We start from the raw sequence: 288,358 nt of genomic DNA on the forward strand, positions 1-288,358 counted from the left end.
TCTACTTTACATCAGCAAAATTTTGGAACCAAAATTTTTTTTTGTTAGGGAGTTATAAGGGTTAAAAGTTGACCAGCAATTTCTCATTTTTACAACACCATTTTTTTTTAGGGACCACATCACATTTGAAGTCATTTTGAGGGGTCTATATGATAGAAAATAATGAAGTGTGACACCATTCTAAAAACTACACCCATCAAGGTTCTCAAAACCACATTCAAGAAGTTTATTAACCCTTTACGTGCTTCACAGGAACTGAAACAATGTGGAAGGAAAAAATGAACATTTAACTTTTTATTGCAAACATCTTAATTCAGAACCATTTTTTTTATTTTCACAAGTGTAAAAACAGAAATGTAACCATAAATTTTGTTATGCAATTTCTCCTGAATACGCCAATACCCCATATGTGGGGGTAAACCACTGTTAGGGCGCACCGCAGAACTTAGAAGTGAAGGAGCGCCGTTTGACTTTTTCAATGCAGAATTGGATGGAATTGAGATCGGACGCCATGTCGCGTTTGGAGAGCCCCTGATGTGCCTAAACAGTGGAAACTCCCCACAAGTGACACCATTTTGGAAACTAGACCCCTTAAGGAACTTATCTAGATGTGTGGTGAGCACTTTGAACCCCCAAGTGCTTCACAGAAGTTTATAACGTAGAGCCGTGAAAATAAAAAAATCGCTTTTGTTTACACAAAAATGATCTTTTCGCCCACAAATTCTTATTTTCACAAGGGTAACAGGAGAAATTAGACCACAAAAGTTGTTGTGCAATTTCTCCTGAGTACGCTGATACCCAATATGTGGGGGTAAACAACTGTTAGGGCGCACCGCAGAGCTTGGAAGAGAAGGAGTGCCGTTTTACTTTTTCAATGTAGAATTGGCTGGAATTGAGATTGGACGCCATGTCGCGTTTGGAGAGCCCCTGATGTGCCTAAACAGTGCAAACCCCCCACAAGTGACACCATTTTGGAAACTAGACCCCTTAAGGAACTTATCTAGATGTGTGGCGAGCACTTTGAACCCCCATGTGCTTCACAGAAGTTTATAACGTAGAGCCGTGAAAAAAAAAAATTGCATTTTTTCTACAAAAATGATCTTTTTGCCCACAAATTTTTATTTTCACAAGGGTAACAGGAGAAATTAGACCACTAAAGTTGTTGTGCAATTTCTCATGAGTACGTCGATACCCAATATGTGGGGGTAAACCACTGTTTGGGCGCACCGCAGAGCTTGGAAGAGAAAGAGTGCCGTTTTACTTTTTCAATGTAGAATTGGCTGGAATTGAGATCGGACGCCATGTCGCGTTTGGAGAGCCGCTGATGTGCCTAAACAGTAGAAATCCCCCACAAGTGACCCCATTTTGGAAACTAGACCCCCCAAGGAACTTATCTAGATGTGTGGTGAGAACCTTGAATGCCCAAGTGCTTCACAGAAGTTTATAATGCAGAGTCGTGAAAATAAAAAATATTTTTTTTTTCCACAAAAAAGATTTTTTAGCCCCCAAGTTTTTATTTTCACAAGGGTAACAAGAGAAATTGGACTGCAAAAATTGTTGTCCAATTTGTCCTGAGTATGCTGGTACCCCATATGTGGGGGTAAACCACTGTTTGGGTGCACGGCAGAGCTCGGAAGGAAGGAGCGCCGTTTTGGAATGCAGACTTTGATAGAATGGTCTGCGGGTATTATGTTGCGTTTGCAGAGCCCCTGATGTACCTAACCAGTAGAAACCCTCCACAAGTGACCCCATTTTGGAAACTAGACCCCCCAAGGAACTTATCTAGATGTGTGGTGAGAACTTTGAATGCCCAAGTGCTTCACAGAAGTTTAGAATGCAGAGTCGTGAAAATAAAAAATATTTTTTTTTTCCACAAAAAAGATATTGTAGCCCCCAAGTTTTTATTTTCACAAGGGTAACAGGAGAAATTGGACTGCAATAGTTGTTGTCCAATTTATCCCGAGTACGCTGATGTGCCATATGTGGGGGTAAACCACTGTTTGGGCGCACGGCAGAGCTCGGAAGGGAAGGAGCGCCTTTTTGGAATGCAGACTTTGATAGAATGGTCTGTGGGATTATGTTGCCAATACTATCCGATACCGATACTTTCAAGTATCGGACGGTATCGCTCAACACTAGTGATGAGTAGGGTTGAGCGACCTTCACTTTTATAGGATCGGGTCGGGTTTCACGACTTTTGGAAAAGTCGGGTCGAGTGAAATCGGCCGATCCTATAAAAAAGTCGGGGTCGGGGTCGGCCGAAACTCGAAACCCAATGCAGTGCATTGGGTTTCCATGGTTCCCAGGGTCTGAAGGAGCGGAAACTCTCCTTCAGGCCCTGGGATCCATATTTAAGTGTAAAATATAGAATTAAAATAAAAAATATCCTTATACTTACCCTCTGACGCGCCCTGGTACTAACCGGGAACCTTCCTTCCTTAGAATCAGCCTTCCAGGACCTTCGGTGACGTCGCGGGTGACGTCGCGGCTTGTGATTGGCCGCGCGGCCGCCCATGTGACCGCTCGCGCGGCCAATCACAAGCCGCGACGTCACCGAAGGTCCTGGAAGGGCTGATTCTTAGGAAGGAAGGCTGTCGGAAGGAAGCAGGGCGCTTCCGAGGGTGAGTATATTCCTATTAGGTATATACTCACCCTCGGAAGCGCCCTGCTTCCTTCCGACAGCCTTCCTTCCTAAGAATCAGCCCTTCCAGGACCTTCGGTGACGTCGCGGGTGACGTCGCGGCTTGTGATTGACCGCGTATATTCCTATTAGGTATATACTCACCCTCGGAAGCGCCCTGCTTCCTTCCGACAGCCTTCCTTCCTAAGAATCAGCCCTTCCAGGACCTTCGGTGACGTCGCGGGTGACGTCGCGGCTTGTGATTGACCGCGCGAGCGGTCACATGGGCGGCCGTGAGAGCCAGAAATCTTGCATGTTTTTAGGTGTCCAAATACTTATTCTCTACCATAATTTGCTAAATAAATCTTACAAAATCAGACAAGGTGATTTTCTGGATTTGTTTTCTCATTTTGACTCATAGTTGTGATCTACCTATGATGTCAATTAGAGGCCTCTCTCATTTTCTACAATGGGAGAACTTGCACAATTGGTGGCTGACTAAATACTTTTTTCCCCACTGTATATTTTGCATTATTATTTTGTGATTTTTCTTAACCCTTTTCTGACCTCGGACGGGATAGTACGTCCGAGGTCAGATCCCCTGCTTTGATGCAGGGCTCCGCGGTGAGCCCGCATCAAAGCCGGGACATGTCAGCTGTTTTGAACAGCTGACATGTGTCCGTAATAGGCGCGAGCAGAATCGCGATCTGCCCGCGCCTATTAACTAGTTAAATGCCGCTGTCAAACGAAGACAGCGGCCTTTAACTACCGCTTCCGGTCGGGCGGCCGGAAATGACGTCATCGCCGACCCCCTTCACATGATCGGGGGTCGGCGATGCTTCAGAATTGTAACCATAGAGGTCCTTGAGACCTCTATGGTTACTGATCGCCAACAGCTGTAAGCGCCACCCTGTGGTCGGCGCTCACAGCACACCTGATTTTCAGCTACATACCAGCGAACAGCAGATCGCTGCTATGTAGCAGAGGCGATCGTGCTGTGCCTGCTTCTAGCCTCCCATGGAGGCTATTGAAGCATGGCAAAAGTAAAAAAAAAAAAGTTAAAAAAAATGTGAAAAAAATAAAAAAAATATAAAAGTTTAAATCACCCCCCTTTCGCCCCAATCAAAATAAATCAATAAAAAAAATATTTAAAAAATAACAAATCTACGCATATTTGGTATCACCGCGCTCAGAATCACCCGATCTATCAACTAAAAAAAAGCATTAACCTGATCGCTAAACAGGGTAGCGAGAAAAAAATTCGAAACGCCAGAATAACGTTTTTTTGGTCGCCGCGACATTGCATTAAAATGCAATAACGGGCGATCAAAAGAACATATCTGCACCAAAATGCTATCATTAAAAACGTCATCTCGGCACGCAAAAAATAAGCCCTCAACCGACCCCAGATCATGAAAATGGAGACGCTACGGGTATCGGAAAATGGTGCAATTTTTTATTTATTTTTTTTAGCAAAGTTTGGATTTTTTTTCCCCACTTAGCTAAAAAATAACCTAGCCATGTTAGGTGTCTATGATCTCGTACTGACCTGGAGAATCATAATGGCAGGTCAGTTTTAGCATTTAGTGAACCTAGCAAAAAAGCCAAACAAAAAACAAGTGTGGGATTGCACTTTTTTTGCAATTTCACCGCACTTGGAATTTTTTTCCCATTTTCTAGTACATGACATGCTAAAACCAATGATGTCGTTCAAAAGTACAACTCGTCCCGCAAAAAATAAGCCCTCACATGGTCAAATTGACGGAAAAATAAAAAAGTTATGGCTCTGGGAAGGAGAGGAGTGAAAAACGAACACGGAAAAATGAAAAATCCCAAGGTCATGAAGGGGTTAAACATATTTTTACAACTTTTTTTTTATTTTTTCACTTACACCCTCTGTGGGACATCTACTTTTTTCACTCTGATCGCTTATAAAGCATAGCAATGCACAAGCATTGTAAACTATGTTATAAAAGGCACAAGCTTTATACACTGTCAATGCTGCACTGACATAAAAGCTTGATACACCAAGCTCTGTGCATGGTGTAGCAAGCTTGCTAACTCTGGTGACCCGGATGTTGTCATGTCATATCACGATGGCAACATCGCAGGGGCAGGGGCAAGGATTGGAGAGCAGAGGGGGCTCCTCTCTGTCTGCCTTCAAAATGATGCTGGTTAAACTGCTGGGAGCGGTTCGGTCACCCCTCCTGACAGTGAGTGCAGGGTGTCAGTTGTCATATTAACTGAACACCTGGCTGCGATCTCATGAGCTCACAGCTCCTGTGCGTGCAAAATCGCCATGACGTATCCATACGTCCAAGGTTGGTAAGTACCTACCGACATGGACGTATGGATTCGTCCATGGTCATGAAGGAGTTAAATAAATACAATCCCAATTTCCCAAAAAAGAAATAAACACTATATAATGTCCCAAAAGCCAGCACCTGAGACGTATTGGTGTGGCATGCACAAATGTAAAATTGACTATTAAAACAAATGGGGAAAAAAATGTACATTCTTGTTATACGGTGTGAAGAAACCAGAGTATATCTTAATTACCCAGACAACTATGTTTTTGCAAACCAATAAAAACAGACTTTTTATCTGTATATTGGCTTGTGGATTTAAGTGTTTATGTCTGGTGGGTCAAGAAGACAGACTTGCAAACTGATATACTGTACTATTTAACATACTGTGTAAGTATGTAAGGGTATGTGCACACGTTCAGGTTTTTTCATGTTTTTTTCACGTTTTTTGAGATAAAAACGTGATAAAACCGCAATAGAAACTGCAGACATATGCATCCTATCATTTAGAATGCATTCTGCAATTTATGTGCACATGATGCGTTTTTTTCCACGAAAAAAGCGCATCACGGTAAAAAAAAAAGCAGCATGTTCATTAATTTTGCGGATTTTCTGCGTTTTTCCTGCTATTCTATGCATTTGGGAAAAAACGCGTCAAAAACGCATGAAAAAACACGAAAAAACCGCATGCGGATTTCTGGCAGAAATGTCCGGTTTTTGTCAGGAAAATTTCTGCAAGAAATTCTGACGTGTGCACTTACCCTAATAGTGACTTGTACATTGTGTGTGTTTATCTTTGTTTATTGATGTGTGCTGATTAGTGTTGAGCATTCCGATACCGCAAGTATCGGGTATCGGCCGATACTTGCGGTATCGGAATTCCGATACCGAGATCCGATATTTTTGTGGTATCGGGTATCGGTATCGGAGGTGTAAAATAAAGAATTAAAATAAAAAATATTGTTATATTCACCTCTCCGGCGGCCCCTGGAACATCACCGCGAGTCACCGGCGTCCGGCAGGCTTCTTTGTTCAAAATGAGCACCTTTAGGACCTGCGGAATGACGTTGCGGCTTCTGATTGGTCGCGTGCCGCCCATGTGACCGCCACGCGACCAATCAGAAGCCACGACGTCATTCCTCAGATAAATTCCTAGAATGAGCGCCTTTAGGACCTGTGGAATGACGTCGCGGCTTCTGATTGGTCGCGTGGCGGTCACATGGGCGGCACGCGACCAATCAGAAGCCGCACCATCATTCCGCAGGTCCTAAAGGCGCTCATTTTGAACAAAGAAGCCTGCCGGACGCCGGTTCCTCGCGGTGATGTTCCAGGGGCCGCCGGAGAGGTGAATATAACAATATTTTTTATTTTAATTCTTTATTTTACACCTCACTATGGATCCCAGGGCCTGAAGGAGAGTTTCCTCTCCTTCAGACCCTGGGATCCATCAGGATACCTTCCGATACTTGGTGTCCCATTGACTTGTATTGGTATCGGATATCGGTATCGGCGATATCCGATACTTTTCGGGTATCGGCCGATACTATCCGATACCGATACTTTCAAGTATCGGACGGTATCGCTCAACACTAGTGCTGATATAATTGTGCATTGACTTCTGGAACCAGCTTGTTGACTTCTAAAGCAGAGAGGGAAAGACTGTGCAAATAGATTGAATGGTCAAGTAGTGCTACTTGATCTCATCACCAATTGTTTACCTTATCTTGATGTTGGACTGAAGGGCACTGGGTAATACTAAAAGTAGCTTACATGCCTTGGGTATAAAAAGACTCAGAGATCACATCATTATCTCTGAAGTAACACAGAGCTACCAGCTGGACATTCTGCAAACCACCCAACAGACAAGAGACTGGACTGCAGCCAATTCATCATGGCACCATCACGAGGGACACAGATCTAGGATTCTGTAGGAAACAACCTAGGGGTTTTCAGCTCCGGTTGAAAGGACACAGATCTGATCCAGTGACCATCTCTGAATCATGGATATGTTTGGAGAAAGCCAGGTTTGAGACCTGCTGTTTGCCTGGTTCCATGGAGATGGTTGAATAAGCCAGGTGGTGACTCTCGTGTCCACTGGCTTTGGACCTTGTACGGACTCTATGGACTGTTCTTGGTCATCTCCCTACGCTTGTAGTTACCTCTTCTCTGTGTGTGTATCACAGGTGGAATAGCGACCCTGGAAGCTCTGACGCCATGTCAACTGGCTTTTGACCTTGTACGGACTCTATGGATTGTTCTCTGTCATCTCCCTACGCTAGTCGATATCTCTTCTCTGTGTGTATATCACAAGTGGAATAGCGACTCTGAGAGCTCTGATATAACATTTACTATTATCCCGGTGAGACAACGGAAGAGTGAGACCCTGTAATGTGTACTATGTTGGGGTAATTGCTGGGACTGTTCTGTTTGCTATTGTGTGTTGTGGTTCAATAAAGTATTGCCACACTGTTTTACCTTAACCCTGGGTTGTCTGTGTAGTGCATGGCCCACCGGGAGATAGAGCGGGCGTTCAGTGGTATGAGCCCTGGTCCATGCAGTCTTGCTAAAGACAGCCGGTCCAGCGGATGAGAGCACCCACTGACCCTGTTTCTCCACACACTGATATTTTTGTGATAGTTGCGTTTAAATTTCAGGAATTTGGGGAATTTTATTTTGTATGTAGGAAAAAAAAGAGAAATGCAAAAGGATGCTGCTTGTGGTTAGTTGTTAGCCTCACAAGCCAGGGAGCACACTTTCTCAGAACTGGTTTTGGTTTTATTATTGTTCTTCAATGAGAAAAATAATACTGACGGGACTTAGATTTCCATCGGGGTTTGTAGATCAAGAATGAAAATAACATGGTGTAATTAAGGTGCTGTACTGCAGTATTTCACAGAACAATCAATTCCCAGCCACACTGACGCTGCAGCTCCTGCATCTCTCCTATCTCTATCTTCTCCTATAACTTCCATCTATGCATTATTATTCACAGACTGTGACTACTTCTCCCACTTTATGTTGTTCACTGCTGTATTTGTACAACACAATCAGTTTTAGGCCTTTCTATCCCTGTGCCTAATCATAAACTGTGCTTTCTTACTCACGAGCTCTTAGCTACAAAACCTTACAATAGTAGCTGTTTTCCCTGCTTCATCTTTTACAATGGCTGTGATAGTCCCAACTGTAGTGATGAGCGAGTATGCTCTTTACGTTAGTTTCTCCGAGCATGCTCAGGTGATCTCCGAGCATGCTCGGAGATTTAGTTTGTGTCCACGCAGCTGCATGATTTGTGGCTGCTAGACATCTTGAATACATGTGGGGATTGCCTATCAAACAGGCAAGAAAAACCAAGGGAAACATGTTTTTTTTTGCAACTTCTTTCCTGTGAACTTACCCTAAGGCTGGAGACACACTAGCGAATTCAAAATCGGTCCGATCTTGATGCAGGAGAGTCGGACGAGTGCAATACAATTGTCATGCGAGTGTCATGCGTTTTTTCTGCGAGAATAATCTGATTTTTCACACCTAGCAATTCTCTACTGTTTGATGTTCTCGCAGCCGGCATGAACTGCTGTGGCCTCATCCCTGCAATTTTCCCACGGTCCTGAAGTCACAGCAGTTCATGCCAGCTGCGAGAACAGTTTCAGGTAATAGAGGTGATATCGCTGATGCTGCGCTCCCTCAAAGCCTGACCCGCACTGAACTCTTGAGTGTGGGAAAATCAGCTCTCATTTTCCCACGCTCAAGAGTTCATCTGAGGTCAGGCTGTGAGGGAGCACAGACTCAGTGACGGCACCGCTAGTCACTGATGCTGCGCCGGCATCATCTCATTCATTCCCCAGTAGTTTACAGCCGGGGCAGTCGCATCTTAGCACCGTCCCGGTAGTAAACTGTATATCCCCCAGATATCGATTATGGCATGGGACTGAACGCCGGACAGGTATGGGGATATTGCTGGTTTTTTGCTTTTTATTTATTACGGAGATCGAGGGCGCCGCATGGATTAGCAGAACAATAAAGATGGGAAACCGTGTTGTGTTTGATTGCATTAAAAGACTTTATTCTGGCTGTGTGTTTATTTAGCCCTTTACCAACTATAAGATTAGTAATGGAGAGGTGTCTTATTGAGAATAGAGCTGGAGTGACTCAGGCTTCAGACCTACAAATAGCTCTTCAGCCTTGTTGGCATCTGAATTGAACCACTGATTTTTCATTAATGGAGGAACCGACTGGCTACATAAAGATATTACTGGACTTGCCTTTGATAGAGCTGCGTGCACATATACATTGTTTGGGATTGACAAGATTCCCTTTTAGTTTGCCAGCTGTAGATGCTTCGCTGAAGATCACTGGGTAATTTGGATAAGAATGAAATAAAACTTGGAAGGTTGCAAATATCATATAATTAAAGTTAGTAACAGCTTCACAAAGTCCCAAAGCTGTAAAATGTGAACTAAAACCTCTATAAAACTATTTGTAAAAAGCTTTGCATGTTTCAGATGTTCAGATGTTTCTTTTGCTTACATGAAGGTCAGCCGTTGTTTTCCGCTATATTTATTGCTTGTTTCATTGAACTACAGTACATCCAGAGACTGCTGCTTTATTTTCCTGATTTACTTGCAGAAGTGACCTTGACAAATAAATACATGCTGGCGCACTCTCATTGTTAAATGGAAAGATCATAGTGGATTGTTTGGCTATGAATTGAATATGCTTTTCATATTTTGTTTCAGTTTACAGTATTTTGTCATCCACATAAAATACCCTTGAATTCAGCATCTGCCTTTGGTTTCTTTTGCTATGAGTTTATCTGTTCCTTAGCCTGAACATTACAAAGACCCTGCCAGAAGTATTTTCTTCCATCAACTGACTCTGGAAATGAAGTGGAGACAGTAAAAAGTGAGAATAGCACGGAGGGGAAGGTATACACAGCACAGTAAAGAATGGAATGTATGTTAGTATATCTTACACAATGATGTGAATATCATGCCGGATATATAACTGTATGTACTACATACAGGATTGGATAGGTACACAGACGCAGCTCTTTTCACGCGATATGAGAGCATAAAATATGAAGTAGAATCTGTCAGCAGGTTTTCACTATGTAATCTGCCAGCATAATGAGGTAGTTTACTGGGTCCAACAGCTATAATAGAATCACCGTTAAGTCACATTCACATGTCAGTATTTCAGCATCAATGTTTATATGCCAAAGCCAGTAGTGGAACTTACAGAAAAAAACTGTAATTGAAAGATTGAAACCTGTTCTGTGCCTTGGAGACACTCCTGGTATTGGCAATACAAATAGTGATGCAAAAAATACTCACGTGTGAATGATGCCTTATCTCTGTTGCAGATTCAGTAAAAACGCTGTTTTTTTCATACCAACAGACAAAAAGTGTGGTTAAGGCTAGTTTCACATTTGCGTTCGAATCTGCAGCGTTTAATCCGCATCCGCAAGGGCAGGAAAAAACGCATAGGAACACATACAAACACAGCGTTTTTTAGATGCAAGTGCAGCGCCCCAGAGTCCTGGTCGTTGCAGTAATGTCGCTCTGCCACTAAGGGGAGTTATGTTATGTCTGATTGCACTAAAGGAGTTCACCTGACCAGGTATCACAGTCACACATTACACTTCACATTCCGGCCACCAAGGGGAGCAAAAGGCTCTATGTATTAGGCCACTCCTCACACTCTGGTAAAACTGGGGGTTGGATAGGAAGTTAGGAGAGAAGCAGCCTGGGAGAGCTCCAGGGAGGACCTATCAGGGGCGGGTTCCTGGCAGGTACCTAGCAGAAAGGACAGATCGCTACGGAGCCGCGCCAGCACTACCTTGCGGCGGCATCCTAAGGAAGGACATGAAGCGAAGTATATTGTGGAGAAGTGAGAAACGAGATCACAGCACAAAGGCGATAGAATCAGTAGGAGTCGTGCTCCGAGATCGGCAACATCCTACTGAGGCGCATAGCTGGTGGCCGGAACGCCGAGGAAGTAACAGACTTCAAGCATTACTTCAAACAGTGGCAGGACAGTTGATTACAGGTTGGCTGTCTACCTTAAATCACCTAAGCAGACATAGGAGGCAATTGTGGGAGAGGGGCGTCTCTAGGGTCCCAGAATAACTCCAGGCCTACCCGTCATACGGGTGCGTCCTAGCCAGATAAACTGGGGGACGAAGAAAGAAAGAACGAACACGACAGTGGTGAGGACTATCCCATGGTGCTCAGCTGGGAAGGACTACAACACACAGGCGCTAGTTGGTAGGCACTGATCTCCACCTGCAAAGGGAACTCTGGATGTGCCTTCAGACCGGCCGGTCTCAGACAGCCCTGTTGACAGTGCTCTGGATTGAGGATCCCGAAGCCTTCAGTAAAAGGTAAAGAGACTGTAACCCTGTGTCCTCGTTATTAACTGCGCCTCCACCATCGCCACCTACACTACTGGGAAGCCCTGGGGAAACACTTCACCTGTGGGAAGGTATTCCATCTAGCTGCCATAACATCACCCCAGTGGACCCCCACGCAGCGTCGGTCACCCTGACCGAATACCACAGCTGGCGTCACGAACACTTGACAAACTTTCATAACCTTTCATTGGACGCCCCTTAGCAGGGTCACTGTTATGTCTGCTAATGAAAGGTGTAATGAAGGCAATCCAGAGACACAGTGTGCCTAGCGATCAGAGCGCACACAGTGATCTGACAAATACCCAAAAACAAAAGAACGAGCTCTGAGACGTGGAAACTCTGTAGACTGCACACCTGATCCTATCCTAAACACAACTAAAAGTGGCTGTGGATTGCGCCTAACCACTACCTATGCAACTCGGCACAGCCTAAGAAACTAGCTAGCCTGAAGATAGAAAAATAGGCCTGACTTGCCCCCAGAGAAATACCCCAAAGGAAAAGGCAGCCCCCCACATATAATGACTGTGAGTAAGATGAAAAGACAAAACGTAGGGATGAAATAGATTCAGCAAAGTGGGGCCCGATATTCTTAGACAGAGCGAGGACAGTAAAGCGAACTTTGCAGTCTACAAAAAACCCTAAAGCAAAACCCACGCAAAGGGGCAAAAAAGACCCACCGTGCCGGACTAACAGCACGGCGGTACACCCTTTGCGTCTCAGAGCTTCCAGCAAAACAAAAGACAAGCTGGACAGAAAAAAGGCAACAAAATAGCAAAAAAGCACTTAGCTATACAGAGCAGCAGGTCACAGGAACAATCAGGAGAAACTCAGATCCAACACTGGAACATTGACTAGGAGCAAGGATAGCAGCATCAGGTGGAGTTAAGTAACGAAGCAGCTAATGAGCTCACCAGAACACCTGAGGAAGGAAGCTCAGAAGCTGCAGTACCACTTGTGACCACAGGAGTGAATTCAGCCACAGAATTCACAACAGTACCCCCCCCTTGAGGAGGGGTCACCGAACCCTCACCAGAGCCCCCAGGCCTACCAGGATGAGCCGCATGAAAGGCACGAACAAGATCGGGAGCATGAACATCAGAGGCAAAACCCAGGAATTATCTTCCTGAGCATAACCCTTCCATTTAACCAGATACTGGAGTTTCCGTCTAGAAACACGAGAATCCAAAATCTTCTCCACAATATACTCCAATTCCCCCTCCACCAAAACCGGGGCAGGAGGCTCAACAGATGGAACCATAGGTGCCACGTATCTCCGCAACAATGACCTATGGAATACATTATGTATGGAAAAGGAGTCTGGGAGGGTCAGACGAAAAGACACAGGATTGAGAACCTCAGAAATCCTATACGGACCAATAAAACGAGGTTTAAATTTAGGAGAGGAAACCTTCATAGGAATATGACGAGAAGATAACCAAACCAGATCCCCAACACGAAGTCGGGGACCCACACGGCGTCTGCGATTAGCGAAAAGTTGAGCCTTCTCCTGGGACAAGGTCAAATTGTCCACTACCTGAGTCCAGATCTGCTGCAACCTGTCCACCACAGAATCCACACCAGGACAGTCCGAAGACTCAACCTGTCCTGAAGAGAAACGAGGATGGAACCCAGAATTGCAGAAAAATGGAGAAACCAAGGTAGCCGAGCTGGCCCGATTATTAAGGGCGAACTCAGCCAACGGCAAAAAGGACACCCAATCATCCTGGTCTGCAGAAACAAAACATCTCAGATATGTTTCCAAGGTCTGATTGGTTCGTTCGGTCTGGCCATTAGTCTGAGGATGGAAAGCCGAGGAAAAGGATAGGTCAATGCCCATCCTACCACAAAAGGCTCGCCAGAACCTTGAAACAAACTGGGAACCTCTGTCAGAAACAATATTCTCAGGAATGCCATGCAACCGAACCACATGCTGAAAGAACAAAGGTACCAAATCAGAGGAGGAAGGCAATTTAGCCAAGGGCACCAGATGGACCATTTTAGAAAAGCGATCACAGACCACCCAAATGACTGACATCTTTTGGGAAACGGGAAGGTCAGAAATGAAATCCATCGAAATATGTGTCCAAGGCCTCTTTGGGACCGGCAAGGGCAAAAGCAACCCACTGGCACGAGAACAGGAGGGCTTAGCCCTAGCACAAATCCCACAGGACTGCACAAAAGTACGTACATCCCGTGACAGAGATGGCCACCAGAAGGATCTAGCCACTAACTCTCTGGCACCAAAGATTCCAGGATGACCAGCCAACACCGAACAATGAAGTTCAGAGATAAGTTTATTAGTCCACCTATCAGGGACGAACAGTTTCTCCGCTGGACAACGATCAGGTTTATTCGCCTGAAATTTTTGCAGCACCCGCCGCAAATCAGGGGAGATGGCAGACACAATGACTCCTTCCTTGAGGATACCCGCTGGCTCAGATAAACCCGGAGAGTCGGGCACAAAACTCCTAGACAGAGCATCCGCCTTAACATTTTTAGAGCCCGGAAGGTACGAAATCACAAAGTCGAAGCGGGCAAAAAATAACGACCAACGGGCCTGTCTAGGATTCAAGCGCTTGGCAGACTCGAGATAAGTCAAGTTCTTATGATCAGTCAATACCACCACGCGATGCTTAGCTCCTTCAAGCCAATGACGCCACTCCTCGAATGCCCACTTCATGGCCAGCAACTCTCGGTTGCCCACATCATAATTACGCTCAGCGGGCGAAAACTTCCTGGAAAAGAAAGCACATGGTTTCATCACTGAGCAATCAGAACCTCTCTGTGACAAAACCGCCCCTGCTCCAATCTCAGAAGCATCAACCTCGACCTGGAACGGAAGAGAAACATCTGGCTGACACAACACAGGGGCAGAACAAAAACGACGCTTCAACTCCTGAAAAGCTTCCACAGCAGCAGAAGACCAATTGACCAAATCAGCACCCTTCTTGGTCAAATCGGTCAATGGTTTGGCAATGCTAGAAAAATTACAGATGAAGCGACGATAAAAATTAGCAAAGCCCAGGAACTTTTGCAGACTTTTCAGAGATGTCGGCTGAATCCAATCCTGGATGGCTTGGACCTTAACTGGATCCATCTCGATAGTAGAAGGGGAAAAGATGAATCCCAAAAATGAAACTTTCTGCACACCGAAGAGACACTTTGATCCCTTCACAAACAAAGAGTTAGCACGCAGAACCTGAAAAACCATTCTGACCTGCTTCACATGAGACTCCCAATCATCTGAGAAGATCAAAATGTCATCCAAGTAAACAATCAGGAATTTATCCAGGTACTCACGGAAGATGTCATGCATAAAGGATTGAAACACTGATGGAGCATTGGCAAGTCCGAACGGCATCACTAGATACTCAAAATGACCCTCGGGCGTATTGAATGCAGTTTTCCATTCATCTCCTTGCCTGATTCTCACCAGATCATACGCACCACGAAGATCTATCTTAGTGAACCAACTAGCCCCCTTAATCCGAGCAAACAAGTCAGATAACAATGGCAAGGGATACTGAAATTTAACAGTGATCTTATTAAGAAGGCGGTAATCAATACACGGTCTCAGCGAACCATCCTTCTTAGCTACAAAGAAGAACCCTGCTCCCAGTGGTGATGACGATGGGCGAATATGTCCCTTCTCTAGGGATTCCTTCACATAACTGCGCATAGCGGCGTGTTCGGGCACGGATAAATTAAATAATCGACCTTTAGGGAATTTACTACCAGGAATCAAATTGATAGCACAATCACAATCCCTATGCGGAGGTAGGGCATCGGACTTGGGCTCTTCAAATACATCCTGATAATCAGACAAGAACTCTGGGACCTCAGAAGGGGTGGATGACGAAATCGACAAAAACGGAACATCACCATGTACCCCCTGACAACCCCAGCTGGATACCGACATGGAATTCCAATCCAATACTGGATTATGGGTTTGTAGCCATGGCAACCCCAACACGACCACATCATGCAGATTATGCAACACCAGAAAGCGAATAACTTCCTGATGTGCAGGAGCCATGCACATGGTCAGCTGGGCCCAGTACTGAGGTTTATTCTTGGCCAAAGGTGTAGCATCAATTCCTCTCAATGGAATAGGACACCGCAAAGGCTCCAAGAAAAACCCACAACGTTTAGCATAATCCAAATCCATCAGATTTAGGGCAGCGCCTGAATCCACAAACGCCATGACAGAAAACGACGACAAAGAGCATATCAAGGTAATGGACAGAAGGAATTTGGACTGTACAGTACCAATGACGGCAGACCTAGCGGACCGCTTAGTGCGCTTAGGACAATCAGAAATAGCATGAGTGGAATCACCACAGTAGAAACATAGCCCATTCAGACGTCTGTATTCCTGCCGTTCCACTCTGGTCATAGTCCTATCGCACTGCATAGGCTCAGGTTTAACCTCAGGCAATACCGCCAAATGGTGCACAGATTTACGCTCGCGCAAGCGTCTACCGATCTGAATGGCTAAAGACAAAGACTCATTCAAACCAGCAGGCATAGGAAATCCCACCATGACATCCTTAAGGCTACGTTCACATTAGCGTTGCGCCGCTGTTGCGTCGGCGACGCAGCGGCGACGCGCCCCTATGTTTAACATAGGGGACGCGTGCGTTTTTTGGGTGGCGTTTTTCGCCACGTGCGTCGTTTCCGACGCTAGCGTCGGACGCAAGAAAATGCAACAAGTTGCATTTTCTGTGCGTCCGATTTTCGTCAAAAACGACGCACGCGTCGCAAAACGCGCGCGTTTTTGCGCGCGTTTGCGCGCGTTTTAACATGCGTCACGCGTTGCGTCGCCGACGCAGGGCGGCGCAACGCTAATGTGAACGTAGCCTAAGAGCCTCAGAGAGACCCTTTCTGAACAAAGCTGCCAGCGCAGATTCATTCCACTGAGTGAGTACTGACCATTTCCTAAATTTCTGACAATATACTTCTATATCATCCTGACCCTGGCACAAAGCCAGCAAATTTTTCTCAGCCTGATCCACTGAATTAGGCTCATCGTACAGTAATCCGAGTGCCAGGAAAAACGCATCGACACTACTCAATGCAGGGTCTCCTGGCGCAAGAGAAAATGCCCAGTCTTGAGGGTCGCCGCGCAAAAAAGAAATAATAATCAAAACCTGTTGAATAGGATTACCAGAAGAATGAGGTTTCAAGGCCAGAAATAGCTTACAATTATTTTTGAAACTTGGAAACTTAGTTCTATCTCCAAAAAACAAATCAGGAATAGGAATTCTTGGTTCTAACATAGATTTCTGATCAATAGTATCTTGAATCTTTTGTACATTTATAACGAGATTATCCATTGAAGAGCACAGACCCTGAAAATCCATGTCCACACCTGTGTCCAGAAACACCCAAATGTCTAGGGGAAAAAAAAAAAAAAAAAAAAGTGAACACAGAGCAGAGAAAAAAAAAAAATGATGTCAGAACTTTTTCTTTCCCTCTATTGAGAATCATTAGTTGGCTCCTAGTACTGTTATGTCTGCTTTCAATGAAAGGTGTAATGAAGGCAATCCAGAGACACAGTGTGCCTAGCGATCAGAGCGCACACAGTGATCTGACAAATACCCAAAAACAAAAGAACGAGCTCTGGGACGTGGAAACTCTGTAGACTGCACACCTGATCCTATCCTAAACACAACTAAAAGTGGCTGTGGATTGCGCCTAACCACTACCTATGCAACTCGGCACAGCCTAAGAAACTAGCTAGCCTGAAGATAGAAAAATAGGCCTGACTTGCCCCCAGAGAAATACCCCAAAGGAAAAGGCAGCCCCCCACATATAATGACTGTGAGTAAGATGAAAAGACAAAACGTAGGGATGAAATAGATTCAGCAAAGTGGGGCCCGATATTCTTAGACAGAGCGAGGACAGTAAAGCGAACTTTGCAGTCTACAAAAAACCCTAAGGCAAAACCCACGCAAAGGGGCAAAAAAGACCCACCGTGCCGGACTAACGGCACGGCGGTACACCCTTTGCGTCTCAGAGCTTCCAGCAAAACAAAAGACAAGCTGGACAGAAAAAAGGCAACAAAATAGCAAAAAAGCACTTAGCTATACAGAGCAGCAGGTCACAGGAACAATCAGGAGAAGCTCAGATCCAACACTGGAACATTGACTAGGAGCAAGGATAGCAGCATCAGGTGGAGTTAAGTAACGAAGCAGCTAATGAGCTCACCAGAACACCTGAGGAAGGAAGCTCAGAAGCTGCAGTACCACTTGTGACCACAGGAGTGAATTCAGCCACAGAATTCACAACAGGTCACGGACCGGGTCTAGCCACCGTGACAACCACAGGACCGAGACAGAGAGGCCCGGTACCGAGTAACCCCGCGGCCCTGCGTCTGGGGGCGCTCCACATGCGGTTAATAAAACGCCACGTTTTCACGCTTTTCCATGCGTTTTTTCATGCGTTTGCGTTTTTTGTGCGCATGGTGGAAAATTTTACAGGGGAAAAATTTAGATAACCAGATGTTAGGAGTCGAGTTTCCTCTGCTGCACAGGGGGAATCTCGATCCGTGTTTGCTGCGGTCTCCCATTCTGCATCAGCCACAGTGGAGCCTGCTCAGCGGAGACATCACTCCCAGCGTCTCGCTGAGGCTGGTACTGTGCAAAGGGTTACTACTGCCTCTCCAGGCTCTGCTATTGTACCCTGCACTGATCTGCAGTGAGCAGGCTTTTCTGGGACTAAGTCCTGCTTTGCACACACTGAGCATGCCCAGGGCAAGATCTCTCAGTGGAGATATAGGGTCACATGCTCAGGTACTGCAGCAACTTCCATTGGTCCTTCTTGGAAGGTCTTGTAGGTGCTAGGACTAAGTCCTGCTTTGCACACACTGAGCATGCCCAGGGCAAGATCTCTCAATGGAGATCTAGGGTCATATGCTCAGGTACTGCTGCAACTCCATTGGTCCTTCTTTGAAAGGTCCTGAACGTGCTGCAGCCATATAAGCTTCGCATGACCGCACGGCCATGCGCTAGTATACATTTGTAAACGTGTGTGTGTTGTGAGTGAAATGAGTAAAGAAAATTGGCGCGCATTCAGGATAATGGGGGAGCGAGGTGCAGGTGTAGTGGGCTGTATAAGCCCCACGTACACGAAGAATATAGTACACCGCACACTCTGTATGTGTATTTGCAAAATAGTGAACAGTTTATTAACAAGATTAACTGTGTGACATGAAAAGCGACCAGAGGTAATTATTATGACGTTTCGGCCCTACCAGGGCCTTAATCATACAATCGCTATGGAAAAAATAAAAAACAAAATATATAAACATACAATATATACAATAACTCATATTCCAAAACAAAAATAAAGTTCCCAACTTGGATAAAAGAAACAAAGGAATGGGTAAAACAAGAGGGGATAGAACATGGTAACAGTGACATAACATGATACATTTGTACAATGCAACACCACGTAAGTCCCCAAATGGAGACATAATCAGAGGCAAGGTCGCAGGGCCAGACTAAGGTTCTTGAAGCCAGACCATATGACAATCAACATAAAGGATTCAATAGAGAAAAGTATTACCTTTAATGTGCACAGAGAAGAGGAAAGAGTCCTTGTAGCTAAAGGCATACACTGCAGAAAAGATGATACAGGTACGTGAGATAAAGGAGGTACATAGAGGATAAAATGTGGTAAAGGTATATGATGTACCTTAAATGCTGAGTAGTTATGCGTATAATAATGCAAAAGTAGCTCTGAAGTGGGTTCTGTGAAAATGTAAGAAATGAGCATGTCAGGGGCATAAAATAACTATAGGTATCTGGATGTTGCAGTACAGGTGGCAGGGTCAGGGCCCAGTAAGGGAGAGCAAGTTACCTGGTAAGTGGAGTTACTATGCGGCGCACCCGCGCCCTGCTGCCAGTGTGTAGCATGGTCGGCGCTGCAGTGTTTTATGAGCGCTAACTGGAAGTAGGACCTGCGATACCGGAAGTGATGCGGGCGGTCCAGGAAAGCTACTGCGCATGCGCGGCCGGCGATTCAGTGTGTGTCTGGTTGCTAAATAACCCAGGCGCTGTGCATGTCAGCGGCTAATAGCAGACAAGTGTGTCTGTATGGGCAGCAAAAGATAGAAGCGTGGGATGCTAAGGTGACGCTGGAGCGTCAGTTAATCTTGTTGTGAGTGAAAGTCGTTCTTTAAAATCCCCTCCCTATTGGATGACTGTTCGCGGAAGGTGGATGATTGCTATCTAGCGCCCGACTTAGCCACCAGCACGTTACACACCATATAGTGTCTTATTGCTGTGACCGCCAGTGCGGCGCTGTGCGTTTTCACAGCGCTTTCCTCATCCAAGCCTGGGTGGTTAGTGTCGTCCGCCAGTGCGGCACCGCATGCACTCTCGTGCATCTTTAATTATTATTTTGGTTACGCTGACACCCCATTAGCGGTGTCGAGCGCAAGTAGTCTAGATGGACTCGGATCCAAAGTCTTGGGACTGAGCTCGGTGACTCCTTGCTTGCGCTCTTGTGTGTGGTACCGCTGCCCTGTGACTTAACAGGGTTCGCTTCCTTCACACAGGGTGAAGTTAACCCGTGTGTGTATTCACATTGTACCGCCATATAGTGCCGCCATTTACTTAGCAGCAGGTTCTTTCCTGCACGGTGGATCCCGGGTGGCGAACGCATCAATCTTACTTAATAAATATATTCGGTGCGTTCCGCCAACCCTAACACCAGACACTGCCAATGGGACTACAGAGAGCGTGTATTATGGGATATTTATATATAGACCCTAGGACTGCTGAAATCTTCACAGTGTGCTACTGTATCCTGTGTCATGATGGATCTTCCCATGGAGAGCTTTTATTTCAACCTGGATTTAAGCATCAAGCTGTTTCTTGCCTGTGCGTTTGCTTGGGAGCAACACAGAAATTGCGAAAGATGGAAATGGACACAGCGTAGGCGTTTTTGGCGACACCCCATTATCAAACTACGTGAGAGCCGTGGAGCCTATCACACGCTATATGGCGAGCTTAATGCCAACCCGGACAAATTCCCGGAATATACCAGGATGTCGCAAGACTCTTTTCGGGATTTGCTTGGTCGTGTCCAAGGAGCCATCCGGAAACAGGACACCCAGCTCCATAGAGCGATTCCACCAGAGGAACGTCTGCTGGTTACATTATGGTACATAACAATTCTAAACAAATGCCAGTCATAATTTTGGTCTGACATGTATTCTTTGTATTTTGCTTTATGTCTTTAGCAGAACAACACCATAAATAGAATTGATTATAAATTATAGCTTATCATCCCTCCACTTCCAATACCGGCTTGGAATTTCCACCCTGTCTGGAATAGTTGCAGACACCTGCCGGGCTTTGTGGAGCGTTCTCCGTGATGAATTTATACCCCTACCCACCGAGGACATGTGGATGGGAATTGCAGCGAAATTCTGGAGTGTGCGTGATTTCCCCAACTGTTTAGGTGCAGTGGATGGAAAGCACATCCACATTATCAAACCAGCCAGAATAGGATCGGAGTACTTCAACTATAAAAAATATTTTTCTGTTGTGCTCATGGCAATAGCATATGCGGACTGTCGCTTCATCGCCGTGGACATTGGAGCTTTTGGCCGTTTTAATGATTCCCAGACTTTCAAGAACTTGGATATGGGCCGACGTGTGTATGGCAAAAATTTTAATTTTCCACGGCCACGACCTCTCCCCAACACTCAAGGTCCACCGATGCCATTTGTTACAGTTGGGGATGAGGCCTTTCAGATGTGTGAAAATCTACTGAAGCCATATTCCAGTCGAGACTTTAAACACACTAAAAGGATCTTTAACTACAGACTGACCAGGGCCCGAAGAACAGTAGAGTGTACCTTTGGGATTCTAGTCTCAAAATGGCGCATTCTTGCAACAGCCATTAATCTAAAAAATGGAGACAGTCGATGAGGTGGTCAAAGCCTGTGTGGTTCTCCACAATTACATAATGGCTAAGGAGCGACCCAACATTGAACTGGATGAACCAGTTGCAAACCCAATGCCAGATTACCAGCATCACCCGCTGCGGTCAACTGCTGAAGTTGGCCACATGCGGGACCAATTTGATGCCTTTTTTGATTCTGATATTGGACATGTGGCATGGCAGGACAATATTGTGTAAATGTCCTGTTGGGTTTTGGTCTGCATCAGTTATGTTTTAAATATTACTAATATTTGTTGTTAATAAACTTTATTTTTTGGTATCTTGACCGTGTCTCCTATGTATTTCCTCTACAAACCACTTAGGTCTTTAGTGGTAAGGTTGCTGACGTCATTGCGTCCTGATTCTGTTCTGCAGTATCTATTGGACGCAGACTGAAGAGACAATGACTGTTTAATACAAAACAGATCTATACTCATCAAATCAGGTGTCAGAAATAATGAATTCATGATGCACATATAACAGCCTCATGAATTCACTATTTCTGACACGTGTCCAGGTGAACATTGATATGCCTTGTATGACCGCCATCGTCCCTTCACTTTGGGTGAAATAGATTATGTACACAGAAGAGAAAATGGAGGTTATACAAGGCAGTTCTCTACTCACCAGGTCAGGTGTCCTAACTAATGAGTTTCTGGGCACATGACCTGTTGAGTGTATAGTTCTGCATTGTATTGCCGCCATTTTCCTCTTCAGTCTGCAACACTAGTCACAGACTAAGCAGAATGAAGAGATTATGGATAAAATACAAGTATAAATTTTTTGGCCCACCTCATATCTCTATACTAAAGACACACAAAGCTGCAGTGTTGTACTTGCTAACTACTGGAGCTATGATGTAAGCAAAAAATAAAGTGTGCGGCGCAGTGTTTTATTTGGTGCACGGTGTGTGTTGCTGGCGTCGACATACACAATTAACCAAACATTTTTTGGGGCAAAAAACATTATTATTTATTTTTATAACAAAAAAAAATTAACTGCGCCTGCTTGGGGTAGAGTGCTGGAAACGGGGGGTATGTAGCTGTGAAGCTTGACTCACTGTGGACGACGCAGGGGTGGCAGGAGAAGGGGCAATTAAATTACTGGGGTCTGGCAGATCAGGGATGGGGCTCGACGCATGAGAGGGCTGAGACACACTGGAAGGGTGAGACAAACCTGACATTACAGACACATTGGGAGGTGAGGGGGGAGGAATAGAAATAGTCCTCTGTTTTTTTTCCCTTTTAGGGATCGGCGCTGCAGTCTGGGGAGCCTCGGTGGGCTCATTCCTTGCAGCCTGATCATAGTGGCCGAACTGTCAGGGTCCGTGTGCCGCTGCTGCTGCATGGTTGTGGTTGGAGAGCAAAAGGCCATGCCAGGGTCCTGCTGCTGCATGGTGGTGGGGAAGGCCATGCCTGGGTCCTGCTGCTGCTGCATGGTGGTGGTTGGAGGTTGGAAGGCCATGCCAGGGTCATGCTGCTGCATGGTGGTGGGGAAGGCAATGCCAGGGTCCTGCTGCTGTGGAATGGTTGTGGTTTGGAAGGCCATGCCAGGTTCCTGCTGCTGTTGCATGGTTGTAGTACGGAAGGCCATGCCAGGGTCCTGCTGCTTCATGGTGGAGGCAGTGGAGGAGGTCCAAGCAGGAGCAGCAGTTGTCATGGTGGTGGTGGTGGACTGTCCAACAGCACTCGGCATGGTGGGGTTGCTGTAGTGGTGTCCGGCAGTGCTTGGAATGGAGGTGCCCATTCAGTGGTATGCAGCCAAGCTCGGCATTGAGGTCAAGCGTGACAATGTTGGCACAGGTGGATATGCCGCCACTGTCTGCTGAAAATACCAACTCTGCTGCATAGCCTGCATGAAAGCAACATAGCAGGCCTGCATGAGACTAAGCTGGAGATCAGGAGTAAGGTGTTCCGACATGCCCTGTTCAATTTGATAAAAAAATTATGTGCTGGCCTTTGGAGGTCGGCTTTTACTTGGTCAAGGCTCTTGGTGACCTCCTGGATACGTGTATTCATATGACTAATGGCAGTATCCAGGTGGTCACCCAACGTCTTGAGTCCATCGTGAAAAACCGAAATCAAGTGCAAAAACTCGGGTATGAGTGACCTGTCCGAGGCCCTCTGTCGCTGACGGGAGGAGCCACCAAAAAAAGGGGCAGAGGCAGAGGACTGGGAAAGGGGAACACCTGATGGACCAGCTTCCTGGTCTCCAGTTAGTGTGGCAGGCCCACTTGCTGCAGCGCTGCTGGATGGCTGGGACGGGTCCGTGGCTGTCTGATGAAGGACCGCTCCAGAACCTGGGTCAACAGTACTGCTCCATGTGCTGTGAAAAAAGAAGAAAAAAACACATTACTACCAAACATTTACAAAAGTTAAGCGCCAACTCCTGTGGAATAGAAACATACAGATTCAGGGCTGTCCCACACGTCCAGATAATTCCGGTACCGGAAAAAATCGGTACTGGAATTATCCGTGTCCGTGTGCCCCTGCGTTTCTGTAGCACATCAGTGTGGCACACGTGCGGCACACGTGTGCCGCCCGTGTGCCCACTGGGTACCACACGGAGCGTGCAGGAGACAGCGCTAAAGTTTAGCGCTGTCCCCTGCATCGTGCTGAAGCCGCGATTCATATCTTCTGTGCAGCAGCGTTTGCTGCAGAGAAGATATGAATAATCCATTTTTTTGTGGTTTTTCGTGTATAAAATAAAGGTCCATGTCCCCACCCCCTGTGCGCCCCCCCGCTGTTCTGAAAATACTCACCCAGCTCCCTCGTTGGCTGTCGCTGCTTCCTCTCCTGGCCGCACCTTCGATACACGAAAAACCACAAAAAAAAATGGATTATTCATATCTTCTCTGCAGCAAACGCTGCTGCACAGAAGATATGAATCGCGGCTTCAGCACCATGTGGGGGGGACAGCGCTTACTGGAGCGCTGTCTCCTGCACGGCACACGGACTGCACACGGACAACGTCCGTGTGCGATACGTGTTTTACACGGACCCATTGACTTTAATGGGTCCGTGTAATACGTGCGCTCCCACGAACACTGACATGTCTCCGTGTTTGGCACACGGAGACACGGTCCGCAAAAAAATCAATGACATCTGCACAGATGCATTGATTTTAATGCGTCTATGTGTGTCAGTGGCTCCGGTACGTGAGGGAACTGTCACCTCACGTACTGGAGCCACTGATGTGTGAAACCGGCCTAAGGCAATACAACACAACCTAATACACCGAAAAAATACTTGCGTTCTCTGGGCAAGGACCGGTCTTAAAAATGCCAGAATGCGGTGGAATTTATATTTTCGGATCCTTGCTCCAGAACCACTAGGAACAAGGCTCTCTTGACGCAGGTTCTTGTTGAAGCGGTCCTTCATCGAATGCCAACGTGTTTTGATTTTCTGCACTGTTGAAAAAACAAAAAATAATAGTTAGACAATGGTCTTTTGGCCATGCTCACACAACTGTGTGTGATGAGAGAAACTCCTGAAAGTTTCTGTTATCACACACAGTTTTGAGAGCACGGGCAAGGTCTCTGCTGCATCACACTGCATTGCAATATTTACAAAATGCATTTTGGACCCGAGTCGAGACATTGTCATCCCACATCGCTTTGGCCACCTCATTCCATAGCCGCCGGATCGTCACGTTGTCCGAGTGCTGCAGAACCCGGGTGTCCCACAAAGGGACTCGCTCATGGACCAGGGAGATGAGGATATCGTTGTCAATGAGGTCCTCATCCCGTTCTGGAACCTAAAAAATAAATTAAGACATTAAGGTTGGAGACATTAACATAAGGAAAAGAAAGAAAACAGAGGCAGAGAAAAGGCATGAATAATGAAAGTCAAGATAAGGAGTCCAGAAGAAAAATGTAAAGAAAGAGGAAAGTAAAGAAAGGAAGATTCAAGAATACTAAAGTGAGGATGCAATAAACAGTCAGCCAGGTATATTTACACGCTGCCGCCTTGCCACCCGACCGTGAACCCGCTGCTCCTGCTCAGCCTCTGCCACAGTGGAAGAAGTGCTATAAAAAAGGAAAAAAAAAGTCACATGTGTAGATGTGACAGTGAATACTTACTAATCTGCTGAGGAGTTGAATACTCACTTCACTGACATGTTCGGCTTGTGAAGACCCAGGACATTGCTCCTCATCAGAAGAGATGACATTCTGATGCATGCAGAAAGAACGAAAAATGGCAGAAATTAGGACATGTAGAGACAGAAAATAGAAAATAAAGGCATTGGCTAGGATATACTCACAATGTTCAGAGTCTTGTTTCCTCCAAGGTGCTTTCGTCTTTCTGGTCTGGTTCTCTGTCTGCTGAGTAGTGACCTGAAAATGTCCACTCCCTCCCTTTATTACTTTGTATATGGGCGGTGGCTAATCAGTGTCTAGACATGTTTTCCTGTGGTGCAACGAATGCGTTCACAAACGCAAGCAAACGCATGTGCTTGTGGCCGCATGCGTTCACATAGAAACAAAAGCCTCAATAACATATTGTAAATATTACAATAGGGCCTGAAAATAGCCCATTCAAAAACAAAAAAGCAGCTAAGCAAACCAACTCCAATATATATATATATATATATATATATATATATATATATATATCACACAGAGAAAATAGGAGCCATTAGGTATAAAAATAGTAAATTTATTAATAATTCAAAAAAATCAACATGCTAAATCATATCATCCATTAAATAAAAAACAGATCTCTGCAGGAAAATGAGACAGAAAAAAAGGACCCAGCTAATTACACCTGCCCACTCTGTGCAATAATCGCATTAAATAACGTGCAAGTGCAGTAATATATTGCCCATAGAAGGTAAGTAAAAAAAACAGCCATGACTCTAAGTTCGCTCTATTAATGTACAGGCCAGAAAGTAACAAAGTGCTTACCAGAGGTAGGTAGGGTCCTAAACCGGGCGTGGACACCACATAAAACCCCGACGTGCGTTTTGCATGTCTATAGCACCGCTTTCTCAAGGGGAATGAATGCGTTCACATAGACAGCAATGCGTTTTTTTGCCGCATTCCATCCGCTAACAACCGCATACTTTTCTAGGTGGCAAATTGACGCCTCTAAAATTACTACATGTAGCATTTACCACGCCAAACCGCAGACGTGAAACGACGCATGCGTCGTCAAACGCGGCAAAACGCATCCGATTGTAGACACATGCGTCTCTAATGTTAAATATAGGAATACACAACGCATGCGGATAATTGCGGAAGAAAAGCTGTGGACACAACCGCAAATGTGAAATCGGCCTAAGTGGGGTCATAAAGTTGTAACAAAATATGGTATCTTTAGAAACCTAATTTTGTCAATAATCAAGCAATTACATGACTATAGAAAGATAATAAAGATTTAGCCCTCAGAATATCGTGATACAAAAGCAATTTTTTTTAATCTTCTTGTGGATTAGTAGCAAAATATAAAAGAAGAGCTACATTCATGGCCGAAAGTGTTGGCATCCTTGAAATTGTTCCAGAAAATGAAGTATTTCTCCTACAAAATTATGAAATTAAACATAGAACAATAGAATGTTAGAATTAGAAGGGACCTCTTGGGTCATCTGGTCCAACCCCCTGCTCAAAGCAGGATTCACTAAAATCATCCCAGATGTCTGTCCAGCCTCTGTTTGAAAACTTCCATTGAAGGAGAACTCACCACCTCTCGTGGCAGCCTGTTTCAGTCATTGATCACACTCACTGTCGAAAAGTTTTTTTTTTAATATCTAATCTGTTTCTCCTCCCATTCAGTTTCATCCAATTGCTTCTAGTCTTTCCTTGTGCAAATGAGAATAAAGCTGATCCTTCTACAATGTGACAGCCCTTGAGATATTTGTTGACAGCTATTAAGTCTCCTTTCAGTCTTATTTTTTGCAAGCTAAACATTTCCAAATCCTGTAACCGTTCCTCATAGGACATGGTTTGCAGACCGGTCACCATTCTGGTCGCTCTTCTCTGAACTTATATGTTTTCTTATATATGCTTATTTCCTTTATGTGTATTCTAACAACACAAAAAAAAACTGAGAAAAAAAGGCAAATTGGACATAATTTCACACAAAACTTGCGCCAAAAATATGTTGGCACCCTCAATTTAATATTTAGTTGTACCCCCATTGCAATAAATAACTGCAATTATCCGCTTTCTATAACCATCAACAAACTTCTTACACCTCTCAAATGGAAATTTGGACCACTCTTTTGCAAACTGCTTGAGGTCTCTCATATTTGAAGGCGCTTTCTCCCAACAGCAATTTTAAGACCTCTCCACTTGTGTTCAATGTGATTTAGATTCGGACTCATTGCTGGCCAATTCAGGCCAAGTCAGAACTTTCCAGCATTTTGTTTCATCCTTTGTTAAAGGGATCCTGTTAGCACGATTGTGCACAGTTACCTACAGAAAGTGTCAGGTCGGCGCGTTATGCTGATTAAAATGATACCTTAGGCTAGGTTCACATTTGCGGTTGAGTCTGCAGTGTCTCGTTATCATGCGTTTCCATGCTTTTTGCAATGTGCTTGCACAACCGCAAACGCATTGCAAAATGCATGGAAACGCATGATAACGCTGCATTTTTTATCCGCATCAACTTACTCTTCACCTATAAAAAACACAACGTTTTCATGCGTTCGCGTTTTTTTATGTGCATGCGTTTTATAGGAAAACATTTTTCAAGGAGAATTTCCTTGAAACAAGCCACGCCAAATGGGCGTGGCTCATAGGATTTCTCTATATAAACCCTTGTACAGATGAAATCCTCACATTTTGCTCCTGTATCCTGTGTCAAGATGGATCTTCACATGGAGAGTTTCTACTGGAATCTGGATTTGGATGTTAACTTGTTTCTTTCCTTTGCATTTGCTTGTGAGCAAGAACAGAAAAGAGAAAATCAGAGAAGACGGCGTCGGTGCTTTTGGCAGCACCCTATTTTTGAACTCCAACAAAGCCGTGGAGCCTACCACTCCTTATTCAGTGAGCTCCGTGAAAACCCAGAGAAATATTTTGAGTACACGAGGATGCGTAAAGACAACTTTATGGAATTGCTGGACCATGTACAAGGAGCCATCAGCAGGCAGGACACCCAGCTCCGTAGAGCGATTCCTGCTGAGGAACGCCTGCTAGTGACACTAAGGTAAGTAATATTTAAACATTAATGCCTGTCATAATTATTATTGTTCTGCAATGTACTTAATATTTTTCCCTTTTTTTGTTTTTGCTAAGATACTATCCTAAATATTATTGTTATAAAAGCCATGTTCTTTCTCTTTTTTTTCTTTCTTTCTCTGTTTTGCAAAACCCAGTCATACAAATTATTGTTCTGGTTTATTTTTTTCTTTCTCTTTTCGGCAGATTCCTGGCTACCAGAGAGAGCCTATCATCGCTCCATTTCCAGTTTCGGATAGGAATTTCCACACTCCATGGAATTATCGCAGACACCTGCCGGACTTTGTGGGATGTTCTTCGTGCAGAATTTACCCCCCTACCCACCACGGAAATCTGGCAGCAAACTGCAGACCAATTTTTTAAGTTTGTAATTTCCCCAACTGTTTGGGAGCAGTGGATGGAAAACATGTCAGAATTACCAAACCAGCTGGAACTGGATCCGAGTACTTTAAAGGGACACTGTCACCTGAATTTGGAGGGAACAATCTTCAGCCATGGAGGCGGGGTTTTTGGGTGTTTGATTCACCCTTTTCTTACCCGCTGGCTGCATGCTGGCTGCAATATTGGATTGAAGTTCATTCTCTGTCCTCCGTAGTACACGCCTGCGCAAGGCAATCTTGCCTTCCGCAGGCGTGTACTATGGAAGACAGAGAATGATCTTCAATCCAATATTGCAGCCAGCATGCAGCCAGCGGGTAAGGAAAGGGTGAATCAAAAACCCCAAAACCCCGCCTCCATGGCTGAAGATTGTTCCCTCCAAATTCAGGTGACAGTGTCCCTTTAATTAAAAAAAATATTTTTCCGTAGTGCTCATGGCGATTGCAACTGAGGATTGTAGGTTTGTCGCCGTGGACATTGGATCTTTAGACTGTGGTAATGACTCCCAGACATTTAAAAACTGGGAAATTGGCCAATATTGTATGGGAATCATTGTAATTTCCCCTGCCGCAACCTCTTCCCCACACTCAAGGCCCGCCAATGCTATTTGTTGTGGTTGGCGATGAGGCCTTTCAGATGTGTGGAAACCTCCTGAAACCATACTCCAGTCGGGCCTTGAACCACACAAAAAAGATTTTTAATTACAGACTGACCAGGGCACGAAGAACTGTTGAGTGTGCCTTTGGCATCCTTGTCTCAAAATGGCGCATTTTAGGGACAGCCATTAATCTGAAAATTGAGACAGTCGATGAGGTGGTGAAAGCATGTGTGGTTCTGCACAACTACATAATGGCTAAAGAGCGACCCAACATTGAAGTTGGTAAACCTGTTTGTAAGGCCGGCGTCACACTAGCGAGTTATACGGACGTATGAGAGGTGCAGAAAATACGGATTGCAAATGGTACAATGATTCTCTATGGCCCAGATCCTATCAGCCGTATTTTATTGATCCGTATTATACGGTCTTCTACGGCCGTAGAAAATCGCAGCATGCTGCGTTTGTCACAGTATTGCGCAAAAAATACGCCAATGAAAGTCTATGGGGCGAGAAAAATACAGATTACACACGGACCAACAGTGTGACTTGCGAGAAATACGCAGCGGTGTTCTATAGAAAAGCCGGCAATTCAGTGCGGTGTACAGTAAAATCACACTGACAGGTTAGAATAGAATAGCTAAAATAAATGTCTACACATAGTATAGGGGTATATATATATATATATATGTCAGTGAGGCACATATATGTATATATATTAATATTTCATACAGCGCTAGATAGCTTAAAAGCCAGTAATTCAATTGCCGGCTTTTGCTATCTCCTTCCTAAACCCGACATGATATGAGACATGGTTTACATACAGTAAACCATCTCATATCCCTTTTTTTTGCATATTCCACACTACTAATGTTAGTAGTGTGTATGTGCAAAATGTGGGCTCTGTAGCTATTATATTAAAGGGTTAAATGGCGGAAAAAATTGGCGTGGGCTCCCGTGCAATTTTCTCCGCCAGAATGGTGAAGCCAGTGACTGAGGGCAGATATTAAATGCCTAGAGAGGGTCCATGGTTATTGGTCCCCCCCCTGGCTAAAAACATCTGCCCCCAGCCACCCCAGAAAAGGCACATCTGGAAGATGCGCCTATTCTGGCACTTGGCCACTCTCTTCCCACTCCCGTGTAGCGGTGGGATATGGGGTAATGAAGGGTTAATGTCACCTTGGTATTGTAAGGTGACATTAAGCCAGATTAATAATGGAGAGGCGTCAATTATGACACCAATCCATTATTAATCCAATAGTAGGAAATGGTTAAAAAACACACACACACATTATTACAAAGTATTTTAATGAAATAAAGACACAGGTTTTTGTAATATTTTATTATTCTGGTAATCCACCTGAAGACCCTCGTCCTGTAAAAAAGTTAAAATAAAAAACCAACAATATCTCATACCTTCCGTCGTTCTGTAACGTCCCACGATGTAAATCCATCTGAAGGGGTTAACTATTTTTACAAGCAGAAGCTCTGCTAATGCAGCTGTGCTTCTGTTTGTAAAACAACAGCGAATGGAATGTAGGTCAATGACCTGTAGTTACCTTCAGTTGCGGTGATGCGCCCTCAGCTGGATGTCCTCATACGAACTCGAGCCTGGGAACTTTTCTGAATATTTTCAACAATTTCGGTTGTCAAGCCCTCACAGTTCTCTTCTCCTCTTTCTGTTCTCCATGCTTAGTGTGTCATACACAGACACAATATGCAAAGACTGAGTCAACTTCTCCCCTATTTATCTGGTTTCAGGTGTGATTTTCATATTGTCCATAGTTTGAATTAGCAGGACATGCTTGAAACCAAGTTGTTTACCCACAATTTTGGAAAGGTGCCAATAATTTTGTCCTGCTCATTTTGTTTTTGTTTTTTGTGAAATTATGTCCAATTCGCCTTTTTTCTCTGTTTTTTTTTTGTGTTGTTCCAATACACGCAAAGGAAATAAACATGCATAACAAAACGATAATAAAACTTCAATTAATTTAGCAAAAACCACAAGCCCTCATACAACTCTGTCAGCAGAAAAGTAAAAAGGTTACAACTCTCAAAATATAGAGAGGCAAAACTAATGTTTGTAAAAAAAAATGTTTAGTGTGTAAAAGTAACAAAACAAGTCTGGAATCACTATAATTGTATTGACCTGGGGAATTAACTTGTCGTATCAGTTGTACTGTATAATAAAATAAAATAATTTCTTAGACTGCTGTTTGTTGATTCTGCTTCCCAAAATTCAGAATATGGTTAGGGTCACATTTGTCCTGTGCTATATGCTGACCACTTACATCGGAGTTTCTGTCTAAATCTGCAAAAAACAGAATTCAGATGAAACTCTGACAGATCCATTCACTATAATGAGTAATTTTGGCTCCATATGGACTTCAGTCCGATGGTGTTCCATTGTTTTTTCCACGCTCAAAAGTACATCATGCTTTTGTGCAATTTTAACATAACTACAAGAGCAGAGACCAGACACAGCCAAAAGTGTAAAGCCACGAATAGCCAAGATGTAATTAAACAACCAGCTAAATGACGAGAACCAAATATCAAATTAAAATTTAAAGTTTATTAATAATAAAAATCAAAAGGTCACAAGACATAAATACAGATATACCCAGGTGGGGAACCAATGAAAAACCCTACCCAGAGATAAAGTGCAAATGCATATGAACAGCCACTAATCAGGCAAAAAATGACTACCACTATAAAAAGAGCAAATGCTCTACTCATTTAGTAACATAGATGTACCGTAATCAAATAAATAGCTTGAAGTTAGGTACAGATAATTAATACTGTGATAGAGTGCCTAAGGCATCTTCATATAAATATACCCAAATGGAAGCTCCAGACTACATAAAGGTAAACAGGACTCAAATGCCATGTTAGGAATGGTATAGAAGCATACTACCTGAATTGTGGAGCTGTAGCAGTAAGCACAGCTAAGTAACAATAATACTGGTGATCAAATGGTTCCCCTGCGCCCCGACGCGCGTTTCACCAGTAGCTTCTTCCGGGAACGTGTCAAAATAGGGTGGTAAGGTATTTTTAAATAAAGTGAGCAATGAGGTTGCTGAGATCCGCCGCGCTGCTACAAGTGACGATAATCCTCCTTAAGGCAAAGCAGCGCATGCAGTTATCATTCCTCTCCATATGGAATAAGACTTCCGGAAAGGTGCTCGCTGTACTACATGCTGGAACGCACGTCAACCCAGAGACGAGCGCTTCCGGAAGTACACGGAGAGGTGATATCATACGCATGCGCACTGTCCAGGAGGCAGGAACTGAGGTCGGATAGTGCTAAGTGTAGCGTGGCTAAAGGTCATGTGATTAATGGACGGTATGTATCGCAGAGGTGGGTGGCCCTGTGATGGAAGCCTGGGTATGTTTTGCTCAAGCAGATCTACTGCTGAGGGATTTGTTTACATTGGGAAGGCTTCCAGGTGATTGGAGAGATGGGTGGGTTCAGTCACCTACAAACCCACCCTAAGAGGCGTGTTTGAATACCTAAAATGGTTTTCTGTTGAAGGACCTGTGGTGATGTCACACTCACCTGACTGGCCATGTGACAGGTATCTGGGTGTGGTTACACTTATGTAAAGAGGTGTGTGTAGCCCATGTGGTGAGTGTGTTTGGGAGTCTGCAAGAGTGGACAGACTTCCATGTGTCCTGGCTGGACACTGCAGAGTGGCCTGTGTGTTGGACAGTTCCAAGTGGGGACAGACGTCCTGAATAGCACACAGAGACCATATTTAGGCTGGAGAGCCTACGTGCTGGACATGGCACAGCCTGTATGCCTACAGGTCTGAGAGAGAGCGGAGCTCTAATATGGACATTGAGGATTCAACTGTCTGAAGTAAGACTGTTTACCTGTTGTTCCTGTTGCTATGTGGTTTATGGAGCAATAAACCTGTGAACTTTTAATGAAATGTGCCTCCAGAGTGTCATCCGCCGCACCTGAGCGAGTACAATCCCTACATAAGAAATAATAATGACAACCGGAGGGGACCATTTTCGTAACAAATACTGACTGAACCTAAAGTGAAATTCTACTTTTACTTAATCATCAAATGTCCACATATATATTTTCTAATTGTATTCACTGGGCACTTCCATACTAATATTTTTATAATTTTTTTATCGCTCTACTATAAACCTTTATTTATTATAAAGCTTGTTATTTATAATATGTATGTGCACTGTCACTTTAATAATAATTTTTCTCCAGTTGTTCCCACATTAATTATATCAGCGATGTTATAAATTCATTTTATAATCACTTATATTTTTGTCTCCTTATAATAGTTATTCACTTGTTATTATAGATTTCACTTTAGGTTCAGTCAGTATTTGTTACGACAATGGTCCCCTCTGGTTATCATTATTATTTCTTAGCACTATCCGACCTCGATTCTTGCCTCCTGGACAGTGCGAATGCTTATGATGTCACCTCTCTGTGTACTTCCAGAAGCGCTCGACTCTGGGTCTGTGTGCGTCCAGCGAGCGCATTTCCGGAAGTCTTATTCCATATGGAGAGGAATGATAACTGCATGCGCCGCTTTGTCTTAAGGAGGATTATCGTCACTTGTGGAGGCGCTGCAGATCTCAGCAACCTCATTGGTTCCCACTCTTTAAAAATACCTTACCACCCTATTGTGACAAGCCCCCGGAAGAATCTACAGGCGAAACGCGCGTCGGGAGCAGGGGAGCCATTTGACCACCTGTATTATTGTTACTTAGGCTACTTTCACACTAGCGTCGGTACGGGGCCGTCGCCAAGCGTCGGCCCGATGTACCTATGCAAACTGCATCCGCTGCCCCATTGTAAGGTCCGGGGAGAAGGGGACAGAGTTCCGGCCGTGCATGCGCGGTCGGAAATGGCGGACTCGGCGCACAAAAAAACGTTACATGTAACATTTTTTGTGCCGACGGTCCGCCAAAACAAGACGTATCCATCACACGATGGATGCGACGTGTGGTGATACGTCGCAATGCGTCGCTAATGCAAGTCTATGGAGAACAAACGCATCCTGCAGGCAACTTTGCAGGATGCATTTTTTTCTCCAAAACGATGCATTGCGACGTCCGTCACACAACGCTAGTGTGAAAGTAGCCTTAGCTGTGCTTACTTTTAGACTGTTTCCATGGTCAAGAAACGCTGCGTTTGACGCAGCGTAGAGCCGCAGCATCAGACACGCAGTGTCCCGATGTTACAGCATAGTGGAGGGGATTTCATGACATCCCATAACCACAATGTGTTAAAAGACGCCTGCGGCAGACCCATGTAAACGGACATGTGCTGCGTCTTTTCAGAACGCATCATATCTGTTTACAATGCGGCGACGCTCCGTCGCCGCACTGTAAATTTACCATAGACATTCATTAGATGCGGTAAAACCGCATCTACTGATTAGTCACATGCGTAGTAACTGCGTAAACGCAGCTTACTATGCATGTCTACTAATTTACATAATGTCTTACCTGTCACATTGGCTGAAGTCTGCGTCCACTGCAGTTCTCGCGGTAACTTAGCATACCGCCAGAACTGCCGTGCATGTGACCGGGGGTTATCTCTGGTCACTAGTCTGGTTCTCACGGTCAGCTGATCAGCTGATTGTGAGAACACTGCAGTGTAGGTGATCGCTGCAGATTTATCTCCGGCGGTCATATACAAGCTCTGCTATGTCTGGATGTCAGGTATCCAGATGAAGCAGAGCCGGACTCGTCGTGGGACACTCGTTATTAAATGGACTACGTCGGACACAGGGAGTATACTGTTGGTTTATTTTTTATTTTTTTCCAGGAGAACGAGGGTGTCACAGGAATGAGAGTACAATAAAGATATCAAAACTGTGTGGTGTTTTAGTTCATTAAAATACTTTATTCTGCATGTGTGTGTTTTATTAACCCTTTCACTATTATAGGATTAGTAATGTTAGGTATCTTATTGAGGCCTCTCCATTATTAAGTCGGGTTAATGTCACCTTACAAAAGGGACATTAACCCCTTATTACCCCATATGCCACCGCTACAGGGCAGTGGGAAGAGAGAGGCTAAGCGCCCTAATTGGCGCATCTTACAGATGCGCCATTTCTGGGGCGGCTGGGAGCTGGTATTTGTAGCCGGGGCGGCAATATCCATGGTCCCTTCCTAGGCTATAAATATCAGCCCGCAGCTGTCTGTATAGCCTTTCTGGCTATAAATTATAGGGGGACCCCACGTCATTTTTTTGGGGGTGCCTCTATTTTTATAGCCAGTAAAGGCTAAATATACAGCTGCGGGCTGATATTCATGGCCCGAGAAGATCCATGGGTATTAACCCCTTCCAGGCTACAAACATCGGTCCCCAGTCGCTGGCTTTCCCTCTCTGGTGCAGAACCTTGCGCGGGAGCCCACGTCATTTTTGTTCACATTTTTTTTAAACAGATATTGCGTCTAAGGCCGGGGTCACACTTTCGAGAAACTTACACGAGTCTCTCGCCTCAATACCCGACACTGCTGCAGTCACTTGGGACCAGAGTGTTCACCTGCATAGAAATACATGCAGCCGCACACTCCGGTCTCGAGTGCTGGCAGCACTGTCGGGTATTGAGGTGCAAGACTCGTGCGAGTTTCTTGCAAGTGTGACCCCAGCCTAACGCAGATTTCGTGTGCGTGTCTTTTTTTAAGGCCGGGATCACACATGCAAGAAACTCGGATGAGACTCACATCTTAATACCCGGCACTGCTGCCGTCATTCGGGAGCAGAGTGTGCGGCTGCATAGAAATACATGCAGCCATACGCTCCGCTCCCGGGTGTCGGCAGCAGTGCCGGGTATTAAGATGCGAGACTCGTCCGAGTTTCTCACATGTGTGATACCGGCCTAACTCTTTATTAGCATTTTATTATGTTTATTACTAAACATTGGGCTTGGTATTATCTATCTATCTGTTATCTATTGTATCTATCTATTATCTATCAATCGATATATCTATCTAGCTATCTATAGATATAGTAGAAAAAAATGGAACAGCACAAATCCTATACTTATCTTCGGGTGCAAAGCCAAAACAACCCGTCCAATGGTTGTTTACCAATCCAGATAGATCACAAAAACAGGCAGCACTCCATATTCTTAAAGGCGATATGCAGGTGTTTATTGAGCCCACATCTCCATGCAACGTTTCGGCTCCAACTGAGCCTTTCTCAAGCAGTGAACAAACATTTTTAACACATATATATAGGGACATAACCCTACCATCCCCTAAGTGCAGCCAATCAATAAATCTCATTAGAATACATATGATTACAATATAAAGTGTATTAGTGCCAGCTGTGTACTATTAAAAACCTCATAGGACAATTCCTATACACAGGGACCATCTAATATATAATTGCCTAGAATACTACTTCCTGCAATTTGTGCCAACTTCCTGTCCGGAGCTAATGTCCGGAGCTAATGTCCGGAGCTAATGTCCGGAGATAAGTGACGTCAACAGTGTCCAGTGTCTGATTGGTTGCCGCCTGCTGCGAGCGACCAATCAGAAACGTGCCGTACTGTGACACACTCCGCCCGCCATTTTGGTGTGATTTTTGAATTTTTACCTCACAGCAAGTTTCTACTGCGTGGAGGCGGGCCCAGTGACGTTGCTCTTCAAGCTCCTGCCGAATTTCGTCAAAAAAATTATAATACCATTTACCAAAACTATATATATTTAGTTGTGAAGTGGTTCAGTGACATTTTCACACCAATTTTGAACTTTTGTTTGGTGTTTTCTCCATATACTGCCTATTATTCACTGACTGTTATACTGAGAGACTGCCGTTTATTAACCTCTTCTTTGCCACATTGGGTATATTGCTCTATTATTTGCCATATAAGGACATTGTCCATTATTGCCCAGCAATTTCTCTGCAATATAAACTGCCTATTTAATACCTGATGGGCACACAAGTATGCGCCAGTATGGGTACTAAGAGCCTTTCCACATAATAATGAAATATTTTAAAATGTCATAGAACATACCAATATACATAGTTATTGATACATATTATTTATTATTTACATTATTGTTCTTAAGCAAAGAACCGTTGTTGTGGCATTTGCCACAACACGCAAAGTTGTCGTCTGATGTCTTTCATCCCTCCCCTCATAAGCATGTTCATGGATCCTGTGTAACTGTACCTTAAATAACAAGAATTGTCAAGAGCTGGTGAGTGCAGCCATTTTTTGTTCTTTCTTACTATTATTTATTAATTGTATTATTCTTACATTTGAATAAATAAAGTATATATGGATTCTAGACTCCCGATTCTTTAGAATCGGGCTGCCATCTAGTCTATTATAAACTATCATACCTTTGGAGAGACATATCCATTAATGGAGGAAACAGCGTGTAGTCAGCGTACCCTAGCTTCTAATGCGCATGTCAGAGCGCTGCTACATGCATCACAATCACACGTCCTATAGGAGGCCAATCACAAACGCTAACGTGTGTCTGGCGTCATGCACCTGCGCACTGGCGCTTGACATCTCCATCTTGGTTGGGGAATCACAAAATGCCACTAGATTACTGCGCATGCCATAGCGCTTCTGCGTACCACACACTCACGTCGGATGTCACATCTGGACTCATATAAGTAGTGCATATTTCTGCTTTGACCCACCAGAGGATGTCTTAATTCAGACATTCACCTGGTACGCATACAGTGTCTAGAGGGTGCGCTTCACCCCTCCAGGAAGAGCGCCACAGTCCAGATGGCACATAAGGAGGAGTATAGCCTCTGTGAACCATAAGGTGATATACGGATTAAGCCGGATACTGTATGAATAACTATAATGTATTTGTACAATGAACACAACACAATAAAAGGTGTAAACGCGCATGCGCTAGTTTATTATGGAGTTACGGATATAACTCCTCCTCCTAATGCAGAGCGCTAGTGCGCATGACGCCAAATGTGAAGTAGCGTTCCGGATTGGTTTTCCATCCGACATGTGAGTGTGTGGTACGCAGAAGCGCTATGGCATGCGCAGTAATCTAGTGGCATTTTGTGATTCCCCAACCAAGATGGAGATGTCGAGCGCCAGTGCGCAGGCGCATGACGCCATACACACGTTAGCGTTTGTGATTGGCCTCCTATAGGACGTGTGATTGTGATGCATGTAGCAGCGCTCTGACATGCGCATTAGAAGCTAGGGTACGCTGACTACACGCTGTTTCCTCCATTAATGGATATGTCTCTCTAAAGGTATGATAGTTTATAATAGATGGTCCCTGTGTATAGGAATTGTCCTATGAGGTTTTTAATAGTACACAGCTGGCACTAATACACTTTATCCACCTCTCGTGTCTCCCCTTTTCCCCATAGTTTGTAAGCTTGCGAGCAGGGCCCTCATTCCTCTTGGTATCTATTTTGAACTGTGATTTCTGTTATGCTGTAATGTCTATTGTCTGTACAAGTCCCCTCTATAATTTGTAAAGCGCTGCGGAATATGTTGGCGCTATATAAATAAAAATTATTATTATTATTATTTATATTGTAATCATATGTATTCTAATGAGATTTATTGATTGGCTGCACTTAGGGGATGGTAGGGTTATGTCCCTATATATATGTGTTAAAAATGTTTGTTCACTGCTTGAGAAAGGCTCAGTTGGAGCCGAAACGTTGCATGGAGATGTGGGCTCAATAAACACCTGCATATCGCCTTTAAGAATATGGAGTGCTGCCTGTTTTTGTGATCTATCTATAGATATACAGTGGGGCAAAAAAGTATTTAGTCAGTCAGCAATAGTGCAAGTTCCACCACTTAAAAAGATGAGAGGCGTCTGTAATTTACATCATAGGTAGACCTCAACTATGGGAGACAAACTGAGAAAAAAAAATTCAGAAAATCACATTGTCTGTTTTTTAATCATTTTATTTGCATATTATGGTGGAAAATAAGTATTTGGTCAGAAACAAAATTTCATCTCAATATTTTGTAATATATCCTTTGTTGGCAATGACAGAGGTCAAACGTTTTCTGTAAGTCTTCACAAGGTTGCCACACACTGTTGTTGGTATGTTGGCCCATTCCTCCATGCAGATCTCCTCTAGAGCAGTGATGTTTTTGGCTTTTCGCTTGGCAACACGGACTTTCAACTCCCTCCAAAGGTTTTCTATAGGGTTGAGATCTGGAGACTGGCTAGGCCACTCCAGGACCTTGAAATGCTTCTTACGAAGCCACTCCTTCGTTGCCCTGGCTTTGTGCTTTGGATCATTGTCATGTTGAAAGACCCAGCCACGTTTCATCTTCAATGCCCTTGCTGATGGAAGGAGGTTTGCACTCAAAATCTCACGATACATGGCCCCATTCATTCTTTCATGTACCTGGATCAGTCGTCCTGGCCCCTTTGCAGAGAAACAGCCCCAAAGCATGATGTTTCCACCACCATGCTTTACAGTAGGTATGGTGTTTGATGGATGCAACTCAGTATTCTTTTTCCTCCAAACATGACAAGTTGTGTTTCTACCAAACAGTTCCAGTTTGGTTTCATCAGACCATAGGACATTCTCCCAAAACTCCTCTGGATCATCCAAATGCTCTCTTGCAAACTTCAGACGGGCCCGGACATGTACTGGCTTAAGCAGTGGGACACGTCTGGCACTGCAGGATCTGAGTCCATGGTGGCGTAGTGTGTTACTTATGGTAGGCCTTGTTACATTGGTCCCAGCTCTCTGCAGTTCATTCACTAGGTCCCCCCGCGTGGTTCTGGGATTTTTGCTCACCGTTCTTGTGATCATTCTGACCCCACGGGGTGGGATTTTGCGTGGAGCCCCAGATCGAGGGAGATTATCAGTGGTCTTGTATGTCTTCCATTTTCTAATTATTGCTCCCACTGTTGATTTCTTCACTCCAAGCTGGTTGGCTATTGCAGATTCAGTCTTCCCAGCCTGGTGCAGGGCTACAATTTTGTTTCTGGTGTCCTTTGACAGCTCTTTGGTCTTCACCATAGTGGAGTTTGGAGTTAGGCTGTTTGAGGGTGTGCACAGGTGTCTTTTTATACTGATAACAAGTTTAAACAGGTGCCATTACTACAGGTAATGAGTGGAGGAAAGAGGAGACTCTTAAAGAAGAAGTTACAGGTCTGTGAGAGCCAGAAATCTTGATTGTTTGTTTCTGACCAAATACTTATTTTCCACCATAAAATGCAAAAAAAATGATAAAAAAACAGACAATGTGATTTTCTGGATTTTTTTTTCTCAGTTTGTCTCCCATAGTTGAGGTCTGCCTATTATGTAAATTACAGACGCCTCTCATCTTTTTAAGTGGTGGAACTTGCACTATTGCTGACTGACTAAATACTTTTTTGCCCCACTGTATCTATAGATAGATAGATATACAGTATTTATAGATATATCGGTAGATAATAGATAGATAATTGATAGAAACGATAGATGGATACGATAGATAGATCTATCTATCTATAGGTCTATCAGCTATTATCTATCCATAGATGTATCTCTCTATTATCTATCTATCTGTGTGTATAAACATTATTCTTCAATGGAGTATGTCAATGATGAGGTTGGACAAGAAATTACATCATAATTCTTTTTTTTTTTTAATATCTTTATTTATATTACAAAAAACACACACAAATCCTTCATGAGAAAAACGCATGAAAGATGCCTCAAAAGTGCATGTAAAAACACTGGTGACCTGCCAGTGACCTCAGGTGCAGATTTTGTGCAGATTTTACCTGCATCAAATCCTGATGCAATCTTGACCGTGGAAACACACCCTTACAGCTCCACAATTCAGGTAATATGCTTCTATACCATTCCTAACATGGCATTTGAGTCCTGTTTACCTTTATGTAGTCTGGAGCTTCCATTTGGGTATATTTATATGAAGATGCCTTAGGCACTCTATCACAGTATTAATTATCTGTACCTAACTTCAAGCTATTTATTTGATTACGGTACATCTATGTTACTAAATGAGTAGAGCATTTATCCCCCATCCTCTGGAACTCTCTGCCCCAACACGTCCGACTATCAACCACAGTCGGATCCTTCAGACGGAACCTGAAAACCCATCTCTTCAGGAAAGCCTACAGCCTGCACTGACACCGCTGCTGCCTCATCACCAACGAAGCTACCGCCTCACCAACACCGGAGCTACCGCCTCACCAACACCGGGGCTACCACCTCACCAACACTGGAGCTCCTGCAACCCTCAACCTACTGTCTCCTTCCCCATAATCCTGTAGAATGTAAGCCCGCAAGGGCAGGGTCCTCGCCCCTCTGTATCAGTCCGTCATTGTTAGTTTGTTTACTGTATGTGATATTTGTAACTTGTATGTAACCCCTTCTCATGTACAGCACCATGGAATCAATGGTGCTATATAAATAAATAATAATAATAATTTGCTCTTTTTATAGTGGTAGTCATTTTTTGCCTCATTAGGGGCTCTTCATATGCATTTGCACTTTATCTCTGGGTAGGTTTTTTCATTGGTTCCCCACCTGGGTATATCTGTATTTATGTCTTGTGACCTTTTCATTTTTATTATTAATACATTTTAAATTTTAATTCGATATTTTGGTTCTCTTCATTTAGCTGGTTTCATCTTGGCTATTCGTGGCTTTATTGTTTTGAAGTGCCATTTTTTGCAATATATAGGACATTTTTTTTATATAAACAGCCAAAAGTGTATCCATATTCTCTAGGATAGGGGATAACTTTCCTATCGCTGTGGGTCCAACTGCTATGGCCTCCAGCGATATCGAGAAGATGGGCTCAATGGACGGGAGGTCGATCACGTGCACAGATGCTCCATTCAGTCTATTAGCAGTGCCAAGAATCAGCAGAGTGCAGCACTCAGCAATCTCCAGCACTTTCATTAGAATAAATGCTCCTTTAAAATCCAATGAGGTAGTATAAATCCAGCTCACAGCAAATTATGAATTAAAGTCCAAAAAATTGTATTACTTTTCTATGTATATAAAAACGTTCATTATCAATGAAGACCCCTCAGGTCAATCACTGACAACATTTAAATCTCACAATTACTGGTGCATTTGCACAATGATTCTCATCAGCCCTTGTAATGGCCCCGTTGTTGTCCTTTTAGTCCCCCTGTGAAGTTTAGCTACAGACTTGGCTCCACAGGAGAACCACAATTACAGAATATACTGCAATACACTTAGTGTATAAAGCCCTTGCCCAGCGCCATGGATGGAAAAATAGCAAAATTATAAGTCTCAAAAAAATGGTGACAAAAAAGGTTTTTTTTAAACTTTTTTTTACATGGAACTGATTTTTTTTTACATCAGGGCTGGACTGGCCATCGGGCAAATGCCAAAAGGGCCTGTCTGGTTGTGGGCCACCTTCACTGCTACATTGTTAACAGAATCGGTGTTCTCAGGGTACCCATACTGTTAAGAGTTGTGACAGAGCACAAAGTCGCTCACACCGTCACTTATCCCAGCAGCCACGGGTATCATTAGAAATATTGGTCTTGTAGTAAATCCTCCTTTCCTCCATCCAGGGTAATATTAGTGATATATCCCATCTGGTTCATGGGGACGGGGACTACATGGGCCTGTGTGATTTCACATGCCAGGGCTGAATTTCATCCCTAGTCTGTACCTGTTTTACATATATATGGTGTTGCTGTTATCGTACTGGCCTGGAGAATCATGTTTTCGGGTTATTTTTAACGCACAATAAACATCATAAAACCAAAACCTAACAAACAGTGGTGTAATTCTGTTTAATTTTTACCATTTTATGACACTTAGATTTTTTTAACTTTCAATACGTTATATGGTAAAATGTATCACATGATTCCAAACTAGAACTAGCAGAAAAAAAATCCCAAATATGCGATGGAAAAATAAAAAATCCTGGCTCTTGGAAAGAGAGGAAAAACTGAAAGTGCAAAAATGAAAATTGTCTTATAGGGTTAATCGGTATCTGTCAGTAGGATAAACCCTCCTAAGCCATCTATATTGGTATGTAGGTCATAGAAAGCTGAATAAAATGATTAATTGATGTACAGGTGATTCTCACTAAATGAGAATATCATCAAAAAGTTAACTTATTTCAGTAACAGTCCAGTTCTTTTTCTCCTTGGCCCAGGTAAGATGCTTCTGGCGTTGTCTATTGGTCATGAGTGTCTTGACACAAGGAATGAGACACTTGTAGCCCATGTCCTGGATACGTCTGTTTGTGGTGGTTCTTGAAGCAATGACTCCAGCAGCAGTCCACTCCTTGTGAATCTCACCAAAAGTTTTGAATGGCCTTTGCTCAACAATCCTCTCAAGGCTGCGATTATCCCGGTTCCTTGTGCACTTTTTTCTATCACACTTTTTCCTTCCACTCAACTTTCCATTAATATGCTTGAATACAGCACTCTGTGAACAGCAAGCTTCTTTACCAATGACCTTTTGTGGCTTACCCTCCTTGTGGAGTGTGTCAATGACTGCCTTCTGGACATCTGTCAAGTCAGCAGTCTTCCCCATGATTGTGGAGCCTACTGAAACAGACAAAGGGACCTTTTTTAAACCCTTAGGAAGCCTTTGCTTGTGTTTTGGGTTAATTATTCTAATTTACTGAGATAATGACTTTTGGGTTTTCATTGGCTGTAAGCCATAATCATCAACATTAACAGAAATAAACACTTGAAATAGATCACTCTGTAATGACAATATATATGAGTTTCACTTTTTGTATTGAAGAACTGAAATAAATTAACTTTTTGATGAAATTTTAATTTTGTGAGAAGCACCTGTATGTGATCCGATGACTTATTGCAGAGAAATCTAAGTTTTGATGAGCTGTTAAGATCTATAGGCCGGACATACTGTAGATCCAGAGACTCTACCTACAGAACTTATTTTAATGCTTTGTGACCTTACACATGAATTTTTACCTCCGTCATGAAATCTTGGGCATGTACACCCATCTGCGCTCCTGCACAGTATTATGCCCTTCTATGGACATCATTCTCGCTCCCATCTAGGTATAAGTTGGAGCCAGAGCCCGTAGGACAGAACACTGGGCAGGAGAGAGGGCAGTGGTGTTGCGTGTACGCCTGAGCGTTCATGAATGAAGCCTGATGTCACACACGCTGGTGATCAGTTTTCATACAGAGGGGTCTAAGGGGTAAGGTTTCTCCTTGTGGAGAGTGACAAGGAGAAACCTTACCCCTTAGTCCAGAGCCTCTCACCTAGCCAAATCAGCTCTCATGCTTCGCACTGATGAGGGCCAACAGCCTGAAACACCGTGTCTGCGAATTGTGATACTGATTTAGCTTTTATCCTAAGTCATATTGCAAGACTCGTTAAAGCAGTGTTCCCCAACTCCGGTCCTCAAGACCCACCAACAGGTCATGTTTTCAGGATTTCCTTGGTATCGCACAGGTGATAATTTCATTACCTGCTCAAGCATTGATTCCATCACCTGTGCAATACTAAGGAAATCCTGAAAACATGACCTGTTGGTGGGTCTTGAGGATTGGAGTTGAGTAACACTGCGTTAAAAGGTTGATTGTGACTTGTAGGATCGCTACTTCCAACAGGTGGCGCTACGGAGTTTAAGTCCTCTATTACTCTGAAGAGGCAATTTGCATACAGAGGGGTTGTTGTTTTTAAAATAAGCCAGGAGGCAGACTCCCAGGGAGATCTCTGTCACACCCAAAGATCTTAACAAATTATTTACATATCAAGAAAAACATGGATATCTCTGGAATAAGAGATCAAGATATCACTTTATTCTGCTCCTGTGACCTACATGCACACATGTAGGAGGGTCGATCCTACTGACAGATGTCCTATTAGCCTTATTAGTGACTAGATTGTGGCCCGATTCTAACGCATCGGGTATTCTAGAATATGCATGTCCCCGTAGTATATGGACAATGATGATTCCAGAATTGGCGTCAGACTGTGCCCGTCGCTGATTGGTCGAGGCAACCTTTATGACATCATCGTCGCCATGGCAACCATTATGACATCTACGTCGATACTGTGCCCGTCGCTGATTGGTCGAGGCAAATTCGCGGCAGACTGTGCCCGTCGCTGATTGGTCGAGGCAACCTTTATGACATCATCGTCGCCATGCTGTGCCCGTCGCTGATTGGTCGAGGCCTGGCGGCCTCGACCACTCAGAGACGCGGGATTTCCAGGACAGACAGACAGATGGAAAAACCCTTAGACAATTATATATATAGATGAGCGAGCATGCTCGGGTGCTGAGCAAGTGACTTCGACGTGCTCAAATACTATGTTGGAGTCCCTGCACCTGCACACCGCACGGCTGCTCATCAGCTGCAACACATGTTGGGATTGTCTAACAAACTTTCAGTCCCTGTATGGATTGTGGCTGTCATACAGCCGTGCAGGGACTCAGACATGTTATTCAAGCACACAGCAGTCACTAAATCTTCTGCCCTTTTTTTTGGCAGATCAGTCGCCCATTGGGATTTCTCAAGAACAGATGGAAAGGAGACTTTGCCTCTACTAGTTTGTAACAGATCCTTAGAGAACAGTCACACTAGCAGTATTTGGTCAGTATTTTACCTCAGTAGTTATAAGCCAGAGCCAGGAGTGGGTGATAAATACAGAAGTGGTGCATATGTTTCTATTATACTTTTCCTGATTGTGGCATACAAGTATTGGTGTAAAATACTGACCAGGTACAGATAGTGTGACTGTGGTCTTAGTGTAAACACGGCTACATCAGGCAGAACAGGCCACATAGCCAGATGTAGTCACCACCGGATGTGTGGATGTTGCTTCCTCTTTGGTCCTTTGTTTCCCCCATGAATAACATGGAGCCTCTGCTAATTACAGGGCAGCAGCCTGGCGGCCAGTAGCCATTTTAGGACTATAGGCAACTTCCTAGTCCTGCCCCCAGTATCACCAGCCGCGCCACTTCTCCCTCACTTTAGCCTATGAGTGGCGCAGCGACCATTGACAGCAGGGATACCCTCCCACATGCTGTACACACCACAACCTAACCTGCTGCCTCCGGCTGCTTTTCATTGGCATTTGTAGTGATCGACAGCAGGTTAAGCCAATAGAAATTAATGACGTCATGGCCACGCCTTAAAGTAGAAAAAATGCAGCAAGGTCCTAATTAGAGGGAAAAAAAAAACGAAGAAGTTGGTTGAGTCCCGGGGACCTCAGCGGGAGGGAAGGAGGGGAGATGACGTAAGTCAACAATGGTCACGTGTCCCCAACGCCGGCACGCTAGTGGTTGCGTGAGGCGGGGCAAGGCGTGGCCTTTGGCAAGAGGAGAAAGTGGGCGGGGCGAGAGAAGAGCGGCGGCGGTGGCGGCGGCGGGTAGCGAGTGAGCGTGCGCGCTGCTGAGCGAGAGAAGTGCGTGTGTGCTGCGGGCTGACACAAGTTTGTGCCATTAATTGCGGGGACCCCGCTCGTGTGTACGGCCAGTGTGGCTGGACGCACCATGTAAAACTACACAGAAAGCACAGTGTAAACAAGACATGACTGACGAGGTCTCTCCAGCATGAGGCGCCCCGCTAGCACTGGGGGATGTGGCGGTAGTCGGGGGGAGCGCGCCCCACAATAAGGCGGTGTGTTTACACACCCGCGGCGGTGACACGCACGGTGTGTGCTCTCCGCTGGTCGCCGTGTGACTGCCAGTGACGCTGCGTTTCCATGAAATCGTGCGGAGTGTCGCTCTCCGCCGCAGCTGTGCTCTCTGCTGCTGCTGCTGCCTCCCTCGGTGATGAGGAAAAGAAAATGGCGGCGGGAAAAGCGAGCGAGAGCGAGGAGGACTTCCCTAACCTGACGGCGGACGAGCGAGAAGCCCTGGCCGGGCTCGACAGGTTGGCGGCCTCGTTGTGTGCTTGTCCCCCGCCCGCCCGCGCTCCCCGGTCACAAGTTTGTTGGTGTTGATGGTTATTTCTGTTGTTTCCTCCCGCAGCCGACTCTACGGATTTCTCCGGCTTCATGAAGATGGCGCCAGAACGAAGGCCTTGCTGTCTAAGGTAAGCTGACGGCGCAGACAATGTGCCCCCGTCCGCGGCATGTCGGGGTGCGGGCACCGGTGGGGGCTGGGCACGCGTCTCTCCGGCCGACGCTGGCGCTATTCGCATTATTGCACTCTAAGTAGTTTGCGGCTTCTCGCCCTGTTGTACGTCCCCCACCCCCCTCTGTCATTTAGTTTTTAAGTAATGGCTGCTCCTCCCGGCCCAAGATGGCGGGACAGGGAAGAGAGGGGAGAGAAAGGAGTCACCAACAATCTAGTGACTGGCTGTACGGTGGGGCACAGCGCTGGGTACAGGGGGCGACATCTGCCATCCCCTCCATCAACCTGTAGCTGCCCGGGGAACAAAGCCTGGGCTCCTGCTGGAAAGTCCTGCGCGAGTTTGACACAGGGCAGCTGTCATGGCTGTGGGGTGACACTGGCAGGGAGCAGGCTGACGACCCATGCCATGGGGCAGCTATAGGGACTGGCTGAGTGTCAGGGCCGTGCCCGCCGTCCTGGGTTATAGGGCTCGCAGCCTTGCTCTGCGTCGAATAGGGTATTAATGCTTTCTATAGGGACATCTTTAAAATGTACATTAAGGGTTAAACCACCCAGAGCACCAAGTGCCCACAGTGCGGCTCCTAGATCTGTAGTTTAGGGCAGAAGATGTCTATCCAGGGGACGCCTGCCAGTCAGCCGCTGTCCGTGCTGCCGTGGGTACAGTGTGTGATCCCAGCGGTCCTGGTGACTGGACCCAATATGATGTGTGCTGGGCAGATTTAATGCTGATCATGAAAGGGCAAAACATGTCGCTATATGTTCAGTAATGGACTCTGGTTGTAATGAAGGTTAGAGCACCGCCTTACAGCCCGAGCGCGGCAGGAGCGTGCATGCACTACCACACTTTTGTCATCCTCGTAGCTGTGGTCTCCTGGTGACGCGGGGTCCCAACCTTCTGGTGGGAATACTGCGAACTTCTAGTTTACCACTGCGTGACTACTTCTTGGCTGTGTTCGCATGCTGCATATTCGGGTTTTACTCAGATCTTCCACCGCATTCTAAATGTTACCGGCAAAGTGAGCTTTAATGAAGCCCCATCCATATGTTGATTTTCTTTTTTTTTTGTGGAATCGATTGTTGTTTTTTTTTTTTTTTGTTTTTTTTTAATTAAATTCACGTTGTGTTCATTTCTGGAGTGTATTGTACCGATCCGTTGGATAAAGACCCTAAAGTTACAGGTTAAATTGCTGGCCTACAATTGTTGCTTTTTTATGTACTTTGGCAAGAATACGTGTGGGAAATGTTCCTGAATTGCATGGACTTACGGTAGTTTAAAAATCCCCACATGACTGCTGCACCAATTACACAACATTAGTGTTAGGCCGGGATCACACTTGCGAGAAATACGGCCGAGTCTCGCATGGTGATACCCGGCCCTGCCGCCGGCACTCAGGAGCGGAGCGTGCGGCCGCATAGCAATACATAAAGCTGCACGCTCCGCTCCAGAGACACGGCGGCAATGCCGGGTATTACCATGCGAGACTCGGCCGTATTTCTTGCAAGTGTGATCCCGGCCTTATGATGTTTACACGTCTTACGGTTGTCTTGTTTCCACTTATTTTCATGCGACCGTGTTTTGGTCAGATATTGAATTTTTAGCAAAGAAGCAATGAAGGACAGCATCCAATCCGGGTGAAATATCCCAAAAAAATTCCTTTATTTTGCCAAGTGCAACGTTTCAACCATATAGGTCTTTTTCAAGCATGGTTGAAACGTCGCACTTGGCAAAATAAAGGAATATTTTTGGATATTTCACCCGGATTGGATGCTGTCCTTCATTGCTTCTTTGGTATGTACATTTTCCATGGGGTCCAGTGGAACTAGGACTTGCATCTTTATATCTGATGTGCTGTCAGCTATCTTCTAATTTGTGGATTGAATTTTTAGCACATTGGTTTTCCACCTAGAGCTAGTCTAGTAATGGACATGGGGAATTTAAGTCATCTTGGCTGTCAGGTTCAGGTCAAGAGCCCTGTGGCCTGTCCGTACATCATGGTCTGAACTGCGATCATATTTCACGAACATCTGAATGAGGATTTACAATGTGACTCTTTGGCGTTCACCTGAATGCATGGTGTCTAATAATATACTCTGAAAGTCTGAGGATTTGTATAACTTTCAAAACATTCATAAATCTCTCCCCTTAAAAAACTGTGTATTAATAAACCTATAGGACCCAATTGGATCTTTCTCTGAGTATATAAGCAGCCATAAATGACCCCTGTGCTGTGCTAGTACTGGGAGTGCAGTCTGAGTGGATTTTGCTGGACAATCTGATGGCTTTTACATCTACGGTAAGGGATTCTGTTCTGACATCCTGTAGTATAAGGAGCATCGCCTAACACAACCCCTCCAGCATCCCCAAATTCAGTGGGGTATGTGAAAGTCTGCAGGCTGGGTGCGCATTGGCATAGGTTTATGCACAGAATTCCTATAAAATTGCAATTGTGATAGCCAGGTCCTCTTATCCAACATGAATGGCTGGCATCACAAATTCTCTTCTGGATGGACAAAAATTCCCACACACTCCAAAATCTTGTAGAAAGTCTTTTCAAGGATGGCAGCTGTTATAGCTTCAAGGTGGTGACCAGCTCCAAATTACTGCCTATGAGTTTAGAATGGGAGGTCATAAAAGCTCCTGTAGATGTAATGTGTGTATGTGTCTACTGTCCATATAGTCTATACAGCTGCTTCCATAAGGTATAAATGGCGCCAATAACTGGAAAGTTGCAGTGATTGTGCAGCCACTTTTCTGCTGTTGGGATGCAAGACCTGAGACTGATCAATGAAATATTTATGAAATATTTCTGGTGGGAAAACTACATTAGTTTGATTTTGTGTAGATATGGTACTTTCACTTTTTAGGTGTATACACGTTCATGGTTAGAAAATACAGAATGCATTAAGTTGTTCAGGATTCCTTAAAAAACCCTGCAATTCCTCTTTTGTTTTTACAACATTCACTTTGCAGTAAAATTGCCTAGTAACTTCTACAAATCAGTGATTTGATAATTTTTTTTTAGAAGAATAACAATGACATTGCTTCACTTGCCATATTCTGCGAGTCATAACTTTATTTTTTTTGGTTATGCTCTTGTGTGTTTTTCAGTTTTTATTGGTACTATTTGGGAGTCCATACAATTTTCTAATCTTTTGATTTCATTATTTAGGGCAGGGGTGGAGAGTTTGAAATTACTAACCGTTATCGTGCCCTTACGATTTTTATAAAGGAGAAAGTAGAAAAAACAAAAGCTTTATTTATAGCGCTGCTGAATGGACTCTGGACACACAAAAACAAACGGATTGTGGTTAACAAGGAACAAAACTTAGTCTGAGTAGCAACGCTGCCACCGAAATCCAAGCAAATGTTTTCGTCAGCCTGCTGCTATCATAAGCCAGTTATCCTCACTCTGGACCATGTGTGGTCAAACATACGACTTTTATTTTCGTGTTGATGATCAGCATATGGGATAAATATTTTTATTAGCTCGAGCAGCTATGCATTTCGTGATGCCAAATATATTCATTTTTATCTCCTATGAAGCTACATTACCATTGGTGTAGTAACATGGCAAATACTCCATTGGCGATCCATGGTTACGTTGCACAGAGTGGCAATTGGTGGCTTTAGAAACTGCCCCTTAATCTCTTAAATGCCATTTTCACTATTGACAGCGGCATGTAACAGATTAAGCTGTTGTGGTCTGATTACACCATTTACACTTGTGTCCTGGCAGTACATTACAGCTGGCACCCTCACTGTATAGAGCGAGTTCAGCCCATATTGTAAGTGCACACTTCCATAGCACATGTACAGAGCAAGTTTTGAAAGGGTTAAATCAACAAGACAATTCTATAAGTGCAATATCTCCAGAGTCGCACTGACCCGCAGAATAAACCTGATGTAATTTGTACCACACACTGAGCCCTGTAAAGGAACAATGGCAGATATTTGCAGCTTTTATTGCACCGCTGTTCCTTTAGGGTACCGTCACACACTGCCAATTCGATCGCTACGACGGTACGATTCGTGACGTTCCAGCGATATCGTTACGATATCGCTGTGTCTGACACGCAGCAGCGATCAGGGATCCTGCTGAGAATCGTACGTCGTAGCAGATCGTTTAGAACTTTCTTTCATCGCTGGATCTCCCGCTGTCATCGCTGGATCGGTGTGTGTGACACCGATCGAGCGATGCGTTCGCTTGTAACCAGGGTAAACATCGGGTTACTAAGCGCAGGGCCGCGCTTAGTAACCCGATGTTGACCCTGGTTACAAGCGTAAAACTAAAAAAAAAAAAACAGCACATACTTACATTCTGGTGTCCGTCAGGTCCCTTGCCGTCTGCTTCCCGCACTCAGTGACTGCCGGCCGTAAAGTGAAAGCAGAGCACAGCGGTGACGTCACCGCTGTGCTGTGCTTTCACTTTCACTTTACGGCCAGCAGTCACTGAGTGCGGGAAGCAGACAGCAAGGGACCTGACGGACACCGGAAAGTAAGTATGTGCTGTTTGTTTTTTTTTTTACGCTGGTAACCAGGGTAAACATCGGGTTACTAAGCGCGGTCCTGCGCTTAGTAACCCGATGTTTACCCTGGTTACCCGGGTACCTCGGCATCGTTGGTCGCTGGAGAGCTGTCTGTGTGACAGCTCTCCAGCGACCACACTACGATTTACCTACGATCGCGGCCAGGTCATATCGCTGGTCGTGATCGTAGGTAAATCGAATAGTGTGACGGTTCCCTTACTCTTCCACATAGATTGGCAGGTGCATGTGTATATGGTGCATGTTATGCCACAGAAGCTACTGGAGAAGTAGGATTGTAGAACCTGCAGAGCTTTAGCACCAGTCTGCTGATCCAGTTGTCACGGCTTTTTTTAATGTAGCCACATTATCTTCCAGTCTGTTGCTTGACTGAAGAAATTAATTTGGTCCAAGGTGTAAGCATAACCAAGCGGACTACTAATAGCCCCTATACATAGTTTACTGTCTATACAATATCTGCTTAATAGATTGTCTCTTAAGTTATTTAGTTGAGTTATTTAGTTGAGTAGGGTGACGGTGTACTTTCTCCTTTTGGTGTATCCTTTTCTATTGCTTGTATTTGAAGTGGATCGCAGCAGATTTCGCTACACACGTTATTACATAGATTTATGAGAATTGATGAAACTGTATATACCTTGAAAATTAGTGTACGTATATAAGGGTATATCCTTGACTTTATGGGCAAACAAAAATGTGCCTAAGCACTAACAGGCAGGTAATTGCAGCTTACCTGCCTGTTGTGCACGGCACCTGTCTTCACCGACACAAAGCAGTCACAGACCTCTCCTACCGGGGATTCCGCTGCCACGACAGGGTGGGACTTCTGCCATCATTCTGATTGACAGCTGACTCCCCCCAATTAGCAGATCCTCGCTGCCTATCAATCAAAATGACGAAGTCCTGCCTCGTCAGCGGAGCGTAAAAAGAAGCTCCCTTTATAGATGTGACATCAGCAGAGGCTTCTGAATCCCCGGCAGGAGCAGTCTGTGACCACTCTGTGCTGGGAAAGAATGGCGTCGGGCGCAACAGGCAGGTAAGCTGCAATTACCTGCCTGTTAGTGCTTAGGTACATTTTTTGTTTTTTATAAAGTCCACTGTATACCCTTTGAGTTCACATGAGTGTATAAAAATCTGTCCGTTTCATTGAGAAAAGTGGAACGATTTTTTTTTTTTCACATTTGTCATCCGTATATGGTTTTTTTTTTACATCAGCGATTACTGTATATACTCGAGCATAAGCCGAGATTTTTAGCCCATTTTTTTGTCTGAAAGTCCCCCTCTCGGCTTGTACTCAAGTCATACCCAGGGGTCGGCAGGGGAGGGGGAGCGGGGGCTGTTCAATTATACTCACCTGCTCCTGGCACGGTCCCTGCAGGTCCCTGGCTGCCCGGCGCCCCAGTTTCTTCCTGTACTGAGCTGTCACATGGTACCGCTCACTACAGTAATGAATATGCGGCTCCACCTCCCATAGGGGTGGAGCCGCATATTCATTACTGTAATGAGCGGTAACGGTGACCGCTCAGTACAGGGAGAAGCTGCAGCGCCGGGGAAGCAGGGACTGCACAGCGTCAGGAGCAGGTGAGTATAACGGGGAGCGCAGCGCTGCGTGATATTCACCTGCTCCTCGTTCCGGTGCCGCTCCGTCTTCAGCAGTGACGCTCAGGTCAGAGGGCGCGGTGACGTGGTTAGTGCACGCCCTCTGACTAAACGTCAGTGCAGAAGACGCTGAAGATGGAGCGGCGCCAGAACGAAGTCAGGTGAATATTGAAAGTGCCAGGGGCCTGAGCGACGGAGAGGTGAGTATGTGATTTTTTTTTTTATGGCAGCAACAGCAAATGGGGCAAGTGTCTGTATGAAGCAGCTTATGGGGCCATAACGTTTGTGCAGCACTATATGGGGCAGGTGTCTGTATGGGGCCATAATCAACGTTTGTGCAGCACTATATGGGGCAAATATCTTTATGGAGCATCTTATGGGGCCATAATCAAGGTTTGTACAGTATTCTATAGGGCAAATATCTTTATGGAGCATCTTATGGGGCCATAATCAACGTTTGTGCAGCATTATATGGGGCAAATATCTTTATGGAGCATCTCATATGGCCATAATTAACGTTTGTGCAGCATTATATGGGGCAAATGTCTGTATGGAGTATCTTATGGGGCCATAATTAACGTTTGTGCAGCGCTATATGGGGCAAATATCTTTATGGAGCATCTCATATGGCCATAATTAACGTTTGTGCAGCATTGTATGGGGCAAATGACTGTATGGAGTATCTTATGGGGTCATAATTAACGTTTGTGCAGCGCTATATGGGGCAAATATCTTTATGGAGCATCTTATGGGGCCATAATCAAGGTTTGTGCAGTATTATATAGGGCAAATATCTTTATGGAGCATCTTATGAGGCCATAATCAACACTTGTGCAGCATTATATTTGCCAAATGTGTCTATGGAGCATCTTATGGGGCCATTATTAACCTTTATGCAGGATTATATGGGGCATATTTTAATATGGAGCATCTTATGGGGCCATCATGAACTGTATGGAGCATTATATGGGGCTCCTGATTAAATATGGATATTCAAAAACACTTAACCTACTGATGTCTCAATCAATTTTACTTTTATTGGTATCCATTTTTAGTTTTGACATTTACCGCTTGCTGCTGCATTTCCCACCTTAGGCTTATACTCGAGTCATTAAGTTTTTCCAGTTTTTTGTGGCAAAATTAGGGGGTCGGCTTATACTCGGGTTGGCTTATACTTGGGTCGGCTTATACTCGAGTCGGCTTATACTCGAGTATATACATTTACAGGACCATTTGCAGTTTCCTATGTCATAGAATTGCAATGTATCCATAAAAGTTGGATGCTATGTGGTGGCTCAGTACCACATCCATTTTGGAGGGGGGGTTTACGCACCCATTGACTTAAGTAGTGTTTCTGATTTATGGAGGAAATGATTGCATGCTGCTATTTTGTTTTTTGTTTTTTTCCCCCACACATGCAGATTGTCAGTGAGTAAAATTGCTCATCTGCACTGCCACATTGAATATTTGTCAGTGCTGTCCTTTTTTTTTTTTTTTTTTTCCCACAGACAGCATTTACACCGAAAATACTGTTGTGAACAAGCCCTAAGAGTGGCTATATAATCCCTTTTGTAAGTTTCAATGTCTGATAATGTGCATTTTATGAGTTCAGCTCTAATTGGACTAATAAAATTCTCATTTTAATTAAGGCTTATATAACAATTCTGGCATGGATTAAATGATAGTATGAATAGCCTCATCAGGTCTGAAATCCGTGTAGTTATATATACCGTTTGTATAGGGGATATCTGGTGACAGATCATCCTTAACATTGACATATACGCAGTTGTCAATCTTTCACGTGTTAAACACGACTGTGCAGGGGTGGTTCTCTCTGCTGTCAGACTACTGGAGTGAATAGTATAGGACATCATATTTTCTGCTCCCCTCAGGTTTTTCTGGGGTCGTATTTGGATGCCACCCTAGTAAAATTCACCCATGTTTACCACTTTGAAAATTACCCTGGCTGTTAATAAAATGCAACTGCTGTACTTGTAATTGAGCTCTCCTTATAGTGAACGTGACACCATGATAGTGACACATTTTTAACCCCTTGTCTTCTCACCGCAGAATTAGTGTTTCTGTACATAATTGACGTTTATAAAACAGGAATATTGAGCTTGTTTCAAAACATTATGAAAATTGCAAGATTAAATACAATGTCTTTTTTTGTTTAAAAAATAAAATAACATTTTTTATTATGCAGCAATATGGAAAAATACAAAATCTTGAAGACAAACATGTTAATGATCAATTTTTAATGACACGTTCCCATTAGGCTCAGTCTGCAATATCATTTTGTACAGAATATGGTGAACTGGTATTGGCATGCTCCATTTGTGAGGATCTCTAATATGTATAGCTTTTTGGGTTTTTATTGTAACTGGTGCCTTTATAGGAGCCTCAAATACAGAAAAAGCATCCCTTGATGTGTCATAAGTCACTTGATGAACTGATCTGCATTTGGTAAGACACAGCAACTGTGCTGAACCCAGCATACACCCACCGATCATGCGATCACTAGGAACAATAGAAATGCCGCTTCATTTATTGAATACATAGCGGTCGCCGAGCGCTAATTGGCCACAAACAGTGGTAAGCTGCTTTTGTGGGCTCCTGGCCATCTGACAGAGACCCAACCTGCTTTTGCTAGTTTGCAGGAGCGTTAATGCTGCTAGGTCAAAGGCTACGTCTATCATCCAGTTAAGGTATTGTGTATTTCAATGAACACATTCACTCCTTGCAGTTGATACTCATCATTCAAACCTAATGGCTGTGATAATACAGTAGATATTTCTATGTGATGGGAAGGATAATGATGAGCTGCTATAAGTTTTCTATTTGTAGTGACAGGGTCCTCTCCATGGCTCTTGGAAAAAGGAATCTGTCGGCAGTTTTTTGCTGCCTAAGGCCTCTTTCACACTTCAGTCTTTTGGCGTCAGTCTAAAACCGCCATTTTTCTCAAATAGCGGATCCGCCATTTTTTTTTGGCGGATCCGCTATTTTCCCATAGACATACATTAGTGACGGATTGTGGCGGATGGTCGTCTGTTCCATCCGCCATGTGATGGATCCGTTGAGATTTGGCGGACGTCATCTAGACATTGACAGACATTATAACGTTTTTTGTCTACGCCGAAATGGCAGTTCGCGACGGATCCGTCACGTCCGCCATTCTATAGAATGGCCGCTCATGGGCGAAGGATCCGTCGCGACCGTCATTTAATAATCTTTATTTTTATATAGCGCTAACATATTCCGCAGCGCTTTACAAGTCTTTGCACACATTATCATCACTGTCCCCGATGGGGCTCACAATCTAGAGTCCCTATCGGTATGTCTTTGGAATGTGGGAGGAAACCGCAGAACCCGGAGGAAACCCACGCAAACACGGAGAGAACATACAAACTCTTTGCAGATGTTGTCCTGTCATTTCGGCGGATCCGTCGCCCCAATCCGCTTTTCCAATTGCGCATTCTCCAAAAAGTAGATACTTTTCCCTGACAACCCCCAAGTAACGGATCCGTCAAAAAAACGGATCCGTTAAAACCGTTTTCTCAACAATTGTGACGGATCCGTCGATCCGTCACTATGTCAGAGCAGACTGACACCAAACAACTGAAGTGTGAAAGAAGCCTAATCTGAAAGCAACCTGATACACGTAAAGAGAAGCTGTATCCAACGATGTGTCACATAGATCACCACTGGGTGCAGCCTCACACATAGTTTTAAGATTTAGCAATGAAGCAGAGCTGGAAAGCTGCCCATGCTCACACCAGTTTCTCCATGTACAATGTCCATACACAGCTGTTTATCACAGAAGGGGCAGTTGCTGGACCAGGAGGCACCACTTTTACAGCAATGATAAGCTCCTGGTGCTAAAACAATTATTGTAAGCAAACAAAACCTGGAGCTGTTTTAACTCCTACAGCATGACATCTTTAGCTTACATAACAAAAACTTGCTGACAGGTTCCCTTTAAGAGCTGATAAAGGTCATCTGTCAGAGTACCCCCTACATTGAAGTGATATATGTTTTGGAGAAAAAAAAATGAATTTTTTTTATATAATTAAGTTACCTGTATATATTTTTCTAATATACTTTCTATATTTAATTTCTTTTTACATAGTTTGCTTTGTCATTCAGTTGTGTCCATTCAGTGGATATAACTTTGTCCTGCTCACATAACACATTGGTCTGTTAAGGTATAATTAGAGTTGTTCTTCAGTGTCTATCAAATGACGAGGGTAGATTTATGTCCACTGAATAGAAACACAAAGGGTTTCTGTAGAATGACAGCAAGCGGAGATCTTTAAAAATGAGCACAGTTTTTGAAGATACTTTCATTATACAATTTTGTTTAATCCATTACTGACATGCGCCGTACATACATTTGCCCCATATGCTGCTTCTGCGATAAAAAAAAAAAAAAAATGACATACTCGCCTCTTGTCCTGAGCAGGCCCCCGGCACTTGTGATATTCACCTGTCCCCGTTCCACCGCCGGGCGCCGTTCCGTCTTCCGCTTCCTCTGCAGTGACTGTTTGCTCAGGCAGAGGGCGGTGTGCACACTAAACACGTCATCGCACCCTCTGACCTGAACGTCACAGGCAGAGGACTCAGACGGAGCGGCGCACGGCGGTGGAACGGGGACAGGTGATTATCGCACAATGCTCACCCTCCCTCCTGTTATACTCACCTTCTCCCGGCACATCTCTGCATGTCCCTGCTTCTCAGGTTGCCGCAGCTTCTTCCTATATTCACCAGTCACATCGTACTGCTCATTACAGTAATGAATATGCGGTTCCACCCCTATGGGAGTGGAGTCGCGTCCATATTCATTACTTTAATGAGCGGTACGATGTGACCGCTGAACATAAAAAGAAGCTGCCGCGCCTGAGAAGCAGGGACATGCAGAGATGTGCCGGGAGCAGGTGAGTATGATATGACCCCCTGGTGGTACTGCGCAAGGGCCCGGTACCACTAGTGGGTGCCATATTGGAATACCCATCACTTGAGTATTCCAATATGGCGGTCGGCTACTTCCGGTGCGGTGGATTGTGGTAGCGACACAATCGCCAGAAGCTGTGACAGAGCCGATTGGCAATTATATATTAGATAGGATGATATTCATTATGCACACTAGGGGCAGGACACTTAGGCTACTTTAACACATCAGGTTTTTGCCATCAGGCACAATCCGGCGAGTTAAAAAAGAAAAAAGGATCTGTTTTTTCCCGCCAGATCCGTTTTTTTCTCATAGAGTTGTATTAGCGCCGGATTGCGCCTGATGGCCACACGTTTCATCCGTTTTGTTGCCGGTCTAAAGTTAGTTTTCCTGCGGCCGGAGAAAATGTTCATAGGAATGTTTTTTGTGTCCGTTGAAAAAATGGACAGCGACTGATCTGGCGCCATCCGGGGTTTTAGAATGGAAGCCTGTGGAACTTCGCCGGAACCTGCCTGATGGTAAAAAACTGCTGTGTGAAAGTAGCCTTAGGCTGCCGTCACACTAGCAGTATTTGGTCAGTATTTTACACTAGATGGTGGCCCAATTCTAACGCATCGGGTATTCTAGAATATGCATGTCCACGTAGTATATTTCCCAGCCGCGCAGTATATTTCCCAGCCGCGCAGTATATTTCCCAGCCGCGCAGGTAACAGGTTAAAAAATAAAAAAAAATATACTCACCTTCTGAGGGCCCCTTGTAGTCTTGTCGCCTGTGTGCGGTGCACGCGGCAGCTCCCGGTCCCAGGGTTGGTATGAACGCAGGACCTGTGATGACGTCGCGGTCACATTACTGTGACATCATGGCAGGTCCTTCTCGCATAGCTTCCTTCGTACCGGAACCTGCCGCTTGCATTGCCGAGGACAGGGTGCGACGTCGGAGGGTGAGAATAACGGGTTTTTTTATTATTATTATTTGTAACATTAGATCTTTTTGCTATTGATGCTGCATACACCGCATCAATGGTAAAAAGTTGGTCACACAGGGTTAATAGCTGCGTAACCGGAGTGGGTTACACCGCGCTCTGGTAACGCTGGCATTAACCCTGTGTGTGAGGGCTGACTGGATTACTGGAGGGGAGTATGGAGCGGGCACTGACTGCGGGGAGGAAAGAGCGGCCATATTGCTGTGGCCGTCGCTGATTGGTCGTGGCAATAGTCGTGGGCGTTTTGCCACGACCAGTCAGCGACTTGGATTCCATGACAGACAGAGGCCGCGACCAATCAATATCCGTGACAGACAGACGGAAGTGACCCTTAGACAATTATATAGTGGATCAGTATTTTGAAAGCCAAAACCAGGAGTGGAACAATTAGAGGAAAAGTATAATAGAAACATATGCACCACTTCTGTATTTATCACCCACTCCTGGTTTTGGCTTACAAATACTGATGTAAAATACTGACCAAATACTGCTAGTGTGACGGCAGCCTTTAGGGATCAGTGACCTATCAGATGTCTGCATTATGAATTTCCAATTAGAACACCACATACACTAACACCACCTTAGGGCACGAGAATCTCATTAACAAAAAACTGAAAATATAGATTACACAACAACCACAAGACGGATTTCATCATCCAAGGTATCATTTTAATCAGTATAATGGCTCTGACCTGACAGTGTGTGTAGATAACCATGCAGAATCCTGCTGACAGGTTCCCTTTAAAGGGAATCTGCCAGGAGGTTTTTGCTACCTTATCTGAGACCAGCACGATCAAGGCAGAGAGACCCTAAATCCAATAATGTATCACTTAGTTCACTGGGTGCAGTCGTTCTGATTAGCATGAAGCAAAGCTGAGAAAGCTGCCTCCTCCCACACCAGGCTCCTTACATAGGTATATAGTCTATTGACAGTTAGCTGCTTACACAGGAGGAGGTGGAGTCAGATCAGTGCTTACGCAGCTAGCTAGTCATAATGTCCTAGTGATAAATTCACTAAGTAAATAGTACACAGCCTAATAAGTGACACATCTTTGAAATCTGTGTTTTAACCCCTACCTCATGCTGTCTTCAGATTACATGGCAAAAACGTGCTGACAGATTCCCTTTAATACCTTTACTAGCTAGCCAAGCAGTGCAGCACTTTGATGCATGTGTTGGAGCACACTGCTTGAAGTGTCATTGAAAAATTCAGTCGCTTCACGTCCTTTATTCTTTGGCAGTTAATCTGCGTCTTTTTTTTTTCAACAGTTTTGCCAACTTGCTGATTATTTGCAGCAAAACTTTTAATGGTTTTGTGATCATCCCCAATGCCTTAGCAATTTCAAGAGTTATGCATCCCTCTAAGGCCTCTTTCACACTTGCGTTGTTTGGCATCCGTCGTTATGGCAAAAAACCGGATCCTGCAAATGTGCTCGCAGGTTGCGTTGTTTTCCCATAGACTTGTATTAGCGACGGATGGCCACACGTCGCATCCGTCGTGCACTGGATGCGTCGTGTTTTGGCGGACCGTTGGCACGAAAAAACGTTCATGTGAACGTTTTTGTCCGTCGCGTCTGCCATTTTTTATTGCGCATGCGCGGCCGAAACTCCGCCCCCTCCTCCCGGACTTCAGAATGGGCAGCGGATGCGTTGAAAAACTGCATCCACTGCCCACGTCGGGCACACATTTCACAACGTGCGTCGGTACGTCGGCCCGACGCATAGCGAAGGACCCATACCGACGCAAGTGTGAAAGTAGCCTAAGACTAACAATTTTTGACCTAGGAGTCAGGTAAATCTTCTGCACAACTTGATAAGGAATATTGATATCCTTAGGCCTCACCCTCTGTTGTTATACAAATACACCACCTGATCTGCATCATCCAAAACACATTAAAGTTTATATAGCTTGGAGTTAGAACATATGAGTAAAAATGATTATATGGTCAAATACTCACTCGCCTGATAGTTCTGTACCCAGTACAGAAAGAGACCATGATTCCAGCTGTCACTTGCTTGGCTAAACTCTATTATAACTCTGCCGCATCACTTGTACTTTTCTGCCTATGTACAGTGTACACAGTAAGCTGCCAATCAGGGGTGTTGGGGTTATTCAGAGCTCACCATTCAGGGAACTGGTAGAACCACAGCAAGCAGTCCAGTAAGTGATACATGGCTGGAATGGGCTTTTCCCTTACATGCTGATGTCAGGTGGGGTACAAAAAGGTGATATATACCTGTTATAAGGGAACCAGCTGAGGGTTTGTTTTTTGCAGTCGTGTTTGTTCCACTTTAACCCCTTCACCTCCCAACCCTGTTTTCATTCCCATGATCAGGCCAAATTTTACAACTCTGACCAGTGTCAGTGGTAATAACTCGGGAATCGTTTTATCGAATCCAAGTTGTTCTGAGATTGTTTTTTCATGACATTGAATTCATGATAGTGGTAAAATTTGTTCAATATGACTTGCATTTCTTTGTGAAAATATCATAAATTTGAAAATTTAGCATTTTTCAAATTCTTATTCTTTTAAACAAGAGTTTTATCACACCAAATGGTTAATAAATAACATTCTGCATAATTCTTGAGACATTTTTTTTTGTTAGGTGTACACCTAATATTTTATTGAGGCCATCCAGTTGTTGCTTTCAAGGGTGTATAGATGACCCTGCTTATAGTTTTGGCCAGGCTTTGCACTGTGCAGAACTTTTGAGTGTAGGAGTAGTACATCTTTACTTTGCTCACAATATTTGAAAGGGTGTATGGATGACCCTGCTTGTAATTTTTGGAAGGCTTAGTGCATAGCCTTTGAGTGTGGAAGTACCACTAGATGACAGTTTGAACAGAATGTGTATGAGACCCTCCTTTGTCTAATACAGGGTGTATCTGAGTTATCTTGCATCACATTTTTGGCAGTTCTTGCTTCATTCATAAATTACACTGACATTTCCAATTTTGTAATAAAAATTTCAATTTTCGTTTACTTTCTTTGTAATTCTTTTTAAATTGTGCCTTATACAAGTCATCATACAGGAAAGCGTTTTCATGTAAACTCCAATTTCTTGTAGATTTTGAATGTTTTATTGTCAGTCCTTAAAGTGGAATAAAAGTGTGACACCATTGCTCTCAGCAGCGACCTGGGAGTCAGAGATGCTGAGAACAATGGCCCCCATGTCTGGAACAATATGGTGAATTAAAAAAACACAAAAACTGAAGACCTGGGAGCAGCGGGAATAAAATAAATGCAAAAACTGGCCACTTGGGACCTAGTGACAGGGCCTCTAAACTTGTTTCAGACATTTGCAGTATATATACGTCGCGGCGATCTCTCACGCACAGGAGGCTTTGTGCGGGCCATCACCGCTGGGTGTCAGCTGATTCTGATAGCTCGCACCTGGCATCTTAACCCACTAAATGCTGCGATCGATATCAATCACAGCATTTAGCGAGCAGGCAGAGGTAGAAAGCCTGTCATTTCGGGGGGGGGGGGGGGTGTGATCATTGCCATGGTGACCTGATGTCGTCATAATCACATCCGGGTCACCAGAACTAGCAAAGTTGCTAGATCATGCTCAGTGCATGATCTAACAAGCTTGTCAGTGCAGCGCTGACAGTTTATAAGGCATAGGAAAGCTCCTTCATTCCGATATACTATATAATTGTCTAAGGGCCACTTCCGTCTCTGTCCTTCTGTCTGTCTGTCACGGATATTCATTGGTCGCGGCCTCTGTCTGTTATGGAAATCCAAGTCGCTGATTGGTCGCGGCAAAACAGCAACGACTAATCAGCGACTGGCACAGTCCGGAAGAAAATGGCCGCTCCTTACTCCCTGCAGTCAGTGCCCGACGCCCGTATACTCCCCTCCAGTCATCGCTCACACAGGGTTAATGCCGGCGGTAACGGACCGCGTTATGCTGCGAGTAACGCACTCCGTAACCGCTGCTATTAACCCTGTGTGTCCCCAACTTTTTATTATTGATGCTGCCTATGCGGCATCAATAGTAAAAAAAAAAATGTAGTGTTAAAAATAATTTAAAAAAAAAAACAACAAAAACCTGCTATTCTCACCCTCCGTAGACTGCCGAGCCACTCGCGCTGGCCGCCATCTTCCGTTCCCAGCGATGCATTGCAAAATTACCCAGAAGACTTTTTTTTAACAGGGATATGGTGCCCACACTGCTGTATACTACGTGGGCTGTGTTAGATAACGCATGGCTGCTATATACTACATAGGCACTGTTATATAATATGTAGGCTGTGCTATATACTGCGTGGCCACTGTGCTATATACTGCGTGGCCACTGTGCTATATACTGCGTGGCCACTGTGCTATATACTGCGTGGCCACTGTGCTATATACTGCGTGGCCACTGTGCTATATACTGCGTGGCCACTGTGCTATATACTGCGTGGCCACTGTGCTATATACTGCGTGGCCACTGTGCTATATACTGCGTGGCCACTGTGCTATATACTGCGTGGCCACTGTGCTATATACTGCGTGGCCACTGTGCTATATACTGCGTGGCCACTGTGCTATATACTGCGTGGCCACTGTGCTATATACTGCGTGGCCACTGTGCTATATACTGCGTGGCCTGTATTAACGCATCGGGTATTCTGCAATATGTATGTATATATACTGCGTGGCCAGTGTTATATACTGCGTGGCCAGTGTTGTATACTGCGTGGCCAGTGTTGTATACTGCGTGGCCAGTGTTGTATACTGCGTGGCCAGTGTTGTATACTGCGTGGCCAGTGTATACTGCGTGGCCAGTGTTGTATACTGCGTGGCCAGTGTTATATACTGCGTGGCCAGTGTTATATACTGCGTGGCCAGTGTTATATACTGCGTGGCCAGTGTTATATACTGCGTGGCCAGTGTTATATACTGCGTGGCCAGTGTTATATACTGCGTGGCCAGTGTTATATACTGCGTGGCCAGTGTTATATACTGCGTGGCCAGTGTTATATACTGCGTGGCCAGTGTTATATACTGCGTGGCCAGTGTTATATACTGCGTGGCCTGTATTAACGCATTGGGTATTCTGCAATATGTATGTATATAGCAGCTGCATAATATATAGCACAGGCCCCGTAGTATTTGTCTGCTATATACTACATGGCTCCTATATTCTATGTGGCCTGTGCTATATACTATGTGGCTGCTATATACGTATATGTACATAAATACATATTCTAGAATACCCGATGCGTTAGAATCGGGCCACCATTTAGTCCTTTATAAGTGATCAGGATGAAAAAAGTGAAAGTCCCATAGAGGGACAAAGTAGAAAAGTGAGCAAACAATTGTAAAAAATTATATATAAAATTTTAAATCCCAAAACAATATAGTGTACCCATAAATAAACATTTTTATGAAAAAATATAAAATAAACAAAGTACATATTTGCTATCGCTGCGTCTGGAACGACCCCATCTATCAAACTCTCACTAGTTAACCCTGTAAAAAATAAAAAAGGCAAAAAACAATGCTTTATCATACCGCTGAGCAAAAAGTAGAATAAAATGCAATAAAAACGTCAAATGTAAAGAAATATGGTATCTCTGAAAACGTCATCTTGTCCTGCAAAAACCAAGCCACCATACAGCTCAATTAGCAGAGAAATAAGTTATAGCTCTCAGAATAAAACGATGCAAAAATAATTAGTTTTTCCATAAGTTTTTTGCTTAACCGCTTCCCGACCTCCGCCGTACTATTACAGCGGAGGTCGGGTCCCCTGCTTTGATGTGGGCTCTGGCGCTGAGCCCACCTCAAAGGCGGGACATGTCAGCTGTTTTGAACAGCTGACATGTGCCCGCAATAGCGGCGGATGAAATCGCGATTCACCCACCGCTATTAACCAGTTAAATGCCGCTGCCAAACGCTGACAGCGGCATTTAACTGGCGCTTCTGGCCGCACGGCCAGAAATGATCGCATCACCGACCCCCGTCACATGATCGGGGGTCGGCGATGAGTCAGGATGGTAACCATAGAGGTCCTTGAGACCTCTATGGATACTGTTGCCGGCCTGCTGTGAGCGCCACCCTGTGGTCGGCGCTCATAACAAACCTGCAATTCAGCTACATAGCAGCGATCTGATGATCGCTGCTATGTAGCAGTGCCAATCCAGTTGTGCCAGCTTCTAGCCTCCCATAGGGGCTATTGAAGCATGGCAAAAGTTAAAAAAAAAGTTTTAAAAAATATGAAAAAAATAAGTTTAAATCACCCCCCTTTCACCCCATTCAAAATAAAACAATAAAAAAAATCAAACCTACACATATTTGGTATCGCCACGTTCAGAATCGCCCGATCTATCAATAAAAAATGATTAACCTGATCGCTAAACGGCGTAGCGAGAAAAAAAATTCGAAACACCAGAATTCTGTTTTTTTGGTCGTTGCGACATTGCATTAAAAAGTAATAACGGGTGATCAAAAGAACGTATCTGCACAAAAGTGGTATCATTTAAAAATGCCAGCTCGGCACGCAATAATAAGCCCTCACCCGACCCCAGATCACGAAAAATGGAGACGCTACGGGTAACGGAAAATTGTGCAATTTTTAAAAATTTTTTTTAGCAAAGTTTTTTTTTCCCCACTTAGGCTACGTTCACATTAGCGTTCTGCCGGGCTGCATCGGGCGCAGCCGCAGCGAAGCATACGCCTTCCGCTCCTATATTTAACATGGGGGCGCATGAACATGCGATGCATGCATCTTTTTTGCCGCAAGCGTTAGGGCGCAGAGGACGCAGCAAGATGCATTTTTTTGCGTCCAAAATCCGGCAAAAAAAAGACGCATGCGTAGCAAAACTATGCGTTTTGCATGCGTTCTTGTTTGCGTTGTGCGTTGCGTCGCCAACGCAGCAGCGCACAACGCAAATGTGAACATAGCCTTAGATAAAACGAAACCTAGACATGTTTGGTGTCTATGAACTCATAATGACCTGGAGAATCATAATAGCAGGTCAGTTTTAGCATTTAGTGAACCTAGCAAAAAAGCCAAACAAAAAACAAAAAAACAAGTGTGGGATTGCACTTTTTTTGCAATTTCACCGCTCTTGGAATTTTTTTCCCATTTTCTAGTACACAACATGCTAAAACCAATGATGTCGTTAAAAAAGTGCAACTTGTCCCGCAAAAAACAAGCCCTCACATGACCATATTGACGGAAAAATACAAAAGTTATGGCTCGGGGAAGGAGGGGAGTGAAAAACGAGAACGCAAAAACGGAAAAGGGCAAGGTCGTGAAGGGGTTAAAAGCGCCAAAACACAGAAAGCTATACTGATGTGGTATCGCTGTAATCGTACTGACCCGAAGAATTAAGCTTCCTTATTAATTTTACCACACACGGAATGGCGTAACCTCCCCCCAGAAAACAGCTCCTGAATTGCTGGCTTTTGTTCATTCTGCCTCCCAAACATCGGAACAGAAAGTGATTAAAAAAATATCATCTGAAAATAGTACCTATAATAACGACAACTCGTCCCGCTAAAAACAGTCACATGACTGTCTGCCGAAATATGGAAAAATTATAACGCTTAAAATATGGCGATGCAAAAACTCATTTTTGCAAAAAGTCTATCTGCCCACATTTGTGGAATAGTGTGCGGATTTTTCCACACCGTTTTTTAAAAATCCGCAGGTAAAATGCACTGCTTTTTACCTGCGTATTTCCTGCGTTTTTTGTGCGGATTTCACCTGCGGATTCCTATTGAGGAGCAGATGTAAAACGCTGCGGAATCCGCACAAAGAATTGACATGCTGCGGAAAATAAACCTTAGCGTTTCCGCTCGGTATTTTCCGCAGCATGGGCACTGCGGATTTGGTTTTCCATAAGTTTACATGGTAGTGTAAACCATATGGAAAACTGCTGCGAATCCCTTAGTTTTTAGTGTGTGACAGCAGCCAAAACTAAAAACCCAATATAAGGCTTCTTTTACACATACAGTAACAATTACCGTTTACATGGGCCGCAATAATTTCACGGTGTGCCGTTTGGCCATGAGGGCCGTATTTTCGGCCATAAAAAAAGATGAAGCCTGCTCGATCTTTTTCACGGCTTACGGACACGACCTTTATTGAAAATCAATGGGGCCGCAAAAACAGAAGGTTGTTTTTGCGGTGCACTGTAACTTGCAGTTTTGCGGAACGACATTTTTCCCCCAATACTTTTGCTATAGTATTGAGAACCCGAAAAACGGCGATCCGCAAGTTTTTGCCATCCGTTATTGCGGCAGACCATGAAAATTGCAGCAATATGGCCCGCAAAAAACCCGTTGAGTGTAAAAGCCTAAATCTGGTATTGCTGTAATCACACCGACCTGAAGAATAATCTAATCACTTATACCACATGAGGAATGGCGTAAAAAATAAATAAAAACAATTCTTCACCTGCTGCTGTTTTGTTCACTCTGCCTCCGAAAGATCAAAGTACGCTGAGCGCTCACACTGGGGTTTCCGTTTAAATCTCTGAAATACGTGATTCAGATTGAACCCCTGATTGAAGATTCCTTATAATGACGCAGATGAGGCACTGTGTTCCGGCGGTGTCAGTCTTTTTAGGCGTGCATAAAAGTGCCGTCGACCACAGTATTGTGTACCTCTGAAAAAAGGACACCACTGAACAGAGGCCTGACAGCCTTTCATCTGAATCGTGTCACTCTGAGATTTAGATGAAAACTGAGTGCTCAGAGCAGAGTGCCGGATAAAGGTAATCCCAAATGTTATGAAACATGTTTTTAATAACCGCTTCACATCAATCCCCCCCCCCCCCCAAAACAAGTCCCCACTCAATTCTGTTATAGGGGTGTCCAAGTTCTGGGTAGCACAAAGACCCTGGAAAAGCGCTATCGCTTATCGCCCTCCAAATCCCCCCTACCCTCCCCCCAAAAAGCAAATTCTTACCTCCCCAAATCCAAATGCCCCCCTCCAGTGTGCGTAAACCAAAGTTAGTGTCCACATTTTTGGCATTCCTGTAGTGATGAGAAGACCTAATTTATGGATGCGAGTCTCCAGAAGCATGTACTTGTCTTGTCATTACAATGTACTGGTCACTACAATGGCAGTTTTCAATTTTCTCTCAGCAACGGCCACTGCTGCTTGTTTCTGGAAAACACCCATGGAGTCAATCCTCACTACACCTGTAGATAAAGTCCTAGAGGGGTGTAATTTTCAAAATGGGGTCACATGAGGGGGTATTCTGCTGTGTAACACACTTGGGGGCTTTGTATATGGGGTCTGCATACTATTCTAGAAAAATATGTGCACCAGGAGGCAAATAGCGCTCCGTCCCTCCTGAGCCTCGCCGTGTGGCTAAGCAGTACTGTACAACCACACATGGGGTATTTCTACATTGAACAGAAATTGTGGGACAAATCGTGGAGCCATTTTTACCCATTTCCCAGTGTGAAAATGTAAACTCTTGGGCTAAAAAACAAATAAAAATTTGGACGGGAAAAATTAATTAATTTTTTTCACTGTCCAATGGTATAAAATTCTGTGACACCCGCCTGTGTCAATATAACTGCACGCCTAGATGAATACATTGAGAGGTGTAGTTTGTATAAATGTGTGTCTTATGGGGGGTTCTGCTGCCCTCAATCCAGTCCAGTAAAATCTGAACTCCAATATGGTGCTTCTTCCCTTCTGGGCTTTGCATTGCACTGCTTACACAGGAGAAACTGCAAAACAAATTTTGGGGCCAATGTTTTCCTGCTATCCTTGTGAAAAAAAAAAAAGAAAAAAAAGTGACAAAGAAAATTTTTGTGGGAAAAATATATTTTTTTATTTTCACATATTCACGTTGTAAAATTTTGTGAGGCACCTCAAGGTTCAAGAGGCTCACCACACATCTTATTAAATTCCTTGAGGGCTCTAGTTTCCAAAATTGGGTTACTTGTGAGTTTTCCGCTGTTTAGATACATCAGTGGCTTTCGAAACACGACTTGGCACCCGCAGACCATTTAATCAAAGTCAGGGTTGCAACACACATGAGGTATCGGTGTACTCAGGAGAAATTGCACAACAAATTCCATTTTTTCCTGTTACTATTGTGAAAAATTTGGGTCTCAATTAAAATTTTTGTGAAAAAAGTTAATTTCAGCTTCTTCTTCCACATTGCAAAAATATCTGTGAACCACCTGAAGGGTTAATAAACTTATTGAATGTGGTTTTCAGCACCTTGAAGGGTGCAGTTTTTTTGTTTTTTTTTTTGAATGGTGTCACTTTTAGGTATTTTATGTCGTTTATACCTCAGTTACTTCAAATGTGATCCCTTAAAAAAAAAAAAAAAGTATGGTTTTGTAAATTTTGTTGAAAAAATTTGAAATTGCTGGTCAACTTTTAACCTTGATAACTTCCAGACAAAAAAAATTGTTTAAAAAATTGTGTTGATGTAAAGTAGATATGTGGGAAATGTTATTTATTAACTATTTTGTGTGACGTAACTCTGATTTAAGGGCATAAAAATTAAAGTTTAAAAATGTCAAAATTTTCGCTAAATTTTTGTTCACAAATAAACGCAAGTCATATCGAATATATTTTACCACTATCATAAAGTACAATGTCACGAGAAAACAGTCTGTGTCAGTGAGATCCGTTGAAGCGTTCCAGAGTTATCTCATGAAGTGATAGTGGTCAGAATTGTAAAATTTGGCCTGGTCAGGAAAGTGAAAACAGGCACTTGGGTGAAGGGGTTAAAACTGCTGTCTGATTAAGAGCAGTATTTAAATTGTTTTTTGCCTAGCAGCGACTGTTTTTCCACCTTTATTGCTCGCTTTGCAGGCTATTGATTTTTTGATGTTGAAGCCAGGGGCCAACTGAAGTCCACATTGCTGCCATTTTGGCCCTTTTACAAAACCCCGCCTGTGGTGCGTTCATTCTATAAAAATGTTAAACTAATTAATCCAAAACTGTAAACTGTCCAAAGGAAAAAACAAAAAACAAAAAAAAAAACCCTCACCATTCAAACAAGCCTTTTGTTGGCGGAAACAAAGTTATGGGTATTGAAGATCTTTACACGTTTGAGGAAACCATGCTGCCAGGTGAGTTTTACTTAATGAATGCCATAAAAATTATTAAAAAATAAATGGTGGAATTGTCCACCTCCCCCAATCACCACCAATTAAAGGGAACCTGTCACCCCCAAAATCGAAGATGAGCTAAGCCCACTGTCATCAGGGGCTTATCTACAGCATTCTGTAATGCTGTAGATAAACCCCCGATGTAAAGGTACCGTCACACATAACGCACACACATTTTGTGACGTAGCAACGATATCGTTAAGGAAATCGTTGTGTGACAGCGACCAACGATCAGGCCCCTGCTGGGAGATCGTTAGTCGCTGGGGAAAGTCCAGAACTTTATTTTGTCGCTGGACCTCCCGCAGACATTGCTGAATCGGCGTGTGTGACGCCGATCCAGCGATGTCTTCACTGGTAACCAGGGTAAACATCGGGTTACTAAGCGCAGGGCCGCGCTTAGTAACCCGATGTTTACCCTGGTTACCAGCGTAAACGTTAAAAAAACAAACACTACATACTTACCTTCCGTGTCTGTCCCCGGCGCTCTGCTTCCCTGCACTGGCTGTGAGCGCCAGCCAGCCGGAAAGCACAGCGGTGACGTCACCGCTCTGCTTTCCGGCTTGCCGGCGCTGACAGTGCAGAGGAAAGCAGAGCGCCGGAGGACAGACACAGAAGGTAAGTATGTAGTGTTTGTTTTTTTTACGTTTACGCTGGTAACCATGGTAAACATCGGGTTACTAAGCGCGGCCCTGCGCTTAGTAACCCGATGTTTACCCTGGTTACCCGGGGACTTCGGCATCGTTGGTCGCTGGAGAGCTGTCTGTGTGACAGCTCTCCAGCGACCAAACAGTGACGCTGCAGCGATCGACATCGTTGTCTGTATCGCTGCAGCGTCGCTTAGTGTGACGGTACCTTAACCTGAAAGATGAGAAAAAAACAGGTTATATTATACTCACCCAGGGGCGGTCCCGCTGCGGCCCGGTCCGATGGGCGTCGCGATCCGATCCAGCACCTCCTATCTAAATACGATGATGACCTCTTCTTGTCTTCACGATGCGGCTCCTACGTACTTTGTCTGCCCTGTTGAGGGCAGAGCAATTTATTGCAGTGCGCAGGCGCTGGGCCTCTCTGACCTTTCCCTGCGCACCGCAGTACTTTGCTCTGCCCTCAACAGGGTAGACAAAGTATGCCTGCGCCGGAGCCGCAGCGTGAAGACAAGAAGAGGACGTCATCCTATGAAGATAGGAGGCACCGGACCGTGACCGCGACACCCATCGGACCAGGACCGCCCCTGGGTGAGTATAATCTAACCTGTTTTTCTCATCTTCCAGGTTACATCGGAGGCTTATCTACAGCATTACAGAATGCTGTAGATAAGACCCTGATGCTGGTGGGCTTAGCTCATCTTTGATTTTGGGGGTGACAGGTTCCCTTTAATCTCACTTGGAATGATAAAGTGGTTTCTGTCAAATCTACAACTTCTTCCACCAAAAAACACGCCCTCACACACCTATGTTGCCAATAAACAAAGTACTAAAACTAAAAATGTCTACAATCTAAAGGGATTAAAGGATTTGTCCCACAAATATTTTCTAGTTTTTTTGTATTAACCGTTATTTAAAAAAAAAAAAAAAAGTTCATCTCCAATCATTCAAGAGATAATGTTAGATTGGCGACCCCCGCTGTTGGTATTAGGCCTCTTTCACACTTCAGTTTTTTGCCATCAGTCACAAGTCGAATTTTGAAAAAATTGATTCGTCACAGATTGTGAAATACTTATGCGCCGCATCAGACTAGCTGATCCGGCTAATTGGATCCTAAAAAAAAATCGGAGCATGCTCAGTTAAAAAAAAACGGAATCCGTCGCCAGATTCCATTATTTGACGGACCCGGCACCATTGGGTTCCATTCTATAGCAAACGACGGACAGTGACAAACGACACAGGACAGTTTCAATCATGTTTTTCCGGATCCGTCGCTGTCCGTTTTTTTTGACGAACACAAAATATTACTATGTCAGTTTTCTCTGGCCGCCGGAAAAACTATTTTCGACGGATCTGGCAAAAAACGGATAAAACTTGAGGCAATCCGTTGCTAATACAAGTCTATAAGAAAAAAACAAAACAGATTCGGTGGCAACCTTTGCCGGATCCGTTTTTTTCAAAATTCGCCAGATTGTGACTGACGGCAAAAAACTGATGCGTGAAAGCAGCCTTAGTCTGTGTCCACACTGCTCAGATTATGCAAATGCTCGGTCTTTTTCTTCTGCCTCATTGGTTGTATTGAGGGATCCCTGGTGTGGCGAGCCATCTTGTCAGAGGAAATGCTATATAAGTGCAGTTTTAAACTACTTTCACACATCAGTTTTTTGGTTTCAGGCAGAATACGGCAAATGTTTAAAAAAACGGATCCATCGCAAATAGTGAAAAACTGATGCGCTGGATCCGGTTTTGTTTTTTTATCCCGAGAGAGTGTGAGTGGACACTCCAAAGTGGACACAGTAAAGGATGATTAAAAAAAACTCGCTTGAGTGCGGTTCTATCGTTATTCCTTGGATTTGTGGTGCTAGTGACCATTCATTAGCAGATCAAAAGTTACATTTCCAGTGTCTAGTAAAAAGTCCTTTCTTGCAGTAAATGTTACTGAATCCTCTGTGGACAGGTATAGAATGAGGTGGCAGAAATGTCTCAAATTAAACCAAATGTTTATTAACCCCTTCAAGACCCAGCCTATTTTGACCTTAAAGACCTTGCCGTTTTTTGCAATTCTGACCAGTGTCCCTTTATGAGGTAATAACTCAGGAACGCTTCAACGGATCCTAGCGGTTCTGAGATTGTTTTTTCGTGACATATTGGGCTTCATGTTAGTGGTAAATTTAGGTCAATAAATTCTGCATTTATTTGTGATAAACACGGAAATTTGGCGAAAATTTTGAAAATTTCGCAATTTTCACATTTTGAATTTTTATTCTGTTAAACCAGAGAGATATGTGACACAAAATAGTTAATAAATAACATTTCCCACATGTTTACTTTACATCAGCACAATTTTGGAAACAAAATTTTTTTTTGTTAGGAAGTTATAAGGGTTAAAATTCGACCAGCGATTTTTCATTTTTACAACGAAATTTACAAAACCATTTTTTTTAGGGACCACCTCACATTTGAAGTCAGTTTGAGGGGTCTATATGGCTGAAAATACCCAAAAGTGACACCATTCTAAAAACTGCACCCCTCAAGGTACTCAAAACCACATTCCAGAAGTTTATTAACCCTTCAGGTGCTTCACAGAAGCAGAAGCAACATGGAAGGAAAAAATGAACATTTAACTTTTTAGTCACAAAAATTATCTTTTAGCAACAATTTTTTTATTTTCCCAATGGTAAAAGGAGAAACTGAACCACGAAAGTTGTTGTCCAATTTGTCCTGAGTACGCTGATACCTCATGTGGGGGTAAACCACTGTTTTGGCGCACGGCAGGGCTTGGAAGGGAAGGAGCGCCATTTGACTTTTTGAATCAAAAATTGGCTCCACTCTTTAGCGGACACCATGTCACGTTTGGAGAGCCCCCGTGTGCCTAAAAATTGGAGCTCCCCCACAAGTGACCCCATTTTGGAAACTAGACGCCCCAAGGAACTTATCTAGATGCATAGTGAGCACTTTGAACCCCCAGGTGCTTCACAAATTGATCCGTAAAAATGAAAAAGTACTTTTTTTTCGCAAAAAAATTCTTTTAGCCTCAATTTTTTCATTTTCACATGGGCAACAGGATAAAATGGATCCTAAAATGTGTTGGGCAATTTCTCCTGAGTACACTAATACCTCACATGTGGAGGTAAATCACTGTTTGGGCACATGGTAAGGCTCGGAAGGGAAGGAGCGCCATTTGACTTTTTGAATGAAAAATTATTTCCATTGTTAGCGGACACCATGTCGCGTTTGGATAGCTCCTGTGTGCCTAAACATTGGCGCTCCCCCACAAGTGACCCCATTTTGGAAACTAGACCCCCCAAGGAACTAATTTGGATGCCTAGTGAGCACTTTAAACCCTCAGGTGCTTCACAAATTGATCTGTAAAAATGAAAAAGTAATTTTTTTTCACAAAAAAATTCTTTTCGCCTCAATTTTTTCATTTTCACATGGGCAGTAGGATAAAATGGATCATAAAATTTGTTGGGCAATTTCTCCCGAGTACGCCGATACCTCATATGTGGGGGTAAACCACTGTTTGGGCACTCGGCAGGGCTCGGAAGAGAAGGCGCGCCATTTGACTTTTTGAATGGAAAATTAGCTCCAATTGTTAGCGGACACCATGTCGCGTTTGGAGAGCCCCTGTGTGCCTAAACATTGGAGCTCCCCCACAAGTGACCCCATTTTGGAAACTAGACCCCCCAAGGAACTTATCTAGATGCATATTGAGCACTTTAAACCCCCAGGTGCTTCACAGAAGTTTATAACGCAGAGCCATGAAAATAAAAAATAATTTTTCTTTCCTCAAAAATGATTTTTTATCCTGGAATTTCCTATTTTGCCAAGGATAATAGGAGAAATTGGACCCCAAATATTGTTGTCCAGTTTGTCCTGAGTACGCTGATACCCCATATGTGGGGGTAAACCACTGTTTGGGCGCACGGCAGGGCTCGGAAGGGATGGCACGCCATTTGGCTTTTTAAATGGAAAATTAGCTCCAATCATTAGCGGACACCATGTCACGTTTGGAGAGCCCCTGTGTGCCTAAACATTGGAGATCCCCCAGAAATGACACCATTTTAGAAACTAGACCCCCAAAGGAACTAATCTAGATGTGTGGTGAGGACTTTGAACCCCCAAGTGCTTCACAGAAGTTTATAACGCAGAGCCATGAAAATAAAAAAAAAAATTATTTTCTCAAAAATGATCTTTTAGCCTGCAATTTTTTATTTTCCCAAGGGTAACAGGAGAAATTTGACCCCAAAAGTTGTTGTCCAGTTTCTCCTGAGTACGCTGATACCCCATATGTGGGGGTAAATCACTGTTTGGGCACATGCCGGGGCTCGGAAGTGAAGTAGTGACGTTTTGAATGCAGACTTTGATGGAATGCTCTGTGGGCGTCACGTTGCATTTGCAGAGCCCCTGATGTGGCTTAACAGTAGAAACCCCCCACAAGTGACCCCATTTTGGAAACTAGACCCCCAAAGGAACTTATCTAGATGTGTGGTGAGCACTTTGAACCCCCAAGTGCTTCATAGAAGTTTATAATGCAGAGCCGTGAAAATAATAAATACGTTTTCTTTCCTCAAAAATAATTATTTAGCCCAGAATTTTTTAATTTTCCCAAGGGTAACAGGAGAAATTTGACCCCAATATTTGTTGTCCAGTTTCTCCTGAGTACGGTGATACCCCATATGTGGGGGTAAATCACTGTTTGGGCACATGCCGGGGCTCGGAATTGAAGTAGTGACGTTTTGAAATGCAGACTTTGATGGAATGCTCTGCGGGCGTCACGTTGCGTTTGCAGAGCCCCTGATGTGCCTAAACAGTAGAAACCCCCCACAAGTGACCCCATTTTGGAAACTAGACCCTGAAAGGAACTTATCTAGATGTGTGGTGAGCACTTTGAACCCCCAAGTGCTTCATAGAAGTTTATAATGCAGAGCCGTGAAAATAATAAATACGTTTTCTTTCCTCAAAAATAATTATTTAGCCCAGAATTTTTTATTTTCCCAAGGGTTACAGGAGAAATTGGACCCCAAAAGTTGTTGTCCAGTTTCTCCTGAGTACGCTGATACCCCATATGTGGGGGTAAACCACTGTTTGGGCACACGTCGGGGCTCAGAAGGGAAGTAGTGACTTTTGAAATGCAGACTTTGATGGAATGGTCTGCGGGTGTCACGTTGCGTTTGCAGAGCCCCTGGTGTGCCTAAACAGTAGAAACCCCCCACAAGTGACCCCATTTTAGAAACTAGACCCCCCAAGGAACTTATCTAGATATGTGGTGAGCACTTTGAACCCCCAAGTGCTTCACAGACGTTTACAACGCAGAGCCGTGAAAATAAAAAATCATTTTTCTTTCCTCAAAAATTATGTTTTAGCAAGCATTTTTTTAGATTCACAAGGGTAACAGGAGAAATTGGACCCCAGTAATTGTTGCGCAGTTTGTCCTGAGTATGCTGGTACCCCATATGTGGGGGTAAACCACTGTTTGGGCACACGTCAGGGCTCGGAAGTGAGGGAGCACCATTTGACTTTTTGAATACGAGATTGGCTGGAATCAATGGTGGCGCCATGTTGCGTTTGGAGACCCCTGATGTGCCTAAACAGTGGAAACCCCTCAATTCTAACTCCAACACTAACCCCCCCACACCCCTAACCCTAATCCCAACTGTAGCCATAACCCTAATCACAACCCTAACCCCAACACACCCCTAACCACAATACTAACCCCAACACACCCCTAACCCTAACCACAACCCTAATTCCAACCCTAACCCTAAGGCTATGTGCCCACGTTGCGGATTCGTGTGAGATATTTCCGCACCATTTTTGAAAAATCTGCGGGTAAAAGGCACTGTGTTTTACCTGCGGATTTTCCGCGGATTTCCAGTGTTTTTTGTGCGGATTTCACCTGCGGATTCCTATTGAGGAACAGGTGTAAAACGCTGCGGAATCCGCACAAAGAATTGACATGCTGCGGAAAATACAATGCAGCGTTTCCGCGCGGTATTTTCCGCACCATGGGCACAGCGGATTTGGTTTTTCATATGTTTACATGGTACTGTAAACCTGATGGAACACTGCTGCGAATCCGCAGCCAAATCCGCACCGTGTGCACATGGCCTAATTCTAAAGGTATGTGCACACGCTGCGGGAAACGCTGCGGATCCGCAGCAGTTTCCCATGAGTGTACATTTCAATGTAAACCTATGGGAAACAAAAATCGCTGTGCACATGCTGCGGAAAAACTGCACGGAAACGCAGCGGTTTACATTCCGCAGCATGTCACTTCTTTGTGCGGATTCCGCAGCGGTTTTACAACTGCTCCAATAGAAAATCGCAATTGTAAAACCGCAGTGAAATGCGCAGAAAAAAACGCGGTAAATCCGCCATAAATCCGCAGCGGTTTAGCACTGCGGATTTATCAAATCCGCAGCGGAAAAATCCGCAGAGGACCAGAATACGTGTGCACATTCCTAACCCTAACCCTAGCCCTAACCCTACCCCTACCCCTAACCCTAACCCTACCCCTAACCCTACCCCTAACCCTAACCCTAACCCTACCCCTACCCCTAACCCTAACCCTAACCCTATTCTAACATTAGTGGAAAAAAAAAAATTTCTTTATTTTTTTTTATTGTCCCTACCTATGGGGGTGACAAAGGGGGGGGGTCATTTATTATTTTTTTTATTTTGATCACTGAGATAGATTATATCTCAGTGATCAAAATGCACTTTGGAACGAATCTGCCGGCCGGCAGATTCGGCGGGCGCACTGCGCATGCGCCCGCCATTTTGGAAGATGGCGGCGCCCGGGAGAAGACGGACGGGACCACGGCTGGATCGGTAAGTATGATAGGGGGGGGGGGGGGGATCGGAGCACGGGGGGGGGAATCGGAGCGCGGGAGGGGTGGAACGGAGCGCGGGGGGCGTGGAACGGAGCACGGGGGGGCTGGAATGGAGCACGGGGGGGTGGAACGGAGCACGGGGGGGGGGTGGATCGGAGTGCAGGGGGGGTGATTGGAGCACGGGGGGGTGATTGGAGCACGGGGGGAGCGGACACGAGCACGGGGGGGAGCGGAGCACAGGACGGAGGGGAGCCGGAGCAGTGTACCGGCCAGATCGGGGGGGTGGGGGGGCGATCGGAGGGGTGGGGTGGGGGCACACTAGTATTTCCAGCCATGGCCGATGATATTTCAGCATCGGCCATGGCTGGATTGTAATATTTCACCCGTTATAATGGGTGAAATATTACAAATCGCTCTGATTGGCAGTTTCACTTTCAACAGCCAATCAGAGCGATCGTAGCCACGAGGGGGTGAAGCCACCCCCCCGGGCTAAACTACCACTCCCCCTGTCCCTGCAGATCGGGTGAAATGGGAGTTAACCCTTTCACCCGATCTGCAGGGACGCGATCTTTCCATGACGCCGCATAGGCGTCATGGGTCGGAATGGCACCGACTTTCATGACGCCTACGTGGCGTCATGGGTCGGGAAGGGGTTAAACTGAAGGTTGTAATTTACTCTGGCAGTGGTCTTCCCTAATGTACCATATAACTGACTGGCTTGTTATGTAAAGAAAATGTGTACAATTATTTTTTCCCGTCTCCCATGACAGCACACATGAGAGAGGGATCCGCCCAGTCGGGACAGGAAACCTACTGATATAAAAGGGCGGTACCTCTCCCTTGCTTCAGTTGGGTTTCCTGTCCTGATGGGAACCCTTGTGCTGAACCACGGCGGTACTTTTTTGTTTTTTATTTTTTTGTTGATTGAAGATCCACTTACCCACTCCCGTCCCGGCACTTGAAGCGCAGGCAGGACGCCTGTATGTCGGCCTTCGGGATGCTGGTAGCGCCGTCCGCAGATCCTTCGGGCTCTCGCGCACGTGCGGGCGTCGGTCCAGCGCAGTCCGGATCTCTGGAGCCATTCTGCGGCTGCCATGCCGCTCTCTCCCCCTCTGCTGGGCGACTTCCGGGTGCGCGGCTGGCGTTCAGCGCAGAGCACGCTGGGAATGGGCGTACCTGCGTGACGTCAGAGAGGCGCGCCGGATCCAAGATGGCGGCGCCCATGGATTCAGAACGCCGGTAATAATCTAAACTTTCCGGCGGTATTCTGGAGGGGGAGAGGAGCGATATTGGTACCGGAAGAGGCGGGGAGTGCTGCGGAAAGACCCCTTATTAAGGGGGTGGCCACACAAGATCGCTGCTCGTTTCCATACAATCCAGAGATGGAAGATATGGAGCAGCAGCAGCTATCACAGCAGCAGCAGCAGCAGCAGCAGCAAGAGCCCTTGTCAGGTGATACGCCTGCCCACCATCATGCTAAGAAAGACAGCCGCTCAGGTGGAAAGGGCAGCGGTCGTCGGACGTCTCACGACTCTTCGGCATCCAGGAGGAATGTTCCCCGTGCTCTCAGTCCGCCTCGGAATCCGATACCCTTTTATGGTCAGCGGGTGGTGAGTGATCTACGTGAATGTCACCCTGGTGGTAATGGGCTACATTTTCTGTTTACTTGGCAGGTGCCGAGGAAGGCTAGCTCCAAGGCAAAGAATAAGGAATGTGCCCTCTGTAGAGTTCCATTGTCAGTCCAGTGGCAGAAAAGTCTGTGTACAGATTGCATTCAAAAGACTATCCAGGAAGAGACCCCTGACTTTGCCTCTAGTCTTAGAGCAAAAATCAGAGCCGAAGTGCAGGACTCTGTTAAAGCAGCCCTTAAGAAAAAGGGTAGTAAACACCCTGAACCAGTTTCAGCTTCTGAAGTATCTCCTTCTGAGGAGGAATATCAAGAGGAACCGTTATCTCCCTGCTCCTCTTCCTCTAAATCCTCGGGCTCCTCTTCTGATAGTGATGTGGGGGGCCGTCCGTGCTTTCTTACTGAGAACACGGACAAGCTAGTAAAAGCTGTTAGAGCTTTGATGGGCCTCAAAGATGAGAAAGCGGCCAAGTCCCTGGAGGACATAATGTTTGGGGGTTTAGAGGAAAAGAGGAAGCGCACCTTTCCAGTGAATTCCAGAATAAAGGCCCTTATAGAAAAAGAGTGGAGGAAGCCAGAAAAATCGGGTAATCTTCTCTTAGCTTCTAAAAGACGTTACCCCTTTTGAGGATAAAGATTCAGAGACTTGGGATAAGGTTCCGAAAATTGATGGTGCGGTCGCTAGATCGTCTAAAAAGTTGTCCCTTCCCTTAGAAGACTCTGGGGTATTAAGGGATCCCTTAGATAAAAAAGCGGATGGATTCCTAAGACACACCTGGGAAGCAACCGCAGGGGGCTTGAAACCAGCAATTGCAGGGACCTGTGTGTCTCGCTCCCTTATCGTCTGGCTGCAGCAGATAGAGGAGCAACTGAAGTCTAAAGCCCCGAGAGATGAAATTCTAACGAATGTAACTTTGGCTAAAGGTGCAGCTGCCTTCGTAGCAGATTCCTCAGCAGACTCCGTAAGGCTGGCAGCTAGGGCCGCAAGTTTATCCAACGCGGCTAGACGTGCTCTCTGGTTGAAGGGGTGCCCGGGTGATTTACCTTCAAAAAATAGACTTTGTTCTATACCATGTGACGGCCATTTCCTCTTAGGTCAAAAGTTGGAAGATATTTTAGAAAAAGCAGGAGACAGGAAAAAGGGGTTTCCTCGTTTTCCTGTGGACTTTAGAAGGCCTTATTTTCGGAGGGGCAAATTTAATAAGGGCCGCCCCCCCGGGAGATAGAAGAAATTGGGACTCCAGAGACAGGAAGGGATCTGGATATATGTTTAAAGGTCCCTCAACATCGGCAAAAAAGCCCTCTCAATGACGCCAGGCCGGAGGTGGGGGGAAGGCTTTAATCTTTTCTCCCAGCCTGGGTAGACATCTCCCCCAGCCATTGGACTCTAAAAGTCATCGAACATGGCCTAAAAATAGATTTTGTTTTTCCACCGCGACAAACTTTTGTTTTAACGCCCCAAAGAAAAACCCCGGAGGAACAGCTGGCCTTGGAGACAGAAGTATTGGAGCTCGTGTCAAAACGGGTTCTAGTGGAGGTCCCGGGGGAAGAGCAGGGAAAAGGTTTTTACTCCCCTCTTTTTTTGGTACGAAAACCGGACGGGTCTTTAAGAACCATTGTCAATTTAAAAAATCTAAATCGGTCAGTAGTAAACTGCTCCTTCAAAATGGAGTCAGTAAACACGGCAATAAAACTTTTGTTCCCAAATTGCTTCATGGCAGCCATAGACCTAAAGGACGCCTATTACCACGTCCCAATTCATCAAGACTACCAAAAATTCCTAAGAGTGGTGGTTTATGTCCAAGGTTGTCTCAGGCACTATCAATATGCTGCTCTACCATTCGGCCTATCAATAGCACCGAGAATTTTTACAAAGCTGATGCCAGAGGTCATGTCCTTCCTCCGCTCTCAGAATGTAGTTATTGTTCCGTATCTGGACGACTTCCTTATTATAGGGAACTCTGCACCACATTGCCTGACACAAATAAAAGCAGTCATAGCGACGCTAGAGCGGTTGGGGTGGAAAATAAATCTTGCCAAGTCAAGGTTGACGCCGGAGCTAGTGCAATCTTTTCTGGGCTTAGTTCTAGACTCCAGGCGTCAGCTTTGTCTTCTACCAGAAAACAAGCTGGTCAAAATTCAAAATCTTGTAGAGCTGGCAATTCATCACCCCGTAATGACGTTGAGAAAGGCAATGTCCCTGTTGGGTTCTCTTACGTCCTGTATACCCGCAGTAAGATGGGCTCAGTTCCATCTGAGACAGTTACAATGGGAGGTCCTCTCAGCGCAGAGGTGGTTAAAAGGGCATTTAGAGGGGAAGCTACTCCTTTCATTAGAGGTAACAAGTTCCCTAAAATGGTGGACCGTGAGAGATCATTTGGCGTCGGGGGTTCAGTGGATAACTCCAATAGATCAGCTCATCACCACAGATGCAAGCGGTTCAGGATGGGGAGCTCATTTGGGGACACTCTCAGTTCAGGGATGATGGTACCAATCGGAATCTCAACAAGCATCAAACCTAAGAGAGTTATGGGCTGTAGAGAGAGCTGTAAAACATTTCCTTCCCATCCTTCAGGGCCATCATATCAGGGTGATGTCAGACAATCACGCAGTAGTTGCATATATCAATCACCAAGGGGGGACGAGATCCCCTTCCCTGATGAAGTCAGCGTCTGTCCTCCTACAACTAGCGGAGGGCCACCTACTATCCCTCTCGGCTCTCCACATAAAGGGAGTCGAGAATACGAGAGCAGACTACCTAAGTCGCAAGACACTGAAACAAGGAGAGTGGTCTTTGAATCCCCAGGCGTTTCAACAAATAGTGCAGGCCTGGGGCTTACCTGTGATAGATTTATTTGCCACCCTAGACAACAGGAAAGTAGAGAGCTTCTGTTCATTAAACCCAAGAGAAAAACCTTTCGCGGTAGACGCTCTCCAAATACAATGGAATTTCAGTCTCGCGTATGTGTTTCCACCAATAGCGATGATTCCGACAGTAGTAAGAAAAATCAGAATGGAGCAGGCGAGAGTAATTTTGATTGCTCCATTTTGGCCAAAAAGACCTTGGTTCTCCCTCCTGAGACAAATGTCAGTGACCGATCCATGGATTCTGCCAGAAATTCCGGACCTGCTTACTCAGGGTCCAATATGCCACTCTCAAGTGAAGGGCTTCTATCTTGCAGCCTGGAATTTGAGAGGGCATTACTGAGTAGGCAGGGGTTTTCACCAGGGTTAGTCTCCACCCTGTTGAAAAGTAGAAAACCAGTTAAGGATATACGGCAGAACATGGAAAAAGTTTCTAGATTTTTCGGGGCAACCTTTAGGGGACAAGGCTCCTGTGGGTACTATTTTAGAATTTTTACAGGCAGGGTTGCAGTTGGGATAAGCAACTAATACGCTCAAGGTACAAGTGTCGGCATTAGGAGCCTTGTATAACTGTAATCTGGCCTCCAATAGATGGGTGTCCCGCTTTATTAAATCGTGTAGTAGGTCTAGACCAGTGGTAATTCAGAGGGTTCCTCCATGGGATTTAAATCTGGTGTTAGAAGCTCTGACTAGTGTTCCGTTTGAACCCTTGCAGGAGTCATCAATAAAAATACTTACACTTAAGACAGTACTTCTGGTAGCATTGACATCAGCCCGTAGGGTGAGTGACTTGCAAGCCCTGTCCATCTCCCCTCCTTACACACAGATATTTGATGACAGAGTAGTGCTCAGACCGGATCCGGCGCATCTGCCGAAAGTAGTTCTTAAATTCCATAGGAGTCAAGAAATTGTGTTGCCCTCTTTCTGTGATAATCCCAAGAACCCAGGGGAAGAGAAATTTCATACGCTTGACGTAAGAAGAGCTATTTTGAAGTATATATCTCTGACTAGTCAGTGGAGGAAGGATCAATCCCTATTTATAGCTTTCCAGGGTAGCAGGAAGGGATATGGGGTATCCAAGGGTACTATTGCTAGGTGGATTAGGGAGGCCATTTCCTTATCCTATGCTTCTCGTGGTGCCCCGATCCCTGAAGGCATCAAGGCTCACTCCACCAGAGCCGTGGCTACTTCCTGGGCAGAAAAAGCAGAGGTATCGATTGATCAAATTTGTAAGGCCGCTACCTGGTCCTCACCGTCTACCTTCTTTAGACACTACCGACTAGATCTATCCTCCTCAACTGACCTTACCTTTGGTAGAAGGGTGCTGCAAGCGGTGGTCCCTCCCTAAGGTGTTTCTTTCTCCAAAAATCTCTCATGTGTGCTGTCATGGGAGACGGGAAAACACCAAGGTTACTTACTGGTAGCCGGTTTTTCCGGAGCCCATGACAGCACCTGTATATTCCCTCCCTTTTTTCACCCTTTGGTGTGCACTTTTAGTTGGGTGTTTTTGTTATTATTATAATGTGGTGGTGGTTTACCATGTGTACTAACCAAGGAGGCCTCTCATGCTCTGAAAACCAACTGAAGCGAGGGAGAGGTACCGCCCTTTTATTTCAGTAGGTTTCCTGTCCCGACTGGGCGGATCCCTCTCTTATGTGTTCTGTCATGGGCTCCGGAAAAACCGGCTACCAGTAAGTAACCTTGGTGTTTTTGGCCCAACTTTTAGCCGGTCTCATCTTATACCATTTACTGAAACTTTGGTAGCGATTCCAGGATGATCTAAAAATAGCACAGATATATTTTTTGCCTGCTGCACCACTTTTGGTGCTTTTTTTTAATAGAAGCGTGTCTTAATATGTATGAAATATACTTCCAGCTCAATTTTATTCTGCAAATACAAATAAAATATACCGTATTTCTCAATAAAATGGTGACAATCGGTCTGTACTGGTTTAAATTACAAAACAAATTGAACAAATTACTGTAAGGCTTTTTTCACACTAGCGTCGGAATCTCCCCGTCGAAATGAGAGATTCCGACGCTAGCGTTTGCTGCATTGCACAATGGGTGCAGCGGATGCATTTTTCCGGCGCATCCGCTGCCCCATTGTAAGGTGCGGGGAGGTGGGGGCGGAGTTCCGGCCGCGCATGCGCGGTTGGAAAAAGCGGTCCGTCAGGAGAAAAAAAAGTTACATGTAGCGTTTTTTGCTCCCGACGGTCCGCAAAAGCACGACGCATCCGTCACTCGACGAATGCGACGTGTGGCAATCCGTCGCAAATGCGTCATCAATGCAAGTCTATGGGGAAAAAACGCATCCTGCAAGCACTTTTGCAGGATGCGTTTTTTCTGCAAAACGACGCATTGTGACGGATTGCAGAAAACGCTAGTGTGAAAGTAGCCTTAGTCTACTTTTTCACCTGCATATGTAACATCTCGGCGGATATTTTCTTGCAGCTATAGAATTGCTGCATTGTATGACCTAAATTTAGAACATATGTCATCCCTGCCTGAAAAGGTAGGATAAAAGGATAACTTGTGTTTAAAAATATTATATTAAGTTAAACAACGATAACCTCATGTTCACTTGTGACTGCAGCTCATGGCTCATGCAGCTGGATTGTCCAGGAGAGTTGGGCAATGTTTACACGCTTTGTTTTTGCAGCATCTTTCCTTCAGGCAATACCTTACAAAATCAGATTTTGCTGAGTTTCTGCTGCTTTTTCTGTTGCGTATTGTGTGACATTTGTCTACAGTGCATGTTTAATAAAGTTCAGCAAAAATGTGTGTTTGAGTTTTTTTTGTAGTCTTTTTAGCACTTATTCATTGTGCTCTATGGTGAAAAAAACGCTGACTTGCTGCAGATTTTTTTTCTTTAACCCCTTTACCCCCAAGGGTGGTATGCACGTTATGGATCGGGCCAATTTTTACAATTCTGACCACTGTCCCTTTATGAGGTTATAACTCTGGAACGCTTTAACGGATCCCGGTGATTCTGACATTGTTTTCTCGTGACATATTGTGCTTCATGATAGTGGTAAAATTTCTTTGATATTACCTGCGTTTATTTGTGAAAAAAACGGAAATATGGCGAAAATTTAGAAAATTTCGCAATTTTTCAACTTTGAATTTTTATGCAATTAAATCACAGAGATATGTCACACAAAATACTTAAGTAACATTTCCCACATGTCTACTTAACATCAGCACAATTTTGGAACCAAAATTTTTTTTTGTTATAGGGAGTTATAAGGGTTAAAAGTTGACCAGCAATTTCTAATTTTTACAGCACCGTTTTATTTTAGGGACCACATCTCATTCATTTGAAGTCATTTTGAGGGGTCTATATGATAGAAAATACCCAAGTGTGACACCATTCTAAAAACTGCACCCCTCAAGGTTCTCAAAACCACATTCAAGAAGTTTATTAACAATTCAGGTGTTTCACAGGAATTTTTGGAATGTTTAAATAAAAATGAACATTTAACTTTTTTTCACAAAAAATTTACTTCAGCTCCAATTTGTTTTATTTTACCAAGGGTTACAGGAGAAAATGTACCCCAAACCTTGTTGTACAATTTGTCCTGAGTACGCCGATACCCCATAAGTGGAGGTAAACCACTGTTTGGGCGCATGACAGAGCTTGGAAGCGAAGGAGCGCCATTTGACTTTTTAATGCAAAATTGACTGGAATTGAGATGGGACGCCATGTTGCGTTTGGAGAGCCACTGATGTAGCTAAACATTGAAACCCCCCACAAGTGACACCATTTTGGAAAGTAGACCCCCCTAAGGAACTTATCTAGAGGTGTGGTGAGCACTTTGACCCACCAAGTGCTTCACAGAAGTTTATAATGCAGAACTGTAAAAATAAAAAATCATTTTTTTTTTCACAAAAATTCTTTCCGCCCCCAATTTTTTATTTTCCCAATGGTAAGAGAAGAAATTGGAACCAAACAGTTGTTGTACAATTTGTCCTGAGTACGCTGATACCCCATATGTGGGGGGGAACCACCGTTTGGGCGCATGGGAGGGCTCGGAAGGGAAGGAGCGCCATTTGGAATACAGACTTAGATGGAATGGTCTGCAGGCGTCACATTGCGTTTGCAGAGCCCCTAATGTACCTAAACAGTAGAAACCCCCCACAAGTGACCCCATATTGGAAACTAGACCCCCCAAGGAACTTATCTAGATGTTGTGAAAACTTTGAGCCCCCAATTGTTTCACTACAGTTTCTAACGCAGAGCCGTGAAAATAAAAACTTTTTTCCCACAAAAATTATTTTTTAGCCTCCAGTTTTGTATTTTCCCAAGGGTAACAGGAGAAATTGGACCCCAAAAGTTGTTGTCCAATTTGTCCTGAGTACGCTGATACCCCATATGTTGGGGGTAAACTCCTGTTTGGACACACGGGAGAGCTCGGAAGGGAAGGAGCACTGTTTTACTTTTTCAACGCAGAATTGGCTGGAATTGAGATCGGACGCCATGTCGCGTTTGGAGAGCCCCTGATGTGCCGAAACAGTGGAAACCCCCCAATTATAACTGAAACCCTAATCCAAACACACCCCTAACCCTAATTCCAACAGTAACCCTAACCACACCTCTAACCCAGACACACCCCTAACCCTAATCCCAACCCTATTCCCAACCGCAAATGTAATCCAAACCCTAGCCCTAACCCTAGCCCTAACCCTAGCCCTAGCCCTAACCCTAACCCTAGCCCTAACCCTAGCCCTAACCCTAGCCCTAACCCTAGCCCTAACCCTAGCCCTAACCCTAGCCCTAACCCTAGCCCTAACCCTAGCCGGAAAATGGAAATAAATACATTTTTTTAATTTTTGTATTTTTCCCTAACTAAGGGGGTGATGAAGGGGGGTTTGATTTACTTTTATAGCGGGTTTTTTAGCGGATTTTTATGATTGGCAGCCGTCACACACTGAAAGACGCTTTTTATTGCAAAAAATATTTTTTGCGTTACCACATTTTGAGAGCTATAATTTTTCCATATTTGAGTCCACAGAATCATGTGAGGTCTTGTTTTTTGCGGGACGAGTTGACGTTTTTATTGGTAACATTTTCGGGCACGTGACATTTTTTGATCACTTTTTATTCCGATTTTTGTGAGGCAGAATTACCAAAAACCAGCTATTCATGAATTTCTTTTGGGGGAGGCGTTTATACCGTTCCGCGTTTGGTAAAATTGATAAAGCAGTTTTATTCTTCGGGTCAGTACGATTACAGCGATACCTCATTTATATCATTTTTTTAATGTTTTGGCGCTTTTATACGATAAAAACTATTTTATAGAAAAAATAATTATTTTTGCATCGCTTTATTCTGAGGACTATAACTTTTTTATTTTTTTGCTGATGTTGCTGTATGGCGGCTCCTTTTTTTGCGGGACAAGATGACGCTTTCAGCGGTACCATGGTTATTTATATCTGTCTTTTTGATCGCGTGTTATTCCACTTTTTGTTCGGCGGTATGATAATAAAGCGTTGTTTTTTGTCTTTTTTTTTTTTTCTTCTTACGGTGTTTACTGAAGGGGTTAACTAGTGGGACAGTTTTATAGGTCGGGTCGTTACGGACGCGGCGATACTAAATATGTGTACTTTTATTGTTTTTTTTTTTGTTTTTTTTTATTTAGATAAAGAAATGTATTTATGGGAATAATATTTTTTTTTTTCATTATTTAGGATTTTTTTTTTTTTTTTTTTTACTCGTAAAATTTTTTTTAAACTTTTTTACTTTGTCCCAGGGGGGGACAATACAGATCGGTGATCTGCCAGTTTGCACACACTCTGACAGATCACCGATCTGTCTCAGAGCGCTGCAGTGTTACCAAGTGCCTGCTCTGAGCAGGCACTTGGTTAGTCACCTCCCTCCCTGCAGAACCCGGATCCGCGGCCATCTTGGATCCGGGACTTGCTACAGGGAGGAAGGTAGGAGACCCCCGGAGCAACGTGATCACATCGCGTTGCTGCAGGGGTCTCAGGGAACCCCGCAGGGAGCCCCCTCCCTGCGCGATGCTTTCCTGCACCGCCGGCACATCGCGACCATGTTTGATCGCGGTGTGCCGGGGGTTAATGTGCCGGGGGCGGTCCGTGACCGCTCCTGGCACATAGTGCTGGATGTCGGCTGTGATAAGCAGCTGACACCCGGCCGCGATCGGCCGCGCACCCCCCGTGAGCGCGGCCGATCGCCTGACGTACTATTCCATCCTTGGGAAGTAGGGCCCACCCCACATGGACGGAATAGTACGTCTAATGGCAGAAAGGGGTTAAAAGCAGCAGTTTTCCTGTTCTGTCAGGGAAAATAAAGCAATAGTGTGCATGAGATTTTTGAAATCTCATAGCTTTTGCTGGTGCTGTAAAACGCAGCTTTTAAATTGCATAATGGAGCAGCAAAAATGCAAAATGTGAACATTGCCCTATGGCCAGAGCCTAAAGGTACTGTCACACTGAACGATATCGCTAGCGATCCGTGACGTTGCAGCGTCCTGGCTAGCGATATCGTTGTTTGACAGGCAGCAGCGATCAGGATCCTGCTGTGCCATCGTTGGTCGGCGCAGAAAGTCCAGAACTTTATTTCGTCGCTGGACCTCCCGCAGACATCGCTGAATCGGCGTGTGTGACGCCGATTCAGCGATGTCTTCACTGGTAACCAGGGTAAACATCGGGTTATTAAGCGCAGGGCCACGCTTAGTAACCCGATGTTTACCTTGGTTACCAGTGTAAATGTAAAAAAAAAACAAAAAACTACCTACTTACATTCTGGCGTCTGTCCTCTCCGGCGCTCTGCTTCTCTGCACTGTGTAAGCGCAGCGGCCGGAAAGCACAGCGGTGACGTCACCGCTGTGCTCTGCTTTCCGGCCGGCGCTTAGTATATTTAGTATTGCCGCGTCCATGACGACCCGACCTATAAAACGGTCCCACTAGTTAACCACTGCAGTGAACACTGTAATAAAAAAAAAAAAACCTAGGCAAAAAACAATGCTTTATCATATCGCCGAACAAAAAGTGGAATAACACGCTATCAAAAAGACAGATATAAATAAACATTGTACGTCCGAAAACGTAATCTTGTCCCGCAAAAAACGAGCCGCCATACAGCGACATCAGCGAAAAAATAGTTATAGCCCTCAGAATAAAGCGATGCAAAAATAATTCTTTTTTCTATAATAGTTTTTATTGTATAAAAGCGCCAAAACATAAAAAATGATATAAATGAGGTATCGCTGTAATCATACTGACCCGAAGAATAAAACTAAATTATCAATTTTACCAAACGCGGAATGGTATAAACGCCCCCCCCCCAAAAGAAATTCACTAATTGCTGTTTTTTGTTCATTCTGCCTAACAAAAATCGGAATAAAAAGCGATCAAAAAATGACATGTGCGCGAAAATGATACCAATAAAAACATCAGCTCGTCCCGCAATAAACAAGACCTCACATGACACTGTGGACCAAAATATGGAAAAATTATAGCTCTCAGAATGTAGTAACGCAAAAAATTTTTTGTAATAAAAAGCGTCTTTTATTGTGTGACAGCTGCCAAACACAAAAACTCGCCATAAATAGTAAATCAAACCCCCCATTATCACCGCCTTAGTTAGGGAAAGATAATAAAATAAAAAAAAGATTTCCATTTTCCCATTAGGGTTGGGGCTAGAGTTGGGGTTGGGGCTAGAGTTGGGGCGGGGGCTAGAGTTGGGGCGGGGGCTAGAGTTGGGGCGGGGGCTAGAGTTGGGGCGGGGGCTAGAGTTGGGGTTTGGGTTTGGATTACATTTACGGTTGGGTTAGGGGTATGGTTCCTTGGGGGGGGGTCTAGTTTCTAAAATGGGGTCACTTGTTGGGGGTTTCTACTGTTTAGGTACATCAGGGGCTCTGCAAACGCAATGTGACGCCCGCAGACCATTCCACCAAAGTCTGCATTCCAAAATGCCAATTCTTCCCTTCCGAGCTTTGCCATGCACCCAAACAGTAGTTTTCTCCCACATATCGGGTATCTGCGTACTCAGAACAAATTGCACAGCAACGTTTGTGGTCCAATTTCTCCAAATACCCTTGGGAGAATGCAAAATTGGGGGCTAAGGCTACGTTCACATTTGCGTTGTGCACCGCTGCGTCGGCGACGCAACGCACAACGCAAATGAAAACGCATCAAAAGGCACGCAAAAATGCTGCGTTTTGCAACGCATGCGTAGTTTTTTGCCGAAATTTGGACGCAAGAAAAATGCAACTTGTTGCGTTTTCTTGGCCCGACGCTTGCGGCAAAAAAACGCATGCGTCGCACAACGCATCACACAAAAACGCATGCGTCCCCCATGTTAAATATAGGGGCGCATGACGCATGCGTCGCCCGACGCAAACACGCAAAACGCTAATGTGAACGTAGCCTAAAAAATAATTTTTGTGGAAAAAAAAAAAAGATATATTTTTTTTTAATTTTCACGACTCTACATTATAAACTTCTGTGAAGCACTTGGGGGTTCAAAGTATTCACCTCACATCTAGATAAGTTCCTTAGTGGGTCTATTTTCCAAAATGGGGTCACTTTGGGGTGGGGGGGGGGGGGGAAGAGGTTCCACTGTTTAGGCACATCAAGGGCTCTGAATTCCAGCCAGTTTTACATTGAAAAGTCAAATGGCGCTTCTTCCCTTCTGAGCTCTGCCATGCGCCCAAACAGTGGTTTACCTCCACATATGGGGTATCAGCGTACTCAAGACAAGTTGCACAACAACGTTTGCGGTCCGATTTTTTCTGTTAACCTTGGGAAAATAAAACAAAATTGGATCAGAAGTAAATTTTTTGTGAAAAAAGTTAAATGTTCATTTATTTTTTTAAACATTCCAAAAATTCCTGTGAAACACCTGAAGGGTTAATAAACTTCTTGAATGGTGCACCTTGAGGGGTGCAGTTTTTAGAATGGTGTCACACTTGGGTGTTTTCTATCATATAGACCCCTCAAAGTGACTTCAAATGTGATGTGTTCTCTAAAAAAAAAAAAAAAAAATTGGTGTTGTAAAAATGAGAAATTGCTGGTCAACTTTTAACCCTTATAACTCCCTAACAAAAAAAAATGTTGGTTCCAAAATTGTGCTGATGTAAAGTAGACATGTGGGAAATGTTACTTAAGTGTCAATCACCGGGAACCGTTGAAGCGTTCCCAGGGGCGCCGCAATATCAGCCGGTCATCCCTGCACCCGCAGAGCAGCACACCACATATTGGCTGCTCTGTGCAAACAGGACCTGTGATGAGGTCACAGGAGGGGAGGAGTCAGGGGTCACATGATCGGGACCTCCATGGATTGCAGACTCTGATGTGCTGGTTGCCATGGTAAGTGTGTGTATGAGGTGTATGGAGCAGAGCCGTGAGTGTATGAGGTGTATGGAGCGGAGCCGTGTGTGTATGAGGTGTATGGAGCGGAGCCGTAGGTGTATGGAGCGGAGCTGAATGTGTATGAGGTGTACGGAGTGGAGCAGTGTGTGTACGAGGTGTACGGAGCGGAGCTGAATATGTACGAGGTGTATGGAGCAGAGCCGCGTGTGTATGAGGTGTATGGAGCAGAGCCGCGTGTGTATGGAGCAGAGCCGCGTTTATATGAGGTTGTACGGAGCGGAGCCGGGTGTGTGCGAAGTGTATGGAGCGGAGCCGCCTGAGTATGGAGTGGAGCCGTGTGTGCAAGGTGTACGGAGCGCAGCCGCGTGTGTAGGAGTAACTATCTGTGGCCATTATACAGTATGGAGCATCATGTGGGCCCATTATACAGCATGGAGCATCATGTGAGGCCATTATACAGTATGGAGCATTAGGTGTGCCCATTATACAGTACTAGATGGTGGCCCGATTCTAACGCATCGGGTATTCTAGAATATGCATGTCCACGTAGTATATTGCCCAGCCACGTAGTATATTGCCCTGCCACATATGTAACAGGTTAAAAAAGACTTAAAATAAAAAATAAACATATACTCACCTTCCGAGGGCCCCTTGTAGTCCTGATGCTTGTGTGCGGTGCTCGTGGCAGCTTCCGGTCCCAGGGTTGGTATGAGCGCAGGATCTGTGATGACGTCGCGGTCACATGACCGTGACGTCATGGCAGGTCCTTCTCGCATAGCATCCTTGCCACCAGAACCTGCCGCTTGTACTGCCGAGGAGAGGGCGCAACGTCGGAGGGTGAGAATAACGTATTTATTATTATTATTATTATTATTATTATTAATAATATTTGTAACATTAGATCTTTTTACTATTGATGCTGCATAAGCAGCGTCAACAGTAAAAAGTTGGTCACACAGGGTTAATAGCTGCGTTAATGGAGTGCGTTACACCGCTGGCCATTAACGCTGGCATTAACCCTGTGTGAGGGCTGACTGGAGGGGTGTATGGAGCGGGCACTGCGGGGAGGAAGGAGCGGCTATTTTGCCGCCGGACTGTGCTCGTCACTGATTGGTCGTGACAATGGTCGTGGGCGTTTTGCCACGTCCAATCAGCGATTTGAATTTCCATGACAGACAGAGGCCGTGACCAATGAATATCCAGGACAGACCGAAAGACGGAAGTGATCCTTAGACAATTATATAGTAGACTAGCTGAAGAGCCCGGCGTTGCCTGGGCATAGTAAATATCTGTGGTTAGTTATAGCTCCTCACGTCTCTTATTTTCCCATCATGCCTCTCATTTTCTCCCTTACACCTCTCATTTTCTCCGTTACACCTCTAATTTTCCCCCTCACTCCTCTCATTCCCCCCTAACACTTGTCATTTCGACCTCACATCTGTCATTTTCCGATCACTCCACTATTTTCCCTCACTCCTCTCATTTTTCACTCACACCTTTTCATTTTCACCTCACACCCCTCATTTTCACCTCAGTATATACATGTTTGTCATCTCCCTTATATATAGTATACACCTGTATGTCTTCTCTTGTATATATATATACCTGTATGTCATCTCCCCTGTAAATAGTATATACCTGCTGTATGTCATCTCCTCCTGTATATATTATATACCTGTATGTCATCTCTTCTGTGTATACTATATACCTGTCATCTCCTCCTATATATAGTATATACTTGTCATCTCCTGTATATAGTATATACCTGCTGTATGTCATCTCCTCCTCTATATACCTATGTGTCATCTCCTCTTTTATATAGTATATACCTGTATGTCATCTCCTCCTGTATATAGTATATACGTGTGTCATCTCCTCCTGTATATAGCATGTACCTGAGTCATCTCCTCCTGTATATAGTATATACCTGTGTATCATCTGCTCCTGTATATAGTATATACCTGTCATCTCCAGTATATAGTATATACCTGTATGTCCTCTCTTCCTGTATATAGTGTATATACCTGTCATCTTCACTGTATATAGTATATACCTGTCATCGCCCCTGTATATAGTATGTACCTGTATGTCATCTCCCCTGTATATAGTATATACCAGGTTGTCATCTCCTCCTGTATATAGTATATACGTGTCATCTCCTCCTGTATATAGTATATACCTGTGTCCTCTCCTCCTGTATATAGTATATACCCGTATGTCATCTCCTCCTCTATATAGTATATACGTGTGTCATCTCCTGTATATAGTATATACCTGTGTCATCTGCTCCTGTATATAGTATATACGTGTGTCATCTGCTCCTGTATATAGTATATACCTGTGTCATCTGCTCCTGTATATAGTATATACCTGTGTCATCTCCTCCCGTATATAGTATATACGTGTCATCTCCTCCCGTATATAGTATATATCTGTGTGTCATCTCCTCCTGTATTAGACCGCGTTCACACGTTATTTGGTCAGTATTTTTACCTCCGTATTTGTAAGCTAAATTGGCAGCCTGATAAATCCCCAGCCAACAGGAAGCCCTCCCTCCTGGCAGTATATATTAGCTCACGCATACACATAATAGACAGGTCATGTGACTGACAGCTGCCATATTTCCTATATGGTACGTTTGTTGCTCTTTTTATTTTTGAAGGATAATACCAGACTTGTGTGTGTTTTAGGGCGAGTTTCATGTGTCAAGTTGTGTGTGTTGAGTTGCATGTGGCTACATGCATATAGCGACTTTTGTGAGATGAGTTTTGTGTGGCGACATGCGTGTAGCAACTTTTTGTGTGTCGAGTTGCATGTGACAGGTTAGTGTAGCAAGTTGTGTGCAGCAAGTTTTGCGCGTGGTGAGTTTTGAGCTGCGAGTTTTGTTTCGACTTTTATGTGGCGAGGTTGGTGTATGTGTGGTGAAATGTGTGCTGAGAGTGGTATATATGTTCAAGCACGTGGTAGTGTGTGGCGCCTTTTGTGTGTGTGTTCATATCCCCGTGTGTGGCGAGTATCCCATGTCGGGGCCCCACCTTAGCAACTGTACGGTATATACTCTTTGGCACCATCGCTCTCATTCTTTAAGTCCCCCTTGTTCACATCTGGCAGCTGTCAATTTGGCTCCAACACTTTTCCTTTCGCTTTTTCCCCATTATGTAGATAGGGGCAAAATTGTTTGGTGAATTGGAACGCGTGGGGTTAAAATTTCGCCTCACAACATAGCCTATGATGCTCTCGGGGTCCAGACGTGTAACTGTGCAAAATTTTGTGGCTGTAGCTGCGACGGTGCAGATGCCAATTCCATACATACATACATACATACATACATACATACATACATACATACATACATACATTCAGCTTTATATATTAGATTAGATGGTGGCCCGATTCTGACACATCGGGTATCTATATACATAATTGTCTAAGGGGTACTTCCGTCTCTCTGTCCTTCTGTCACGGATATTCATTGGTCCTGGCCTCTGTCTATCATGGAAATCCAAGTCGCTGATTGGTTGCCGCAAAACAGCCACGACCAATCAGCGACTGGCACAGTCCTGAAGAAAATGGCCGCTCTATACTCCCCGCACTCAGTGGCCGGCGCCCGCTCCCCGCAGTCAGTGCCCCGGCGCTCCGCTCCCCGCAGTCAGTGTCCCCACCGCTCCGCTCCCCGCACTGTGTCCCCGCACGCTCCATACTCCCCTCCGGTCACCGCTAACACAGGGTTAATGCCGGCGGTAACACATTCCGTTACCACCGCTATTAACCCTGTGTCCCCAACCTTTTACTATTGATGCTGCCTATGTGGCATCATTAGTAAAAGAAAGTAATGTTAAAAATAGTACAAAAACAAACCTGCTATACTCACCCTCCGTTGTCCGCTGAACCGCTCGCGCCTGCCGCCATTTTCCTTTCCCAGCGATGCTTTGCGAAATTACCCATAAGACCTAGCGGTCTCGCGAGACCGCTAAGTCATATGGGTAATTTCGCAAATCATCCTGGGAACGCAAGATGGCGGCAGCCGAGCGCCCATCTGCACAGGATCCCACAAGGCGGAGACACAGGACGCTGAGGAGCAGCGACAAGAATGGTGAGTATTACAAGGGGCCCTCGGATCGTTAGGTGAGTATGTTTATTTTTTGAAGCTGTGACATACGTGGCTCGGTAATATAGTACGTCACTGGGCAATATCCTACGTGCCTCTGTGCTGTATACTACAAGGCTGGGCAATATACTACGTGGCTCTGCAATATACGACGTGGCTCTGTGCTGTATACTACGTGGCTCTGTGCTGTATACTACATGGCTGGGCAATATACTACCTAAATGGGCAATATACTACTTAACTGGGGCAATATACTACGTGGCTGGGCACTATACTACGTGGACATGCATACTCTAGAATACCCGATGCGTTAGAATCGGGCCTCCATCTAGTTCTAGTATATGTATGTATGTATATAGCAGCCACATAGTATATAGCAGAGGCCACGTAGTATATAGCAAATACTACGTGGCCTGTGCTATATACTATGTGGCTGCTACATACATACATACATACATACATACATACATACATATTGTAGAGTACCCGATGCATTAATACAGGCCACCCAATATATAACACAGCCCAAACAGTATATAACACAGCCCACATACTATATAACACAACCCACACAGTATATAGCAGCCATCCAGTATATCACACAGGCGACGCAGTATATCACACAGGCGACGCAGTATATCACACAGCCCACGTACTATATAACACAGCCCACGTACTATATAACACAGCCCACGTACTATATAACACAGCCCACGTACTATATAACACAGCCCACGTACTATATAACACAGCCCACGTACTATATAACACAGCCCACGTACTATATAACACAGCCCACGTACTATATAACACAGCTCACGCAGTATTTAACAGTGTGGGCACCATATCCCTGTTAAAAAAAAATAATTAAAATAAAAAATAGTTATACTCACCCTCTAGGAGCCAGCAAAACTCTGGCCATGCGCGCGCAGCTGCCGCCATCTTCCGTTCCCAGGATGCATTGCAAAATTACCCAGATGACTTGGCGGTCTCGCGAGACCGCTAAGTCTTCTGGGTAATTTCGCAATGCATCTCTGGGAACGGAAGATGGCGGCCGGTGCGAGCGCATTGTCCGACGACGGAAGGTGAGAATAGCAGGTTTTTTGTTTTTTTATTTTTAACATTACATCTTTTTACTTTTGATGCTGCATAGGCAGCATCAATAGTAAAAAAGTTGGGGACACAGGGTTAATAGCAGCGGTAATGGAATGTGGTACCTGCGGCCCGTTACCGCTGGCATTAACCCTGTGTGAGTGGTGACTGGAGGGGATTACGGTGCGGGTGCCGGGCACTGACTGTAGGGGAGGGACTAATCGGACTGTGCCCATCGCTGATTGGTCGCGGCAGCCATGACAGACAGCTGGCGAGACCAATCAGCGACGCGGGATTTCCGTTACGGCCCGGTCATTAACATGTAAACCACCCTTGGGGGTAAAGGGGCTAAATATCAATTCTGATTCCACCCCAAAATGTATTGGCTGATTCATGGATCCAACACTTGTTATGAATTTTGTCATTAAGCCCCTTGTTAGGCTAGTTTCACGTTTGCAGTTGAGTCCGCGTCTTGTCCGCAAATGCATGCTAACAAAGCGGTTTTTATTTGCATCAGCTTACGCGTGACGAAAAAAACCCACTGCATTTGCGTTTTTGCGCCTGTTTCCGCTTTTTATGCGCATGCGTTCCATATTTCCAGGAGGGCGTGTCTCAGTGGGCATCTCTAAATCAGTTCCTGGACATGCGCAGTCCAAAGTACGCAAGTGCAGCGAACGCATACGTACACAAATACATGCATACGCATGTGTTCCCATAGGCAGTAATGTGTTTTTTATAACACACTCATCCGCATGCCTGCGCATATTTGATGGAATTTTGCCGCCTCAAAAATTGCAACATGGTGTGGTACCGCGCCCCACCGCACACTGCAAAAAGATGCATGCGTCGCATGAACTTGCATCCACAATGTAAAAGATATGAAATCAAAAGACATGCCGATGTATGCGTCAGAAACGCTGGAGACACAACCGCAAATGTGAAACTGGCCTAAGGCTATGTGCCTGTGATCAGGAATGCGTTTTGGACGCTGAGTGCTATATTACAAGCACAGTGGATGTAATTTATAGAATCCCATGTCCACTGTTCTATTTAATGTTGTGTAAAGTCACCAGCGGTGCGGGTTTGCAAGCTGCATCATGTCAATTTCTGTAGCGGAAACCGTCTCTGCTGCTTATTTTGACCAATAAAATCTCTTAACATGCCGTAAATCTGCGTCTACTATAAAACGAGTGCAGTAAAAACATTTTGGTCTCGGCTAAAATACGCTGCGTCCAAAGTTACTATTCCTAATTGTAGGCATGTAGCCTTAAAGAATTGCAAGTTGTGCAAAAAGTACTGAAAATTTGAACAGTTGGACATGTCCATCACTGTATTCAAAGTTTAGAGACGATCACATTAAAGGGAATCTGTCACCTCATGTTGGCCCTATAAAATGCTGCCACCGCCATCAGGGGCTTATCTACAGCATTATGTATTGCTATAGATAAGCCCCCAATGTATCCTGAAAAGATAAGAAAAACAAGTTAATTATACCCACCCAGGGGCGGTCCCGGTTCGGGTCCGATGGGCGTCGCAGGTCTGGGTCCAGCTCCTCCCATCTTCATACGATGTCATCCTCCTTGCTTCTGTCGCGGCTCCTGGGCAGGCGTACTGATTTACCCTGTTGTGGACAGCGTAAAGTACTGCAGTGCGCAGGCGCCAGGCCTCTCTGACAGGGCAGAGAATTATGCCTGTGCAGGATCGGACAGCCCCCCCCCAAGGTGGTTTTGCACGTTAGTGACCAGGACCATTTTTATAATTCTGACCACTGTCCCTTTATTATATAACTTTAGAACGCTTCAAATGGATCCCACTGAAATTTTTTTTTTCGTGACATATTATACTTCATGATAGTGGTGTAATTTTGATATGACTTGCATTTATTTGTGAAAAAATGTAAATCTGGTAAAAATTGTCATTTCTTTAAATTTTCTAACTTTTAATTCTTATGCCCTAAATCCGAAAGCTGTCGCACAAAATAGTTAACACAAAACATTTTCCACATGTTATACATCAGCACAATTTTTGAAACATATTTTTTTTTTTATTAGGAAGTTATGAGTTAAAAGTTGACCAGCAATTTCTCATTTTCCAACAAAATTTACATAACTTTTTAACCCCTTCATGACCCAGCCTATTTTGACCTTAATGACCTGGCCGTTTTTTGCAATTCTGACCAGTGTCCCTTTGAGGTAATAACTCAGGAACACTTCAACGGATCCTAGCGATTCTGAGATTGTTTTTGCGTTTATTTGTGGAAAAAAATGGAAATTTGGCTAAAATTTTGAAAAATTCGTAATTTTCAAATTTTGAATTTTTATTCTGTTAAACGAGAGTTATGTGACACAAAATAGTTAATAAATAACATTACCCACATGTCTACTTTACATCAGCACAATTTTGGAAGCAAAATTTTTTTTGCTAGGAAGTTATAAAAGTCAAAGTTTCACCAGCGATTTCTCATTTTTACAATGAAATTTACAAAACCATTTTTTTTAGGGACCACCTCACATTTGAAGTCAGTTTGAGGGGTCTATATGACTGAAAATACCCAAAAGTGACACTATTCTAAAAACTGCACCCCTCAAGGTACTCAAAACCACATTCAAGAAGTTTATTAACCCTTCAGGTGCTTCACAGCAGCAAAAGCAACATGGATTGTTGTCCAGTTTGTCCTGAGTACGCTGATACCCCATATGTGGGGGAGAGCCACTGTTTGGGCACACATCGGGGCTCGGAAGGGAAATAGTGACGTTTTGGAATGCAGCCTTTGATGGAATGGTCTGCGGGCATCATGTTACGTTTGCAGAGCCCCTGATGTGCCTAAACACACGTGCTTCACAGAAGTTTATAACGCAGAGCTGTGAAAATAAAAAATAATTTTTCATTCCTCAAAAATAGTTTTAGCAAGCAACTTTTTATTTTCGCAAGGGTAGCAGGAGATATTGGACCCCAATAATTGTTGCCCAGTTTGTCCTGAGTATGCTGGTACCCCATATGTGTTCACATTGCGTTAACAGCAGCCCGTTCAACACATGCGTTAACGGCTGCTGTTAATGCAAGTGCCGATGTGTCATCGCGCTAGCGCAGATAGAGCTAGCAGTTGCTCTATCTGCGCTAGCGGTGATGGACCTGGAAACGCTGCAGCCCGCATCCCAGGGTCCATCACTCAATGACTGCACATCGCTAGCGCACGCCCTTTGTGGGCATGCGCTAGCGATGCGTCCGACATTTGACTCTATGGCGGCGTTAACGGACTGCGTTACACCGCGTTATGCCGCGGTGTAACGTAGTCCATCTAACTGACGCCAGTAACGTAATGTGAACCCAGCCTTAGGGTACCGTCACACTATAACATTTCGATCGCTACGACGGTACGATTCGTGACGTTCCAGCGATATCGTTACGATATCGCTGTGTCTGACACGCAGCAGCGATCAGGGATCCTGCTGAGAATCGTACGTCGTAGCAGATCGTATGGAACTTTCTTTCATCGCTGGATCTCCCGCTGTCATCGCTAGATCGGTGTGTGTGACACCGATCTAGCGATGCGATCCAGCGATGCGTTCGCTTGTAACCAGGGTAAACATCGGGTAACTAAGCGCAGGACCGCGCTTAGTTACCCGATGTTTACCCTGGTTACAAGCGTTAAACTAAAAAAAAACAAACAGCACATACTTACATACTGGTGTCCGTCAGGTCCCTTGCCGTCTCTGCTTCCCGCACTGTGACTGCCGGCCGTAAAGTGAAAGTGAAAGCACAGCGGCTGTGCTTTCACTTTCACTTTACGGCCGGCAGTCACTGAGTGCGGGAAGCAGACTGCAAGGGACCTGACGGACACCAGATGTAAGTATGTGCTGTTTTTTTTTTTTTTTAGTTTAACGCTTGTAACCAGGGTAAACATCGGGTAACTAAGCGCGGTCCTGCGCTTAGTTACCCGATGTTTACCCTGGTTACCCAGGGACCTCGGCATAGTTGGTCGCTGGAGAGCTGTCTGTGTGACAGCTCCCCAGCGACCACACTACGATTTACCTACGATCACGGCCAGGTCATATCGCTGGTCGTGATCGTAGGTAAATCGTATAGTGTGACGGTACCCTTAGGGTATGTGTCCAGGGGCCGGATTAGCTGCCGATTGAACGCTGCGTACAGCTTGGTGGTCGGTGCTCATAGCAAGTCGGCAATTCTGCTACATACAGACGATCTGATCATCGCCTGTATGTAGCAGAGCCGATCGTGTTATGGCAGCATCTAGTTTCCCATAAAGACTATTGAAGCATGCCAGAAGTTAAAAAAAAATAAATAAAATGTTTTTAACCCCCGGAGTTTTTTTCGGTTTTGCGTTTTCGTTTTCCGCTCCCCTCCTTCACAGAGCCATAACTTTTTTTTTTTTTTTTTCCTTTTTCAGTCAATATGGCCATGTGAGGGCTTATTTTTTGCGGGACGAGTTGTACTTTTGAACAACACCATTGGCTTTCTTATATACATCTTGTAGATATGGCCCCATCCTGGTCCTCATCTGGTAGTAACGTCCCCATCCTGGTCCCATTCTTGTCGTTATGTCTCCCATCCACGTACCCTTATTGCAGACATGTGCCCCATCCAGGTCCCCCCATATATTGCAGAGAGGTCCCTATCCAGGTCCCCCTCATAGACATAACAGAGAAGAAAAAAAAGATTCTTCTCACCTGTCCTCCGTTCCCTTGGCGTCCTTTCTGATCCTGTGGTCCGCAGGCACATAGACCCCTTGATGATCGCAGCTCGGTCCAGGAGTTGCCGACATACGCGCTGTAGTGCAGTGTATTGCCGCGCAGAGACCGGCTCTCGGCACAGCAATATTAGTGTCAGCCACCGGCCTATCAGAGGCACGCAGCTGACATCTGCGTCCCGGCGCAGTGGCGTATGATGTCACTGCCATGCGCAGATGTCAGCTGCGTGCCTCTGATAGGCTGGCGGCTGACACTAGTATTGCTGTGCCGAGAGCCGGTCTCTGCGCGGCAATACACTGCACTACAGCGCGGATGTCGGTGGCTGCTGGAACGAGCGCGATCGTTACGGGGTCTATGTGCCTGCGGGCTGCATGAAGGAGCTGGAGGGGCCGCGTGTTTGAGACCCCTGGTCCATTCAGTAGGACTATCAGCTGTGTATCCACCAGACTTCTGCACAACACAACTGATGGTCCCAACACCATTTATAAGGCAAGAAATCCCACTTATTAAACCTGACAGGGCACACCTGTGAAGTGAAAACCATTCCTGGTGACTACATCTTGAAGCTCATCAAGAGAATGCCAAGAGTGTGCAAAGCAGTCATCAAAGCAAAAGGTGGCTGCTTTGAAGAACCTAGAATATAAGACATAATTTCAGTTGTTTCACACTTTTTTGTTAAGTATATAATTCCTCATGTGTTAATTCATAGTTTTGATGCCTTCAGTGTGAATGTACAATTTTCATAGTCATGAAAATACAGAAAAATCTTTAAATTAGGTGTCCAAACTTTTGGTCTGTACTGTATATCTATCCACATATCTATCTATAGATATATCTATGGATAGATGTAGATAGATTTATGGATAGTTAGATGGATATATGGATAGTTAGATATATGGATAGATATAGATATATCTATCCATATATCTATATATCTACATCTATCCATAGATATATCTAGAGATATATGAATAGATCTATATCTATCTATCGATAGAAGGAATGAGATAGATAAATAGATGATAGATATAATAGAAGGAATGAGATAGATGATAGAATAGATAAAAGGAATGAGCTAGATAGATGATAGATCTATAGATAGATCTATAGAAAGATAATATCTTTTGATCTATGTATAGATCTATCTGTTATCTATCTAGCTATTTCCATCTATATCTATTATCTGTCTGTCTATCTGTGTGTACTGGAGTGTGGGTTGGACAAGAAATGACATCACAAATCTTTTTTTGGGTTTTTTTTGTTCAGTAATACATCTTTATTTAGCTTTCAAAAACACATACAAAAACGCTTCAAAAAACGCATAAAAAATGTATCAAAAACGCACCTGCTTTTTCTGCCAAGAAATGCAGATTCAGTGCAGAAAAATCCGCAGGCAAATCTGCAACGTGTGCACATAACCTTACCAGTGCACTCTCGCTCATCACTAGGGTGGATCAGTAAAACTCTTTGGGTTCATGTGCTGTCTGAGGAAAACTCCCACCATGTTTCTCCAAAAATAAGTCGAGGTCTTAAGGTACCTTCACACATAACGATATTGTTAACGATCTCGTTGCTTTTTGTGACGTAGCAACGATATCGTTAATGAAATCGTTGTGTGACAGCGACCAACGATCAGGCCCCTGCTGGGAGATCGTTGGTCGCTGAATAAAGTCCAGAACTTTATTTCGTCGCTGGACTCCTGCTGACATCGCTGGATCGGCGTGTGTGACACCGATCCAGCGATGTCTTCACTGGTAACCAGGGTAAACATCGGGTAACTAAGCGCAGGGCCGCGCTTAGTAACCCGATGTTTACCCTGGTTACCATCCTAAAAGTAAAAAAAAACAAACACTACATACTTACCTACCGCTGTCTGTTCCCGGCGCTGTGCTCTGCACTCCTCCTGTACTGGCTGTGAGCGTCGGTCAGCCGGAAAGCAGAGCGGTGACGTCACCGCTCTGCTTTCCGGCCGCTGTGCTCACAGCCAGTGCAGGAGGAGTGCAGAGAAGCAGAGCGCCGGAGGACAGACGGCTGTAGGTAAGTATGTAGTGTTTTTTTTTTTTTACTTTTAGGATGGTAACCAGGGTAAACATCGGGTTACTAAGCGCGTCCCTGCGCTTAGTTACCCGATGTTTACCCTGGTTACCGGCATCGTTGGTCGCTGGAGAGCTGTCTGTGTGACAGCTCTCCAGCGACCAAACAGCGACGCTGCAGCGATCGACATCGTTGTCGGTATCGCTGCAGCGTCGCTTAATATGAAGGGGCCTTTATAGTTTTGGATATGAAGAAAAAGAAAGTGGCAGCACTCACCGATCTTCTTATGCAGGTGTATTTATTTGGTAAAAGTCTTCACGGCACAGGGGTGTGTAACATAGGGATGCGGGAGCAGAACGACGGCCGTTTCGCGCCGGTCTGGCGCTTCAACGGGTTCAATGGGGGATCGGACGTGACGCCTGAAGTAGTGTGAGCTGACATAGCTCCTCCTTACAATCTCACTCTTCCCCCCCACGGTACAAACTTAGATTAAAAAAACATTAAAATCAAAGGTACATGCAGACAAGTGTACATAAACGTTGCAATTGAAATGGCATCTTAACTGTACCTAAAGCATATAGTGAGCAACAGAATACAGCAACATTCAATACTGAACACATAAACCTTATATCCTTATGATAAAGACTGTTAGCGCTTACACTCACTTATACTCTATATTTCACTATTTTTACTATTTTTCCTATTATGACTCCTTCTTTTCCTCATATATAACTCTATTGATAATGTCTTATCCAACTACACTAGCGAGATAACAGACCCAAGATAGACCATATTGTCCCTATATGAGACATATCAATTAGGTAAAGGATCATACGGAAAACTAGAGAAGCGTGTTTTATACCTAAAATGAGGATAACGGTCACAAAAATATGGACATGTCTATTTTGTCGTTAAGACCAGCGGGGCCCATGGCTCCCGTTTTCATGATCCAAGTCGCCTCACACCTTAATAGTGTATTGTGATAATCACCTCCTCGTGTGGGCGGTTTAATCTGTTCTATCCCTGCGAATGACAATACACCCGCATTACCTCCATGTTCTTCCCTTATATGTGTTATAAGCCTGGGTGCACCTTTTTCTGTTATAACGGATCTGCAATGTTCTCTGAACCGCACTGAAAGGCATCTAATGGTCTTCCCTATGTAGAAACGCTCACATGGGCAGTATATCACATAAACCACGTGTTTAGTTTTGCAAGTTATAAATTGCATCACTTTGTGTTTGACTGGTCCAATATGCAAAATCCTGTCTGTGACATGCTGTTGACAATACTTGCAATGTCCACATCGATGATTCCCTAAAGCCTTTATAGTTTTATTTGCTTCACAAGAGCAAGTGCGCTAGGGCTTATTTTCAGGAGATGTTGTTTTTTTTGTTTTTTTTTCCATTTGACAACAATTCACTTTTATTTTTGAATAAAAATTTTTTATTCACATATAATCATGTCATTACATTCTGGAACATCAACAAACACTAGAAACACTGAATTCCATCACAAATTTCTTCAAATCTTATTTTCCATCTACAACAATAGACTTTTTACAAAGGCTAATGAAGAATGATGGGGTTAGAACAGAAGGATATATATTTTGTACTGTTAGCAAGTGGATAGAAAAATAATTAAGATGTGAGAGTCTTCGGTGGTTGAAACCTTTTAGGCTGTGTGCACACGTTGCAGTTTTTTCGCGGTTTTTCCCGATAAAAACGCTATAAAACCGCAAAAAAAAAAAAAAAACCTGCCTACAATAAGCATCCCATCATCTAGAATGAATTCCGCATTTTTTGTGCACATAATGCGTTTTTTTCCACGAAAAAAACGCATCGCGGTAAAAACCGCAGCATGTTCATTAAGGCTGTGTGCACACGTTGCAGGTTTTTCGCGTTTTTTCCCCGATTAAAAACGCTATAAAACCGCAAAAAAACGCATACAATAAGCATCCCATCATTTAGAATGAATTTTGCATGTTTTGTGCACATGATGCGTTTTTTCCGTGAAAAAACGCATCGCGGTAAAAACCGCAGCATGTTCATTAATTTTGCGTTTTTTGCGGATTTCCCACTACAAAATGCATTGAGAAGTGTCCGGAAAAAAACGCGGCAAAGATGCGTCAAAACCGCGGCAAAATCGCTGCAAAAACGCATGCAGTTTTCTTGCGGATTTCTTGCAGAAAATGTCCGGTTTTTCTCAGGAATTTTTTGCGAGAAATCCTGAACGTGTGCACATAGCCTTAATGGCTAACTGAAAAGATGGTAACAAATTGCAAGCTTTGAAGACTACTCGGGACTCTTCATCAGGCATAGACTAATACAAAATCTGAACAATCACATATTTATACGCAATGGGACAAAGAAATAATGCAAAAGATAAAACAAGTGACATGAAGTAGAACGATCATTATGGGAGTGGGATAAACAGTTGTAGCTGTAAATATTGGAACAGTTCATATTTATAATTTTATTATTATTATAAGGAGTGAGAAAGTTTTATTGTCCTGTGATTGAGGTCTGGTTGGGCTGTGAAGCCCCCACAAGGTATGAGGAGAGCACATTCCTTATTTGATATAGAAAAATGCAAATGATCTCTTCAGAGAGGAAGAGGACTAGAACTCTAGCACAGTCGATAGGAAGTAGCAATTTATTTTTAGGATTGCTACTTCCTATAGGTGGCACTAGAGTTCTAGTCTTCTTCCTCTCTGAAGAGACAATTTGCATATTTCCCAGAGGAACATTGTGGATTTAAGTCTCATCTCGGCATGCTTAACATGTCACTCTCCGCAAGGAGAAACATTACCCCTTGGATTTTGATACAGAAAGACATAAATCCATGTGACACATTCATTCCTGAACTGAGTGTGTCAAAGGTTACCATAAGTTTGTACTCAGACTCTTCTCGTGCTGAGACTTGAAGTTACCTGCTAATACTAGTAATTTTTTGTCCAAGGGGCTGTTAATTGTGTGACAATGAGAATTTATCCTTGTTCTAAGTTTTTGCCCTGTCTCCCCTACATACAGACCCCCATCTGTTCATTTTGTACATACAATTACCGTATATACTCGAGTATAAGCCGAGATTTTCAGCCCAAATTTTTGGGCTGAAAGTGCCCCTCTCGGCTTATACTCGAGTCATGGTCGGCGGGTGAGGGGGAGAGAGGTCTGTCGCATACTCACCTGCTTCCGGGGCTCCTGGCGCTGTCCCTGCCTGTCCCATGGTCTTCGGGTACTGCAGCTCTTCCCCTGTTCAGCGGTCACATGGGACTGTTCATTAAAGTTATGAATATGGACTCCACTCCCATAGGGGTGGAGCCGCATATTCATTCCTGTAATGAGCGGTGCCAGTGACCGCTGACAGAGGAAGAGGCTGCGGCACCCGGAGACCATCTGTCCGGGATAAGGCGCCAGGTACGCCGGGAGCGGGTGAGTATTACATATTTACCTGTCCACGTTCCACCCGCCGGGCGCCGCTCCGTCTTCCCGTCTTCTGCACTGACTGTTCAGGTCAGAGGGTGCGATGACATACTAATCTGCGCGCCGCCCTCTGCCTGAACAGTCAGTGCGGAGAGACGCCGAGACGGGACGCTGAGGAGCTGCGGGCAGCAAGAGAGGTGAGTATGTCATTTTTTTTTTTTTTTTATTGCAGCAGCAGCAGCATTATATATTGCACAGCTTTATATGGAGCATCTATGGGGCAATAATGAACGGTGCAGATCATTCCATATGGCACAGCTTTATATGGAGCATCTATGGGGCCATAATGAACGGTGCAGAGCATTCTATATGGCACAGCTTTATATGGAGCATCTTAAGGGGCAATAATGAACGGTATGGAGCATCTATTTTTATTTTTGAAATTCACCGGTAGCTGCTGCATTTCCCACCCTAGGCTTATACCCGAGTCAATAAGTTTTCCCAGTTTTTTGTGGCAAAATTAGGGGGGTCGGCTTATACTCGGGTCGGCTTATACTCGAGTATATACGGTAAGTACACTGCATTAGATGTGATGCGTTTGAAAGTACCTGACATCTTGTAGTCCTGATATAAGTTTGGGATCTTTAACCCCTTAGCGACCGCCGATACGCCTCTTAACGGCGGCCGCTAAGGGTACTTAAACCACAGCGCCGTTAATTAACGGCGCTGTGGAAAAAGTAAATAGCGCCCCCCAGAGTAGGATTTTCTCCGGAGTCTCGGCTGCCGGGGGTAGCCGAGACCCCAGAGAACATGATTCGGGGTTCCGCCAAAACACAACTGATCCAGTGCACGACGGACGCGACGTGTGGCCATCCGTCACGATCCGTCGGCAATAGAAGTCTATGGGCAAAAAAACGCATCCTGCGGGCACATTTGGAGGATCCGTTTTTTGTCCAAAACGACGGATTGCGACGGATGCCAAACGACGCAAGTGTGAAAGTAGCCTTAGGGCTAGGGTTAGAGTTGGGGCTAAAGTTAGGGTTAGATTTGGGGTTAGGGTTTGGATTAGAGTTGGTATTAGGGTTAGGGTTGGCATTAGGGTTACGCTTGGGATTAGGGTTAGGGTTGTGATTAGGGGTGTATTGGGATTAGGGTTAGGTTTGAGGTTAGGGTTGAGATTAGGATTAGGGGTGTGTTGGATTTAGGGTTTTGATTAGGGTTATGGTTAGGGTTGACATTAGGGTTGTTTTGGGGTAAGATGGAGTTTGCATCTCGGCTTCAGGAAAATGGCCGCCGCGATCTCCATCTGCGCACGCGCGGCATCCCGCGGCCATTTTACTGAAGCCCCGTGCAGCAGAGCACTCCATCTGCGCACGCGCGGCCTCAGGAAGATGGCCGCCCCCACCGATGACAAGGGTAATAGCGCAGATCGCGCACTTTTTCTTCACCTGCGCGCAGTGGATTTGGCACTTGGACATGCGCACACCACTACGCCACCAACGGAAAGCTGGGGAAGAAACAGCGATGTCCCCACGCCCACCCGACCTGACCAGCCTGATTGACAGGCGAAAACGGCGACTTTGGTAATGTATTTCGCAGCATAGGTGGGGAATAAGGGTACACTACATACACTATTGTAACGCACAGCGCAGGCCCTATTTGACAGTATTTTTATCTCAATCTGAAAAAACGGGGTGACAGGTTCCCTTTAATGATGGTGTCCTAAGTTGATGGTGGGATGAAATTGATTAAACTGTTCATAGAACGTCTTTAGTTGTTGCTCAGACTCCGTCCAGATGATTAAAATATAGTCGCTTTCAAGCTTGGCCATGCAAACTGGGGAGCCATTTTACTTCCCATTGCTGTACCAGTCTGTAGATATATCTTATTATTAAATTCAAAGTAATTGTGGGTGAGGATGAATTCTGTAAATTTCACCACAGAATCGGCATCTGTCCCTGTATTTTCCATGAAGACTTTGCAATCATTTAATCCATTCTTGTGTAGGATATTGGAATACAAAGATTGCACATCCATGGTGGCCAGGGTGGTTCCTTCTGGTAAAGGACTTATTGCTGATACAGTAGTTTATTCAATAGGTCAGTTGTGTCCTGAATGCAGCTGGGTGTATCCTCTACCCAGAAACCTGCTCGGATGCCCACACATTAAATAATTTGTGCATTGTGGGAAGCATGTAGCATGTCCCTATTCTAGAAGACTCTGGTCTCAGGTCATCGCCTCTTATGGATTTGTCAAGAAGACAACATGAACTTGATTAGTTCCTTGTAATAAACCTGTGTAGGGTCAGACTCCAATTTTTTTATAGTAGTGTCTGTCTTCAGTTGTCAGTTTGCTTTTTTAATGTAGTCTGATGTCTTCATCGTGACTATTGCACCTCCTTTGTCAGTAGGTTTAATGATCATTTCTTTGTTGGTGTTCAAAGACTGTGTGGCCTTTCTCTCCTGTGCACTGATGTTGGATGCTTGTGTCTACAAAGGTGGATTTTGTCAAATGTTTGGGTCTGTATAGTTATCCAAATGAGGGTTGCGTTCAGATGGAGGTGTCCATTTTGACCTCCTTTTGGTTGACAAGATCCCTCTTCCTTCAGTCTGTATCATTGAAATAATCTCAGCCGCAGTCTTCTGAAATAATTTTCCATATCAGTACAGAGTTCAGTGTTATCTAGGGCCTTAGTCGGACAAAGAGAGTCCTCTGGAAAGCACAGCCACTGCACTTTGTTGGACTTACAATCTGAGAAAATGGTGATTAGATGATTTTTACGGTCACTGATCGAGCGATCATTCTGTCCCATACATATCATGTTACTAGCAGCACATCTCCCATTTACACTTGATGATGTGCTAAAGAGAACAATGGCCCTGATTTCATTAACCCCTTAATGATTGCTGATATGTCTTTTAACGGCGGCAGTTAAGGGTACTTATGCCTCAGCACCACCTTTTAACGGCGCTGAGAAATAAGTGCCCTGCCTGACCCCCCCCCCCCCCCCCCGAACATTGGAAAATCTCCGGGGCCTCGGCTACCCTCGGTAACATGATTCAGGTCGGTTTTTACCAACCCCAGTGTTGCAACCACCGTTATTCATGGAATAACGGCGACCGCAAAGAAAAAAAAAAAACTATTTCCTATTTATTCCTCTCTCCTCTGATATGATCTAGCACATCAGAGGAGAGAGAAATGGGGTCACCCAAGCTCCCACGGTACCTCCGGCACCTCCTGTATTCCCCTGGTGATGTCCCCCGGCGTTTTCCCTCTGGGAAGAAAATGGCAGGGGCGTGTCAGTGCGCCCGACAAGATCTGCCATCCGGCACCCGGCAACAATAGGAAATGTTTCCTATTGGTTCATTTTGATCACTGTGAGAGACCCTATCACAGTGAACAAAATAAAAAAAATAGTAAATCAAACCCCCCTTTATCACCCCCTAAGGTAAAATTAATAAAATGGCTAAAGTTGCGGGTTGGGAATGTGGTCTGTTAGGCTACGTTCACATTTGCGTTGTGCGCTGCTGCGTCGGCGACGCAACGCACAACGCAAACAAGAACGCATGCCAAAACGCATAGTTTTGCAACGCATGCGTCCTTTTTTTGCCGGATTTTGGACGCAAAAAAAAAAGCATCTTGCTGCGTCCTCTGCGCCCTACGGTTGAGGCACAAAAGACACATGCATCGCAAAACGCATGTCCATGCGCCCCCATGTTAAATATAGGGGCGTATGTGTCGCCGCGGCTGCGCCCGGCGCAGCCTGGCAGAACGCTAATGTGAACGTAGCCTTAGAGATGGATATTGGGGGGGGGGGGGGGAGGGTTCCACTGTTTAGGTACATCAGGGGCGGCATGGCGCCCGCCATTGATTCCGGCCAATTTTGCGTTCAAAAAGTCAAATGGTGCTCCCTCCCTTCTGAGCCCTGCCATGCGCCCAAATAGTGGCTTTCCCCCACATACGGGGTATCGGCGTACTCAGGAGAAATTGCACAACAAATTTTGTGGTTCATTTTCTCCTAATTCCCTTGTGAAAATAAAAAATTTTGGTTCAAAAGTAAATTTTTTGTGAAAGTAAAATGTTCATTTTTACCTTACACATTGCCTTAGTTTTCCTGAAACACCTGAAGGGTTAATAATCTTCTTGAATGTGGTTTTGCCACAAAAAGAGAAAACACAGTAGTTTAACTATAAATGGCTTCACCCAACCACTAACCATGAGTGGAGGAAAAATTTAGGTGTTATCATTAGAGATGAGCGAGTATACTCGTTGTTCGGGTGGTCTCCAAGTATTTGGATGTGCTCGGAGATTTAGTTTTCCTTGCCGCAGCTGAATGATTTTGCGGCCACTAGACAGCTTGATTACATGTGGGGATTCCCTAGTAACCAGGAAACCCCCACATGTACTCAGGCTGGCTAGTAGCTGTAAATCATGCAGCTGTGTCAACAAAAACTAAATCTCCAAGCAGTCACAAATACTCGGAGATCACCAGAGCAACGAGTATACTCGCTCATCACTAGTTATCATTCATATTCTCTGAAAGAAGGCCAAGAAAGCAAACATTCTGCCGGGGTATGTAAACTTTTGAGAACTATATATTCATATGTGATAATGCTATTACACATTATTGGTCAATAATATAACATGTTAGGGCATGTTGGGTTAGGCTATGGGTTGAACTAGATGGACTTATAGTCTTCCTTCAACCTCAATAACTATGTAACTATAATATTGTTTGCACTTTACCTATTAGCATATACTGTATATCACTTGCACTTTATTTGGTTATATCATTTTTTGTGGGTTTATATACACTACTATATACTTTTCTGCATCTGATTTGTGGATTCATATTGAAATGTATTGTATACATAATTATATTTCCTTGATTTATTGGAGATCAATATTGTGTATATTTTGGTTTTAATTTGTGTTAATTATGATATAATATTTCTTGTGAATAAAGTTTATATTATATATATGTACTCCTTGTTACACTCTGAGGGAAAAAAGCGCACAACACGTGTAGCACGGATGTATGAATGCACTGTTATGCTGAAAGTGGCTTTATAAACCCCTATATAGAAATAAATGAGCACAGCTGAGCAATCTGATCTGCTACATGTTTATGGGTAAGTTAGGAGATGACTATTTTGCAAATGACCAGTATTATTGAGTGCTTTCATTTGGTGGCCCCATGCACTATCTATATATATAATTGTCTAAGGGTTTTTCCGTCTGTCTGTCTGTCTTTCTGTCTGTCTTTCTGTCTGTCTGTCCTGGAAATCCCGCGTCTCTGATTGGTCGAGGCCTGGCGGCCTCGACCAATCAGCGACGGGCACAGCGACGATGATGTCATAATGGTTGCCATGGCGACAATGATGTCATAAAGGTTGCCTTGACCAATCAGCGACGATGATGTCATAATGGTTGCCATGGCGACGATGATGTCATAAAGGTTGCCTCGACCAATCAGCAACGGGCACAGCGACGATGATGTCATAATGGTTGCCATGGCGACGATGATGTCATAAAGGTTGCCTCGACCAATCAGCGACGGGCACAGTCTGCCGCGAATTCTGGCATCATCATTGTCCATATACTACGGGGACATGCATATTCTAGAATACCCGATGCGTTAGAATCGGGCCACAATCTAGTCTACTATATAATTGTCTAAGGGTCACTTCCGTCTGTCCTTCTGTATGTCTGTCACGGATATTCATTGGTCGTGGCGTCTGTCTGTCATGGAAATCCAAGTCGCTGATTGGTCGTGGCTGTTTTGCCGCGACCAATCAGCGACGGGCACATTCCGGAAGAAAATGGCCGCTCCTTACTCCCCGCAGTCAGTGTCCAGCACCCGCATACTCCTTTTTGGTCACCGCTCACACAGGGTTAATGCCGGCGGTAACGGACCGCGTTATGCCGCGGGTAATGCACTCCGTAACCGCTGCTATTAACCCTGTGTGTCCCCAACTTTTTACTATTAATGCTGTCTATGCTGCATCGATAGTAAAAAAAAAAAAAAAATGTAATGTTAAAAATAATAAAAAACAAAAAACCTGCTATTCTCATCCTCTGTAGTCCACCGAGCCGCACGCGCCTGCCGCCATCTTCCACTCCCAGTGATGCATTGCAAAATTACCCAGAAGTCTTAGCAGTCTCGCAAGACCGCTAGGTTATCTGAGTAATTTCGCAATGCATCCTGTGAACGGAAGATGGCGGCAGCTGTGCGCGTATCGCCGGAGCTTCGCTGGATCCCAGAGGGTGAGTATATAACTATTTTTTATTTAAATTATTTTTTAACAGGGATATGGTGCCCGCACTGCTTTATACTACGTGGGCTGTGTTAGATACCGCGTGGCTGCTATATACTATAGGCAGTGTTATATACTATGTGGGCAGTGTTATATACTATGTGGGCAGTGTTATATACTACGTGGCTGTGCTATATACTACGTGGTGGTGCTATATACTACGTGGCCACTGTTATATACTGCGTGGGCAGTGTTATATACTACGTGGCTGCTATATACTGCGTGGGCAGTGTTATATACTACGTGGCTGCTATATACTGTGTGGGCAGTGTTATATACTACGTGGCTGCTATATACTGCGTGGGCTGTGTTATATATTACGTGGTCAGTGTTATATACGGCGTGGCCTGTGTTATATACTACACCGCCTGTGTTATATACTGTGTGGCTGCTATATACTGTGTGGGCTGTGTTATATAGTACGTGGCTGTTATATACTGTGTGGCCACTGTTATATATTGCGTGGCCTGTATTAACACATCGGGTATTCTACAATATGTATGTATATAGCAGCCACATAGTATATAGCACAGGACACATAGTATTTGTCTGCTATATACTACATGGCTCCTATATACTACGTGGTCTGTGCTATATACTATGTGGCTGCTATATACATACAGAAATACATATTCTAGAATACCCGATACGTTAGAATCGGGCCACCATCTAGTTATTTATAACCTCCGTAGCACAGCTAACATGAAACTGCGGAGATGCAGTATTGTGTATGACAGGTTATTTAAAACACCCTTTTTTTCTTCAATTTTAGGCTGTCCGATGCTATGAAGCTCTAATCCTAAAATCTGAGGGTAAAGTAGAGTCCGATTTCTTCTGTCAGTTAGGCCATTTCAACCTATTGTTGGAAGACTATCCAAAAGGTAAGAATATAAGCAAGTATTTTTGTGATGGCTTTTTCTATATTCCATTTTGTGATGGGGTATATAACTATATTGCAGGCTGAATTGAACACATTCCTTCTTTTCTTTGAAGGCTTGTACCAAATTGATGCTCGGATCGCAGCAGAGCGGGAGCCGAGGGTCATTAGCATATCTCATCCGATGCTCTCGCATTAGATGTGATACGCTAGTGGGACCCCGGCCTAATAGGAAGACAGGAAGATTCAAATTTGAGTATATGCCTCGAATGTATACCCAAGATGTTGTTTTTTTTGTTTTGTTTTTAATTGCCTTTGTTTTTTTTTTTCTTTACAGCATAAGTAGACTTTAAGACCGCATTCACACATCTGTGTTGTTTTCAGATTATGGATGCAAGCTCAACAGTCACATAATTACACACGAGGCTGTTGAAGGGAACCTGTTAGCAGGTTTTTAGACCCTGAAGTAACCTTATCACAGTAAAGTACCTGTAATGATAAATACTTCCATACATTTTAATTTCATATCTGTGTCTCTGATGTCTTGTAATCCATCAGAAAATGTTTATGCAAATTAACTTGAAAGTGCTGGTATTTGGTCTTCAGTTACAGCTCTTTGGATTCTTCAACCTCTTTTTTTTCTGCTCCTGGCTCAGCCTCCTGGCAGTGATTGATAGGTCACTCTTCTGTCACCTGCATTCCATATTTCATGCAATCACCATCATTTTGGAGAGTAACATATGCTCACTAACATCCTGATGAAGTTGTGAGAGCCAGAATATCCATCTGCGTGTGCAATGCCCTCCGAGAATAATGGCGAGTGCACTGGATGTCTATTTCTATGACCTGCTAACCCACCAACATTCCCAGCATGACCAAAGGATGCTCTGTCTTTCATAACATCATTAAAAAATTACGCATGAGCATTCTCCAGAATATCTTCGTAAAATGTTGGTTAGGAGAGCAGGTCTCTGACCATCAATCACTGGCAGGAGGCCATACTAACTAGTCATAACATTGTAGTTGTAGGCAAACGCCTTTAACACCTTCCCAACATGTGGCGTAGTAGGGTGATAGTGTATGGAGCAGACTCAAAATCTGAGCCCATATCATACCTGGGAAATCCCAGTTCAGCCAGTATCTTTAATGGCAGCGAGCAAAGCTTACTTGACCACTGCTATATAACAATGTAAGTAGTGTAATTGATGGTGTACACCTGCCCCAATGAGTGTGCAGCCCATGTGGCTGCGATCTTAGTCCTTCTGTGAATCTCAGCATGTGGCCGTGCTTCATAGCAGAGCATCAATTTAACTGTGTACTGAAATCCACTAATATATTAGTTTAATCACAGGTTCATGTAAAAGTAAAGTGAAAAAAATATATAAAAATTCAAGTTATCTTTATTTCATGTTTAATAATTAACCCCTTAATTCCATTGGACGTACTATCCCGTCAAGGTGACCTAGGACTTAAATCCCAGGGACGGGATAGTACGTCCAGTGCGATCAGCCGCGCTCACGGGGGGAGCGCGGCCGATCGTGGCCGGGTGTCAGCTGACTATGGTAGCTGACTATCGTAGCTGACATCCGGCACTATGCGCCAGGAGTGGTCACGGACTGCCCCTGGCACATTAACCCCCGGCACAATGCGATCAAACATGATCGCAGTGTTCCGGCGGTATAGGGAAGCATCGCGCAGGGAGGGGGCTCCCTGCGTGCTTACCTGAGACCCTCAGAGCAACGCAATGTGATCTTACCACCTCCTCCCTGCAGGCCCGAATCCAAAATGGCTGCGGGGCTGCATCTGGGTCCTGCAGGGAAATAGCTTACCAGCGCCTGCTCAGACCAGGCACCGGGAAGCCTCCCTGCTGTGCTGTGTGATCACTGATCTGACACAGTGCACAGCAAAGTGTCAGATCAGCGATCTGTCAATATAATGTGATGTCCCCCTGGGGAAAAGTAAAAAAAAAAAAATTCCTAAATAATAAAAAAAATATATATATTGTTCCAATAAATACATTCCTTTATCTAAATAAACAATAAAAGTACACATATTTAGTATCGCCGCGTCCGTAACGACTGGATCTATAAAACTGTGCCACTAGTTAACCCCTTCATTGAACACCGTAAAAAAATTAAAAAACGAGGCAAAAATCAACCCTCTATTATCATACCGCCGAAGAAAAAGTGGAATAGCACGCGATCAAAAAGACCGATATAAATAACCATGGTACCACTGAAAACGTCATCTTATCCCACAAAAAACGAGCCACCATACAGCATCATCAGCGAAAAAACGCGGAATGGTATAAACGCCTCCCTTCCCCCCCCCCTTCCAAAGAAATTAATGAATAGCGGGTTTTTGGTCATACTGCCTCACATAAATCGGAATAAAAAGCGATCAAAAAATGTCACGTGCCCGAAAATGTTACCAATAAAAACGTCAACTCGTCCTGCAAAAAACAAGACCTCACATAACTGTGGACCAAAATATGGAAAAATTATAGCTCTCAAAATGTGGTAACGCAAAAAAATATTTTTTGCACTAAAAAGCGTCTTTTAGTGTGTGACGGCTGCCAGTCATAAAATTCCTCTAAAAAACCCGCTATAAAAGTAAATCAAACCCCCCTTCATCACCCCCTTAGTTAGGGAAAAGTACATTTTTAAAAAAAAAAATGTAATTCCATTATCCCATTAGGGTTGGGGCTAGGGGTGTGGTTAGGGGTGTGGTTACGGGTGTGGTTGGGGTAATGGTTGGTATTAGGGTTAGGGGTGTGTTTGGGTTAGGGTTTCAGTTATAATTGGGGGTTTCCACTGTTTAGACACATCAGGGGCTCTCCAAACGCGACATGGCGTCCGATCTCAATTCCAGCCAATTCTGCGTTGAAAAAGTAAAACGGTGCTCCTTCCCCTCCGAGCTCTCCCGTGGGCCCAAACAGGGGTTTACCCCAACATATGGGGTATCGGCGTACTCAGGACAAATTGGACAACAACTGCTGGGGTCCAATTTCTCTTGTTACCCTTGGGAAAGTAAAAATTTGGGGGGCTAAAAAAACATTTTTGTGAAACAAAAATTATTTTTTATTTTCACGGCTCTGCGTTATAAACTGTAGTGAAATACTTGGGGGTTCAAAGTTCTCACAACACATCTAGATAAGTTCCTTGGGAGGTCTAGTTTCCAATATGGGGTCACTTGTGGGGGGTTTCTACTGCTTAGGTACATTAGGGGCTCTGCAAACGCAATGTGACGCCTGCAGACTATTCCATCTAAGTCTGCATTCCAAATGGCGCTCCTTCCCTTCCGAGCTCTGCCATGCAGTGTACTTAAAACAAATTGCACTACAACTTTTGGGGTCCAATTTCTCCTGTTACCCGTGGAAAAATACAAAACTGGGGGCTAAAAATAATTTTTGTGGAAACAAAAAAAAGAATTTTTATTTTCACAGCTCTGTGTCATAAACTGTAGTGAAATACTTGGGGGTTCAAAGCTCTCACAACACATCTAGATAAGTTCCTTAGGGGGTCTACTTTCCAAAATGGTGTCACTTGTGGGGGGTTTCAATGTTTAGGCACATCAGTGGCTCTCCAAACGCAACATGGCGTCCCATCTCAATTCCAGCCAATTTTGCATTGAAAAGTCAGACGGCGCTCCTTCCCTTCCGAGCTCTGTCATGCGCCCAAAAAGTGGTTTACCCCCACATATGGGGTATCAGGGTACTCAGGACAAATTGTACAACAACTTTTGGGGTCCATTTTCTCCCGTTACCCTTTGTAAAATAAAACAAATTGGAGCTGAAGTAAATTTTTTGTGAAAAAAAATATTAAATGTTCATGTTTTTTCAAACATTCCAAAAATTCCTGTGAAGCACCTGAAGGGTGAATAAACTTCTTGAATGTGGTTTTGAGCACCTTGAGGGGTGCAGTTTTTAGAATGGTGTCACACTTGGGTATTTTCTATCATATAGACCCCTCAAAATGACTTCAAATGAGATGTGGTCCCTAAAAAAAAATGGTGTTGTAAAAATGAGAAATTGCTGGTCAACTTTTAACCCTTATAACTCCCTAACAAAAAAAATTTGTTTCCAAAATTGTGTTGTTGTAAAGTAGACATGTGGGAAATGTTACTTATTAAGTATTTTGTGTGACATATCTCTGTGATTTAAGGGCATAAAAATTCAAAGTTGGAAAATTGCGAAATTTTCAAAATGTTCGCCAAATTTCCGTTTATTTCACAAATAAACGCAGGTAATATCAAAGAAATTTTACCACTATCATGAAGTACAATATGTCTCAAGAAAACATTGTCAGAATCACTGGGATACGTTGAAGCGTTCCAGAATTATAACCTTATAAAGGGACAGTGGTCAGAATTGTAAAAATTCGCCCGATCATTAACGTGCAATCCACCTTCGGGGCTTAAGGGGTTAAAAATAAGCTTAGTTGGCATTAATATACTCTGAGCTAAAAATTACCCCGTACCATAAAACGCGGTAAAAAGGAAAAAAGGGAAAATACCTATAAAAGCAATACAGTGTGATCAGGATGTCGTATGTACTCAAGAAATGGCATCAATAAAAAAAAAATGTCCACTTGCATGCAAAAAATTCCCAAGCATGAACATCAACCCATCGATAAAAAAAAAAATTAGGCATGAATCTCAGAAAAATGGCAACACAAATTAAATTTCTTGCCACTGAAGTTTTAATTAGGGTATGTTTCCACGTGCAGGAAACGCTGCGTGTCTGACGCTGCATAGAGCCGCAGCGTCAGACACGCAGCGTCCAGATGTTACAGCATTGTGGAGGGGGTTTAATGAAATCCCGTCTCCACTATGTGTGGTAACACGCACGCGGCGGCCCTGCGACTCCGGACATGCTGCGCGTCTTTTCAGATCGCAGCATGTCCGTATATCTTGCGGCGACGTTGCGTCGCCGCAAGGTATAGCACAGGGCCCTATGCGATGGGTGCGATGATGCCGGATAAGGGGACGGGGCTTACCGCAGAGCGGCAAAGCCGCTCCGACGATACTGCCGGCCATCCTGATCGTGGACACGCAGCCTAAGAATTAAAAATTCTTGTTTGGTATCGCCTTACTCATACTGACCTTGGAAATCATGAACACCATAAAAAATATGCAATCACATTTTTCCCGTAATTTCACAGTTCTTGGCTTTTTTTCAGTACACTGATAAAATGAATGTCATTCAAAACTACAACTCATCCCGCCGAAATACCGCTGATGACTGTGTGGACTATAAACATAACCCTGTGGATTTGATTTGTCGCACATTTTCCTCCAGAATTCATGTGTATAAAGCTTTAAAAAAGTCACAATTTTGGTGTAATTCAAGGCTGCTTTAAAATTTTGCGACTGCTGGCATTCTCACACCATTTCTGCACAGTACTGACAAATTGGGTGCAGCTGGGGCAGGATGAGGATATATTTCCTAAAATAGAGGAAAGATGAAATCACAAAATTTGGTTTTCGTAAAATTTGCTGCTTTGTGTTTTTTTTTTTTTTGTTCAAATGTTTAAGTTACTGCAGTAAAATTATAAGCATTTCATAAGTTTTTAAAACTTTTATTGTCAAAAATATGCAAGATTTTGAAAAGACTGCAGTGTCGACCGTTTTCTGAGATATTTTTTGCAATTCACCCCAGCAAGCTAGATATACTCTCCTGTGCAAATGTGTAACTGATTACATTGCATTCTTGTGTAATCAGTGCCTGGAGATTATCACAATTTCAGTGTATTTATTTGTCCACTTTTTGAGAATTAACCACAGGTTTTCAATGGGATTGAAAATGTCGACTTTTTGTTCACGAAGCTACTTGGTTATCACTTGTGACATGTTCTCCATCACGCTGGCAAAAGTATTGCTTATCCCAAAATTTCTTTTTGATGGTTGGGAGAATCTTGGAGGATGTTTAGATCACATCCTTTCGTCATAGCGGTGAAGTAAAAATTGTGAGTGTGCGTAGTTGTGTGTTGATTGTGACCACTATCAGTTTTGTAATTTTGTATCCTAGTATTAATATATTTCAGATATTGTACTTCTGCAGATACCCTTTATGGTTATATAGTTGTTGCTGTATTATTTCTGCCTATAAAAATGAAATATAAATGCCCACAACCAAAGGTTTCCTTTCCATTTTTATTCCAAGTCGAAGGTATAAGAAGTACGGTAATTTTTCTCCTTGTGAAGAGTGACATATCAAATCTGTCATGACAACTGGTTGCGCTGTACAGTTCAAGTCCTCTTCCTTTCTAAAGAGGCAATTTGCATATTAAATTCCAAGTCTCGGAATCCTTGGTGAGGTAATGTCAGCAGCAGCATCATTCTTTCTCCAGAGTTAAAGGGATTGTCCACTACTGAGACAATCTCTTCTTACATACTGTTCCCCAGTGAAAATTAAAAAAAATCACCTACACTCCCCCCTTTCACCACCGCTGCCGTTCCAACGATGTCTGCGCGGGGTCTCACTCGCATGATCATATGGCTCGTGAGCACTGTAGGTAATCAGTGGCCACTATTGGGCTGCAGGTCCCAATTTCCTTTTGATGAAACCTTTTTCAAATGTGACCATTTTTTTCACATTTTCCAGTACAATTGGCAAAATGAATAACGTGATTCAAAACTAAAAGTCCTATAGGGAAAAAAAAAGCCCACATATGGCTGTGCAGACAGAAAAGTATAAAAAATTATGGCTCTTGGAACAAAAAATTAGAAATTCCCAGGTCATTAAGGGGTTAAACCATAAGGCATTTTAGGATTTCACGTTCACTTAGTTTTCTGGTGGTGCTGTTAAGATTGGGTTGACAAGTAGCAAACAACGCCTTTAAGGCCATGTTCACACAGTGCGTTTTTTACTGCGGAACCGCAGCGTTTTTGCCGCTGCGGTTCCACAGCTGTTTTCCATGCAGGGTACAGTACAATGTACCCTATGGAAAACAGGAACCGCTGTGCACATGATCCTGAATTTTCAAAAAAAAAGCCGCGCTGAATAGCTGCGGGAAAAAAGGAGCATGTCACTTCTTTTTTCGGAGCCGCAGCGGTTCTGCACCCATAGACCTCCATTGTGAGGTCAAACCCGCAGTAAAACCCGCAGATCAAAAATATATCTGCGGGTTTTATTGCGGTTTGTGGTGCCGAACCGCTGCAGCAGGAAGTGCAGGGAAGCGGGCGGAAGTGCGTGGGCGGAGTGTGGCTGCCCCGATCCCACCCCCCATGCTCCGATGCCCCCCCGTGCTCCGATGCCCCCCCCGTGCTCCGATGCCCCCCCGTGCCCTAATCTCCCCCCCCCTTATACTTACCCGGCCTCCCGGTGTCCGTACGGCCGTCTTCTCCCTGGGCGCCGCCATCTTGCAAAATGGCGGGCGCATGCGCAGTGCGCCCGCCGAATCTGCCGTCCGGCAGATTCGTTCCAAAGTGCATTTTGATCACTGAGAGAGGTTATATCTCAGTGATCAAAATAAAAAAATAGTAAATGACACCCCCCCCTTTGTCACCCCCATAGGTAGGGACAATAAAAAAATTAAGAATTTTTTTTTTTTTCCCCACTAAGGTTAGAATAGGGGTAGGGTTAGGGGTAGGGTTAGGGTATTTTCAGCCATTTTAACCCTAAAAAAAACTTCCTAGAAAACACACACTCTGCATAGAAAACTGCATAAAAAAAAGGATCAAAAAACGCACCAAAAAAACTCAAAAAAAGGACCAAAAAAAGGACCTGCGTTTTCTGCCAAGAGCTGCGGTTTCAGTCCTGAAAAAAAAAAAGGATGGAAATCAGGAACGTGTGAACATACCCTAACTCTTTAGGTATCACTATTGAAATCTAGAGCAGAAATCTTTTTACAGAAGTGTGTGGTCTGTTGCCTATAGTACCCCTGTGATGTGACCACAGCACCAGAAAGAAAGCTGTCTAGGGTCACCTTAGGGTTATCAATTTATACCAAATTGCCAAAGACAAAGATGGACTCCAAAGAAAACTTAAAGGGCCACTGTCACCCCCCTGCAGCCGTTATAAACTAAGAGCCACCTTGTGCAGCAGTAATGCCGCATTCTAACAAGGTGGCTCTTTTAGTTTTGTGTTCAGGTATTACTAAAATAAAGCGCTTTGAAACTTTGCAAAAATACCCATCTTTGTCCACGGAGGCGGGTCCTCAATCCCCAGTTTGAAGGGTATTCTGCCGTCACTCACATCTTCAGGGGCTTTCGGCGCTGCCCCCTCCGCGCTGTTTTCTTTTCAAATCCGGCGCCGGCGCTGTGTAAATGTTTGTGGGGCAGGCGCAGTAAGCTCTGGCGGTCTGACGTCCCAGCCAGGCTTGCAGACAGCGCCTGTGCTGGCAGTGCGGCCGCCCACCTCGGGAATCCCTGCCCCGCACTGTGTTATGCATTGTGCACAGTGCGGGGCTAGGATTCCTGGGCATGCGCACTGCGTGTGTCAGACTGTCACCCAGGTCCCCCGCCTTACAGCGTCTTTATACTGTAATCAGCTGATCGTGCCTCCTCCTTCTCTCACTAGCAGTCGCCGGGAAAGAACCAACATTGGCAACTTGCCTGCTAGCTGGTGTGTGTTTTTTCTAGGTGTATTCTTTAGGTGTATGGAGGAGGCACGATCAGCTGATTACAGTATAAAGACGCTGTAAGGCGGGGGACCTGGGTGACAGTCTGACACACGCAGTGCACATGCCCAGGAATCCTAGCCCCGCACTGTGCACAATGCATAACACAGTTCGGGGCAGGGATTCCCGAGGTGGGTGGCCGCACTGCCCGCACAGGCGCAGTCTCCAAGCCTGGCTGGGACGTCAGACCGCCAGAGCTTACTGCGCCTGCCCCACAAACATTTACACAGCGCCGGATTTGAAAAGAAAACAGCGCGGAGGGGGCGGTGCCGAAAGCCCCTGAAGATGTGAGTGACGGCAGAATACCCTTCAAATTGGGGATTGAGGACCCGCCTCCGTGGACAAAGACAGGTATTTTTGCAAAGTTTCAAAGCGCTTTATTTTAGTAATACCTGAACACAAAACTAAAAGAGCCACCTTGTTAGAATGCAGCATTACTGCTGCACAAGGTGGCTCTTTTAGTTTATAACGGCTGGAGGGGGGTGACAGTGGCCCTTTAACTTTTAATGGTGTGATAAGTAACAGAAACAAAAGGTCTTTAAAAACGCATGACACTTGATTAGAACAGTCAGTCATAGGTTTAGTAAAGTGCTCATGCTAGTATATTAACTATCTCTTGGCAGCAAAGTGCCGTATCAGAGAGACTGATCACTCTACTCGTACATATAGCTTTCTATTGCCTTCACCACTATATTGCTGGTAGGCAACGGTTGATTACTAATGTGGCTGCAATCATTCATAGTCAGTTATATCAACTCTATATGGTCGGCAGGCTCATTATCAATGGCTCTGTCAATACTTCCTAAAGTAATTAAATGAGCATACCAAGCATGCTGCTTGTTTCTTGTTAGTTATAACAGAATCGGCAGGCTCATTGTCAACGGCTCTGCCAAAACAGCCTTAACCCCTTAACAACCACCAATACACCTTTTAATGGGGGCAATTAATGGTACTTATTCCTCAGACCCCAGAGAACGTGATTCGGGTCGGTTTTTACTGACCCCAGTGTTGCCCCCGCAGAAAAAAAAAGTAAATTTCCCATTTAATTTCTCTGTCCTATAATGTGATTGCGCATCAGAGGAGAGAGAAATGGGTGCCCACACAGAAAATTGCCCACACAGAAAATTGCCCACACAGAAAATTGCCAATTGCAGTATCACAAAGTTTCAGATCTGTGATATTTGAGGTGAAAGGTGAGGATGTTCACATGATATGTGATCAACTTGTGATTTACAGCTGACCTAGTGCAAAACTGCAAAAATGAAGATCTGTGGTTTGTAGCAGTCTCGTTATCAGCAATAGATAGATCTAGTCTGCTCTCATCTCTCACTGATTCTGCCTTACTACTCTCACCATCCCAAAAGAGCAGCACGTGCAGAACCAGCAGCAGTGTGATCCAGAGGAGCTATCAGTGCTCACAAAAGAATCACTATTATATGTGGAGTTACATGGGACTGCAGGTCACATCTAATACATTATCATCTCAGTCCCACCAAAAGCAGGGTGCTGCTGGCAGAGATAGTTGGTCCTGGAAGCCCAGAAGGCACAGCAGAAAACACACACACACCTCACACACACACACACACCTCACACACGCACACACACCTCACACACGCACGCACGCACACACACCCCACACATGCACACACCCCACACACGCACACACCCCACGCACGCACACCCCACGCACGCACACCCCACGCACGCACACCCCACACACGCACACCCCACACACGCACACCCCACACACGCACACCCCACACACGCACACTTTTCTCTTCATCAGATGTATGGGCTCCTGTAGCCTTTTAAATTCTATAAAGACTTATGAATTTCACCCCTCCCCCTTCATTATGTAGTAATGTCCCCCATCCTGGTGACTCTGTCCACATCCTGGTGTATATATGCCAATGCTGGTATATATGGTTCCCATCCTGGTATGTATGGTCCACATGGTCTCCATTCTGGTATATATGCCCCCTTCCTGGTATATATGTCCCCAATCCTAGTGTGTGTCCCCGTTCTGCCCTTAATGCATAATTAAAAACAAAAACATTCTACTCACCTTTCCTCTTCTCTCACGTCGCCCAGTGTCTTTTGCAGCCACCACACAGCCCGGCAGCTAAAGCTACTTTCACACTGGCGTTTTTTGCAATGCGTCGTTTATGGCAAAAAACGCATCCTGCAAAGTTGTTTGCAGGATGCGTTTTTGCCCCATAGATTAACATTAGCGACGCATTGCCACACGTAGCAACCGTCGTGCGACGGTTGCGCCGTGTTGTGGCGGACCGCCGGGAGCAAAAAACGTTAAGGCTACTTTCACACTAGCATCGGATTCGGCCCGTCGCATTGCGTCGGGCTGAGATTCCGACGCTAGCGTTTGATGCGCCGCACAACGGGTGCAGCGGATGCATTTCTCCGGCGCATCCGCTGCCCCTTTGTGAGGTGCGGGGAGGTGGGGGCGGAGTTCCGGCCGCACATGCACGGTCGGAAAAAGCGGTCTGTCGGCAGCAAAAAACATTACATTTAACGTTTTTTGCTCCCGGCGGTCCGCCACAACACGGCGCAACCGTCGCACGACGGTTGCTACGTGTGGCAATGCGTCGCTAATGTTAATCTATGGGGCAAAAACGCATCCTGCAAACAACTTTGCAGGATGCGTTTTTGCCATAAACGGCGCATTGCGACGTATTGCAAAAAACGCCAGTGTGAAAGTAGCCTAAATGTAACGTTTTTTGCTGCCGACGGACCGCTTTTTCCGACCGCACATGCGCGGCCGGAACTCCGCCCCCACCTCCCCGCACCTCACAATGGGGCAGCGGATGCGCCGGAGAAATGCATCCGCTGCACCCGTTGTGCGGCGCATCAAACGCTAGCGTCGGAATCTCGGCCCGACGCATTGCAACGGGTAGATTCCGACGCTAGTGTGAAAGTAGCCTTACATCGTAGTGTGCGCCATTTTCATGTGCCGCTCCCTGTGGCTGCACCTCCGACTTCAGCTCACAGCCACTGCGCTGCCGGCAGCGTGTATCGCAGTGCAGGGACCCGACAGATCTCTGCAACACAATGCATGTCATACTTAAGGAGAATAGCTAATTTGCAGTAAAATGGCTAATTTGCAGGTATGCAATGATTGTTTACTAAACCGGAGTTATTATTAGACCTCCTTAATAAACTGTTCTTAATAAACTTGTGGGTACCGTAATTTTCTGTGTGGGCAATTTTCGCTGACATTCTTCTGTGCTCCAGAGCATCTCACCTATAACACTATACTATTCTCCTGCCCGGCAGAGCATCTCACCTATAACACTACTATTCTCCTGCCCGGCAGAGCATCTCACCTATAACACTATACTATTCTCCTGCCCGGCAGAGCATCTCACCTATAACTATATTTCTCCTGTCCGGCAGAGCATCTCACCTATAACACTATACTATTCTCCTGCCCTGCAGAGCATCTCATCAATAACTCCATACTATTCTCCTGCCCTGCAGAGCATCTCACCTATAACATTATACTATTCTCCTGCCCTGCAGAGCATCTCACCTATAACACTATACTATTTCCCTGCCCTGCAGAGCATCTCACCTATAACGCTATACTATTCTCCTGCCCTGCAGAGCATCTCACCTATAACATTATACTATTCTCCTGCCCTGCAGAGCATCTCACCTATAACATTATACTATTCTCCTGCCCTGCAGAGCATCTTACCTATAACACTATACTATTTCCCTGCCCTGCAGAGCATCTCAGCTATAACATTATACTATTCTCCTGCCCTGCAGAGCATCTCACCTATAACACTATACTATTTCCCTGCCCTGCAGAGCATCTCAGCTATAACATTATACTATTCTCCTGCCCTGCAGAGCATCTCACCTATAACTCTATACTATTCTCCTGCCCTGCAGAGCATCTCAGCTATAACATTATACTATTCTCCTGCCCGGCAGAGCATCGCACCTATAACACTATACTATTCTCCTGCCCTGCAGAGCATCTCACCTATAACTCTATACTATTCTCCTGCTCTGCAGAGCATCTCACCTATAACTCTATACTATTCTCCTGCCCTGCAGAGCATCTCACCTATAACATTATACTATTCTGCCCTGCAGAGCATCTCACCTATAACTCTATACTATTCTCCTTCCCGGCAGAGCATCTCACCTATAATTCTATACTATTCTGCCCTGCAGTGCATCTCACCTAAACCATACTATTCTGCCCGGCAGAGCATCTCACCTACAATTCTATACTATTCTCCTGCCCTGCAGAGCATCTCACGCATAGGGTAGAGGCACACTAATGCGTTATCGGAGTGATTTTGATGCATGACAGACGTGCGAGTGCTTTCCGTATGGTCATACGAGTGTGATGAGATTTCGCTTTTTTTTTTCTCCGCTAACATCAGTGTAACATCCGTCTGACATCTGTGTGGTGTCCGTGTGCAATGCGTTTTTAACATGGTCTTTCCCATGCTGTATAAAGTTCCAAAAGAGAAGACAGATGGAATAGATAGATTAAATAGAATAGACAGATAAATGCTAAAAAAAGGTAGATTGGGCTTACCAGTCTCCCGACCATTAAGCCTCTTGCATAGTCATTGCATTGACTGGCATATTCTGTCTTGCAGAGCATCTCGCCTATAATTCTATATTATCCTGCCCTGCAGAGCATCTCACAAATGTCTGTATACTATACCCCTGTCATGAAGAGCATTTAACCTGTAATTCTATACTACTCTGCCCTGCAGAGCATCTCACCTATAATTCTATATTATTCTCCCGCCCTGCAGAGAATCTCACCTATACCTGTATACTATTCCCCTGTCCTGCAAATATATCTTAGGCTGGGTTCTCATTGCGTTTAGGTCGTCCGTAAGACGGACTGTTACACCGTGGCATAATGCGGTGTAACGCAGTCCGTTAACGCCGCCATTACTTCCTATGTCGGCCAGCGATGTGCCGTCATTGAGTGACGGACCCTGAGCTGCAGCGTTTCCGGGTCCGTCACCGCTAGCGCAGATAGAGCTAGCAGATGCTCTATCTGCGCTAGCGCGCTGCAAAACCAGCACTTGCGTTAACAGCAGCCCGTTAACGTATGTGTTTAACGGGCTGCTGTTAGGCTACGTTCACATTAGCGTTGCGCCGCCCTGCGTCGGCGACGCAACGCGCGACGCACGGAAAAACGCGCGCGTTTTGCGACGCGTGCGTCGTTTGACGAAAATCGGACGCACAGAAAATGCAACTTGTTGCATTTTCTTGCGTCCGACGCTAGCGTCGGAAACGACGCACGTGGCGAAAAACGCCACCCAAAAAACGCACGCGTCCCCTATGTTAAACATAGGGGCGCGTCGCCGACGCAACAGCGGCGCAACGCTAATGTGAACGTAGCCTTAATGCAATGTGAACCCAGCCTTACCTATACCTGTATACTATCCCCCTGTCCTGCAGAGCATTTAACCTATAATTCTATACTATTCTCTGTCCTGCAGAGCATATTATCTATAATTCTATATTTTTCTGCCCTGCAGAGCATCTCACTTATACCCTCATACTATCCCCCTGTCCTGCAGAGCATTTAACCTATAGATCTACACTATTGTCATGCAGAGCATCTCACCTATACCTGTCTACTATCCCCCTGTCCTGCAGAGCATCTCACCTATAATTCTATTATTCTCCTGCCCTGCAGAAAATCTCATGTGTACCTGTATTCTATCCCCCTGTCCTGCAGAGCATTTAACCTATAATTAAATACTATTCTGTCCTGCAGAGCATCTCGCCTAGAATTCCATATTTTTCTACCCTGCAGGGCATCTCACCTATACCTACATACTATTCCCCTGTCCTGAAGAGCATTTAACCTATAGATCTATGCTATTCTGCCCTGCAGAGCATCTCACCTATACATGTATACTATCCCTGTCTTGCAGAGCATCTCACCTATAATTCTATGTTATTCTCCTGCCCTGCAGAACATCTCATGTATACCTGTATTCTATCCTTGTCCTGCAGAGCATCTCCCCTATAACTCTACTGTTTTCCTGTGGGTGTTCATGCCTGTGGGCATTTTTCACATATTATGTGAACATCCTCACCTTGCACCTCAAATATCATAGATCTGAAATGTGATGCTGCAATCTTCAATTTTCCGTGTGGGCATTTTTCTCTTCACGTGTGAAGTCCAGCTGCCAGCGACGACTTCTTCTGGGAAGAAAATGGCGGACGCATGCGCAAGTGCGCCTGCTGAGATCTGCTGGCCGACAACCAGCAACAATATGAAATATTTTCCTTTTGGTTCATTTTGATCACTGTGATAGGTTCTATCACAGTGATCGAAATAAAAAAAATTAATAAATCAACCACCCGTTATCACCCCCTTAGGTAAAAATAATAAATAAAGTATTTATTTCCATTTTTCCGTTAGGGTTGGAGCTAGGGTTAGGCTAAAGTTAGTGTTTTGGTTATGGTTAGGGATGTGTTAAGGTTAGGGTTGAAGTTAGAATTGGGGGTTCCACTGTTTAGGTACATCAGGGGGTCTCTAAACGAAACATGGCACCACCATTGATTCCAGCCAATTTTACGTTCAAAAAGCCGTGCGCCCAAACAGTGGCTTTCCCCCACACACGGGGCATTGGTGTACTCAATTTTACAACAAATTTTGTGGCACATTTTCTCCTGATAAAATTGGTTCCAAAGTAAAAAATTTTGTGAAAAATGTAAAATGTTCATTTTTTCCTTCCTCATTGCTTTAGTTCTTGTGAAGCACCTGAAGGAAGGGTGAATAAACTTCTTGAATGTGGTTTTGCGCACCTTGAGAGGTGCACTTTTTAGAATGGTGTCGCTTTTGGGTGTTTTCTGTTATATTGACCCCCCCCAACTCACTTCAAATGTGAGGTGGTCCCTTAACCCCTTAATGACCGCCAGTACGCCTTTTAACTGACCTGACATATAAGAGAATGGCCTCCCCATACAGATGACAATCCAGCATCTGTTGGTTGTACACTATAGCTGACAACTTGCTGTATCAGCCATGATCAGTATTTGCACCTTCTAAATCTGTTTAACCCCTTAGATGCTGCTGTCAATAGTGACTACATCATTATAAATGGTTAACAGAGTGTGGGGGCTTCTTCTTTATCCCAATTGGTGCCCTCAGATCATGATTTTGTTGTCCTGATGTTTGCGATGGCAATTCATGACCAAATAGTGGCCTTAGAGTCTGATGGATGTAGTAATCTGTTTAGAAGTTAGCAACATTTAGGTGGTAAAAATACACATTTTCATTTCTGTCATGTCACTTTGCATTAATTCCTGTAAAGCACCTGAAGGGTTAATAAACTACCTGACAGCAGTTTTCAATATGTTTAGGGGTGCTGTTTTTAAAATGGTATCACGTTTGGGGGTTTCCCAATATATGGGACCCCTAAAGTCACTTCAAACATGGATAAGTCCCTAAAAAAATAAATGTGGTAAATTTCTTTGAAAAAATGAAAAATTGCTGCTACATTTTTAAACCTCCTAAAATGCTAACAAAATAAAATAACATTTTACAAATGGTGCTGATGTAAAGCCGACATGTGGGAAATGTTATTTATTAATGGTTTGCTGTTGTATGACTATCTGGATTAAAGGGATAATCATTCAAATTTAGAAAATTGCTAATTTTTTAACATTTTTCTCACATTTTTTATATTTTTTATAAATAAACACAAAAAATGTTGAACTAAATTTACCATTATCATAAAGTATAATGTGTCACGAAAAAACAATCTCAAAATCACTGGGATTTGTTGAAGCCTTGCAGAGTTATTACCACATAAAGTGACACTGGTCAGATTTCAAAAATTTGGCTCGGTCACTAAGGGGTTAAAATGGTTTTGTGAATTTTGTTGGAAAAATGAGAAATCGCTTTTCAACTTTTAACCCTTATAAAGTCCTAGCCAAAAAAATTGTTTCCAAAATTGTGCTGATGTAAAGTTGACATGTGGGAAATGTTATTGATTAACTACTTTGTGTGACTCAACTCAGATTTAAGGGTACAAAAATTAAGCCCGATGTTTAGTAATAAACATAATAAAATGGTACATAAAGAGTTTAATAAAGAGTTTAATAAAGACACACACACACACACACACACACACACACACACACACACACACACACACACACACACACACACACATACACACATACACACACACACACATACACACACACACATACACACACACACATACACACACACACACACACACACACACACACACACACACACACACACACACACATACACACATACACATACACACACACATACACACACACACATACACACACTATCTGTGTCAGTCTGGGGTCACACTTGCGAGAAACTCGCACGAGTCTCACACCTCAGTAACCGGCGCTGCTGCCGGCACTCGGACCAGAGCGTTCAGCTGCATATAAATTCATGCAGCCGCACACTTCGGTACCAAGTGCCAGCGGCAGTGTCTGGTATTAAGGTGCGAGACTCGTGCGAGTATCTCGCAAGTGTGACCCCAGCCTTAAAACAATATCTGTTAAATTAAAAAAAAAAAAATGAAATGGTGTGGTTTCCTGCGCAATTTTCTGCGCCAGAGAGGGAAAGCCAGCGACTGGGGGTCGATGTTTATAGCCTGGGAAGGGGGTAATACCCATGGATCTTCCCATGCTATGAACATCAGTCCGCAGCTGTGTATTTAGCCTTTACTGGCTATTAAAATAGGGCAGCCTCCCCCCAAAAAAACTACGTGGGGTCCCCCTACAATTAATTGGAAGGGGCCATGGATATTGCCCCCACCCCCGGCTACAAACGCCAGCTCACAGCCGCCCCAGAAATGGCGCATTATAAGGTGACATCCAGTCCGCCTTAGTAATGGAGAGGTGTCAATAAGATACCTAGCCAATACTAATCCTATAGTTAAAGGGTTATATAAACACAGCCAGAATAAAGTATTTTATGAAATAAAACACTAAAAAAGTTTGCCATCTTTATTGTAACTACTAATCCATACGACGCCCTCGATCTCCTGTAAAAAAATAAAAATAAAAAATAAACCAACAATGTACTCCCTTTTCCGATGTAATCCATTTAATGAGTGTCCCACGCGATCTCCCCTATAGATCAGTCACATCATGAGATGTGACCACTCTACAGGGCCTCCAGTGACACACTGACAGGAGATAATGGCTTCTGCAGTGTTATCACTTAGGGTTCACTGGAGTTCATGCTCTCACTTTAGGACACTGCTGCGTGAGAATTTTCCCACGCAGCGGTGCCACAAGTGACAGCTTGAACTCCAGTGACCTCTGACGGCGGAGTGATCTACTGCGGGAGGATACCTGCCGTCGTATCACCGTAGGCCCCAGGAGAGCGGTCATATCTGTTGATGTGACAGCTCTACACGGGAGATCGTCGTGGGACACTAGTTATTAAATGGATTACATTGGATCAGGGAGTATACAGTTGGCTTATTTTATTTTTTACAGGTGATTGAGGCATCGGAGATTAGCTGTATGGCGAGTATGTACTGCATATGTGTATTTTTTTTTTCTTTTTTTACACTAGCCGGATGATTGGATGGCTAGCTGTCACATCATCGGCTAGCTGTCCCTGTAGCAGGCATAGCCGGATGGGACTAGTAGTCCCATTGGATGGTTCCTGCCTACATACAGTCGCACGCACACGCACACGCACACGCACACGCACACGCACACGCACACACACACACACACACACACAGCTTCTCCGCTCACAGTCTCCACCCACACACTCTTCCTCCCGATCTGCAGCGTTTCTCGCAGGCAACTCTGCAGCAAAACTGCAGATCTTTTTAAACCTGCGGATTTGCCTGACTCCATGGTAGTCAATGGGTGCAGAAACGCTGCAGATCTGAAAAAACAATTGACATGCTGTGGAAAATAAAACCCTGCAAATCCGCTCGTTTTATTTCCGCAGCATGTGCACCCCAGTTCTCAATTTCCCATTGACTAACATTGGTGGTGCACTACACTGCGGATGCAATTTCGCGCGTCCAAAATCTCTGCGGAAACGCATCAAAATCCACAACGTGTGCACATAGTCTTGGGATGGAGTCCTCCATGCATTGTGAGGAGATTTTGTCTTCACATACGCAGCTTCCATATCTTCTTTTGGCCAGCACACTATTCCAGCAGGGTATCTGATAACTGGCAGGGCATATGTATGGATGGCGCAGATTTTATTCTTCCCATTGAGCTGGCTCTTCACGATCTGTCTTACCCTTTGATGGTATTTGGATGTTGCTGCTTTCCTTGCCTCCTCATCATGGTTACCATATCTCTGTGGGATGCCAAGGTACTTGTAGCTTGTCTATATATCTCCTACGTGCCCTGCTGGTAATTCCACTCCATCAGTCGTTACTACCTTGTCTTTCTTTATTACCAACTGGCCACAGTTCTCCAGTCCAAAGGACGTCCTGATGTCTTTGCTGTAGATTCTTGTCAGGCAGATCAGTGAATTGATGTCTCATTCGTTTTTTGTATACAGCTTGATGAACGTTTCGAGAGTCTCTTCCTCAGAAACGCGCGTCAAGGGGTACACTGGAGCTGCCTGGACCCTGGATAATTATTTGCACCCTCTAGCTTGCATATCTGATTGTGTTATTATGCACCTGCTATTATCTCCATTATCCTGAGCTATGGTGTGCAAAGAAATCCTTATTTGTTTTTTGGATTCTCCGATTAAATGAATTTTTTTTCACTTATTCTTTCTATACTTTGTGTATATTTTTTAAGGAGTTTCCTACCCAGCAAAGTCCAGTCTATATATTTGTGTCCTTGCTTACATCCAGCGATTTGTACCTTGTACTTTATCCCTCCATATTTAAGCATATTCACTTTTATATACTATCTCAGGGTTCATCTTTGTAAGCTGTTGTATTTTTCATGCATAATTTTGGACATAATTTACCTATGTGCTCAGTGTTGGCTTGTTTTCCATTTTTTGTTCAGTTTGCATCTCCTCTTTAAAAATTATCTTTTAATCCTGTTTCAATAACATTATTTACGGTACTTTTTATATAAAATTTTATTGGAGGACACATTTTTGTAAAGCTTCTTTTTGCATATTAGGGCATCTGAAAATATATAAAGCATTGAAGATTGCAGCCTAGAGTTTACAGACCACATGCATACATACATCTCCCAGTCCATGGTTTACTGATCGCCCACAAGTCTCCTGTCTCAAACTAAACAACCTCACATACAGTAGGACACTTTCAGTCCATACTATGACTGACACACGGATGTGTGAATTCAGCTTAACATTGAGATAAAGTTGCACCAAAGTGTATGTAAAAAAAAAAAAAAAAAAAAAAAAAAATATATATATATATATACACATATATATATATATATATATATATACACATATATATATATATATATATATACACATATATATATATATACACATATATATATATATATACACACACATATATATATATATATATATATATATATATATATATATATATATATATATATATATATATATATATATATATATATATATACACACACACACACATATACATACACATATACATACACACACACACACACACACACATTCATTCATATTCTATGCCGAAAGGTGTCGCAGGCCTAATATGTTAGTAAGGTGAAGTTGTTTTGCACATGGTACATTTTCTTGTAAGTCATGCTTGTCGCTCTTGTTTTGTCTTTCTAGCATTATCTGCATACCAGAGGTACTACAGTTTACAATCAGACTACTGGAAGGTGAGTGGGACTTTATCAAGCATTTCTTCCAAATGTTTGCAGGCATCAGAATATGCATCGAATTATGTCAGTTCCAGAAGAGCAGTGTTATAAATATACCATATTTTTCAAGCTATAAGACAAACCTTTTTCCTCCAAAGATGTGGAGAAAAATGGGGGGTGCGTCTTATAGTTCGTATGTACCGGCTCTGGCTGTGGTGGGGATGTGGGGGAGTGTCATCGGCGAGCAGTGGGTCACATGACAGGAGCTGGCGGCTAACTCCTGTGCCTATAAGAACCAGACAAAGAAGAAACAGCATGCCCATATAATTGAGAAACACCCAGGCTCATTAAACTTGAATATTTAGTTCAATACAAAAAATCATCAAAACACACAGGACACAGTGACAATAAAAACATTTAAAAACAAATTGTGAAACTCAATAGTCATGCCTAATAATACAGAACTTGACCTACCGCAACTGCCAACTCAAACTCACAATTGGTCAATATGGCCTCCAAAGCATGTGTATAGAAAACACTTGATAGCAGCAAAACTACGTGTAGCAACAGGCCTGTTATATAATATTATTATACAAGTTATAAACACATGTGAAAAGGTAAAAAGGCCTAACTATTCACAGCACCATATAGAAATTCAGTAAAAAAGATAGACCTGACGAGTCCTGAATACCTAGAATGGGACTAACCCAATATGCCCACATCTATACGAGTTCACTAGTATGGAACAAGTCTAATGGCCGTATCAGCTAGTAAACCCAGGCTGAATGACTCTACATGCAATGTAATAATATACGAAACCTGTTTTCAGCGGAGGCAGGGAAAAGAAGCCCAAAGCTCAAAGTCCACAATCTGGGCATGAACAAAAACAGTATAGAGCCATGAGAGCTGAGAGCAGAAGCAGGTGAGCACCCCACGCGTATTGCCACCACAGTTGTGGCTTCTTCGGGGGAAGAACATGAAAGTAACTCCTGTGCCTGCTACTAAAGAGAAATGGATATTCAGTGCATTCCACGCCCACAAGGGCAATGAATATTCATTTATTTTTAAGAGTGTCTTGGTATGACTTGCCCCCACCCCCATCCTGGTATGTATGGCCCCATCAAAAAACATAAAAAAAAGAAAATATTACACATCCTGGCGCTCCCTCACAGCATCTTGTTCCGATGCAGCGCATGGCAGGGGCGTCATGTGTTGCTTGCAAGCCAAAGGGCAGCTGCTGGAATACTCACTGACTGTTGGGCTCTCCATGCTTGTGTAGTGACTGTCACAGAGCCGCGACACAAGCAGCTGCGGTGCTGATCAGCCGGAGCGATCCAGGTATCCGGGTTCCCTCTGCAGCTTATTCTGTAAGCGCTATAGCTTGTCCAATAAACCCTGACCCGATCACATTCACTCATCTCTACTCAACACACCGTGTGCGCACTGTGAGGCGCCCAAACTTTATCTTGATCTCCAAGTTTTAGTCTGAAGTATGCAAAGTATTCTTTGTGAAAAAAAAGTCTGCAATATTCAGCTGTTAATTAAACATAAATGGTCAGGCGAATTAATACACTTCCGCAAAGCCATAACAATAATTTGGGGAAACACGGTTGATGAATGAAATTCCAATAAGTTTCTTGAAAGCATAAGGACCTTTCATTATGTCACTTACCACCTGACTGCCAACAGCCAATCACGCAGTTCCTATTGATGATAATGGGGAAAGAAAATAAGCTGCCAACCGATGAGTCACACCAGAGTTTGCAGAAGAACCTGTAGGTTTGTGGCAAGTCCTGACATTTAGGGGTTTTTTTCAATATTTTTTTTAATCAAAACTCCAAAATACATGGAAATTATATGAACATAATCAAACAGCTTTTTAGTCACAGACCTGTGTAAGTAATTAGGACAGGTAGCAAAGCCTCCACAGCTTGAAATTTTGTCCTCCTACACCATCTCCTCATTTTCAACAGACTTGCCCTCCCATCCTGAACAGCAACATTGTTGCATCCATCCACCTTCCTCATTCTTTTCATTCTTGATGGGTAAAGCTCTGTCAGGCCGTTTTATAGCTTGAGACCCAGGGTGACAAAATCCATACATTTTGCTGTGCATCAAGCAGCAAAAATCGCACGCTGAATGGCTCCCTGTAAACTGCAACCATTCCATTTCATCTGAACCAATGCAATTTTCCTTTGTTTTGTTTTCTCCTTTGATATTGACATTTTGTTCTCTGGTAATAGTGTGTTATAGACTGCAAAATGTGACGAAAAAAAAATTCTATATGCTTTATTTTATTTAAATGAATTTTCAGTTTTGAAAAAAATTTGATTTTCTGTGTTGCATGTCTTTACGTTTTTCTTCATAAGCTCAGGCCAGAACCAAGGTAAACAGGAAAAACACCATTCCACTCAACTGTACAGGCTTCCATCTGATACATCACAAGAGTATCTTAATATTTTACCCATGCGGACCAAACTGCAACATTTTGAAAGGCATTTCCCAAAAATTATATTATATAAAATTTTCAAAAAATTGACATGCGCCTCCTATGCTCCTAGCCACATCTGTACCAAAATTCATGTTGGGATGTCAAAGGGATCATCCTTGAAAAAAGTAACTACCGTATTTTCTGGTGTATAAGATGACTAAGCGTATAAGACAACCCCCAACTTTTCCATATAAAATATGGAATTTGGGATATGCCCGCCGTATAAGACGGGGGTCATCTTATACGCCCAGTCATCTTATACGGCGTGTGGTTCCCAGGGTCTGGAGGAGAGGAGACTCTCCTTCAGGCCCTGGGATCCATATTCATGTAAAAAATAAAGAATAAAAATAAGAAACATGGATATACTCACCCTTGGACGGCCCCTGGCTCACAGCGCTGCTAACGTCTGCCTCCGTTCCTAAGAATGCAGTGAGTGAAGGACCTTCGATGACGTCGCGGTCACGTGACTGGTCATCTGACCGCTCATGTGACCGCGACGTCATCGAAGGTCCTTCACTCTCTGCATTCTTAGGAACGGAGGCAGATGCTAGCAGCGCTGTGAGCCAGGGGCCGTCCAAGGGTGAGTATATCCATGTTTCTTATTTTTATTCTTTATTTTTTACATGAATATGGATCTCAGGGCCTGAAGGGGAGTCTCCTCTCCTCCAGACCCTGGGAACCACACGCCGACATCCAAGATCGCTCCCTGCACACGCCGTACCCGGCGTATAAGATGACCCCCTACTTTTGGGACAATTTTTAGGGGTCAAAAAGTCGTCTTATACGCCAGAAAATACGGTATATGAACAGTGTCAATTTGAAAATCTCGAGTTCAGATCTGTTCAGCCTGTGATCTAAGAGTAGGATCTGTTCTTCAAATAAAAAAGAAAGTTTAATGACTTGTCCTGATCCTAAACCAGGCAAATAATTAGTTAAATATATAATGAATGCAGAGACCGTTTTTTTTTTTTTTTTTGTTTTTTTTTTTTACAAAAGTGATGAAGTGAGCCTAATTATACCTGGTAAGAAAGAATGTGTATGAAAGTGAACAGTAAGAAAACTCATGTTCAAATGAGGCCGATTCTTGGCAATTTGAAATAGGCCCATGAACTAATAAAAAAAAAAACAGCTGAAACAGGATTTTCAAACTTTCCTGACCTACAACCTACGAATGTTGTCCTGGCTGATGATAGTGGCACACTCCGTGTACGTACAGCACGCCAGAACACTAAGGCTGTGTGCACACCTTGAGTTTTTTTCGCTATAAAACGCATAAATAATGCATACATTATGCATCCCATCATTTAGAATGCATTCCGCAATTTTTGTGCACATGATGTGTTTTTTTCTACGAAAAAAACGCATCGCGGTAAAAAACACAGCATGTTTATTAATTTTACGGATTTTTCAAAAAACTCGCAAAAAATGCGAAAAAACTGCATGCGGATTTCTTGCAGAGAATATCCGGTTTTGCTAAGGAAATGTCTGCAAGAAATCCTGAACGTGTGCACATAGCCTTAAGCTTAAAATTGAAGGAGGTAAGCAAAAAAATATTTTCCGATTTGGAGAGTCCAACTTTGGTGATTACAAAGTATCTGTCTCAAATAATGGAAGCCACCCCCTCCCCCATCCATAGCCAGCATAGAATGGGAGTTCTCATGGTAACACAGATCCTGTTAATAATTTTTAATATAGCTAATGTACATTTGGGTCATGATGTTGTTCTCATACTCACTGTGAATATACTTACCAAATTAAAAGGTCATTCAGTCCGCTGTGAGTTTTCACGAGGAAGTTCAATCTGGTTCCGTTTGGTTGTATTTGATGGTCTTTTTCAAGGTTTTTGATTAAGTACCTGTGAAAAAGCGGGAAGATTAACCCCTTAATGACCAGAGGTAATTTTTGGTTTTGCACTATCATTTTTTGCTCTGCTTTTTCCCAGAGCCATAACTTGTTTATTTTTTGGTCAAAAAGGCCATCTGAGGGATTGTTTTTTGCGGGATGAGTTGTACTTTTGAATGACACCATTGGTTTCAACTCTTAACAACCGTCGATATGCCCCTTTTAACAACGGCAGTTAAGGGTACTTTAACCACAGCGCCGTTAATTAACGGTGCTGAGAAAAAAGTGTATAACACTCCCCAGAGACAGAATTTCTCCTGGGTCTTGGCTGCCGGGGGTAGCTGAGACCCCAGACAACATAATTCAGGTGGTGTTTTTACCGACCCCGAGGTTGCGATCGCCGTTAACCGTATAACGGCGACCGCAAAAAAAAAAAATACAATTTGCCATTTAATTTCTCTCTTTTGTGATGTGACCACACATCAGAGGATAGAGAATAATAGGGTCCCCCATCTCCCCTCCCCCCTCGAGTTCCTCCCGGTGTTCCTGGGTCCTCCTGTTTTCCCCCCACGGCCACCAGCACCTTCTTTCGGTAAGAAAACGGCAGGCACATACGCAGTGTGCCCAGCGAGATCTGCCGACCGGCACCTGGCAGCAATAGGAGATTTTTCCTGTTGGTTCATTTTGATCACTGTGATAGGTTCTATCTAAAAAAAAATAGTAAATAAAACCCCCTTTATAACCCCCTTAGTTAGGGAACAATAATGAAATTTAAATTTTTTTTTTTCCATTTTTCAATTAGGGTTAGAGTTGGGCAAAAGTGAGTTGGGCTAAAGTTAGGGTTAGGTTTGGGAGCTAAAGTTAGGGTTGGGGCTAGAGCTAGTGTTAGGGCTAAAGTTAGGGTTGGGGTTAGGGGTATGTCAGGGTTAGGTTTGTGGATAGGGTTATGGTTAAGGGTGTGTTGGGGGGGGCTAAGGGTGTGTTGGGGGGCAAGGGTGCGTTGGGGGGGCTAAGAGTGCGTTGGGGGGGCTGAGGGTGCGTTGGGGGGGCTGAGGGTGCGTTGGGGGGGGGGCTAAGGCTCGAGTTTGAATTGGGGGGTTTCCACTGTTAAGGCACATCAGGGGATCTGCGACCTGAACATGACGTCCACAGATCATTCCATCGAAGTCTGCATTCCAAAATGGCACTCCTTCTCTTTTGAGCTCTGCCATGCCTCCAAACTGTGGTTCTCCCCCACCCCAAATTGCACAACTTTTGTGGTTCATTTTCTCTTTCTACATTTGTGAAAATAAAATAACTGGTTCTGAAATAAAATGTTTGTGAAAAAAGTTAAATGTTCATTTTTCTCCTTCCACATTGCTTCAGTTCATGTGAAGCACGTAAAGGGTTAATAAACTTATTGAATGTGGTTTTGAGCACTTAGAGGGGTGTAGTTTTTAGAATGGTCTCACTTTGAGTATTTTCTGTCATGTACAATCAAACTGACTTCAAATGTGAGGTGGTCCCTAAAAAAAATGGTTTTGTAACTTTTGTTGCAAAAATGAGAAATCGCTGGTCAACTTTTAACCCTTATAACTTCCTAACAAAATTTTTTTTTTCTAAAATTGTGCTGATGTAAAGTAGACATGTGGGAAATGTTACTTATTAACTATTTTGTGTGACATATCTCTGAATTAAGGGCATAAAAATTCAAAGTTTGAAAATTGCTAAATTTTCCAAATTTTCACCATATTTCTGTTTTTCTCATAAATGAAAGTCTTATCGAAGACATTTTGTCACTAACATGAAGTACAATAAGTCATGAAAAAACAATCTCCGAATCACCGGGATCCGTTGAAGCGTTCCAGAGTTATAACCTCATAAAGTGACAGTGGTCAGAATTGTAAAAATTGGATTGGTCACTAACCCCTTCACGACCCTTTTCAGGTTTTTTCCGTAATTCTGGCGTTTTGAATTTTTTTCTTGCTACTCTGTTTAGCAATCAGGTTAATCCTTTTTTTTTATTTATTGGGCGATTCTGAACGCGTCGATACCAAATGTGTAGGTTTGATTTTTTTTTTATTTTTTATTTTATTTTGAATGGGGCGAAAGGGGGGCGATTTAAACTTATATTTTATTTTTTTCATATTTTTTTAAACTTTGTTTTTTTTTTTACTTTTGACATGCTTCAATAGCCTCCATGGGAGGCTAGAAGCTGGCACAACTCGATCGACTCTGCTACATGGGAGCGATCATCAGATCGCTCCTATGTAGTTGAATTCCTGCATTGCTATGAGCGCCGACCACATGGTGGCGCTCATAGCAATCCGGCATCAGCAACCATAGAGTTCTCAAGGACCTCTATGGTTACTATGCAGACGCATCGCTGACCCCCGATCATGTGACGGGGGTCGCCGATGCGCTCATTTCCGGCCCAATGGCCGGAAGCGACGATTAAATGCCGCCGTCAGCATTTGACAGCGGCATTTAACTACTTAATAGCGGCGGGTGAATTGCGATTTCACCCGCCGCTATTGCGGGCACATGCCAAGTGTTCAAAACAGCTGACGTCCCGGTTTTGAGGTGGGCTGAGAATTTCAGGACAACTAACAAATGGTTGATATATGGGATGGAAATCACTATAATTCTCTCCTGAAAGACTGATTTATTTTTAGAATGAGGAATAAACGCCTTGTCTATGAGACTTAACAGTTGTCATGAAGATAACTTCTCTAATAAAAATTAAATTCTGAACTTCGCAGCCATGATTTGTGACCTTTTGTAAAAGCTGATTTTTTTTTTTTATACGTCTTTTAGTAGTAGTCAATTAAGTCTACGGAGTCCTGGGCTCTAAAATGTTCTTTCTGTATGGGGAACGCGTTGGTCTGCATTGCTGGTCTTTAATGGGTTACGCTAATCATTTTAATTATATGCTTTAATGAATTCAGCAGTGCAGTGTTTGTAAATGTACCTAATATCCCAGGAATTTACTGATTAGAGATGAATTCAGTCTGATTTACCATTGTTAACTGGAGTGCTCGCACTTGAAAACACAATACTAGAAAATCAGATTTCTCCGTCTGTTAAATGGCAGAACAGTGAATGTGACACAAGCGTTTCTACTGAAAAGGCAATCATCTCTTATTTACAGTATGAATCGCGTACCAATTACTCGCGTGCACCCTTCTGCTGTCACCTTGCTAGCAGATAACACTCTATGGATAAACTGGAGGGTTCACTTTTTACTTTTTTTTTTCTTTTTTTATAGGAATTGCCAGTATTGTTACTAAATAGTTTTTTTTCTCCCAGATTAACTTTAAGGCTGCTTTTACACATCAGGTTTTTGCAATCAGTCACAATCCGTCGAATGTTGAAAAAAATTGATCCATCGCAGATTGTGAAAAACTGATGCTACGAATCCGATTTTTCGATAGATCCGACTAGCTGATCCAGCTAATTGGATCCTAAAAAAATCGGAGCATGATCAGTTATTCCATCATTTGACAGAACTGGCGCCATAGGGTTCCATTCTTGCAAATGACGCTGTCCGTTTGTTCGTCGGACACAAAAAAACTTTACTATGTCGTTTTCTCCGGCTGCCGGAAAAACAATTTTCGACGGGTCCGGCGAAAAATGTATGAAACATGAGGCCATCCGTCGCGAATACAAGTTTATGAGAGGAAAAACTGATCCGGAGGCAACTTTTGCCGGAACCGTTTTTTTCAAAATTCGATGGATTGTGACTGTGGCAAAAAACTGGTGTGAAAGCAGCCTTAGGGTATGTGCACACGTAGAAATGGTCCACTGCGGATTTTTCTGCAACGGATTTGATAAATCCGCAGTGCAAAAGCACTGCTTTTTTTACTGCGGATTTATCGCAGATTTTGTGCGGTTTCCACTGCGGTTTTACACCTGCGGTTTTCTATTATGGAGCAGGTGTAAAACTGCTGCGGATTCCCCACAAAGAATTGACATGCTGCGGAATGTAACCCGCTGCGTTTCCACACGTTTTTTTCCACAGCATGTGCACTGCGGATTGTACTGTAAACGCATGGGAAACCGCTGCGGACCTGCAGCTGCGGAAACGCTGTGGGTCTGCAGCAAAATCCGCAGCGTGTGAACATAGTTTTTTTTCCAGGCTACCTTTAAGGCTATTTGGGAACAATACCGGCAATTCCTATAAAAAAAAAAAAAGCACAAACAAGTGAAAAGGCAAAAACTGGTGTGTGAAAGCAGCCTAAGGGCAGTCCCACACGTCCAGATAATTCCGGTACTGGAAAAATCGGTACCGGAATTGTCCGTGTGCCCGTGCGTTTCTGTGGCACATCAGTGTGGCACACGTGTGCCGACTGGGTACCACACGCACCGTGCAGGAGACGGCGCTAGAGATAAGCGCTGTCCCCTGCATCTGGTGCTGAAGCTGCCATTCATATCTTCTCTGCAGCAGCGTTTGCTGTAGAGAAGATATGAATAATCCTTTTTTTGTTTTGTTTCTCGTGTTTAAAATAAAGATCCATGTCCCCACCCCCTGTGCGCCCGCCCACTGTTATTAAAATACTCACCCGGCTCCCTCGCTGGCGCTGCTTCCTGTCCTGGCCGCACCTTCTACTGTATGAGCGGTCACGTGGTGCCGCCCATTACAGAAATGAGTATGCGGCTCCACCCCTCTGGGGTGCAGCGGATTGGCCGCGGATTTGCAGCGGAATTCGCAGCAGTTTTCCATCAGGTTTACAGTACCATGTAAACCTATGGAAAACCAAATCCGCTGTGCCCATGGTGCGGAAAATACCGTGCGGAAATGCTACGTTGTATTTTCTGCAGCATGTCAATTTTGTGCGGATTCCGCAGCGTTTTACACCTGTTCCTCAATAAGAATCCGCAGGTGAAATCCGCACAAAAAACACTGGAAATCCGCTGTAAATCCGCAGGTAAAACGCAGTGCCTTTTACCTGTGGATTTTTCAAAAATCGTGCGGAAAAATCTCACACGAATCCGCAACGTGGACACATAGCCTTAGGGTTAGGGTTGGAATTAGATTTAGGGTTGGAATTAGGGCTAGGGTTGGAAATAGGGTTAAGATTAGGCTTGTGGTTAGGGTTAGGGGTGTGTTGGGGTTAAAGTTGTGGTTAGGGTTGGGATTAGGGTTAGGGTTGTGATAAGGGTTATGGCTACAGTTGGGATTAGGGTTAGGGGTGTGTTGGGGTTAGTATTGAAGTTAGAATTGAGGGGTTTCCACTGTTTAGGCACATCAGGGGTCTCCAAACGCAACATGGCGCCACCATTGATTCCAGCCAATCTTGCGTTCAAAAAGTCAAATGGTGCTCCCTCCCTTCCGAGCCCCGACGTGCGCCCAAACAGTGGTTTACCCCCACATATGGGGTACCAGCGTACTCAGGACAAACTGGGCAACAACTATTGGGGACAAATTTCTCCTGTTACCCTGGCGGAAATAAAAAATTGCTTGCTAAAACATAATTTTTGAGGAAAGAAAAAATATTTTTTATTTTTACGGCTCTGCGTTATAAACTTTTGTGAAGCACTTAGGGGTTGAAAGTGCTCACCACATCTATATATTTAATTGTCTAAGGGTTTTTCCGTCTGTCTGTCCTGGAAATCCCGGCTCTCTGATTGGTCGAGGCCGCCAGGCCTCGACCAATCAGAGACCGGCACAGCGACGATGATGTCATAAAGGACGTAGAAATCCCACGTTTCTGATTCACCGACAGGCACAATATCGACGTAGATGTCATAATGGTTGCCATGGCGACGATGATGTCATAAAGGTTGCCTCGACCAATCAGCGACGGGCACAATCTGCCGCGAATTCTGGAATCATCATTGTCCATATACTACGGGGACATGCATATTCTAGGAAACCCGATGCGTTAGAATCGTGCCACAATCTAGTATCTAGATAAGTTCCTTGGGGGGGTCTAGTTTCCAAAATGGGGTCACTTGTGGAGGGTTTCTACTGTTTAGGCACATCAGGGGCTCTGCAAATGCAACGTGACGCCCGCAGACCATTCCATCAAAGTCTGCATTTCAAAACGTCACTACTTCCCTTCTGAGCCCTGATGTGAGCCCAAAGTGCTCACTATGCATCTAGATAAGCTCCTTAGGGGGTCTAGTTTCCAAAATGGGGTCATTTGTGGGGGAGCTCCAATGTTTAGGCACAAAGGGGCTCTCCAACGTGACATGGTGTCCGCTAAAGATTGGAGCCAATTTTTCATTGAAAAAGTCAAATGGCGCTCCTTCCCTTCAGAGCCCTGTCGTGCGCCCAGACAGTGGTTCCCCCCCACATATGAGGTTTCGGCGTACTCAGAACAAATTGTACAATAACTTTTGGGGTCCAGTTTCTCCTTTTACCATTGGGAAAATAAAAAAATTGTTGCTAAAACATCATTTTTGTGACTAAAAAGTTAAATGTTTAATTTTTTCCTTCCATGTTGCTTCTGCTGCTGTGAAGGGTTAATAAATTTCTTGAATGTGGTTTTGAGTACCTTGAGGGGTGCAGTTTAAAGAATGATGTCACTTTTGGGTATTTTCAGCCATATAGACCCCTCAAACTGACTTCAAATGTGAGGTGGTCCCTAAAAAAATGGTGTTGTAAAAATGAGAAATCGCTGGTCAAATTTTAACCCTTATAACTTCCTAGCAAAAAAAATGTTTCCAAAATTATGCTGATGTAAAGTAGACATCTGGGAAATGGTATTTATTAGCTATTTTGTGTCACACTGGTACACAAAATGAGAATGCTTGGTCTGGGGGAAATTGTGTGTAAATGGGTTAGTAACTGGCTTAGTGATAGAAAGCAGAGGGTGGTTATAAATGGTATAGTCTCTAACTGGGTCGCTGTGACCAGTGGGGTACCGCAGGGGTCAGTATTGGGACCTGTTCTCTTCAACATATTCATTAATGATCTGGTAGAAGGTTTACACAGTAAAATATCGATATTCGCAATTTTCCAACTTTGAATTTTTATGCAATTAAATCACAGAGATATGTCACACAAAATACTTAATAAGTAACATTTCCCACATGTCTACTTTACATCAGCACAATTTTGGAACCAAAATTTTTTTTTGTTAGGGAGTTATAAGGGTTAAAAGTTGACCAGCAATTTCTCATTTCTACAACACCATTTTATTTTAGGGACCACATCTCATTTGAAGTCATTTTGAGGGGTCTATATGATAGAAAATACCCAAGTGTGACACCATTCTAAAAACTACACCCCTCAAGGTGCTCAAAACCATATTCAAGAAGTTTATTAACCCTTCTGGTGCTTCACAGGAATTTTTTGAATGTTTAAATAAAAATGAACATTTAACTTTTTTTCACAAAAAATTTAATTCAGCTCCAATTTGTTTTATTTTACCAAGGGTAACAGGAGAAAATGGACCCTAAACATTGTTGTACAATTTGTCCTGAGTATGCCAATACCCCACATGTGGGGGTAAACCACTGTTTGGGCGCATGGCAGAGCTCGGAAGCGAAGGAGTGCCATTTGAATTTTCAATGCAAAATTGACTGGAATTGAGATGGGACGCCATGTTTCGTTTGGAGAGCCCCTGATGTGGCTAAACATTGAAACCCCCCACAAGTGACACCATTTTGGAAAGTAGACCCCCTAAGGAGCTTATCTAGAGGTGTGGTGAGCACTTTGACCCAACAAATGCTTCACAGAAGTTTATAATGTAGAACCGTAAAAATAAAAAATCATATTTTTTCACAAAAATTATCTTTTCGCCCCCAATTTTTTATTTTCCCAAGGGTAAGAGAAGAAATTCGACGCCAAAAGTTGTTGTACAATTTGTCCTGAGTACGCTGATAGCCCATATGTGGGGGTAAACCACTGTTTGGGCGGATGGGAGAGCTCGGAAGGGAAGGAGCGCCGTTTGACTTTTCAATGCAAAATTGACAGGAATTGAGATGGGACGTCATGTTGCGTTTGAAGAGCCACTGATGTGCCTAAACATTGAAACCCCCCACAAGTGACACCATTTTGGAAAGTAGACCCCCTAAGGAACTTATCTAGAGGTGTGGTGAGCACTTTGACCCACCAAGTGCTTCACAGAAGTTTATAATGTAGAACCGTAAAAAAAAAAAAATTTTCCCACAAAAATTATTTTTTTAGCCCCCAGTTTTGTATTTTCCTGAGGGTAACAGGAGAAATTGGACCCCAAAATTTGTTGCCCAATTTGTCCTGAGTGCGATGATACACCATATGTGGGGGGAACCACTGTTTGGGCACATGGGAGGGCTCAGAAGGGAAGGAGTGCCATTTGAATGCAGACTTAGATGGAATGGTCTGCAGGTGTCACATTGCGTTTGCAGAGCCCCTAATGTACCTAAACAGTAGAAACCCCCCACAAGTGACACCATTTTGGAAAGTAGACCCCCTTAGGAACTTATCTAGATGTGTGCTGAGCGCTTTGACCCACCAAGGGCTTCACAGAAGTTTATAATGGAGAGCCGTAAAAATAAAACAAAAATTTTTTCCCACAAAAATTATTTTTTAGCCCCCAGTTTTGTATTTTCCCGAGGGTAACAGGAGAAATTCGACCCCACAATTTGTTGTCCAATTTGTCCTGAGTGCGCTGATACCCCATATGTGGGGGGGAACCACTGTTTGGGCGCATGGGAGGGCTCGGAAGGGAAGGAGCTCCATTTGGAATGAGGACTTAGATGGAATGGTCTGCAGGTGTCACATTGCATTTGCAGAGCCCCTAATGTACCTAAACAGTAGAAACCTCCCACAAGTGACACCATTTTGGAAACTAGACCCCCTAACGAACTCATCTAGATGTGTTGTGATAGCTTTGAACCCCCAAGTGTTTCACTACAGTTTGTAACGCAGAGCCGTGAAAATTAAAAAAAAAAATCTTTCCCCCCAAAATTATTTTTTAGCCCCCAGTTTTGTATTTTCCCGAGGGTAAGAGGAGAAATTCGACCCCAAAAGTTGTTGTCCAATTTGTCCTGAGTACGCTGATACCCCGTATGTTGGGGGAAACCACCGTTTGAGCGCATGGCAGAGCTCGGAAGGGAAGGAGCGCCATTTGGAATGCAGACTTAGATGGAATGGTCTGCAGACGTCACATTGCGTTTGCAGAACCCCTAATGTACCTAAACAGTAGAAACCCCCCACAAGTGACCCCATATTGGAAACTAGACCCCCCAGGGAACTAATCTAGATGTGTTGTGAGAACTTTGAACCCCCAAGTGTTTCACTACAGTTTATAACGCAGAGCCGTGAAAATAAAAAATCTTTTTTTTTCCCACAAAAAATGTTTTAGCCCCGAGTTTTGTATTTTCCCAAGGGTAGCAGGAGAAATTGGACCCCAAAAGTTGTTGTCCTATTTGTCCTGAGTATGCTGATACCCCATATATTGGGGTAAACCCCTGTTTGGGCACACGGGAGAGCTCGGAAGGGAAGAAGCACTGTTTTACTTTTTCAACGCAGAATTGGCTGGAATTGAGATCGGACGCCATGTCGCGTTTGGAGAGCCCCTGATGTGCCTAAACAGTGGAAACCCCCCAATTATAACTGAAACCCTAATCCAAACACATCCCTAACCCTAATCCCAACAGTAACCCTAACCACACCTCTAACCCTGACACACCCCTAACCCTAATCCCAACCCTATTCCCAACCGTAAATGTAATCTAAACCCTAACTGTAACTTTAGCCCCAACCCAAACTGTAACCCTAACCCTATCCCTAGCCCTAACCCTAGCCCTAACCCTAGCCCTAACCCTAGCCCTAACCCTAGCCCTAACCCTAGCCCTAACCCTAGCCCTAACCCTAGCCCTAACCCTAGCCCTAACCCTAGCCCTAACCCTAGCCCTAACCCTAGCCCTAACCCTAGCCCTAACCCTAACCCTAGCCCTAACCCTAGCCCTAACCCTAACCCTAGCCCTAATGGGAAAATGGAAATAAATACATTTTTTTAATTTTTCCCTAACTAAGGGGGTGATGAAGGGGGGTTTGATTTACTTTTATAGCGGGTTTTTTAGCGGATTTTTATGATTGGCAGCCGTCACACACTGAAAGACGCTTTTTATTGCAAAAAATATTTTTTGCGTTACCACATTTTGAGAGCTATAATTTTTCTATATTTTGGTCCACAGAGTCATGTGAGGTCTTGTTTCTTTGCGGGACGAGTTGATGTTTTTATTGGTAACATTTTTGGGCACGTGACATTTTTTGATCGCTTTTTATTCCGATTTTTGTGAGGCAGAATGACCAAAAACCAGCTATTCATGAATTTCTTTTGGGGGAGGTGTTTATACCGTTCCGCGTTTGGTAAAATTGATGAAGCAGTTTTATTCTTCGGGTCAGTACGATAACAGCGACACCTCATTTATATCATTTTTTTATGTTTTGGCGCTTTTATACGATAAAAACTATTTTATAGAAAAAATTATTTTTGCATCGCTTTATTCTCAGGACTATAACTTTTTTATTTTTTTTCTGATGATGCTGTATGGCGGCTAGTTTTTTGCGGGACAATATGACGCTTTCAGCGGTACCATGGTTAGTTATATCTGTCTTTTTGATCGCGTGTTATTCCACTTTTTGTTCGGCGGTATGATAATAAAGCGTTGTTTTTTGCCTCGTTTTTTTTTTTTTTTTTCTTACGGTGTTTACTGAAGGGGTTAACTAGTGGGCCAGTTTTATAGGTCGGGCCGTTACGGACGCGGCGATACTAAATATGTGTACTTTTATTGTTTTTTTTTTTTTTATTTAGATAAAGAAATGTATTTATGGGAATAATATTTTTTATTTTTTTTCATTATTTTGGAATATTTTTTTTAATTTTTTTTTACACATTTGAAATTTTTTTTTTTTACTTTTTTACTTTGTCCCAGGGGGGGACATCACAGATCAGTGATCTGACAGTTTGCACAGCACTCTGTCAGATCACTGATCTGACATGCAGCGCTGCAGCCTTCACAGTGCCTGCTCTGAGCAGGCTCTGTGAAGCCACCTCCCTCCCTGCAGGACCCGGATCCGCGGCCATCTTGGATCCGGGGCTGGAGGGAGCAGGGAGGGAGGTGAGACCCTTGCAGCAACGCGATCACATCGCGTTGCTGCGGGGGGCGCAGGGAAGCCCGCAGGGAGCCCCCTCCCTGCGCGGTGCTTCCCTGTACCGCCGGCACATCGCGAACATCTTTGATCGCGGTGTGCCGGGGGTTAATGTGCCGGGGGCGGTCCGTGACCGCTCCTGGCACATAGTGCCGGATGTCAGCTGCGATAAACAGCTGACACCCGGCCGCGATCGGCGGCGCTCCCCCCGTGAGCGCTGCCGATCGCATATGACGTACTATTGCGTCCTTGGGAAGTAAAGCCCACCCCACATGGACGCAATAGTACGTCTAATGGCAGAAAGGGGTTAACAGAATAAAAATTCAAAATTTGAAAATTGCGAAATTTTCAAAATTTTAGCCAAATTTCCATTTTTTTCACAAATAAACGCAAAAATTATTGATCTAAATTTACCACTAACATGAAGCCCAATATGTCATGAAAAAACAATCTCAGAACCGTTAGGATCCGTTGAAGCGTTCCTGAGTTATTACCTCATAAAGGGACACTGGTCAGAATTGCAAAAAACGGCCAGGTCATTAAGGTCAAAATAGGCTGGGTCATGAAGGGGTTAAGAGCAGGGCTGTGGAGTCAGTAAGCCAAACCTCCGACTCAATTTCCATGACACAGACTCAGACTCCACCAAAATGGGTTCTGACTCCACAGCCCTGGTTAAGAGAGTATAATATAAGGATGTGTAATTCCCAGGCAGTCACCATGAGCACACATGACCCAAATTGAAGAGGAAATAAACAAGAATTTTCAGCTATAAAAGAACTGGATGTATTTCATATATGGTATTTAGAATTTAATTGCAGAAAAAATGTTTTAAAAAAATATCTGGTTTGCTTTATTCAGTGTTGCATAGACTGTTAATATTTATTTCCACTCTTCTTGTTTTTCAGAATGCTGCCTTTCTTTATGGCCTTGGATTGGTCTACTTCCATTACAATGCATTTCACTGGTAGGTATTCTAACTTTAATGTTTTAGAATTTACTGATGTTGTGGGCCCTAAAATGCTTGGGTGTATCTAGTAGTAATCCATCATAGTCTCTCTAAACCTAACTCTGAATGGCAGATACCTAGGTAAACTGCACCCTTTGAAGGGACTTTCCAGTCCAAATCAACATTTTTAACTATAGGATTGGTGTAGAGTTCCGGTGCCCTGTCTGGCCACAGCCTGTCTGAGACAAGCCTACACTGCCCTCTACAAGGAACAGCATAAACTATGGTCAAAAAGGGGGCCTTTTCTCAGGCTTTTCTGGACACTCCATGAGACTTCGGTGATCTTTTTGGGAAGAAGCAGATGATGGACAAGAGCCCTGCAACTTTGGCAATCACTTTCTAGCAAAATGAAATGATAATAAATACGCGTCCTGTGCAGGTTGTGGCGACTGTATTGCTATAGAAAACAAAGAAATTCAACCACACTCTGTGCGTAACTACTAGTGATGAGCGAGTATGCTCCTTACTTGGGTTTTGAATATTTGGATGTGCTCGGACATTTAGTTTTCGTCCCTGCAGCTGCATGATTTGTGACTGCTAGACAGCTTGAATACATGTGGGGGTTGCCTGTTTGTTAGGGTATTCCCACATTTGTTCAGCCTGTCTAACAGTCGCAAATCATGTAGTTACAGGGCCGAAAACTAAATCTCCGAGCACATCCAAATACTCATGCTCGGGGAAACCCAAGTAAGGAGCATACTCGCTCATCACTAGTAACTACTACTAAACTGAACATTAATTTTATGAATTTTACTCTACATTAATACTATATAGGTTATACTATTGGAGGGGCTTAGCGCATATTTGAGCAAATTGTGTGCGTCAATTTCTAATAGGGAACCTACATTATCAGACCTACTTACAAATGTAATTGGCAGGTAGGATCCTGCTCTTATTTATAGCAATCTGGGACACATTAGAGGAGCCAACATTAGTTATTTTTCTTTAGTTACAACTGGATCTTACAAGTATTTAGAGGGGTATTCCAATTCCCCACTCTATCATGTGCTGGTCATGCCTCACTTGTCTTGATATTTTGGAATTCCTTATTGGCTAGAAACATTTATTTTGGGCTGAAATCTCCCTACGTTATTGATTTAAAAAAATTTTCTAAAATCTATCGACAGACTCGTACCCTTATAATCGCTTTTTCGGTTTTCCACTGGCTACTCGGGATTCAATTTTTCTTTTGTCTACTGGCTAACACTATAAAATATATATAAATATTTCTTCACCTCTGTGTAATTCTTATGCATTTCAATTATCACTGTCAATAAAATATTTTCAATTTTCATTGTTATTTTAGGGCAATTAGAGCATTTCAGGAAGTGCTTTATGTCGATCCCAGCTTTTGTCGCGCCAAGGAAATCCATTTACGACTTGGACTTATGTTCAAAGTGAATACGGACTATGAGTCAAGTTTAAAGGTAATCATATTATTTTGGGGAGCTGTTCACTGTTCTTGAACCCCCAGCAGCTGGGGCTTTGTATGTTTAGATGTTGCTCGTATTGGACAGTGTGTGTGTTCTGCATGCAGATATTGCAGATTTGGTCAGTATTTTAAAGGAACCAGTCACATTCCCAAATGTTATTAACCTGCATGTGTAAGGTTGATCTGCAGATTACAATGCTGTCTGGCAACTTTACTTCAATTGCAGATACTGGTAGAAAATTAACTTTATTCCATCCAGGACTGTTCGCTTTTCAGTCACTGAGGTGTGCAAGGAGCAGCTTCACCCGTTGCTCCTAGCATTGACTGCAGCAGCTTTGGGCACACCTATGACACAATGCCTCTTGTCTTTTAGGGAGAAATGAAGTTAATTTTCTCCTGGTAGCCACGCTTTCAGTAAGGTGCCGGACAAAGTTGGAATGCTATTTATCTGCAGATTAATAGTGTTTGGCGGCAATCTTTGCAGAAATTTCCTGACAAAAAACGGACTTTTTTCCATAGGAAATCCGTATGCGTTTTTTGCGCGTTGTTTTTGCGTTTTTCCAGAGCTTCCCCAATTGAATAATATAGAGGGAAAAATGTGAAAAATCCGCAAAATTTAATGAACATGCGGTTTTTCCCGTGATGCATTTTTTTCCGCAAAAAAAAACGCAACATGTGCACAAAAATTGTGAATTGCATTCTAACTATAGGATGCTTAATGGATGTTTTTTTTCCACGGTTTTATCGCGTTTTTATAGCGGGAAAAAACGCAAATAATCCGGAACATGTACACATAGCCTAAGTCTGCACTGTGTGAATTGAGCCCTGAGAAAATCTACTATACAATTGTCCATGGGTCACTTCCGTCTTAATGTCTGTCCTTCTGTCTGTCTGTCACGGATATTCATTGGTCACGGCCTCTGTCTGTCATGGAAATCCAAGTTGCTGATTGGTCGTGGCAAAACACCCACGACCATTGCCACGACCAATCAGCGACGGCCATAGTCTGGCAGCGAAATGGCCGCTGCTTTACTGCCCTGCAGTTAGCGCTGAACCCTCACACAGGGTTAATGCCAGCATTAACAGACCACGGTGTAACGCACTCCGTTAACGCAGCTATTAACCCTGTGTGACCAACTTTTTACTATTGATGCTGCGTATGCAGCATCAATAGTAAAAAGATCTAATGTTACAAATAATAATAAAAAGGTTATTCTCACCTTCCGACGTGGCGCGCTGTCCTCGGCAGTGCAAGCGGCAGGTTCCGGTGCCAAGGATGCTATGCGAGAAGGACCTGCCATGACGTCATCACAGGTCCTGCGCTCATACCAACCCTGGGACCGGAAGCGGACGCGTGCATCGCACACAGGCGCCAGGACTTCAAGGGGTCTTCGGAAGGTGAGTATATGTTTATTTTTTATTTTAAGTCTTTTTTTAACCACGCATATAGTGCCCACATTGCTATATACTACGTGGGCTGTGTTACATATTGCGTGGGCTCTATTATACTAGCTATTGAACCCGTTCTACGCCCGGGTGGTGAGCATTTATATTGGTATATGGTCTCCATCCTGGTATGTGCTGCTCCATCCTGCTTCCCCATCCTGTCATGTGCTGCTCCCATCCTGTGTCCCCATCCTGACATGTGCTGCTCCCATCCTGCACCCCCATTCTGACATGTGCTGCTCCCATCCTGCGCCTCCATTCTGTCATGTGCTGCTCCATCCTGCGCCCCCATCCTGTCATGTACTGCTTCATCCTGCGTCCCCATCCTGTCATGTGCTGCTCCCATCCTGCACCCCCATTCTGTCATGTGCTGCACCCATCCTGCGCCCCCATCCTGTCATGTGCTGCTCCATCCTGCGTCCCCATCCTGTCATGTGCTGCACCCATCCTGCGCCCCCATTCTGTCATGTGCTGCACCTATCCTGCACCCCCATCCTGTCATGTGCTGCTCCATCCTGCGTCCCCATCCTGTCATGTGCTGCACCCATCCTGCGCCCCCATCCTGTCATGTGCTGCTCCATCCTGCGCCACCATCCTGTCATGTACTGCTTCATCCTGCGTCCCCATCCTGTCATGTGCTGCTCCCATCCTGCACCCCCATTCTGTCATGTGCTGCACCCATCCTGCGCTCCCATCCTGTCATGTGCTGCTCTCATCCTGCGCCCCATCCTGTCATGTGTTGCTCCCATCCTGCGCCCCCATCCTGTCATGTGCTGCTCCCATCCTGCGCCCCCATCCTGTCATGTGCTGCACCCATCCTGCGTCCCCATCCTGTCATGTGCTGCTCCCATCCTGCGCCACCGTTCTTTAATTTGCTGCTCCCATCCATATGCCCCATACGCTGCTCCATAAAGGTTTATGGCCCCCATAAGAAGCTCCATAGTATATGCCCCGTACACTGCTCCATAAAGGTTGATTGCCCCCATAAGATGCTTCATAGTATATGTCCCCGTACGCTGTTCCATAAAGGTTTATGGCCCCCATAAGATGCTCCATGGTATATGCCCCAGTATACTGCTCCATTATGGTTTATGACCCCCATAAGATGCTCCGTGGTATATGCCCCCGTACAATGCTCCATTATGTTTTATGGCCCCCATAAGATGCTCCATAGTGTATGCCCCCGTACACTGCTCCATTATGGTTTAAGGCCCCCATAAGATGCTCTATAGTATATGCCCCGTACATTGCTCCATTATGGTTTATGGCCCCCATAAGATGCTCCATAGTGTATCCCCCCGTACACTGCTCCATTATGGTTGATGGCCCCCATAAGACGCTCCAGTGTGTATGCCCCCGTACACTGCTCCATTATGGTTGATGGCCCCATAAGATGCTCCATTGTATATGCCCTGTATGCTGCTGCAATATATGAAAAAAAAAAATAAATACCATACTCGTCTATGGTCGCTGGGCGCCGAGTTCTGGGGGGGCCTGAGCAGGCGGGGACACCGTCGCGCTGTGGGGGTCAGGTGCTGGAGTCGCCGCTAGTTCAGGTCCCCCAGCACTTGCTATATTCACCTGGCCCCGTTCCACCGCTGCGCGCCCCCATCTTCCGGCTCCTCTGGCTGTGACTGGTCAGTCAGAGGGCGACGCGCATTAAGCGCGTCATCGCGCCCTCTGAACTGAACGTCACAGGCAGAGGACCCGGAAGATCGCGGCGCGCAGCGGTGGAATGGGGCCAGGTGAATATAGCCGATACTTACCCTCCTGGCGGTCCCTGCTTCTCTGTTGGAGATCGCGGTGTGTGTTCAGTGTTTACGCATACCGCGATCTCCTGGGAGCGTCACTCTGTGGGGGCCAAACTGCGCCGTTGCTTGCGCAGTCTATAAAGGCTTCGGACAGAGTGACGCTCCCAGCGTTATATTATAGATACTACATCTCTGTGCTATTTACTATGTAGCTGGGCAATATACAATGTGACTGTGCAATATACAATGTGACTGTCAAATATACTACATGGCTGTGCAATATACTACGTGCTCTATGTTATGCTATATACTACGTGGCTGACCAATATACTACATACCTGTGCAATACACTACGTGGCAATGTTATATACAACGTTGCTGTGTTATATACTACGTAGCTCTGCTATATACTACGTACACTGTGTTACATGCTACATACTACGTAGCTATGTTATATACTACGTCGGTTGTAACATAGTAATATAGTTAGTAAGGCCGAAAAAAGACATTTGTCCATCCAGTTCAGCCTATATTCCATCATAATAAATCTCCAGATCTACGTCCTTCTACGGAACCTAATAATTGTATGATACAATATTGTTCTGCTCCAGAAAGACATCCAGGCCTCTCTTGAACCCCTCGACTGAGTTCGCCATCACCACCTCCGATACGTTAGAATCGGGCCACCATCTAGTGTGTGTGTGTGTATGTGTATATATATATATACATATATATATATATATATATATATATATATATATATATATATATATATATATATATATATATATATATATATATATATATATATATATATATATATATATATATAAAATATATGTCTCTAAGAGGTACTTCTGTCTGTCTGCAACTTCCGTAACGGAAATGTCATGGCTGCCGCAAGCAATCGTCGACGGGCACAGTCCGATTAGTCTCTCCCTACTCCCTTGCAGTCAGTGCCCAGCGCCCGCATACTCCCCCCAGTCACCGCTCACACAAGGTTAATGCCAGCGGTAACGGACCGCGTGATGCCGCGGGTAACGCACTCTGTTACCGCTGCTATTAACCCTGTATGTCCCCATCTTTATACTATTGATGCTGCCTTTGCAGCATCAATAGTAAAAAGATGTAATGTTAAAAATAATAAAAAAACAAAAAACCTGCTATGCTCACTTTCCGTAGTCCCACGATGCGCTCGCAGGTGCCGCCATCTTGCATTGCGAAATTACCCAGAAGACTTAGCGGTCTCACGAGACCGCTAAGTCATCTAGGTAATTTCGCAATGCATCCTGGGAACGCCAGAGCTTCGCTGGATCCCGGCGGGTGAGTATATCATTATTTTTTATTTTAATTATCTTTTTTTAACAGGGATAATGTGCACACACTGCAATATACTACGTGGGCTGTTATATACCGCGTGGCTGCGTTATATACAGCGTGGCTGCTATATACTATGTGACCAGTGTTATGTGTTATGTGGGCTGTGTTGGATACTATGTGGGCTGTGTTATGCACTGCGTGGGCTGTGCTATATATTACGTGGCCAGTGTTATATACTGCTATATACTGCGTGGGCTGTGTTATATATACTGTATTAACGCATCGGGTATTCTACAATATGTATGTATGTTTATAGCAGCATAGTATGTTTATACATAGTATATAGCACAGCCACATACATATTCTAGAATACTCGATGCGTTAGAATCAGGCCACCATCTAGTTTTATATATGCTCCTAGATTAAGACTTGTTTCCTGGTGATTCTTCTCGTGGGCCAAAATTAGTGGCTTGTTTAAAATGGACCAATAAGTAACCTTTCTTTACAAATTCTCAGAATGCTGATTGCCGTACCAACACATTCTGCATGGGAAAGCCCAGGGGAATTACAGGGGCTCGTTCTCCTGTGGATCAACTGGCACATCCTTTGAAAATCTGCATCCAATTTGACTATAGCAAATCCTGAAGGTGTTGCCATCAATTTATAAGGAAATATTCATTTTTTCTATTATTGTCCACAATGTTCTACTGGATTAGGTGATCAGAATTGATCAAGATCGCTGATCAGCTTACTGATATTCTTTGTGTTCTTATTAATGAAGAATGGCGAAGACAGGAGGAAGTTTTCAGTTGACAACAAATGCTTTATAGTAAACTACCATAAACCTTCCATAGGATCCTAATACTTGTAAATATATAGTACAAAAAAAAAAATAGTTCCTCAATATATTTCTAAGCTGGCAATATTACTGTAGGAATATACCCTGCTCTGACTTTTGTATACCTATTTAAGTGTTCTGCGTTCTGCTAGGCTTATATGATATGATTGGTAGCTTCTATCTCGTGAGTCTCACAGACTTACACCAGTAAAACAGATAAGTGGCACTGAAAACTGGAGAAGATGGCTATCTGTGAGCATTTTAAAGGGGTTGTCTGGTCTAAAGCTTCATAGTGACTGCAGACTTGTGAAGCCTCACGGTGCCCTCATTACAAGGATTCTCCAGTGTCGGGAGTGACTATCATGTGACTGCGAGTATGTGATTTGCATACAAGTTCAGACTAGATGGCTGTAACACGTGCATGGAGTGAGCCTGCGCCTTTCTAGTTGGATTGTAGTCGGGAATATGCACATCACATACACGCGGTCACATGATTGCCCTTCCCAGTGCCAGCACCGAAGTCACATAGTGACTGCAGACTTTTAGCTTTAGACGGGACAACCCCTTTAATAGTGCACCAGCATGGAAGCATGTCGTTCTTTGCAGCCATCTGTGCACCGCACCATGGTTATGGGTTGCCTTTATAGCCGGGAGTCTGTGGAAGACCTCCATGCCGTCCATTCTGAACCCCCATTGGAACCTAGCCTTTGACCAGGCTTCAAAGGAGACTGATTTTTACTGTATACAGTAATACTAAAGTCCTACATCATATAGTACAAGCAAATGGACGATCGCAGGCTCGATTTTTTTTTTTTTAAATTTCTGCTCAAATTCTTCCAATAGCCATAACTTTTTTTTAATTTTTCCGGCCATTTAAGTGTAGGAGGGTTTGCTTTTTATGGGAGGCGAGTTGTATTTTTGAATGACACCATTCGTTTTACCATATAGTTTACTGGAATAAGGAAAAAAATTGAATTTGCAAAAAAAGTGCAATTTCACAATAATTTTTAGGGTTTTAACCCCTCTGTGACCTTAGACGTACTATCCCGTCGAGGTGCCCTGGGCTTATCTGACCCTGGACGGGATAGTACGTCATAGCCGATCGGCCGCGCTCACGGGGGGAGCGCGGCCGATCGCGGCCGGGTGTCAGCTGCTTATCGCAGCTGACATCCGGCACTATGTGCCAGGAGCGGTCACGGACCGCCCCCGGCACATTAACCCCTGGCACACCGCGATCAAAGATGATCGCGATGTGCCGGCGGTGCAGGGAAGCACCGCGCAGGGAGGGGGCTCCCTGCGGGCTTCCCTGAGACCCCCGGAGCAACGCGGTGATCGCGTTGCTGCGAGGGTCTCACCTCCCTCCCTGCTCCCTCCAGCCCCGGATCCAAGATGGCCGCGGATCCGGGTCCTGCAGGGAGGGAGGTGGCTTCACAGAGCCTGCTCAGAGCAGGCACTGTGAAGCCTGCAGCGCTGCATGTCAGATCAGTGATCTGACAGAGTGCTGTGCACACTGTCAGATCACTGATCTGTGATGTCCCCCCCTGGGACAAAGTAAAAAAAAAAATTTCCAAATGTGTAAAAAAAATAAAAAAATATATTCCAAAATAATGAAAAAAAAAAAAATATTATTCCCATAAATACATTTCTTCATCTAAATAAAAAAAAAAAACCCAATAAAAGTACACATATTTAGTATCGCCGCGTCCGTAACGACCAGACCTATAAAACTGTCCCACTAGTTAACCCCTTCAGTAAACACCGTAAGAAAAAAAAAAAAAGAGGCAAAAAACAACGCTTTATTATCATACCGCCGAACAAAAAGTGGAATAACACGCGATCAAAAGGACAGATATAAATAACCATGGTACCGCTGAAAGCGTCATATTGTCCCGCAAAAAACGAGCCGCCATACAGCATCATCAGCAAAAAAATAAAAAAGTTATAGTCCTGAGAATAAAGCGATGCAACAATAATTATTTTTTCTGTAAAATAGTTTTTATCGTATAAAAGCGCCAAACCATAAAAAAATTATATAAATGAGGTATCGCTGTAATCGTACTGACCCGAAGAATAAAACTGATTTATCAATTTTACCAAACGCGGAACGGTATAAACGCCTCCCCCAATAGAAATTCATGAATAGCTGGTTTTTGGTCATTCTTCCTCACAAAAATCGGAATAAAAAGCGATCAAAAAATGTCACGTGCCCGAAAATGTTTTCAGTAAAAACGTCAACTCGTCCCGCAAAAAGCAAGACCTCACATGACTCTGTGGACCAAAATATGGAAAAATTATAGCTCTCAAAATGTGGTATTGCAAAAAATATTTTTTGCAATAAAAAGGGTCTTTCAGTGTGTGACGGCTGCCAATCATAAAAATCCGCTAAAAAACCCGCTATAAAAGTAAATCAAACCCCCCTTCATCACCCCCTTAGTTAGGGAAAAATAAAAAAAAAATGTCTTTATTTCCATTTTCCCATTAGGGCTAGGGTTAGGGCTAGGGTTAGGGCTAGGGTTAGGGTTAGGGTTAGGGTTAGGGCTAGGGTTAGGGTTAGGGCTAGGGTTAGGGCTAGGGTTAGGGCTAGGGTTAGGGCTAGGGTTAGGGCTAGGGTTAGGGTAGGGGCTACAGTTAGGGTTGGGGCTAAAGTTAGGGTTAGGGTTTAGATTACATTTACATTTGGGAATAGGGTTGGGATTAGGGTTAGTAGTGTGTCAGGGTTAGAGGTGTGGTTAGGGTTACCGTTGGAATTAGGGTTAGGGGTGTGTTTAGATTAGGGTTTCAGTTATAATTGGGGGGTTTCCACTGTTTCGGCACATCAGGGGCTCTCCAAACACGACATGGCGTCCGATCTCAATTCCAGCCAATTCTGCGTTGAAAAAGTAAAACAGTGCTCCTTCCCTTCCTAGCTCTCCTGTGTGCCCAAACAGGGGTTTACCCTCACATATGGGGTATCAGCGTACTCAGGACAAATTGGACAACAACTTTTGTGGACCAATTTCTCCTGTTACCCTTGGGAAAATACAAAACTGGGGGCTAAAAATAATTTTTGTGGGAAAACAAAAATATTTTTTATTTTCACGGCTCTGCGTTATAAACTGTAGTGAAATACTTGGGGGTTCAAAGCTCTCACAACACATCAAGATGAGTTCCTTAGGGGGTCTACTTTCCAAAATGGTGTCACTTGTGGGGGGTTTCTACTGTTTAGGTACATTAGGGGCTCTGCAAACACAATGTGACGCCTGCAGACCATTCCATCTAAGTCTGCATTCCAAATGGCGCTCCTTCCCTTCCGAGCCCTCCCATGCGCCCAAACGGTGGTTCCCCCCCACATATGGGGTATCAGCGTACTCAGGACAAATTGGACAACAACTTTTGGGGTCCAATTTCTCCTGTTACCCTCGGGAAAATACAAAACTGGGGGCTAAAAAATAATTTTTGTGAAAAAATGATTTTTTATTTTTACGGTTCTGCATTATAAACTTCTGTGAAGCACTTGGTGGGTCAAAGTGCTCACCACACCTCTAGATAAGTTCCTTAGGGCGTCTACTTTCCAAAATGGTGTCACTTGTGGGGGGTTTCAATGTTTAGGCACATCAGTGGCTCTCCAAACGCAACATGGCGTCCCATCTCAATTTCTGTCAATTTTGCATTGAAAAGTCAAACGGCGCTCCTTCCCTTCCGAGCTCTCCCATGCGCCCAAACAGTGGTTTACTGCCACATATGGGGTATCAGCGTACTCAGGACAAATTGCACAACAACTTTTGGGGTCCATTTTCTCCTGTTACCCTTGGTAAAATAAAACAAATTGGAGCTGAAGTAAATTTTTTGTGTAATAAAGTTAAATGTTCATTTTTATTTAAACATTCCAAAAATTCCTATTAAACAACTGAAGGGTTAATAAACTTCTTGAATGTGGTTTTGAGCACCTTGAGGGGTGCAGTTTTTAGAATGGTGTCACACTTGGGCATTTTCTATCATATAGACCCCTCAAAATGACTTCAAATGAGACGTGGTCCCTAAAAAAAAATGGTGTTGTAGAAATGAGAAATTGCTGGTCAACTTTTAACCCTTATAACTCCCTAACAAAAAAAAAAATTGGTTCCAAAATTATGCTGATGTAAAGGAGACATGTGGGAAATGTTACTTATTAACCCCTTCATGACCCAGCCTATTTTGACCTTAAAGACCTTGCCGTTTTTTGAAATTCTGACCAGTGTCCCTTTATGAGGTAATAACTCAGGAACGCTTCAATGGATCCTAGCGGTTCTGAGATTGTTTTTTCGTGACATATTGGGCTTCATGATAGTGGTAAATTTAGGTCAATAAATTCTGTGTTTATTTGTGATAAAAACGGAAATTTGGCGAAAATTTTGAAAATTTTGCAATTTTCACATTTTGAATTTTTATTCTGTTAAACCAGAGAGTTATGTGACACAAAATAGTTAATAAATAACATTTCCCACATGTCTACTTTACATCAGCACAATTTTGGAAACAAAATTTTTTTTTGCTAGGAAGTTATAAGGGTTAAAATTTGACCAGCGATTTCTCATTTTTACAACAAAATTTACAAAACCATTTTTTTTAGGGACCACCTCACATTTGAAGTCAGTTTGAGAGGTCTATATGGCTGAAAATACCCAAAAGAGACACCATTCTATAAACTGCACCCCTCAAGGTACTCAAAACCACATTCAAGAAGTTTATTAACCCTTCAGGTGCTTCACAGCAGCAGAAGCAACATAAAAGGAAAAAATGAACATTTAACTTTTTAGTCACAAAAATGATGTTTCAGCAACAATTTTTGTATTTTCCCAATGGTAAAAGGAGAAACTGAACAACGAAAGTTGTTGTCCAATTTGTCCTGAGTACGCTGATACCTCATATGTGGGGGTAAACCACTGTTTGGGCGCACGGCAGGGCTTGGAAGGGAAGGAGCGCCATTTGACTTTTTGAATGAAAAATTGGCTGCACTCTTTAGCGGACACCATGTCACGTTTGGAGAGCCACCGTGTGCCTAAAAATTGGAGCTCCCCCACAAGTGACCCCATTTTGGAAACTAGACGCCCCAAGGAACTTATCTAGATGCATAGTGAGCCCTTTAAACCCCCAGGTGCTTCACAAATTGATCCGTAAAAATGAAAAAGTACTTTTTTTTCACAAAAAAATTTTTTAGCCTCAATTTTTTCATTTTCACATGGACAACAGGATAAAATGGATCCTAAAATTTGTTGGGCAATTTCTCCTGAGTACACCAATACCTCACATGTGGAGGTAAACCACTGTTTGGGCACATGGTAAGGCTCGGAAGGGAAGGAGCGCCATTTGACTTTTTGAATGAAAAATTATCTCCATCGTTAGCGGACACCATGTCGCGTTTGGAGAGACCCTGTGTGCCTAAACATTGGAGCTCCTCCACAAGTGACCCCATTTTGGAAACTGGACCCCCCAAGGAACTTATCTAGATGCATACTGAGCACTTTAAACCCCCAGGTGCTTCACAGAAGTTTATAATGCAGAGCCATGAAAATAAAAAATAATTTTTCTTTTCTCAAAAATGATTTTTTAGCCTGGAATTTCCTATTTTGCCAATGGTAATAGGAGAAATTGGACCACAAATGTTGTTGTCCAGTTTGTCCTGAGTACGTAGATACCCCATATGTGGGGGTAAACCACTGTTTGGGCGCACGGCAGGGCTCAGAAGGGAAGGCACGCCATTTGGCTTTTTAAATGGAAAATTAGCTCCAATCATTAGCGGACACCATGTCGCGTTTGGAGAGCCCCTGTGTGCCTAAACATTGGAGATCCCCCACAAATGACCCCATTTTGGAAACTAGACCCCCAAAGGAACTAATCTAGATGCATACTGAGCACTTTAAACCCCCAGGTGCTTCACAGAAGTTTATAACGCAGAGCCATGAAAAAAAAAAAAAAAAAATTTCTTTTCTCAAAAATGATTTTTTAGCCCGCAATTTTTTATTTTCCCAAAGGTAACAGGAGAAATTTGACCCCAAAAGTTGTTGTCCATTTTCTCCTGAGTACGCTGATACCCCATATGTGGGGGTAAACCACTGTTTAGGCACATGCTGGGGCTCGGAAGTGAAGTAGTGACGTTTTGAAATGCAGACTTTGATGGAATGCTCTGCGGGCGTCACGTTGCGTTTGCAGAGCCCCTGATGTGGCTAAACAGTAGAAACCCCCCACAAGTGACCCCATTTCGGAAACTAGACCCCGAAATGAAATTATCTACATATGTGGTGAGCACTCTCAACCCCCAAGTGCTTCACAGAAGTTTATAACGCAGAGCCGTGAAAATAATAAATACGTTTTCTTTCCTCAAAAATAATTTTTAGCCCAGAATTTTTTATTTTCCCAAGGGTTACAGGAGAAATATGACCCCAATATTTGTTGTCCAGTTTCTCCTGAGTACGGTGATACCCCATATGTGGGGGTAAACTACTATTTGGGTACTTGCCGGCGCTCGGAAGTGAAGTAGTGACGTTTTGAAATACAGACTTTGATGGAATGCTCTACGGGCGTCACGTTGCGTTTGCAGAGCCCCTGATGTGACTAAATAGTAGAAACCCCCCACAAGTGACCCCATTTCGGAAACTAGACCCCGAAATGAAATTATCTACATATGTGGTGAGCACTTTCAACCCCCAAGTGCTTCACAGAAGTTTATAACGCAGAGCCGTGAAAATAATAAATACGTTTTCTTTCCTCAAAAATAATTTTTAGCCCAGAATTTTTTATTTTCCCAAGGGTTACAGGAGAAATTGGACCCCAAAATTTGTTGTCCAGTTTCTCCTGAGTACGCTGATGCCCCATGTGTGGGGGTAAACCACTGTTTGGGCACACGTCGGGGCTCAAAAGGGAAGTAGTGACTTTTGAAATGCAGACTTTGATGGAATGGTCTGCCGACGTCACGTTGCATTTGCAGAGCCCCTGGTGTGCCTAAACAGTAGAAACCCCCCACAAGTGACCCCATTTTGGAAACTAGACCCCCCAAGGAACTTATCTAGATATGTGGTGAGCACTTTGAACCCCCAAGTGCTTCACAGACGTTTACAACGCAGAGTCGTGAAAATAAAAAATCATTTTTCTTTCCTCAAAAATGATGTTTTAGCAAGCAATTTTTTATTTTCTTAAGGGTAACAGGAGAAATTGGACCCCAGTAATTGTTGCGCAGTTTGTCCTGAGTATGCTGGTACCCCATATGTGGGGGTAAACCACTGTTTGGGCACACGTCGGGGCTCGGAAGTGAGGGAGCACCATTTGACTTTTTGAATACAAGATTGGCTGGAATCAATGGTGGCGCCATGTTGCGTTTGGAGACCCCCTGATGTGCCTAAACAGTGGAAACCCCTCAATTCTAACTCCAACACACCCCTAACCCTTATCCCAAATGTAGCCGTAACCCTAATCACAACCCTAACCCCAACACACCCCTAACCACAACCCTAACCCCAACACACCCCTAACCCTAACCACAACCCTAATTCCAACCCAACCCTAACCCTAAGGCTATGTGCCCATGTTGCGGATTCGTGTGAGATTTTTCAGCACCATTTTTGAAAAATCCGCAGGTAAAAGGCACTGCGTTTTACCTGCGGATTTACCGCGGATTTCCAGTGTTTTTTGTGCGGATTTCACCTGCAGATTCCTATTGAGGAACAGGTGTAAAACGCTGCGGAATCCGCACAAAGAATTGACATGCTGCGGAAAATACAACGCAGCGTTTCCGAGTGGTAATTTCCGCACCATGGGCACAGCGGATTTGGTTTTCCATATGTTTACATGGTACTGTAAACCTGATGGAACACTGCTGCGGATCCGCAGCGGCCAATCCGCTGCGGATCCGCAGCAAAATCCGCACCGTGTGCACATAGCCTAATTCTAAAGGTATGTGCACACGCTGCGGAAAACGCTGCGGATCCGCAGCAGTTTCCCATGAGTTTACAGTTCAATGTGAACCTATGGGAAACAAAAATCGCTGTACACATGCTGCAGAAAAACTGCACGGAAACGCAGGGGTTTACATTCCGCAGCATGTCACTTCTTTCTGCGGATTCCGCAGCGGTTTTACAACTGCTCCAATAGAAAATCGCAGTTGTAAAACCGCAGTGAAATGCACAGAAAAACCGCGGTAAATCCACGATAAATCCACAGCGGTTTAGCACTGCGGATTTATCAAATCCGCTGCGGAAAAATCCGCAGAGGACCAGAATACGTGTGCACATCCCTAACCCTACCCCTACCCCTAACCCTACCCCTACCCCTAACCCTAACCCTACCCCTAACCCTAACCCTAACCCTAGTTCTTACCCCAACCTTAGTGGAAAAAAAAAATTCTTTATTTTTTTATTGTCCCTACCTATGGGGGTGACAAAGGGGGTGGGGGGGGTCATTTACTATTTTTTTTATTTTGATCACTGAGATAGGTTATATCTCAGTGATCAAAATTCACTCTGGAACGAATCCCAGGGAAGAAGACGGACGGACCCCGGGTGGCTAGGTAAGTATAAGGGGGGGGGGAGATCCGGGCACGGGGGGGGGGAGATCAGGGCACGGGGGGGTGGATCGGAGCCTGGGGGGGTGGATCGGAACACGGGGGGGGGTGGATTGGAGCACGGGGTGGGGGATCGCTGTGCAGGGGGGTGGATCGGAGCACGGGGGGTATCGCTGTGCGGGGGGGGATCGCTGTGCGGGGGGTGTGATTGTAGCACGGGGGGTGGGATTGGAGCACGGGGGGAGCAGACAGGAGGACGGGGGAGCGGAGCACAGGACGGAGGGGAGCGGACCACCGATCGGAGGGCGATCGGTGGGGTGGGGTGGGGGCACATAAGTGTTTCCAGCCATGGCCGATGATATTGCAGCATCGGCCATGGCTGGATTGTAATATTTCACCAGTTTTTTAGGTGAAATATTACAAATCGCTCTGATTGGCAGTTTCACTTTCAACAGCCAATCAGAGCGATCGTAGCCACGAGGGGGTGAAGCCACCCCCCCTGGGCTAAACTACCACTCCCCCTGTCCCTGCAGATCGGGTGAAATGGGAGTTAACCCTTTCACCCGATCTGCAGGGACGCGATCTTTCTGTGACACAGCATATGCGTCACAGGTCGGATTGGCACCGACTTTCATGACGCATACGCTGTGTCACAGGTCGGGAAGGGGTTAAGTATTTTGTGTGACATATCTCTGTGATTTAATTGCATAAAAATTCAAAGTTTGAAAATTGCGAAATTTTCTAAATTTTCGCCAAATTTCCGTTTTTTTCACAAATAAACGCAGGTACTATCAAAGAAATTTTACCACTATCATGAAGTACAATATGTCACGAGAAAACAATGTCAGAATCACCAGGATCCGTTGAAGCGTTTCGGAGTTATAACCTCATAAAGGGACAGTGGTCAGAATTGTAAAAATTGGCCTGGTCATTGACGTGCAAACCACCCTTGGGGGTAAAGGGGTTAATTTACCTTGTTCACCAGCTGATAAAACTGAACTGGCAATAGGATTCCCCATGTCAGTACGCTGACCATTTAAGTGGTGAAAAAAAATTCAGAAATTTGTAAGAAAATCTTTTTTGCTTTTGTCCCTATTTTCCGAAACCTATAGACCGCTTCAGTTCTTCAGGATCTGGGGCTGGGTGATGTTTTTTTTTCTGCCTGAGCTGATGTTTTTACTGATACCAATGGTATAAACAATGTTTTGATCGATTCTTATCGCATTTTACTGCATTTCTAAACCCAGCAATGCCAAATGTGTATTTTATTTTTTTCTATTATTCTCTTTTTCAATGGGGCAAAAAAAAAATTTATATTTTTTTAAAAACTTTATTTTTTTTTTTACTATTATCATACCTAAAAGCTGCGATCATCCACCGACAGTTCTATACATAGCACTGCTTCAGTACTGCTATGTGTGACGTGTCACCCAGGGGAAAGGGGTGTGTCAACTTCACTCCCCTCCGGGGAGGGGAGAGAAGGACCCAGCAGGGATCGGCTCTATGGCGCTACCACTCACCCCAGGTCAGCCAGGGAACTGCACCGAGGGCAAATAATAGCTGGAAAGGCTTCCCTTGTAGGTACGAGTTATTGAGGCGCTCCCAGTGAGGGGTATATACATCACCAGTCCAGTCTGGGGGCATATGATATGGCTATCACTGTCAGGGCTCCTCACTAACACAGTACGGTATACTGCTACCAGTTCCTCGTTCGATATAAGTCCCGTCCGACAGCAGGCTTATATCGGGTCAGAAACCAACCCCAGGTAGTGTATAATAACCAACTGAGCGTGCTGACATGGGGATTCATGAATAGAGATAAGAGCAGCCCAAGATTAATTTAACAGATATGCGAGTGTACATTCAGGAGTGTAGTACAAGGGTAGGGTATAGATAGGTTGCAATTACCGTGTTATGTAGCATGTGACCACAGGGAGGCGCTAATGGATCTTTGTTATGTGATTCCCTGGTTGGGTCAGCTAACCGGCCTCCTGCCAGTAGAATGACAGAGTCCAAAATGAGGAGCTGCCTTTTATCCTCTAGACTGCCCCCTCCTACACGCTGTTCCCACCCCTGGGCTTGTGCAGCCTCTCTCCTCCCATATCTGAGAGTATGGTTTTCTGTCCAGAACCATGAATGCTCATAACTTTCTGCCTGAGGGTCTAACTAAGACACCAATGGATTCTGGATTTTATGTCTGCAGGAAGACTAGATATGCTTACCGTATGTAATTCCTGGTAGCTATGCTTTATAACTCAACGCAGAGTTCTAGAGGCGGCTGTATGGGCTTGTGGGGAAAGGAATGCAGATTCTGATTATGTGCTCATCTAGGCTCAGATATATTGCATTCTTTTATTATAGGTCATTTTCTAGTTTTAATAGCCTTGTGCTGGTCTGGGATCTGTAGTACCACGATGTCTGCTTGCGTCAAACAAAGGACTCAAGTTGGCTGCCATCATAACCAATCAACGCCCCACAATCACGTCACTGGCACGCTGATGGAGTAGGAAGTGATTAAATCGGCCTTGTGTTGCCGGGAAAGCTGTGGGTTTGACATGTGTGCCCACAGAAAGAAGGGGGGCAGATGATATCTCGCTCACTTTTCGGTCTCCTGTGCTGTCTTTTCTTCATTGCCTTCTTATCACCTTTTTTCTCTTGCTGTTTGATTTTCCCTTGCTGGCAGTGCAGTCTCTGGAGATTTGTGAGAGAGGTGTGGACTGGGCCCTGTCTGACACTGCAGCTGTGGGAGAATACAATTGGGGTAGCATGTGAAGAGGACAGGGTATTCGTCCTGTGACAGTGGTAGGTGCAAAAGACCGAGGAGTAGAGCTGTGACAGCAGCACTTTCTGCTCTTTGGTCTCTCCTTTCAAATGAAACTTTACTCAGAGGAAGGAGGCGCTCACTGGACATTCTCTTTTGCACCCAGCTTGTCACCGATAACAGATGATTGGACAGCTTGATTGATGATTGGTTGGGTTGAGACAGGGCGTGGTCTCTGTTGTGATGTTACGTCCAGTCTGACGGGCAGGAAAACTCTAGACGGTGTGTGACCAGTTCCTCCAGAAGCGGGAGTGAGCTGGTCACATGCCGAAGTGAGGTATCTGTGCAACCATGCAGAATGCAGGAAGTATATTGCACATTGTCAGCATACCGCAACCTAGGTACACACATACAATATTGAAAAGCCCGGACAACCCCTTTTTAGTATTATTCTTATATGGTGTACACCCTGCCCACCAACAGATAAGCATGGCTGATGTGACCGTTCCACATCTATCCCTGACCAGGCCAGTTTTTCTTTTTGTCTCCCAAGAGCCTCAGTTGTTTGCATCTGTATAGCTGTATGAGGGCCTCTTTTTTTTTTTTTTTTTTTGCAGAACAAATTGAGGTTTTGAGTGATGACATTCGCTTTAGTTCATTACCATACACATCAATTCAGCATTCATTATGCAATAAATATAAGCTGCTAATTTTATTCTCCAGATCAGTAGAATTAAGATAATACAAATGTATATAATTTTAAGTAATTAAAATATTTTTAAAAAATCGGAATTTTTGTTAACATTTTAATTTTTTTCCCTGTTTTCTAAAACCCATGTTTTCAATTAGGATTTGTTTTTTGTACAATGAGAAGTAATTTTTGTTTTTGACTTTTTTGTAAGGTGTGGCGACTCCTCCCCCAAAAATTACCTGTTGATACCAAGTATCTTTAAGTTTGGGAAAGGGTGTTTATTTTTTTAAATTTTTGTAATTTTTTTGCCTTACATTTAAGTTCAGGTATACTATAAGGGGCTGAAAGCCCCTTATAGTATACCTGAACTTGCGATCTTTTGTGCAATACCCTAGAGTAATTTAGTACTGCAGTATATTGTATATCTTCTAATCTCCTATGAAGCTAGCCTATGGACTTAGGAATATCAATATGGCGCGTCCTCTGCCATGTTAACCCATCATGGTGACCGGACAGGCGGGTAATTACACTTCCTCTTATCCCCACATGTGCCATCTTCTGTCAGCAGGTGCCAGTTATATTATATCCAAGTCGGTACATTTATATGGAACATGCTCTGCTCCTGATGTAGTTTATTTACTTGATACAGTGAAGGGGTTAATAAGTGTAATAGCACGGTGTCCATCTGCTCTTCATAAGACTTTTATCTAGCGCTGAATAGCCCCGTCATAGAAGTCACTATGATTATTGAGTCACAGTGCGTTTTTGATGTGTTTTCTCTGTGCTTAAATGGGCCAAAAACGCTATGGAATCCTCATGCAAGCTAATTCATTGACAATCCTGAAGTGTTGTGCACATGATCAGTAATTTTCCTTCAGTATTTGCAGTGCGTTTTTTTCCTGCAGCATGTCAATTCTTTGTGCGTTTCTGCAGCGTTTTTCACCCATTGACTTCAATTAAGTTTGTCAAATCTGCAGCAAAAACGCAGGTATAAAAATGTTTGTAGATTTTCTGAGTTTTTGTTTGCATTTTACCAGCTTCCTATGGTGTTTCCCACACTGTCATCTGTGTGACAGCGTGGGAAACACCGGTGTGGTGGTTCTTACCGGCGGTAACAGTCGGTCTGAGCACTGCGGGATCATGCTGTCTGATGTCAGCGTTACCCCGCAGCTGTGACTATGACCTGCAGCGGTGATCTGTGGTAAAAAGCTTACCGCAGTTCAGCAGGCGTGGGCTGATGAGACTACTGCTCCCATCGGCCTACATCTGCTGCAGCAGGTGCTCGTCTAACACCAAATCCCCAACGCACTTGTCTCCTAGAAATAATGTAAAATAAACCAACATATAATACTCCGTCGGAGTCCACGTAATCCTGAGTGTCCCACGGCGATCTCATCTGTAGAACAGTACCGCCCTACTCAGCCACCAGCGATACACTGACAGGAGGTAATTGCTCCTGCAGTGTATCACTGAGCGATCGAGAGAGAATGCAGCGGAGTTCATCTCCTGATCAGCTTCGGTGCTGTCTCTTATTGTACCGCTGTAACATGTAAATCCTCACATTACGTTCTATGTCCTGAGAGCTGAATCCTTCTGCTACTGGATTCTGTGGGTTGTCATGGAAACTTCTGTACCCAGTAATGATGCCATGGTGTACCCTGCAGCAGAGATGGCTAGAAGGCATGCAGGAGGGGACTGGCTTCCGTGCTTCTTGTATGCAGATCTTTATATTATGTCACTGTACACACTTACATGCAGAAACTGAGGGACAGATTTATGAAAACTGTCTGTATTACCCATAGGAACCCATTATAGACTGTGAAATGAGCTGCTCTGTTTGTAACTGTTTCATATGGCTCACACACTGTGTGATTAAATAATGAAGGCTTATTACAAAATATGTGGAGAATACACAGTGACCTGTAATTTCAATTTTACCTTACTATCTGGCAGTCACTAAATAGCGATTTGTCTGGTCACTGATTTTTGGTTATTGAAAAAAATGACTTGTCAAGACATAAATACAACTTTTTTCAGTTTCCAGAAGGATTTGACAGCCTTCCCACTTTTAAATATTGTTGTACAAGTCTAGTGGTGAAAGTATCTCCTCCAGTTTACAGTCTGGAGTCACTCTATGTAACCGAAAGACTTGTGAATCCTTACATCGCATGTACTGCACACTGTGACGATTCTCCGGTGTCTGCAACAGGCAGTCATGTGACCGACAAGTATACTCTCGGCCACATTCCTACTAGACTGTTTTTCGCCTTACTCAATATACTTGCATTTTGTTAGACTGCGTCCATCTAATTGGAATGTGGCCTACAGTGTGCATATCACATACTTGCGATTACATGACCGCTGCTCTCAAAATGGCCATATGAGGGCTTGTTCGTTTTTGTTTAAAAATAAAAAAAAAAAAAATAAAAAAAAAATTGAGCCATTTTCCGAGACCCGTAGCGTCTCCATTTTTTGTGCCGATCAGCCGTTTTTATTTCTACAATATTGGTGTAGATACAATGTTTTGATCGCCCGTTATTGCATTTTATTGCAATGTAGCGACGACCCAAAAAATAAATTCTGTCTCTTTTAATTTTTTTTTTTCGTTACGCTGTTTAGCGATTGGATTAATTTTTTATATCGATAGACTGGAGGATTCTGAATGTGGCGATACCAAATGGTCTATATTAGATTTTTTTTTTTAACATTTTGAATGGGGCCAAAGGGGGATGATTTGAACTTTCAGATTTTTTTAACATTTTTTAAAACTTTTTTTAATTACTTTTTCATGCTTCAGTAGCCTCTGTGGGAGACTAGAAGCTGCAGTACTTTGATTGCCTCTTCTATACACAGACGATGATCAGATCGCCTGTGTGTGGCAGAAATGCTCACTTGCTATGACTGCCGACCACGGGGCAGCGATCATGCAATCTGGCAATAGCAACCACAGAGGTCTGCTGCAGATCTCTGGTTGTCATGCTGACCCATCGGCGACCCACGATCATGTATCGGGGGTCATCGATGGGCGGGATTAGTGATGCAATTCCTGTAAGCACGAGTTAAATGCAGCTGTCAGAGATTGAAAAATATTTACAATTGAGAGTCCTCAGTGATTGATACCTTTTAATGGCTAACTGAAAAGATGGTAACACATTACAAGCTTTCGAGACTACTCAGGTCCCTTCATCAGTCTATGCCTGTGATGACCGCTACGTCATCACAGGTCATTGCTCGCAAGGCATTACTGGGAACGGGAGCTGCCGGCAGCATCGGGAAGGCCACGGGGGACAAAGGAAGGTAAGAATATCACGATTTTTTAAATTATTTTTAACCTGGCTTGTGTATGCGTTTTTGCAGCGGAAAAACGCGGCGAATACGCATACACAACGTGTGCACATAGCCTCGACAGATTCATAAAAAAAAACGGACCTAGTGCGCCAGTTTTTTACAATCTGCACAGGATCCGTCTTTTCAACATTTTGACGGATTGTGACTGATTGTAAAAAAACGGAAGCGTGAAAGAGGCCTAACACTGTACAAAGATATATATCTTTCCTGCTGTCAGAGATTGACAGCGGCATTTAACCAGATCCACCCGCGGCTGTTGCGGACACATGTCAGCTGTATAGATTAGCTGTCATGTGCCCGGAATGGTGCGGATTCAGGGGGAGTCCGATATGTGTGCACTATTACGCCACATGTTGGAAAAGGGTTTAAAAAAAAAAAAAAAAAAATCAAGGTTTGATCTTTACCAGACTTCAAAGAGTTACAAAGGAACAACTGAAGTCCTCTTTCGCTTTAGATAATGTTCATGAGTCCACCCTTCAGGAGTACACTGAAGCTAAATGGTGTGTCTCTGCAGTTTGCTATAGATCACCTGGACAAGCTAGAAGGCTGTGGTTTCAGTGTTTTGTGGACAGATTACATTAAAGTAGAGCTTTTTGGTTTAAATGAGAAGGGTTCTATTTGGAGAAAGAAAACCCCCATTATCTGTGAAACACGGTGGTTGTAGTATCATGTCTTGGGTCTGTTTTGCGGCATCTCTGTCAGAATAACTTGTCATCATTAAACGGGACCTGTCACCTCCTTAAAGGGAACCTGTCGCCCCGAAAATCGCGGGTGAGGTAAGCCCACCGACATCAGGGGCTTATCTACAGCATTCTGTAATGCTGTAGATAAGCCCCCGATGTTACCTGAAAGAGGAGAAAAAGAGGTTATATTATACTCACCCAGGGGTGGTCCCGCTGCTGGTCAGGTCGGATGGGTGTCTCTGGTCCGCTGCGGTGCCTCCTATCTTCATTACAAGACGTCCTCTTCTGATCTTCAGCCACGGCTCCGGCGCAGGCGTACTTTGCTCTGCCGTCTTGAGGGCAGAGGATAGTACTGCAGTGCGCAGGCGCCGGAAAGGTCAGAGGCCCGGCGCCTGCGCACTGCAGTACTTTGTCTGCCCTCAACAGGGCAGAGCAAAGTACGCCTGCGCCGGAGCCGTGGCTGAAGATCAGAAGAGGACGTCTTGGAATGAAGATGGGAGGCGCCGCAGCTGACCGGAGACGCCCATCCGACCTGACCAGCAGCGGGACCGCCCCTGGGTGAGTATAATATGACGTCTTTTTCTCCTCTTTCAGGTAACATCGGGGGCTTATCTACAGCATTACAGAATGCTGCAGATAAGCCCATGATGCCGGTGGGCTTACCTCACCCGTGATTTTCGGGGTGACAGGTTCCCTTTAATTTCACAAAAAAACAAAATACAAGAAAACTGGTGGCACCTTCCCTTTATACTGGCCTCAGTGTGGTGTTAGTGATGCAATGCTCATCACTAACATGTTTTTGTCAAAGAAAAGCTCCAAGTATTGTTTAAAAAACATGTTATATCGTTAGGCGATTCCCTCACATAACTTTTCTTTCAGTCATTTGGAGTGGTGATTTTATTTTTTCAGTCTAAGCTGCTGCAATGCACATCACCATGGGGTTAAGCGACATGAGAAGACTTACACTACCTTTATACTTGGAGGTACTGGTATTTACTAATATTCTTATTACACCTTCTGCATATTGGGGTAGCATCTTGGTGATGGGAATACCCCTTTAATGGAACAAATGATAGAACATCTGTTCTTGAGCTGAATCTCAAGAGAACTTGGGTCATGCAGCAAAACAATGACCCAAAACACCCAGGTCAAGTCGTTCAACAAAAATGTTAAAGAAGAATACGCATAAAGTTTTAAAATGGCAAGGTTTAAAGGGAACCTGTCGGGAGGATTGTGCTGAGTAACATGCAGAGAGTGTCGGGTCAGCGCTGTTATGCTGATTAACCCCTTTACCCCCAAGGGTGGTTTGCACGTCAATGACCAGGCCAATTTTTACAATTCTGACCACTGTCCCTTTATGAGGTTATAACTCCGAAACACTTCAACGGATCCTGGTGATTCTGACATTGTTTTCTCGTGACATATTGTACTTCATGATAGTGGTAAAATTTCTTTGATAGTACCTGCGTTTATTTGTGAAAAAAACGGAAATTTGGCGAAAATTTTGAAAATTTTGCAATTTTCAAACTTTGAATTTTTATGCAATTAAATCACAGAGATATGTCACACAAAATACTTAATAAGTAACATTTCCCACATGTCTCCTTTACATCAGCATAATTTTGGAACCAAATTTTTTTTTTGTTAGGGAGTTATAAGGGTTAAAAGTTGACCAGCAATTTCTCATTTTTACAACACCATTTTTTTTTAGGGACCACGTCTCATTTGAAGTCATTTTGAGGGGTCTATATGATAGAAAATGCCCAAGTGTGACACCATTCTAAAAACTGCACCCCTCAAGGTGCTCAAAACCACATTCAAGAAGTTTATTAACCCTTCAGGTGTTTAATAGGAATTTTTGGAATGTTTAAATAAAAATGAACATTTAACTTTTTTACACAAAAAATTTACTTCAGCTCCAATTTGTTTTATTTTACCAAGGGTAACAGGAGAAAATGGACCCCAAAAGTTGTTGTCCAATTTGTCCTGAGTACGCTGATACCCCATATGTGGCAGTAAACCACTGTTTGGGCGCATGGGAGAGCTCGGAAGGGAAGGAGCGCCGTTTGACTTTTCAATGCAAAATTGACAGGAATTGAGGTGGGACGCCATGTTGCGTTTGGAGAGCCCCTGATGTGCCTAAACATTGAAACCCCCCACAAGTGACACCATTTTGGAAAGTAGACCCCCTAAGGAACTTATCTGGATGTGTGGTGAGCACTTTGACCCACCAAGTGCTTCACAGAAGTTTATAATGCAGAACCGTAAAAATAAAAAATCATATTTTTTCACAAAAATTATATTTTTGCCCCCAATTTTTTATTTTTCCAAGGGTAAGAGAAGAAATTGGACCTCAAAAGTTGTTGTCCAATTTGTCCTGAGTACGCTGATACCCCATATGTGGCAGTAAACCACTGTTTAAGCGCATGGGAGAGCTCGGAAGGGAAGGAGCGCCGTTTGACTTTTCAATGCAAAATTGACAGGAATTGAGATGGGACGCCATGTTGCGTTTGGAGAGCCACTGATGTGCCTAAACATTGAAACCCCCCACAAGTGACACCATTTTGGAAAGTAGACCCCCTAAGGAACTTATCTGGATGTGTGGTGAGCACTTTGACCCACCAAGGGCTTCACAGAAGTTTATAATGCAGAGCCATAAAAATAAAACAAAATTTTTTTCCCACAAAAATTATTTTTTAGCCCCCAGTTTTGTATTTTCCCTAGGGTACCAGGAGAAATTGGACCCCAAAAGTTGTTGTCCAATTTGTCCTGAGTACGCTGATACCACATATGTGAGGGGGAACCACCGTTTGGGCGCATGGGAGGGCTCGGAAGGGAAGGAGCGCCATTTGGAATGCAGACTTAGATGGAATGGTCTGCAGGCGTCACATTGCGTTTGCAGAGCCCCTAATGTACCTAAACAGTAGAAACCCCCCACAAGTGACACCATTTTGGAAAGTAGACCCCTCAATGAACTTATCTAGATGTGTTGTGAGAACTTTGAACCCCCAAGTGTTTCACTACAGTTTATAACGCAGAGCCGTGAAAATAAAAAATCTTTTTGTTTTCCCACAAAAATTATTTTTAGCCCCCAGTTTTGTATTTTCCCAAGGGTAACAGGAGAAATTGGTCCACAAAAGTTGTTGTCCAATTTGTCCTGAGTACGCTGATACCCCATATGTGAGGGTAAACCCCTGTTTGGGCACATGGGAGAGCTCGGAAGGGAAGGAGCACTGTTTTACTTTTTCAACGCAGAATTGGCTGGAATTGAGATCGGACGCCATGTCGTGTTTGGAGAGCCCCTGATGTGCCGAAACAGTGGAAACCCCCCAATTATAACTGAAACACTAATCTAAACACACCCCTAACCCTAATTCCAACGGTAACCCTAACCACACCTCTAACCCTGACACACCCCTAACCCTAATCCCAACCCTATTCCCAACTGTAAATGTAATCTAAACCCTAACCCTAACTTTAGCCCCAACCCTAACCCTAGCCCCAGCCCTAACCCTAGCCCTAACCCTAACCCTAGCCCTAATGGGAAAATGGAAATAAATACATTTTTTTTTATTTTTCCCTAACTAAGGGGGTGATGAAGGGGGGTTTGATTTACTTTTATAGCGAGTTTTTTAGCGGATTTTTATGATTGGCAGCCGTCACACACTGAAAGACGCTTTTTATTGCAAAAAATATTTTGAGAGCTATAATTTTTCCATATTTTGGTCCACAGTCATGTGAGGTCTTGTTTTTTGCGGGACGAGTTTACGTTTTTACTGAAAACATTTTCGGGCACGTGACATTTTTTGATCGCTTTTTATTCCGATTTTTGTGAGGAAGAATGACCAAAAACCAGCTATTCATGAATTTCTATTGGGGGAGGCGTTTATACCGTTCCGCGTTTGGTAAAATTGATAAAAAAGTTTTATTCTTCGGGTCAGTACGATTACAGCGATACCTCATTTATATCATTTTTTATGGTTTGGCGCTTTTATACGATAAAAACTATTTTACAGAAAAAATAATTATTTTTGCATCGCTTTATTCTCAGGACTATAACTTTTTTATTTTTTTGCTGATGATGCTGTATGGCGGCTCGTTTTTTGCGGGACAATATGACGCTTTCAGCGGTACCATGGTTATTTATATCTGTCCTTTTGATCGCGTGTTATTCCACTTTTTGTTCGGCGGTATGATAATAAAGCGTTGTTTTTTGCCTGGTTTTTTTTTTTTTTTTTCTTCTTACGGTGTTTACTGAAGGGGTTAACTAGTGGGACAGTTTTATAGGTCGGGTCGTTACGGACGCGGCGATACTAAATATGTGTACTTTTATTGGTTTTTTTTTTATTTAGATGAAGAAATGTATTTATGGGAATAATTTTTTTTTTTTTCATTATTTTGGAATATTTTTTTTTATTTTTTTTTTACACATTTGGAAAAATTTTTTTTTACTTTTTTACTTTGTCCCGGGGGGGACATCACAGATCAGTGATCTGACAGTTTGCACAGCACTCTGTCAGATCACTGATCTGATATGCAGCGCTGCAGGCTTCACAGTGCCTGCTCTGAGCAGGCTCTGTGAAGCCACCTCCCTCCCTGCAGGACCCGGATCCGCGGCCATCTTGGATCCGGGGCTGGAGGGAGCAGGGAGGGAGGTGAGACCCTCGCAGCAACGCGATCACATCGCGTTGCTGCGGGGGACTCAGGGAAGCCCGCAGGGAGCCCCCTCCCTGCGCGGTGCTTCCCTGCACCGCCGGCACATCGCGATCATGTTTGATCGCGGTGTGCCAGGGGTTAATGTGCCGGGGGCGGTCCGTAACCGCTCCTGGCACATAGTGCCGGATGTCAGCTGCGATAAGCTGATAAGCAGCTGACACCCGGCCGCGATCGGCCGCGCTCCCCCCGTGAGCGCGGCCGATCGGCTATGACGTACTATCCCGTCCAGGGTCAGATAAGCCCAGGGCACCTCGACGGGATAGTACATCTAAGGTCACAGAGGGGTTAAAATGATACCTTGATATCGAAAATAAAGATTAATGATATGCTCGTGGTCTGGGGCAGCCTGTGGGGGGTCTTCATGTGGTGCTCTGATTAGGTATTCATACTGATGGCTTCTGACTGGTCACTGATCCCTCACTGACCTGCCCCCTAGTTTACATATGAATATTCTATATCATTAAAAAAAGATTACCTTCTGCAGGCTGGCGTTGGTGCCTGCGCTACAGCATGATCGTATCTATAGTGTGTATATACCCGAGTGTACATCATACAATATTTTACAACAAATTGTCAGTTGAGGTCCCATTGAAATCCGTTGGGAGCAAGTGCCATAAATGAACTCGCCAGAATAGTTGCCATCTTTACCATGCCGGTCATTACTTCGACCAGGAGAATGGTAAGTGCCTTGTGATGGTGAATTGCTCTGTTGGGACTCTTGTCAGGTTTTCCATTGGAATCCTGTCTTCTGGAGATTCTGATGGCTAACAAGTCGCAGTGCTCAGCGGAGAGCACTGTGAGTGTGAACTTGGCCTTAGTTGGTTTGGCTGATTTTAGTGTGTATGGAGGCCTTTGCTCTGAGCGTGCCAGGGGCAAGTGTGTAGCCTGGCTCCTGGGCTAGTGTGCATGGTGGAAGCCAGCCTAGTCTGTAGCGCTAAGCTTTAGATGCTCTGACATGTGTGCCTAACCATTCGCAACAGTTCACAAAGACATTTGGCGCCAAGTTACAGAGGAGGGCGAAGCTCAGACATTGAACAAATCAGTGTATTTACAAAAATTCTTACATATCTGATCCCGAACCCCATTATGTGCTAAAATTAGAAATAAAGAAGTGGAAAGTAAAAATGGCCTGGCATTCTGGTGACATGAGATTAACCATGTCCTATGTATAATGGAAATCTGTATCATTCTTCCAGACTCTTTCTCTTTAAGATTCAGGGCTGCGCTTTCTAGGTAAATCCTCTTACTGTGAATTTCTATAGTCTGCTGTCTGCCTTGAGGTATTGTGTGCAGCCCGTGAACTGCAGTGGCCTCTCCTGCATAATAACCATCTCACACAGCAGTAGCCAGCTTCAGTACCGCAATATTTGGATGAGGTGCAGATGTTTCCTAGCCGCCGCTGCTTGTTGCAGGCACCCATCTCAGATTAGCCAGGCTTTTCTTGCATTTTTCGCCATTGGTGAGTGTCTTCCTCGTTCTTTCATTGTGTTGCAGTTTCTCATTACATTTACCTATCACTTCGCTGTCTCTGTAGCAGGAAGATATTGAGCGTATTTCTGGTAATGGAGCTGAGACAGGATTGCTGCTTTTTTGTCTTGTGTATTTTAATGCTTTTTCTATCGCCAGCCATGAGTATCAATCTGTCATTGGACCTTGCAAAATGTATGAATGTCTTTTCCTAGCATTAGATTATTATGTAGTGTATATGAGCTGGAAGGGTTTTTAGTGTAATCTTTTATTTTTACTGTAATTGTGTATTTAGGGCGTATAGTTGGAAATGTAGTAATGTGAGCGCAGGATATTTCCATCATTCATGCCACCATAATATTTGGTGCGGAGGGTCCTCTAGCAGAATGTGCTTCCGTTATCTGACTGCTATTATTTACTTCATATTTAGTCATTTTCTAAATTCCCCAAGTAACATTTCCATGGTAACGGCCCCATATCAAGCTGATATAGTCATGTACATATATGCAGCAAGGGTACATGAATTTGTACAGGTTGTGTGCATTGAATCTGCAAATTATTGTTACAAATGTAGGGGGGAAATGCCCCCATCCCCCCCCCCCATGACTAAGGCCTGAAAGCTGTCAAGTTATAAAGCATGAAGAAACTGGCTACTCCTTCCTGAATCTTAGGTTTCTATATCTACATTATGAAATCATTAGAATACTGCAGCCGCCTTCCTTTATGGGGGAATATTAACTGATTTCCGTACGTGTCTTTCATGCTCTATATTGTTTGGATGCATGTAGAAATGCTACCACTATTACTTTTGCAAAAGTGTTTTCAGGTAATCTGTGTAGCATTGTTTGGTTGTTCCTCTTCATATACATGTCTTTTTTTCCCCACAGCATTTTCAGTTGGCTTTGATTGACTGCAATCCCTGCACTTTGTCCAAAGCTGAAAGTAAGTACATTTCTGTTTGTGTCCATTGGGCAAAGCTTATGTTATGGTGTCATTGATATGTTCTTACTCCATAACTGCTAGAGATGGCTGTGATCAGCTCTCGGCTGTCTCCTGCAGTCCCATAGAGCATGAATGGAGCGAAAGTGCTGAAGAGCGATATCCTGAATGTTGTCTTTCCCAACTATCTGACCCCCAGCGATCAAAAAGTTATCACCTATAATAGATTAACCCCTTAACAACCAGGGGTATTTTTGGTTTTGCATTTTCACTTTTTGCTCCCCTTCTTCCCAGAGCCATAACTTTTTTTTTATTAGTCAAAATGGCCATGTGAAGGCTTGATTTTTGCTGGATGAGTTGTGCTTTTGAACGACACTATTGGTTTTACCATGTCGTGTACTTGAGATCGGGGGAAAAAAAATCCTAGTGTGGTGAAATTGCAAACCGTTTTTTTGTTTTGCTTTTTTTTTTACTATGTTCATTAAATGGTAAAACTGACTGATTCTTCAATTCTCCAGGTCATTATGAGTTCATAGACACCAAACACATATAGGTTTGTTTTATCCGAAGTGGTGAAAATTTTTTCCAAACTTTAAAAAAAAAAAATATATAAAAAATTCCGATACCCGTGGCGTCTTCATTTTTCGTGATCTTGGGTTGGGTGAGGGCTTATTTTTGGCGTGCCGAGTTGACTTTTTTAATGATAACATTTTGATGCAGATCGCCGGCTTATTGCATTTTAATGCATTGTCACGGCGACCAAAAAAACCATAATTCTGGCGTTTTTCATCTTTTTTTCTCGCTACACCGTTGAGCGATCAGGTTAGTCCTTTTTTTATTGATAGATCGGGCGATTCTGAGCCTGGCAATACCAAATATGTGTATATTTGATTTTTTTTTTATTACCGTATATGCTCGAGTATAAGCCGACCTGAGTATAAGCCGACCCCCCTAATTTTGCCACAAAAAACTGGGAAAACGTATTGACTCGAGTATAAGCCTAGGGTGGAAAATGCAGCAGCTACCGGTGAAATTCAAAAATAAAAATAGATGCTCCATACCGTTCATTATGGCCCCATAGATGCTCCATATAAAGCTGTGCCACATATAATTCTCCATACATTTCATTATTGCCCCATAGATGCTCCACATAAAGCTGCCCCATATATAATGCTCTGCACTGTTCATTATGGCCCCATAGATGCTCCATATAAAGATGTGCAATATATAATGCTCTGCACCGTTCATTATGGCCCCATAGATGCTCCATATAAAGATGTGCAATATATAATGCGCTGCACCGTTGATTATTGCCCCATAGATGCTCCATAGAAAGCTGTGCCATATATAATGCTCTGCACCGTTGATTATTGCCCCATAGACGCTCCATATAAAGCTATGCAATATATAATGCTGCTGCAATAAAAATAAAAATGCCATACTCGCCTCTCTTGCTGCCCGCAGCTCCTCAGCGTCCCGTCTCGGCATCTCTCCGCACTGACTGTTCAGGCAGAGGGCGGCGCGCACACTAGTACGTCATCGCGCCCTCTGACCTGAACAGTCAGTGCAGAGGACGCGGAAGACTGACCGGCGGGTGGAACGTGGACAGGTAAATATGAGATACTCACCTGCTCCCGGCATCCCTGGCTCCTTATCCCGGACAGATGGTCTCCGGGTGCCGCAGCCTCTTCCTCTGTCAGCGGTCACTGGCACCGCTCATTAGAGAAATGAATATGCGGCTCCACCCCTATGGGAGTGGAGTCCATATTCATAACTTTAATGAGCGGTACCATGTGACCGCTGAACAGAGGAAGAGCTGCAGCACCCGAAGACCATGAAACAGGCAGGGGGAGCGCCAGGAGCCCCGGAAGCAGGTGAGTATGCGACAGACCTCTCTCCCCCTCACCCGACGACCCCACCGCTGATCATGACTCGAGTATAAGCTGAGAAAGGCACTTTCAGCCCAAAAATGTGGGCTGAAAATCTCGGCTTATACTCGAGTATATACGGTATTTTATTTTAAATGGGGTGAAAGGGGGGTGATTTGAACTTTTATATTTCTTTGTTTTTTAGATTTTTAAAAACATTTATTTTTCACTTTTGGCATGCTTAAATTGTTTCTATGGGAGACTACAAGCTGCCATAACCCGATCGCCTCTGCTATATGTAGGCGATGATCAGATCGCCTGTATGTAACAGAATTACTCACTTGCTATAGCAATCCAGAAGTGACACCCATTGAGGTCTTCAGGAGACTTTTGATTGTCATGCCAACCCATCGGTGACCCGCGATCACGTGACTGGGTCACCGATGGGTGGATTTCCGGCGTGATTGCCGGAAGTGCATGTTAAATGCCGCTGTTCATGTTGACTGTAGCATTTAATGGGATAATAGCCACGTGTGGAACGCGTTTCCTCCCGCGGCAGTTAGCGGCACATGTTAGCTGTTCAAAACAGCGGACGTGTGCTGGCAAAAATGTGGGCTCACCGCTGGAGCTTTCATCAAAGGGAGGGTGCCTTTAACTCCTCAACCCCCGGAGATTTTGTTTTTTTTTTGTTTTTCACTCCTCCTCTTTCAAGAGAATTAACTTTTTAATTTTTCAGTCTATTTGGCCATGTGAGGGCTTGTTTTTTGCGGGACGAGTTGTACTTTGGAACAACACCATTGGTTTTAGCATGTCGTGTACTAGAAAATTGGAAAAAAAATTCCAAGTGCGGTTGAATTGCAAAAAAAAGTGCAATCCCACACTTGTTTTTTGTTTGTATTTCTTGCTAGGTTCACTAAATGCTAAAACTGACCTGCTATTATGATTCTACAGGTGATTGAGTTCATAGACTTCAAACATGTCTAGGTTCTCTTTTATCTAAGAGGTGAAAAAAATTCCAAAGTTTGCTGTAAAAAAAATTGCGCAATTTTCCGTTACCCGTAGTGTCTCCATTTTTTGTGATCTCAGGTTGGGTGACGGCTTACTTTTGTGCAGATCCTTTTTTTTGATCGCCCGTTATTGCATTTTAATGGAATGTCGCGGCGACCAAAAAAAGGAATTCTGGCATTTTGATTTGTTTTCTCGCTACGCCGTTTAGTGATCAGGTTCATCCTTTTTTTTATTGATAGATCAGGCGATTCTGAACTTGGCGATACCAAACGTGTGTAGGTTTGATTTTTTTTTTTTACTTTTGCCATGCTTCAATAGCCTCCATGGGATGCTAGAAGCTGGCACAACTCGATTGGCTCTGCTACATGGGAGCGATCATCAGATCGCTGCTATGTATCTGAATTCCTGCATTGCTATGAGCGGCAACCACAGGGTGGCGCTCATATCAATCCGGCATCAGCAACCATAGAGTTCTCACGGACCTCTATGGTTACTATGCAGATGCATCGCTGACTCCGATCATGTGATGGGGTCGGCGATGCTCTCATTTCCGGCCCGATGGCTTGAAGCGCTGGTTAAATACCGCCGTCAGCATTTGACAGCGGCATTTAACTAGTTAATAGCGGCGGGTGAATCGCGATTTCACCCACCGCTATTGCGGGCACATGTCAGCTGTTCAAAACAGCTGACATGTCTCGGCTTTGAGGTGGGCTCAGCGCCAGAGCCCACATCAAAGCAGGGGATCCGACCTCCGCAGTAATAGTACGGTGGAGGTCGTGAAGGGGTTAATAGGCGTGAGCGGATCACTATTCCACTGGCGCCTATTGCTGGCATGTCAGCTGTTCAAAACAACGGACATGCCGCAGCTTTAAGGTGGGCTCACCGCCGGAGCCCACCTCAAAGCGGGGGATACTGCCAGCTGACGTACTATTCCGTCAGCTGGCGGAAAGGGGTTAAAGAAGCACTCCTCCTCCCATCAATATGTTTATCCTCTCAATATATTGCAGTTATCATATATAGCACTGTGTACTTGCTCATTTGGCCTTTGTACCTATCTAATTCTTTTTCCATTAGGTCTATGACATCACGTGATTAAAAACTGAGTAGCTGAACTCTTCTAAGCTCTATGTAGAAACAGTAGATCAATTTTCCCTCTGAGTCCATCAGTCACTGCAAAAGTCAATGACTGGGGGAGGGAGGCTGGGTAAGAAGTTGAAGAAAGGAATGATTTCTGCAGGGGCAAGAAACATCCGGATTATAAATGGAGCAGAGAAAATAGATTTAGCTGGGTAAAACGGCTGAATGAGCAATTGTATACTGTGCTATATAATAAGATTATAATATATTAAGAGCATAAAAACTTTGAGAGGAGTGCTTCTTTAAAGAAAACCAGTCAGCATGATTTTGTTAAGTAAAGACATGGCTGTAATTGCGCTGTAATACCGAATAAATTGATACATTTGATGGAGAAATTCGCTTTGCGATTCTGCAATCGCCATTTGGCGTTTCACTCCCCTTCTTCCCAGAGCCATAACTTTTTTATTTTTCTGTCAATATGGTCATGTTAGGGCTTGTTTTTTGCGAGACGAGTTGTACTTTTGAACGACACCATTGTTTTTACCATGTCGTGTACTAGAAAACAGGAAAAAAATTCCAATTGTGGTGAAATTGCAAACAAAAGTGCAATCCCACACTTGTTTTTTGTTTGGCTTTTTTGCAAGGTTCACTAAATGCTAAAACTAACCTGCCTGTATGATTCTCCAGGCCATTGCGAGTTCATAGACACCAAACATGTCTAGATTATTATTTTTTTTTTATCTTAAGTGGTGAAAAAGAATTCCAAAGTTTGCTTAAAAAAAAAACTACGCAGGTTTCCGAGACCCATAGCGTCTCCATTTTTCGAGGTCTCTGGTTGGGTGAGGGCTTATTTTTTGCGTGCCGAGCTGCCGTTTTTAATTATACCACATTTGTGCAGACACTTTTTTTTGATCGCCCGTTATTGCCTTTTAATGCAATGTCGCAGTGATGAAAAAACATAATTCTGGTGTTTCGATCTTTTTTCTTGCTACGCCGTTTAGTGATCATGTTAATCCTATTTTTATTGATTGGGCAATTCTGAACGCGGCGATACCAAATATGTGTAGGTTTTTTTTATTGTTTTATTTTGAATGAGGCAAAAGGGGGGTGATTTTTTTTCTCCATATTTTTTAAAATAATTTTTTTGATACTTTTGGCATGCTTCAATAGTCTCCATGGGAGGATAGAAGCTGCCACAACTTGATCGGCTTTGCTACATAGAGGCGATGCTCAGATCGCTTCTATTTAGCAGAATTACTGCATTTCTATGAGCGCGACCACAGGGTGGCGCTCATAGCAATCTGTCATCAAAAACCATAGAGGTCTCTGGTTGTCATGCTGACTCACCGATGACCCCCGATCAGGTGACTTGAAGTGCTATAATGTTGATGCTATCCGTGATTTACAAGGAACCACAGACTTTTGAGTCATTTTGATCTGTTCAAAAATAAACATCTTTGTGCTATTTTTTAAATTTTTTTTTGAGCACCACACTGCCTGCAAAAAAGACGTATTTTTAAAAAAACCATAGAATATTACAGGTACGTGTTCTGCCCATTATAAACACATAAAAAGTACATGTCTCAAGGACGTCTGAATGATGCCTTACCCATAGTCTTTAGATACCGCTGACCAGATCCAGGGGCTGTTGCTGCTGGATGTGTAGGTAATATCTGATCTACCAGCATTATATGAAATTGTGGGAGCTGCTGAGCAGTGATCGGTTTTTAGGCAAAATATTTAGTATAACTTTTTTTTTCTTTAATAAATCCCTGCTCTTTCTCTGCTTGGGAGTCCGGTGGGCGGTCCTAATTAGCGATTGACATCCTTCCTTGTATGAATCTGCACACATATATCACTAAATAGTAACTCGCTCCGGACCTCGAAGCATAAAACGAGGTGAATTGACATTCATAGGTTGGCCATTTTTTGTGAAGAAAATGTTACTTTTCAACTCTGAAATCGGCTTTTGTTATGGTCGTTGGCTGTCAATTGTGCTGAAGATATGCAGAGATCTACTTTGTGTGACTGATTTATGGAGTGCATGTCAAAACGACAAGAAGTCATCCATCATTTTTCCTTTTTAAAACCCCTTTAGTGACTTAGTCCCTTACATTTTTTATTATTACTCTGGTGTTAATCCAGTAGATTCAATTCTCTCTTGTAATTTATTTTTTTCTTTCTCTTCATACAGTCCAGTTTCACATTGCTCACTTGTACGAAACGCAGGTAACAAGGCTTTATATTAAAATGTATTATTTTCCGTGGGAAACTTTGTACTGTTTCAACTGTTGAAATCTCATGTATTTACAGATTTTGGGGCTTTGTGTTACAATCCTTGATAAATGCAATATTCTGTTTGATATTCTGACTAAGTAGAAAAAAAAACTTGCTGATGGCATCAGAGAGCACACAGTTTGGTCTAGGGTTTTGATGATGTCTCTGGTCCGACCTGTAAATAAGGCAAAAGAAAGCTGAGGAGTCTGGCGCTCCTGCAAAAAGAATTAGACGAACCTCCTAAAAATTTACAGTTTTAGGCTGTGTGCACACGTTGCAGATTTTTTGCATTTTTTTCTTTATAAAAACTCGAAAAAAAACGCATACATTATGCATCCCATCATTTAGAATGCATTCCGCAATTTTTGTGCAAATGATGCGGTTTTTTCCGAGAAAAAAAAACATCACGGTGAAAAACGCAGCATGTTCATTAATTTTGCAGTGTTTTTGTGGATTTCCCACTAAATTATTGCATTGGGAACCTCCGGAAAAATCCGCAAAAAAAAAAAAAAAAACGCACCAAAAACGCGAGAAACACGCATGCAGATTTCTTGCAGAAAATGTCCTGTTTTGCTCAGGAAATTTCTGCAAGAAATTCTGACGTGTGCACATAGCCTTAGGATTGGTGCTAAAGTTAGGGTTGGGATTAGGGGTAGGGTTAAGGTACTGTCACACTAGACGATATCGCTAGCGATCCGTGACGTTGCAGCGTCCTCGCTAGCGATATCGTCCAGTGTGACCGGCAGCAGCGATCAGGCCCCTGCTGGGAGATCGCTGGTCGGGGAAGAAAGTCCAGAACTTTATTTCGTCGCTGGACTCCCCGTAGACATCGCTGAATCGGCGTGTGTGACACCGATTCAGCGATGTCTTTGCTGGTAACCAGGGTAAACATCGGGTAACTAAGCGCAGGGCCGCGCTTAGTAACCCGATGTTTACCCTGGTTACCAGCGTAAAAAAACAAACAGTACATACTTACATTCAGCTGTCTGTCCCTTGCCGTCTGGTTCCTGCAATGACTGCTGGCCGTAAAGTGAAAGCAGAGCACAGCCACAGCGGTGAGTCACCGCTGTGTGACTCACCGCTGTGCTGTGCTTTCACTTTCACTTTACGGCCAGCAGTCAGTGCAGGAACCAGACGGCAAGGGACAGACAGCTGAATGTAAGTATGTACTGTTTGTTTTTTTACGCTGGTAACCAGGGTAAACATCGGGTTACTAAGCGCGGCCCTGCGCTTAGTTACCCGATGTTTACCCTGGTTACCGGGGACCTCGGGATCGTTGGTCGCTGGAGAGCTGTCTGTGTGACAGCTCTCCAGCGACCAAACAGCGACGCTGCAGCGATCCGGATCGTTGTCGGTATCGCTGCAGCGTCGCTTAGTGTGACGGTACCTTTAGGATTAGTGTTGGGATTGGGGTAGGGTTAAGATTAGGGTTGGGATTAGGGGTAGGGTTGGGATTAGGGGTAAGGTTAGGATTAGGGTTGGGATTAGGGGTAGGGTTGGGATTAGGGGTAGGGTTAGGATTAGGGTTGGGATTAGGGGTAGGGTTGGGATTAGGGGTAAGGTTAGGATTAGGGTTGGGATTAGGGGTAGGGTTGGGATTATGGTTGGGATTAGCGTTCGGATTAGGGGTAGGGTTAGGATTAGGGGTTGGCATTAGGGGTAGGGTTGGGATTAGGGGTAGGATTAGGGGTAGGATTAGGGTTAGGGGTGTGTTGGGGTTAGGGTTAGAGTTAGAATTGGGAGGTTTCCACTGTTTAAGCACACCAGGGGCTTTCCAAACGCGACATGACGCCCGCAGACTGTTCCATCAAAGTCTGCATTTCAAAACGTCACTACTTCCTTTCCGAGCCCTGACGTGTGCCCAAACAGTGGTTTACCCCCACATATGGGGTTTCAGTGTACTCCGGACAAACTGGACAACAACTTTTGGGGACCAATTTCTCCTGTTACCCTTGTGAAAATAAAAAATTGCAGGCTAAAAATCATTTTTAAAGAAAAAAAAAAAAAAAGATTTTTTATTTTCACGGCTCTGCTTTATAAACTTCTGTGAAGCACTTGGGGGTAAAAAGTGCTCACCACACTTCTAGATAAGTTCGTTGGGGGTACTCAGAAGAAATTGGCCAACAAATTTTAGGATCTATTTTATCCTGTTGACCATGTGAAAATGAAATAATTGAGGCTAAAAGAAAATTTTTGTAAAGAAAAAGAAAAAAAGTACTTTTTCATTTTTACAGATCAATTTGTTCCTGGGGGGGGCGGGGGGGGGGGTCTAATTTCCAAAATGGGGTCACTTGTGGGGGAGCTCCTATATTTAGGCACACAGGGGCTCTCCAAACGCGACATGGTGTCCGTTCCGATTGGAACTAATTTTCCATTCAAAAAGTCAAATGGCGCTCCTTCCCTTCCGAACCCTGCCATGCGCCCAGACAGTGGTTTACCCCCACATATGAGGTTTCGGCGTACTCGGAACAAATTGGACAACAACTCTTGGGGTCCACTTTCTCCTTTTACCCTTAAGAAAATAACAAAATTGTTGCTAAAAGATCATTTTTGTGACCAAAAAGTTAAATATTCATTTTTTCCTTCCACATTGCTTTAGTTCTCGTGAAGCACCTGAAGGGTTAATAAACTTCTTGAATGTGGTTTTGAACACCTTAAGGGGTGCAGTTTTTAGAATGGTGTCACTCTTGGGTATATTCAGCCATATAGACCCCTCAAACTGACTTCAAATGTGATGTGGTCCCTAAAAAAAATGGTTTTGTAAATTTTGTTGTAAAAATGAGAAATTGCTGGTCAACTTTTAACCCTTATAACTTCCTAACAAAAAAAAAAATGTTTCCAAAATTGTGCTGATGTAAAGTAGACATATGGGAATTTTTTGTGTCACATAACTCTCTGGTTTAACAGAATAAAAATTCAAAATTTAAAAATTGCGAAATTTTCAAATTTTTCGCCAAATTTCCAATTTTTTTTCACAAAAAAAAAACGCAAAAATTATCGACCTAATTTTACCTCTAACATGAAGGCCAATATGTCACGAAGAAACAGTCTCAGAATCGCTAGGATCCGTTGAAGCGTTCCTGAATTATAACCTCATAAATGGACACTGGTCAGAATTGCAAAAAATGGCCAGGTCATTGAGGTCAAAATAGGCTGGGTCATGAAGGGGTTAATGAACATGCATTATAAATGATAGGATGCATATGTGTGTGTTTTTATCGCAAAAGAAAGGCGAAAAATCCTGAACGTGTGCAAACAGCCTAAATCGACATTGATAAAAACTAGTGCAGTGAAAGCACAAAGCATCTGCCCCAAAAAAGGTGCAGATTTTATGTATTAAAGGATTTCTGAAAAATTAGTTCTCTTTTAGACATGCCAGACATGTATTGACGTTGGCAATATTTTAAGAAAAGTTCATATATGTTTCTTTTTAGCTGCTGCCAATGCATTGTGCACCGTTTATTATTTCACTTTTGTGGCATATAATTTTTGTTTCTATTAACAGAGAAAGTACCACTCTGCAAAAGAAGCATATGAGCAACTTCTGCAGACTGAAAACCTTCCTATCCAAGTAAAAGCAACTGTTTTACAGCAGTTAGGTATGAAAGCTATGCTGTCTTCCCTGCAAATTCATTGTCCTATGGATATGGTTGTGAGCGGTCTGCTTTGTTACAAGGGGATGTGTTGAAGACTTTCTCTACATACATCTGTAATCGCAAACCATTCTTTTCTAGTCATCTTTGTACTTATTTGGGGTTCACTCAATTTCTTAACTTTGCTTATATCCAGCTTCGTTCCCATGGATCATGAGAAGCAGTGGGTCAGCACAGAATGGTGTGGTCTCCTCTTGAAATGTGTATAAATGTAGTTCTGCTAGATTTTATAACATCCAGTAATGGGTGGGTGATCATAAACCCTTTTCATATAGAATATGGTAAAAGCAGAAAATACTTAAGATTTTTGTTCTACAAGACCACAGTCCAGTTCTCGTGGTGGATATGATTGCAGTTCTGCCAGTTTTCCATATGTTTTTTTTTTAAACTGATTATCTTTTATATTTCACTAGGATGGATGCATCACACTATTGATCAGTTGGGAGATAAAGCCACAAAGGCCAGCTATGCTATTCAGTATCTGCAGCGATCATTAGAAGCAGATCCCAACTCTGGTCAGTCCTGGTATTTCCTTGGAAGGTAATCCTATTCAATTTTTATTAATATAACTGTTCTTGTTTTTTATTGCCATTATTTGTGTAACGTTCTTAAAGGGGTACTCTGGAGAGATTAAAAAAAATTGCACTGTCCCTGCCCTCATAATCTATAATGATGAGATGTCCAGTGCAGTTCTATTATTTTTAGAACGCTCTTAATTCTGTGGGACAGGAGCTGCTCCTCATTGCTCCCCCCTCATGTCTCAGCCAATACGTCACTCAACAGTGTGACTCTCCCCACACTCAGCAGTCTGACTATCCTCACTGAGTAACAGCCAGTCTGAGAAGAGGGGGCATGGTTAGGGTGGGATCTGATTCCCCCCCCCCCCCCCCCCCCCCACTCTGCCTGGCAAGCCCTATGATGATCCCATCACTGCAGGGCTACTAGCAGAGAGCTGGCCACGCCCCCTAACCTTGGACTGTAGACAGGGAGACCTTTATCAGGGGATGGTGAGACGGGAGCTGCTCTTCACTGCTCACCCCTCCGTTTGGGACATTGCAGCAGTGTGCAGCTCCATGCTGTTACCATCAGCAAGTCTTCTGATTAATAGCGGTTTCTCTGCAAAGAACAGGGGGCATAGCCAAACACCTCTTCTCAGACTGGTTGTTACTTACAGGGGTAAGGTGCACATTGATGTGTGACGTATTTGTCACAGACAATTACAAGTGTTAGGCTACTTTCACACTAGCGTTTTTTTTTAATACGTCGCAATGCGTTGTTTAGGGGAAAAACGCATCCTGCAAAGTTGTTTGCAGGATGCGTTTTTGCCCCATAGAGTAACATTACCGACGCATTGCGACGTATTGACACACGTAAATGTAACGTTTTTTGCTGCCGGCGGACCGCTTTTTCCGACCGCGCATGCGCGACTGGAACTCCGCCCCCACCTCCCCGCACCTCACAATGGGGCAGCGGATGCGCCGGAGAAATGCATCCACTGCCTCCGTTGTGCAGCGCATCAAACGCTAGCGTCGGAATCTCGGCCCGACGCATTGCGACGGGCCGAATCCGGCGCTAGTGTGAAAGTAGCCTTATAAAGATAAAATAATTTCACTGGGCAACTCATCTTTATAGTTTGAGGGTAGGGACAGAACAATTTTTCTCCCCGGTGTACCTATTTAAATTCTGACTGGTGGGTAATGCTGTTTAAGAATCCATAAACTACTGCCAAATATTTACAGAACTTTACTCACTATAGTACTTTATCACATATCTCTAGGATTCGCTGTCAATTCCTAATTGGTGAAGTTCTAATTGCTGAGACCCCACAATCCATTTTGTCAAGGAGCAAAGCTGTCCTTCACTATTTGCATAGAAAGCAATGCTTCTTGCCAACTTCTGTGCAAGCAGTTATGCTGCAGTTATCCTGCACAGTAGGTGGCTGAGAGCATCCATATGTGAAAAAATGCTGTAGTGTTTTTAGAATTGACTTGGGCCTAGCAGTTAGTCCAATACATATTTTATCTCACCTATTTTAGACCATACAATAAGAAATTGTGAATGTACCTCTAACAAATGTAAGTAATGCTTTTTGATTTGATAGGAACATTTTAAAGTTTTTGCGATTTGGTGTTTTTCTTGATTGAGCACAGCACTAAATCGTTTTTAGGTAACAGAATTTAGGGGTTTGCTTCCATGCCTTATAATATCTATTTCTTCTGTTGAAAGGTGCTACTCCAGTATTGGCAAGGTTCAGGATGCCTTTATATCGTACAGGCAATCTATCGATAAGTCGGAGGCGAGTGCGGACACATGGTGTTCAATAGGGTATGTTAGACCTCTGTTATTCTCTTGCTTATGTTTGGAATATACACAATACAAATTTTGAACTATATTTTTTGTCTAGAGCTTCTTTTCTCTTTAAATGTGTGTTCTGGGAAATAGAAAAAATATATATACAAAATGTCAGTATAAATGCTTTAAGAAACTCCTGCTGTGTCGTGGAGAAAACCTACACCATCTAGCCAATCTACCGGGCACAGTAGCCACTCTGCATTCAGTAAGGCAGACTGGATATAAGCGTGAGCAGCAGCCTCTTATCTCAGCTCTCCTGATATCTCCAATATTAGATCAGACACAGGATGGTCAGCAGTGTAAGCAGCCTCTTCTTACCTCCGCACTAGTGATGAGCGAACGTGCTTGGATAAGGTCTTATCTGAACACTCGTGGATGTTAACAGTGTGTCTTCGGCGTGCTCGAAAAATATGCAATCTCTGCATGTGTTGTGGTTGTCGAACATCCGCGAGACATGCAGCCGTGGGGTCGCTTAACATATTTTTCGAGCATTCCAAAGACACTTAGCACCAGAGCATGCGCTCGGATAAGACCTTATCCGAGCACGTTTGCTGATCACTACTCAGCACCCCTGTTATCTCAAGTGTTAAATCAGACAGGGTGGACAGGAGTGTGAGCAGCCTCTTCTTACCTCAGCACTGCAGGTTTCTCTCGTATCAGATCAGGGTGCATAGGAGCTGTGGGCAGCATTTTCCTGCTCTATCCATAAGGGAGAGGTCTAAATAAGTAGTCATTATGAGTGACGTCCATGAGAAGCTTATTTTTGTGCTAAGGATTTTCTTTTACTGCTGTTCAGTTTATTCATGGTAAATTTATTTCAATGGGGTACCAACTGTAGATAAAAATGCAGCAGTTCTTATGCAGCATCACAACTATGTTCATTCAATTTTATTTGCCCCTACATTCTCAGTGTTGCCGTTTTTTGGAGCCAACATACTTTGTAGTAGAAATGGAATAAGCTGCTGCCGGACACTTTTGGTGGCAGCTATAGTTCCTGGAGTACAGGGGGTGGTAAGGTTTGTAGCTATCCTACATGCTTGATGCTTCTTTACCCAAACATTTGCCATGCCCCAGTTCTGCAGTTGTTTATCTGATATACAGGTGCTTCTCACAAAATTAGAATATCATCAAAAAGTTCATTTATTTCAGTTCTTCAATACAAAAAGTGAAACTTGTATGTTATAGAAAATCATTACAATCCGAGTGATCTATTCCAAGTGTTTATTTCTGTTAATGTTGATGATTATGGTTTTCAGCCAATGAAAACCCAAAAGTCATTATCTAAGGAAATTAAATCTGAAATGTTGGCCTACTGAAATGTATATTCAGTAAATGCACTCAATACTTTGGTCGGACTCCTTTTGCATCAATTACCGCATCAATGCGGCGTGGCACAGAGACGATAAGCCTGTGGCACTGCCGAGGTGTTATGGAAGCCCAGGTTGCTTTGATAGCAGCCAACAGCTCATCTGCATTGTTGGGTCTGGTGTCTCTCATTTTCCTCCTGACAATACCCCATTGATTCCCTATGAGGTTAAGGTTAGGCGAGTTTGCTGGCCAATCAAGCACAGTGATACTGTTGTTTTTACATCATGTATTGGTACTTTTGGCAGTGTGGACAGGTGCCAAGTCCTGCTTTAGAATGAAATTTCCATCTCCCAAAAGCTTGTCTGCAGAGAGAAGCACTCTCGCTCTGCGTGTCTGTGTCTCTCACTCTGCGTGTCTGTCTCTCGCTCTGCGTGTCTGTCTCTCGCTCTGCGTGTCTGTCTCTCGCTCTGCGTGTCTGTCTCTCGCTCTGCGTGTCTGTCTCTCGCTCTGCGTGTCTGTCTCTTGCTCTGCGTGTCTGTCTCTCGCTCTGCGTGTCTGTCTCTCGCTCTGCGTGTCTGTCTCTCGCTCTGCGTGTCTGTCTCTCGCTCTGCGTGTCTGTCTCTCGCTCTGCGTGTCTGTCTCTCGCTCTGCGTGTCTGTCTCTCGCTCTGCGTGTCTGTCGCTCGCTCTGCCGGTCTGTCGCTCTGCCGGTCTGTCGCTCTGCGCGTGTCTGTCGCTCGCTCTGCGTGTGTCTGTCGCTCTGCGTCTGTCGCTCTGCTCGTCTGTCTGTCGCTCGCTCGTCTGTCTGTCGCTCGCTCTGCGTGTCTGTCGCTCTGCTCGTCTGTCTGTCGCTCGCTCTGCGTGTCTCTCGCTCGCTCTGCGTGTCTGTCGCTCTGCTCGTCTGTCTGTCGCTCGCTCTGCGTGTCTCTCGCTCGCTCTGCGTGTCTGTCGCTCTGCTCGTCTGTCTGTCGCTCGCTCGTCTGTCGCTCGCTCGTCTGTCTGTCTCTCGCTCGCTCTGCGTCTGTCGCTCGCTCGTCTGTCGCTCGCTCGTCTGTCGCTCGCTCTGCGTGTCTGTCTCTCGCTCTGCGTGTCTGTCTCTCGCTCTGCGTGTCTCTCTCGCTCTGCGTGTCTCTCTCGCTCTGCGTGTCTGTCTCTCGCTCTGCGTGTCTGTCTCTCGCTCTGCGTGTCTGTCTCTCGCTCTGCGTGTCTGTCTCTCGCTCTGCGTGTCTGTCTCTCGCTCTGCGTGTCTGTCTCTCGCTCTGCGTGTCTGTCTCTCGCTCTGCGTGTCTGTCTCTCGCTCTGCGTGTCTGTCTCTCGCTCTGCGTGTCTGTCTCTCGCTCTGCGTGTCTGTCTCTCGCTCTGCGTGTCTCTCTCGCTCTGCGTGTCTGTCTCTCGCTCTGCGTGTCTGTCTTTCGCTCTGCGTGTCTGTCTCTCGCTCTGCGTGTCTGTCTCTCGCTCTGCGTGTCTGTCTCTCGCTCTGCGTGTCTGTCTGTCTCTCTGCGTGTCTGTCTCTCTGCGTGTCTGTCGCTCTGCGTGTCTGTCGCTCTGCTCGTCTGTCGCTCGCTCTGCGTGTCTGTCGCTCTGCGTGTCTGTCGCTCTGCGTGTCTGTCGCTCTGCGTGTCTGTCGCTCTGCGTGTCTGTCGCTCTGCGTGTCTGTCGCTCGCTCTGCGTGTCTGTCGCTCGCTCTGCGTGTCTGTCGCTCGCTCTGCGTGTCTGTCGCTCGCTCTGCGTGTCTGTCGCTCGCTCTGCGTGTCTGTCGCTCACTCTGCGTGTCTGTCGCTCGTCTGTCTGTCGCTCTGCGTGTCTGTCTGTCGCTCGCTCTGCGTGTCTGTCGCTCGCTCGCTCTGCGTGTCTGTCGCTCTGCGTGTCTGTCGCTCTGCGTGTCTGTCGCTCTGCGTGTCTGTCGCTCTGCGTGTCTGTCGCTCTGCGTGTCTGTCGCTCTGCGTGTCTGTCGCTCTGCGTGTCTGTCGCTCTGCGTGTCTGTCTGTCTGTCGCTCGCTCTGCGTGTCTGTCGCTCGCTCGCTCTGCGTGTCTGTCGCTCTGCGTGTCTGTCGCTCTGCGTGTGTCTGTCGCTCTGCGTGTCTGTCTGTCTGTCGCTCGCTCTGCGTGTCTGTCGCTCGCTCGCTCTGCGTGTCTGTCGCTCGCTCGCTCTGCGTGTCTGTCGCTCTGCGTGTCTGTCGCTCTGCGTGTCTGTCGCTCTGCGTGTCTGTCGCTCTGCGTGTCTGTCGCTCTGCGTGTCTGTCGCTCTGCGTGTCTGTCGCTCGCTCTGCGTGTCTGTCGCTCGCTCTGCGTGTCTGTCTGTCTGTCGCTCGCTCGTCTGTCTGTCGCTCGCTCGTGTGTCTGTCGCTCGCTCGCTCTGCGTGTCTGTCGCTCTGCGTGTCTGTCGCTCTGCGTGTCTGTCGCTCTGCGTGTCTGTCGCTCTGCGTGTCTGTCGCTCTGCGTGTCTGTCGCTCTGCGTGTCTGTCGCTCTGCGTGTCTGTCGCTCTGCGTGTCTGTCGCTCTGCGTGTCTGTCGCTCTGCGTGTCTGTCTCTCTGCGTGTCTGTCGCTCTGCGTGTCTGTCGCTCTGCGTGTCTGTCGCTCTGCGTGTCTGTCGCTCTGCGTGTCTGTCGCTCTGCGTGTCTGTCGCTCTGCGTGTCTGTCGCTCTGCGTGTCTGTCGCTCTGCGTGTCTGTCGCTCTGCGTGTCTGTCGCTCTGCGTGTCTGTCGCTCTGCGTGTCTGTCGCTCGCTCGTCTGTCTGTCTGTCGCTCTGCGTGTCTGTCGCTCTGCGTGTCTGTCGCTCTGCGTGTCTGTCGCTCTGCGTGTCTGTCGCTCGTCTGTCTGTCGCTCTGCGTGTCTGTCGCTCGTCTGTCTGTCGCTCTGCGTGTCTGTCGCTCTGCGTGTCTGTCGCTCTGCGTGTGTCTGTCGCTCTGCGTGTGTCTGTCGCTCTGCGTGTCTGTCGCTCTGCGTGTCTGTCGCTCTGCGTGTCTGTCGCTCTGCGTGTCTGTCGCTCTGCGTGTCTGTCGCTCGCTCGTCTGTCTGTCTGTCGCTCTGCGTGTCTGTCGCTCTGCGTGTCTGTCGCTCTGCGTGTCTGTCGCTCTGCGTGTCTGTCGCTCTGCGTGTCTGTCGCTCTGCGTGTCTGTCGCTCGTCTGTCTGTCGCTCTGCGTGTCTGTCGCTCTGCGTGTGTCTGTCGCTCTGCGTGTGTCTGTCGCTCTGCGTGTCTGTCGCTCTGCGTGTCTGTCGCTCTGCGTGTCTGTCGCTCTGCGTGTCTGTCGCTCTGCGTGTCTGTCGCTCTGCGTGTCTGTCGCTCTGCGTGTCTGTCGCTCGTCTGTCTGTCGCTCTGCGTGTCTGTCTGTCGCTCGCTCGTGTCTGTCGCTCGCTCGCTCTGCGTGTCTGTCGCTCTGCGTGTCTGTCGCTCTGCGTGTCTGTCGCTCTGCGTGTCTGTCGCTCTGCGTGTCTGTCGCTCTGCGTGTCTGTCGCTCTGCGTGTGTCTGTCGCTCTGCGTGTGTCTGTCGCTCTGCGTGTGTCTGTCGCTCTGCGTGTGTCTGTCGCTCTGCGTGTGTCTGTCGCTCTGCGTGTGTCTGTCGCTCTGCGTGTGTCTGTCGCTCTGCGTGTGTCTGTCGCTCTGCGTGTCTGTCTGTCGCTCTGCGTGTCTGTCGCTCGCTCGCTCTGCGTGTCTGTCGCTCTGCGTGTCTGTCGCTCTGCGTGTCTGTCGCTCACTCTGCGTGTCTGTCGCTCTGCGTGTGTCTGTCGCTCTGCGTGTGTCTGTCGCTCTGCGTGTCTGTCTGTCGCTCTGCGTGTCTCTGTCGCTCTGCGTGTCTGTCGCTCGCTCGCTCTGCGTGTCTGTCGCTCTGCGTGTCTGTCTGTCTGTCGCTCGCTCGTCTGTCTGTCGCTCGCTCGTCTGTCTGTCGCTCGCTCGCTCTGCGTGTCTGTCTGTCGCTCTGCGTGTCTGTCGCTCTGCGTGTCTGTCGCTCGCTCGCTCTGCGTGTCTGTCGCTCTGCGTGTCTGTCGCTCGTCTGTCTGTCGCTCTGCGTGTCTGTCTGTCTGTCGCTCGCTCGTCTGTCTGTCGCTCGCTCGTGTGTCTGTCGCTCGCTCGCTTTGCGTGTCTGTCGCTCTGCGTGTCTGTCGCTCTGCGTGTCTGTCGCTCTGCGTGTCTGTCGCTCTGCGTGTCTGTCGCTCTGCGTGTCTGTCGCTCTGCGTGTCTGTCGCTCTGCGTGTCTGTCGCTCTGCGTGTCTGTCGCTCTGCGTGTCTGTCGCTCTGCGTGTCTGTCGCTCTGCGTGTCTGTCTGTCGCTCTGCGTGTCTGTCTGTCGCTCGCTCGCTCTGCGTGTCTGTCTGTCGCTCGCTCGCTCTGCGTGTCTGTCTGTCGCTCGCTCGCTCTGCGTGTCTGTCTGTCGCTCGCTCGCTCTGCGTGTCTGTCTGTCGCTCGCTCGCTCTGCGTGTCTGTCTGTCGCTCGCTCGCTCTGCGTGTCTGTCTGTCGCTCGCTCTGCGTGTCTGTCTGTCGCTCGCTCGCTCTGCGTGTCTGTCTGTCGCTCGCTCGCTCTGCGTGTCTGTCTGTCGCTCGCTCGCTCTGCGTGTCTGTCTGTCGCTCGCTCGCTCTGCGTGTCTGTCTGTCGCTCGCTCGCTCTGCGTGTCTGTCTGTCGCTCGCTCGCTCTGCGTGTCTGTCTGTCGCTCGCTCGCTCTGCGTGTCTGTCTGTCGCTCGCTCGCTCTGCGTGTCTGTCTGTCGCTCGCTCGCTCTGCGTGTCTGTCTGTCGCTCGCTCGCTCTGCGTGTCTGTCTGTCGCTCGCTCGCTCTGCGTGTCTGTCTGTCGCTCGCTCGCTCTGCGTGTCTGTCTGTCGCTCGCTCGCTCTGCGTGTCTGTCTGTCGCTCGCTCGCTCTGCGTGTCTGTCTGTCGCTCGCTCGCTCTGCGTGTCTGTCTGTCGCTCGCTCGCTCTGCGTGTCTGTCTGTCGCTCGCTCGCTCTGCGTGTCTGTCTGTCGCTCGCTCGCTCTGCGTGTCTGTCTGTCGCTCGCTCGCTCTGCGTGTCTGTCTGTCGCTCGCTCGCTCTGCGTGTCTGTCTGTCGCTCGCTCGCTCTGCGTGTCTGTCTGTCGCTCGCTCGCTCTGCGTGTCTGTCTGTCGCTCGCTCGCTCTGCGTGTCTGTCTGTCGCTCGCTCGCTCTGCGTGTCTGTCTGTCGCTCGCTCGCTCTGCGTGTCTGTCTGTCGCTCGCTCGCTCTGCGTGTCTGTCTGTCGCTCGCTCGCTCTGCGTGTCTGTTAAATTCAAATGAGCTTTATTGTCAGGACTAAGTACATGTTAGCATTGCCAAAGCAAATGGTAAAAATAGGGGGACAGGGGTAGGGTGGCATATAGCGGTCCAGGATATATCAGGCTCTCTTTAGAGGATAGAGGCATGTCCAAGGTGGGGTATAGGAGTCCATGACATATCGGGCTCTTTAGTTGGGGGATAGGGACGTGTACAGGGTGGGGTATATTGGTCCATAATATATCAGTTTAGTCTGTGGCAGGCACTGACGTATTCTGCTGCTGTGGTCGCTGCACTTTCCTCTTCTCCCAGTATTTTCGGGAGTTTTTCTTCCTCCTCCATGGAGGTGAAGTCTGGGGGAGATCAGTCAGTCCTCTTGAAGTGAGTGTCCCTCACTGCGGAGTATTTGGGGCACCTCAGCAGGAAGTGTGCCTCATCCTCCACGGCCTCCTGGGGGCACTGCTGGCAAAGTCTGCTCTCTCGGGGCTTTTAGTTCTGTCGGTGCCACCCAGATTTGATGAGTAGGCTGTGGGCGCTCAGTCTGTACCGGCTCAGGATATGTCGCTCTTTGGGGTTTTCTAGTTTCTCTAGATATGGGGCCAGTTTGTACTCCCTATGTAGGTTCTGGTATCTATCTATCGCTCTTTTTATCTATTTCACTTTCCCTCCCACCTTCTGGAATACATCGTCACAATGTGCTTTAGTAGCGACCAGCACATGTGGTGTGTACAGATGAAGGACAAGTCACTGTGCCACACATCGTTCGCCTAAGCATTCCCATCTGTATTACTGTATTAAGAAATTCTGTGTAACATATATATATATATAACCAACATTAAATGATTAACAATGTACAGAGTGTATTTCTCAATGTGGTAAATGACTTCTAGCTGCAAACGTCTGGTTTGTAATGCAATATCTTCATAGGTGTATAGAGGCCCATTTCCACCAACCATCACTCCATTGTTCTTATTGTACTTTGTGTTTGCTAATTGTGTAAGAAGGCTAATGGATAGTCATGAGAGAGTATACTCATTGCTCGGGTGAAGAATTTGTGAGTGCTCGGAGGTTTAGTTTTTGTCCACGCAGCTGCATGATTTACGGCTGCTAGCCAGCCTGAGTACGTGTGGGGGTTACCTGGTTACTTGGGAATCCCCACATGTATTCAAGCTGTCTAGCAGCCATAAATCATGCAGCCGCGTTGACCAAGCTAAAGCTCCGAGCACTCACAAATACTCAGAGATCATCCAAGCATGCTCGGGGAGACCCGAGCAACAATGCTATTCGCTCATCACTATTAATCGATGGTTAGAATATCCTTGAAAACCCTTGTGCAAGTATGTTAGCACAGCTGAAAACAGTTTGGCTGATTAGAGAACATATAAACCTGACCTTCCTTTGAGCTAGTTGAGAATCTGGAGCATTACATTTTTTGGTTCCATTAAACTCTCAAAATGCCCAGAAAAAAAGAACTTTCATGTGAAACTCGACAGTCTATTCTTGTTCTTAGAAATGAAGGCGAGAAATTGCCAAGAAACTGAAGATTTCCTACAACTGTGTGTACTACTCCCTTCAGAGGAGAGCACAAACAGGCTCTAACCAGAGTAGAAAGAGAAGTGGGAGGCCCCGCTGCACAACTGAGCAACAAGACAAGTACATTAGATTCTGTAGTTTGAGAAATCGACGCCTCACATGTCCTCAACTTTCAGCTTCATTAAATAGTACACACAAAACGCCAGTGTCAACGTCTACAGTGAAGAGGCGATGCTGGCCTTCAGGGCAGAGTGGCAAAGAAAAAGCCATATCTGAGACTGGCTAATAAAAGGAAAAGATTAATATGGGCGAAAGAGCACAGACATTGGACAGAGGAAGATTGGGAAAAAAGTGTTATGGACAGATGAGTCCAAATTTGAGGTGTTTGGATCACACAGAATAACATTTGTGAGACTCAGAACAACTGAAAAGATGCTGGAAGAGTGCCTGACGCCATCTGTCAAGCATGGTGGAGGTAATGTGATGGTCTGGGGTTGCTTTGTTGCTGGTAAAGTGGGAGATTTGTACAAGGTAAAGGGGATTTAGAATAAGGAAGGCTATTACTCCATTTTGCAACGCGATGCCACACTCTGTGGACAAAGCTTGATTGGAGCCAATTTCATCCTACAACAGGACAATGACCCAAAGCACACCTCCAAATTATGCAAGAACTATTTAGGGTAAAAGCAGGCAGCTGGTATTCTATCCGTAATGGAGTGGCTAGTGCAGTCACCAGATCTTGAACCCATTGAGCTGTTGTGGGAGCAGCTTGACCGTATGGTACGCAAAAAGTGCCCATCAAGCCAAACCAACTTGTGGGAGCGGCTTCTGGAAGCATGGGGTGAAATTTCTCCAGATTACCTCAGCAAATTAACTGCTAGAATGCCAAAGGTCTACAATGCTGGAATTGCTGCAAAGGAAGCATTCTTTGACGAAAGCAAAGTTTGAAGGAGAAAATTATTTCAAATAAAAATCTTCTATTCGAACCTTGTCAATGTCTGGACTAGATGTTCACTTCATTTAGCAACTCATTTGATTAATAAGTTTGGAACTGTAGTGCGTGTGTGTATGTGTGTGTGTGTATGTATATATATATATATATGTGTATATATATGTATATATATGTATGTATATATGTGTATATATGTATATATATATTATATACAGCACAGACCAAAAGTTTGGACACCTTCTCATTTTACATGTTTTTCTGTATTTTCATGACTATGAAAATTGTACATTCACACTGAAGACATCAAAACTATGAATTGACACAAGTGGAATTATATGCTTAACAAAAAAGTGTGAAACAGAATATATGTCTTATATTCTAGGTTCTTCAAAGTAGCCACCTTTTGCTTTGATGACTGCTTTGCACACTCCTGGCATTTTATTGTTGAGCTTGAAGAGGTAGTCTCTGGGAATGGTCGTCCAACAATCTTGAAGGAGTTCCCAGAGATGCTTAGCACTTGTTGGCCCTTTTGCCGTCACTCTGCGGTCCAGCTCACCCCAAACCATCTCGTTTGGGTTCAGGTCTGGTGACTGTGGAGGCCAGGTCATCTGGCGTAGCACCCCATCACTCTCCTTCTTGGTCAAATAGCCCTTACACAGCCTGGAGGTGTGTTTGGGGTCGTTGTCCTGTTGAAAAATAAATGATGGTCCAACTAAACGCAAACCAGATGGAATAGCATGACGCTGCAAGATGATGTGGTAGCCATCCTAGTACAGTATGCCTTAGATTTTGAATAAATCACCAACAGTGTCACCAGCAAAGCACCCCCACACCATCACGCCACCTCCTCCATGCTTCACGGTGGGAACCAGGCATGTAGAGTCCATCCGTTCACCTTTTCTGCGTCGCACAAAGACACGGTGGTTGGAACCAAAGATCTCAAATTTGGACACATCAGACCAAAGCACAGATGTCCACTGGTCTAATGTCCATTCCTTGTGTTCTTTAGCCCAAACAAGTCTCTTCTGCTTGTTGCCTGTCCTTAGCAGTGGTTTCCTAGCAGCTATTTTACCTTGAAGGCCTGCTGCACAAAGTCTCGGCCTGCTGCACAAAGTATCCTCTTTACAGTTGTTATAGAGATGTGTCTGCTGCTAGAACTCTGTGGCATTGACCTGGTCTCTAATCTGAGCTGCTGTTAACCTGCGATTTCTGAGGCTGGTGACTCAGATAAACGTATCCTCAGAAGCAGAGGTGACTCTTGGTCTAACTTTCCTGGGGCGGTGCCCATGTGAGCCAGTTTCTTTGTAGCGCTTGATGGTTTTTGCCACTGCACTTGGGGACACTTTCAAAGTTTTCCCAATTTTTCAGACTGACTGACCTTCATTTCTTAAAGTAATGATGGCCACTCGTTTTTCTTTACTTAGCTGCTTTTTTCTTGCCATAATACAAATTCTAACAGTCTATTCAGTAGGACTATCAGCTGTGTAACCACCAGACTTCTGCACAACACAACTGATGGTCCCAACCCCATTTATAAGGCAACATATCCCACTTATTAAACCTGACAAGGCACACCTGTGAAGTGAAAACAATTCCCGGTGACTACCTCTTGAAGCTCATCAAGAGAATGCCAAGAGTGTGCAAAGCAGTCATCAAAGCAAAAGGTGGCTGCTTTGAAGAACCTAGAATATAAGACATAATTTCAGTTGTTTCACACTTTAAGTATATAATTCCACATGTGTTAATTCATAGTTTTGATGCCTTCAGTGTGAATGTACAATTTTCATAGTCATGAAAATACAGAAAAATCTTTAAATGAGAAGGTGTCCAAAGTTTTGGTCTGTACTTTGTATGTATGTGTATGTATGTATATGTGTATGTATATGTGTATGTATATATATATATATATATATATATATATATATATATATATATCTCAAGAAATAAAGATTAAAGTTGAAAATTATCCTTTAAACATTGAAAAAAGGTAAGATTTAATTTTTAATGTTTGTTGTCAAAGCTCGGGCGAACACTGTCCTGTTACTAGATTAATCATATACCTTCTCTTGAAATGATTTGGATACTTTTATATAGGCTTGTTGGTAAAGTTGTTGACTTCCTTGTTTTCCAGTGTGCTGTATCAGCAGCAGAACCAGCCTATGGATGCACTGCAGGCCTACATTTGTGCAGTCCAATTGGATCATGGCCATGCTGCAGCTTGGATGGACCTAGGCACATTGTATGAATCATGCAACCAGCCTCAGGATGCTATCAAATGCTACCTAAATGCCACACGGAGCAAAAACTGTAGTAATACCTCTGCTCTTGCAGCACGGATTAAGTATTTACAGGTATAGTTTCCCCCTCCCCCATCAGTTTTCGTGTTTGAGACCCTGAAGCATGTCCATACACCATAAGACTATAAATCAGGATGTAACCTCCTGAGTTATGTGCCATGTCTTCATTTGTAAGATTTCATTGCATACTCCGTTCCATGGCTTGCACTGTCAGTGTGGAATAAGCCTTCCTAAAGTCACTCCATCCATTCTCCTCAGTATATTAATGTGCATTGTCTTGTTCTGTGTATATATAGTTGCCCACTTGGCGACAACAAGGCAGGCTTTCCTGACTCTTGGTCCGTAATCTTATTTCACATGCGTGTACGTTCCATATATTTTAATTTATACTCACAAAGGTTATGTTCTGGTTACCCGAATTTATTTCTAAATTGTACAGTCAAATTCTAAAGTTTACTGTCTGGAAACACTCGGCACTTGTCAGCAAGTTGTAGTGGACATGCTCGTGATAAATTAGGCCTGTGTTAAATTTCCTTTTTACATAATTTTTCCTAGGCTCAGTTGTGTAACCTTCCACAAGGTAGTCTACAGAGTAAAACTAAATTGCTTCCTAGTATTGAGGAGGCATGGAGCCTACCAATCCCCGCAGAGCTTACCTCCAGGCAGGGTGCCATGAACTCAGCACAGCAGGTGAGAGGTTGGGTAATTTGCTTCAAACACCCAGCTTAAAAAGTTACTTTTGCTACTTTAGCAAGTTTCTTTTTACTTGAGAACATAAACTGGTTTGTGTACGTGTTAACTTAGGCAAAGGCAAACAGAGAAAGGTTAGGTGAGCTGTGCCTGTATTTTGGGTACCATTAAGAACCTTTGTGGATCATCTTTGAACCCATTTACACCCGTTACATTAGATTTTTTTTTTTTTTTTTTTATCACATCGTCTTTTTTTCCGTCAATGCTGGTATTCACTAAGCAGAACCAGCAACCTGTATGTGAAGCCACATTTTTTTTTGTTTTCTTTTCTCCAAAGGTGGTTTAAAAGGTAAAAAATAAACCCCGATTCCCAATGGGGAAACAAATACATACTGTACAGAACTATATTTTCTCTTATAATTCTTAGGCCTGTAAACCTCATCATCAGAATGCTGAATCTGTACTAGGCCTCAGTCAAACACCAATTTCACAGCAGTCCTTGCCACTACATATGATTCCTTCTAGCCAGGTAGATGAACTGTCAAGTCCTGCCAAGAGGAAAAGAACTTCTAGTCCTGCAAAGGTATTTTACATGGCAAAACTATGTATGTGGCTCATGCTGTGTTTTTTTATTTTTCCCCAACCATCACATTCACAGACAACATATAGGATGTTTGCCTTTAAAGACTTTCCATGCCTTTACATAGTCCTACATTTTTAACTTCCGTATCAGTAGGGAGTGATCGGTAGGTCCACTTGTTTTTCTGCATTTTTTTTTTTTTTATAATGCATTTTAGCGGTTCTTGCAAATTTTCTTTGTCATCTTCTTGACTTCATGTACGTGTTTTGCGTAATGGTTTTTATCTTCTCTGTTCCTTCCTGTATAGAATTCTTCTGAAACTTGGAGTGGTGGCCATGTAGTGTCACACACCCCAGCTCAGCAACAACTACATTCGTGGTCTTTGCCCCCACAGAAGTTACAGGTACCGAATCTTTGTCCAAATTATAATTTATAGTGTTTGTACAGTTACGTCATTTGTGTGCTCTGTGGTTTTAATGCTGGTTCAGAGTCTTAGCCCGCATTTTTTGCCAGCAGACGATTCAGCCATTTTTATTTTTGCAGATGAGCGGTTAGAACAGCACTGCTGTAATTGCCCATCTGCAAAGATTAAAAAAATATTTCCTGCGCAACATCTTTTAATTTTCTATTTTTTTGTCTCCAATGCAACCCTTATCTGAAGGACACATTTCTCTTAGGTGTTAAAATTAGAACATTTTGAGGGTGACCTTTTTTTTGTACATAAAAGGATGTTGTCTGAATGAATGGACCCCTTGAAATGGCATAAATGGGTTAATGGGCTCTATGTAGTTGCCTTCTTTTGTTAGCAGAATTTTTTTTTCAGATTAGGCTATAAAATGTACTCAAAATGTAAGTGACTTCTAACAGGGAGTTTCTCTACTAGATATGTTGTAGTGAAAAACTAATCGTAATTTTCTTTTCATAAATCAGTAGTACAAGTGAAGATAAGAAACTTTTCCAAGTATCTCATCTAAGAAATATGCATTTTTATCCTTTTGATCCTATCACTCTATTTTCAGTACATATAAAATCTGTCTTAAGTGAGCTGTTGGTGACAGTTGCTGCTTATAGAAGTCTATGGAGAGGAGAGATTGACAAGCTAGATGCAGAAACAGACAGGTTCACCAGAAATGACTGCTACATTTAAATATTTAGTTTTGCTTGTCTACATTTTCATATATTTGTAACCATATTATTAGTTTAAGATCAGATTTTTTCCTTTGAGTGTTAAAGACGAATGTCCTTTAATATGGGGTGATAATTCAATAATCTCTTAATAAATAGTACACAAACAGAAGGGAAATTAATCTGCTGTAATCTGTTCGTCTGCTTTGAAGTTGCTACTGCACTAGTCTTTCGGCCAGCTTGAGACTTAGATGATAGATTAGCAGAATATTGTCATGCAGAATAAAAATTACTATAAAGAAAAATTATGAAAAATACTCCCTTTTCTACATGTAGGCAATACCAGGAGCATCTATGATGCTTTACAGAAACATTGGGGCCAATTCATCAAAAATTTGCATCATAAAGGCCGCATTAAAGCTTTGAAAAGTCCCAAAATGTTTGCGTGACAGAGTTGAACACATTTTTTTCAACTTTTGGCATTTTCACACAAGTCTGAATTGGCTTGACTGAAATGGAGGGCACCAGGACAGAGTATGGCCCTGCCTGCCCTTCAAATTTATGAAATGTGCCATCATTTTGAAAGCCGATCTCTGAGCATAGTAGCATTTCTGGCACAGGGCATAGAGGTGTCAAATCCCTTATGTAGCGTGAGCATATTAATGAATTCAGTGCCTCCTACTCCAACAAGGCTGACGTATCGCAAGCATGCACTATGCCGTCCTTGATGAATTATCCCCAGAGTTGCTACATATTTCTGACTGATAAAGGGATTTCTCAGGACTGAACTGTTGATGATTGAGCTAAGAAAAAACTGCACTCTGAATTGCTATAACATGCAAACATTGAATATATGAAATTAGAAATGCATTACTGCTATAGAAAATACGTTAAAAATTAAGATACTTGGGCTCTCACGAATTGGCCAATTTGTGTGCCAACAGTGAGCGACAAGGAATACCTCTTTGTTGGGACCCTAACCTAATATGATGCCTCTTCAGGGCTAAAAGCCTACGATTTTAAGGACAGCTCTAATTAAAAACGTCTTAGGCTGATAGGAGGAGTTCTCAGTCGGAGGGCGGGTACCGCAAATATAAAAAAACTGACCGGCACCGCCAAACATAAGATAAGCATAAACAGGTGCAAAGCTGAGAAGACCAAGATAATAAAGCGAACAATAAACAGTTAAATGCTATAATATGCAACTATTGGATTTATGACATTGGAACTGCATGAGTGCCATAGATAATACGTTAAAAATGAAGGTACTTGGCACACAAATTGGCCAATTCGTAAGAGCCCAACAGCCAGCGACAAGGCGTACTCCTTTGTTGGGACCCTAAACCTAATACGATGCTTCTCCTGGGCTAAAAGGCAATTTTTATATAGCTAAATTCACTTAGTCGGCTTATTTTGCACCTGTTCACACTTGTCTTGTTCCATTTGGTCAGTCTTTCTGATATTTTTGGTAACTGATATTGATGACTGAGAACTTCACTTGATCTCCCATTCAAGTAGACGGACCTATTGATGTACCTATTTGGATAGATCATCAATATGAGATTAGTCTGAAATTGAAAGATTCTCAAGCATGAGCCGAAACTAAACTATGGGGTGGAGCGCTGCAGCCCCGTACATTGATTAGTCGTTAAGTACTGCACTGTTCCATTCAAGTGAAAAGAACACTGGTCTGTTCAGGTGAGTGGAAGATGATGTAAAGTGCTCCTCAGTGAGCAGGACTGCAATGTTCCATCCTGCACATCGCTTACTGGCCACTGATTTTGCAGTTTTCACTTAATAGGTTCAGGTTTGACCACTAGTATCCTCACCAATCGCGTATTATTGGTCTATCCTACAGAGTTGTTGTGAATTTGTTCACTTTTGACATGATGGTTGAGGTCACAATATTTCCCATGTAGACTAGCGCTAGTACTCATTTTACGTACACATAAATAGGAATTTAGTAATATCTTTGCCTCGACATAGTTTTGCAGGCAAATGCACTCAAACTTCAGCAGATAGTAGGGTTGAATTTTCTAGTATACCACTTATGTATTGACATGTACATGTTAGGCTGGGTTCACATTGCGTTAATGCAGCCCGTTCAACACATGCGTTAAACAGGCTGCATTACCGCAAGTGCCGACTTGCTATCGCGGTAGCACAGATAGAGCTAGCAGGTGCTCTATCTGCGCTAGCGGTGACAGACCCGGAAACGCTGCAGCCTGCGATGCGCCCGAAATAGAGCTCAATGGTAGCGTTAACGGACTGCGTTACACCGCGTTATGCCGCGGTGTAACGCACTGTCAGAACGTAATGTGAACCTAGCCTTAGGGTCTAGTCCCATATTTTTTTAGTGAATGGAAATAGAGATGATAGATATTTGATGCAATAAATGTTTGCAGTTCAATTTATATCTGATTTACTTCTATTTCCAGCAATTAGAACAGCTACGAGCTAACAGGAATAACCTAAGTCCTGCACAGAAAGTGGTGTTGGAGCAGTTGGAGGCTCAGTTTGTCTTAATGCAGCCGCACCAGCAGGTATAGAGCTTGCTCCTAACGTTTTATGGAATATAAAAACAACCTATAAGCTTCTGCACATTAGTGATTTACTGTTTTTTTTCTTTTGTTAAAGCAAATAAGACAAACAGGAATTGCACAGGTACGACCTACTGGAATTGCTAATGGGCCAACAGCTGACTCATCACTGCCTACAAACTCCGTCTCTGGTCAGCAGCATCAAGTTGCGGTAACCAGAACGCTGAACGTCACTCAGCCTGGAATCCGCCCAGCTTGCCCTGTGCAGCCTGTGGCTAATGGACCCTTTCCCGCAGGACCCGTTTCCTGCAATACCACAGGGACGATGGGTAGTACAGACACTATGTTAGGCAATAATCACATAACGGGAAGTGGAAGTAATGGAAATGTGCCTTACCCACAGCGAAACGCACTCGCTCTACCTCATAACCGCACAAACCTGACCAGCAACGCAGAGGAGCCGTGGAAAAACCAACTGTCTAACTCCACTCAGGTAAAGTAATCCTTTTTTTTCTTCTTCTATGCACCCTAATTTTGTTTGCCTCCCATATGATATAATTACACAATATAATTTTGCATTCTGTGTTTTTCAAAATGAGCTCATTGTGAGATCTCATTTTTGATAATGTATGTATATATATTCTGTGGCATGCTGTGTGCAGTGTCTTATTTGCTACGGTATGTTAATGCTTTTGTATCTTTTATATGATAAAGAGGCTTTGTGCTTCCCTTGATTTCATCTGCCCCCTAGCACCATTTTGTAACATGGATGGAAAATTCACAAACTGCTGTTCGGAGTAGGTCCCAGTGTTGGGACAGCCACAGTTCAGCAAGTTGTCACCCATTCTGTGGATAAGTGATGGCTTGTTTTCACGGGACAGCATCATCTTATTTCACGATGTGCATAGCCTCCAACTTAAGGTACCGTCACACTGAACGATATCGCTAGCGATCCGTGACGTTGCAGCGTCCTGGATAGTGATATCGTTGTGTTTGACACGCAGCAGCGATCTGGATCCTGCTGTGCCATCGTTGGTCGGGGAAAAAAGTCCAGAACTTTATTTCGTCGCTGGACTCCCGCAGACATCGCTGAATCGGCGTGTGTGACGCCGATTCAGCGATGTCTTCACTGGTAACCAGGGTAAACATCGGGTTACTAAGCGCAGGGCCGCGCTTAGTAACCCGATGTTTACCCTGGTTACCAGCGTAAACGTAAAAAAAACCAAACACTACATACTTACATTCCGGTGTCTGTCCTCCGGCGCTCTGCTTCTCTGCACTGTGAGCGCCGGCCAGCAGGAAAGCAGAGCACAGCGGTGACGTCACCGCTGTGCTTTCCGGCTGGCGCTCAGTCAGTGCAGAGAAGCACAGCGCCGGGGGACAGACACCGGAATGTAAGTATGTAGTGTTTGTTTTTTTTTACGTTTACGCTGGTAACCGGGGTAAACATCGGGTTACTAAGCGCGGCCCTGCGCTTAGTAACCCGATGTTTACCCTGGTTACCAGGGGGCTTCGCATAGTTGGTCGCTGGAGAGCTGTCTGTGTGATAGCTCTCCAGCGACCACACAGCGACGCTGCAGCGATCGGGATCGTTGTCTAGATCGCTGCAGCGTCGCTAAATGTGACGGTACCTTTAGACTGTCGGATCCCTGAAGAAAAGGATTTGGACAAAACACCCAACAGAGCCTTATGAGTATAATGTAGCACACAGGATACAAAGAAGGCAACTTTAAACTTCTTTTGGCCTCTTTTCCAGCAGTGTCTGTCTTTTAAGGTGGCTACAATAGCACAGTGCACTAAACAATTGTGTATCTTAAAAGGAGCCTGGACAGGAGACCAGAAGAAGCTGTTAGATGTAGACTGGTCTGATGGTAAGATCTGCTCATACCTGACAAGACCCTTCTAGTTCGGTAGTAACGATAATGGTGGAATGGCGGCTGCTTACTCTATTATGGTGCTTCATCAGAGGGTATGGCTGCCTTACTAGTAGTGCTGTGTGGAGCAGTGCGGCTCTGATTTCTCTCACATTTGGCCTGATTGTAGGGTGTAAATCTTTGTGCTGTTAAAACATTTGACTTATGAAACAGAACTTTAAAACTGATTTGCTGATTTATTTGTAGACCGCCCATATCATATATTCTCTGCTGCAGTGGCTTGTTGTTCTCCCAGTCTTTTGGTTTTCCTTCATCTTAAGCAATTTTGCGTTGTTTAGTATAAGTGATATTTAAATCCCTTTTGAACGAACGACATAACTGTGAATATCGGCTGTACGATGCAGAACTACAATAACCGTGAAGATCATTGCCTTTAAGATGGGGATGGACATTATGTGCTGCTGTTAAGCAAAGCCTCATAAAATTGCTTCATTGTTGAGGAAAAGAACGTTAAAGTTTCTATGTAGATTGTGTCTGTGAGATCTGTTTGTAGAAGAATATTTTCTGTCTTCATATATTGGCTATGTTGCACACCAATTGTCATACAATAACATATTTGTTCTCATTTTTAGGGGCTTCACAAAGGTCAGAATTCACATTCGGCAGGTCCTAATGGTGAACGACCTCTTTCTTCCACTGGGCCTTCCCAGCAACTCCAAGCAGCTGGCACTGGTATTCAAAATCAGGTCGGACATCCTACCATGCCTAGCAATTCAGTAACACAGGGGGCTGCTCTCAATCACCTCTCCTCTCACACTGCTACCTCAGGTGGACAACAAGGCATTATTTTAACCAAAGAGAGCAAGCCTTCAGGAAACGGATCAGTGCCTGAAACAAGCAGGCTTTCTGAAGGGACACCTAACAGCACTGCCGGTGTAGAAGGACTTCCTAATCATGTCCATCAGGTGACGGCAGATACTGTTCCTAGCCCTAGCCATGGAGATTCTAAGTCACCAGGTTTACTTAGTTCAGACAATCCTCAGCTCTCTGCCTTGTTGATGGGAAAAGCCAATAACAATGTGGGTCCTGGAGCCTGTGACAAAGTCAACAACATACATCCAGCTGTTCATATAAAAACTGAGAACTCTGTTGCCTCCTCCCCATCTTCAGCCATTTCCACAGCAACTCCTTCTCCGAAATCTACTGAACAGACTATGACCAACAGTGTTATCAGCCTTAACAGCCCCCACAGTGGACTTGAGACAGTCAATGGAGAGGGAATTGAGGACTCTCAGAGCCCCACAAAAAAGGACCCTCCTTTAACTACCCACAAACCAAGTCCTAAGACCATACCATCCATGTCAGTCTCCATATACCCCAGCTCGACAGAGGTTTTAAAAGCATGTCGGTAAGTAGACTAGTGCGGGCTTTTAGCATTCTGCAGCCAGAGTACTGTCTCTAATGTGATGCCTTGAAGATCTAGTTTTTTCTTTCCACTATTTGCAGCTTATGTGTTTTGCTTCACATTTTTGAATCTCCAACCTGTATTACCCAGCATATATTCTGCAAAGTGCTTAATGTCTCTATAGAAAGTACATCCCTGTTGCTACTTGTGTGTTCATGATGATTTAATTGCACGTTCATAGGTTGTGGATTGATAGTGTTGAGCTTTAGCACATATTCAGCACTTAAGTCAGGTCTAAATGTGCAACAGTTAAACTGGTCGCTTATCCTAACCTTGAGCACTAGTGGAACGAACTGTATATAAATCCACAGTGGAATTCTGAATTCTCTGTATTCTCTCGCTGTAGCCATGGAGCTGTAATAAGACGCTACCATTGGGCTAGGCTGCATAGTGCACTATGATCTGTGGCATTTGTGATAAAAAGCAATTATGTGACTAAAAGGGTTGTTAACCTTTGGGGACTATTTACATTTTTCTCTTAAAAACTGGTATTTTCTGGTAAAAATCATTTTTGGTATTGGGTTTCATAAAAAAAAAATGCACCTTTTTTCTTCTATAGCTACTGTGTGGCACAGTTTATGGACTGCAGAATGACTTAAAGGGAACCTGTCAGCAGTTTTGGCCGATATAAGATGTAGGGATCACCTTTCAGGGCTTATCTACATCATTCTATAATTCTGTATATAAGCCCCCAACCTGACCTGTAAGAGAAGAAAAATAACTTTTCTTTATTCTTACCTGTCGGGCGGTCCAGTCCGATGGGTGTCGCTGGTCTTAGCCCGGCGCATCTCATCTTTTTATGATCGATATTTTCCTGCTTGCTTCTTGTGGATGACGTGACCCTGATTCATCCACACAGGCTCCCCGGCATTGCGCTCCTGTGCAGGCGTACTTTGCTCTGCCATGTTGAGGGTAGAGCAAAGTACTGCAGTGCGTAGGTGCCGGGGCTCTTTTACCTTTTTCGGCACCAGTGCACTGCAGTACTTTGCTCTGCTCTCAACACGGCAGAGCAAAGCACGACTGCACAGGAGCGCAATGCCGGGGAGCCTGTGTGGATGATGCAGGAGGGTCATGTCATCCACAAGAAGCAAGCAGGAGAGCGGCGATCATAAAAAGATCGGAGGCGAAAGACCAGCGACACCGCTCAGACCCTACCGCCATTCAGGTGAGAATAGTAAAAATTATTTTTCAGTTCTTCCAGGTTGGGTTGGGGGCTTATTTACAGCATTAAAGAACGCTGTGTATAAGCCCTGTAAGGTGATTGCCACATCCTATATCTGCCAAAACTGCTGACAGGTTCAGTGTAACTGAGTTGAATGAGTTTTTCTTAAAGGGAATCTGTCACCTAATTTTGGGCCTATAAACTGCGGCCACCTCCATCAGGGCTTATCTACAGCATTCTGTAATGTTGTGGATAAGCCCCCGATGTAACCTGAAAGATAACAAAAACAAGTTAGATTATACTTACCCAGGGGCGGTCCTGGTGTGGTCCTGTCCGATGAGCGTCGCAGGTCCACGATGTCGTCCTCTTCTTTGCTTCTTGTCGCAGCTCCTGCGCAGGCCTCTGACCTTTCCCAGCGCCTGTGCACTGCAGTACTTTGCTCTGCCCTCAACAGGGCAGATAAAGCACGCCTGCGCAGGAGCCGCGACAGGAAGCAAAGAAGACATCGTATGAAGATGGGAGGCCCCGGACCTGCGACGCCCATCGGACAGGACCGCCCCTGGGTGAGTATAATCTAACTTGTTTTTCTTCTCTTTCAAATTACATTGGGGGCTTATCTACAGCATTATAGAATGCTGTAGATAAGCCCCTGATGGCGGTGGCTGCAGTTTATAGGCCCAAAATTAGGTGACCGATTCCCTTTAAATCTCCTCCCATGCTGATTTATGAGGACAGACCACATCAAGGTTTAACCATTGTGGTAATAACCCTGGAACGCTTCAACGGATCCCAGCGATTCTAAGACCTTTTTTTTTTGCGACACATTGTACTTTGATAGTGGTAAATTTAAGCTGATATTTTTTGCGCTTATATGTGAAAATATCTGAAACGTGTCCTAAAATTTCACAATTTTCTAACTTTTAATTCTTATGCCCTTAAACCAAGATCAGTTTATGGAAAGAAAAACATGAACATTTTAGTTTTTTCCACAAAAATTTTACTTTAGCCTCAAATTTGTATTTTCACAAGAGTAATAGGAGAAAATGGACTGTACAACTTGTTGTGCAATTTATCCTGAGTATGCGGATACCCCATATGTGGGGGGGGGGGGGGAGGAGCTACTGTTTGGGTGCATGGCAGAAAAAATTGGCCGGAATAGATTTCAGAAGCCATGTCGCGTTTGGAGAGCCCTTGATGTGCTTAAACAATGGAAACCCTTCACAAACTAGCCCATTTTGGAATTTACACCCCACAAGGAATTTGTATAGGTTTGTGGTTAGCACCTCGAACCCCCAGGTTCTTTACAGAATTTTATATAATTGACTACTACTTGAGTGCACAGCAGGGCTCGGAAGGGGAGGGACGGCATTTTGGTGTGAATATGTTGCGGATGCCTTGCATTTGAACAGCCCCTGGTATGCCAAAACAGCAGAAATCCCCACTAGTGACACTACTTTTGAAACTCAGTGCCTCCATCTGCCTGATTGTAGGGAATCTTCCACTGGGGGTTCCATCTGAATCCTGTATTTCAGAGAGTTACAGGAAACCACGGTGCAAGAGCTCCGCCTAAAGCGCAGGATAAATGTAAGCCGAGCCTTACTGCGATCTTTGGAAGCCAGAATGAACAAATCAACAGCAGGTGAAGAATTTTTATTTTTTTATACTGTTCAGCTTGCAGTAGAAGTGATTAGACGACTTTGTTCTTCGTGTTTGTGTGATTACAGCTATAGCAGATTTATATTTTTTCTTTGGCTGATGTCACACACTAAATGCTTTTTATATGGGGAAAAATGTTTGCATCACCATATTTTGAAAGCTATAATTTTTCTATATTATTGCCTACAGTCATATGAGGGCTTGTTTTTTGCGGGACAAGTTATCGTTTTTATTGGTACCATTTTCGGGCACATATCTTTTGATTGCTTTCTATTCAGATGGTTGGTAGGCAGGATGAGCAAAAACCAGCAGTTCAGGATTAGTTTTTTTTTAGGTTTTTTAATGCTATTCACTGTGGCAAAAGTGATAAAGCAGCTTTATTCTTCGGGTTAGTGTGAATACATCGATACCATATTTATATCAATCGTTTAATGTTTTGCAGCTTTTACACAATAAAAACTATTTTATAGGGAAAAAAAATTGTTTTTGCGTCACTGTATTCTGAGAGATATGACTTTTTTTTCAGCCATAAAATTTTTATTCATATTTTGTATTTTTTCATGTGTTTTATTCCAGTTTCTGTTTGGGAGTATGATGAAAAAGCATATTTTTTTGTTTTGTTTACTTGGTCCCTTGTATGGGACTTCAACTTTTAATTCTCTGATCTCTGTTCTCATGCATTGCAATGCATGGCACCTGTCAGCTTCACTGTTAGACCCGGCTACTGGCTGATTTTATAAGGCTACCATAGCTGGCAAACCCGGAGGTCATTATTTTTCCTCCGGCTGCTTTTACAACCCTTGGTTTCCCTTTAATCATGTTGCAAGGGTGCCGGAGGAGGGAGAGAAGGATTCCACTCACTCTCACAATCTTCTAAATGCCGCGATCGCCATTGGTAGCGGCATCTAGAAGATAACACATGGTTAACTTCATTCAGATTTGAGCCATTTATGGTACCGATGATGACTCTTGCATCTGTATCCAAGCGCTTGCAGGATTCTTGGGGTACTGAGCACTGCCAGACCGCCAACCGTAGAGAAACGTCGGCACTGCACAAAGCCCAGCAAGCGCTGACGTTTACCTACAGTCAGTGGTCGGGAAGGGGTTGTCCACTACTCAGACACTCAGACAATCCCTCCTTCAATAATGCAATCCTCAATACAAAATAGAAATACCCTATACTCCCCTCCCGTATTGATGCTGAGGCTCACATGACATTATTATGCCAAGCAGCTCTTCGGCAGCCGATATTGGACTCCTGTGCTCGCCCAGTTTCTTCGGACAAACCTTAGACATCCGGGGCAGGTGTTGGTGTGAGCACGGCAGCCTATTTGTGACCGCTGATTGACTGCTCACCTGGCATAACAATGTCTCTGGATAGTTAAAAGAAAAAACGATTTGGTTACCATGTTAGTTAGTCGACAAAATATTGCTCTGTGGGAAAGACAAAATGATAAACCTGAAGTTACACCTTTTAATGGTTAACAAAAATTTAACAAAACCTTTTTTTTTTGTCTTTAAAGGTATCATAACTACCGGATTATTAATTTGTTTTCCCTGCTGGGAACAATGTCTCTAGAGACTCAATATAATGGCTTCAGTGCAGAAAGGGAGTATAGGATATTTTACATTAGGGATTGGATTCTTTAAAGGGAAACTGTTAGCAGGTTTTTGCTACCTCACCTGAGAGCAGCTTGATGTAGGCAAAGAGACCCTAAATCTAGCGATGTATCACTTAGTTTACTGAGTGCTACAGTTCTCACACAATCAAGAGTTTTTAGACATGGCAATGCAGTGTGTGCATACATACACACGGAGAGAAATGTGTATATACACAGATATATAGAACACTGCACATGTTTACATACAGTTCTCTGTGTGTGTATGTATGTATATATATATGTATATATATATATATATGTGTGTGTATGTATATATGTATATGTATTTTAGAGAGCGAGAAAGGCTGGTCACAGCCAAAACGTTGCCACACCATTTGGGGCTAAAAAAAAGTCCACTGTTTTCATCATTTTATGCAGGTAGCCCCAGTGATGAGTGAAGATGCGGTGTGTGTGAAGTTATGAAAGAAAGGAGCAGCTAGAGAATGCTGCTGATCAGACAAGGAGAGGCCGGACATGTGACACATCTCTCTTGATATGCACAAACACACATACACAAATATACACGTAAACAATTGCTTATCTCTATTAGAGGTTGTCTACTACTTTTCATTGATGACCTAGACCAGAGAGGGCTATAGATAGCGCCCTATGTAACTGCACTATATTATTATTATTCATTATTATAATGCCATCTATTCCATGGCGCTTTACATGTGAGGTGGGGTATACATAATAAAAACAGGTACAATAATCTTGAACAATACAAGTCACAACTGGTACAGGAGGAATGAGGACCCTGCCCGCGAAGGCTCACAGTCTGCAAATGGTTGAGCTTCTCTGTCTGTATAATACATGTACACTTGTACATGTAGTGCATTCTTGCGCTCTATATATATATATATATATATATATATATATATATATATATATATATATATATATATATATATATATATATATATATATATATGTGTGTGTGTTCTACATTTTCAAGTTTACATGTATTAGACACGAGACATAGACAGAGAAGCTCAACCATACTGTGCAGTTACATAAAGTTGTGATATATATAAATCTATAGCTATATAAAGATAGATATAGAGACTTATGGAAAAATATCAGTAGCCAGCCAAAATCCTTCAAATCTAGAAAAAAAATTAAAACTGGAGCAGCACGCTAATGAAAGTAAGTGATAAAGATGGACTTTATTCACCCATCTGACCTGGGTGAATAAAGTCAACCTTTTTTCACTTATTTCCAATGGAACGCTGCTTCAACTCTATTAGGCCCCTTTCATACATCAGTATTTTGCTGTCAGTCACAATCCCTCAACTCGAAGCAGATTGTGAAAAACTGATGCAACGGATTTGTTTTTTCGACGGATCCGACTAGTGGATCTGGCTAAATAAATCAGAGCATGCTCAGTTTAAAAAAAAAAAAAAAGGCAGAATCCGTCACCAGATTCCGTCATTTGACAGAGCCGGCGCCCACAGGCTTCCATTCGAGCAAATGAAGGATGGCGCCGCCGTCTGTTTTTTCGACGTACACAAAAAACCATTACTTTGTTGTCTCCGGCCACAGGACAAACAATTTTCAATGGATCCGGCGAACAACAGATGAAGCGTGAGGCCATCCATCCAATCCGTCACTAATACAAGTCTGAGAAAAAAATCGATCCGGCGGCATCAGTCACTGTATTCGTTTTTTTCAAAATTCAATGGATTGCGACTGATAGCAAAAATCTGATGTGTGAAAGGAGCCTTATTCAACTTGCTTAGTCTTTAGCCAGGAGGTATACATGTAAATTTTTGTAAGGTCATATGGGTATTATATGCTGTGGTTACTATATAGCCTTTTCTCTGGCTCTACACACTATTTTGACAGAAGGCCCCTTTATATGCATCTTCCGTCTTTCTATAACTGTACCCTTTGATATATGAGCTCTTAGGGTCACTACACTGCTGCTGACCAGATGCGCTGCCTAGCAGCCAGCCTCGGGGGGCGTCTCAGAACACAGCATGCTGAGCTGCCAATCCCAACATGGCAGCTCCCCTAAACTGGGATTCTCTTATTTCATAATTCAAGTAATTCTAGTCATTCTTCCAAAGGTAATTTATTTCATGTTTGTTTATATATCAAGAGTCTCCTTACTGTCATATACCATATGTGGAGGTGATAGGTCATCTTTAAGACGGAATTGTCCTAGTTGTGGACAGCCACTTTAAACCTGCATGGGAAAAAAAGCTAGACAGTGCAAAATTTGCAATAAAACGGAATTGCCAAAATTATTCTTTTTAACCCCAAATACATGCATTTAAGTAAAAATATTAAATACATTGTACAAGGAGGTGGATCCCCATTAAGTCCTTCACCTCCCAGCCTGGTTTCACCTTCCTTACCAAATTTTACAATTCTGACTAGTGTCACTTTGTGGTAATAACAGTTGAACACTTGAACAGATCCCAAAGAATCTGAGATTTTTTCGTGACATTTTGTACTTCACGTTAGTGGTGAATTTAGGCCAATATTTATTGTTTACATTTATTTGTGAAGATATCATACTTTTGGTAAAAATGATGAAAATTTCTTGATTTTCAAACTTCTTAATTTTTATACCCTTAAACCAAATGGTTATATTTCACAAAATATTAAATAACATTTATCCACTTTATATCATATTTGAAACATAATTTTTTATTGTTAGGTTAAAAGTTGATCATCAATTTCTCATTTTCTAATGATCCTAGTAGTAACATTTCTACTTGTGGAGAGTGACATGTTAAGCATGCCGAGATGAGGAGACTGAAAGCCGCAATGCACCTCTTGGAAATATGCAAATAGTCCCTTCACTTTACCGAGCCTTGTCACATGACTTGGGATAAAAGCCAAACCTGAATCTCAATTTGCAGGCACTGTTTCGGGGTACTGCCCCTTAGTTTTCATTACTAAGCCTAGGTCTTGGTGTCAGCAGCAACTGCTGACACCAAGCCCTAGTCCCGTTACTCAGATGCTACTGCATCAGAATGAAAAAATATGGTGTTAAACCTAGAATTTCCATTACAAAACATTTTTTTAATAGCTTTAGCTAAAAAAAACCCCTTCATTTCTGTACAAAAAAGCATGTAAAACGTGATTCTGCTGCCAAGAGATGCGGTAACTTTGCTGAAATTTAGGCAGGCAAATACTCAATTTGGCCACGTAGCCTTACAGCGATACCACATTTATATTTAGTTTTTTATGTTTTGGGTTTACAGAATAAAAACTTTTTTCTATAAAAAAGTAATTACCGTACCTTATTTTTACATCACTGTATTCGGATAGCTGTACCTTTTTTATTTCTCCGCTAATAAAGCAGTATAGCAGCTTGTTTTTTTTGCGGGACCAGATTACGTTTTCAGAGATACCATGTTTATTTGCATTAGTTGTTTTTTTTCCCCGTTTTTGTCCACTTTTTGTTTGGTGTTATGATGAAAAAGCAGGGTTTTTTTTGCATCGTTAACTTTGACCATTTTGATCACTGGTATGCAATTGCAATGTATTATACCTGTCGGTGCTGCACTGACAGAAGCCTCTTAGATCATGGCGACCTCGAGTTGCCATGTTGTCGATCAGGCCCTAATGATAACATTGTGGGGGACACCAATTAGACGGGAGAGAGATCCCCCCTCCCTCTCAACCTCCTAAATGTTGCAACCAATGTCAATTAGCATTTAGGGGGTTAAACAGGCGGTGTGGGCACCGCTCCGGGCTGAGAAAGCAAGTGCCCGCATGATCGCCGCGACATACCCATATGTCAAAGGTCAGAATCCCCTTCCCTTCTGACGTATGGTTACGTCAAAGGTCGCGAAGGGAGGGGTTAAAGCTTGGCAAGTTTGTTTTTTATCTGAATGACTTATTTGATTGGGCAGAATGTATGCTATAAATTTATGAGCAAGAATATTCACTTTTAAAGGGGATTCCCATCTCCCAAGATCCTATCCAATATGTATTAGGTATAATAATGGCAAATGCCTCCAGTTAGAAAAGTAGTATGATTTTTCGAATTCCCAATGTTTTTCCTCATGTCCAGGCATTGCAGGACCTTAGGGTATCCATGGTTACGACCACTAATAGTGACTGCTAGTTGCTAGTAGTCGTAAACTGATACCTATGGTCCTGCAATGTGTGCACTAATACTACACTTCTAATTGGAGGTATATGCGAATATTCTTATTATTACACCTCCTACATATTGGGATAGGATCTTTCTTAATGAAGTTTAATTTTGTGATATATAGGGAGGACATTCTTGAAGTTGGGGAGAAGGTTGAAGACTTTGGCATCACTTGCAGCTTGTAACACGTAGCATTAGCTCATCTGCAGCCTGATACGGTCATCTCTTCCCCAGTACAGGCAGTGACCCCAGGAGATGATAGACGTTATCACATGTGATTGGCACATGTAGGCCTCATTCAGATGTCAGTGATATTTCTTTTTTTGGTAGGCAGCAAATAAAAAATCCTTTGTTCATCAAAGTTGTGGATGAGATATCCGTCTGTTTGGTCAGTGTTTCAGGTTTTTTTTAATCCTCTATAAAAAATATATTAGAAAGTTTCTCCATGTGTGCGATCTGTGTACTATCTGTGATTTTCAAGGGCCAATAGACTTTTATGTGCAATTTTGCATCTACTGTACTATGGCAGGTTTAACCCTTTAGATGCTGCTGTCAATAGTGAATACAGCATCTAAATGGTTAACAAGATTGCGGGAGCTCCTTCTTTAACCCCATATGGCACCCTGAAATGATGGTTCTGTGGTCTTCGTGGATGCCATGGCATTTCCGGGCCAAATATCGGACTTAGTCTGCCGGCTATAGAGGCCTGATCAGAAGTTAGCAACATTTAGGTGGTAAAAATAAATATTTTCATTCCTTGCATTATTTCTTGAAAAGCACCTGAAGGGTTAATAAACTGCCTGATGGCAATTGTGAATGTTGACATGTGCGGTTTTTAAAATGGTATCACTTTTGAGGGTTTTCCAATATATAGGACCCCCAAAAGTCACTTAGAAAAAAAAATAACTTTTAATTTTGAAAATTTTGTTGAAAAATTGCTGCTTGGGGGCCACCAATACGTCTTTTTACTGACCTGTGATAAGACTAGCATCCCCTCATGGGTGACAAACCGGTAGCTGTCAGCGGCACAATATAGCCGACAACTTGCTGTATCAGCCTTGATTGGTGTTGGTATCAACCATAATCGTTTAACCCCTTAAATGCTGCTGTCTTTAAAGACTACAGCATCTAGATGGTTGAGTGTCGGGGCTCCTTCTTTAACCCCATTGGCACTTTGAGATCTTGGTTGTGTGGTCCTGATGTTTGTCACGGCAATTCATGGCCAAATAATGGAATTAAAGTCTGCCGGTTCCAGCGACCTGTTCAGAATTTAGCAACATTTTGGTAGTAAAAATGTCTTCATTTCTGTTATGTGCTGATGTAAAGCAGACATGTGGGAAATGTTGTTTATTAATGTTTTTCTGTGGTATGGCTATCTGGACTAAAGGGATAATCATTCAAAGGTCGACAATTGCTTTCATGGCAGTAAAAACGCACTTTTTGCCGCAACTTAGGCCATGTTCACACCATCCTTTTTTTAATGCGGAATCGCCGCGATTTTCCCGCTGCGGGTCCGCAGCTGTTTTCTATGCAGGGTACATTACAATGTACCCTATGGAAAACAGGAACTGCTGTGCCCACATTGCGGAAAATCGCGAAAAAAGCCGCGCTGAATAGCCGCGGTAAAAAAGAAGTACCATGTCACTTCTTTTTGCGGAACTGCAGCGGTTCTGCACCCATAGACCTCCATTGTGAGGTCAAACCCGCAGTAAAACCCGCAGATGAAAAAAATATCTGTGGGTTTTCTGCGGTTTGTGGTGCAGAACCGCTGCAGTGTGGCTGCCCCCCCCCCCCCCCGTGCCCCAATCCCACCCCCCCATGCTTTGCCTTTTATAACCAATTAGGGTGTTTGTCAATTCAGATTTTAACTGGTATATGCATGGCAGATAAACCTCCTCTTTGTGGTGATTTTGTGAAGCAAGTGTCCACTTCACACTACCGGAGATTTTACATCCTGGACGTTTTAAACATCTAGATCTCTGTAGACGAAAACTGAAAGTAAAAAAAAAAAGTATTAAAGCCCTCAGAAGTGTCAGGTATTTTACTTGTTTTTAAAATCAAATCAAAACTTCAAATACCGTAATTATTCATACATTTATAGCCACAATGCAAAACCAATAGTAAAAGGCTCACACCTACCACCCAAAAGGGAGGTGTACAACAAATAGGGCAGGTAAGTGCTAAAATTGCATGACAATCATATAAGAAAATAAGCACCAAAGCAACCAGTCATAAAATAATCTAAATTTTATTTATAAATATGTACAAATAGATAGAGAAAACTTAATAGGGATGTGACAAAAGTGAGCCAAAAAAGGTGGCAACTTAAATGAGACAGGTACCCTCAGATACATATAAGAAAACATCTAGTTGCTCCAACTGGTATGTATACACATTATACCGAGAATTGTGCCCATCATTATAAAGTCCCAGAACAAACCAAGACCAGAACATAATAACCACAGAAGAAGATTGTAAACTAAGATGACCTGTAAACATACCTGAGCAGTACCTGGAGCTCAAAGGGGCCACCGTCCCACAATGCAGTAGTGTGGATCAGTGGCGACCCTAGTCCTGAGACCACTACGTATTGCTTGTGCTATAGCTAATGCACAGCAGTGGGTGTGCTCAATAGTCTGAGCATCTATACACAATGCTCTCCTGTGTGTATTTTATAACATTTATATAATGTTTTAAATGTGTGTATCTTACAGTAAGGTTTACTTTGGCCTTTAAAGGGTCCTGTCTTTTTTTCCCCTCTGCATAAAACCTGATATGTACATTGCCACCTGGTGGCCTTGATGTGCAAGTATTTTACACAACCTATATTTATTTCTGCGGTGTAAACTGGATTGTGGCAGTAACATTTATTGCTGCTCGTAATGCGCATTCCCATTCATGATTCTGCCGGAAATAGTTTATAGTGATTCAGAGAATGTGGAATTTAGACACATGGAAATGAGCTGTGAATAGTGTTCTGAATCTTGTGATGATTTTGTCAATTGGTATAATGCAGGTGATGCTAAGAATGGCAATATATGGTAGGCAGATATTTACTCCATTGACCATCTGAATGCATTATGAACACGGTTGAGTCCTTTCTTGCAAAAAGTTGTTTCTTTCCTCATGTTGAACTGTATGGCTCAAATAGTGAGAATAGTCAGGATCACAGAGCCTCTCCCTCAGCAAGAAGAGTGATTGCCAAGGTCTCGAGGGCATTCCTTATTGGCCTGGCTAATTTTCTTTTGTCTATGTTAATGATATAACTGGCTAGTGAGTGAGAGTTTTGCTCATTTGTCAGCTCATTGGTGGCGGACTATCAGAAAAGAGCGTTATTATATAAATGCTCTCGGATTATCCGCTCATGTAAACCAGGCTTCACTCTCCGGCTAGGCCAAAGACTATAAACAAAATAAGTTGCACCCTGTCGTACTAAAGCAAGACCATATGAAATATGAATAGCAATATTTCTTCTGGATATTAGCACATAATTTGGCCAATTCATGCATGCCCATCAACTAATGTCAAAGTGGTCTCAAAGCTGATGGGTTCTAACGTGTCTAATGTCAATACCTCTCTAAGGCTACTTTCCGACATCAGGTTTTTTTGTTTCAGGCAGAATCCGGCTAATGTTCAAAAAAAACGGATCCGAATGCAAATAGTGTAAAAGCTGATGCAACGGATCTGTTTTTCTGGCAGATCCAGTTTTAAATATGGAGTTTACATTGACTTCCTGGAAAAGAGAGGGAGATTCATCGTTTCACAGCTCAGTTTCACACGTTTTTGGCCGATTCCGTCACTCTGCGCTTTTTTTCACCGGACGAAAAAACGTTCATCTGGACATTTTCTCCATTCACCGGAAATGACTATTTGGACGGATCCGGAAAAAAAAAACGGACAAAACGTCTGGCCATCAGGCGCAATCTGGTGGTAATACAAGTCTGAGAAAAAACGGATCCGGCTTAAAAAAAAAAAAAGGATCCGTTTTTTCAAAACGTGCCTGAAACAAAAAACCTGATGTGTGAAAGTAGCCTAAGACTGAAGTCTGAATTCCTGGGTGCTGTAGATGTGAATACTTCTCCTCCAAGTCTGATTTTATAGGTAGGTAGGACCCTGCTGCAGTTAAAATTCACCACATGCTGAAGGGTGGAGTTGCTCGATCAGAAAGTCGATATATGATAAAAAGACTGGCACTTCCAAGCTAATGTGAACAGGTGTCAACTAGGAGCAGCTACCTCCATATTCAATAAATAAAAAAGTTGCCCTCTATCGTGCTAAAGCATGTCAATGTGAACTATATGAAATCTGAATAGCAATACTGTTTCTAGGTAGTGGGAAAATCTGAGATGTTTAGCAGATAGTTTGGCCAGTTCATGCATGCCCATCAACCATCGGCAAGGTGGTCTCAAAACTGATGGGTCCTAACGTGTCTAATGTGAATACCTCTCTGACATGGATAGATGTGAATTCATAGGTAGATGGGAATACCTCTCAAGTCTGATTTTATGGGTAGGTAGGACCCTGCTCCAATTAAAATCCACCACATATTGTATATGAAGGTAGCTGCTCCTAGTTGGCACCTGTTCACATTAGCTTGGAAGTGCCAGTCAGTCTTTTTGTCATAAGCCAAAGACTTTTTTATTTTTTCAAAGTTTAATTACAGAAGCCTTTTAAATTGAGAATCATTAAAAAGGAAAAAAGGTGGTAGACTGTTTTATTACAATAGTGCGTCTTTTCCACTGCATGTACCTGACCTGAGGTGATTGATTTATAGGTTCAGGTTTTGTGATGTGGCTAAAAAATGCAGATTGAACGCTGCGGCTGTATGCAGCGTTCAATCCGCAGCTAATACGGATATAATCCAGCCCGTGGACACATACCCTAAGGGTTTTTTTTGCCTCAGTTTTGCGCAAATGACAGTAGGAAATGGCGCCATAGCCTGCATGTGTTAATGACTTTATGAAAACATTCAGAACTGGTGACTAGAACTAGGGATATAGTTTTACAGAAGTATTTAAAATCCTGTTGAACTAGCAATCCTTAAGGTACCGTCCCATTAAGCGACGCTGCAGCGATCTAGACAATGATGCCGATCACTGCAGCTCTCCAGCGACCAACGATGCCGAGGTATCCAGGTAACCAGGGTAAACATCAGGTTACTAAGCGCAGGGCCGCACTTAGTAACCCGATATTTACCCTGGTTACCTAAAAAAAAAAAAAAAAACACTACATACTTACATTCCGGTGTCTGTCGTGTCCCTTGCAGTCAGCTTCCCGCACTGACTGTGACGTCACCGCTGTGCTATACGGCCGGCGCTCACAGTCAGTGCGGGAAGCTGACTGCAAGGGACACGACAGACACCGGAATGTAAGTATGTAGTGTTTGTTTTTTTTAGGTAACCAGGGTAAATATCGGGTTACTAAGCGTGGCCCTGCGCTTAGTAACCCGATGTTTACCCTGGTTACAAGTGAAGACATCGCTGAATCGGCGTCACACACGCCGATTCAGCGATGTCAGCGGGTGATCCAGCGACGAAAAAAAGTTCTGGCCTTCTAGCTCCGACCAGCGATCTCACAGCAGGATCCTGATCGCTGCTGCGTGTCAAACACAACGATATCGCTATCCAGGGCGCTGCAACGTCACGGATCGCTATCGTTATCGTTCTAAAGTCGCTCAGTGTGAAGGTACCTTTAGAGCTACGTGGTGAGATTATTAGATACAGAAGCTACTGATATTTATTAGAACAGTTCTTAAATTCTGTCAGTAAGAGCAACCCTCTTAAGCCGTCTATATGAGCATGTAGGTCATAAAAATCTGAATAAAATGATATCTTTATATCTGTGATCTGATGTCTTATTCCAGAGAAGTCCACATTTTTCTTGTATGTAAATGCTGTTCCAGGCTCTGGGCGGACACTGATTTGGATGAGAATCTGCTTCCAGAGATTCTTTTTGATAAAAGATGACATTACCAGTGTGATGGCCGCTCTCTGCTCTCCTGATCTCACTGCAGAGCTGTGTGTAATTATACCTAACACACCTACAGGTTCCTCCCAGCTTCCATCTCACAGACAAGGTTGTAATATTGTTGCAATGCAGCAGTGCTCAAGAGCTGCAGCAAATGTGTTTGAGACAAAGATCAGTTCTACTGTCCTTTTTTAGTTTCATGTCTCACACTGGTAACGTTTCATGTGAGGCTGCTTCATATTGGATTTTTAAAAGAAAATGCTGTATCCTGACCATCTAGTTTTGATATTGGAGGGTCTGCTGAACATTATGACCACTTTTTTTTTATTTTTTTTACCATAACCGGAAACCCCAATTTTGATTAGTAACCATGCGCTTATTCTGTTCAGCTTGTCTGGACACTTTGTGCACACATGAATGCTGGATGCTTGTTCAAGTATCGTCATTTACTGATTTACTACTACAACTGGAAAGGTTTTACATTTGTTTTTTTAGAGAGTTTGCATTATTGTACAAGTGCAATTTTTGAGTTTTAACTTTACAATATACTGATAATGTGTGATTTATGGCTGTATGAACACTGATCATGATCTCCACGCTTGTCTGAGTTAACGCATTAAAGGGAATCCGGTTTTTGCCATTTAATCAGAGAGCAGCATCATGTGGGTGCAGGAGATTTACTAGATGGCTAGTAACACAGCTGCCATGTAGTCCTCCTTATTCATAAGTTCTATATAACCCCACCCTCATCACTACAGTAATTGTCAGCTTTCTGCCTATGCACAGTGTACACAGAAAGCTGACAATCAGGGATGTTGGTGGGGTTGTACAGAGCTCAACATTCAGAGAACTGGGAGATCTGCAGCAGATAAGTGATTTTATGCAAATTGCAGCAAGCAGCTCGGTAAGTGATACATTGCTGGAATCAGTCTTCCTCCTCTACATCATGCTGCTTTCAGATAAACTAGCAAAAACCTTGTGGCAGATGGCAACCTAAAATACGCCTTCAGTTCTGTCTTGGACAGGTCTTTTGTAGATTTGGCAAATATGCATCATTTTATTGCGATTTTCCTAAACAGTAGGAAATGTATAGTTTTAAATAAGAGGTAATGTTTGTATGTATGTAGGAGCATGGTGTCTATAAACAGCCTGAGATTAAGGGTGGAATCTGCACCCAGAGTCTGAAAGAATCCTGAGCTTATGAATCTGACCTAACTCAGATCTGCTGAAATACTGTTTTCTTATGGTGATTTTCTTTTTCTATACCATTAGGAATCTGGGGAAAAATGGTTTATCAAACAGTAGCATTTTACTGGACAAGTGCCCACCTCCCAGGCCGCCTCCACCACCTTATCCTCCCTTACCAACAGATAAACTAAATCCTCCAACACCAAGCATCTATGTGAGTATGTGTGCAGCGGGCGAGATCTTCACTTCTTCTTGTACATGTAAACTAGCTAGTAATGTAAAGATTACTTGACCTCTCCAGTACAGCGTGCTGGGTTATTATGCAGTGGGTAACTTCTTTTTTCTTATTTTCAGCTGGAGAATAAGAGAGATGCTTTCTTTCCACCTCTTCATCAGTTCTGCACGAATCTGAACAATCCTGTTACTGTTATCCGTGGCCTTGCTGGAGCACTTAAGTTAGGTACTGCACCATGCCATCTCCTGTGAATGTTTGTTTGCCATGTGTCCATAGTCTGTATTTCTACTCTACTCATGTATGTATGTATGTATTCTACTCTACTCTATTTCTACTCGTGTATAATAAAACATACCAAAGTGCTCCCCATGTGCAATGAAAGCCTTCCTCCCTTTTTGCTTGCATGGTGTACATGAAGCTGCATAATTATTTGCCAATATATCAAGAGGTGGAAGACTAGGATTGAAAAGTCTGCATCACCGGTGTAAAGGCCCCTTCACATTAAGCGACGCTGCAGCGATACCGACAACGATCCGGATCGCTGCAGCGTCGCTGTTTGGTCGCTGGAGAGCTGTCACATAGACCGCTCTCCAGCGACCAACGATGCCGGTAACCAGGGTAAACATCGGGTAACTAAGCGCAGGGCCGCGCTTAGTAACCAGATGTTTACCCTGGTTACCATCCTAAAAGTAAAAAAAAAACAAACAGTACATACTTACCTACAGCCGTCTGTCCTCCAGCGCTGTGCTCTGCACTCCTCCTGTACTGTCTGTGAGCGTCGGTCAGCCGGAAAGCAGAGCGGTGACGTCACCGCTCTGCTTTCCGGCAACTGTGCTCACACAGACAGTACAGGAGGAGTGCAGAGCCCAGCGCTGGAGGACAGACGGCTGTAGGTAAGTATGTACTGTTTGTTTTTTTTTTACTTTTAGGATGGTAACCAGGGTAAACATCGGGTTACTAAGTGCGGCCCTGCGCTTAGTTACCCGATGTTTACCCTGGTTACCAGTGAAGACATCGCTGGATTGGTGTCACACACGCCGATCCAGCGATGTCCACGGGAGATCCAGCGACGAAATAAAGTTCTGGACTTTATTCAGCGACCAACGATCTCCCAGCAGGGGCCTGATCGTTGGTCGCTGTCACACATAGCGATTTTATTAACGATATCGTTGCTACGTCACAAAAAGCAACGATATCGTTAACAATATCGTTATGTGTGAAGGTACCTTAACACTACCTGCTCGTGTGTATTTTTCTGCACAGCAGTGTTTTCGGCCCCCCAGCTGGGCAGGGAACTGCAGCATGACCACGTTTACCTGAATGCGCTCACACTGGGTCCTGTTTTGTGGAATTGAGGCACATAGTTGGATACTACGAACACCTTTTTGCCATATTTGTTTTTCAGTTATTATATAGACATAGTACGCTTCTCTTCACACTGTTTTGTTTCTTCTTCAGACCTAGGTCTGTTTTCTACCAAAACTCTGGTAGAAGCAAATACTGAACACATAGTTGAAGTTCGTACGCAGTTGTTACAGCCGTCTGATGAGAACTGGGATCCAACTGGAACAAAGAAAATCTGGCGTTGTGAAAGTAGTCGATCACATACTACCATTGCAAAATATGCCCAGTACCAGGCTGCTTCATTCCAGGAATCGCTAAGGGTTAGTATTGGACATGGTTACATCTGTTTTTCTGCACATTTGAAGGTATATTGATCTCTTTGAACAGTCTGGCTATTCAGTTAAATATACTTTAAAGAGCCAGTTCTTCTGCCTTCACAGCTGGCATTGACAGGTCTCTCCCTTGTGTGAGTATATACAGAGTCACCGCAGCCATGCTGGAAATAGCAGATGGGTTTCTTTTAAAATCTATCATAGAATAGTATTAAATATTGGAAGTCTACAGACATCTACTTTACTTCTCATGCATTTTGGTAGTCTCAAGTTTTGAAGCTATTCCCATCACTGGGACCCCCTTCAATCTTGGGAAATAGGCCTTTGTGACCAAGTGAATGGAGCACAGGTCGATTGTGTGCTTCCACTCCATTCACCCTCTTCAAAGTCGCGGTTCATAGGACTTTTGAAGGTCCTCAACTTCCAAAATAGAGAATACCTCTTTAAGGCCTTATCCTTTTATCTATTTTAGGAGGAAAATGAGAAGAAAATCCTCCACAAGGACCACTCAGATAGTGAATCTACATCTTCAGACAAGTAAGTAATAACATCTTATTTTTTGTTAGATCTTTGGAATTGTTTTTAGATTTACTTATACTAAACTTATACAGAAAGTAAAATGTGCCAGGTGCACGGCTATAATGTTATGTAAGGAATGTGGCTGAATGCTGCTCTTGCAACATATCATTTTCAGGTAGAATGCAGAATATTCAATCTGCTGACCATCAGTGTTGTAATGTAGCCGAACCATCTGATGTGTGTCACCCTTATTAATTATGTTACATTCATTGGTAATATTGGTATGTAAACACTTGTGATGTATTAGTATTTTTTTTTTTACTTCCTTTGTAGTTGTGGTCGGAAAAGGAAAGGACCATTTAAGACTATTAAGTTTGGGACCAACATTGATTTATCTGATGAGAAAAAGTAAGAATATATATTTTTAAAAAAAATAAGCGCTATGTTTCTTTGCTGTTATTGAGTTTATGCAGCCAGTGTGACCATTTTTAAGTTTGTTCTTCGACTGTACAGCTGCTGTATTTTCTTGTCAATTTTATATCCAATTCTTGGCTCACTGCGATCTCCTAACTCGGGCTATGACCATAGTAAGCATATATGATGCTGTTCATTGGGCAAAGTCTTGCGTAATTCGGACCTGAAAATGCATTTGTCATACAATGAGCTGAAACACCTCTTTTTTGTAGCTTTTTTTTTTTGCTTGCACAATTTTTTATATATACCGTATTTTCCGGCGTATAAGATGACTTTTTAACCCCTAAATATTGTCCCAAAAGTCGGGGGTCGTCTTATACGTCGGGTACAGGTGCACGGAGCGATCCTGGATGTTTCCCAGGGTCTGAAGGAGAGGAGACTCTCCTTCAGGCCCTGGGATCCATATTCATGTAAAAAATAAAGAATAAAAATAAAAAACATGGATATACTCACCCCTCCTCTGGACCCTGGCTCTCAGCGCTGCAAGCGTCTGCCTCCGTTCCTAAGAATGCAGTGAGTGAAGGACCTTCAATGACGTCATGTTCACGTGAGCGGTCAGGTGACCGGTCACCTGACCGAGACGTCATCGAAGGTCCTTCACTCACTGCATTCCTAGGAACGGAGACAGACGCTTGCAGCGCTGAGAGCCAGGGTCCAGCGGAGGGGTGAGTATATCCATGTTTATTATTTTTATTCTTTATTTTTTTTACATGAATATGGATCCCAGGGCCTGAAGGAGAGTTTCCTCTCCTTCAGACCCTGGGAACCACACGCCGTATAAGATGACCCCCGTCTTATACGGCGGGCATATCCCAAATTCCATATTTTATATGGAAAAGTTGGGGGTCGTCTTATACACCCAGTTGTCTTATACACCAGAAAATACGGTAGTTACAAAACATGAAAAACAACATAATTGAGAAGTAGCCTGGAGAAAGCTATAGCTAGAGCATTCTACATTAAAAAACAAGACGTGGATCAAAAGACCTAGGACCTCCACCAAGATTTTAGGGGGGAAAAGAGCCAGAAAAAATAGCTCTTTTGACTTACAAAGAACAACCGCAGCACTCAAAAAAAAAAAAAAAAAGTGGTTTGTGTTAATGAGCAAAAATATTCACTCTAAAATGTATTTTTCTCCTTAAAGGTGGAAATTACAGCTTCATGAATTGACCAAACTACCCGCATTTGCACGTGTTGTGTCAGCTGGTAATCTCTTAAGTCATGTTGGTCACACCATTCTAGGAATGAATACTGTTCAGTTGTACATGAAGGTTCCAGGGAGCAGAACTCCAGGTTGGTATTTTAAGTTCTCCAGCTGTAGGACGTTGCCTGTTTCTCATCTGTAAAGCCCTGTTACATCACTTGTTTTAACTCCATTGAAGATAAATGCCATGAAAGCTTCCTTTACTGGACTCTGGTGCTAAGCATAGGGCAAAAAGCACAATGTGAACAGAACTTTACTTGACTTCATTTTTGTAGATATATCCTTAATGACCAGGCTTGAATAAGTTGTAAAGGGGTTTCTCAACAGTAATTTTTTAAGCCTTGGGTTATTAAATATAATTAACTGTATTTTTGGTTAGATTTTTTACTATTCATATTTTACCCCAAATTACCTAGTGAATTTATTTCTGTGATGTGGCAGTGGGCTTCATTCAGTCTGATCAATACGTTAAAGGGAACCTGTCACCCCGTTTTTTGAGATTGAGCTATAAATACTGTTAAATAGGGCCTGCGCTGTGCGTTACTATAGTGTATGTAGTGTACCCCGATTCCCCATGTATGCTGAGAAATACATTACCAAAGTCGCCGTTTTCGCCTGTCAATCAGGCTGGTCTGGTCAGGTGGGCGTGTTCACAGCGCTCTTTTCTTCCCCAGCTTTCCGTTGGTGGCGTAGTGGTGTGCGCATGTCCAGAGTTCCGACTTCCCTGCGCCCACGTGAAGACACAGCGCGCGATCTGCGCTGTAATCCCTTGCATCGGTGGGGGCGGCCATCTTCCTGGGGCCGCGCGTGCGCAGATGGAGTGCTCTGCTGCACGGGGCTTCAGGAAAATGGCCGCGGGCAGCCGCGCGTGCGCATTAGAGATCGCGGCGGCCATTTTCCCAAAGCCGAGATGCAAACTCGGCTTTGGGAAAATGGCCGCCGCGATCTCTAATGCGCACGCGCGGCTGCCCGCGGCCATTTTCCTGAAGCCCCGTGCAGCAGAGTACTCCATCTGCGCACGCGCGGCCACAGGAAGATGGCCGCCCCCACCGATGCAAGGGATTACAGCGCAGATCGCGCGCTGTGTCTTCACGTGGGCGCAGGGAAGTCGGAACTCTGGACATGCGCACACCACTACGCCACCAACGGAAAGCTGGGGAAGAAAAGAGCGCTGTGAACACGCCCACCTGACCAGACCAGCCTGATTGACAGGCGAAAACGGCGACTTTGGTAATGTATTTCTCAGCATACATGGGGAATCGGGGTACACTACATACACTATAGTAACACACAGCGCAGGCCCTATTTAACAGTATTTATAGCTCAATCTCAAAAAACGGGGTGACAGGTTCCCTTTAAACTAAGAACCTCATGTTCAGTTTTGTAAATTTTTGCCTAGCGGAATTTGATCAATCTATTATTTTTGTATGTGCGTTCCATGTCTCTACAGCATTGGCCATTTAAATAGTGATTACCTTCCTAGGAATATTGATGATGCTTATTGTAGCACCAATGTTTGTCCCTTTTTAATGGCTTGTCTGATTTTGTTTTTTATTATTCTTCCAGGTCATCAAGAAAACAACAACTTTTGTTCAGTGAATATAAATATTGGACCTGGAGACTGTGAATGGTTTGTTGTCCCGGAGTCATACTGGTGTGTAATGAATGAGTTTTGTGAAAAGTAAGTGAAAAAAAGGCAAATACTATGTAAAGGCACCAACCTAATATATTGACATGCTAGTATTAATGTAATAAATACTCTAAAATGCACTAAAAGGCAAAACTGAAAGTTTCAGGATCAATCTTGGCAAGATTCGCACTTTACTGGCTGCCATCCAGAGTGGATGTAGATTTTGGTTTATAAGGAACGAGGGGTCACATTCACAATGTTTTTTCTTATGGGATTGAAAGGATCTTCCTATTGCCAGTTAGGCATAAGCACTAAATAGTTGAAATTGTAACAGATGTATACAAACTTCTGTTCATACATAAATGAAGGATTTCTGAAATGCAAATTTCTAGATCGTTACAATTGTTACTGTTAGGCAGAAGAACCTGGTATAGCAATAGGTTCAGTACTGTACAGCTTAGTAGAAGGGATCTGCTATGACCTGTAGTCTTTCAGTGCTTGCTCTTCCCTCAGATCCCAAATTATAATGAGCTTTCAATGCAGTCATTGTATCATGAAGAAATATACATTTGTCTCCTCTTTGCAGAAATAATATAAATTTCCTTCTGGGATCATGGTGGCCAAATCTTGAAGACTTACATGAAGCAAATGTTCCAGTATACAGGTTTATTCAAAGACCTGGGGACTTGGTTTGGATAAACGCTGGCACAGTCCATTGGGTTCAGGCCATTGGTTGGTGTAACAACATTGCATGGAATGTTGGGCCTCTAGCAGGTATACGGGCAGGGCATTTATTCCATTTAACAGTGAGATATATATAACTTTACAAGAATACATTTTCAAGTGCAGATATATTGTAAAGTATTTTTTCTTCTTTTTACTGCCCTTTCAGCTTACCAGTATAAACTTGCTGTGGAGCGGTACGAATGGAACAAACTACAGTGCGTAAAATCAATAGTACCGATGGTTCATCTCTCCTGGAACATGGCAAGGAACATCAAAGTATCAGATCCAAAGCTCTTTGAGATGATAAAGTAAGTTGTTCTTGTATACTGCAAAGTCTACTTTGTCATAGTCCTGCCACTGTATCGTTTAATACCTTAACTGATTTTTAAAGGGTATTGTACAGCCACATATCACAAGTTAGATTTTGAACTCAAATAATGAAAATAAAATGCCAATCTGATACACTCCCATTTACGCTAAATCAAAAAAATGAGCCAGGGTGTAATTTGTTATATGTGAAATATGTAAGAGCATGGTCATACTGTGGCCATTTCTCAGACTAAACCGAAGAAAAAAAATTAGCACTGTACTCTGAAAGTAAATAGTAATAGTACATGTAAATCACTAAAGCACAAAGGCCACCGCAGTGTACCCAATTGGGACGGTTCTATCCTGTCCCTAGTATTAAAACACAAGTTTGGGTTTTAATACTAGAGACAGGATAGGACCGTCACAATTGGGTACACCTTGTTGCGGTGGGGTGGCTTTTACGCTATCATTTACATGTACCATTACTATTTACTTACTACAGGGTATATGCATATTTTCTTGGATTATTTTTTTTTTCTTCTTTCTTGGGTTTTGTCTGTGAAAAGGCCACAATGTGACCATGCTGTTTCACATTGCGCAGATACTAACATATGCTCCGGCTCATTTCTTTGGTTTTGCTGTAGTTCTTGTTTGTACAAACAGGGACATGGCCCCCTTTTTGAGCTAAGCATTTGATGTATATAGCTTTCCATGGGCAAATGTCTGAACAGTCGGACTTGGGTCCTGCTCTGCCCTTATCTACATTGAGGTCAGCTGACAGGAGGTGAGGTTTCAATACTAAAGACAGGATTTGACCATCTTGATTGGGTACGCCTTGTTGCGGTGGAATTGCTTTTACACTTTTTTGATCAATCTGGTGTTTCTAAGTACCCTATGTTTACAAGTACTGCTACTATTTACTTAATGCAGGGTATATGCTCATTTTGTTTTTGGTGTTTTTTTTGTTTTGTTTTTTTTTCTTCTTGGGTTTTGTCTTTGCTCCCATTTCAGTCTGAAGTAAAGGAAATCATGAATGTTCACATGCGATAGATGGATTACAGAAACCTTTGTGACTGATCATGTTGTTTGTTTGGGCTTGCAGAATTTTGTTATGGAATTCATTTTTCAGTTTAAAATTTCTACGTTAAATCTGCATCATATAAACCTCAACACAAAACACACAAAAACCTATATAAGGTTCACTATGTAAAGAAAAACATCCCTGTAAAAATTGGTTCTGTGCTCTCATTAGGTATCTAAATGTTTATTTTTTTTCCTTATCCTTACAGATATTGCCTACTGAGGACCCTGAAGCAATGCCAGGCACTAAGAGAAGCTCTTATTGCTGTGGGAAAAGAAATTATGTGGCACGGAAAATCAAAAGAGGAGCCTGCTCATTACTGCAGCCTCTGTGAGGTTAGTAAATATAGAAATATGGCTTCTTTTCATTGGGTTGGTTTTGTTACAGTGCTATTTATTATGTCATATTGTAACTTTGGTTTACTGGAGAATGTCTTTTTTGTCATGTTGTTTTTTTTTTTTTTTTTTTTTTTTTTTTGCCATTCTAGGTGGAAGTCTTCAATCTGCTTTTTGTAACAAATGAAAGCAATTCTCGGAAGACATACATTGTTCATTGCCATGACTGCGCACGAAAAACTAGTTTAGACCTGGAAAACTTTGTGGTGCTAGAACAGTACAAAGTGGAGGAACTAATGCAAATATATGATTTGTTTACATTAGTAAGTATACACGTTCTTATACTACACACTCAAAAAACTGTATAAGAATAAACCTGAATCTGAACAATTTTGCTAGTACATAAAGCTATAATGAAAGTCTAACATTGAGTTATAGTTCTGAGCCAATGTGTGCACTGACTACATGATGGTGTCTGCTTCATTTCACTGCCGTCATCCAAGTGCTGATGTTGAAATTTGCTCTAGTCACAAGCTTTTTAAAGGGATTCTGTCAGCAAGTTTTTGCTATGTAATCTGAAAGCTGCATATAATATAGGGTAAGAGAGCGGTTCCTTGGATGTTTCACTTACTAGGCTTTGTTAGTTTGAATACAATCAGTGTTTTATAATAATAATTCTATAGCGCCAACATATTCCACAGCACTTTAATAAAATAACATTTTATCAGCAGGTTGATTATCGCTGCCTGACTAAAGCTCATGTGCAGACCAGTCAGACTATTTTTGGAAGAGAGAGCAGGAAGTCATATAAACCCCAAAATGGTACAAAAAACTGCAGTTTACCCAATGAGGGGAAAAAATCCCTCATACTATTCTATGGACATAAACATAAGTTACTGCTCTCTGGCACCGCATTTTAATGCAATGTCGCAGCGACAAAAAAAAAGTAATTCTGGCGTTTCAAATTTTTTTCTCGCTACGCCGTTTAGCGATCAGGTTAAAGCTTTTTTTTAATTGATCGGGCGATTCTGAACGCGGCGATACCAAATATGTGTTGGTTTGATTTTTTTATTTTATTTTATTGGATGGGGCGAAAGGGGGGAGGTGATTTAAACTTTCATATATTTTATTTTTTTTTTTTCATATTTTTAAATACATTTTTTTTTTTTACTTTTGCCATGCTTCAATTGCCTCTATGGGAGGCTAGAAGCTGGCACAACTGGATCGGCTCTGCTACATAGCAGCGATCATCAGATCGCTGCTATGCAGCAGAAATGCAGGCTTGCTATGAGCGCCGACCACAGGGGGGCGCTCACAGCAGGCCGGCATCAGTAACCATAGAGGTCTCAAGGTTCTCTATGGTTACCATCCTGATGCATCGCCGACCCCGATCATGTGACGGGGGTCGGCGATGAGTTCATTTCCGTCCGGAAGCGCCGGTTAAATGCCTCTGTCAGCATTTGACAACGGCATTTAACAGATTAATAGCGGCGGGTGAATTGCGATTTCACCCGTTGCTATTGCGCGCACATGTCAGTTGTACAAAACAGCTGACATGTCGCGACTTTGATGTGGGCTCACTGCAGGAGCCCACATCAAAGCATACTAGTACTGCGCATGTCTGGAAGGGGTTAAGATTCTCTGCTGGCAACTTCCTTTACTATTGCTGATAGATGTTATCCCAGATTTGCTCGATGGGAGACAAGTCCAGAGACCCTGCATGCTGTGGCAGCGCACTTAGGCCACGCAGGTTCTCATGGTAGCACAAGCAACATGCGGCCTGGAGTTGTCGTGTTGAAAAACTGCTCCTGAGACACTTTGGAGAAATGGTCGCACCACTGGTGCTGCAACCAAATCCATGTGACGTTGAGTTGTTATTGTACCTGGAGGGGTCCAGGAATTGGGCTGGAATTACGTTCCCTTGTGAAAGCCTCTTCATGGTGTTGCCTTCTTCCAAGAGGCATAACTTTTTATTTTTTTCCCATCCATACAGGCATTGAAGGGCTTGTTTTTTGTGCAACAAGTTGTGGTTTTGAAGGACACCATTATATTTACCAATCTAATGTACTGTAAAACTGGAAAAAAATTCATGTTGGGTGAAATGGTGAATTAAATGCAATTACAGCATTGTTTTTTTTTTTTTGTTTGTTTTTGCGGCACTAATTACGGTTTAATGGTACAAAATGCCAATCTGTCGCCAAGCTAACTGTAGCACTGCTGAAGAGCATTGTAAGAATCTGTGATTTTTTTAAATAAATATTAAAAATTTAATTTTCTGTGTCACTGAACACCTTCAAAAGAAAACCCAAACAATGGCGGAATTGTTTTGTTTCATAACACTTGAAATTTCCTGCCACTTTCGTTGTACATTATATGTAAAGTGAATAGTGTCCTTCAAAACTACAACCCGTCCTTCTTACAAGAAGCCTCATATTGATGGGGAAAAAAGGGACTCTAGGAAGAAGGGCAGGAAAAACTACATTGACCCTTGGCGGGATGAGGTTAAGCGTTTGCGAAACCTGCTCTAATGTCCAAGCCTGCAGACAGGATTCAGCGGGGATGTGATTTTGTTTTTGTGAGGTTTTGTTTGTTTTTACATTTTTGCTAAAGATATTTTACTTTTATCTATTTTTTTTTTATTCCATAGTGAGAGTTTAACTAATAATGAGTTTACATTCTTTATTTGCATATATCTGATTGCTTTTCCGATGTATCATTTATTATAAATTGATCATGATCTTTGAGGTGATTCCCCCCCTCTAAAAGACAATTTGGGATGGTTAGCGCGGGGGTTTCACCGTATAATCACACAGGTTGCCATTAGAGCAAACCAAGTTTTTATAAGGAAATAAAGCAATTTATTTTTTAAAATGACTATAACCATGTAAATCTAAAATGATGCTAAGAGTATATTCTAAATTATAAAGTTGTGACCACCAAAATGCATAGACATAAAAAAAAAATTCTTTAAGTCGTTAATACCAAAAGTTGCCAGGCCTTAAAGGTGGGTGTCATGGTGGTCGTGAAAATTGTATGTACAAGTTTGCTCTTATATCTTTAGTTTTACTATTGTAACTATTCTTTTGTTTCTCCAGGCTCCTCCGATGCCTTCGCCATCATCTTGATGTTTTTCAAAGGACAGTAAATGAGAACATTTCTGATATTCAGGAAGCGACCCAGTTCTGTACCACTGTTTTTGTTTTGTTTTTTCCCCCTCCTACTTTTTTGTGTGTTTTCCCTCCATCTTTTTTGTTAGGTAGCTGTTCCATTAGGCTGCTGGCTGAAAGCTGCGTCTATGCAACCTTCCAAGTGCGGAGTGTCAACCAACTGGACAGGAGGCGTGCTCCTACTCCAGGACTTTACTATAAAAATGCTGATCCAGCTGTTCATAAAAAGAAACTCATGTTTTGTATATATCTGACAAGACTGGCAACGTTATACAGACTACTGACTTGAAAATCACTTTAGTTCTCTTGCTTTAATTTTTTGTTCTCTTCACCTTATTTTGAGCTGAAAATGTTTCATTCGCAACCCTCATCCCTTTTCTGTTTCATTTTTATTAAGTACTAACTTAGCTGGTCGTCTTTGTAAGGTAGTTTAAATATTTTATGTCTTTTGATCAATTTTTTTTTTTAAATGTGAAAGATAAATTTTTATTTTTTGCTTTCCTTAACCCACTTTAAGTTTCTCTTTTCTGTCTTGTTTTTGGAAGGAAAAAAAAAAGAACCATGACGGTTGCAATTTATGTTTCATATAAAGAAAATGAATAAAAAAAAATATAAAAAAAAAATAAAAATACAAAAAACCTAACAGCCAAGTCACAAAGATAAATGGGTTGCACATAGACTAAGGAATAAACTTCAGATTTGTGATTTTTGTTTCTAATCTTGATGTAAATTTACACTATTTATAAATACATATTTATTGCTTGAAGATATTTGTGAATGGAATGCTGTTATTTTTTTCCAGATTACCTGCCATTGAAATTTAAGGAGTTCTGTCATTTGAAACAATACTCCTGTTACATTTTCTATGTGTAAATAAAACTGCTTAGCATTGTACAGAAACTTTTATTAAAATTGTTTAATGTTTAAGGCGTTTTTGTTTGAATTTTACCAGAATCAATGTACAGTGCTTAGTCTTTTATTCATGTTCAGATCTACTTACATATATATTTATATATGCACTTGTGTGTGTGTGTATATATGTAAATAAATATCAATTATTGTGTGGGAGGGAAACTACATTTTATATAAGGACTATATCACTAGTAGATAAAAGTTGTCTACTGTAAGTATTGCTTACAAAACTTTTTAAATATATAGTATGTGATCATGATCTGCCGTGTCCTTCAGATTTTGTTTTTTTTTATGTTTAATGGTCAATGATGCAATAAAACAAAAAACATTTGTTAAGCTCTGCTATAAAATTGAGATGGTTGTCCATTTAGTTACAGGCAAGCTTTGTTTTCCTTGGCATGAATGGAAAATGTGATATTCCTATACGCGCTATTCAGAATGCTAAATAGTCTGACATTCCAAAGCCCAACTTTAGAGCGAGTAAAGGCAAAGTATGGAGGACAGCTCGTTAAAGAATACCTATTTTTCTAGGCTGCAGTGTATCCCAAAGAAACTATTGTGTAATAAACTTCTCACCTGGTACTAGACTTTATAGTCCTCATTTTAAAGTGGATTTCTGTGTTTCCATGTATCACTCTAAGTCTGCATTAAACATGACTGTCATTAATTGTAATATCATATAAATTCTGTTCTTCCAGTCACTAATGAAAAACAAGATTATTTTTTTCCAGCCTGAAACACGACACAAATATAGTTATATCAAACACCTGTCATGTAGAAAAGCATATTTACTTACCGATAACTGTATTTCTCAGAGCCCATGACAGCACCATGGAGAGAGGGGATCTGCCCTTTAGGGACAGGAAACCTACAGATAAAAGGGCGGCACCTCTCCCTCGCATCAGTTGGTTTACAGAGTATCGGAGGACCTCCAGGTTAATGACAACAGAAATATATATACACTAGATGGTGGACCGATTCTAACGCATCGGGTATTCTAGAATATGCATGTCCACGTATTCTATTGCCCAGCTACGTAGTATATTGCCCAGCCACGTAGTATATTGCCCAGCCACGTAGTATATTGCCCAGTCACGTAGTATATTGCCCAGTCACGTAGTATATTGCCCAGCTACGTAGTATATTGCACAGCGACGTAGTATATTGCGCAGTCAAGTAGTATATTGCCCAGCTACGTAGTATATTGCTCAGCGACGTAGTATACAGCACAGAGCCACGTAGTATACAGCACAGAGCCACGTAGTATATTGCCCAGTCACGTAGTATATTGCCCAGTCACGTAGTATATTGCCCAGCGATGTAGTATACAGCACAGAGCCACGTAGTATACAGTACAGAGCCACGTAGTATATTGCCCAGCCCCTGGGATCCACCGAAGTTCCGGTGATAGGCGCGCGGCTGCCGCCATCTTCCGTTCCCAGGATGCATTGCGAAATTACCCAGACCGCTAAGTCTTGTGGGTAATTTTGCAATGCATCGCTGGGAACGGAAGATGGCGGCAGGCGTGAGCGGCTCGGCGGACTACGGAGGGTGAGTGTAGCAGGTTTTTTGTTTTTTTATTTTCAACATTACATTTTTTTTTACTATTGATACATAGGCAGCATCAATAGTAAAAAGTTGGGGGGACACAGGGTTAATAGCGGCGGTAACGGAGTGCGTTACCCACGGTATAACGCGGTCCGTTACCGCCGGCATTAACCCTGTGTGAGCGGTGACCGGAGGGGAGTATGCGGACAATGGGCACTGACTGCGGGGAGTAAGGAACGGTCATTTTCTTCCGGACTGTGCCAGTCGCTGATTGGTCGCCGCAAAACAGCCACGACCAATCAGCGACTTGGACTTCCATGACAGACAGAGGCCGCGACCAATAAATATCCGGGATAGACAGAAGGACAGACAGACGGAAGTGACCCTTAGACAATTATATAGTAGATTATAATACTCCTTATTATAAGAAACATCGTGCCTATAGAAAAACACCCTACGAACAGTAAAATGTGCTCACCACACACATGATGGGAGGGAATAAGCGGGTGCTGTCATGGGCTCTGAGAAATACCTGTTATCGGTAACTCTGCTTTTCTCATACCCCCATGACAGCACCACGGAGAGAATTAGAGATTTGTAGTTTTAGGGAGGGACCACAGCCTGAAGAACCCTTCTTCCAAAGGTCAAGTCAGACGCGGAGGCTAGGACTAGATGATAGTGTTTAAAAAAGGTTGAAGGTGATGACCAAGTGGCCGCCTTACAGATTTGTTCTATCGATAATTCAGACCTCTCTGCCCATGAGGTCGCCTTGTGGAATGAGCTTTCAAGCCCTCTGGAACTATGTTCCCGCAGGATGCGTAGGCCAAGGTGATCGCATCTCTTATGCACCTTGCTAAGGTACTTTAGGATGCATTGAGTCTCTTTCTAGGCCCCTGGAAACACACAAATAGAGAGCCTTCCTACAACTGTGGGTGGAATCTAGGTACACATAGAAAAAACTCAGAAAAAATACATACCATGAGATACGGCCTTCCCAAAACCCTGTCTGATGACAAATGCACACTTAGCAGGATGCAGCAGGCCTCCACTGATAAAGGCTATGGGCGGCACAGGTGCAAACTACTTGATAAAAACAGCCACCCCCACACCAACCAAACATTGCAGGGGTTGGCTGCCTAGTAGAAAAATACACATTGATATAACTCACATAGGACGCCAGTCACACTAAGTGTGGTGCACAGTGTCTGGTATGCAACCTATTAATGACGCACCTTGTATTAACAGGCGAGCTGCCCAGCACTATAATATGCAGCGCACAGTGACAGACGCCCCAGAAAAACCTAACCAACATAAAGAGGCCTGGCCACATCCTGCAAAAAAGGATATGATATACTGCAAAATGTATGCATATGATAAACATATACACTATATGAGGTATTGGTTTAATATTTTGGCCAAAATATTAAACCATTACCTCATATAGTGTATGTGTTTATCATATGCATAAATTTTTTTTGCACTATATCATATCCTTTTTTGCAGGATGTGGCCAGGCCTCTTTATGTTGGTTAGGTTTTTCTGGTGCGTCTGTCACTGTGCTGCATATTATAGTGCTAGGCAGCTCGCCTGTTAATACAAGGGGCGTCATTAATAGGTTGCATACCAGACACTGCACCACACTTATCAGAGTGACTGGCGTCCTATGTGAGTTATATCAATGTGCATTTTTTCTACTAGGCAGCCAACCCCTGCAATGTTTGGTTGGTGTGGGGGTGGCTGTTTTTATCAAGTAGTTTGCACCTGTGCCGCCCCTAGCCTTTATCAGTGGAGGCATGCTGCATCCTGCTAAGTGTGCATTTGTCATCAGACAGGGTTTTGGGAAGGCCGTATCTCATGGTATGTATTTTTTTTGGAATCTAGGTACTGAACCAGACCTCTTTTAACATCTAGGGTGTGAAATTTTTCCTCTTCTCTATTCCTAGGATCTGAACAAAAGGAAGAAAGGACTACCTCTTGGGCACTATGGAATCGAGATTCCACCTTTGGTAGATAGGCCAGGTCAGGCTTTAGGATAACTCGAGCATCTAAAATTTTCGTAAAAGCAGGACCCGCAGATAGGGCCTGAATATTGCTTACTCTGCAGGCCGATGTTAGGGCTACCAGGAGGATGGTTTTAAAGGATAAGGTCTTGAGAGGGGCTGCATCTATGGGTTCGAATGGGCGACCTGTTAGCGCGGATTTACCAGATTTAGATCCCAAGATGGTAGTTTCTGACCTGCTCTGGATCTTACTGCTGCTTTAATGAACCGTGTTACCTATGGGTTACCTGCAATGTCTTGATTATATAGTGCCCCTAAAGCAGCGACCTGTACCTTTTAGAGTGCTGACTGCCAGGCATCGTTGTCCCTTATGTAAGAATTCAAGGATTTCAGTAATTGGGACCCCCATCCTCAAATCTTACCCTGGAGGTGGACAGGAATTTTTTCCAGACTTTACCATAAGCCTTTGTAGTAACTGGTTTCCTACTTTTTAACAGTGTAGAAACGAAGTTCTCCGAACACCCCTCTCTCTCAGCAGTGCCCCTTCAAACTCCATGCTGTTAAATGAAGGTTCCGCCGCCTGAGGATCTAACAAGGGTTGGTGATCGATAGTATCCTCATCCAGGAGAACCAAGTTCTTCTTGGCCAGAAAGGGGCTATAAGCATCATCCTTGTCTAGTCTTCCCTGACTTTCCATATGACTGCTGGAATAAAGATGATTGGGAGAAAGGCATATGTTAAGCTGAGAGTCCATGGGATCGTGAAGGCATTTAGGGCCCGAGGATTCCCACTGGGATTCAGAGAGCAAAATGCTTCTACTTTTTGTTGAAATTGGCAAATCTATCTCCGGGGTTTCCCACATCTTCGCAATCTGTTCAAAAATGAACTGATTTAATACCCACTCACCCTGCCTTATCTGAGTGCGGCTCAGAAAATCTGCTTTTTGATTTTCTACTCCCCGAATGTGAAGTGCAGAAAGGAACAGAAGGTTTTTATCCGAAGCTGAGGATCTTGGAGGAGGGTTCCATCAGAGCTCGGGACTTGGCTTCCCCCTGATGGTTTATGTAAGACACGGTTACTTGATTGTCTGAGAATATGCGAACGTGATGTCCTCGCAGAAAAGGTAGAAATTTTGACAGAGGGTGACCCACAGCCCAGAGTTCTTTCTGGTTTGAGGAAGCTCCTAGTTCCTGGCTCCCCCACCCCCCCTGAGTAACCCGGTTGTCCATGTGAGCCCCCCATCCCGTGGGGATTGCATTGGTATTATGTGGGACACTCTTGTTACCAGGGGATCCCTCTGGATAGGTTGTTGATATCCTTCCACCACAGTAGGGAATGAATATAAGAAAAATTTAGAGATGTGTGACCCTCTAATTGACCTTTTAGTGCCCGCTGATTTTCGAATATATCCCTTTGGAGATCCCTTGTGTGTAGTTGTGCCCACTGGACTGCCGGTAGACAGCCAGAAAGGAATCCCAGTAGTGACATGGCTTCCCACAGTGTAATGGAGGGGTTCCGTAAGGCTTTTGTCACTAAATGGATAATTTTTTTCTTTTTTGTGAACTGGGAAGCGACACTCTTGTTTTTGGGAGTCCAACGTTAGCCTTAGGAATTCTTGTACTCTGCTGGGCTCTAGCCTTGATTTCTTCAGATTTAGAAGCCAGCCCAGGTTCCCTAGGCTCATTACTCTGTCCTTCTGCTCTCTGCAGTGTTAGGTCGAGACGCTCACTATTAAAAAAAAAAAAAAATCGTCCAAATAGGGAATTATAAGAATGTCCTGCTCCCTCAGATGTGCCATCATTTATGCTACCAGCTTTGTGAATACGTGGGGGGCCTATAGATATTCTGAAGGGAACGGCCCTGTATTGGAATTCCCTTATATCCCCTCTTATAGAAACTGCTAGTCTGAGGAATTTCTGTGACTGTTCGTGGGTGGTGACGTGATAGTAAGAGTCGCTGAGATCCAAGACGGTCATAAAACAGTTCGGGAACAGTATTTTGATGGTGGAATTTATTGATTCCATCTTGAATCTTTGATTTTTGACGTATCCATTCAATTTCCGTAAGTTTATTATTGTTCTATAAGTGCCATCTGGTTTTGATACTAGAAATAACGGGGAGTAGAAACCGTTTCCCATCTCTTGAGGGAGGACTTCCTGAAGGACTAATTTTTCTACCAGGTTCATGACCTCGCTTTCTAAAGGTACTGTCACACTAGACTATATCGCTAGCGATCCGTGACGTTGCAGCGTCCTCGCTAGCGATATCGTCCAGTGTGACAGGCAGCAGCGATCAGGCCCCTGCTGGGAGATCGCTGGTCGGGGAAGAAAGTCCAGAACTTTATTTCGTCGCTGGACTCCCCGTAGACATCGCTGAATCGGCGTGTGTGACACCGATTCAGCGACGTCTTCACCGGTAACCAGGGTAAACATCGGGTAACTAAGCGCAGGGCCGCGCTTAGTAACCCGATGTTTACCCTGGTTACCAGCGTAAAAAAACAAACAGTACATACTTACATTCAGCTGTCTGTCCCTTGCCGTCTGGTTCCTGCACTGACTGCTGGCCGTAAAGTGAAAGCACAGCACAGCGGTGACTCACCGCTGTGGCTGTGCTGTGCTTTCACTTTACGGCCAGCAGTCAGTGCAGGAACCAGACGGCAAGGGACAGACAGCTGAATGTAAGTATGTACTGTTTGTTTTTTTACGCTGGTAACCAGGGTAAACATCGGGTTACTAAGCGCGGCCCTGCGCTTAGTTACCCGATGTTTACCCTGGTTACCGGGGACCTCGGGATCGTTGGTCGCTGGAGAGCGGTCTGTGTGACAGCTCTCCAGCGACCAAACAGCGACGCTGCAGCGATCCGGATCGTTGTCGGTATCGCTGCAGCGTCGCTAAGTGTGACGGTACCTTTAGGCTTTTTATTCCCGTATAGAAGATCTTAGGTGAGTCACCTCGTAATTTTGAGGGAGGAGATAGGAAAAATCTATCCGCAATCCTGACCTGATTAAATTTAAGATCCAAGGGCTGTTTGAGATTTTTTTTTCCCAGGCCAGAAGCAAAGGGGTTAATCTCCCCCCCACCCTGGGGAAACCATCACTTCAAGGATTTTTTGTCTTGGGAAGAACTTCCAAAGAGGTACCCTCTATTTTTTTTTTTTCTTCTCCCCTCATTTTTTCTGTTTTGCTCTCTGGGGTTTTTTACATAAAAACTTTTTGCTCTGAAAGGACCATTTAAATGACACAGGTCCAAGGTTTCGGGAATCCTTTTTTCTTATCCCCGGCTTTTTGGAGGATATCATGTAGTGTTTCTCCGAATAAATATTGGCCCTCACATGGGAACGAGCATAAGTTAAATTTTATTTAAGTCCCCTGGCCAACATTTAAATCATAAAACTCTCCGTGCTGCATTTGAGAGGGCTGCAAATTTGGATGTTAATCGGACAGCGTCAGCCGACGAATCTGCCAGAAAGGCTGCTGCAGCTCTTATCATGGGAATGGATTCTAAGATTTTATTCCTGGGTGCCTTTTCCCTCAGTTGTTTCTCCAGCTGATCCACCCATACCATTTGGGATCTGGAGGTACGTGTTGCCGCTATAGCTGGCCTACAGTTTCCCCCTGCTGGCTCCCAAGCCCCTTTAAGAAAGGTATTGGCTTTTTTTTTTGTCCAAGGGGTCTTTAAGTGTACCCATGTCATCGAAGGGGAGGGTGAATTTCTTAGAGGCTTTAGGGACCGCAACGTCCAGTTTAGGGGCCTTGTCCCAAGATGTGGATGCCTCCTCTTCAAATATTTCCTTTTAAGGGAAGGTACCGAAAAATTCTTCCTATCCGGCCTCCCCCATTCTTTTTTTTTTTAATAAAGGCCTGGATATTCTCATTAAGTGGAAACACCCTGCGTTTCAAGTCTATACCCCCTGAGGAAGAGGGGTCCGATTGGGAGGAAATTACGGTATCCCCTTTTTTTTAGATTTATTCCCTTGTTTTAGGGATGAAAGGGCACTCTGGACCTCTGATCTGATTACAGATCTAAGTTCAGAAGCAAAATCTGGGTTTTCCTCACAAAGTATTTGTGTACAAGAGTAGCAGAGCTGCTTGTTCCAAGATTCCAGCAAAATTCTGTTACAGGTGGGACAACTCCTGTTTTTCATTTTCCTCGGACTCTTCCTTCCCTAATAAGGGGAAGAGAAGGGTCCCACATTACAATGGTGAACTTTCTCGAAGGTCTCTCACCAGTGGATGTGGTCACAGGTACCAGTTCTGGAGGAGGAGTAGGATCCTGTAGAGGAACATCCACGGAAGGTGACTTTCTCATCACAGCAGATCTTCTGTGCTGCGTGGAGTGGCTACTGGACCAGTTTTTTTCTCGATCCTTCTGCCCGTTCTGTTTGTGGCAGCGGTACTGCTGCTGCCTAGGCTGTGGCTGCTGCTGCTACTGGTCGCTGTCCTCCATTTTAAAGGGAACCTGTCACCCCAAAATCGACGGTGAGCTAAGCCCACCGGTATCAGAGGCTTATCTACATCATTCTGGAATGCTGTAGGTAACCCTCTGATGTATCCTGAAAGATGAGAAAAAGAGGTTATATTATACTCACCTGGGTGGGCGGTCCGATCCGATGGGCGTTGCGTTCCGGTCCGGGGCCTCCCATCTTCATAGGATGATGTCCTCTTCTGGTCTTCACGCTGCGGCGCAGGCATACTTTTGTCTGCCCTGTTTTTGCACTGCAGTACTTTGCTCTGCCTTCAACAGGGCGGACAATGTACGCCTGCGCCTCTAGTGCAGCGTGAAGACAAGAAGAGGACGTCATCTGATGAAGATGGGAGGCGCTGGACCCGGACCGCCCCTGAGTAAGTATAATATAACCCCTTTTTCTCATCTTTTAGGATACATCGGGGGCTAATATACAGCATTCCAGAATGCTGTAGATAAGCCCCTGATGCTGGTGGGCTTAGCTCACCCTTTATTTTGGGGGTGACAAGTTCCCTTTAAGAGGGACTACATTCAGCCAGGAATATTCTATTGCCGCAGTATTTAAATCTGCCATGCCTGTGACGTCACTTACGGTCCTCCCCTGCACCGCGTTACTTGGGGAGCGTCTCTGCGCATGCGCCCACCCAGGGACCTGGAAGGAGTACTACGTTTTCGGAGCGGTGGCCATCTAGCTCCATCTGCGTCCTCTGGCACCGTTCTCATGTGCCTCTGACCGGACCCTGATGGCCTCTATGGAGCGGCGGCCCCGCTCACCCTACAGACACATCGGTCCTAGCAGTGGCGGCTTCAGGCACCGCACCAGCCATGGCAGAGGCCTCCCTGCTGCCTATACTCGAACTGACCGGCCCTGGATCTTTGGCTCCTGCCTCTTCTTCCCAGGTACTGCACACTGAAGGTTTACCCATCAGTGACAGGAAACCAACTGATGCAAGGGAGAGGTACTGCCCTTTTATCTGTAGGTTTCCTGTCACTGAAGGGCGGATCCTCTCTCTCCGTTGTGCTGTCATGGAGGACTGAGAAAAGTATGCTAAAAGAACCACTCTAGTCGGGGTTTTTTTTGTATTGCACCTCCGGAGTGGTGCTTTAAATGTAAGTTCCCTGTCTGATACTCACCTTCCAGCATTTTCATCTGTTTTTGCCACCGCTCCGATTTGTCTCTGGTAAAAGTGACCTGCCTGCAGATCCAGTGTGTCGCTCTGCAGAGGTCACTTTTCAATTCAAGTCCAAGAGCCTCGCTCTGTCTCTTAGACTTGTATTGAGATCTTGTGACATAACTTCTGACTTTCGGCCAGTCAGAAGCTGTCACAAGATGGCACCACAGGACAGTTGCAGTACCGAATAATGGTGAAGACGCTGGAGGGTGAGTGACAGGGGACTTAAATTTAAAGCACCACTTCAGCACTGAAAAAAAAGTTTGCTTGCAGCTTTAATGTTCCGATTTGGATGAGCTGCAGTCATCACCTGATTATTTCTGCTAAATAAATGCCCAGCTTCGCTTCTACTTGGTGTGGTTTGAAGTTGTAGGTAAAGGTAATCCACATACGGTTACCATGGCTTCTCCACACATTTTTGTTTTGTTTTGTGCAACATCTAAATTTAAAAAAAATATTTGGATCATTCATTTTTAGATTTCTGAAAATATTGTATAATAAAATCTTTAAAGGGGGTTGTCTGGCCTTCGGTTACACGCCTGCAGTCACTATGTGACTGCAGACTTGTGAATCCTCAAATCGTGCGTACTGCACGCTGTGGGGATTCTCCATGAGTGGGAGATCATGTGACAGCGATTTGCATACTTCAGGACACATTCTGACTAGATGTGTCCTGTCTCAATACACTTGCATTGAGCATGGCTACACATGTCTAGTTGGTGCGTGAATGTATGCGTATCATATACTTGTGGTCATGCGCCTGCCTGCCGTTTCCGGCATTGGAGAATAGTCATAGTGCATGCGATGTGAGGACTCGCTAGTCTACAGTCATATAGTTAAATTCCTTATAATAGGAATCCTGAATACTGTCCGCTTAAATGGGGACTTTCATGTACGTTATATTTTTAATTTTTTTTGTCCAGAAATAGAGAACCAAGTCTGCCCTTCAAACAGCGCCACATCTTTCCACAGTTGTGGTGAGTAGACTTGTCATTTGGCCTCCTCCAATTAAAGAACCCCCTTCCCATGATAAATGTGTTTGAATTCAAGGAGGCTGATACATGTTGCTTTTTTTTTTTTGTTTATTCAAGGATGATCCAACTCAAGTAACTTTTGAAGGGAATTTGACAATCATAAATGTGATTTACCTCCAGACAAAGGGTTACTGTGCAGGCAAATGGTGTTATATCCTGGCTGATTTGAAGTCTGGTTACATCGAAAAAATTACGGTAAGTTTTAACCCTGGTGTATTCATTGTGTATCGTCGCTCTCCCAAGTCAGTGAGGCGCTGCAGGAGAGTGATTACATCACGGCTCCGTATACTCTGGCATTTTGAGTGACAGCCTGCCTGCAGCATGTGTGCGGAGAGCGAGCTGTCACTCAAGTGTCAGGGCATGATTCCAGCAAGTATACTGAGTAGTGATGAAATCACTCTCTTGCAGTGACTCGGAGAGCCATTACACTGTGATTAACCCCTTAACACTCGGAGCTTGTTTTCGTTTTTCTCTCCCCTCCCTTCCAGAGCCATAACTTTTATTTTTCCGTCAATATAACCATGTGAGGGCTTATTTTTTTGCGGGACGAGATGTACTTTTGAACAATGCCATTGGTTTTACCATGTCGTGTAACAGAAATCGGGAAAAAAATTCCAAGTGCGATGAAATTGGAAAAAAAAAGTGCAATCCCATACTTTTTTTTTGTTTGACTTTTTTTGATAGGTTCACTAAGTGCTAAACCTGACTTGCCATTATGATTCTCCAGGTCATTACGAGTTCATAGACACCTAACATGTCTAGGTTCTTTTTTATCTAAGTGGTGAAAAAAAATTCCAAACTTAGCTTAAAAAAAAAAAAATGCACAATTTTCCGATACCCGTAGCATCTCAATTCTTCGTGATCTGGGGTTGGGTGAGGGCCTATTTTTTGCGTGCCAAACTGACGTTTTTAATTATTTTACTTTTGTGCAGATACGTTTTTTTGATCGCCCGTTATTGCATTTTAATGCAACATCACAGCAACCAAAAAAAAGTAATTTTGGCTTTTTGATTTTTTTTTTCTCTCTACGCTGTTTAGCGATCAGGTTAATTATTTCTTTTATTGATAAATCGGGTGATTCTGAACGCGGGAATACCAAATGTGTGTAGGTTTGATTTTTTTTTTTTGTTTTATTCTGATTGGGGCTAAAGGGGGGTGATTTGAACTTTTATATTTTTTTTTTTTTTAAATTTATATATTTTTAAACACTTTTTTTTGGCATGCTTCAGTAGCCTCTATAGGAGGCTAGAAGCATGCACTACACGATCGCCTCTGCTGAAGCACAGATCACCTCTATGTAGCAGAAATGCAGCATTACTATGAGCGCCTACCACATGGTGGAGCTCTCATAGCAATCGGCCATCAACAACCACAGAGGCCTCAAGGAGACCTCAGGTTGTTATGGCAATGCACCGATGACCCCCGATCATGTGACGGGGTCAGCGGTGCGAGCGCGTGCGGCCGGCGGAGCTGGTTAAATGCTGCTGTCAGTTTGGCAGCGGCATTTAACTAGTTAAATCGCGATTCCGCTTGTGCCCATCGCGGCCACATATCAGCTGTTTATAACAGCTGACATGTCGCGGCTTTCAGGTGGGCTCACTGCTGGAGGAGTTAAAACGTTTTCTGCATAGTCATCCAGGTTTAATGCGGTTTTCCTCCATATTAACCCTTTGTGTAAAGGTAAGGGGGATTTCTGGTGGGGTTATATTCCTTTTGAGTAAACCACTTCTGTCAAGCAATCCATAAGGAGGGAATGGTTAAACAATTCCAAGCAATTCAAAACTAGAAGAGATGTTCTGTAGCTGATTTACAGCTGTTTTTGCAGCAAAAGGTGGTTCTACAAAATACTGATCTGAAAGATCTGAATACTTCTTCAAGCAGCATTTTTCAAGTGTAATTTAATTTAAAAACATTTATGATCAAGTTATGCTAAATTTTCTCTTAATTTATGGATACCAACCAATAAAAAAAAAAAAACAATCAGCATGGTGGATTCACCCCCATTCCAGCGCTAGTCTATTTGCCTTCACATTATCCTATGTCCTCTATATGAACTATGTTTAAATAAAGAATAGTGTTGAGCGAGCATGCTGGAGTGTAAGGGTATGTGCACACGTTGCGGATTCTCTGCGCGTCCGCAGCGTTTTTTGAGGTGCAGAAACGCTGCAGATCCGGAATTGATTTACAGTACAATGTAAATCAATGAGAAAAAAAAAAAAAGCTGTGCACACTTTTGCGGAAAATCTACTGCGGAAACAAAGAAGTAGCATGTCACTACTTTTTTGTGAATCTGCAGCGTTTTTGTACCCATTCCATGATAGAAAACCACAGGGGTAAAAAACGCAGCAAATCCGCAAGAAAACCGCAGCGTTCCGCACAAAAACGCAACAATCCGCAAGTGCGTTTTCTGCCAGGAGAGGCAGAATCCGCACCAGAAATTCCTAAGCCTAATCCGCAACGTGTTCACATAGCCTAAGGGTGTCTTCAGCATGCTTAAATTCTGCTCGAGTCGCTGCGGCTGCAAGTCTAACAGCTATTCGACAACTGCAACACAGCCAGAGATTGCCTAACAAACAGTGTGCTTGCTCATCACTACTAAAGAAGAATCTGTTAGTAGAGATGGATTTCCTCCCTTATTACTTGATTATCATGGCTGTGCCAGAGTCGGAATCCGATCCCTGAACAGATTGGGTTAACAACAACGGTGAGCTTGAAGCCATGCTATTTATAACAGAAATAAACATAACTACTAGTGCTGTATATAGACTGATGACCAGGTCTCCATATCATGTATAGATCTGGACACTACTGGCCTTGGTAGCCCAAACCATAATTGCCTAACTGATCGGATCTCCCCACTATGCTTTGCCCTTTGCTTTTCTTTTTCCCCTTCACTTTCCATGTTTGAAACCTGATGCTAAAACTATACCATAAAAACGTAAAAGTACAGCCAGTTTTTTTAAACACTCAGCATTGCTGATTTAAGCAGAAAACACTCCTATGTGAAGCGCAAGGTTGGAAGTGGAGCTTCTGGGTCGTCAAGGCCATTATAGGGAAATCAGTCTAAATCTGGAAATGGAAGTTTATACCGTAAGTAAACATCCACTACAAACATACAATGGATGTATGCACTTAATGAATGGTACAGGCTCCAACGTCCTTCAACATCAAGGGGGCACGAGGTATGCCAGCCTAAAACTAGAAAAAGAAAGAATATTTTTCTGGGCGGAAAAACATCTGTTGTCTATCTCGGCAACACATCTCAGAGGCTCAGACAATACCCTGGCGGACTTCCTAAGCAGGAAGGATGTCAAACCGGGAGAATGGTGCCTGAACCAAGCGGTCTTCCTATCCCTGGCTCCGAGATGGGGGAGCCCGGATGTAAATTTGTTTGCAAATGCCCAAAATGCAAAAACAAAAACTTTTTTCTCTCTCAGTCCGGCCTATGGGGCTCCGGGAGTAGATGCTTTCGCCCATCCGTGGAACTTCAACCTGGCCTATGCCTTTCCGCCTATCCCTATGTTGGCGAAAACTCTACAGTAGATTCGATTGGACCAGGTCACAACGATCCTAATTGCTCCAATGTGGGCAGGGCACAGCTGGTACAGCGCACTGATGGACATGGCATTAGAGGGTCCCCAGACCTCCGACCTCCTTCACCAGGGTCCCCTACGTTACTCAGACTTAAACAAACTGAAACTAGCGGCTTGGTTACTGAAGCCAGCATCCTAAAACCCAGAGGTCTCTCGGACAGGGTAATCCAAATGCTCCAAAAGAGCAAGAAACCTATGACGAATGCCATCTATGGCAAAGTATGAAAAAAGTTTTCTTCCTGGTGCCTTCCCAATGTCCCTGATCCTTTCCAAGCTAACATTGCTCAGATCCTGGACTTCCTCCAGAAAGGGTTGGAGCTAGGTCTTTCCATGAGCACTCTGAAAGTCCAGATTTCTGCTCTTAGTTCCTTTTTTGACCAAGATCTGGCAAGCCACCGCTGGATTAAACGATTTATAACATCTGCGAGTAAGATACGTCCTAGGCTCCCTAACCGGGTCCCACCCTGGGACTTAAACTTAGTGCTCAACAGTCTAACCCAGACTCCCTTTGAGCCGTTGTCCTCAATATCCTTCAAAACACTGACTCTTAAAATGGTTTTTCTGGTAGCAATTACCACGGCTAGACGCATAGGGGAATTGCAGGCCCTGTCAATTCAGGAACCCCACCTAACTATAAACTCTGATAGTATAGTTCTGCGTTTAGATCCCTTCTTTATTCCCAAAGTTGCCTCAGACTTCCATAGGGGTCAAGATATCGTGCTGCCCTCATTTTGCCCAAATCCTTCTAATGCGAAGGAAGAAAATTTCCATACTCTGGATGTCCGCAGAGTAGTACTCCATTACCTGGAACAATCCAGGGATTGGAGGGTCGACCAGAATCTCTTTATTCAATTTGCAGGCCAAAATAAAGGTAAAAAGGCATCTAAAGGCACGGTTGCAAACTGGATCAAACAAGCCATTTGCCTAGCGTACTCGATAAAAGATCTTCCTTCTCCTGCTTCACTAAGGGCTCACTCCACCCGGTCGGTCTCTACATCCTGGGCAGCGAGAGAGAACGCTTCATCTGAGCAGATATGCAGGGCGGCTACATGGTCTTCTGTACATAACTTCACCAGACAATATAGACTGAGCTTTAACAGGGATCTAGTATTCAGCAGACGTGTTCTGCAATCTGTGATCCTCCCTAAAGAAATCAGTGCTGGTATTATTCAAAGGTGACTGTCGTGGAAGGTGACTGGAGAAAATAGAATTAGTCTTACCGGTAATTCGGTTTCTAGGAACCTTCCACGACAGCACTAATTTCCCTCCCTATCTGATATTCCTATTGGATGATTCCTGCTTTTTGTGTTAACTACACATGCTTGTGTGTCCAGAAAAAAACACTGGAGACAGCAGGAAGAGGAGGGTTATTTAACCTCTTTGTGTTTCCTGTCCCCCATTAGGGCGGGGAAACATGCTTAAAGGTGACTGTCGTAGAAGGTTCCAAAAAACCGAATTACCGGTAAGACTAATTCTATTTTCCTCGAGACGCAGAGAATGCCACCTTTGTGACCATCGCCTTCCTTGGTATAAACATCCTTGGAGAGATATTTGTATTGTCCCCTTATATACTTATACATGGTTATTAGATCGCCCCTCAGTCGCCTTTTTTCTAGACTAAATAATCCTAATTTTGCTGATCTCTCTGGGTATTGTAGTTCCCCCATCTCCTTTATTAATTTTGTTGCCCTCCTTTGTACTCACTCTAGTTCCATTATATCCTTCCTGAGCACCTGTGCCCAAAACTGTACACAGTAGTCCATGTGCGGGCTAACCAGGGATTTGTACAGAGGTAGTATAATGCTCTCATGTGTATCCAGACCTCTTTTAATGCACCCCATGATCCTGTTTGCCTTGGCAGTTGCTGCCTGGCACTGGCAGCTCCAAGTAGGTTTATCATTAACTAGGATCCCCAAGTCCTTCTCCATGTCAGATTTACCCAGTGGTTTTCCATTCAGTGTGTAATGGTGATATTGATTCCTTCTTCCTATGTGTATAACCTTATATCGATCATTGTTAAACCGCATCTACCACCTTTCGGCCCAAGTTTCCAACTTATCCAGATCCATCTGTAGCAGAATATTACCTTCTCTTGTATTGACTGCTTTACATAGTTTTGTATCATCTGCAAATATCAATATTTTACTGTGTAAACCTTCTACCAGATCATTAATATGTTGAAGAGAATAGGTCCCAAGACCAACCCCTGCAGTACCCCACTCATCACAGCGACCCAGTTAACCCCTTAATCCCATATGACGTACTATCCCATCGAGGTGGGGTGGGCTTTAATTCCCACCGACGGGATAGTACGTCATAGACGATCGGCCGCGCTCACGGGGGCAGCGCGGCCGGGTGTCAGCTGCCTATTGCAGCTGACATCCGGCACTGTGTGCCAGGAGCGGTCACGGACCGCCCCCGGCACATTAACCCCCGGCACACCGTGATCAAACATGATCGCGATGTGCCGGTGATATAGGGAAGCATCGCGCAGGAAGGGGGCTCCCTGCGGGCTTCCCTGAGCCCCCCGCAGCAACGCGATGTGATCGCGTTGCTGCAAGGGTCTGCTCACCTCCCTCCTAGCTCCAGGCCCGGATCCAAGATCGCCGCGGCATCCGGGTCCTGCAGGGAGGGAGGTGGCTTCACAGAGCCTGCTCAGAGCAGGCACTGTGAAGCCTGCAGTGCTGCATGTCAGATCGGTGATCTGACAGAGTGCTGTGCAAACTGTCAGATCATCGATCTGTGATGTCCCCCCTGGGACAAAGTAAAAAAGTAAAAAAACATTTTTCCAAATGTGTAAAAAAAAATTTAAAAAAATATTCCTAAATAATGAAAAAATATATATATATTATTCCCATAAATACATTTCTTTATCTAAATAATAAAAAAATAATAAAAGTACACATATTTAGTATCGCCACGTCCGTAACGACCCGACCTATAAAACTGGCCCACTAGTTAACCCCTTCAGTAAACACCGTAAGGAAAAAAAAAAAAACGAGGCAAAAAAACAACGCTTTATTATCATACAGCCGAACAAAAAGTGGAATAACACGCGATCAAAAAGACAGATATAAATAACCATGGTACCGCTGAAAGTGTCATCTTGTCCCGCAAAAAACGAGCCGCCATACAGCATCATCAGCAAAAAAATAAAAAAGTTATAGTCCTGAGAATAAAGCGATGCAAAAATAATTATTTTTTCTATAAAATAGTTTTTATCATATAAAAGCGCCAAAACATAAAAAAATGATTTAAATGAGGTATCGCTGTAATCGTACTGACCCGAAGAATAAAACTGCTTTATCAATTTTACCAAACGCGGAACGGTATAAACGCCTCCCCCAAAAGAAATTCATGAATAGCTGGTTTTTGGTCATTCTGCCTCACAAAAATCATAATAAAAAGCGATCTAAAAATGTCACGTGCCCGAAAATGTTACCAATAAAAACGTCAACTCGTCCCGCAAAAAACAAGACCTCACATGACTCTGTGGACCAAAATATGGAAAAATTATAGCTCTCAAAATGTGGTAACGCAAAAAATATTTTTTGCAATAAAAAGCGTCTTTCAGTGTGTGACGGCTGCCAATCATAAAAATCCGCTAAAAAAAACCGCTATAAAAGTAAATCAAACCCCCCTTCATCACCCCCTTAGTTAGGGAAAAATTAAAAAAATGTAGTTATTTCCATTTTCCCATTAGGGTTAGGGCTAGGGTTAGGGTTAGGGTTGGGGCCACAGTTAGGGTTGGGGCTAAAGTTAAAGTTAGAATTGGGGCTAAAGTTAGGGTTAGGGTTTAGATTACATTTACAGTTTGGAATAGGGTTGGGATTAGGGTTAGGTGTGTGTCAGGGTTAGAGGTGTGGTTAGGGTTACTGTTGGGATTAGGGTTAGGGGGTGTGTTTGGATTAGGGTTTCAGTTATAATTGAGGGGTTTCCACTGTTTAGGCACATCAGGGGCTCTCCAAACGCGACATGGCGTCCGATCTCAATTCCAGCCAATTCTGCGTTGGAAAAGTAAAACAGTGCTCCTTCAATCCCGAGCTCTCCCGTGTGCCCAAACAGGGGTTTACCCCAACATATGGGGTATCAGCGTACTCAGGACAAATAGGACAACAACTTTTGGGGTCCAATTTCTCCTGTTACCCTTGGGAAAATACAAAACTGGGGGCTAAAAAATATTTTTTGTGGGAAAAAAAAGATTTTTTATTTTCAAGGCTCTGCGTTATAAACTGTAGTGAAACACTTGGGGGTTCAAAGTTCTCACAACACATCTAGATGAGTTCCCTGGGGGGTCTAGTTTCCAATATGGGGTCAATTGTGGGGGGTTTCTACTGTTTAGTTACATTAGGGGCTCTGCAAACGCAATGTGACACCTGCAGACCATTCCATCTAAGTCTGCATTCCAAATGGCGCTCCTTCCCTTCTGAGCCCCCTCCATGCGGCCAAACAGTGGTTCCCCCCAACATATGGGGTATCGGCGCACTCAGGACAAATTGGACAACAACTTTTGGGGTCGAATTTCTCTTCTTACCCTCGGGAAAATACAAAACTGCGGGCTAAAAAATAATTTTTGTGGGAAAAAATTTTTGTTTTATTTTTATGGCTCTGCATTATAAACTTCTGTGAAGCCCTTGGTGGGTCAAAGCGCTCAAAACACCTCTAGATAAATTCCTTAGGGGGTCTACTTTCCAAAATGGTGTCACTTGTGGGGAGTTTCAATGTTTAGGCACATCAGGGGCTCTCCAAACGCAACATGGTGTCCCATCTCGATTCCAGTCAATTTTGCATTGAAAAGTCAAATGGCGCTCCTTCGTTTCCGAGCTCTGTCATGCGCCCAAACAGTGGTTTACCCCCACATATGGGGTATCAGTGTACTCAGGACAAATTGTACAACAACTTTTGGGGTCCATTTTCTCCTGTTACCCATGGTAAAATGAAACAAATTGGAGCTGAAGTAAATTTTTTGTGAAAAAAAGTTAAATGTTCATTTTTATTTAAACATTCCAAAAATTCCTGTGGAGCACCAGAAGGGTTAATAAACTTCTTGAATATGGTTTTGAGCACCTTGAGGGGTGCAGTTTTTAGAATGGTGTCACACTTGGGTATTTTCTATCATATAGACCCCTCAAAATGACTTCAAATGAGATGTGGTCCCTAAAAAATAATGGTGTTGTAAAAATGAGAAATTGCTGGTCAACTTTTAACCCTTTTAACTCCCTAACAAAAAAAAAATTTCGTTCCAAAATTGTGCTGATGTAAAGTGGGAAATGTTAGTTATTAAGTATTTTGTGTGATATATCTCTGTGATTTAACTGCATAAAAATTCAAAGTTGGAAAATTGCGAAATTTTCATAATTTTCGTCAAATTTCCGTTTTTTTTCACAAACAAACGCAGGTACTATCAAAGAATTTTTACCACTATCATGAAGTACAATATGTCCCGAGAAAACAATGTCAGAATCACTGGGATCTGTTGAAGCGTTCCAGAGTTATAACCTCATAAAGGGACAGTGGTCAGAATTGTAAAAATTGGCCCGGTCATTAACGTGCAAACCACCCTCGGGGCTTAAGGGGTTAAAGAATATACCATTTATAACTACTCTCTGCTTTCTATCACTAAGCAAGTTACTTACCCATTTACACACATTTCCCCCCACACTAGTAAGGCAGTAACTGCTGACATCACCATTTCCCTCCCCTTTTGGGTGGTCTAGTATCCCTGAAGCAGAATTAAGAGTAGTATCACAGGGCAGTGCCATTTTGTGGGTGACTGCCCTGTGATCTGCTATCACCAGCAGTTAAGATACCGTTACACTGAACGATATCGTTAACGATATCGTTGCTTTTTGTGATGTAGCAACGATATCGTTAACGAAATCGTTGTGTGACTGCGACCAACGATCAGGCCCCTGCTGGGAGATCGTTGGTCGCTGGGGAAAGTCCAGCACTTTATTTTGTCTCTGGATCTCCCGCTGACATCGCTGAATCGGCGTGTGTGACGCCGATTCAGCGATGTCGTCACTGGTAACCAGGGTAAATATCGGGTTACTAAGCGCAGGGCCGCGCTTAGTAACCCGATGTTTACTCTGGTTACCGTTGTAAATGTAAAAAAACAAACACTACATACTTACATTCCCGGTGTCTGGTCAGGTCCCTCGCCTTCAGCTTCCCGCACTGACTGGTGAGCGCCGGCCAGCCGTAAAGCACAGCACAGCGGTGACGTCACCGCTGTACTTTACGGCCGACGCTCAGTCAGTGCTGGAAGCTGAAGGCGAGGGACCTGACCAGACACTGGGAATGTAAGTATGTAGTGTTTGTTTTTTTACATTTACAACGGTAACCAGGGTAAACATCGGGTTACTAAGCGCGGCCCTGCGCTTAGTAACCCCATGTTTACCCTGGTTACCCGGGGACTTCAGGATCGTTGGTCGCTGGATAGCTGTCTGTGTGACAGCTCTCCAGCAACCAAACAGCGACGCTGCAGCGATCGACATCGTTGTCGGTATCGCTGCAGCATCGCTTAAGGTACCGTCACACTAAGCGACGCTGCAGCGATACCGACAACGATGTAAATCGCTGCAGCGTCGCTGGAGAGCTGTCACACAGACAGCTCTCCAGCGACCAACGATTCCGAAGTCCCCGGGTAACCAGGGTAAACATCGGGTAACTAAGCGCAGGGCCGCGCTTAGTAACCCGATGTTTACCCTGGTTACCAGCGTAAAAGTAAAAAAAACCAAACACTTCATACTTACCTACCGCTGTCTGTCCCCGGCGCTGTGCTTCTCTGCACTCCTCTGCGCTGACTGTGAGCAGAGCGGTGACGTCACCGCTCTGCTTTCCGGCTGACCGACGCTCACAGCCAGTGCAGGAGGAGTGCAGAGAAGCACAGCGCCGGGGACAGACAGCGGTAGGTAAGTATGAAGCGTTTGTTTTTTTTTACTTTTACGCTGGTAACCAGGGTAAACCGGGTTACTAAGCGTGGCCCTGCGCTTAGTTACCCGATGTTTACCCTGGTTACCAGTGAAGACATCGCTGGATCGGTGTCACACACGCCGATCCAGCGATGTCAGCGGGAGATCCAGCGACGAAATAAAGTTCTGGACTTTCTTCAGCGACCAACGATCTCCCAGCAGGGGCCTGATCGTTGGTCGCTGTCACACATAACGATTTCCTTAAGGATATCGTTGCTACGTCACAAAAAGCAACGATATCGTTAACGATATCGTTAAGTGTGACGGTACCTTTAGTGTGACGGTACCTTTACTGTGTCTCTCCCATCAGTCTCTCTCACCCAGATGACATGATTCTCTCACCCCCTCCACAATACCTGGCTATTCAGTGCAGACCCACAGCTCTTTCTTATCTTACTGAGGGATGAGTCACAACTCCTGCTGAGCAGCTAACAGCTCCTGTTCCAATAATGCTAATGGTACACTGTTCCTCCTTCATGTCTCTGATATTCTGCCCATACTTTTTTCCTGCATTTTACTCCTGTCAGTTGTCAATCTAGGATCTGTTCTGCTTGAAGCAGTACTGCTTATGTTGGCAGATCAGAGGGCTCCATGAATATGGCAGCAGAACACTCCCACTATTGTGAATTGTGCAGCCCACAGGCATGCCCAGTTCACAGCAGTGACAGTTCTATTACAATAGATAGGGTTGGAGTCCACCTGTTATCTCCTATGACCATGGGGTGCCGTATTATGACACTGATAGTGCTGCTACTGTGAAAACAAGGTGTCAGCCCCCAGTGCCTTCTTTAAACTCCTATAACACACAAAATATGTTTCAAATGCAATCAAAACTTGGTTATAACAGCATGTTATGCTACATTACATTGATTTTTTAATTAAACGCGGTACCTTCCCTTTAAAAAATATTTCTGTACTTGCCTATTCTTTTAATCTAAAATAATTTTTAAAGTTAAAAGTTTGGTCTAACCTGATCCCATAGAGTGATTGCAATATTAACATAAAGAAAGTTAACGTCATTTTTAATGCAAAGAGAACTTCACAAACACAATGGTGGAATTAGTTGTTTGTTTTTTTTTCCCCCAGTTCCATTACATATACTTTCAAGTCAAAACGTGGTATACCCGGCATTATTCAAAACTACATTTTGTCACATTGAGCCCATAAGCCCATATATATATACAGTGGGGCAAAAAAGTATTTAGTCAGTCAGCAATAGTGCAAGTTCCACCACTTAAAAAGATGAGAGGCGTCTGTAATTTACATCATAGGTAGACCTCAACTATGGGAGATAAACTGAGAAAAAAAAATCCAGAAAATCACATTGTCTGTTTTTTTATCATTTTTTTTGCATATTATGGTGGAAAATAAGTATTTGGTCAGAAACAAACAATCAAGATTTCTGGCTCTCACAGACCTGTAACTTCTTCTTTAAGAGTCTCCTCTTTCCTCCACTCATTACCTGTAGTAATGGCACCTGTTTAAACTTGTTATCAGTATAAAAAGACACCTGTGCACACCCTCAAACAGTCTGACTCCAAACTCCACTATGGTGAAGACCAAAGAGCTGTCAAAGGACACCAGAAACAAAATTGTAGCCCTGCACCAGGCTGGGAAGACTGAATCTGCAATAGCCAACCAGCTTGGAGTGAAGAAATCAACAGTGGGAGCAATAATTAGAAAATGGAAGACATACAAGACTACTGATAATCTCCCTCGATCTAGGGCTCCACGCAAAATCCCACCCCGTGGGGTCAGAATGATCACAAGAACGGTGAGCAAAAATCCCAGAACCACGCGGGGGGACCTAGTGAATGAATTGCAGAGAGCTGGGACCAATGTAACAAGGCCTACCATAAGTAACACACTACGCCACCATGGACTCAGATCCTGCAGTGCCAGACGTGTCCCACTGCTTAAGCCAGTACATGTCCGGGCCCGTCTGAAGTTTGCTAGAGAGCATTTGGATGATCCAGAGGAGTTTTGGGAGAATGTCCTATGGTCTGATGAAACCAAACTGGAACTGTTTGGTAGAAACACAACTTGTCGTGTTTGGAGGAAAAAGAATACTGAGTTGCATCCATCAAACACCATACCTACTGTAAAGCATGGTGGTGGAAACATCATGCTTTGGGGCTGTTTCTCTGCAAAGGGGCCAGGACGACTGATCCGGGTACATGAAAGAATGAATGGGGCCATGTATCGTGAGATTTTGAGTGCAAACCTCCTTCCATCAGCAAGGGCATTGAAGATGAAACGTGGCTGGGTCTTTCAACATGACAATGATCCAAAGCACACCACCAGGGCAACGAAGGAGTGGCTTCGTAAGAAGCATTTCAAGGTCCTGGAGTGGCCTAGCCAGTCTCCAGATCTCAACCCTATAGAAAACCTTTGGAGGGAGTTGAAAGTCCGTGTTGCCAAGCGAAAAGCCAAAAACATCACTGCTCTAGAGGAGATCTGCATGGAGGAATGGGCCAACATACCAACAACAGTGTGTGGCAACCTTGTGAAGACTTACAGAAAACGTTTGACCTCTGTCATTGCCAACAAAGGATATATTACAAAGTATTGAGATGAAATTTTGTTTCTGACCAAATACTTATTTTCCACCATAATATGCACATAAAATGTTAAAAAAACAGACAATGTGATTTTCTGGATTTTTTTTGCTGTTTGTCTCCCATAGTTGAGGTCTACCTATGATGTAAATTACAGACGCCTCTCATCTTTTTAAGTGGTGGAACTTGCACTATTGCTGACTGACTAAATACTTTTTTGCCCCACTGTATAGAGAGAGAGAGAGAGAGCAAAAAGTGAAAAAAGGCTATTGCTCTAAATGTGTATTTAAAGAGACTTTGAGATGTAGCACCTATGATAGATGCACTGCAACAGAATATTAAAACCAATGGCGCCATTAAGTAAATACCAAACAGTTTAGGGCAAGCAGAGACGGACTAGTAGGACCATCAAGGGGCAACTAGACTAAAAAGAGCAAATAGGAATCTGAGTAAAGGGAGCATGCTTCTGTGAAATCTGGTCTAAATAATTCCCAATCAGGTTCAATTTAAGTTACTGATGTCATTGTTATATTGGGTTATGCCCCCGGAAGAAGGCATTCAGCCGAAACGTACGTAGGGACTGAGCACTTATAGGTATGTGGAACCTCTTATAATTATCTAGACCTTATTTATGTCATCTATGGCGCCACTGGTGTTGTAATAGCGGCGGTTATAACAGGGCACTGTCTGCACTTTAGTGGTTTTTCTACCATCGCTGCTTTTTTCTGCTATATGAAGTTTACTAGTCCCAGTGTGGTAGTGTGCAAATACTAATAGCGGCGGTTATAACAGGGCACTGTCTGCACTTTAGTGGGTTTTTTTACCATCGCTGTTTTTTTCTGCTACATGAAGTTTACTAGTCCCAGTGTGGTAGTGTGCTATACTAATAGCGGCGGATGTAACAGGGCACTGTCTGCACTTTAGAGTTTTTTCACCATCGTTGCTTTTTTCTGTAGTGATATTTCTTAGTATTTCCGCAACTCATTGGCAGTTTCTAGTATATTTTATATGTTTTTTTGCATCTTACAAGAACGTCTGGTATTATTTTTTTTAGGGACCTAGGTTTTTTTTTTCTACTTCCAATTAGCACTGTTGCACTTTATATTGGCACACCTTATACCTTATGCAGAGATCTACAGTGTGGCTTTGTGCAATATAAATTCCTAGTGTTACCCTTCTATATACCTGTATTCTATTAGTGGTACTGAGTGTATTATATTTGTATGTGGTTGCATAAATTTTGACCCAGGTTTAATATTATATTGGCACTGTTTCACTTTATATTTGCACATATATTATTATTATTTTTCTTTATTATATGTTTTTTTTTTCTTTTTTACATCTTTTTACATAATTTTTTACATAATTTACACTATATATATATGTTTTATATATATTCTTGAATTTTGTGGCACTTTTTACACATATCATAGTTGGGTAGTGCAATATACACATATCATATATTTTTATATATAGTGGTATCTATTAATTTGGTATATATTTCTTCTTTTTCAGTACTTGTAGTGTATAATATATTTTATATCTGGGTATTTGTTATTTTGTTCACATTTTGTATACCATATAGGGTCTATTTTTTGAGGTATCTTATCATACCATTATAGTGTGCTCCTATTTTTATCAGCTTTAATTTTGTATGATACTATTTGTCTATATTTTGTATTATCAATAAAATTAATTATTTTTATATAAGTCTTTGTATTGCACGTTTTCTTTGGGATGATTTATGTCTAGTAGTGCATGACATTTATTTTGCATACAAGTGGTTATATATTGGATTAATTAAGCCAGTACATGTCCGGGCCCGTCTGAAGTTTGCTAGAGAGCATTTGGATGATCCAGAGGAGTTTTGGGAGAATGTCCTATGGTCTGATGAAACCAAACTGGAACTGTTTGGTAGAAACACAACTTGTCGTGTTTGGAGGAAAAAGAATACTGAGTTGCATCCATCAAACACCATACCTACTGTAAAGCATGGTGGTGGAAACATCATGCTTTGGGGCTGTTTCTCTGCAAAGGGGCCAGGACGACTGATCCGGGTACATGAAAGAATGAATGGGGCCATGTATCGTGAGATTTTGAGTGCAAACCTCCTTCCATCAGCAAGGGCATTGAAGATGAAACGTGGCTGGGTCTTTCAACATGACAATGATCCAAAGCACACCACCAGGGCAACGAAGGAGTGGCTTCGTAAGAAGCATTTCAAGGTCCTGGAGTGGCCTAGCCAGTCTCCAGATCTCAACCCTATAGAAAACCTTTGGAGGGAGTTGAAAGTCCGTGTTGCCAAGCGAAAAGCCAAAAACATCACTGCTCTAGAGGAGATCTGCATGGAGGAATGGGCCAACATACCAACAACAGTGTGTGGCAACCTTGTGAAGACTTACAGAAAACGTTTGACCTCTGTCATTGCCAACAAAGGATATATTACAAAGTATTGAGATGAAATTTTGTTTCTGACCAAATACTTATTTTCCACCATAATATGCACATAAAATGTTAAAAAAACAGACAATGTGATTTTCTGGATTTTTTTTGCTGTTTGTCTCCCATAGTTGAGGTCTACCTATGATGTAAATTACAGACGCCTCTCATCTTTTTAAGTGGTGGAACTTGCACTATTGCTGACTGACTAAATACTTTTTTGCCCCACTGTATAGAGAGAGAGAGAGAGAGCAAAAAGTGAAAAAAGGCTATTGCTCTAAATGTGTATTTAAAGAGACTTTGAGATGTAGCACCTATGATAGATGCACTGCAACAGAATATTAAAACCAATGGCGCCATTAAGTAAATACCAAACAGTTTAGGGCAAGCAGAGACGGACTAGTAGGACCATCAAGGGGCAACTAGACTAAAAAGAGCAAATAGGAATCTGAGTAAAGGGAGCATGCTTCTGTGAAATCTGGTCTAAATAATTCCCAATCAGGTTCAATTTAAGTTACTGATGTCATTGTTATATTGGGTTATTGTTGTATTACAATATAACCTTTATAAAATATAAAATGAATGAGCATACAATAGATACAAGTTAGTACTATTAGAACAGGTACAGCTACTAATTTATCAAGCTCTTTGTAAATATAGAGGAACACCATATATATATAGTTACTTTTCATTTCTTGTGCTCCTATATCTCTCTCCCACAGTGTTATTTACCCAACTCCTCATTAATGGGAATTATTGTCATCTATACCGATTCCCTGTTTTCTTATATTCTAGTAATATATTGCACAAATCCCAATAACAATAATACGGCAATAAAGCACTATTAGTGTCCACCTATTAATGAGGAGTGATTCACATTAGCATTTGGGGACTTTGCAGAGTGCCGCCTACTTCCGTATACTTCTGCATGCATCCATACATCCGCATGTCCTGCGTACCCAATGTTAAAGGTAGGTACACAGGAGGCATGCAAAAGCATGTGGAAGTAGGTGGAGCTTAACAGAGGAAGTACGCAGCTCTCCACAAAGCCCCCGAATGCTAATGTGAACTTAGCCTTAGAATTCCTCGTATCCATGTATTCCACTCATAGTATTCCTCCTAAATGTTGAACAGCGTTGTGGATGCTTTTGCTGCTAGTAGTTCTCATAGTCTGATAAATGTATACTATGCCTTTCTAGGTTGCAGTATACAGTATAACAGAACTATAATTATTTTTCCTTGTTGCACACTGTCAATAGACACTGTCAATAGTGAAGCAAACAATTACTGATTTGCTTTCGGCTAGATGGTAGAGGAGAAAAAAACACTGATCGAAGAGAGCGAAAATAATTGAAAGAAATTATATAGATTGAAACCCAACTAATCGTCCTACAGAACAGCGTTACGTGTTTCATCAAGTTCTAATAAATGCCTTCGTCAGGGATTGGCAGTAAATGAGATCTCTTATTTTGTTATAATGAAACAATGGTAGTTGTGTCCACATATGGACAAGATTACTGGTTGCCAAGCTTATTCGTGTCCAGACGGGTCACATCTATAGTCCATGGGTCACAGCATGCAATGATGTATATTAGAATCCAAATAAGTAGAAGTAGGCTTCCTCAAGTCCACAACTGTGTTCATTCGGTAGCAAGAAGTCCAGTTGGCATTAACTGCGTTTCGGCCAGTAGGTCAAATATGCAGAATAAGATACGGAACAAACCTCAATTTGTGACATTACCAACATCTCAAGGGCCTTTTGCAGCCAAACTGGGAATTGCTCCTACAATGGTCTTTCTTCATCAGTGAGTGAACGTGTCTTCGGGTTAACCCAGATTTTATATATACGCATGCGAGCACCTGTGTAGGAATTCTCTGGTGTATCTATTGGATTTGTTGTTACTGCTTCTGGACACAGTCAAAATGTCTTTATGACTAGACATCCAACTGGCGTCTCTTCATTTCACAGATGTCCCAGTACATGAGGACACTGCAAACACCGGAAGTTCTGGTGCCTTGACACTCTAAGACCAATAGAGATGTAACGATGTAACACAAAACTTGAAAGAAGTGGGTATTGCTTGTGTGCGCACTTCTTTTGGTCTACGGGTGTATGCTGTTTCTTCTGAACTTATGTCCTATAGATTTTCAGGTGCTTGTGTCACCTCTGGTTGACGTCAGATAAGCACTTTATTTAACCCATTATCTACCAATGTCCTTTTTTTGGGATGCCTAGTCTTTAACTTTTAGCAACTAAGATTTTATAATTTTTATAATTAGGTCCAATTTTTTGTGTTGTGTTTGTAAAATGAATGTTTTCAAAATAGGAAATCATGTCATTGTCATTTTTAATTGAATATTGGGATGCCCTTTTCTGAAAAATCCGTACTTGAAAAAATTTTGCAAATTATGTTTCTGATTCATTAGGACCCAAATCATTAACCCCTTTACCCCCAAGGGTGGTTTGCACGTTAATGACCGGGCCAATTTTTACAATTCTGACCACTGTCCCTTTATGAGGTTATAACTCTGGAACGCTTCAACGGATCCCAGTGATTCTGACATTGTTTTCTCGTGACATATTGTACTTCATGATAGTGGTAAAATTTCTTTGATATTACCTGCGTTTATTTGTGAAAAAAACAGAAATTTGGCGAAAATTTTGAAAATTTTGCAATTTTCCAACTTTGAATTTTTATGCAATTAAATCACAGTGATATGTCACACAAAATACTTAATAAGTAACATTTCCCACATGTCTACTTTACATCAGCACAATTTTGGAACCAAAATTTTTTTTGTTAGGGAGTTATAAGGGTTAAACGTTGACCAGCAATTTCTCATTTTTACAACACCATTTTGGGGGGTTTACCACTGTTTGGGCGCATGGGAGAGCTCGGAAGGGAAGGAGCGCCGTTTGACTTTTCAATGCAAAATTGACAGGAATTGAGATGGGATGCCATGTTGCGTTTGGAGAGCCACTGATGTGCCTAAACATTGAAACCCCCAACAAGTGACACCATTTTGGAAAGTAGATCCCCTAAGGAACTTATCTAGAGGTGTGGTGAGCACTTTGACCCACCAAGTGCTTTACAGAAGTTTATAATGCAGAACCGTAAAAATAAAAAATCATATTTTTTCACAAAAATTATCTTTTCGCCCTCAATTTTTTATTTTCCCAAGGGTAAGAGAAGAAATTGGACCCCAAAAGTTGTTGTACAATTTGTCTTGAGTACGCTGATACCCCATATGTGGGGGTAAACCACTGTTTGGGCGCATGGGAGAGCTCGGAAGGGAAGGAGCGCCGTTTGACTTTTCAATGCAAAATTGACAGGAATTGAGATGGGACGCCATGTTGCGTTTGGAGAGCCACTGATGTGTCTAAACATTGAAACCCCCCACAAGTGACACCATTTTGGAAAGTAGACTCCCTAAGGAACTAATCTAGATGTGTGGTGAGCGCTTTGACCCACCAAGGGCTTCACAGAAGTTTATAATGCAGAGCCGTAAAAATAAAACAAAAATCTTTTCCCACAAAAATTATTTTTTAGCCCCCAGTTTTGTATTTTCCCGTGGGTAACAGGAGAAATTGGACCTCAAAATTTGTTGTCCAATTTGTCCTGAGTGCGCTGATACCCCATATGTGGGGGGGAACCACCGTTTGGACGCATGGGAGGGCTCGGAAGGGAAGGAGCGCCATTTGGAATGCAGACTTAGATGGAATGGTCTGCATGTGTCACATTGCGTTTGCAGAGCCCCTAATGTACCTAAACAGTAGAAACACCCCACAAGTGACACCATATTTGAAACTAGACCCCCCAAGGAACTTATCTTGATGTGTTGTGAGAACTTTGAACCACCAAGTGTTTCACTACACTACAGTTTATAACACAGAGCCGTGAAAATAAAAAATCCTTTTTTTTCCCACAAAAAATATTTTTTAGCCCCCAGTTTTGTATTTTCCCAAGGGTAACAGGAGAAATTGGACCCCAAAAGTTGTTGTCCTATTTGTCCTGAGTACGCTGATACCCCATATGTTGGGGTAAACCCCTGTTTGGGCATACGGGAGAGCTCGGAAGGGAAGGAGCACTGTTTTACTTTTTCAATACAGAATTGGCTGGAATTGAGATCGGACGCCATGTCGCGTTTGGAGAGCCCCTGATGTACCTAAACAGTGGAAACCCCCCAATTAAAACTGAAACCCTAATCCAAACACTCCCCTAACCCTAATCCCACAATAACCCTAACCACACCTCTAACCCTGACACAACCCTAACCCTAACTTTAGCCCCAACCCTAACTGTAGCCTTAACCCTAGCCCCAACCCTAGCCCTAACCCTAGCCTTAACGGGAAAATGGAAATAAATACATTTTTTTAATTTTTCCCTAACTAAGGGGGTGATGAAGGGGGGTTTGATTTACTGTTATAGCGGGTTTTTTAGCGGATTTTTATGATTGGCAGCCGTCACACACTGAAAGACGCTTTTTATTGCAAAAATTATTTTTTGCGTTACCACATTGTGAGAGCTATAATTTTTCCATATTTTGGTCCACAGAGTCATGTGAGGTCTTGTTTTTTTGCGGGACGAGCTTACGTTTTTATTGGTAACATTTTCGGGCACGTGACATTTTTTGATCGCTTTTTATTCCGATTTTTGTGAGGCAGAATGACCAAAAACCAGCTATTCATGAATTTCTTTTGGGGGAGGCGTTTATACCGTTCCGCATTTGGTAAAATTGATGAAGCAGTTTTATTCTTCAAGTCAGTACGATTACAGCGATTCTTCATTTATATCTTTTTTTATGTTTTGGCGTTTATATACGATAAAAACTATTTTATAGAAAAAATAATTATTTTTGCATCGCTTTATTCTGAGGACTATAACTTTTTTATTTTTTTGCTGATGATGCTGTATGGCGGCTCGTTTTTTGCGGGACAAGATGACGTTTTCAGCGGTACCATTGTTATTTATATCTGTCTTTTTGATCGCGTGTTATTCCACTTTTTGTTCGGGGGTATGATAATAAAGCGTTTTTTGCCTCGTTTTTTTTTTTCTTACGGTGTTTACTGAAGGGGTTAACTAGTGGGCCAGTTTTATAGGTCGGGTCGTTTCGGACGCGGCGATACTTAATATGTGTACTTTTATTTATTTTTTTATTATTTAGATAAAGAAATGTATTTATGGGAATAATATATTTTTTTTTTCATTATTTAGGAATTTTTTTATTTTTTTACACATTTGAAAATTTTTTTTTTTACTTTGCCCCGGGGGGGACATCACAGATTGGTGATCTGACAGTTTGCACAGCACTCTGTCAGATCACCGATCTGTCTCAGAGCACTGCTGCCTTACCGAGCTCCTGCTCTGAGCAGGCACTTGGTAACCACCTCCCTCCCTGCAAGACCCGGATGCCGCGGCCATATTGGATCCGTGCCTGCTGCAGGGAGGGAGGTAGGAGACCCTCGCAGCAACGCGATCACATCGCGTTGCTCCGGGGGTCTCAGGGAAGCCCGCAGGGAGCCCCCTCCCTGCCCGATGCTTCCCTGCACCGCCGGCACACCGCTATCATGTTTGATCGCGGTGTGCTGGGGGTTAATGTGTCGGGGCGGTCCGTGACCGCTTCTGGCACATAGTGCCAGATGTTAGCTGCGATAGGCAGCTGACACCCGGTCGCGATCGGCCGCGCTCCCCCTGTGAGCGCAGCCGATCGCTATGACGTACTATCCCGTTGGTGGTCATACGGGCCCACCCCACCTCGACGGGATAGTACGTTAGATGGCAGAAAGGGGTTAAAAATCGGTCATTAAAAAAAAAAAAGAAAATTGCTAATTTGGCAAGTAATGGGTTAGAGAACTATTTTCTACTTGTTATTGCACTGCTGCCAGGCAGCCATGCCTTCTGTGTGTAGAGATAGAAAGACACCACAGAATAAAGGCACTGCATTTGTTATAGAGCTTTGGTAAATATAGCTGCCTTTAGAAATGTTTGTTCTGCAGTCTAGTTCGGTGCTTATCAGATTTTGGATAAACTCCCATATCTTAAGGGTACCGTCACACAGTGCAATTTTCATCGCTACGACGGTACGATCCATGATGCTCCAGCATCGTAACAATATCGCTCCAGCGTCGTAGACTGCTGTCACACTTTGCAATGTACGACGCTGGAGCGATAATTTCATGACGTATGTGCGATGTAGAAGCCGTTGGTTACTATGCGCACATCGTATACGATATATGTTACACCATGCGATCATGCCGCCACAGCGGGACACTAGACGACGAAAGAAAGTTTCAAACGATCTGCTACAACGTACGATTCTCAGCGGGGTCCCTGATCGCAGGAGCGTGTCAGACACTGCGATCTCGTAACTATACCGCTCGAACGTCACGAATCGTGCCGTCGTAGCGATCAAAATTGCACTGTGTGACGGTAGTCTGCTGCAGACTTTTTATGTGATGCACTTCTTGATATGCTCCGCAATATCTCTGGCTACTGCCAACTCAGCAAGGGGAACATTGTGGATCAAGCATGGGTACAGAAATGTTGCTTCAAAGAGACATGTTTGTGCCATGCCCTTTTAGCCTTCACATTTTTTTTTGGGTTCACAGCTGGATGAGATACTCAAGTAGCTAAGTGAAAGCAACGGGTTATATTTTCCACAATCTAGGAAAACAATCAGGCTTTTTGATTCTCAAATAAGAAGGTCTCCCAAATTTAAGAGAAAATTTTCCTGAAGAAAACTGTACAGACCAAAGCTGAATTCTATGTGCCTCAAAAAGAAGTCGACCTTCCATAAGGCAGCCGAATTATGACGCTTTCAAATCACATGGTACAGCACAGCCAATCAGGAGGCACTCTCAGGGCTACTGTAAAAGCTGAGGCAAGGAATGGAGCATCTATTTTAGGGTTTTACAGGCCATGAAGAAGACCTCAGAGTGCATAGCTCAGCATTAGGGAACATGAACCAAACATTAGACAATTAAATTCAGACAGTGTGGTGTATAACTGCAGCACTAAAGATAGAACGTGAGAATAGTTACACATTTTATGTTCATTCTTCAAGCACTAGAAAGCAGAAACCAGTTGAAAGCCCTTGTATATTTTTTTGCTGAAGAAAAAATTAAAATCAGTTCTAATCAGAGAAGATGTGATTGCTTGTTTGTGACAAGCAACTGGTGTGTTTTTTCATTTCTTGTGTAAGCATTTTACAAAACTTGTACATGTCACAACAAAACAGTACCCTTTGTACCGGTGCTGGCTTTTGGGACATATAGCATTTCTTTTTACGTCCTTTTTAGTAATAAAGGGTTGAATTTTTTTTAAAGAAATAGAAAAACAAATAAAAAAAAATATCTACACATTTAACTTTGTGCATACCTGTTTTAGGAATCCAATTTAACCTCCATGCTTGCCACAACAATATTGTAGCCTATTACCATATTTTGGTTTCCGGGTCTGTACCTAACAACATAGCTTTTTTGTTACAGGGGGAAAATAGTGTTAAAAAGAACAGGAAAAAAAAAACAATTTATGCATTTACCTTTTTTGCATATCTGTTCTATTAGTCTAGTTTTACAACTGTACATAACTGCCATTTTTTCATGTCCTTTTTGGGAAAGGGGACTAAATTTAATTAACAAAATAGAAAAAAAAACACGGATATATTTAACTGTGCAGATCTGTTTTTTGCAAACGTGTTTCAGTAGTGAAGTTTGAGACCCGTTCAAGCCGCATCAATTCTATGGGCTGTTATTTCATTAGGCTTTTTACGAGTTATGTGTACTTGCCTAGTATCATTTTGTCAAGGGTTGAATGACTGTGGTTTAAAATTTTGGGAAATGTTAATTATGCTTGTGTTTAAAAAAATAGCAATGTAGGGGTTAGTAGGAAAGAAAGAAGACTCCACATCTAAGAATGTGGAAGCCTCAAGTAGCAGCACCACTATCATCAGCCGTCTGGGCAGAAGTACCAGGCCATAATTGGACTTCTTTGACTCTGGCAAGAGGATTTGTGGGGAGGAAGAAGAGGATATAATGGAATATATGACACATCACTCATCTCAGTCAAAGCAAGATTGTTAACTCTGACTGTAGTATGGCCAGTTTCAGTCAGTGTTATACGCGGTACACCTCCTTTGCTACCGCAACACTTAATCTCTTGCATTGTGGACTTTCAATTTTATTTAGTGGCACCTCTACCTGTTCTGCCCTTTAGTCCCTTAGACCACAATGCTTAGCAAGCTAAAAAAGATCACAAAAACTTATTTCAGTTGGTGTAGTGGCAGAGATGAATGGTCATCTTCTGTAGTCAGATGACATGTGGTAAGAAACGATGGAGGATACGAATCAAATGCCTAGTTGCTAGCTCTCAGCTGGGTTAGTAGGGACAGTTGTAGTGGCTCTCTAAAGTTTGGAATTAGGGGTGGGGGAGAGCTCAGAACATTTCCCACACTTAGACAACTGTCAGCTGAGTCAGAGATGATGATGATTGTATAGTGGACAAGATTTGGGCACCAGATTGGGGTGCCAAGGAGATAATGTGATCAGAGGAGGAGGGTGTCGGCCTCACTGCGAAAAAGAGGAGATAACATGTGGCCAAAAGATCTGCCAAGGCAAAATCACTTTTTTCTGTGCTTAGCTTGGGAGCAGGTGATGCTGCATGTGCTTTTGGTGAGGGAAGCTCAATAATGCCAGGAAAGGCCTTGTTGTGGTAATGGTGAATCCTATATGCAGCCATCTTGTGTGCTAGAGTTCTTTCCCAAGTTGTCATCTTTGGCTTTTTCAGGCTCTTCATGAGGTAAGTAAGCTACGAAACTCCAGTCTCGAATAGACTAGAAACTATGGCTCTCTCAGCACATGAAGCAACATCACCTGCTCATTTGAGAAAAGCAAGGTAGCCAGTAATATATGCAAGGTTCAAGCTGTACTTCCATCCCTTCTCATCATACTCGCCTTTCTGGTAGTCAGGATGCTTTCTTAAGTAGTGCCTGGTTGGTGTCATCATATCACACATTGTCATCCAAAAATAATGCTTGTCATACTACAACTACTACTGTACTTCTCTATAAGGCTAGTTTCACACTTGCGTTTTAAAACGCAGCGTTTTAAACGCAAACGCATTTGGTGCAAAAACGAGTTTAAACGCAGCGGTTTTTAAGCGCATGCGTTTTTTGCGTTTAAACGCGTTTAGACGCATTTAACACAAACTCTAACCCTAACACAAACCCTAACCCTAGGGATCCTAACCCTAACACAAACTCTAACCCTAACACAAACCCTAACCCTAGGGATCCTAACCCTAACCCTAGGGATCCTAACCCTAACACAAACCCTAACCCTAGGGATCCTAACACAAACCCTAACCCTAGGGATCCTAACCCTAACACAAACTCTAACACAAACCCTAACCCTAGGGATCCTAACCCTAACACAAACTCTAACCCTAACACAAACCCTAACCCTAGGGATCCTAACCCTAGGGATCCTAACCCTAACACAAACCCTAACCCTAGGGATCCTAACCCTAACACAAACTCTAACCCTAACACAAACCCTAACCCTAGGGATCCTAACACAAACCCTAACCCTAACCCTAGGGATCCTAACCCTAACACAAACTCTAACCCTAACAAATCCTAACCCTAACACAAACCCTAACCCTAAAACACAAACTCTAACCCTAGAGATCCTAACCCTAACACAAACCCTAACCGTAACCCTAACCCTAAGGGATCCTAACCCTAAGGATTAGGGTTAGAATCCCTAGGGTTAGGATCCCTAGGGTTAGGGTTTGTGTTACAGTTTGTGTTACAGTTTGTGTTTTAGGGTTAGGGTTTGTGTTAAGGTTAGGATCCCTAGGGTTAAGGTTAGGGTTACAGTTTGTGTTACAGTTTGTGTTAGAGTTTGTTACAGTTTGTGTGTTAGGGTTGGGGGATGACTTATAAGTGTGTATTCTTGTGTTTTTCTATAAAAACGCATGCAAACGCATGTGCTTAAAAACGCATGCGTTTACATAGACATCAATAGGTTTTTTTACCGCGAAAAAACGCCGCTAAACGCCGCTAAAATTACTACATGTTGCATTTCTGCAACAAAACGCATGCAGAGAAAAAACGCATGCGTTGCAAAAACGCGTCAAAACGCATGCAAAAAAACACATGCGTTTTTAATGTTAAGTATAGGGAAAAAACGCATGCTTTTTTTGCATTTTTTACCGCAAAAACGCAAAAAAAAACCCGCAAATGTGAAACCACCCTTACACTGCGACATATCCATACCTGATTGTGTGTCAAGGAAACATGCATGCAATCCCAGTCATCTGCTTGTATGGCAACTCAACTCCCTCCTAGTCAAGATTCTGGTGGTGCTGTACCATTTAGTGGAGTTCAATGCCTTTCGAGAAATGGAAGCTACACAGCCTCTGTTATTTCTCATAGACAGTGATGCACTGTGTGCGTTCACATGGAAAATAAACCTGCGCCAATTTCTTGACTTGTCTTTGATCTCAAAAGTGCACTGCACCATGCACACTCAGAGCAGCAATTATTAACAAGGATAGTACATGCCTTTCACGGTCAATGTTTTGAACGACAATAATGCACAACCTAAACAGATTGTGAAGCCTCCATGTTTTGTGTTACATCAGTTTTGCAGCTTGTAAGCATTGGTGCTGAAAGTCATAAAGCAGACAAGTTACTGTTGTCAAAATAAGAACAACCAGCTCACCCCTGCTATATGACTGAAATCCTTGGTACGGGGGCGCCTCTCCTGCTAGACTCAGTGCTGTAAACCCCCCAAAAAATTACGCATTTCAACTGTTCTTACTTGGTGAAGCAAGTCCTCCAGGCGTTGCTGCCTGAGTGCAGCCTGTTTCAAGTTTTGGCTTCTTGGTGTGGGATATTTCTGTAGTTTGGGCCTGTCAGTCCTCTTTGTAAGAAGACAGTGTATCCAGCTTAACATGTTTCCATATCCACAAAGGTCTGTTAAATGAATCCATGGAGTATGTGTGTGGCAACAAGCTTATTGGGCTTGAATACAGTCTACTAATGACCCACATATGATCATTGGGGCCACTGGCATTTCCTGTTCCTTTGTACATTATGTCAGTGATGTTGTCCCAAAAATGAGTGGAACGGAAGGCTATAATCTATCCATGTCATCAAAAAGAGGAGACATATACTCTGCCAAATGTTATGTGATCTGCAGCAGAAAACCCAGAACATGTAAAACTTTACTATATCAATTAGACTAAAAAAAATCTGCCTGCATTTTTTGTACTGTTTTTGCAGAGTCCTACACGCCTCCTATCTCTTGGGATCCATGGCACCTCTTTCGATTAGTAAGCCAGGCATAACGTTGTGTTAGGTCTATTAGTCCGAAAGAGGCACAATGGATGCTAGTAGGTAGAAAGGGATCCAGTGGCGACATGCTACTGACATGGCCGTCATACCAGAATCCTGCAAATATCTTTTGTCAACTGTAGAGGTTAGCAAGACCAGAATTTTGGACATGTTCAGGATACAAAGGAAAGAGAAGTCACAACCTATACACTGTCAGCACAAGGAGGTCTTGTGTTTGTGTAACTCAGTTTAAGACTGTTTATCTTTTCCAGTTCAATAGTTCTGCTACAGCCAGTTTATTTTCTAATGCACCACACATTTTATATGCAGATTACCATTGCATATAATTTGAATAATTCTCCACAAATTACTGTCAGTCATCATATATTCACATTTTCCTAAACATAACTTGACAGTTACTTTTCTGTATAATTTATAAAGATGTTCAAATAAGAAAAATGTCTAGCTCAAAATAAATGTGCATTCCTAAAAACAGTTTTTTCTCTCTCTCTCTCTATATATATATATATATACTTGTGTGTATAATATATATATATATAGAGAGAGAGAGAGAGAAAAAACTGTTTTTATATATATATATATTATACACACACGTGTATATATATATATATATATATATATATATATATATATATATACACATGTGTGTGTATAATATATATATCTATATCTACACACACAGATCTGGCAAAAATTAAGAGACCACTGCACAATTTTATAAAAATCAGCTTCTCTACACGTCTGACAGCCATTCCATTCCAGTGTCAGTTGAATTCCAACCAGAGTACACCTCATTCTACTTAATGTGCTTTTGATTAGGTGATCACCTCAACCAAATCTTATTTAACGCACCTATTTATTTCTGGGTGCTTCATGATGAATGTTTGGGGTTAGTGTCCTGCTGGAAGATCCATGACCTAGGATGCAAACCCAGCTTTCTGACACTGGGCTCTACATTGGGAACCAAAAACCTGTGTTAATCTTCAAATTAATGGATGACTTTCACACAGTCAAGGCAACCAGTCCTAGAGGCAGCAAAACAACCCCAAAACATCTTTGAACCTCCACCATATTTGACTGTAGGTACTATGTTCTTTTCTTTGTAGGCCTCATTCCGTTTTCAGTAAACAGTAGAATGATGTGCTTTACCAAAAAGCTCTATCTTGGTCTCATCTGTCTGCAAAACACTTTCCCAGAAGGATTTTGGCTTACTCATGTATATTTTGGCAAACTGCAATCTAGCTTTTTTATGTCTCTCTGGCAGCAATAAGGTCCTTCTGGGTCTCCTGCCATTTCATTCAAATATTAACACTGATGCACCCTGAACCTGCAGAATAGCTTGAATTTCTTTGAAACCTGATTCGGACTGCTTATGCACTATTCGATCTATCCTGCGTTCATACCTTTCGTCAATTTTTCTCATGGAGAGGGAGATTAGCTGCAGTGCAATGGGTTGTAAGATTCTTGATTATGTTGCGCATCGTGGACAAAGGAACATCAAGATCTCTGGAGATGGACTTGTAACCTTGAGATTTTTGATATTTTTCAACAATTTTGGTTGTCAAGTCCTCAGACAATTCTCTTCTCTTTCTGTTCCCCAAGCTTAGTGGGACACACTCGGACACCCAATGCAAAGATTGAGTCAACTTCTCCCCTTTTTATCTGGTTTCAGATGTGATTTTCATACTGCCCAAACCAGTTACTTGCCCCTGAAGAGCTTGAACGAGAATCACATGCTTGAAACACAGTTGATTAACCAACAATTTTAGAAAGGTGCAAACAATTTTTTTGCCAATTTTGGGGGTTTTGTGTGAAATGATGTCCAATTTGCCTTTCTTTCTCTATTTTTTTGCTGTTGCTCTAGGGAAATAATTGTATAAAACATCAGTTATGTCTTTAGTTTCCTTTCAGATTTAACATTTTCACAAATGTGAGCCATTGATTGCAAACAAGATTTGTTATTTTGCACAACCAAGAAAGTAGCTTTATGAACATAATAATTCAATACCATGTTGCAAAAATGAATACACTCCAATGAAAGTCTTAAGAGCAAAGCTATTGTTTAGACTGCAAAATTTTAAATAACCACAGGTAAGTCTAAGTATTAATGAAACAGGTGTCCAGCAGACAGTTTAATATAAAAGGGCGTTACTTAAAAGGGTTGTCAATGTTTATCGCAAAAGTCTGCTGTAACTCTAAATCCTTACATTGTGCGCGGCATTCTTCATTGCCGGTGGCGTGACCGAGCGGTCTTGTGACCACAAGTATGCATTTTGGATGCTCTTGGAGACATTTTGACTAAACTTGCACAGCCTTGCTCTATTTCTTTGTATTGAATAAGGCCACACACATCTAGTCGAAATGTGGTCGGAGGTATGCATATTGCCGACGGCACTGAAGAGTCCTCACATCTCACGCTCCGCACATAGAGTGACAACAGACTTTTTTAAAAAAACCTCGACAACCCCTTTTAAAAAGAAAATCCTTCCCATTTCATGCTGTCGGCAATGTCACCATATGTAAGAGAAATGTTACTGGACCTGAGTAAGAAAATAATTTCTTTACAAAAGAAAGGTGAAGACTAGGGTTGAGCGACTTTTACTTTTATAGGATCGCGTCGGGTTTCACGAAGCCCGACTTTTTCAAAAGTCGGGTCTAGTGAAATCGGCCGATCCTATAAAAAAGTCGGGGTCGCCCGAAACTCGAAACCCAATGCAGTGCATTGGGTTTCCAATGGTTCCCAGGGTCTGAAGGAGAGGAAACTCTCCTTCAGGCCCTGGGATCCATACTTAAGTGTAAAATAAAGAATTAAAATAAAAAATATTGCTATACTCACCCTCGGACGCGCCCTGGTACTAACCGGCAGTCTTCCTTCCTTAGAATCAGCGCGTGAAGGACCTTAGATGACGTTGCGGCTTGCGAGCGGTCGCATGGGCGGTCACGCGACCAATCACAAGCCGCGACGTCATCTAAGGCCCTTCACGCGCTGATTCTAAGGAAGGAAGACTGCCGGTTAGTACCAGGGCGCGTCCGAGGGTGAGTATAGCAATATTTTTTATTTTAATTCTTCATTTTACACTTAAATATGGATTCCGATACCGATTTCCGATATTGCAAACATATCGGAACTCGGGATCGGAATTCCGATACCAGATTCAGAAGATCGCCGACCTCATGGCCGACCCCACACAGGGGTCGGGTCGGGTTTCATGAAACCCGACTTTGCCAAAAGTCGGCGACTTCTGAAAATGGCCGACCCGTTTTGCTCAACCATCAGTCAATACTGTAGCAAAAGTGAAACAAAAATGAGCAATGATGGAACTGCAACCATGTCAAAGAGATGTCCAGGCCAACCAAGGAAGTTAACACCTAAACAGGAAGCAGAATTGCCAGTATGTGAGTAATAAACAGTTATGTCAATAAATGTTGGTGGAGTTCATTGATAAGGAATGTTTTATTGTCCTCTGATTGGGGTCTGGTTCTGTTATGATGGTCTGAGGAGAAAATTCCTTAGTTAGTGTAAAAAGACATAAATCCATGTGACACATTCATTCCTGCACTGAGAGTGTCAATGGTCATCACCAGCTTATAGTCCCATACTCTTATGTCTCTCTTAGGGTATGTGCACACGATGCGGAAAACGCTGCGGATCCACAGCGTTTCCGCAGCTGCGGGTCCGCAGCAGTTTCCCATGAGTTTACAGTTCAATGTAAACCTATGGGAAACAAAAAACGCTGTGTGCATGCTGCGAAAAAAAAACGCACGGATGCGCAGCGGTTAACATTCTGCAGTATGTCACATCTTTCTGTGGATTCCATGGCGGTTTTACAGCTGCCCCTATGGAAAACCGCAGTTGTAAAACCGCAGAAAAACCACCGTAAATCTACGATAAATCTGCAGCAAAAACGCAGCGTTTTTGCCCTGCAGATTGTCAAATCTGCAGTGTCCAAGAATATGTGTGCACATACCCTTAGATTTGAAGTTACCTTTTAATACAAGTAATTTCATGTCCATAATGTTAAGATTGGGGAGACAAAAATGTATTGCCACGGGTAGATCCATTCTTTTTTCTCTTATTTTATGGTGATGAGAATTCATTTTTGTTTTAAGCTTTTGCCCTATCTCCCCTACATACAGACCCCCAGTTGGACATTTAGTACAAATAATTAAGTACACCACATTAGATGTGATGCAGTTGAAAGTACCTGGTATCTTGTAGTCCTGATGTAAGTAGAGGATTTTTATCTTGTCCGTGGTCATTATAAATGGACAGGTTTTCCATTTTTTCTGGTTGCAAGGAAAGGTTCTTGCAGGCGTTGGAGAGGACAGCGAGCTTCAGACAATGATGCTTCTTAGATTTGGGGGCTGCCTAAAACACTATAGTGGGGGGTCTGGAAAAATGGATTGTAGTTGGGCATCTTTTTGTGGTAAAGGTTGAAATTTCTGTGCAGCTCCCCTTAGCACCTGAAGATTTGCATTTTAGGTGACCACTAGAGGCACCCGGTTGTTTTCTGCTTTGGCCTACTACCGCTACATTGATGATATTTTAATCATCTGGACGGAGTCTGAGCCACAGCTAAAGACGTTCCATGAACAGTTTAGTCAATTTCATCCTACCATCAACTTAACACTCAACTACTCCTGCACTGAAATTAACTTTTTGGACACCATCATTAAGCTGCAGAACAGTAAAATAAAAACATCCCTGTATCAGAAGCCAATTGACCATCCAACATACCTTAAATGGGACAGTTTCCATGCAAAACACATACAAAATTCTATTGTCTACAGCCAAGCCATCGGATACAATCGTATATATTCCAACCCCATGGATAGAGAGGAGCACCTTGGTCGCTTCAGAAAGACCTTTTTGAATCAGGGCTACCATCCAAGAACTATTGAAAACCAGATTACTCCAGAATATCAAGGAATCACCTGCTACATTACAAAGCTAAAGAAGAAAACAACAGGGTGCCTCTAGTGCATCTACTGTATATATAAATATCTATAAAAGAATGTGTATATTCAGTGCCTTGCGAAAGTTTTTGGCCCCCTGGAACTTTGCAACCTTTTCACACATATTATGCTTCAAACATAAAGATACCAAATGTAAATTTTTGGTGAAGAATCAACAAGTGGAACACAATTGTGAAGATGAACTAAATTTATTGGTTATTTTAAATTTTTGTGGAAATTCAAAAACTGAAAAGTGGGGCGTGCAATATTATTTGACCCCTTTAACTTAATACTTTGTTGTGTCACCTTTTGCTTAGATTACAGCTGCAAGTAGCTTGGGGTATGTCTCTATCAGTTTTGTACATCGAGAGACTGAAATTCTTGCCCATTCTTCCTTGGCAAACAGCTCGAGCTCAGTGAGGTTTGATGGAGATCATTTGTGAACAGCAGTTTTCAGCTCGTTCCACAGATTCTCAATTGGATTGAGGTCTGAACTTTGACTTGGCCATTCTAACACCTGGATACGTTTATTTGTGAATCATTCCATTGTAGATTTTGCTTTCTGTTTGGGATCATTGTCTTGTTGGAAGACAAATCTCCGTCCCAGTCTTAGGTCTTTTGCAGACTCCAACAGGTTTTCTTCAAGAATGGTCCTGTATTTGGCTCCATCCATCTTCCCATCAATTTTAACCATCTTCCCTGTCCCTGCTGAAGAAAATCAGGCCCAAACCATGATGCTGCCACCACGTTTGACAGTGGGGATGGTGTGTTCAGGTTGCTGAGCTGTGTTGCCTTTACGCCAAACATATCGTTTGGCATTGTTGCCCAAAAGTTCAATTTTGGTTTCATCTGACCAGAACACCTTCTTCCACATGTTTGGTGTGTCTCCCAGGTGGCTTGTTGCAAACTTTAAACAACACTTTTTATGGATATCTTTGAGAAATGGCTTTCTTCTTGCCACTCTTCCATAAAGGCCAGATTTGTGCAGTGTATGACTGATTGTTGTCCTATGGACAGACTGTCCCACCTCAGCTGTAGATCTCTGCAGTTCATCCAGAGTGATCATGGGCCTCTTGGCTGCATCTCCGATCGGTCTTCTCCTTGTTTGATATGAAAGTTTAGGGGGACGGCCGGGTCTTGGCAGATTTGCAGTGGTATGATACTCCTTCCATTTCAATATGATTGCTTGCACAATGCTCCTTGGTATGTTTAAAGTTTTGGAAATCATTTTGTATCCAAATCTGGCTTTAAACTTCTCCACAACAGTATCACGGACCTGCCTGTTGTGTTCCTTGGTCTTCATGATGCTCTCTGTGCTTCAAACAGAACCCTGAGACTATCACAGAGCAGGTGCATTTATACGGAGACTTGATTACACACAGGTGGATTATATTTATCATCATTAAGCATTTAGGACAACATTGGATCATTCACAGATTACAATGAACTTCTGGAGTGAGTTTGCTGCACTGAAACTAAAGTAGCCAAATAATATTGCACTTAGTAACTAAAACGGGGGCACCACAAAAGGACCAGGGATCTAACCAGGTCTATAAAATACTGGACCATAAGAAACAAGACAAAGGATAGACCATACACGGGGATCACCCAAGGCAATGGATTGAGTATAAAAAATATACAATCTTTATTGAAATAACACTTATGGACACACAAAAAAACCACATAGAGCACACAATTAAAAACATTAAAAATGGTCACACATAGGACCTATATACATAAACAAGCGGCCACAATAGAGCCCTCCCCCTTGTACGATACCTCCCAAAAACTCTCTACAATAGTTTGTTGATAACATATAAAGTGTGGGATGTCTGCATGAACAGCACTAAAAAGGATATCAAGTGAAAATACCCATATCAAAGGACAACAATGTTTATCCAATAAGAGCTGTACACCAGAGAACAAATACCTTATATCAGCAGGCTAACTTATGACATAAAAAACAAATATATGTGGCAAAGCCTGATAACAATATCACAAAGTAATAAGAAGAAACTATACCAAAAGCATACACAGTGGATAAAGTTGGTTCTGAACCACAAATGTAACAGATAAATCTGCTCACTTGAGACGTAACAATGTATTTTGAACAAGATTAGTTGTGTAGCGGTTCCACTAAACTGGTCTGCCTATTAGTAAGACCTAAATCATCATACCTGCACTGCGGTTGCCATAGTGCCCTATAGACGCGGCAGTCTCTGGCTCATCCACCGTGCACATTACAGAGGACTCCTCCTACTATCTGACGTCACACTTCCGGTCTTGTACCCATAGTTACCGGTTGTTTGCTGAGGAGCGCTATGGCGCCTGCGCCCGCAGACCAAACTTGCCGCATTTGATTATTTCTTTCACAGCACAGTGGTGGTATACCTCTATCAAGGGGATGTCCCTATTAGCCATCACACCGTTTATGCTGAATATGACAGTGAAAGATCACAGTATATGAGCCCATAGGGCTCCCCCACTCCTCCTACTATCGTCCTCATATCTGCACAGCGGTTGCCATAGTGCCCTGTAGACACGGCAGCCTCTGGCTCATCCGCTGTGTACAGATACATATATCTGTTTTTTATGTCATAAGTTAGCCTGCTGATATAAGGTATTTGTTCTCTGGTGTACAGCTCTTATTGGATAAACATTGTTGTCCTTTGATATGGGTATTTTCACTTGATATCCTTTTTAGTGCTGTTCATGCAGACATCCCACACTTTATATGTTATCAACAAACTATTGTAGAGAGTTTTTGGGAGGTATCGTACAAGGGGGAGGGCTCTATTGTGGGCCACTTGTTTATGTATATAGGTCCTATGTGTGACCATTTTTAATGTTTTTAATTGTGTGCTCTATGTGGTTTTTTTGTGTGTCCATAAGTGTTATTTCAATAAAGATTGTATATTTTTTATACTCAATCCATTGCCTTGGGTGATCCCCGTGTATGGTCTATCCTTTGTCTTGTTTCTTATGGTCAAATAATATTGCACGCCCCACTTTTCAGTTTTTTAATTTCCACAAAAATTTAAAATAAGCAATAAATTTCGCTCAACTTCACAATTGTGTTCCACTTGTTGATTCTTCACCAAAAATTTACATTTGGTATCTTTATGTTTGAAGCATGATATGTGGGAAAAGGTTGAAAAGTTCCAGTGGCCGAATACTTTTGAAAGGCACTGTATACAGCTCTGGAAAAAATTAAGAGACTACTGCAAAATGTTCAGTTTTTCTGATTTTTCTCTTTATAGGTACAGTGGGGCAAAAAAGTATTTAGTCAGTCAGCAATAGTGCAAGTTCCACCACTTAAAAAGATGAGAGGCGTCTGTAATTTACATCATAGGTAGACCTCAACTATGGGAGACAAACTGAGAAAAAAAAATCCAGAAAATCACATTGTCTGTTTTTTTAACATTTTATTTGCATATTATGGTGGAAAATAAGTATTTGGTCAGAAACAAACAATCAAGATTTCTGGCTCTCACAGACCTGTAACTTCTTCTTTAAGAGTCTCCTCTTTCCTCCACTCATTACCTGTAGTAATGGCACCTGTTTAAACTTGTTATCAGTATAAAAAGACACCTGTGCACACCCTCAAACAGTCTGACTCCAAACTCCACTATGGTGAAGACCAAAGAGCTGTCAAAGGACACCAGAAACAAAATTGTAGCCCTGCACCAGGCTGGGAAGACTGAATCTGCAATAGCCAACCAGCTTGGAGTGAAGAAATCAACAGTGGGAGCAATAATTAGAAAATGGAAGACATACAAGACCACTGATAATCTCCCTCGATCTGGGGCTCCACGCAAAATCCCACCCCGTGGGGTCAGAATGATCACAAGAACGGTGAGCAAAAATCCCAGAACCATGCGGGGGGACCTAGTGAATGAACTGCAGAGAGCTGGGACCAATGTAACAAGGCCTACCATAAGTAACACACTATGCCACCATGGACTCAGATCCTGCAGTGCCAGACGTGTCCCACTGCTTAAGCCAGTACATGTCCGGGCCCGTCTGAAGTTTGCTAGAGAGCATTTGGATGATCCAGAGGAGTTTTGGGAGAATGTCCTATGGTCTGATGAAACCAAACTGGAACTGTTTGGTAGAAACACAACTTGTCGTGTTTGGAGGAAAAAGAATACTGAGTTGCATCCATCAAACACCATACCTACTGTAAAGCATGGTGGTGGAAACATCATGCTTTGGGGCTGTTTCTCTGCAAAGGGGCCAGGACGACTGATCCGGGTACATGAAAGAATGAATGGGGCCATGTATCGTGAGATTTTGAGTGCAAACCTCCTTCCATCAGCAAGGGCATTGAAGATGAAACGTGGCTGGGTCTTTCAACATGACAATGATCCAAAGCACACCACCAGGGCAACGAAGGAGTGGCTTCGTAAGAAGCATTTCAAGGTCCTGGAGTGGCCTAGCCAGTCTCCAGATCTCAACCCTATAGAAAGCCTTTGGAGGGAGTTGAAAGTCCGTGTTGCCAAGCGAAAAGCCAAAAACATCACTGCTCTAGAGGAGATCTGCATGGAGGAATGGGCCAACATACCAACAACAGTGTGTGGCAACCTTGTGAAGACTTACAGAAAACGTTTGACCTCTGTCATTGCCAACAAAGGATATATTACAAAGTATTGAGATGAAATTTTGTTTCTGACCAAATACTTATTTTCCACCATAATATGCAAATAAAATGTTAAAAAAACAGACAGTGATTTTCTGGATTTTTTTTTCTCAGTTTGTCTCCCATAGTTGAGGTCTACCTATGATGTAAATTACAGACGCCTCTCATCTTTTTAAGTGGTGGAACTTGCACTATTGCTGACTGACTAAATACTTTTTTGCCCCACTGTATATTTTTGAGTAAAATGTAAATTTTTCATGTATTCTATAAACTTCTGACAATGTCTTAGTTTCCAAGCAATAAATTTTGTATTTTTATGTGAAAAGGAGAAGTGGTCAAAATGACAAAAAAAAAACAGTGCTTTCATACCGCAAATAATGCAAAGAAAATAAGTTCATAATCATTTAGAAACAACAATGCTAAGGTTTTAACTCAGGAAGAGTTCAGAAATCAATATTTTGTGGAATAACCATGATTTTTAATCACAGCTTTCATGCGTCTTGGCATGCTTTCCACCAGTCTTTCACACTGCTCCTGGCGCAA

The 288,358-nt window shown here is 43.5% G+C and overlaps 1 protein-coding gene across 4 annotated transcripts; it reads left to right on the forward strand.

Annotated features, from left to right (window-relative positions):
• The first annotated feature begins 46,726 nt into the window (after positions 1 to 46,726).
• KDM6A (lysine demethylase 6A) lies at positions 46,727 to 241,414 on the forward strand. Of its 4 annotated transcripts, XM_069761663.1 has the most exons (30): positions 46,727 to 47,280; positions 47,379 to 47,442; positions 114,411 to 114,519; positions 134,901 to 134,950; positions 151,239 to 151,297; positions 152,646 to 152,766; positions 181,192 to 181,246; positions 187,391 to 187,425; positions 190,979 to 191,072; positions 191,540 to 191,666; positions 193,353 to 193,451; positions 204,623 to 204,842; positions 205,344 to 205,478; positions 205,906 to 206,061; positions 206,366 to 206,461; positions 209,622 to 209,726; positions 209,821 to 210,216; positions 212,230 to 213,005; positions 228,895 to 229,024; positions 229,165 to 229,270; positions 230,504 to 230,709; positions 231,194 to 231,258; positions 231,574 to 231,648; positions 232,859 to 233,007; positions 234,485 to 234,599; positions 235,135 to 235,322; positions 235,441 to 235,582; positions 236,873 to 236,999; positions 237,152 to 237,322; positions 240,095 to 240,795. In XM_069761663.1, the coding sequence occupies exons 1-30, from the start codon at positions 47,111 to 47,113 to the stop codon at positions 240,122 to 240,124; spliced, it is 4,371 nt and encodes a 1,456-aa protein (XP_069617764.1). In that variant the 5' UTR covers positions 46,727 to 47,110; the 3' UTR covers positions 240,125 to 240,795. The 4 variants fall into 4 exon arrangements, with proteins under 4 accessions (XP_069617764.1, XP_069617765.1, XP_069617766.1 ...); XM_069761664.1 differs by lacking the exon at positions 205,344 to 205,478 and having other exon boundaries at positions 240,095 to 241,414; XM_069761665.1 differs by lacking the exon at positions 205,906 to 206,061.
• The last annotated feature ends 46,944 nt before the right edge of the window (positions 241,415 to 288,358 follow it).

This window comes from Ranitomeya imitator, chromosome 3 (genome assembly GCF_032444005.1).
Source record: "Ranitomeya imitator isolate aRanImi1 chromosome 3, aRanImi1.pri, whole genome shotgun sequence".
In the NCBI taxonomy this organism is placed as follows: domain Eukaryota; kingdom Metazoa; phylum Chordata; class Amphibia; order Anura; family Dendrobatidae; genus Ranitomeya; species Ranitomeya imitator.

Bases quoted from the DNA above. Each gene is read 5' to 3' on its own strand.
- KDM6A (XM_069761663.1), top strand. From the start codon at position 47,111: ATGAAATCGTGCGGAGTGTCGCTCTCCGCCGCAGCTGTGCTCTCTGCT. The intron at 114,520-134,900 runs GTAAGAATATAA...TTGTCTTTCTAG, and splicing joins GTTGGAAGACTATCCAAAAG to CATTATCTGCATACCAGAGG. The intron at 191,667-193,352 runs GTAATCCTATTC...TTCTGTTGAAAG, and splicing joins TCCTGGTATTTCCTTGGAAG to GTGCTACTCCAGTATTGGCA.